We start from the raw sequence: 274,965 nt of genomic DNA on the forward strand, positions 1-274,965 counted from the left end.
GCACTCCGGACTGGGTGACAGAGCAAAACTCAGTCTTAAAACAAAACAGAACAAAAATCAATCTAACTGCAGTAGTGATTAACAAGCCCCAAAAGTGTCCAAACTGAAATAGAGTGCTTTCCACTCTCACATTAGTAGGATGGGCTTGTTTAACCTGCAACAAATGGAAATTCCTTCAGAATCTCCCAATTTGACAGGAGCAGGTCCTACTATCTGGTACCACACTTACCTGTCCAGATGCTGATGTCAAGTTCCAAAGACTATTCTTCCTAGGCAATCAGGACTGCAGTTGGGGCCAAAGAGAGAGAGACAGACTGAAACCTCTGGCCAAATATGGCTGGACATCTGCTAGAAGGGTTTTCAAAACTCTCCCAGTCTGTGGCTGCCAAGTCACAAACAATGCAATCCAAGTCAGGAACACCAGAATGTTGTTGCTGAATGCCAGGGGTTTGACCTAGGTCCAGTTACTCTCACTGCACAGAAAGCCAATCACTGAGACAACAAGTATTGCCGGGGAAGAAAGGCTTTATTGTGGGTAATGTCTGCCAGGAGATGAGAGACAAGTCTCAAATCTCTCTCCCCAACCAACTAAAGTTAGGGGTTTATATAGGAGTTGGTCAACAGGCATCAGGTAGTCAGATAAGGGGTTTGGTGCCTCACTGTCCAGATGCGGTGATCTGGAAAGTTTCAGCTCCCTGATAGCCAATTTCCCAAGAAAGGAACTCAGATAAGAAAAATCTAAGTTTCTCAAGCTTCAAGACGGGAAGGGTCAATTTCTGTTTTATTAAAAACAGTTGTAAACATCAGTTCTAAGGGAAAATTGGGTCAGTTCAATGGTATATAATTCTTTTGATATGTTGCTGACTTCTATTTGCTAGTATTTTGTTAAGAACTTTTACATCTGTACTCATGAGGAATATTGGTCTGTAGTTTTCTTTCTTTTTTGTGTATTATCTTTGCTTGGTTTTGGTATCAGAATAATATTAGCTTCATAAAATGAATTGGGAAATGTTTCTGCCTCTTCTATTTTCTGGAAGAGATTGTGTAGATGGTATTAATTCTTCTCTAAACACTTGGTAGTATTCTCCAGTGAAACTACCTGGCTCTGGAGATTTTCTTTTTTGGCAATTAAAAAATTGCCAAAAATTCAATTCAATTCAATTCAATTCAATTCAATTCAATTCAATTCAATTCAATTCAATTCAATTCAATTTAATTTCCTAAATCGTTATGGGGCTATTCAATATGAGCAAGTTGTGGTAGTTTTTACTTTTCCCAGAATTGGTCCATTTCATCAAAGTTGTTAAATTTGTGCCTGTAGAGTTATACATAGTGTTCTCTTATTATCTTTTTGATATCTGCAAGGCCTAAAGTGACATCCCATTTCATTCCTCATATTGGTAATTTATGTCTTCTCTGTTTTTTTCCTGTTAGTCTTTCTAGAAGTTTGTCAGTTTTGAAGCAGTGAAGAAAACCAGTTTTTTGTTTCATTGGTTTTCTTTCTTGCTTTTCTGTTTTCAGTGTTATGCTCTTATTTTATTGTTTCAATCCTCTGCTTGCTTTGGGTTTATTGTGCTCCTTTTTTCCTAGATTTTTTTTTTTCTGGATTCTTGACATGGAAACTTAGATTATTGATTTGAGACTCTTCCTCTTTTCTGGTGTAAGCATTTATTGCTATTAATTTTCCTCTCACATAGCTTTAGCTATGCCCTACACGTGTTAATATGGAGTATTCTTATTCTTATTAAAGTAAGTGTACTGTTAAATTTCTTTTGAGATCTATTCTTTGACCGCATGAATTATTTAGCAGTGTGTAGCTTTGTTTCCAAGGGTTCAGAGATTTTCATGTTATCTCTATGCTGTTGATTTCTAGTTTGATTCCACTGTGGTCAGAGAACACATTTTGTATGATTTCAATTGTTTTTTAATTTGTTGAGGTTTGTTTTGTGGTTCAGGGTGTGGTCTATCTTGATATATATTTCACTGGTGCTTGAAAACAATGTGTGTTCTGCTATTGTTGGGTGGATTGTTGGATGTCGATTAGATCCTATTGGTTGTAGGTATTGAACTCTTCTGTATCCTTCATGATTCTCCATCTGTTGTTGTATCAATTGTTAAGAGGGAAACTAAAGTCTCTAATTATAATTGCAATTTTGTTTATTTCTTTTCTCAGTTCTATCAGTTTTTGCTTCACATACTTTGCAGCTCTCCCTATTAACATGAATGCATGGTATAGATTTAGAACAGAGTTTTTATTTTATTTTATTTTTTAATTTTTGAGATAGGATCTTGCTCTGTTGCCCAGTCTGGAGTGCGGTGGTGAAATCATGGCTCACTGCAGCCTATGCCTCCTGGGCTCAAGTGATTCTCCCACCTCAGCCTCCCAGGTAGCTGGGATTACAGGCACGCACCACCATGCCTGGCTAATTTTTGCATTTTTTTTGTGGAGATAGGGTTTTGCCATGTTTCCCAGGCTGCTCTTGAACTCCTGGGATCAAGCGATCTGCCTGCCTTGGCCTCCCAAAGTGCAGAGATTACAGGTGTGAGTCACCATGTTTGACCTGACCTCTTTAATTATATGTTTTTAAATTGTATTTTATTAACCAAAAAATATGTGTGAATAAAAGATGACCACAAGTGCCCTGCTGTTTCTTTTATTGAGAAGTGAGGGGCTGGGCGTGGTGGCTTATGCCTGTGATCCCAGCACTTTGGGAGGCTGGGGTGGGTGGGTCATTTCAAGTCAGGAGTTCGAGACTCAGCTAAATTTTTGTTTTTGCAGAGATGCGGGGAGCGTCTCACTTTGTTGTCTAGGCTGGTCTTGAGCTCCTGGCCTCAAGTGATCTTCCTACCTCAGCCTTTCAAAGTGCTGGGAGGACAGGAGTGGGCCACTGTGCCCATCCCTTAGCTGACTTTTAAAATAGGGAGATTATCCTGGATTATTTGGATGGGCTCAATGTAATCATAAAGGTCCTTAAAAGTGGAAGATGCAGGCAGAAGGAAATATGAGATGTAGAACAGTTAGAGAGAGATGCAACATTGCTGGTTTTGAAGATGGAAGAAGGGGCCATGAGCCAAGGAGTGCAGGAAGCCTCTAGATGCTGGAAAAGGCAAGGGAATAGATTCTCCCCTAGAGCCCCTAGAACCTCCAGCTCCGCTGACACCTCGAGGTTGGCCTGTTGGGTCTTGCATTGGTCTTCTAACCCATAGAACTATAAGATAATATATTTGTGTAGTTTAAGCCTCTGTATTTGTGGTGATTTGTGTTAGCAGCAGTAGGGAACAAACACCCATGTGTCAAGGGAGAGGAAACTGAGATCCAGGAAGGTTCACAATTTGTTTGATTTCTTACAGCTGGGAGCTCTTTGATTCTTCCAGAATCTACTGCTCAAGTAGCCATGGACAAGAGGTTCACCTGCCCTGCCCCATCCTTCCAAGAGCATCTGCAATATTCTCCCTCCCTCTCCTGTGACCTGACAGTCACTGTTTCATGAATGCAGAATTTTTTCTTTTTCTTTTTCTTTTTTTGAGATGGAGTTTCCCTCTTGTTGCCCAGGCTGGAATGCAATAGCATGATCTCAGCTCACTGCAACCTCTGCCTCCTGGGTTCAAGTTCAACCTCCTGCCTCAGCCTCTCGAGTAGCTGGGATTACAGGTGCATGCCACCATGCACAGCTAATTTTTTGTATTTTTAGAAGAGACAGGGTTTCATCATATTGGCCAGGCTGGTCTCAAACTCCTGACCTCAGGTGATCCACCTGCCTCGGCCTCCTAAAGTGCTGAGATTACAGGCATGAGCCACTGCTCCCAGCCTGAAAGCAGAAATTCTAAGACTTAGAGCTGGAAGGGCCCTTAGCAAACATCTCATCACTAGTGAAACAGATTCTAGTGGTTTTTGAATATTTTTTTCTTTTTCCTGCCAAGATATATATATATGGTAGGCTTTTGAATATTTTTAAGCTATGTAATTTTTGTTTCAAACAACATGTAAATCTGACTTTTTTTCTGTGTGTGTGTGGTTTTTTTTTTTTTTTTTTTTTTGACAAAGACTTACTCTGTTGCTGAGGTTGGAGTGCACTGGTGTGATTACAGCTCACTGCAGCCTCATGACCTCCTTGGCTCAAGCAATCCTCTCGCCTCAGCCTCCTGAGTAGCTGGGACCTCAGACATGTGCCACCACACCCTGCTTTTTTTTCTTTTTCCTTTCTTTTCTTTTTTTTTTTGTAGAGACAGTCTCACTATGCTGCCCAGCTGGTCTTGAACTCCTGAGCTCAAGTGATCCTCCCACTGGGCATGGTGGTGCACGCCTGTAGTCCCAGCTACTCGAGAGGCTGAGGCAGGAGAATCGCTTGAACCTGGGAGGTGGCAGTTGCAGTGAGATAAGATTGCACCACTGCACTTCAACCTGGGTGACAGAGTGAGACTCTGTCTGAAAAAAAAAAAAAAAAAAAAAGGGAAAGAAAAGAAAAGGAGCCCTTCAGAAAACCTGGGGGCACTGCAGGGGAAGAGGAAAAGCAAGGGCTTAGGATTCCTTTCCCCACCTGGGGAGATTAAAACTCCATAGAGGGAAGACCCAAGCCAAGGACTCTGACTGTGGGCCTCCAGCTGGGAGGTTAGGCTTCAGTCCCTTCCCACCTGGAGGAGGAAGAGAGATAGTGAAGGGGAAGACCCCAGGGCCTCGGACAGGGAGGAAGCCCGGATCAACTCACTTCTGAGGGTGCGCAGGTTATCAGCTATTTCTCCAAGAGTAGTAGAATTGAAAAAGAACAGTTGGAAGAAGGCAGTGCCTTCCCAGACATTGGGGATAAGTGAGGGGCCCCCTGGCATCCAGTGAATCACACCATTTAAGGACACTGGGGAAAGAAGGAAGGCAGCTGTTAGATAATTGTCATAGCAATCCCAAGGGTGGGGATTAGAAACCCCGTTTTGCTCAGAGAAGTGAGCTGACTTGCACAAGGTCACGAGTTTATCAGTGGGGTCCCAAGGCAGCTCTCTAGGTCTCTGTAACTCTCTGTACCAATCCTTGTTGGATTTAGAAGTGTGAACTAAAGATGGGTTTATTGGGTCACCTGAGTGTGTGCTGGCTGGGCTGGACACCCCTCATTCTCCCTTGGGCCCAGGGGCTCCTTCATGGCCCCAGAGGCTCACTCCAGAGTTAGTGACCCTGGAAATGTAGGAGGAAGGACTCAGCCTCAGGCTGCTTTTGCCAGAAATTTGGTTTTTAAGAGGGAGGAGGAGGAAGAATAAATTCTGTATGTCACACCGAAGAGCTCTAGGGATGCAGAGAAGATATGGGGAGAGAAGATGCTGGAATTTTCTGAGGGAGTTTGGAAATCTAGGAAACAGTTGAAAGAATTCAGAATAACAGCAAAATATGCCTGGGTGTTGCCTCAGCCAGGCCACATTCAACTTGACCTTCAGCGCTTGAGACGCTTCATCTCTGTGAGCCTCAGTTTCCACCATTGTAAAATGGGAGAATGGCCCGGTGTTGCATGGGAGATAGTTCACACTGGATCTTGAGAGCCAACTGGTACATTTCCAGGAATTTTGGGAGCCAGTTGTTAATGCCATCATTAAAAATTAAATTCTAGGCCGGGCGCAGTGGCTTACGCCTGTAATACCAGCACTTTGGGAGGCCGAGGCGGGTGGATCACGAGATCAGGAGTTCAAGACTAGCCTGGCCAACACGGTGAAACCTCGTCTCTACTAAAAATACAAAAATCAGCTGGGATGGTGGCACGTGCCTGTAATCCCAGCTACTTGGGAGGCTGAGGCAGGAGAATTGCTTGAACGGGGACCCGGGAGGCGGAGGTAGCAGTGAGCGAGATTGCACCACTGCACTCCAGCCTGGGCTACAGGTGAGACTCTGTCTCAAAATAAATAAATAAATAAGTAAGTAAATAAATAAAAAATTGAATTTTATAGTAGAAATCACTTATGTCACTGAGGAATGAATGAAGTTCCAACATAATCTTTATTGTTTCACTTTTTTTTTTTTTTTGAGACAGGGTCTCACCCTGTCGCCCAGGCTAGAGTGCAGTGGCGCAATCATGGCTCCTTGCAGCCTCGACCTGGGCTCATGTGATCCTCCCACCTCAGTCTCCCAAGTAGCTGGGATTACAGGCACATGTAACCACGCCCAGTTAATTAAAAACAATTTTTTTTTTTTTTTTTGTAGAGATAGGGTCCCACTATGTTTCCCAGGCTAGTCTCAAACTCCTGGGCTCAAGCTATCCTCCTGCTTTGGCCTCCTGAAATATTGGGACTACAGGCATGAGCCATTGCACCTGGCCTGTTTCACTTTTATTTATTTATTTATTGAGACAGAGGCTCGCTCTGTTGCCAGGCTGGAGTGCAGTGACGTGATCTCGGCTCACCGCAACCTCCGCCTCCCGGGTTCAAGTGATTCTCCTGCCTCAGACTCTCAAGTAGCTGGGACTACAGGCACGTGCCACCATGCCTGGTAATTTTTGTATTTTTAATAGAGACAGGGTTTCACCACATTGGCCAGGATGGTCTCAATCTCTTGACCTCATGATCCGCCTGCCTCAGCCTCCCAAAGTGCTGGGATTACAGGCATAAGCCACCTCACCCAGCCTCACTTTTTATCTTACCTTCTTAACTTAAACAGAAATGTCAACCAGCATCCAGTAACTACAGTTGGAAGTTGGTTGTTAAACCTGAAAGAGTCCACCCTGGTAGTAACCATCTGGGTGGTCATAACATTCAGTGAGGAAAAGCATATGATGGAGGGGTCATGGTTGGTGGGGTCCATTGGCTCACCCTCCCCAGACAGCCTCCAATAAACTCACCATCTGAAGACAAATAGCACCCTGGCTAGGTAACTCCAACTGCAAGACCAGCCTCCTAGTTCTTCACCCCAGCGACTGGCTGCTCCCGAGTTCTTTCTGTAGAGAAATTCTGAGGCTGATGGCTTGGAACTGACATACATTATTATTATTTCTCCTTTTTTTTTTTTTTAGTTTTTGTAGAGATAGGGTTTTGCTATGTTGCCCAGGCAGGTCTTGAACTCCTGGCCTCAAGTGATGCTCCTGCCTTGGCCCCCCAAAGTGCTGGGATTAAAAGTGTAAGCCACCAGGCCCAGCCAGTATTAATTATTAATAAGTCAGATGTGGGGCCTTTGCAAGGGGTACCCAGGGCAGCTGATAGGGGAATAATCTTTGATTCGACCTTCTCTGCTTCCTGCCCCATCACTGTATCTCTAGCTCCCCACACATTGGCCTGGTTCCCAGTCGGGGTAGGGAGCAGGGGGCAGGGAGTCAAATACCCAGCGCTCCCCACCTACCCCAGGATGTTATAATGCTTCTCTCTGGCACTCAGCTCTAACCATTGCCCACCCCATCCCCCAGGGGGCAGAGTGGCTCCATGGAAAAAAGGCCAACTCAGCTTCCATCCCTGCCCCGCCTCCCATCCCCCACTGGCAGTGCAGGGCTGCTTCTAGGGGGTCATAGGGAGTAGCGCTTGCAGAGCCCTTACTATGGGCCAGGCTGTCTGCTGGGCACTGTGGCCCCCCATTAGCTCTATTTAGCCCTCCCTAAATAGGGTGGGCCTATTTAGCCCTCACGAAGGCCCTGCAAGGTGGAGGGTGAGCACTCCCAGCTTGACTCTCAGGCCATCAGGGAGACTTCCCACCCACCCCCTTCCCGCCTCCTCCTCCCACTTGAGCCTCCCAAGTAGCTGGGACTACAGGTGCATGCCCCCACACTTGGCTAATTTTTTGTCTTTTTTTTTTTTTGGTAGAGATGAGGTTTTGCCATGTTGCCCAGGCTAGTCTTGAACTCCTGGGCTCAAGTGATCTGCCCGCCTTGGTCTCCCAAAGTGCTGAGATTACAGGTCTGAGCCACCACCCCTGGCTGGGTCTGAATTCTTGGTGCTTTCAATAACCACCTGGGATGACGCTGCTGACACCCTGCCCCTGGGTTCCTTGAGCTCCTCCCTTGCCATCTATCCTACCTCCTATGTCCTATGGTCATTCACTTGATTTAAAAACAGCAGCCTCTCAATCATCTTAATTTTAAGGACCCTGATTTCCAACTGCTACCTCTCGTATTCCTAAGTCACTTCCTCCAGCATCCTCATTCCAAAAATCTCCCCCTGCCCCCAATAACGAATGCATTGGTCCCACACCTTAGCCTTGTCTTCATCCATCATGCTGCCCTGCGCTCTGTACCTGCCTTTGGTCCCAAGGTCCATTGCTATTGTCACTCTTTTTTTTTTTTTGAGAAAGAGTTTCATTCTGTCGCCCAGGCTGCAATGCAGTGGCATGATCTTGGCTCACTTCAACCTCCGCCTCCCAGGTTCAAGTGATTCTCCTGCCTCAGCCACCCGAGTAGCTGGGATTACAGGCGTGCACCACCACGCCTGGCTAATTTTTGTATTTTTAGTAGAGATGGGGTTTCGCCATGTTGGCCAGGCTGGTCTCGAACTCCTGACCTCAGGTGATCCGCCTGCCTTGGCCTCCTAAAATGCAGGGATTACAGGGTGAGCTACTGCACCCGGCCGCTATTGTCACTCTCGCGTTTACTCTTATCTCCTTGGTTCCGCTTTGGCTTTGCCAGCGCATCTGGCTAAATCCCAGACTCCAGATTTACTCCTCTGCCTCCAGACTCATATATTCAATTGCCTGCTTGATGTTTAAGAGGCTCTCTAACTTATGTCCAAAATGGAATTATCCATCTTCCCTTAAACCGGCTCCTCCTGCAGTCTGCCTCATTTTAGTTAGTGGCAGCTCCATGTTTCCTGTTGCTCAGGTCAGACACTTTGGAGGCCTTTTTGGTCCCCAGTTTCTCTCACACCCACATCCAATCCGTCAGCAAATCCTGCTGGCTTGACCTTCTTGCTGTGCCCAGAACCCAGTCTCTTTTCACCACTTCTTCTCCTGCCGCCCTGTTCCAAGCCACTCTCCTCTCCCTCTGGGGTTATTATCGTTATTTGCTAACTATAATCCTGCTTCTCTCCTGGTTCCTCGTGATGGTTGGTTTTCTGTGTCATCTTGGCTAAGCTGTAGAACCCAATAATTCAAACACTAATCCAGGTGTTGCTGTGAAGGTATTTGTATATGTGGCTCATATCTACTATCAGTGGACTTTAAGTAAAGGAGATTATCCTCAGTAATCTGGATAGACCTCATCCAATCAGTGAAAGGCGCCTTAAGAGCAAAACTGAGGTTTCCCTAAGGAAGGAGAAATTCTGCCTCTGGACTGCAGCCTCAGCTCCTGCCTGAGAGATTCCAGCCTGCTGGCCCGCCCGACGGATTCTGGATATGCTAACTGATTTGGGTAAGTCAATTCCTTGAAATAAATCTTTTAATGTATATCTTACTGGTTTTGTTTCTCTGGAGAATCGTGACTGATACATCTCCCCATCATCGTTCTGCAGGGCAATCAGATCAATCCTTTTAAAAGTCAGATCACGGCACTGGTGCTCTCAGATACTCCACAAGCTTTCATCTCATGCAGAGAAAAGTGCAAGTTCCCCTCATGGTCCACAGAGGACCCCAGCTCTTCATACTCTCCCCCTTATTCTTTCTGCTCCAGGCATCCTGGCCTCCTTGCAGATCCTTGAGCACTCGAGGCATCCTCTGGCCTCAGGGCCTTTGCTCCTGCTGTCCCCTCTGTCTGGAAAGCACTTCCCTGGGAAGCCACTCGCTTGCTCCTCACCCCTTCAGTCGTTTCTTTTTCTTTTTCTTTCTCCTTCCTTTCTTCCTTCCTTCTTTCTTTTCTTCTTTTCTTTCTCTCTCTCTCTTTCTCTTTCTTTCCTTCTTTCTTCCTTTCTTCCTTTCTTTCTTTCTTTTTTCTTTCTTCTTTCTCTCTCTTCCTTCCTTCCTTCCTTCCTTCCTTCCTTCCTTCCTTCCTTCCTTCCTTCCTTCCTTCCTTCCTTCCTTCCTTCCTTCCTTCTCTCTCTCTTTCTTTTCTTTTCTTTCTTTTTTTTTTTTCAGAGTCTAACTCTGTTGCCCAGGCTGGAGTGCAGTGGTGCAATCTCAGCTCACTGCAACCTCCGCCTCCTGGGTTCAAGTGATTCTCCTGCCTCAGTCTCCTGAGTAGCTGGGGTCACAGGTGTGCCAACCACATCCAGCTAATTTTTCTACTTTTAATAGAGATGGGGTTTCACCAAGTTGGCCAACTTGAGGCTCGAACACTTGGCCTCAAGTGATGATCCACCCACCTTGGCCTCCCAAAGTGTTAGGATTACAGGCGCAAGCCACCACGCCTGGCCCCCTTCAGCCATTTCTTTGTTCATGTGGCCACACTATTTTTGTAAACTGAGGGATAATGTACAAAAATGTGTCCGGTGCACTAATCTTTGTGCTGTTTTGTTTTTGTTTTTGTTTTTACATATCTGTGTGACCACCAACCAGATCAAGAAGTAGAACATTTCCAGCCCTCTGTAAGGTTCCCTTCCACACTTCCCAGAAGTAACTACTCTTATGATTTCTATCACCATTGATGAACTCTTCTTGATCTTCATACAAATAGGATCTTAGATTATGCGCTCTTTTGTGTCCACTCCCTCTATTTTAAAATTGCAGCCCTGCTCAAGAACTCCCCAAAGACTTTCCTGCTAATTTTTTCATGGCTTCCTCCCCACCTAATATATTGTGTTTGATTGTTTAAGTGCCTGTCTGCCCCAAGTAGGATGTGAGCTCTGTGTGTGCAAGCGTTTTTGTCTGTTTTGCTCACTGCTCTATTTCCAGTACCTGGTGAACCGACCATCACTTGTGGGCAGCCAATAAATATTTGCTCAGAAAATAATGAATTAGGCCAGGTGTGGTACCTCATGCTTGTAATCCCAGCACTTTTGGAGGCTGAGGTAGACAGATCCCTTGAGGTCAGGAGTTCAAGACCAGCCTGGCCAACATGGTGAAACCCCATCTTTACTAAAAAACAAACAAACAAACAAACAAACAAAATTAGCCGGGTGGGGTGGTGAGTGCCTGTAATCCTAGCTACCTGGGAGGTTGAAGCATGAAAATCATTTGAGCCTGGGAGGCAGAAGTTGCAGTGAGCTGAGATTGTACCACTGCACTCCAGCCTTGGTGACAGAGCAAGACTCTGTCTAAAACATTAAAAAAAAATAAAAAATAAAAAATTAATCTCCATTTTCTAGATGATGACATTGAGGCTTAGAGAGGTGAAGTGACTTCCCTGTGTCACACAGCATTAATGAGGGAGACAGGATTTGAATTGTCATATACCCAAACCCAAAGACTGCTCTTAATCTGCTGGTTTAGTCCCTCCATGAACGAGAGTCTGTGCACAGGTGTTCATGTGTCACTGTGGGTAGGAAGGTGAATGAGCACAAGGGTATTGATTTATTTGGAAGTATTTTCTAAGTGCCTACTGTGTGTCAGTCACTGTGCTGGCACTGGGGACCTTCTTGGTTAGCAAAACAGACACATCTGTTTACTTGTGGCTGTATGTCTGTGTGTGTACATGTGTGTTTACTGTGGTGGATGGATACATGCTCGTATGTGTGTGCTTGCGTTGGGAGTGCTTGCCCCTCTCTGTTTGCAGGTGTCTTCTGTTGTGTGTGTAAGTGGAACTCTGTATCCAAGTGTGGAGGGACCTGAGATGGTGGAGTTTTAGAGCAGACCCCTGGGTTCAAATCCTGGCTCCTGCCCTTGCTAGCTGTGTAACTGTGGGCAGGTTTCTTCAAATTGCTGCGCCTCGGCTGGGCACAGTGGCTCACGCCTGTAATCCTAGCACTTTGGGAGGCCGAGGCAGGTGGATCACGAGGTCAGGAGTTCGAGACCATCCTGGCCAACATGGTGAAACCCCGTCTCTACTAAAATTACAAAAAATTAGCCGGGTGTGGTGGCGCACGCCTGTAGTCCCAGCTACTCGGGAGGCTGAGGCAGGAGAATTGCTTGAATCTGGGAGGCGGAGGCTTCGGTGAGCCGAGATCATGCCACTGGACTATAGCCTGGGCAACAGAGTGAGACTCCACCTCAAAAAACAAACAAACAAACAAACAAAAAACCCCAAAAGCAAAAACCAAAAAAAAAAAAAAAGTTGCACCTCAGTTTTCCCTTCTGTGAGATGGAGATGATGACAGTTGTTTACTTTCTTGGGTGCTTTAGGGCAGTGCCACTTTGCCACTTAAAATATAGGCAGGAATGGTGCCTGTCCTAGAACTATTTGTTACCAGTGTATGACAAGATAGGTACAGACATTTTAGAACCTAGTGTGACAACCTGACATTTTCAGGGCATCCAAACATGTGACTAGTGGACTGGTCTTGTGGAACAGTGTTTGGGTGTTGGACACGTTTGGGTGTTGATTTCATAGTCAGACTATCTGCTGGATCCTCAACAGGCTGGCGGGGGGGGTGAAAGCTGGGCATGGTGGGGCACACCTGTAGTCCCAGCTCCTCAGGAGGCTCAGGTGGGGAGGGAGGATCACTTGAGCCTGGAGCTCGAGGCTGCAGTGAGCTATGATGATGCCACTGCACACCATCCTGGGCGATAGAGTGAGATGCCGTCTCTAAAAATAATAAAAAATGGGCCGGACGTGGTGGCTCAAGCCTGTAATCCCAGCACTTTGGGAGGCCGAGACAGGCGGATCACGAGGTCGGGAGATCAAGACCATCCTAGCTAACACGGTGAAACCCTGTCTCTACTAAAAAATACATAAAACTAGCCGGGCGAGGTGGCGGGCGCCTGTAGTCCCAGCTACTCCGGAGGCTGAGGCAGGAGAATGGCGTAAACCTGGGAGGCGGAGCTTGCAGTGAGCCGAGATCCGGCCACTGCCCTCCAGCCTGGGCGACAGAGTGAGACTCCGTCTCAAAAAAAAAAAAAAAAAAATAATAATAATAATAATAAATGTTAAATAAAAAAGGAAAAACAAATCTAGTCTTCCACCGCAGATAATTTGAAAAGCACAAGTTTAGAGGATTAAGCAGGATGATACAGGCAAAACACTCAGAACGGTGCCTGATGTGGAGTAGTGTTGGAGAATGTTCTCTGTTGTAATGACAGAGGCTGAGTGCGGGTACGTGTGATGCGAGCAGAGTACAGGGCTGAGACTGAGCATGAGCCTGCATCTGTGTGCCTGTACAAATGTGCCTCTGGCTGAACGGGGGTATTTATGGATGTGTGTGAGTGTGTAGGGCTGGGGGGCTGAGGGAAGGCGATGGGGTCAACTCCAGCACACTCTCTGCTGCCTGGGGACTCACCATCACCAGGGACTCTGCTGTAGCAATAGAGTCTTTTTTTTTTTTCTGAGATGGAGTGTCTCTCTGTTGCCCAGACTGGAGTTCTGTGGCACAATCTCGGCTCACTGTAAGCTCCGCCTCCCGGGTTTACGCCATTCTCCTGCCTCAGCCTCCGGAGTAGCTGGGACTACAGGCGCCCGCCACCTCGCCCGGCCTGTTGGCCAGGCTGGTCTCAAACTCCTGACCTCAAGTGATCCACCCGCCTCAGCCTCCCAAAGCGCTGGGATTAGAGGCGTGAGCCACCACACCCGGCTTGTAGCAATAGAGCCTTGGTTTTACCTTTGTGCCACCCAGGGGGGCAGCAAGGAAGGAGGTGCTCACAGCAGGTGTGATTGGTAGAGGGTGGGGGGTGCTGGTGGCTCCAGGGCCCCCTGCGCTGTGTCATCAGGGTTTCTGGGGCAGGGCTGATCCAGGCAGACACTTTGGTCTGATGGGTTTGGTGGAGGAGAGGGAGGACCAGGACCAGAGCATTTCTATAGTCCCATGGGGGTGGGGGTGGGGTCTCCATAGCCATGACTCCAATCCCAGTGAGACACTATGGGAAACAGCCCCTCCCCTGTTTCTCTTTTTCTCCTTGATGACATCTCTTGTGGCAGCCACAGTGCCCCTGTGTCAAAGAAATGACTGAGCTTGTAGGTGCCCATTTGGAGCCTGGAGGGGCAAAGATTGGTCTCAGCTGTCCCAGGGGTGGGAGAGAAGAGTGAGAAGAAGGTTGAGAGAAACCAGTAAGGGTCTGATGAGAGACCTGGGAGCTGGGGACCTGGGTCAGAGTCCCTGAGCTGGCAGCAGTCCCCTGTGAGATTGTACTGGATCTCAGAACGGGAAGCAGAGTCTAAAGAAAGCCCAGTGTGGTCCGGGAACAGGGGCAGGTGGAACTAGAAAGGGGATCCAGGCTTCTCAGAGGAACCAGGCTGGGGGAACGAAGTCATCTTGGGTGATGGGTCACAGGTCCCAGGACACCTAAGACAGGCCTGAAATTTGCAAGCTGAGCCACCCGTGCTGTGTGCCTGCATGTGGTGCCTGAGCCAGCTGACCTCACCACAAGTTGCCACAGACTGTCCTCCTTAAGGGATCTGGTGGCCTTGCCAGTCTGCTGTATGAGCTGCCATAAGGGGTCGTGTATTACATTTAATCTAGCAATCACTTCTGTGCCAGTGTTACTTACATAGTGTCTTAATCAGTTTCTGCTGCTATGACAAAATAGCCAAGACTGGGTAACTTCTAAACAGCGGAAACTGATTTCTCACAGTTCTGGAGGCTGGGAAGTCCAAGATCAAGGCACCAGCAGGTTCAGTGTCTGATGAGGGCCTGCTCCTTTTAGACAATGCCTTCTCTGTGTCCTCACTGGTGGAACGGATGGAAAGGCCAAAGGGGACAAACTCTGTGTCCTCATGTGGCAGAAAAGCAGAATAAGCAAGCTGACCATGGTGTGAAGCCTCTTTTCAGAGGGCCTCGATCCCCTTCACCAGGTCTCTGCCCTTGTGGTTTAATCACCTCCTAAAGGTCCCCACTAAATCCTGTTATATTTGTGACGACGTCTCAACACAGGAACTTTCGCGGACATTCAGACCATAGCACATATAAATTCACAAAATATATTACGTCAGTGTTTGACTTCATACCTTTGCATCTGCCATTTCCTCGACCTGGAATACTCTTCTCCGTCCTCCCTCAGCTTCTTGGAGAGCTCCCAGTCATGCTTTGGAACCCTGCTCAGCTCTCCAAGTGGCTCTCCTTCAGGGTTAGTTGCTCCCTTCCCAGAAGCTGTCGACACCTTAAATGCCGTGCACATCGCCTGAGGTGTAGTGACCCACATACCTGCTGGTCTCCTCCACTGACTGAGCACTTCCATGAGGGCAGGCATGGGTCTCATTCGCTGCAGCGCTCCCAGAACCAGCCTAGGGCTTGGCTCTCCATGGGTGCCTGATTCATGGGCAGTGAAGTAGCCCAAATGCCCTGATAAGCTCTTGGGGGCAGGAGTCATTTGTTTCCCCATGGCATCTACTGCAGTACTTTTGTGCAGTAGGAATTCATTAAGTACTTTTAAAATGAATGAATGAATGAGTGAGTTATGATTCACTCATCGCTCACAGTTCTGCAAGGCTGTACAGGAAGCATGGTTCTGGCATCTGCTTGGCTCCTGGGAAGGCCTCAGGAAACTTACAATTATGGTGAATCAGAGGACAGCCTCCTGGTTCCCATCCCTCTCTGGGTTCTATGCCATAGTGTTTTACAGGCCCAACTTCAACCCCCAGCTCCAGATCTACCTCTAACTCCCAGAGCATTACCCAGGTGTGTTCCCAGGGACACTGGTCCCATGAGATGCTCTCCCAGAGGGAAAGCCTGCAAATGGTAACACCTTCTTAGAGATTCACATTGCGCTTTTACCGTATTTAAGGCTCTGCAATATCCTGGGACAAAGAAATCTGATTAACTTGCCTTACCCCAGAATTTGCCAAATGTATTTGACCATGGAACCCTCCCTGAATGTCTCTGATATCTACTTGACAAACATGTATTGAGTGTCTAGCGTGAGGCAAGTGATATGGTTTGGATCTGTGTCCCCACCAAATCTCATGGCGAATTGTAATCCCTGTTGTTGGAGGCGGGGCCTGGTGGGACGTGATTGCGTCATGGGGGCAGAGTTCTCATGAATGGGTTAGCACCATCCCCACGGTGCTGTTCTTGTGATAGTGAGTGAGTTATGGTGAGATCTGGTTGTTTAAAAGAGTGTGGCACCTCCTCCCTCTCTCTCTTGCCCCTGCTTCCACCAGGTGATGTGTGTGCTACCCCTTTGCCTTCCATTATGATTTTAAGTTTCCTGAGGCCTTCCCAGGAGCCCAGCAGATGCCAGAATCATGCTTCCTGTACAGCCTTGCAGAACCATGAGCCCATTAAGCCTCTTTTCTTTATAAATTACCTAGTTTCAGGTATTTCTTTAGAGCAGTGTGAGAATGAACTAATTCAGCAGGCATCGTCTTGGTTGCAAAGAACACAGCAAGAATGTATGATAGACATTGGCCCTGCCATTGCGGGCCTCCTGCTCAGCACAATAATAATAGCTAATGTCTGTGAGTGCCAAGGCTTTCCATGCTCTATCTCATTGACTTCTCACCCACACTCTAGGAGTTAGAAACAATTGCCCGTGTTTTGCAGACATGAAAATGAGGCTCAGCACAGTTATGTGACCTCTGCAAGGCAGCTAACAAATGGCAGAGTTGGGATATGAACCCTAGGACCCCTAACAGCAGAGCTGAAACTGTTAAAACACAATGGAGTGTTCTTAGAAAGCTTAAAAGTTGCTTTATGTCAACACTCTACCCTAACCCAGGCCAAATCCGCACTCCAACCCCAGCTCCAGGCCCAGCCTTAGCCTAGCTCCATTCTTAGCCCTGGAAAACTCCTAGTCATACTTCAGAACCCTGCTCAGGGTCTCTGGGAGCTCCTACTTGTTCTCTGGGGAACCTCAGAGGAAAAAGAAATACTGAGTCCAAGTGATAATTTTTACAATTCACATTTATTTTGGGAAAAAAAAAGGTTCTGCTAAAAATACTCCTACAAAGGCATTGGAGTAACAGGGTCAGGGTTGATCTTGGACACAGCTGGTGAGATTTCCTTGGTCACAGCAGTGGGGTCCAGAGGAGCCAGGTCTGACCCACAGCCGTCGGAACACCAGCTGTATCAGTCCCTGACCTCCCAACATTGTCAGGAAAACCCACGTTTATGACCACAGGAAACAGGGTTCTGGGAAACCCTGCCAGACAGCCCCATACCCCCGTTAAGAGCTCCGGCCTGCATAGCTCAGGCTGGGGCAGACACTTCCGGAGAAGGAGTGTGCACGCTCACTCCCACAGCCCGTGGCTCTGACAGCAGCTCCAGGGAGGCCACGCTCAAAGAGGGTGCCACAGTGCCCCCTGGGGATCTGGGATTTGACTGGCAAAGGATCTGACAGTGAAGAGGGGCTGAGTGTATACCACTGGTAGCAGCATAGCATAGTGATTAAGAAGGGGGTGCTGGGGTCAGAGGCCACTTACTGGCTGTGTGACCTGAGAGAGCCACCATGTCACATCTCTGAGTTTCCTAGTCTGTGGAATGGGAGTAATAATTGTACCTGTTTCACAGAGGTGTGAGGATGAGGCAAGACACTGTGTATAAAAAGTTGGGCACGGTGCCTGGCATATTGCTGACACTCAAGAAATAGCAGCTATAATTGTGATTTGGGGGCTGGGCATGACCAAGTGGTAATGACTCTTCTCTGGAGTCCAAGAAGGCTGGTTGTGAGTGAATGTCCCTGCCAGGTCTACGCTGGCTCAGCCTCAGAGGCTCAACTTGGTGCCCCCTGCCCATCAGAGTATCCACAGAGGGGATGGCGGCCAGGCTGATCACAGAGCCATGCACAGGCACCTCTGCCGAGTAGTCTCCCAGCTTGGAAGGCAGTGACTAAGATTAGAAAGGTCAAGAGGGGTCTTGGAAGGGGGCAAGGGCTGTGTGGCCATGGAAGCTATGCCCCAAATGTCAGAGGGAAGGCACCTGGCTCTGGAGTTGGCAGCAAGACCCTGTGGTTGTCCAGTGTTAAGACTCTGGCTCTGAACAGGAAGCGGTTCTGCTTGGGGTCTATTCCTCAGTAGGGGTCTCCCAAGGTAAATCCCTGGCCCTGCAGCTTCCTCACTGCGGGGAGGGAAATTCCACCCCAGATAAGTCCCTCCCCAAACTGAGCCAGTGAGGCCCCTGCTTGGCTCCTAGGTCCACCAGCTAGTGGGCACTGTGGCCTGTGTGGGGCTTTACTCAGCTGTAGCCTGGAACAACCAGCCCCTTTTCCCCGCAGGAAGGCCTGAGGCATGCAATTCTGCCACTCTACCAGGGAAAGACGTTCTGTACCCCACTCAAAAGGAGGGTCTTTGACCCCTGCCAAGATGCATCTCTAACTCAGATCCAAAGGATGGAGCTGTTGTTAGTATGTTTTTAGCTGTCTCCCCACCCCCATCTCTTTCTCTCTTTCTTGCTCTTTTTTTTTTTTTTTTTTTTTTTGTGCTTTTAAAAAATGCTAGGGCCCACAGGTTTGGGGACCAGCAATGAATGAGACTCGAAATTTCAAGAATTAGCAGCATAGAATCGTAGTGTGATGGAATCTTAGAAACATGGAATCGTTCCATTGGAATCTTAGAATGGCGGGGCTTTGCAATCCTAGAATCTTGGAATCTTTCACCTGTGGAACCTTAGAATTCTTGACTCTTGCAGTCTCAGCAGGGCCCCCAAGAGTGTATGTGGTCCTGGCTGTGACCTCCGCCCTCCTCCCTCTCCTTCAACAGGGGCCATGAGGTCTTAGGTACAGGCAGGGCCTTAGCTCTCTCTCTCCTCCAGAGAAAATCGTGTCTTAGTCTGGGTGGCTGGGCTTGGTGGTGGTGGTGGGGGGCATCTGTAGCTCTAGGTCCAACTGGAAGCCCCACCCTGCCTGTGCCTGCCCCACCTGGCCAGGTGTTGAGTGAGCAGGCCTGGACCATAGCCTTGGGGTCTGTGGGGTCTTCCAGGGTGGCCCTGAGTGGGCTGCTGGGCCCCGTCCAAAGTATTAAATTGCTGCTCCTTCTTGTTATATCAGCTTTCTCAAGGCAGCCTCCATGCTGTGAAGCTAAACTCAGACAGACTCTGGGTCTGAGGGTCTTTCTAATTTTCCTGAAAGCTTAGCTCAGCCTGGGCACATTCCTGAGGGTCGCCCTACCCCCTACTTCATGGGTCCTAATCTGTGTCTGGGTTTGGGCATCCTATCTGACAATGTCCTGCTTTTTCTTAATCCCTGTCTACACCAGACCCTCTCTCTGCAGACATCAGGGCAGTTTGTTGTGGGGGAAGTCAAGTGAGGATTTCAGTGTCTGGAGGAATCTCCTGGAGGAGCCTGTCAAAAATGGAGACTCTTGGGCCCAACCGCAGGGATTCTGATTTAGGGGGTTGGGGTGGAGCCCAGGAGTCTGCAAGTTAAACAATAAATACCCTAGGAGATTCTGATACAGGTGGGCGATGGCAAACATTTTGAGAAATCCCAGGAGGTGGGAAGGAAGGACTGCAGACAGATGACCTGTTTGGAATCTTCTGGGAATCACCTCTGGGAATCAGTTTCCTTATTTGTAAAGTGGAGAGGATAATGCTTTGGCACCTGGCATATGGTAAGTATTCAGCGATTATTGCAATCCCTGTGGCTCCAACCTCCTGAGATTAGCCTCTGAGGGGGTGTGCCCTGAGCCGACTCTCTTTCCTGTTATGTGACAAAGGCTAAGTCCTTTTCTGCAACCAACACTCTGACCTTAGTTTCTCTGAAGGAAAAACTCACAGCTGCAAGACCATTCTCCACCCTAAGTTTGATGGCAGAAGCCATTTTGCAGAAGGCTGGGTCAAGGCCGCCTGATGGTGCATTCGCATGTGTGTGTAGCATCACACAGCACAGTGGGGCTCCCTGAGCTTCCCTCTGGGTTTCCCCCAGGAAACCATTGGAACCTGGGTTTCCCCAGGAAACATTATTAGAAAAGACAGGACCCCAGACCCATTCCAATACGTCTGGGTGATCTCTCTAGGGCTAGGGTGACCCGGGCAGGGATGGGTTTCCTGAGCAATTGCTCATGCCCACCCGCACACCCGCCCCTGCCCCCACCAGGCTCAGCTGTCTCCCCACCTCACCCCTGCCACCTCTAGAGAAGCCTGGAGGAAATGGGGTAGACATCAGCCGAATTAAGAATCAGGTAGCACAAGACCCAACCCTGCTGCTCCAAGCAGCTGAAGTGACTCTTTGGATTATCTGCGTCAGTGAGGATGGAAACTGAAGCAGCAGGGCCTGGCTTCTGGAATAAATGAGGGCCGCGCTGGAAGCTCTTCCTTCTCAGGGAGAGGAGTAGCTGGGAGGCATCCTGCCCCATCTGATGGCTGAACTGGTGCTTCTCCCTAGAACCTGATGCTCACTATGCTACTCTCCTGCTCAAGAACCTGCTGTGGCTGGACTGTACATCATGCCGGAACTGCCTCAACCTCCACTTGTATCAACCCTCACTTCCCCCATTCCACTGGCCCATCCAGACACAACTCCTCACTATGTTGGATCATTCTGGCAGCTGCACCTTGGAGTGATCTTTCTTTTCACCTCTGTCATTTTCAAGACAGCCTCCTCCATGAAGCCCTCCCTGACAGCCCCAGCCCACGTGACCTTTCTCTTCTCCTACTGGCCAGCATCAGACACCAACTGTTTCTTGTCATCTAATTGAGCATGGTAGAGGAGGCATCGGAAACCGAAAAACCAAAGCTCATGGCCTTGCTCTGCTCATTCCTGGCTGTGTTATCCTAAGCAAAGTGCTTCATTCCTCTGAGCCTGTTTCCCCCACAAATATGCAGGGGGAATACTCCTTCCTCATGGGACTAAGGTGTGCAAATGTTTTGCACAGCCTGCCTCACCCAGTCCAATGCTCTTATTTTACAGATGGCTCAGTGAGGGGAACTGTCTCCCCAGATCCACATCCTTAGTGACAGGAGCAGGCTGCTACCCTGGGGTGGGGTTGCACTTTCCCTAGCATCATGTGGTACCCTGTCTTTTGAATGCATTTATGTTATCTTCCCCAGCAACAGTCTTCCAACCTTCGGCACCATCTTCAAACAATAGAGGCCCTGGAGCGAGCCAGGTGTGGCCCAGGGCCCAGCCCTGGGGTGGGTGGTGGTCTGGGTCCTGGGTCCTTCCTGTGCTTCAGCCAGGCAGGAGGATTAACTGGGCAGGGTGGAAGCTCCCAGCCTTCTGGAGATGAGCCCCTGATGGGAGAGGAGTGTGAGGCTAGCGACTGCTCACAAGGTGGTGGCAGAGAAGCCCCTAGATGGTGGCAGGGTGGGGACCAACTAGAAATGCTGGGGGAAGTTCAGCTGATGCTATCGGAGTAAGAGGTACTGCTGTTTAGTAAACAGCCACAGCCCTGAGTCCCTTAAGTGTCTCCCACTGCCCCACCACCTGGGTCCCTGCTCTGAGGCCTCTGGTCCAGCACTCAGGCCATCATCCGTTCTGATTGGTCTGCCTGAGTCTTCCCAGTTGATACTGTGAAATCATCCCCCAGGGAGAGGACTGCTGAGCACCAACAATGACCCATTCTGGGGGCTTCGTAGCAGTAGGGGTGGGGGAGGGTAGCATGGCTCTCTCCTACCCAGCCTGGCCCTGTACAGCTCTGCTAGCCGTACCCTCCCAGAGCAGCTGGTCCCCATTTCCACGGTGCCCTGGCCTGTGTTTACAAGGCAGCTTTCTTTCCTGCAGTACCAACTGTGTGCAGAGCAGCCGGAAACTCCCCTAACACTGCTGGGCAGGCGGGGGCTGGCACTTGGGGAGGTTGAGCCAGGAAAGGATTAGTAACCAGGCAGCGGGTGGCTCAGAGCTGTGTGCCTGGGCGAGCGGGTGGTGTTAAGTGGAAGGCGCTTGGCAGCATGGCCTGCCACTCCCCACTGAGCAGCAAGCAAGAGGTTGGGGCGGGGCGACTGCCCCAGTAGCGGGTGGGGTGGAAGAGATGTGAGCAGCGTCTGTACCCCTGGGACAGTCACAGTGACATCTGTTTGTTACCCTGAAGTGGAGACACAGAGGTCTGGTAGCACCTGTGCTCTGGGAAGCAGGTGTGCAGGGGGCCACGGCCACTGAGGACCTCGGCCCTGGAGGGTGGAGGTGCAGACATGCTGGCTAGTGGTCACCAGCCCAGCGGTTTAGGACAGGAAGCCATCTGACGGGAAGCACCGACTGCCAGCCCCATGTGGGGCCCCAGAGCAGTTGGGGGGTGGGCTGGGGAGACAGAACTAATCTAAAGAGCATCAGGGCAGCTCCCGCCAGAAGGTGACCTTGTGTGCCGAGACAGCTGCCACCCGCGCGGGGCACCTTTGGGGCACAAAGTGAAGGCCAGTGGGCCACTGCCGGCCAGTTTGTGGGAAACCTGCCAATGCTATCCCTGTGGCTCGCCCTGCTGTCCCCATGGGGGGTCCACTCTTTTCTCTAATCCCTTCCTTCCCTTTGCAGCTCAGGCTCCCGGAACAGGTGAGTGACAGATGACGGGCTGGGTTGTGCTGGATATTCACTCTGACCGAGGCGCTTCTAGCTGGCTGCCTGTGGCCCACATCCTTCTCACTGGCCATCTCCTCGGATCTGGGAAAGGTCCTGAGAGGTAGTCTCCCTGGCTCCCCTTCCTCAGCCAGACCGGATATCCATGGCATATCATCTCCCTGCCTCCTCCTGCCACGTGGAGAATTCTGATTTTAATGTGAGCAGGAGCTCATCTGCACAGAGAAAACCAGAGTTGGCCTGGATAAGGTGATTATACCCGTGGCTCTGCCTGGGGGTCCATGAGCACTCTAAGACCCTCACATTCCCACTGTCACAGTTCACCTGACACCCGGACCCTCTTCCAAGTGCACCCTCGTCAATTCTTTGCTCCTTATGTACCTGCAGGGGCTCACCCTGGCACCCAGGGCATCGAAGAGTTCTGAGCCACTTCCAACTCACTTCCTTTGTTGCCTGTGCTTTTGACGAGCCAGGGCCAGAAAGGCCACGTGGAGCTGTCGTTCTCCATATGTTTTCTCTGCCCTGGGCTTTCTGGAAGCCTGAGGGAGGAAGGGCTTAGAAGAGCAACCTGGGTCACATGTCTCCCAAGGGTGCCAGGGTCTCCCTCAGAACTTACAGAGAACAGGGGTCATGTTATAACTAAAGTGTTTATTTCCATTCAATGCACTAACTGATTGCTCTGCTCGGGTGTCTGCGTTGGCTCACAGGAGGGAGTCTGTGGCCAGATCCCTGGCTGAGGGCTTCCCCATGGCCAAGACCTTTAGGCCCAGCAAAGGTCTGGTGGGGGGAAGGAGGTGGGAGAGAAATCACACACTTTCTCCAGGGAAGGGAAGGAGCATGCTTGCCCGCGTCTCTGAGCGCACCCTCTGGAGGGCAGGGTATCACAGTGAATGATCCGGGTCCTGGCCTCCGATGCAGCCTGGTTTAGGCTCCCAGAGGCAAAACTGGGTTTTGGCCATCTGAGGGCACTCAGGAGCCTCAAAGGGGCCTATTTGCCTGGGAAGTACTAGATCGACTGGGGCAGGAGAGTGGGAAGTGGGCAAGGACTTCCAGTCCTGCAGCCTCAGAGCCCACTTCCTCCTCAATCTGTCACTTCCGTCAACAGTCCTGGAGTGGAAGGCTCCTCCACCTTGGCGCCTCCCCCTCCACACCCAAATCTCACTCCAGTCTCTGAATGGCCCAGATGGCCCCGTGGCAGTTGGCTTTGGTGAGGCCTGGTGGCAGGTAGGAGGAGGGAAGAGTGTCAATGAAAACGGTATAAAAAATCCAGAAATGTGCATATAAAATCTTGCCCTTGGTGTATTGCCTAAGTCAGTAAGCAGAAAGCACCTTCTTCCTGGAGAAGGATCAAGTCCTCAAAAGGTAGGAAATGTCAAAGTGTCACTTCATTGTCATTAAAAAAAAAAAAAACAAAAAAACAAAAAAACAACCCAACAAACAAATCCCCTAAACCAAAACCACCCTGACCAAAATACCCCCGAGTCCACAAATTGCTGTAAACAAACCCAGATGCAGGATCAACCCTTCTCAGCGGCAGTTGGAGCTGACGGCAGTCACTGCAGTATCAGTCCTTGAGGTGGGGGCTGGCGGGAGCGGGCACCAGGCGGGTCGGGCCTCCAGGCTGTGCACATGATAGTACCTGGAGCTGCAGACCCGGGGGCGGCATCCTCAGGGAGGCTGACCTTTCTGGTGTCCCTGCGTTCTCCCTGACCCAGAAGGACAAAAGCCCCTTTCAGCCCCATGAGCCGACAGGAGAAACAGTGTCTTTCATTGGAGTTTCTAAAATATTCGCCAAAGACAGAAAAATTCTTCTGTTTGCCCAGTGGTGGCAGGAATAGATTTTCCCAGAGGGGTTCCTGGGGTGGCTGCCTGTCCATCTGTCCTGTCCTCCAGGCACTTGGTTGTTGACTGAGGCCTAGAGGAGCATCAGGGACAGGAGCCAAGGGTGGCCCCGGTCTCTCCCCTTCACATTTGTTTTTCTGAAAGTGTTTCTTGGCTCTGGCCAGGTCACCTTCCCAGAGGGAGTTGGAGAGAAACTGCTTTTGGTGTCCGATTGGACACATCGCATGAATCTCCCAAGCCCTTTTTTATCCCCCCGCAAGAACAGTCATTGCTTTCCTTATGAGAATCCTCTTTAAAAAATATTCCTTGTATTTCCCGCCCCCTCCCAGGATCTGTTTTCTTTTTTCCCATTCCCTTTTTATTTCCGTCGCTTGAGTTGCATGTTTTCTTGGTGATGTCTCGTGGCTGGTGCCGCTTGGTTCTTCCCGTGGCCCGTGGCCTCCTGGCGGGTGGCTGGCCCTGCAGTGGATGAAGCACCAGGAGGGCCGGTGCACGTGGGGCAGAGGGGGCGGGGCTTGGAGGAAGAGGTGAGCCGAGGCAGGTGAATGTCAAACCTCCACAGACTGAATCTGGTTCATCTGCGCCCGCATCACCTGGATACTGTTCAGGATTTTTTTCTGGTGGCCAGCCAAAGTGACCCCAACCCGGAGAATGTCCCTTTGGGAGAGAAGCACGTGTGTTAGGGAAATGTGCAGGTGAAGGAGCCCTGTGCCTGGCAGAGAGCTGCCTGGGCTTCCCTGGGAGGAAGATGGCAAAGCAAGGAGTACTGGGGAGTGTGGAGTGTGGAGTGGGCAGGCAGCCACAGCTGGAGGGAGTGACTATGGTGTGAGGTGGAAGAGCACTTGAGTAGGAATCAAGGTCCCTAGGGGGCCTTCTCTCTCCTGCTGTGGTGAAGGGGAAGCCAGCTTACATTTTCTTTTGTTTTCTTTTTTGAGACAGAGTCTCGCTCTGTCGCCTAGGCTACAGTGCAGTGGCATGATCTCAGCTCACTGCAACCTCCACCTCCCCGGTTCAAGCAATTTCCCTGCTTCAGCCTCCTGAGTAGCTGGCATTACAGGCACATGCCACCATGCCCGGCTAATTTTTTGCATTTTAGTAGAGATGGGGTTTCACCATGTTGGTCAGGCTGGTCTTGAACTCCTGACCTTGTGATCTGCCCGCCTCGGACTCCCAAAGTGCTAGGATTACAGGTGTGAGCAACTGTGCCCGGCTGCCAGCTTGCATTTTATAAGCACTCACTTCCTTTATATCTCCCTCAACCTTCCTACCAACCCCCAGTGTGTAGGTGAGAAAACGGAGGCTAAGGGAGGTGCTATGATTTGACCAAGGTCACAGAGCTTGTAGGTGGCAGGTAGACCTGGGTATCAGTCCACAGGTGACTCCGAAGTTGGCCATCTTGCCCCTTGGTCCCTGCTTCCCTATTGGGACATGATCTATTCCTCACCCTCCAGATCACCCCACTTGGCTGGTGGGGCCGGTGGAGAGGGGGTGCTAAGGTGATGAGCAGAGGTGGCTGGGCACTTACTCCATCATCATCTGAGACACGACGTCAAAGGAGGTGAAGCCAGCATTGGCGAAGCTCTCCTTGTACTGCCCCATCTTGATGGCCTCCAGCCACTCGTCCACCGTGTTAAAGCTGGTGTAGTCAGGGATCGTGCGGTCCAGCAGCGGCAGGTTGATGCTGGGGTTGGGGGTGGGTGACAGAGATGGTCAGGGCACCTGTTTGCAGGGAGCGTGCAGGGACATGTCTGTAGGCTGCGTATGCATGAATGTGCACGTGTGCATCCATTTACGTGAACGTGAACACAGGCGAAGGGGTATGTACGTGAGTATTTCTGCATGAGTGCGGGCATGGGTTTGAACCTGTAGAAACATGCATGCATATATATGTGAGCATGTGAGAGCGAGTGTGCAGAACTCAAAGCTGGGGCCAACTGGGAAGTCTAAGGAAGGCACTGCAGGGATGGCCGAGAGGCTGGACCTCGGGAGGGAGGAGGGGAAGATGCAGCTCCATGCTTATTTTCAGGAGGAGGGATTTCAGCTAGACTAACTATGCTGGTTATTCAGTGTCCTCTCCCAGTGCCATTCTCCATCCTTCCCCGCTCTGGTTTGTGCTATAGGAAGCTCACCTTCTGGACTGTCCAGAGACTGTATTTCCAAAGCCCAGCTAAGGCTGGTGGCGCTAATGGGAATGACTTCTTGGCTGGCAAGGAGTGAAATGGCTCTCATGAGGTTTAAAGCTCAGAGGGATTTGATCTGGAGAGTTAGGGGTGGCTGACATAGGGTCATGGTGAGGAGAGACAGGCAGAGGGAAGCACAATGGTCTCCTGCTCATAAGAACGTGCTCTCTGGCTACAGCTAGCCCTAGATCCTAAGGATACCTGGCCAGACGCCCCTCTGAAACCCTGTGGGGTTGTGGGTCCTGAAGAGTAAGTGTGTGCAGGGGCAGCAGTGTGACCTGTGACAGCCACCTAAGGAAGGCAGAGGAGAGCTGCTGCCCCACAGAGCCTGCCCTGGGAGGTTTGAGCCTTGAGGAGAAGCGAGGCACCAGGTCCTCGAGCGAACACCTCTCAGGCTGAGCCTGTCTCTCGGGCATGGGGACGCTGACTCAGTGTAGGGGCACAGATGGGTGTATGGTGAGTACAAACTTCTGAATGGGTGTGTGTGCAGGTGCCTATGGATGTGTGTAGGTGTGAGAGCCTGAGACTGTGTGTGAACAGTCATGAGTGTTTGTGCCTAATTGTGTGTTCATCTGTGCATGTAGGACTGGACCTGTGTGAGCATGTGTGTGATGAGGATATAAATGTTAGAGGGTCCAGGTTTGAGTGTGAGGGTAGCTAGGAAGGAAACTTAGTGACAGGCATATCTATTCACCAACTAAGATTCTGGATCCTTTGGTAATTTTTTCTTTTTTTTTTTTTAGATGGAGTTTCGCTCTTGCTGCTCAGGCTGGAGTGCAATGGCACGATCTCAGCTCACGGCAACCTCTGCCTCCTGGGTTCAAGCGATTCTCCTGCCTCAGCCTCCTGAGTAGCTGGGACTACAGGTGCCCGCCACCAGGGGCCGGCTAATTTTTTTTTTTTTGAGATGGAGTCTTGCTCTGTCACCCAGGCTGCAGTGGCACAATCTTGGCTCACTGCAAGCTCCGCCTCCTGGGTTCACACCATTCTCCTGCCTCAGCCTCCCGAGTAGCCAGGACTACAGGTGCATGCCACCACGACTGGCTAATTTTTTTGTATTTTTAGTAGAAATGAGGTTTCACCGTGTTAGCCGGGATGGTCTTGATCTCCTGACCTCGTGATCCACCCGCCTCGGCCTCCCAAAGTGCTGGGATTACAGGCGTGAGCCACCGTGCCAGGCCAATTTTTGTATTTTTTAGTAGAGAAGGGGTTTCACCATGTTGGCCAGGTTGGTCTCGAACTTCTGTCCTCAGGTGATCCACCCACTTCAGCCTCCCAAAGTGCTGGGATTGCAGGCGTGAGCCACCTCGCCCGGCCTTCCTTTGGTAATTTTTCTTCCTGGTCTCTCTGACCACGCTTTAAAAGATGCCTCCTCTGCCACCCACAGGGTATGTGTCCTTTTCTTCCTCTGGGCAGTCTGTGTCCTCTGCTCTCCTGCTAAGCAGGGCAGGTACCCAACAAACACTAGTCCTGTTCTTTCCCATCCCAAGCTGCAGTAAGGAAGAGCATCTGCCTGAAGCGGGGGCAGAAGCGATGGGAGAGGGGAAGAAGGGCAGGGCCTGGCTGGGGCGGGGCCAGGGCGGGGTCTTACCCAGAGGAGAGGGGCGCCATGGCTTTGAGGCTGTTGGGATTGCGGATCATCTTGTCTAGCGTGTTGACAATTTGGCCGAACTTGGGCCGGTGGTTGCGGTCCTTCTGCCAACAGTCCAGCATGAGTTGGTGCAGGGCGCTTGGGCAGTCCATGGGCGGTGGCAGCCGATAGTCCTGCTCAATGGCATTGATTACCTGGGACAATGCAGGAGTGGAGAGGGGTTGGGTGGATGCGCTGAGGGCATCTACCCTCTGCCAGGCCCATATTGCCCCCAGTACATTGCATGTCTGACCTACTTAGTTGCTGTGGCAACCAACCACTTTCACCTCCTGGAGGCAGCCCCAGGGACGGGATGACCTGGGTTTCTACCATCTAGACCCTTAATCTGACATGGCAGCTGGGTTCCTGTCCCACCCTCTGCCAATCTTGGGAAATCCAGAGCCCCGAGACAGCTTCTCCCCAGGGTCCACAAAGATGACCCTCCTGGGCCTGGTTCCACCAGCTCCTCCCTCTTTCCCATCTGTGAGCCCCCTCTTGGCTTGTATGGCCCCAAGGCCTTCCCTCTCTGCCTCCTTGCTTGACCCATGTGGCCACATGCTTGATTTTAGTGCCATTTACAGCTCTAGGTATGAGATACCTCCGCCTCATCAGGCCCACACCATGGCCTCAAGCCTGGCTGGGGCCCCCTCCCACCATCGCCACCTGCTTCTCTGTCAAGGAAGTGCGCCCAAACACCCCTCAGCCTGTCCTGCCACCACAGCCAGATTCACCTTCCACAGCTCGACTGTGGGTCACCCTCCTCATGTAAGAAGTTTCTTCGAGTCCTTCCTGTCTGCATTTTTGCTAATGGAAACCCTCTGGTTTGGGTTCAACCCCGCATTGGCCCACCTCAGCCTTTGCACATGCTGTTCTTTCCTACTGGAAGCTCTCAAGTCTCCACGTCCTGCGACCGTTTGGACCCCACTTATCCTGCGATCACCTCCTGTCTGATCTTGCCCATGCTGCCGGTGTCTCAGTGCCTCCAGGGCTACTCCGATTTAGCACCTGATCTTAAAAGCTCCTGATCACAACATCTGGTTCCCTGAATAATTGTCTTGTCCCCCAGTTAGGTGGTAAACACCTGAAGGGCAGATGTGGTCTCATTTGGGGCTGGCCACAGGTGCATGCGTCCTGAAGACGCGCTGATGTGTGGATGAGTGGCCTTTCCTACTCCCTACCCCCTGGAGAGTCCAGGGTCCTGTGCAGACATTCGAGTCAGCCACCATCGGGCTGGCAGCTGCCCTGGGAGCCAGGCCCATGATCTCAGAAGCCTATGTCCCACACTCTGGGAGACTGGCACAAGGCCAGGAACCCTGATCTTCCCTCTCCCATCTGGTGGGCCAGAGAGGTCTTGCCCATCCCCTTGGAGACTTACATCCTGGTTGGTCATGTCCCAGTAGGGCCGCTCCCCGTAGGACATCACCTCCCACATGACGATGCCATAGCTCCACACATCACTGGCCGAGGTGAACTTCCGGTACTGGATGGCTTCTGGGGCTGTCCAGCGGATGGGGATCTTTCCGCCCTGGGAGACAGAATGAGGAGGGTTTGTGGGTGGGAGGCTGGCCTGTCTGACCTCTTCTCTTAATCCTCCCACTCTGTGCCCTGTGATACCCCAATCTCATGAGGCACCTCATTGTGCCCCAAACTCACCATGCAGCTTCAGACCACTGGGCATTTGCACCAGCTGCACCCTCTGCATGAAGTGCCTTTTACCACTCTGCCATCTGGAAACCTCCTTCTCATCCTCAAGTCCCTCCAAAAGCTTGTCTGAGCTCCCAAAGAATTGTCAGCTGCCCTCAACCCCACAGCTGTGACTTACACCTCCCCATCAAGGAGGCACGTCGCACGCAGCACAGTACTGAAGTGACTTGCCTACTTGCACCCGTCTCTGGGCTCTTTGTCATTCCAGTTTAAAACCTTCAACAACCCCTGCTGCTTTCAGGAGAGAGGCCTGAACCTGGGCATTCCAGGAGCTCCAAGGTCCAGCCCTGTCTACCTCTCCAGCACTACTGCTCACTACCACTGCCCCTACAGCCTGTATTCCAGTCACAGGACTTTGCCATGAGAACATGGCATCTGACAAACATTTCTGGGCCCTTCCGCTCTCAGCTCAGATAGCAACCTCTCCAGCAAGCCTTCCTCTGCCTCCAAGGCTGCCTGTCCTGGCTTACAGCCCTGTCACTCCACATGGCTCTGCACATGTGTTCCCCATCAGTGTGGGAGTTGCAAGAGGGCAGGAGCTGTGGTTCCTGTCTCCCTGTCTCCAGGGCCCAGGACAGTGCTTGGCCCAATTGGGCATTAGTGAAATTGTCTTGCAGGGAGAGAGATGGCCACTGAGGCCCTCTTCTCTGGCTCTGGGACTCCGGTGTTCCCTGCCTCCATCTTACCAGGGCGCTGGTGTAGGTGGGGTCTGAGGTATCGTCCTCCAGAAAGCGTGAGAGCCCGAAGTCCGACACCTTACAGACCAGGTTGCTGTTGACGAGGATGTTGCGGGCAGCCAGGTCACGGTGCACATAGTTCATGTCTGCCAGGTACTTCATGCCGGCTGCAATGCCCCGAAGCATGCCCACCAGCTGGATGACTGTGAACTGCCCATCGTTTTGCTGTGGGAGAAGTGGAGAAAACACAGAGTGAACAGAACAGGCATCAGGGCTCTGCATCATCCTCACAATGGGAAACCAGAGCAGGGCCGTGCCAGCCTGGCTCTAGGCTCCTTGGGGAAGGACTCAGATGCTTCAGGGCCCCAGAGAGGCCCATCAGAGGCCAACTTCAGGGTGGTGGTGAGAACACAGGCTTTGAAGCAGACACACTTGGTTTGACTCTGGCTTTGTTCCTTCTTGGCTGTGCAACCTTGGACACGTAACCTAACATCTCTGAGTCTCAGTTTCCTCTTCTGTGTGTTAAATGGGCCTAAATCACACCCATCTCCCAGGGCTATTCTGGCTTAAACAAGAAGGTACATGGAAGGTGCCTGGCACATGTTAGGTGCTTCAGAAATATTTACTGAATAGCAGCTGATCCAATGGCCTGCTTCTGATGCCCAGTCTGGTGCTATGTCTGGTTGGTTGACTGTGGTCTCCTGGGAGACCTTGACATTTTCCTCTGTTGGCCTTGAACTCCTCCCACCAGCCTATAGAGCTTTGGAGAACTCCAAAATCTGGTGAAAACCCTGGATGAGAGGTCAAGACACTTGATTCCAGTTCAGGCCTCATCTTGACCCTCTGGGTGACTCTGGGCAAATCCAACCTCTCTTTGAGCCCGTTTTCTTCGGTGCACAATGAGAAGGCTGGCTAAGAGCAGGAATGGAAACAGATTTGAGATGTGTGCCAACTCTGATCAACTGATTGTGGCTTCCTGGGGAACCATACTGAGAAGAATTCTGGGACTGCTTCTGGGCTTAGTCGATGAGAGTGCTGGGATTGATTAGCAGTGCCTGCCACGGGTAAGGGAATGGAAAGTGACAGCCTACAAGCCATTCCTGACCTAGAGCTTTTCCAAGACCGCTTCAGGCTCTGAGAGTCTGAGGCTGTGTCCATCATTCCTTTTCCTGCCCCATTCATGGGCCCCTGGCCCTCTTGGCTTCCCCTACCCGGAGAAAGGAGTCCAGGGAGCCATTCTCCATGAACTCGGTGATGATCATCACAGGCGTGCTCTTGGTCACGACACCCTCCAGGTGGATGACGTTGGGATGGTCGAACTGGCCCATGATGGAGGCTTCGCTCAGGAAGTCCCGGCGCTGCTTCTCCGTGTAGCCTGACTTGAGCGTCTTGATGGCCACAAAGATCTCTCTCTTGCCTGGCAGCTTCAGGTGGCCACTGCAGACCTCTCCAAACTCCCCTGAGACAGAAACACCAAGACAGGCAGGATGTCACTTGCCAGGTGGAAGGGCCACCTCCCTGTTCCCTGTCACATCCACTCACAGGGCCTGCATGTACATTTTCTTCTCAATGGCCCACTCATCCTTGCAGACACCAAACCCCTTCAAGAATGTCAGGGGTTCAGAAAAGTCCCAGCCACCTCCCAGCCCTGTGCCTCAGTTTCCTCTTTTGTCAGTGAGGTGATTTTACTGCATGACCTTTGAGGGCCCTTCTTTCATGGTCATTCTGAACCTTCAGGCCTTGAGGGGGGTCCTTTGAGGCACTTGTCTCACATCCTACCTTCTGCCCCAAGGGTACACATTGGGGTGGTCTCACCACCCATGGCTAAGGCCATAGTACATGTGAAGGTACCAGCCACCTACCTGCTCCGATCACCTGCTCAATTTTGACACAGGAGATGTCAATTTCCTTGGCAAATTCCCGGACTGCCTCGTTGGGGTCCTCATAGGTGAAAGGGTCGATGTAGATCTTCATGCCTGGGGTCACTGGGGGACAAGACCAGGCTCTGTCATATGGACTGACTCAAGATGCACACAAAAGGAAAAGCAGGAGCCAGTCCCTCTGTGAAGGGAAATCCACTCCCATGTGGCCCCCATAAGAACTGGGCAACTACCTGCAGGTCACTTGACCCCTCTGGGTCTTACTGAGCAGATGGGCGTGAACTGAGTAGGAGGTGAGGGGAACAGAGACCAGCAGGGGTGGCAGATAGGTCTTAGCTCTTGTTCCAACTCTCATTGATCAGCAGTGGTTTTCTGGAGCAGCTGAGGCTGGCAGAACTGATAAGCAATGTCTGTTACGGGCGTGGGCACAGAAGGATCAATGGAAAGATAGATGATAGAGAATCAAGGGGTGCAAAGTAAAGGAAGAGGGGGGCAAAAAGAAGGGAGCAAATTGGAACTAAAATACAGAAAGATCAGGCAATAGACCATGTTGTCCTTGGAGTTCTGCTACGGAGAGCTCCTCCTTGTCTCTCCAGGCCTAACTCCAGGCCTAATTCAAGCCTCCTCTTTCCCCAGGGTCCCTTTCTAGCTGCCCCAACTTCCCAAATGGGCCCCCAGAGCCTGGGGCTGCCCCACTCACCAGGGACTGAGTATCCACAGCTGCTGGGCCACCTCCCAGGTCCCCCACTAGCCAAGTCTTAACCCCTTCTGGATCCCTGATTTTCTGGTAATCAGCATGAGGCTAGACATCGGGCATTTGATTCCTGATCTGATGCATATTTTAATTTTATTATTATTGTTATTATTTGCTCTCCCTCTCTTCTGTCCCACACTTATTTTTTTATGCACTAAGAGAAGAAGGTAACCTGGATGTCAAAGACCCAATTCTGAACAGCCAGCACTGAGTTAGCAAAATGCTTGGAAAGAAGGGAAAGATGACCCATCCATCCTTCCCCTCCCAGACAGACAGCTGGTCTTCCAACACCCACACCTCCCGGTCCAGAGTCCAAACTTTCCTCTGGCTTCTCCAGCATCCTGCTCACATTCTCCTGCTGCTCCAGGAGCTGCAACTTTGGAGGTAGGAGCTCTAGGAGTTGGGAGTTGAAATCCTTGGGTCACCATAAGGCTTGGCTGGTTGGTGCGTGAGGCCATCAACCCTGCTCAGCTGTGTGACCTTGGACATACGAGTTGATACTCTCAGCCTCTATTTTAGGCATTCCAGGAATCTAGGCGTTAGAGTGTGTAACACAGGCGTTGGCGAATTGGCTTATAGCCTATTTTGTAAATAAAGTTTTATTGGAACACAATCATGCTCATTCCTTTGCCTATGGCTGTTATTAAGCTATGACAGCAGAGTTGGGTAGTTACAAGGGAGACCCATAAGGTCTAAAATATTTACTATCTGTCCCCTTATGAAAAATTTTCCAACTGCTGCTATAACACGTGAGCTTTATTTGGGATTATTTGTGTGGGTGTTTGTTTAGCTCTTGAGGTCAGGGTTTCCTAATTTGGGTCTGTGAGCTACTTAGCAGTCCTAAGTATGGGCAGTAGGAGGTCTGATAACCTCCTGAGATGGGATTCATTTATTATGATTGTCCTTTTCTATTCAAAAAGTAATTCATGCTGCTTCGAAAGTCCAAAAGTTATAGAAATAAATATTGTCAAAAACAAAAGTTCTCAAAAAATCCATCCTTGAGTATAGACCTCTGAATTTTTTTTAATTAAAAAAATTTTTTTTTCTCTGTCACCCAGGCTGGAGTGCAGTGGTACGATCTCAGCTCACTGCAACCTCCGCCTCCCGGATTCAAGTGTTCCTCATCCTCCCACCTTAACCTCCCAAGTAGTTGGGATTACAGCCATGTGCCACAACACCCAGCTTATTTTTTGTATTTTTAATAGAGTTTTAATAGGTTTTGCCATGTTGGCCAGGCTGGTCTCCAACTCCTGACCTCAAGTGATCCACCAGCCTCGGCCTCCCAAAGTGCTGGGATTACAGGCATGAGCCACTGTGCCTGGCCTGACCTCTAGACTTTTAATAATTTTATACATGTATCTGTTTTTCTGGCCATAGGCTCCAAAACTTTCAGTAGAGTCTCCCAGGAGTCTGAGGCCCCCAAAGAGGTTAAGAACCACCATCCAAGACTGTTGAGTGCTTGGGAGGAGGAAATGGACACTTTATTTATTTATTTATTTATTTTCTGATTTCTCCCTCCCCTGGCAAACTGCATAAAGCTCTGCACACAGCAGACACTCAGTGTCTGTAGGGCCGAGGAGAATCCAAATGACACAGATAGAATCATAATAGCAGCTGTCACTTACTGAGCCCTTTGTGCTCAACACCATGCCAGGCTCTTTATATGCCTTATCTCTTCCACTCAAAAACTCTTAGAAGAAAGGACAATTATTCCCATTTCACACATAAGGAAACTGTGGCTCAGAGAGGCTAAGTCATCTGGCCAAGGCCACACAGCTAGCAAATGGCACAGCCAGGATTTGAACCCGGGTCTGTCAGACTTGAGCCTGGGGCCAGTACTCCTAATCACCATGTTCACTGCCTCCTGGATGACATACAACCAGAATCTGGTCCATGCCTCCTTCTGGAGTATTCTGCCATGACGACCTCCTTCCCCATCAGCTTTCTCAGAGCCAGGGCATCGGCTCCCTGGGGATGCTCTCTTGCTTGCTCAGACTCAATGCACGCCCTGTGGTTCTTGACAACTGGTTTTCAGCCTCCCTCCCAATAGGACTGGGGGAGGCCCTTTCTGATGGGGATGGAGGACAGGAATGGGTTGACTCTGGGAGGTAAGGGGAAGCACAGCAGCTCAAACCCTCCTTGGTCGCCTCCACTGCCAAGCAACTGGATGCCATCGCCATGCTGTGGCCAGCAGCACTGGTCAGGAGGGCCTCTGCTACTTGCAGGACAAAGGTGCATGCCCCTGCCTGGCATTCCCAGCTCTCCATGGATTGGCCTCACTTCCAGCTCCCTGCTCCCTAGATGCCAGCTCACAGGACTTACTGACCCAGGGGTTTCAGACTCACTTCATTATTTCCTGCCTCCGTGCTTTTGTTCGTGGTGTGCTCTCTACCTGGAGTACCCTCTCCTCTTTCTTTTTGTGACCAGATCAAATGCCATCCCCTCGGTGAAGACCGCCTGGATTGCTCCAGGGGAGACCTGTACCCTCTCCTCAGGCTCCCACAGTCCTGAGTCCACACCCACTCTTATGACCTTGATGTCTGTTCTGGCTTTTCTACCTTGTACCAGGGTTCCAGATACACATGCCCACAGCCCCCTGCCACTCCTTTCTGGAACACTCTGCTGCCTGTGAGGGCTTAGTTTACCCTCTTCCCCAGGAAGACCGAGTCTGTCTGTCTTGTTCATGCTGAATCCCAGGGCCTGGCACACAGTGGGTGCCCAATAAGTGCTTACTGAACACATAATAGCATTACTACATGTCTTGAATGTCTTTGAGAATTTGATGAAAATTATGAATCTGCTCCTTGGAAAAGTATTCCTGTGTGTGCATACTCCCATATTTCACATATAATTTTGGCGTATTCACAGGCCCTTGGAAGCTCTAGGGGTCTTTAGACCCCAAGCTACAAGCCCTTGCTTTAGAATGTTGCCTCTGGAGTACTTATGTGAAGGTGATATACAGTAGATGCTTAATAAACACTTATTGAATATACATTCAGTGTAGATTTACTGGGTGCCAGGCCTTGTTCTGGGCACTTTATAGTTTTTGATCCAATGAATCCTCCTAACAACCCTACCAGGTAAGTGCCATTATTAGGCTGATACCTTATGAAACTGTCAATATTTAACTGTTTCTGACCTACAGAAATAGCAATTTCATTTGGTACAATCCCATACGATGCCTGTTTTTCAGATGAGGAAACTGGCATAAAAAAGGTTAAATGAGTGGGACACAGTGGCTCGAGCTCATAATCCCAATCCTTTGGGAGGCTGAGGCAGGAGGATTGCCTGAGCCCAGAAGTTCGAGACTGGCCTGGGTAACATGGCAGAAACCCATGTCTATGAAAAATAAATAAGTTAGCCAGGCATGGTGGTGTAGGCTTGTGATCCCAGCTACTCGGGAGGCTGAGGCATGAGGATTGATTGAGCCCAGGAGGTAGAGGCTGTAGTGAGCCGTGTTTGTGCCACTGCATTCCAGTCTGGGTGACAAAGCGAGACCCTGTTACACACACACACACACACACACGCACACACACACGAGGTTAAATGACATCAACACAGCTAATAAATGGCAGAAGTGGGGTTTGAACCCCGGCCGGCTACAGAGTCTCCACTTGTAACCCTCAGGCTGCGTTTCTTCCAGGTACTTTCCCAGTCTGCCTCTTGGAATAGAAGGTGAGTGAGTGCCTGGTGGCCAGAACCCCCAACAAGCTTCACTCTCAGGAGGGGCACTTGCTGAACCGAGGTCGGGTGAGGACCTCTGCAGGCAAAGGCTACAGAAAATCCTGGGCTGTTGTTTGGATGATTTACGGCTGTCGGCCACGGCCTGTTACCCTGCCCTCAAATGCGAAATTCACGATGAGGGAAGAGGAACCAGTGTGCAGAGTTCTGGGTCTGAATTCTGGCACTGCTGCTAATTCTGGTCACAAATCAGCTGCTTTGTGAGTCTGAAGCCAGGATCAACCACTGTGTTGATCCAGCTGTGTGTCCTTGAACAAGTTACTTAATCTCTGCGTCTTACTTTTTTCACCTACCCAATGGGTATAACAAACAATACCTACCTCCTAAGGGGGTTGCAAGGATTAAACGAGAGTATCAAGGAAAGTGCTGAATAATTGTAAACTGTTGCAAAGAAGAGCTGGCTATTATTAAATATTATTCCAAAGCACTTTAACGTCCCTTAATTCATTGAATCCTCACAATTCTATGACAAAAGTATCGTTCTTGCTACTTCCCATATAAAGACGTCAAGGCTCGGAGAGGTTTGATGGCTTTCCCGAGGTCACCCAGCTGGCCAGTGGCAGAGTAGGGATGAGAAGCCAGATCAGTCCCTCCAGCTCCACATCCAGGCATCACAGACCTTGGTACTCACTCAGCACCTGCTGGATGACGGAAACCATGGGGGCCATGTGGGTGATTACAGGCCAGTCACATGGATCTCTGGGCCTCAGCTTCCTCCTCTGTCCTGACCACGCAGGGTGGCTGGATGTATATGGGATCACAGGGCTGGCAGTGCTTTGAACAGAACAAAGTTCTGCTCAGATCTAACGTTAGAGCTTAGGATGGAGGGAGGGGCATCTTAGGCCTTAAATGTGCTGATCTAGCAACAAACCCTGGGGTCTATTTTAAAAATAGACCTCACCTGTTTCCCTATTACTGACTCACACACCACATAGCAATGCTCCCCAATGGCTCCAGGCGACAGAGCATGGGAGCCTATCCCATTCCAGCTCAGTAGAATGGAGCCAGCACAAGATGCCAGCTCTGCAGCCAGACAGCTGGAGTTCATACCCCTGCTCCTTCCCTGAGCAGCTGTACAACCTCTGTGCCTCAGTTTCCCCATATTCAAAGTGAGAAATTATAACGATCAAATGAATAAGTACATGTAAAGCCTTGAACCAATTCTTGGCACACAGAATGCACGCAGTACGTCTAGCCACATCTATGATCATGGTTTCATTACTTGGGGCAATAAGAGGGGATGACATAATTTATAATCTTTTTCTTTCTTTCTTTTCTTTTTTTTTTTTTGAGAAGCAGTCTTGCTCTGTTCCCCAGGCTAGAGTGCAGTGACACTATCTCGGCTCACTGCAATCTTCACCTCCCAGGTTCAAGCAATTCTCCTGCTTCAGCCTCCTGAGTAGCCGGGACTATAGGCACCCGCAACCATGCCCCACTAATTTTTGTATTTTTTTTTTTTTTTGAGACGGAGTCTTGCTCTGTTGCCCAGGCTGGAGTGCAGTGGCCGGATCTCAGCTCATTGCAAGCTCCGCCTCCCGGGTTTACGCCATTCTCCTGCCTCAGCCTCCCGAGTAGCTGGGACTACAGGCACCTGCCACCTCGCCCGGCTAGTTTTTTGTATTTTTTTAGTAGAGATGGGGTTTCACCGTGTTAGCCAAGATGGTCTCTATCTCCTGACCTCATGATCCACCCGTCTCGGCCTCCCAAAGTGCTGGGATTACAGGCTTGAGCCACCGCGCCCGGCCTAATTTTTGTATTTTTAATAGAGATGGGTTTCAGCATGTTGGCCAGGCTGGTCTCGAACTTTTGACTTCAGGTGATTCACCAAGCTTGGCCTCCCAAAGTGCTGGGATTATAGGCGTGAGCCACTGCACCCAGCCAAAGATACCTTAGAGTCCTAGCCCCTGGTACCTCTGTGTAATCTTATTTGGAAATAGAATCTCTCTTTTTTTTTTTTTGAAACAGGGTCTTGCTCTGTCGCCCAGGCTGGGGTGCAGTGGTGCGATCTCGGCTCACTGCAACCTCCGCCTCCTGGGTTCAAACGATTCTCCTGCCTCAGCCTCCTGAGTAGTTGGGATTATAGGTGTGCACCACCACACCCAGCTAATTTTTGTATTTTTGGTAGAGACAGGGTTTCACCATGTTGGCCAGGCTGGTCTTGAATTCCTGACCTCAGGTGATCCACCCGCCTTGGCCTCCCAAAGTGCTGGGATTATAGGCATGAGCTACTGCACCAAGCCTTATTTTTCATTTTAAAATTTTTTCTTGAGACAGGGTCTCACTCTGTCACCCAGGCTGGAGTGCAGTGGTAAGATCACGGATCACTGCAGCCTTGACCTCCTTGAACAATCCTCTCACCTCAGCCTCCTGAGTAGCTTGGGACTACAGGTGTGTGCCACCATGCCTGGCTAATTTTTACATTTTTTGTAGATATGGGGTTTTGCTATGTTGCCCAGGCTGGCCTCGAACTCCTGGACTCAAGTGATCCTCCCACCTCAGCCTCCCAAAGTGCTGGGATTACAGGCATGAACCATGGCACCTGGCCTATGACCTTTATTTTTAATGTACCGGTGACTTTTATTTCTGTGTGGTTAAATGTGTCCATCTTTTTCTTAGGAGCTATCAATTGTTTTCATGTTTAGAAGGTCCTTTTCTATTTCCATATTGGTTAATAGTTGCCTAAATAATCTTCTGGAAATTTTAATGGCTTAACAATTTTTACATATATGCCCCAAACTATTTTTTTTTTTTTTTTTTGAGGTGGAGTTTCACTCTTGTTGCCTAGGCTGGAGTGAGCAATGGCATGATCTCGGTTCACTGCAACCTTCACCTCCCGGGTTCAAGTGATTCTCCTCCCTCAACCTCTGAAGGAGCTGGGATTACAGGCATGCACCACCATGCCTGGCTAATTTTCTATTTTTAGTACAGATGGAGTTTCACCACGTTGGTAGGGCTGGTCTTGAACTCCTGACCTCAGGTGATCTGCCCGTCTTGGCCTCCCAAAGTGCTAGGATTATAAGGGTGAGCCACTGCACCTGGCCCCAAACTACTTTTTTTTTTTTTTGAGACAGCGTTTTGCTCTTGTTGCCCAGGCTGGAGTGCAATGGTGCCATCTCGGCTCACCGCAATCTCCGCCTCCCGGGTTCAAGCCATTCTTCTGCCTCAGCCTTCCGAGTGGCTGGGATTATAGGCATGCACCACCACGACCGGCTAATTTTGTATTTTTAGTGGAGATGGGGTTTCTCCATGCTGGTCAGGCTGGTCTTGAACTCCCAACCTCAGGTGATCCACCTGTCTCAGCTTCCCAAAGTGCTGGGATTACAGGCATGAGCCACCATGCCTGGCCAGCCCCAAACTATTTTTAAGCCCAGGAACTTTTACTTCAAATTATGTCTTACCCAGAGGCTTTGTACCTGGAGCTCCTAGACTCTGCTCACGGTTACATACCCACATCCAATCCTGCAGCAAATCTAGTGGCTCTGCTTTTGAAATATGTCGGAATCCAACCACTTCCCACTACCTTCTCCCTGCCACTTGGTCTGGCCACCATCATATCTTCCCTGGATTCTTCCAACAGCCACCACACTGGTCTCCCTGCATCAGCCCCTTCGGTCCGTTCTCCAGAGAGCAGCCAGAGAAGTCCCACCAAGGCCATAACTTGGAGAATGTCAGCCCTCTGCTCAGAACCTTCCAGCAGCTCCCCATTTCACTCAAGGAAAAGCCAAGGCTTTGCTGAGCCTGATGAGAGTCTGCATGTTGGACTCCCTCAAAGCTTCCATTCCTCTCTTTGCTCTGCTCCAGTCACACCGGCCTCTGCTGTTTCTGAAACCTGCCAGGAAGCTCCAGCCTCAGGACCTTTGCATTGGCTGTTCTCTCTTCCTGGAATGCTTTTCCCTCAGATACCTCTGAGTAGCTCACTCCCCCAGCTCCTTTGTATCTTTGTGCAAATAAAACCCTGTCAGTGAGGCCAACCCAAGCTGTCCTATTTAAAAATGCCACCCTGATCCCCACAACTCTCGGTCCATTACCTGTTCCACTTTGTCTTTTTCCTACAGCACCTGCATCTTCACATATACCATACGCTTTGCATTTATGACATGTATTTTTCTTTTCTTCTTTCTTTCTTTTTTTTTTTTTTTGAGACAGGGTCTCATTCTGTCACCCAGGCTGGACTGTAGTGGTGAGACCTCAGCTCACTGCAACCTCGGCTCACTGCAACCTCCGCCTCCTGGGCTTATGCTATTCTCCCACCTCAACCTCCCAAGTAGCTGGGACTACAGGCACACACAACCACACCCAGCTAATTTTTGTACATTTTTGGTAGAGACAGGCTTTCATCATGTTTCCCAGGCTGGTCTTGAACTCCCGTGTTCAAGCGATCCACCTGCCTTGACATCCCAAAGTGGTGGGATTACAGGTGTGAGCCACTGTGCCTAGCCTTATAACATGTTTTTATTTATTTATTTATTTATTTTGAGGCAGAGTTTTGCTCTGTCACCCAGGCTGGAGAGCAGTGGCACAATCTCTGCTCACTGCAGTCTCTGCCTCCCGGGTTCAATCAATTTACCTGTCTCAGCCTCCTGAATAGCTGGGATTACAGGCACACACCACCATGCCTGGCTAAATTTAGTATTTTTAGTAGAGACAGGGTTTCTCCATGTTGGCCAGGCTGGTCTCAAACTCCTGGCCTCAAGTGATCTGCCTGCCTCAGCCTCCCAAAGTGCTGGGATTACAGGCGTGAGCTACTGTGCCTGACTTTATGACATGTATTTTTTTATTCCCCATCCTTCCCACTAGAATATAAGTTTTTCAAAGGCCAGGATATTTGGTTTGGTTACTTGGGGATCCCCAGCACCTAGAACAGTGCTTGGCATATGTAGTAGGCCCACGACAGATGTGTGACAAGGGCAGGGATAGGATGATGGGCCTCTGTACCCAGAGGCAGCCACCTGAGGAACCCCAGGGCATCCCACTGAGCACAGTTTGAGAATGAATGTTGGACCCATTTAGAACTCCTTTTTGCTGAATGATCTGAAGTAAGGACTAAGCTTCTCACTCCCCCACCCCGACTCTCTGATAACTGGTTTTGCTCAGGTCAAACGGAGAGAGGAATCTATGATCTACTTTTCCCTCTGGCCCTTCAGGAGGGGACATCTGTGTGTGTGTGGCACGTACATCCCTAGCCCTGGCCCAATGGAGGATGGGATGGTGGGAGAAATGAGGGCACTGGGTAAGGGGAAGAGGCCACTGGAGGAGCCACTGGGGAAGAACAGGGGTCTAGAGTCCCAGAGTGAGAGGAAGAGAAGAAGGAAGGGGCTCCTGCTGCTTTTCTCACCTCCTGGGTCAGAGCCCGGGGTCCTCATCAACTCATTCATTCAATTTGATTCATTTATTTATTCTGCAAATACATCTAGTGCCTACTATGTGCTGGGTACTGCACTGGAGCTGGGGAGACATGGTAAATGTCAGACACAATTCCAGGTCTCCAGCGGCCCCCGCTATCATGGTCGTGAGATAAGAAACAGCCACTTCAATGCAGCCTGCAAGCACAGATGCGGCCCCTGAACCCAGGATGGAGTGGGGTCAGGGAAGGCTGCTCGGAGGAGTCTGTGTATGGTGAGGCCTGAGGGATGAGTAAGAGCTACATGGGTAAAGGGAGAGGGGGAGAGCGCTTGAGGCAGAGGGAACAGCGCTTGAGGCAGAGGGAACTGCACTTGCAAAGGCCTAGAGGTGAGAGTGAGCTTAGTGCAACCAGGCAACCACTTGACATTGTCTGCCTGCAGCATGGCAGTAGGAGGTCCAAGATGGCTTAAGAAGTCACTGGGGAACCGACAGTAAAGGGCCCAAGGGTTCCAGACTGCTGGGGTGTGTACATACTGTGGCCACTGGTGTAGTGCTGCAGCTTGTCCGTGTACTCCGAGTCGGCACGCTCAAACCCCCGTCTTCTGGAACAAGAGCAAAGGGCTGGAGCCACCTGGAGGCGCCCAGGGAGCTGGGAGCCACAGTAGGTGATAGGGAGAGGGTGGGGAGACCCTAGAAGCCACACCCCTGCCAGAGGGCCCCCTGCCTGTCCCTTCTGGCCCCACTTGTCCCTTCCCACTCCTCCCACCTCAAGTCCAGGTTCACGTTTTCCCCAGTTCCCCCTCCAGCCAAGCCCCCTTCAGAAAGAAAAGTCATCTTCCAGCCACGGCATCTGGCCCCAGAAACCCCAGGGGCTTCTGTCCACCTGAACTTATGGTCCAGTCTATTCTGAAATGGGGAACTCTTTAAAGAGACTCTTTCTTTGCATTATACCCAGCAGAAGTCAAGGAACTGGCCCCACCCTCTTGCCTTTGCTTGTGCCATCCTAGCCACTTGGGAGGTCCCTCCCCGCTCCTCCTCCTAAGTCCTCCCCATCCTTCCAGCACCTCAGCCAGAGGGCCTGAACTCATGCAGAAAGCAGGACAATCTGTACACCCCTTCCACCAACCACTAAACTCCTAGCAGCCTGCAGTCTTTCTTGCCCATTGCATTAGTGTCTCAATGTGCCACCCGCTTCAATAGTGGGCTTGTCAGGGGCGATGCCTATCCCAAAGGGATGAATTGCACATGGTGGCCGCTTAGGTAGTGGGAAGCCACTTGAAGCCTTCCACTTCCTACCCACGTCTCTCCCTGCAATTGGAAGAAGGCCTCCTCAGTTCACTAGCACTGTAGAGGAATGACTGAATAGAGGAAGAGAAGCCATCTGGGACAGCCAGGCCCAGCCAAGCCTGGAGACCCCACCCACCTGTTACACACGATGGCGATGACAACCACGGCGATGAGGAAGACCAGGCCAGCGGCCGAGGAGCCGATGATGAGTGGTAACTTCTCCTGGATGCTTGTCTGGTACTCGGCTGGGGAGAAAGCATGGTAGGGCATTCTCAGCCTGGCTGTGGGAGTCTTAATACCCCTGTCCCCTACCCCCTGCCATGCTGTTGGGTCTCCTGGGATCCCTAGGCTCTGTTCCTGCCCCTGACAGAGCACCTGTCACATGCCCATGCAGAAAAGGGGCTGTCACTGACCCACAGGTAACCCTGGACAAGTCCATGAACTGCTCCAATCCTCAACTTCTCATCCATAAAATGGGCATAATTCCTACATCTCAATGTTGATATGAAAATCAACAATAATAACAGCTGACACACACACACAGGCAGTTAAAAGCACAGACTCTGGAGCCAGACTCCCTGGGTTTGAATCCCGACGGTGCCACTTACTAACTGTGTGATAGTAAGGCAAAGTGACTGTGTGACAAGGCAAAGTGACTGTGTGATAAGGCAAAGTGACTTACCTCTTTGTGCCTCAGTTGCCTTATCTGTAAAATGGGGAGAATAATAGTTCCCATCTCAGGATTGTTGGGTAAAGCACTTAGAACAACACTTGGCACACAAGCAAGCATTCAATCAATATTAACTATTCTTATCCCTGAGTGTTTTATGTGTCACTCACTGTGCTAAGTATGTTACGTATCTCGGAACAGTCTTATGATTACCCCATTTTACAGAGGAGGAAACTGGGCTTAGTGAGGTCATGATGTGCCTGAGGTCACAAAGAAAGTAGCACCCCAGCCAGGCATTTGAACCCAGGTCTGCTTGACCCAAGGGTGGGAGTTGAAATGGGAGAACGCAGAAGATACACTTGGCATTAGCCTGGCTCTCGGAAACCATTCAATGCCATTAACACTATCATTGATTTACATTTTATTATTTTTACTTCTCTTTTTTTTTTTTTTTGAGTGTGAGTTTCACTCTTGTCACTAGGCTGGAGTGTAATGGCACGATCTCGGCTCACTGCAACCTCTGCTTCCCAGGTTCAAGCCATTCTCCTGTCTCAGTCTCCCGAGTAGCTGGGACTACAGGTGCCTGCCATCACGCCTGGCTGATTCTGTAGTTGTAGTAGAGATAACGTTTCACCATATTGGCCAGGCTGGTCTCGAACCTCCTGACCTCAGGTGATCCGCCTGCCTCGGCCTCCCATAATGCTGAGATTACAGATGTGAGCCATCACACCTAGCTATTTTTACTTCTCATCTGTCTCACTGACTAGAACAGGAACTTGTTGAGATCAGGGACACGCTCTGGGACCTTAGTGCCCACACTTGGCCTGGTAAGTGGTAGGGCCCCAGCCACATTTGTTGAATTAATAAAAGGATCTTGGGACAGTCTCTTAGTTCCCAGTCAGTGACACTCACCCAACAAGGAAAAGGGCTTAGAGAGGTGAAAAAAGCTGCCACGAGGAACAGAAAGATTACAGAGGAGGTGAGTGCTGGAAGAGATGGTAGAGCCATAGGGAGGATTTTTGTGATAAGGCAAGAATTTAAGAGTCCAGGAGCCTCTGAAATGTTCAACTAGGCAAAGGTCAAGGCACGCCTAGTGGTTAGAGCAGATACTAAGAAAGGATGGTGGAATCTGGTCAGATAGAGCCACCCTGGAGTTTGGCTGACTGGTGAAACGGATCCCAGACTCACAGCAATGACAAACTGTGACTTACCTACCATCTGGTGAGTGATGATATGCCTGGGACCTAGTGCCAATCCTGTGCTAGGTCTCTCATTCTTACACTAGTTTGATAATGATGGTGATAATGAGATCATTGTTATCACCTCCACTTATGAATGAGAAAGCTGAGGGTTGGAGAAGTAAGATGACTTGTTTAGGCACATACAGTTAGGGCTAAATCAGAAATGGAATCCTCATTTCTTTGGTTTCAGAGCCGACAGTCTTTAAACTGTGCTGCTTCTAAAGATTATTAGAGCAGAAATGGTGCTTAGAAACCATGTAGTTCCAGAGTGGGAAATGTAGCACACAGGCTACGATCTCCCATTCCCTTGCCTGAGGCAGACAATACTAATCTATCCCAGAACTTCTTCCTGCTGAACTCAGAGGCAGCTTCAGAATCCTTCTTAGTCCAATTGCAAGTCATTGGAGTTGTGTATGGATAAAATATGCTTACTCTCTCAGATTGAATGTGATGCTTTCATTTTATAGATGAGAAAAAATTGGACCAAGGAATGCGTGACTTGCTCAGAGTGGCTCTGGAAGTTAGGGCTGAGCTCCTCAGAGTCCTGGGAAAGGAAGTGGCCTGGCTGACACAATGGGAACACAAACAGGGCTTTTATATATGGTTGTGCACAAAGGTTCGAAATTAGGAGGGAGGGAGGGCTGACATCTAGAAGGGAGTGCCTTTTCTAATTTGCACAAAGGGGCTTCATGGGAATGGTGAGCCTTGAGTTTGTTCTGTTTGTGGAGTCTGTGCCCTCCTCTTGCCCGCTGAACTCTGCTCACCTTCTGTCATGGTCTGGAAGTACATCTTGCCGCTGTAGCGCCCGTAGCCTGCCACGGTGCGTGCCCGCACCTGGAAGACATAGATGGCGCCGGCTTTGAGGCCCTGCACGGTGACCGTGTTGGTGGGGCTTTTTATGGCTGTGGCGTTGTACTCACTGAGCTCCTGCCGAGGAACAGAGAAGAAAATTAGTGAGGTTGTGGCTCACAGTGAGCCCAGAGCCCACTGCCTGCTCCTGCCACACTGGGGGCAGTTCTGGTCATTGGATAAACATCTATGGTTTCCAATTCTTCATCCCCTCCCTGTAATAGAATTATGCCTTTTGCCATGTTACTTTTCAACACTGCTCACAAAAGTAGGCAGAGTACACGTCTCTGTCTTATGGATGTTGAATTTGTCCACATGACTTGTGTTGGCCACTGGAGCATTCTAGTGGACATGATGCAAACAGAGGCTTTACAGATCCCTGCCGATTTGTCTTGGCCTCTTCTGCTTCTGCCATGAGAGGAGCTTGCACTGGGCAACCACTGGCTCCACAATGAGAAACAGGAGGAGACCATGACCTAGCTCTTATGATGAAACAGGGTCACCCCTATTGACCCACAGACATAAACCCATGGCCAAGAAAAATAGCCACTTGGTGTGTTAGATTTTTGGGATTGTTTGTTTTGCAGTGTTATCTCAGGAAAAGCTGACTAATACACACGTATTGAGTGGTTCCTATGTGCAGACCCTGAGGGCTATACTGTGAGTTATTGGAGATCAAAGGGAGAGGACCCACCACATTCACTTCTGCATCCCCTTCCCTGCCCTATGCCTTGATGAGTTAAGTGTAAGGGCCCTTGTTCAGCCTCAGCACACTTGGGTGAGTCAAGAACTAAGGTCCAGAAGGGAAAATGATGTTCAGGGTCACTATCAGTTCATAGTTGCTTTGAGATTCAAAACCAGGCTGGATCGGTGGCTCACACCTATAATCCCAGAACTCTGGGAGACCGTTGTGGGAGGATCACTTGAGCCCAGTGGTTTGAGACCAGTCTGGGCAACATACCAAGACCCTTTCTCTAAAAAAAAAAATTAGCTGGGCGTGGAGATACATGCTTGTGGACCCAGCTACTTGGGAGGCTGAGGTTAAAGGATCACTTGAGCTTGGGAGGTCAAGGCCACAGTGAGCCATGATTGTGCCACTGCACTCCAGCCTGGGCAACAGAGCAAAATCCTATCTAAAAAAAAATACAACAACAACAACAACAACAACAACAACAACAAATGAAACCAGAGTCTTGCATGGAGCCACCTCTAATGTCCATGCCTTTGGATACCCCAAACCTAGTGTCTTCTCCTTTGAGAGATGAAAAACATCAATTCTGGCTTCCTGAGTGCTACCCAGGGTGATCCAAGGAGTCTAGGACAGGACAAAGATCCAGCTACTGCAGTGGGAGTGGAGATGTGGTTGGGTCGGATACAGATGATGCTCGTTTAGGCATCTGCCAGCCACCTGGCAAAACTTCCCCAAATATCCTCTTTGCACTAGGCTGGTACTGGGTTTCTAAAGGGGGCTAAGGCACAGGTCCTGGCCTTGGAGAGCTCAGTCCGGAAAAGCGAGCAGTGTGAGAATCCCAACCCTTTGAAGATCATGAAGCTCTCTGAGAAATTTTTTTGTGATGAAAATCTGTGAACCCTTATCCAGAAGAAGGCACACCTAGTTGTACATGCCAGTCACATACACATCATGGAGTGCACGGAGCCCTTGAAAACTTTCCCAAAACAATGGAGATTCAGTGTGTGCAACGTTATTACAGGCTTTATAGCATGGAGGTTAAGATCACAAGCTGGAGCCAGACTTCTTGGGTTCAAATCCTGGCTCCACTCTATATTACCTTTGTGACCTTGGGCAAGTCCCTTAACTTCTCTGTGTCTTCATCTGTAAAAGGGGGATAGTAACAGTAGCTACCTCAGAGTTTGTTCAGAGGACAAAATCAATCAATAGGCATAACAGACTCACACTGATAGGGTAAGCACATGCTGTGGGGCATGTGACCTGGTCTGGGATGGGGGCTGCATTAGTCCCTTCTCATGCTGCTATAAGGACATACCCAAGACTAGGTAATTTATAAAGGAAAGAGGTTTAATTGACCCACAGTTCCTTATGTCTGGGGAGGCCTCAGGAAACTTACAACCATGGCAGAAGCAGCAAACACGTACTTCTTCACATGGTGGCAGGAGAGAGAAGTGCCAAGCAAAGGGGGAAACGTCCCTTATAAAACCATCCGATTTTGTGAGAACTCACTCACTATTATGAGAACAGCATGGGGGTAACTGCCCCCATGATTCAATTACCTCCTACCAGGTCCCTCCCACAACAGGTGGGGATTATGGGAACTACAACTCAAGATGAGATGTGGGCAGGGATACAGTCAAACCATATCAGGGGCTACCAGGTGAAGTCAGGAAAGCTCCTTCATGAGTGGGGGGCACTGGAATGGGATCTCAAAGAACAAACAGGAACCACCCAGGCGAAGATGTGCATGCCTGGCAGAAGAGGCAGCAGGTTCAGAGGAAAGCAGGCGAGAAAAAGCTTGGGATGTAGGAGATGTGAAGGGATAGCTTGGTGGGGCAGAAGCAGAGAGGGTTTCCTTTGCTGAGCCAGATCATCTGCCTCCTCCTCCAGGAAGCCTCCTTGATGTCCTAGGCAGATGTGCCTCTTCCTTCTCTGAGTCCCAGAGCACTTTCTGTGGGTGCCACAGGAGGGGGTTTCTGCTACGCCCCCTCAACTTTGGGCTGAGGCTCCTCTCGCCCCCTTGACTATGAGCCCACGAGGGAGGGCTTGTTTTTGTTCCTCTGTACCAAGCCCAGGGTCCCTCACACAAAGTCCTTCTCCAGCGCCCACAGGGTGAAGGCTGACTCCTTAGCCCGGCATTCCAGACCCTTCTTGACCCACCATTTTCCAGTCTCTCCTGTGATATCCCTAATGTTTCCTAGGTTCCTGCTACCCTTAACTCTTCCCCCCTTCCTTGGTAGAGCTGCCAGATTTAGCAAACACAAATATAGGATGCTGCTCAGTCAAATTTAAATTTCAGATGAACAACAAATACGTTTTCGTGTAAGTATGCCCCATGCAATATTTGGGACACATTTGTACTAAAACATTTATTTTTGAAAAATTCAAATGTAATCATGTGTCTTGTATTTTATCTAGCAAGTCTATCTTCCACGGATACTCTGAGTTTTTGCAAGCACTGTGGCCCCTGTCTGAAATGCCCTTTCCTCACTTGTCTTGCAGTGCCCTACTCATTGGTCTAGACTCAACGCAAGTGCCACCTCTGCTGGGGAGACTTCCCAGATGTCCCAGCCAGGGGTTGCAGCTCTCAATTGTCTCCTGTCCCACCTATTGTCCTAATATACTTCTCCATCTTCTTTAAGGATGTGGATTTCCTGAGGCCGGGGACCATGTCTTGCTCATCTCTGGACTCCCCAGGCTTGCCACACAGCAAGTGTTCACTAATTATTGACATAATGAATGAACATTAAATTGGTATTCAAAAATCTACAAAACCTGGGATGCAGTACCAGACATGAACACTAAGTGCCACTGTACGACATGGGCGCTGCTCAGACTTGAAAACGGGTTAGATTCTGCAAACTGGGTGGGTGCCCACTTAGAGACGCTGGAGGTTTTAAGTCCTGATTATGTGAGGGAGATGAGAGGTGGCTGCGGGTTCCATAGGTGCCTCAGGAGAGCGAGGAACCAACCTGAGCAGCTCCCTTCTTTAAAGCTGGGCAAGGGATTGGAAGCTGTTCCTTTTTTAATTTCTCTCTCTCTCTCTATATATATATATATATTGATAGGTAGATAGATAGATTTTTTTTTTTTTTTGAGACAGGGTCTTGCTCTGTGACTCAGGCTGGAGTGCAGGGGCGCGATTATGGCTCATTGCAGCCTCGACTTCCCATACACAAGCAATCCTCCCACCTCAGCCTCCCTAGTAGCTAGGACTACAGGCACACACCATCATACCCGGCTAATTTTTGTAATTTTGGTAGAGATAGGGTTTCATCATGTTACCCAGGCTGGTCTGGAGCTCCTGGACTCAAGTGACCCACCCGTCTCAGCCTCCCAAAGTGCTGGGATTATAGGTGTCAGTCACTGTACCCAGCTGGAAGCTGCTTCATATCCTTGTTTTTTCACTTAATTGCACCGTGACCTTAGGAAAGACCCTTCACTTCCCTGAGTCCCTGTTTTCTATTCCAAATAAAAGGAACAATAAATGCCAACCTTTCAGGGCTGTTGTGAAGACAAAATTTGATCAGGTAGTGCCTGGCACATTGGAGATGCCCTAGAGATGCTAATTCCCTTCAGTCTCTCCTCTCCCTGGGGTACCTTTATCTGAACAGTGATTAAGCACCAAGGGGCGATGGGAAGAAATTCAGTATGAAATCCGCTACTCTTTAGTCTGAGCACTTACCTGGAAGCTCAGGGCCACTGAGACACTGAGTGCATGTCTTAAGCCTTCCAGGCCTCGGTTTTCTAATTTCTAAAGTGGGTTAATGCCAGTAGTTACCACAAGAGGTGGTTGTGGAGATTTTAAAGGAAAATATAGGTAAAGCTTCTTAGCACAGTCTCTAGCACATAAAAAGACTTAATAAATGTTGGCTCCCATCATCACTGTTATCATCAAAACCATTACAGAGGCCGGGCGCAGTGGTTCACACCTGTAATCCCAGCACTTTGGGAGGCCGAGGCGGCTGGATCACCTGAGGTCAAGAGTTTGAGACCAGCCTGACCAACATGGTGAAACAACGTCTCTACTAAAAATACAAAAAATTAGCTGAGTGTGGTGACACACGCCTGTAACCCCAGCTACTTGGGAGACTGAGGCAGGAGGATCACTTGAACCCAGGAGGCAGAGGTTGCAGTGAGCTGAGATCGCGTCATGGCATTCCAGCCTGGGCAACAAGAACGAAACTCTGTTGTCTCAAAAAAACAAAAACAAACAAACAAGCAAAAAAAAAAAAAAAAAAAAAAACCCAAAAAACAAGCAAACAAAAAAAACCATTATAGAGTAAGCCCTTACCCATGTTTATTAAATGGATGGATGAAGGCAAAAGTGAATGAATGAGTGGACAAACCTCTCCAGGTAGATCCTACTCCAGGTACTGGGCAACACCCTGAATGTGGCCGTTCATTTCATAGTTCGCCCCCCATCCCCCAACCTTTGCTCCTTCTGCCTGGAATGTCCTTCCTCTTCACTTTCTGTTAAATAAATCCTAAAATCGATGTGGGCTACAAGGTCCATCGACCACAGGTGGCCTCATGAACGGCTCTTCTCCTTGAGTTCTTGGGGGACTAGGGGGATCCTGAACCTGTGTGCTTTGGGGTAGCTGCCAAATGAGGCCACCTCCCCTGGGGCGCTGGCACTGACGGAAGCAGCCAGGCCTGGGTCTGCACAAGGCCACCGCCATTCATCAGTGGCCTCCACAAGCCATCTAGCAATGCAGTTGTCAGCTCTGGGCTCTGGGCAGGCTGGGAAATTCCAGTGGGGCTGGGGAAAGGCCAAATGGAGAATCCACCCTAATAGAGCCATTTCTGAAGAAGGAAAAGAGTGGGAAAGAGGTGGAGGTGGGGGCCTCACGGGCCTGCAGGGCTTAGTATCTGACTTCCCCTCCTAGGAAGATTGGAGTATTCAGGAAAGAATCTAATAGCAGACACAAGGAGGATTCCCGTGTTAGGTAAGCCGGCTGTGGACTTGCTGGAATAAATCTCACCACCTGCAGCCTAGCTGTCCCTCCCTGGCGGTGATGGCTGGCATATCACAGCCTTGTCTGAGAGGTCAGGGATAGATACGGCTCCTGGTTCTGCTCCTACCCCTCTGCTAGCACCTCCTCTAATATTTTCATCAACTCTGCTTTCTTCCGTTCCCTAAACCCTGGCATTCTCCCAGATGCCATCTTCTGGTTCTTCCTCTGCACACTCTCCTGGCTGCTGTTCTCTACCCTCCCTAAACTCCAACCCCTTTGCCCCAGTAAGCACCACACCTACGAATCACAAACCTGCATCGGCCCCAGGAAAAGGCACCTCCATCTCTTAGGAGTCACCCTTCACATTTCCCGGGTCCTCCAGGCTTTAAAATACAGACTTTGCTGGTTGGGCGCAGTGGTTCACGTCTGTAATCCCAGCACTTTGGGTGGCCAAGGCGGGCGGATCACTTGAGGTTGGGAGTTTGAGACCAGCCTGACCAACATGGAGAAACCTCGTCTCTACTTAAAATACAAAATTAGCCGGGCATGGTGGCTTATGCCTATAATCGCAGCTACTTGGGAAGCTGAGGCAGGAGAATCACTTGAACCTGGGAGGCGGAGGTTGTGGTGAGCTGAGATCGCACCATTGCACTCTAGCCTGGGTGACAAGTATGAAACTCCATCTCAAAAAAAAAAAAAATATATATATATATATATGTGTGTGTGTGTGTGTGTGTGTGTGTGTATATATAGACTTTGCTGGCATTTGCCATCTCTGCTGCCAACTCCCCCAGCTCCCTACCATCATTTCTCACTTGGCATCCCCTGGGAGCCCTGTACAGGTGCTCCCTGGGTCTCTCTGTCTCCCTGGAATCCATTCTCCACACAGCAAGCTACAGGGATCTTTAAAGGAATCTGAGTCAGACTGCATCATTCCAGAGCCATCCCATCATACTTTAAATTGAATCCAGACTCCCAAGGCTGGAAGGCCCATGACATTTAGCCTAGCCTCCCTCCCAACCTCCTCGCCTGATGCTCCCACTTCTGCCACACTTGCCTTGTCTGTTTCCTGAACACAGCCCACACATCCCTGCCCCAGGGCCTTTGCACCTGCGATTCCCGATGCCTAGAATGACTGTGTTCCCACCTGCATGTTTGTCTGGTGAACTCCTAGCATCTTTCAAGACTCAGCCCACGTGTCACTGAATGAAGGCTTTCCCTCACTCATGTCAGGACTGTGGGCCCCTATTGGTGCCCCAGGACCTTTGCTGACCCTTCTGTGGCTAGTGTCACACCTTGTCTCACGGCTCTCAGTGTCTGACTCTTTTTCCCTGTACTGTGAAGTCCCTGAGGCCTCCAAGCCACCTGGTCACCCTCAGAATTCCTGGTACCCAGCTTAGTGCCTGACCCAAAACTAGTGAGACTGAAAGTTGAGTGAACCAGTGTCCATCTCCTCACTGGCAGATGCCAAGCTGTCCCTGTCTGTACCCCAGGCCCTGGGGGAGGGACTGAAAGAAGTAGGGCCACGTCTCATCACAGTGTACTTCAGGCTGTTGCACCTTCAGCCTCTCACCGCTTGGCCCCCCTCACCATTTATGCCTAACAGTCTCCATGGCAGGGGCTGGTCCTGTCTACCTCTTAAAGGTCATCTCAGAAGCATCCCTGGGGAAAAAAATCTGGGAGGCAGGACAGCCAACTAAAGAGTGAGACCACAGGTCAAAATGCTTGCTGGATCCTCTTGGGCAACTTATGGAACTGCTCCGTGCCTCAGTTTCCCCTTCCATCCAATGGGGTGAAGAGCCCTGTGGTGAGGATAAATGAGACGCTAGAGGTGACGTGCTTAGCACATAGCAAGTGCTCATGAAATGTGAGCAGGTGGTAACCTTGGCTGCTGCAGAGCCTGCAGGTCCTGCCACCCTCAGCAGGGACCTGGGGATGCTCGGGCAGCGGCAGAAAGTAGGGCAGAGCTGCCTCCCGGTTCACACCTCCAGCAGCCTCCCCAGGCCTGCCCGCTGTGGTAGGAAATGGGTCGTAGGCAGGACCCGCGCTGGGATTCCTCATTTCCGTTGCCGTCTTTGGGGACAAACACTTTCAGTTTCATTTAATCACAAAGCTTCTTAATTAGGTTTTTTTTTTTTTTTTTTTTTTTTTTTTTTTTTTTGGCCTTTTTGGGTTCTGAGTTGCTAAGCTATTCCTGCTGCGGGGAGCAGAGACGCTGGCTCCTGCCTGGAGGCCCTCCAGGGCCCAGCGAGGGGTAGGGCTGCTTCCTCACACCACCCACAGCTCAGGCCTTCACCACCCACAGCTGTGGCCACTTCCTGAATCATCCAAAAAACAGCTCTTGAGTACCTACTGTGTGCCAGGCGCTGGGGACACAGCAGAGATCATGGCAACATCTCCACCCTCAAGGAACTTACTATCTAACTCAGTGTAGAAGTACTAAATACCTAATTACTCAATAACACTTAAAAATGGTAATTGTGATAAACGCTATGCAGAAGGGCAAGGTACAAGGAGAAGATGAAATGGGGCATTGGATGGCATCTGGGCAGTGATGGAGGGCTTCTCTGTGGAGGTGATGTTAGGCTAAGATCTAGAAGGTTGAGTCAGAGCTGGCCAGGTGGAAAATGTAGGGATAGGAGCAGTTTAGACAGAAAGAATTCATCCATACATCTACTCATCCATATCCAGCCACCCACTGGGTCCCTCTTTTTTTTTTTTTTTTGAGACAGTATCTCACTGTGTCACCCAGGCTGGAGTGCAGTGGCATGATCTCAGCTCACTGCAACCTCCATCTCCTGGGTTCAAGTGATTCTCCGCCTCAGCCTCCTGAGTAGCTGGGATTACAGACATGCGCCACCATGTCCAGCTAATTTTTGTATTTTCAGTAGAGACGGGGTTTCACCATGTTGGTCAGGCTGGTCTCGAACTCCTGACCCCGTGATCCAGCCACCTTAGCCTCCCAAAATGCTGGGATTACAGGTGTGCGACACCACGCCCAGATAATTTTTGTATTTTTAGTAGAGACGGGCTTTTACTATGTTGGCCAGGCCGGTCTCGAACTCCTGACCTCAGGTGATCCGTCCGCCTCGGCCTCCCAAAGTGCTAGGATTACAGGCATGAGCCATGGTGCCCAGCCAGTTCCCTCTTTGATTCACAGGCTCCATCACTCACATCTCTCATTCATTCACACGATTCATTCCTTCAGTGTCCACGGTCCCCTGCGGGAGACAGGAGCACCCTCTACCCACGTGCGGTGCTGTAACAGAGGGGCAGAGTCCATGTTCGCTTGTGGCAGAGGTGACATTTGGGAGGGACCCTGAAAATTCCAACAGGCAGAGATGAGGGGAGGATGAGGGAAAAGGATGGGCAGCGAGGTAGGTGGGTGAGGGGATGGCAGGCATGAAGTCCCAGGAGGTGTTTGGGGGCCAGGGCACAAGGGAAGGGATTCATTCACTTGTTCATTCAACTGATACTGATCAAGTGTCTCCTTGGTGCCAGGCCTGGGGCCTGGGTGCCGGGAAGAAGGTGGTGAATGGAGACGTAACCCCTGACCTCTTGGAATGCACTGCCTAGGGGACAGGATGAACACGCACTCAGGCAATGGTAAGGCAGCTGGTGAAGGCTGGGTAAGTGTTTGAAAGGCCCCGGAGACCGGCCTGATTAGCTGATCCAGCAGTTAAGACAGTGCAAAGGCCAGGCTGGGCCCTAGAAAGCCAGGCTCCAGCAGGACTGGCTGCAACTGTCTGTACTCTTCCTCTCAGCCTTCAGGGAGAGCACTTCTATCCATTTGCAGTTACCCTTGGACTTGCCCTCAATGAAAGGCCTCCGTATCAGTCATTGACGTCTTAGTCTGAATGGAAGCCCTGCGATGCCTTTCCCAGGGGCCCTTGCAGCCTCTGTGGCTGTTTGTTGCCTCCTGGAGTAGGTAAGAGAAATCATCATTCATAGGAGAGGCTTCCTGGGGCCTCTGATATCCAGCCATGTGGGTGGGCAATCGTGCTGTCTACTTCCCGGCCCCCATACTGTGCAGGCCCCACATCCACCTGGCCTCCTATCCTGTCACCATCGTCCACTGTGCAGCAGGCAGGGCAGAGCATGAAGGCCAGGGACATGCATGGCGTCTGCTGAGGGCCAGGTACCATGCTGCCCTTTCTCTATAACCTGCACAGCTCCCCGCAAGGGGCCTCACCCACACTCGACACAGACGGAAACTGAGGTTCAGAGGGAGAAAGACGCCTGCCCAAGGTCACACAGCTGGTGAAGGATGGAGCTGGGAGCTGAACCTATGGCTTCTCACTCCTAGTTCAGTGCTCCTTCTACCATCCCAGGAGCTTCCACCTTGGGTCCCCGAAGGGAGTAATTAAGGTCTGATTGGAAAGCTCGAAATGAAATCACCTCTCCCCATGCAAAGGGCATACAGGCGAGTGAAAGTGGGTGTTTTAGCAGGAATCAGAGCAGGGCGGGCCGAAGCTCCCTCGAGCAGTTTCAAATCTCTGTCAAAGGAGAGGTAAGTGACTAATTATCACTTCATAAGTGCAGCTTTTTGGAAAGCCAGTTTTTCACAACATCAAGCCACTGAGGTCAAGATGAAAGGGTCGTGGTGGGGAAAGGGATGTGACTGTTGCATTTTATTGAGATTGCTGGGCGGATCCTCCAGACTAGAAAAGTGAGATCCAGAGAGGTCAAGGCACCTGCCCAAGGTCTCAGCGGGGAGGAGTGGAGCCAGGTTGGGAGCCAGGCAGCCTGTCTCCAAGGCCAGTGCTCTTTCTCCTGCACCAACGCGTCTCGTCTTGCAGAGGGGCAGAACCCCCAGGCCTCAGCCTGGGACAGGGGCCCTCAGGGAGGTGGGTGATGGGGAGAGCACCAAGCCCGCCCATAGGTACCTTCTCATAGTACTGTAGCTCATAGTCCAGAATCACGCCATTGGGCTGGTCTGGCTGGGACCACGACAGGGTAATGCTGTCCACGGTGCGGCTCACCTGATGCATGATGGACACTGCCGACGGAGCTGGAAGAGAGGCCAGAGGTCAGGGGTCAGGGAGGCATGAGAAGGTGCAGCTTCTGGCCCACCCTCAGAGGTGCTCGGACATGGGGGGATCTGTGGGATCAGAGAGGGAAGGGCATCTGGCTGAGGCCACACAGCCAGTCTGGGGGAGCCGACAGGGTGCAGAGGGGCTCATGCAGGGCTATGGGTGCTGCTGCTGAGCTCTCATCGGGCACCTTCAGGTCATAGACACTGAAGACTTCACCAGCCTTGGGGAAGCTCAGGCCACATCAAGTCGAGAGACAGTAGAGATAGAAACAGCTAATTGTATGTCATGTGAATTTCATCTCAACAGATCAATCAGTCGCTTCCCCCTCCCATTCCTCCCATCAGTGCTGCGAGGGCACTCACAGAGGTGGTTAGATGAAGAGACAAGTAGTCAGGGAGGCTGTGTGCACTGCTAGAAGGATGCTTAGAAATACATGTACTTAGAAATGCTTAGTACATGGCCGGGTGCAGTGGCTCACGCCTGCAATCCTAGCACTTTGGGAGGCTGAGGCAGGCAGATCACCTGAGGTCAGGAGTTCAAGACCAGCCTTGCCAACATGGTGAAACCCTGTTTCTACTAAAAATACAAAATTAGGCAGGCATGGTGGTGCATGCTTGCAAGCCCAGCTACTTCGAAGGCTGAGGCCGGAGAATCGCTTGAGCCCAGGAGGCAGAGGTTGCTGAGCCGAGATCGCGCCATTGCACTCCAGCCTGGGCGACAAGAGCGAAACTCTGTTTCAAAGAGTGGCGAGAAGAAATACCTTAGTACAATTCCCTCATTTGATTTTATGATTGTTATTTTTTGAGACTCTGTTGCCCAGGCTGGGGTGCAGTGGCATGAACACAGCTCATTGTAGCCTCAACTTCCTGGGCTCAAATGATCCTCCTACCTCAGCTTCCCAGGTAGCTGGGACCACAGGTGCGTGCCACCATGTCTGGCTAATTTTTTTTTTTTTTTTTTGAGATGGAGTCTTGCTCTGTCACCCTGGCTAGAGTGCAGTTTCGTGATCTTGGCTCACTGCAACCTCTGCCTCCCGGGTTCAAGCGATTCTCCTACCTCAGCCTCCTGAGTAGCTGGGATTACAGGTGTGCACCACCATGCCTGGTTAATTTTTGTATTTTTAGTAGAGACAGAGTTTCACCACGTTGGCCAGGCTGGTCTCAAACTCCTGACCTCAGGTGATCTGTCTGCCTTGGTCTCCCAGAGTGCTGGGGTTGCAGGCATGAGACACAGAGCCTGGCGTAATTTTTGTATTTTTTGTAGAGACAGGGTTTTGCCATGTTGCCCAGGTTGGTCTCGAACTCCTGGGCTCAAGTGATCCCCTCCTGCATCAGCCTCTCAAAGTGCTGGGATTATAGGCGTGAGCCACCATGCCTGGCCCAATTCCCTTATTTTACAGTCATGGAAACTGAGGTCAAGAGAGGAGGTATGAGCTGCCGAGGTAGGTCCATGGCACACAGCCCATTCTTGAGTCTTTATTTCATAATGCATCTGGCCTACTGTCTTTTGCCTCCTTCTCACACGGAGCAAACCTCCAGGAAGCATCAACTCTGTAGACATGACCCTGGGCCCTTTATACTCACTTCCTGAGTTGACTGTTGATAACAGAGTGTATCACCCCTGCTGACAGGTGAGGACATTGAAGTTCCGAGCTGCACGTGGCTTCCTGAGATCACACAGTCAGTGGGGAAGCCGGGATTTGGACCCAGGTCTGCATCTTGCCAGAACAGTGTTTGTTCCAGAGTGGGACTGGCCAGAGAGGGACTCTCAATGTGGTCCCCACACCCGTGGTGTGACTCTGGCAAGACTCCTTGCTTCTCTGGGCCCGAGATTTTTGTGGTCCCAGGAGGGGCTGAGGACTCACCAGGGTGAAGGGAGCACCTCCTGCATTCTTTCCCCGTTCCTGGGCGGGTCTGTCACAAGTAGATGTCCTGTATCAGCTGATACAAGGATGCTGGAAAGTGGAGGCTGATGCTTCTCCCAGCCCCAAGTCCTGCTCTGTAGGGGCTCTGACCATATGGGATGTCAGTGTGGAGCAGGCCTGGTAGGAGCTCAGGGGGACCTGAACATCGGCTGTGGGGTTTGAAGGCTGGAGCTGATGCACCCATTTCCTGCTCTGTGTCTGCCCCTAGACTGCCTCTCTGCCTTGCTGCTAACTGGCTGTGTGACCTAGGCGAGCTGCCTCCCCTTTGGACCTGGCTTCCTCCTGGGCACCCTAGGCCAGGCTAGAAGATCTCTGAGGCCTTGAGGCTCCAGTGTTCCCTGCCAGTCCTCTCCCTGCAGCCCTTGACGCCAAGGATGAGCCTGGGGGCCAGCGTGGGTCTGGGCAGGTCCAGACTCCCCTCTGGCACCCCAAGGAGCCGTGGAAAATTGTCCTGAGACACTCCAGATGAGGTGGCAGCACATGCACGAAGGACTTAGACCCTGATGAGCCTCTGTTCGTTTTACACCCAGGGGAGGCTGCCTGACTCTCAGCTTGGCTCCTTGCCCTGCCAGGGGCATTGGCCTCTCCCAAGAGGGATCAGGGGTCTGGTTGTGTGCTCAGTGTAGTGCCTGGCATGTGGTCAGCACCGTCGGTGTTTGTGGGTGTCACCTGTCACAGTGCACTGAGCATGGACCTGTGGCATCTCATTTAACCCCCTCAACAATCATGTAGGATGGGGGTCAATATCTGCACTTTACAGAAGAGGTATCAGCGGCTCAGAGAGGCACAGTGACTTCCCCAAGGTCACACAGCTGGCGAGGAGCTGAGGTGGGCTTGGAGCTGAGTCATCCTGCCCTAGCTATTACCCCCTCTGGGTCTCAAAGCAGTTCCTACTTCCCACCTGCCTCCAGCCCCAGTGCCACCCCTCCCCGCGGAGCTGCCTTTGTAAGGAGTTGAGCGTTCTGCTGTGCGGAGTGCCGAGGGTCCACCTTCTTTATGAAGTCCAGGCTGTCTGCCCCTGTCACGGGCTTGTCAGTGGTCGGTGTCCCAGTGAAACAACAAAATCAGGCCCTTCTGGAGTGTCACAGAGCAGGGCCAATCTGAGGGCTCATCCCCTGTGCTGGCCCGGGAAGCACCCCAATCCCCATGCTTCCCCCCAGCTTCTCAGCCCCTCTCATCCAACCCACAGGGGCTGACCACTGGGTCTGTGTGTGGTGGAGGTGGAGGTGCGACGGGGGTGCTCTGAGAAGCTAAGGAGGATGCTTGAAACTCAGCTGCCAGAGATTCTGGGAGTGATGTCCCCCACCCCTGCCTCCAGGGGCCTGAGGACAGTTCTGGGGTGGGGGGCTGGGTGAGGCAGCCTCCAGGGCTCCTTGAAATACTGGGTCTGTCTCCCAGAGGGCCGGCCAAGCAGGTGGTGAGGGATGTGTGAAGGGTGGAGTCAGAGCCGTGCTGTGTCGATGTGTGTTGCATCAACGGAGCATCAGACTCAGAGCCGCAAGGGCAAGGACGGGTGAGGAGTATTTGGATTGCGCTGCTTCCAGGTGTGCTCACTCACCTACTGCTTCATGCCTAGACCCGCACAGTGCCCAGGTCAGGACGCTCCCATCCAGTCCCTGGCAAGGCTGTCTAGCCTAGCGGTGGGGAGCCCTGAGGGTGGAGTCCGACAGACCTGTATGCAGCTCCCTGCTCCTCCACTCACTCACTTGTGGCCTTGAGCAGGTACTTTTAGCCTTGCTGAGCCTCAGTTTTCATACCTGTCAAGTAGGAACCCTCACCTAGCCAGGACGCTGTGAGAAGGCAGTGGAAATGCATGTGAAGGTCTGAGTGGGGTGTTGGGCACCCCTCAGGAGGGAGACATTGTGAAGAATTTTTCAGTTCATGGAGTTGCTATGATGCTAACATGATGCTGGGTGCCGGGGCTCTGGAGAGGAACCTCACAGCATCCCAGCCTTCCAGGGACTCACGGCTTAATGGGAGGAAGCATACTGTTTTTCAACTAAATGAGTGCCTGTCCCAGGATGGGCACCATGCTAGGCACTGGGGAAGCTGTAAGACTCAGAAGTGGCATGGAGCTGTGGGATCCAAGCTCCCATTTCAGGACTTGATCAAAGTGATTCAGCCTTGAACAAGAGCAGGGGCTGCTCCATTCACACTTCTCCTTGGGAGTTCAGCAGAGGCTGCTCCATTCACACCACCTTCAGGGATTTCAGCAGAGGCTGCTCCATTCACACCACCTTCAGGGATTTCAGCAGAGGCTGCTCCATTCACACCACCTTCAGGGATTTCAGCAGAGGCTGCTCCATTCACACCACCTTCAGGGATTTCAGCAGAGGCTGCTCCATTCACACCACCTTCAGGGATTTCAGCAGGGGATGCTCTGTTCACACCACCTTCAGGGATTTCAGCAGGGGGTGCTCTGTTCATACCACCTTCAGGGATTTCAGCAGGAACTGCTCTGTTCACACCTGTCCCTGGGATTTCAGCAGAGGCTGCTCCATTCACACCTCTCCCTGGGATTTCAGCAGGAGCTGCTCTGTTCACAAAACCTTCAGGGATTTCAGCAGAGGCTGCTCCATTCACACCACTGTCTGGGATTTTAGCAGGAGCTGCTCTGTTCACACCTCTCCCTGGGATTTAAGCAGGAGCTGCTCTGTTCACACCTCTCCCTGGGATTTCAGCAGGAGCTGCTCTGTTCACACCTCTCCCTGGGAATTCAGCAGGGGCTGCTCTGTTTACACCACCTTCAGGAATTTCAGCAGGGGCTGCTCTGTTCACACCACTGTCAGGGATTTCAGCAGGGGCTGCTCCGTTCACACCACTGTCAGGGATTTCAGCAGAGGCTGCTCTGTTCACACCACCTTCAGGGATTTCAGCAGAGGCTGCTCCATTCACACCACCTTCAGGGATTTCAGCAGAGGCTGCTCCATTCACACCACCTTCAGGAATTTCAGCAGGGGCTGCTCTGTTCACACCTCTCCCTGGGATTTCAGCAGGGGCTGCTCTGTTCACACCTCTCCCTGGGAATTCAGCAGGGGCTGCTCTGTTCACACCACCTTCAGGGATTTCAGCAGGGGCTGCTCTGTTCACACCACTGTCAGGGATTTCAGCAGAGGCTGCTCTGTTCACACCACCTTCAGGGATTTCAGCAGGGGCTGCTCCATTCACACCACTGTGTGGGATTTCAGCAGAGGCTGCTCCATTCACACCTCTTCCTGGGAATTCATCAGGATCTGCTCCACTCACACCACCTTCAGGGAATTCAGCAGAGCTGCTCTGTTCACATCACCTTCTGGGATTTCAGCAGGGGCTGCTCTGTTCGCACCTCTCTCTGGAGTTTCACCTCCCAACAAAGGACAATTGTAGAATGTATCCTAGATTACAGCACTTTTAAAACTTGAATGGACATAATGATAACCAGGAGACTTTATTAAAATTCACATTGCTGGCCTCCCCACAACACCCCCCACCGAGATGCTACTTCAGCAGGTCTGGGGTGGGGCCTGATAATGTGCATTTCTAGCAAACTCCCAGGTGATATTGATACTGCTGGTCTGTGGACCACACTTTGAGGACTAGTGGATTCAGGGCCAGAGAAAGAAAGTGATTTGTCCAAGGTTACACAGCTGGTAGTGGTAGACCTGGAAGAGAGCCAGGAGCAGCTGAGTCCTGGTCTAGTATATGATCCACCTGCCACGCGGCTGCTTGTAGCTTGGCTTCTGCTGAGCCTGCCCCCGTCACCTGCCTGGGCTACACTCTTCATATAGGGCCCTGGAGCTCAGAGGGTCTTGGGGCAGCTAAACAAAGAGCTCCATGAGAGGGGAAGAGACGAGGCTGCTGAGGAAAGTGTGGGCCAAACTTCCAGTCCTGAGGCACTGGGGAGCCACAGAAGGACTAGTAGGGGTGGTAACCTGCTCCTCAACTAAAATAAGCTTGTCATTCAGCTTGCCATTCTGACAGCCCCTGTACGCCCCATGGTGCCCAGAAAAAGGGAAAGGCCGTGCAGCTAACAGCAAACCACATGGTTCACATCCGTTAACTTACTTCATGCTCCTGTCAACCCTACAAGGCTGGTATTACTGTTATACCCATTTTACAGATGAGGACATGGAGGCACGGAAGTGTAAAGTAACTTGCCCAAGGCCACACAGCAAGCAGTGGAGCTGGGATTTGAACCCAGGCTCACCCAGGTCCCACACATCCTTTCCCCTCCACTGGCTGTGGCTGATGCCGGCTGACCAGGGAGGTCTGGAAACCAGTGGACCTCCGAGGGCCCCTGAGGACACCCTGGTCCAGCTCCCTTCCAACTGCTGCAGAGCTAACCCTGCCTGCTTCCCGCTGACTCACCTACCACCCACCCAGCCCGCCCCAGCTCTGGGAGCTCAGCTGCTGGTGGAGGCTGGTCCCACGCGGCCTTGGGGGTCTGGGCCTGGCGGGCGTAGCTGGCAGGCTTGGGTTACAGGCAGCTCACCCGGGCTCTGATCCCATAAGCCCTGTAACCCCGGGCGTGGCAAGGAGGCGGCATTTGCCGGGAAGATGATCAAGGCGGGCCATGGGGGCCAGCAGGGCTGGCCTTTCTCCTGGAATCCAGGGGGATTAACGGTGGAGAAAAGGGAACAGCTGGATGCTCTCCCACCCCTCCTGCTGCCCACCGCCCACCCTGGGGTGTCAGGTTTCCCTGTAAGTTGGTCATCAGGGAATTCTGGTATTTTCAATTACCAGTCGGGCACGCTGACAGGGGAATGGGGTCAGCGGTGCCCTGTGACCCCTGCAAGGAGATGGAGCCCCAGGGAGTAAGCACAAAAGAGGCTTGTGGCGGAGAGGGGCAGGGGGAGGCCGGCAAGGCGGGGCCTGCTTGTCTGGAGCAGGTGGTCAGGGGCCCTGTTGCCCTCAGCGAACCCCAGTGGGGAGTTTAGCCCCTTCCTTGGCTGAGACTTGGGGAAGGAGCCTTCCCTCTGTGTGCCTCCGTTTCCTTCTCAGGGCATGAAGGGGTTGTATGGGGTGGTCTCTCAGGGTCTTCTGGGACTAGGATCCCAGGACAGGACAGGAAGCCAGCAGCCTGTGCCCCTGGTTGCTGCAAGAGGTAGGGGGGCTTGGGGATTGGCTCAGCTTCCCCTCACAGCCCTGACCTACGACCCTTTCACTGGTCCGAAGATCCCTGAGCTCCAAGGGAGTGGGGGAGAGGTTGCTGGGCATAGGACAGTCAGAGACCCCATCCCAAGCCCCAGACTTGCAGATCCCAGTGTCTCCCTGATGTCTTCACTCCCCATTGACGACCCTCAGCGGCTTCCCACTGCACCCAGAATAAGACACAGATACACTATGGTGGCCCACAAGGCCCAGCTGCCTGGTGTCTGCCACCTCCCTCTGCCTGCCCCCTCTCTCCCAAGACGTCCACACTGGCTGCCTTTCTGTTCTGGCTCAGGGCCTTGGCCCCACGGTGTTTCTGCTTGGAAACCTCTTCCCCCGCATCTTCCATGGCCAAATCCTCCACTTCACTGAAGTCTGAGCTCAAATGTCACTTCCTCCAAGATGCCCTCCTGGACTACCTCTCCCCTCCAGTAGCCTTCTCATACCCATTTTATTTTTGTCATAGCACCAACACTATCTGAGATTAGGGACCTTGTTTCTCATTCAATCCTTTATCCCCAGAGCCTGAAACGGTGTGTGGCTTAGAGTGGGTGCATGACCAATATTTACTGGAGGAAGAAAGGAAGACAGGAAGGAGGAAGGAAGGGAGAAAGTGAGGAAGGAAGGAGGAAGGAAGGGAGGGAGAAAGGGAAAAGCGGGGACCAGGCAGATTCTCCCCTTTTCTGGCCCCCTCAGGAACCTGAGTCTACCGACCTTGTGGGCTGGACACTAAAACAAAGACCCCAGACAATATTTCCCAAGCAGCCAGTGGAAGGCAGGTTCCCTCTCCCCCAGGCCCTGTGCCCACCCACAGTTGGGAACTGCTGCAGTGACGTGGGGCCTCTTGCCACCAGCCAGCCAACAGTTCCACGACAATTGCTTGTCACTGTGCTCGTCCTCTCCAGGGTCTGTAGCAGGGACAGTTGACTTGGGACAGGACTCTTAGAATTCCCAGCTAATCATGGGACAGCTGCTTTTTGAGTGTTTGTCCCTTAAACCTGTAGCAACGCAGTTAACCCCCGATGATCTGTCTGCAATTCTGGATGACCTGACGATAATTCTCACAACCGAATTTCTGCGAATAAAACTTCCAGAAAGTGGGCCTCTGATTCCTTCCGATGGGCCTCTTAGAGAGTGGTATGGGACAGAAAAAAGGAAAGCAGACAACTGGTGCTAGGGTGGGATATTGGTTCATGCTCTGCGTATTCTGTGGTTAAGGAAGTTTGAGGAACACAGAGTCGTAGCCCCTCTGCTTGTGGAGATTCACACTGCACACGTGTTTAATTCAAGGCTCTGAGAAGTCCCGCAGGGGAGAAACCCAGTTAACTCGGTTTAACCCTGTGGTCCCAGGTTCATTTGGCCTCAGAAACCTTTTCTCACGTAATAGTTATTAATGTTCTTTGGAACTAGCAATCTGTAGAACATATGAAAAAAATAAAACAAAAAACTGGGTCCAGGAGACATTATTAGTACTTTTTCCTTGAATTTGAGAAGAGCCCCTCTCTAGGGTGGCAACTGGCTGTTCATGTACTCATTCGCTCTCCCCTGGATCTAGCATATATGCAGCAGAGCCTGCCCGGCGCCAGCCCCCTTCCTCACAATCAGATGGAGTAGGGGTTAATCCCTCCCTTTTCACCAATGAGGAAAGGAAGAGACCGACAGGATGGCCCCACACCCCAGGCAGCAGGGCTGGGATGGGGACCCAGGTCTGTCTGACTCTAAAGCCCAGGTTGGTTTCTTCTACTCGTGGTTACCTGGCCCTGCCCATAAGTAGCCTATGAGTGGGCTGAGGCGAGGTCCTGGGCTTTGTGCTGGAGAAACATCAAATCAACCACCTCCTAGTGGGTTGTGGAAACGTCTTGACCTCACGTTTGGCCTCCTGGTGGGACAGTCCTACCCCAGCACCTGGACTAGCAAGATGCTAAGAACCTGGGCCTCAAAGCAGGTGGTCTGGGCAGCCTACCTCCACCTCCTATGCCTCAGTTTCTCCTCTGTAGAATGGGCAAGGAAGGTTAAATGAAGACCTGTTTGCAAAGTGATTAGCACAGGACTTGGCCCAGATTACGGGGTCAGGGGATGATGTGAGCCACATGCAGCTGTCTGGGTTGCTCAGATTCTCAAGCAGCACCATGAGTAGCCCTGTGCTCTGGAATAGTGGTGACGGTGAAGGTGAGAAAAGGTGGCGTTCAGGGTTCAGATGCCCACTGTTCTAGGCCAATGTGTGACCACAGGCAAGTTACCTCTCTCTGAACCTAGGTTCCTTACCTGTAAAATGGGATGTGGCAGACGCTACTCATTGCCTATCAACTATCCATTCTCTCTTTCTCAACTTAACAAAATCCTGGTTCTTAGCTAGGTACATTGTGCCCAAATAGAAGATAACATTTTCTGAACCTCTCTGGCAGCTAGAAGTGGCCATGAGATATGGCCATGAGATATAAACTGAAGCATGTGTGGGACTTCCAGGAAGTTTCCTTAAAAGGGAGGGCCCTACCCTTCTCGCTCTCCTTCCACTGCAACCTGAGACATGGATGTGATAGCCAGAGATCTTGCAGCCATTTTGGTCCACGAGGACACGAAGCTGTGTGCTGAGGAGTGTGGATCTCTGATGGCTCCATGGAGATGCTGTACTCCTATCTTCTAACACGCTTCACACATGAGAAAAAGAAACCTCCCTTTGGTCTAAGCCACTCTCTTAGACTGGCTGTATTAATCACCCCCCTGTATCTATGCCCTTTGCCCTGTAACTTATGTAGTCCTCTCTCTCTGACTTTCGCTTGGCCACGTGACTTGTGGTGGCCAATGGGATATAAGCCAACACGATATAAGCAGAGGCTTGCAAAAGCCCTTGCGAGTGTCTGCCTGCTGCCTTGGTTCCCCGTGATTGCCACGAGAAAACACGCACAGGCGGACCTGCTGGAGGCTGAGACATGTCGGAGCAGAGTCGTTGCTCCAGTTGTCCGCTCCAGTTGTCCCCTCCAGGGCCACTCCAGACCAGTGGACAGCAGTCAACCCCCAAACATGCAATAAAGCCATGACAAAACCCAAAGAGCTGCCGAGTGACCCGGAGCAGATGAACGACAAACCTAAGAATGCACCAAGCCAAGACCAGCGTCACTGTCCGGTCAGCCCCGAGACTCCCGAGCCAGCTAAATGCTTCTTGTTCCATGTGGTCGGCTTTGTGGTTAATGGCTGATTGTTAACCAGCACTACTGTGGCAGTGGCTGTCTGTTATTTTTCTTCTTGGAATATGCAGCCAAAACCAATCTTAAATGATACTCTAGGTCAGCAATGCCTTCCCTGCAGAATGCTTGGGAGGATCAAAGAGGGAGATGCTCGCAGAGGGCTCGGCCCAGGGAGGGAAGTGCCCTCTCCCTCCATCTCCCTCTCGAACCTCGTGGTCAGGCATGAGTGCACAGGGGGCTCTCTTGGCCCATTTCTCTCTGATCCTCTTGGTCCCCCAGGGAGAGAAGTAGGTGAGTACATGTTCATGCCAGTTCCAGAGGCTGAGCCATTGTGTGCCCGCCCCACAGCAGGGTGGAGGATCAGAGAACACAAGTGGCAGAAAAGGCTTTGGAGAGTTGAAAGTCTTTCCACAAGAAAGCCATGCGGAGTGATGTCACGGAGACCCGGTCAGGGTGTTGGGGACCTGCTGTGGGATCTTGGGTAGCCACTAAGGAACCTCTGTGGGCCTCAGTTTTCTTCTAAAAGGAGGTGTTTGCCCTAGGTGAACTCCAAGGCCTCTGCCAATGCTGCTGAGTTTTAATTGGATGTAGGTTTAACTTCTGTGATAGGCAGAATAATGACCCCCCAAAGATGTTCACGTCTTAATCCCCTGGATCTGTGAATATGTTACCTTACATGACAAAAGGGACTTTGCAGGTGTGATGAAGGTTATGACCCTGGAGATGGAGAGATTTTCCTAGATTATCCAGGTAGCTTGAACGGCATCTCTTGAGTGCTTACATGAAGAGAACCTTTCCCAGCAGAGAGTTAAAGAACCAATGAGTTGGAGAGTGAGAAGAGCTCAATGTCCTGCTGCTGCCTCTGAGATGTCGGGGTTCTGTGGAAGGACCCAAGAGAGGCCTTGAGGAGCTCAGGCAGCCCCCAGCTGATGGTCAGCAAGGGGAGAGAGGCCTCACTCCTACAGCCACGTGGAACTGAATTCTGCTAACAACCCCTCTAAGTAAGAAAACAGATTGTCCCTTAGCACCATCAGAAAGGACACATCCCTGCCAACACTGCTTTTAGCCTGATGAGATCCATGCTAGAGCTAGACTTCTTTTTTTTTTTTTTTTTTGAGATGGAGTCTTGCTCTGTCACCCAGGCTGGAGTGCAATGGCACGATCTCTGCTCACTGCAACCTCTGCCTCCTGGGTTCAAGCAACTGCCCTGCCTCAGCCTCCTGAGTAGTTGGGATTACAGGCATGCGCCGTCATGCCCAGCTAATTTTTGCAATTTTAGTAGAGACAGGTTTTCACCATGTTGGTCAGGCTGGTCTCAAACTCCTGACCTTGTGACCCACCCACCTTGGCCTCCCAAAGTGCTGGGATTACAGGTGTGAGCCACTGCGCTCGGCCCACGCTAGGCTTCTGAACCTGCAGAACCGTAAGATAATAAATGTGTGTTGTATTAAGTTGCTTGGTTTGAGGCATTTTGTTCTGGCAGCAATAGAGAACTAAGCCAAGCTGCCATGTACTGTCCCTCTATGTGCCACGCGCTGTCCACATTCTTGTTAATGTCCACAACTATCTAGCAAAGCTGCAAAGATAGATAAATGACCATTTTGTAGGTGATGGAACTGAGGCTCAGAGAAATGAGATCTTCTTACATCCTGGCTACACAGCTTGGAATGGGCCGTGTGGGATGGGGGCTGAGTTTGTCAGGCCCAGCTCCAATGTCCTTTCTCCAACATGAGCTCCTAGGATTTGCCAATGGTAGAGCTTCCTAAGTGGTTGACCGTGTTCATTACAGGGGGCCTCAAAGGCTGGGGATACCCAGCCAGGCTGTGGTATGGATGGGGCATATGGACTGCCTGCCCCATCTCTGTAGAAGGCATGGGTCTACTCAAATTGGGCCCTGAGGATGCAGAGACACAGGCTCTGTTACTTCCTGGCCTGGGAGAGCGGAGTAAGTTACTTACCTCTCAATGCCTTGCTTTCCTTTCATCTATAAAACAGGATGACAACGGGACCTACCTCGTATCATTGTGAGGATTCAGTATGAAGGGCTTAGCACTGTGCCTGGCACACAGTTAGCACCTAACAAATGTGAGCCGTTTTGGGGATTAGAGTGAATAGAGAATGATCTCTGTGTTTTAGGTGCCTACCTGTGCCAGCAACCTGGGAGGCACCTTGCATAGCTTAGCTGAAATCCTCACAGCTAAATCCTCCTGTAAGGAGAGGGCGAAGGTGTCCATGAGGAAGATGCAATCAGACATAAGCTGAGTGACTTGTCCAAGGTTGCATGCTGGTGAGCAGCCAGGCTTGACTCAAAGCCAGGTTCGGCTGCCTGATTCCAAAGCACAGACCCTTCCCACTACCTCCGGAACCTGGCAGAGGTGGGGGTGTTCTGGGCTTGCTCAGGGTGAGATCCTTAAAGGGCGAAGGCTGTGTCCAGGGCAGCCCTGGAGAACGGCCAAGGGCACTGGATAGAAGCCCTGTATCAGTGAAATGCTACACCTCCCAGCCCCCAGGTCTGCAGGGCTGTCTGCTTGTCATTCGGACCTCAGCTTAAATGCCACCTCCTCAGAGAAGCTCTCCTCTGACTGCCCACTCTAAGGCTCAGCCTCTGTCCCTCCCTCCTGTCCCTCTCTGCCGTGGCCTTGTTTGTGGGTGTGGACAGGCAGGAGGGTAGCGTGGTTCACTCTGAATAGCCGGACTGACTCTTGGGTCTGCCACTGTCCAGCAGAGTGCACCTGGGTACATGGCATGACCTCTCCCAGCCCCTGTTTCCTTACCCCTCAAGCCCAGCCCAGCCTCCTTCCTTGGGGGCCATGAGCACGACTCATGAATATGAGGCAGAAAGGTGTTCTGGAAAGGCAGAGCGTGGTTTGAAGGCGGCATGATGGCTATACGAAGTCAGAAGACAGTTCTGGCCCTGGTGAATGCCAAGGGATTGTGAGCAAGGCCCAGTCACTTGCCCAAAAGAAACACTTTTTTGGCCAGGCGCAGTGGCTCACTTCTGTAATCCCAGCACTTTGGGAGGCCAAGGCGGGCGGATCACAAGGTCAGGAGATGGAGACCACGGTGAAACCCCGTCTCTACTAAAAATGCAAAAAATTAGCCGGGCGTGGTGGCGGGCGCCTGTAGTCCCAGCTACTCAGGAGGCTGAGACAGGAGAATGGCTTGAACCCGGGAGGCGGAGCTTGCAGTGAGCTGAAATAGCGCCCCGGCACTCCAGCCTGGGCGACAGAGCGAGACTCCATCTCAAAAAAAAAAAAAAAAAAAAAAAGAAAAAGAAAAAAAAGAAAAAAAAAGAAACACTTTTCCCTTTTAAGGCAATGAGCTAGATATTTATATATTGAATTTTAGGGTCTGTTTAAAACCAACCACTGAATGCATTTGTCTGGAAATCGAGTTCCCAGCCTCATTTCCCAGCCCGACTGCACTTCTCCACACCCCACCTCACCCCACGCTTCTGCGAACCCTTCTGAAAATGTTCGCTGAATGTTCACTGTGGTGCAGCCCCCTCTAGGTGCCGGCAAAACCATGGTGAGGAAAAGCAGACCCAACGTGTGCCCCAAGTGCTGATGATGGGGAAGACGAACAAGAACTCAATGATCAATGACACAAGGTAGTATTTCGACCACGGGAACTAGAAGGCCCTGGTGCTGGGGCTGGGGAGGGAGGTGTCCCACCAAGTCAGGAAGGTCAGCGAAATGAGCTGAGGCCTGAAGGAAGAATGGGATAAGAAAGCCTTTCCAGGCAGAGGGAACAGCATGTCCCAAGACTCTGTGTCAGGGAAACCTGACACTTAGGAGGAACAGAAAGAAGAATCTTCCCTCCAGTTGCCTCCTGCACTTCCCTCCCCCAGGCCATCTTTCTTCCTGTATGATTCCATCTCTGCTTGCTAGAAGCCTCTCCATTCTTCAAAGTCAAGTTCAAATGCCTCCTCTTCCAGGAAGCCTTCCAGGACATACCCTTTGCTCATTCCCTAGGAGGATGATTTCTCCTGCCTGTGATCTCCCTCATCTCCCCCAGCACCTCTTGGGCCCTCATCCATGCCATCTTGTATGTAGGCTCTGTGTCTGTGTCTTATTTTTCCAACTAGGACATACATCCTCAAGGGCAGATACTGTGTCTACACTACACTGGAGAACAGTGTAGACATGAAGTCACGTGGTCCTGGGTTTAAATATTAGTAGAGGTCACTTAAGTAGTAGGACCTTGCATAAATGACTCTATACCTCTTTGGACCTCAGTTTCCTCATCTGGCAAAGGGGGATAATGGGGTGGGGGTGTGGTGTGGTTATACAGCCCCCAGCTGGGCTCTGAGCAGCTGTAAGAGAAGGGGCTTGCCAAGGGGCTTGGAATAAAGAAGAGGGGGAAAGACTTGTTATAATTCCCAAAGCCTCAGGGCTTTGAGGGCTTCAAGGGGGTTAGACCCGAGTTTCCCAAATTTGTCCGATGGTAAGAAACACCTGAGTCACTTGTTAACAATGTTTATTCCCAGGGTCTACGCCTGGGGTTCTGATTCAGCAGGACTGGGGTAGACTGATATCTGGGTTCTGGAACTTGTGCTTACATATAGTTCTTATGTAAAATTTGGTGGGGAAACTGAGGCCTCAGAGGGAGGAAGTGATTTTCATGTGCATGGTAGATTCGATCAATGACCCCAGTTCTTCCTTTTCTGTGATAGGATTAGGTACCCACGTCCTTTGCCAAGTAACTCTGCAGGGCCCACTCACTGGGGGCAGAGTATACTTCCCCATCCCACTGATGCTGGGCTTGGCCGTGGGACTTGTTTTGACCAATGAGGTATGGTTGGCTCCCTCCATGCTCCTACCCTTTACCTTGAGAGAAACAAGCCTGGGGTGGCTGCCAGTCCAAGGAGAATGAGGAGAAACATGAAACAGGCTGAACCCAACTCACATTCTGGAGTCCTGCCCAGCACAGAGAGCACGGCCAAGATTAGTCAAACCCCAGCTGACCCACACACTAGTGAGTGAGGAAATAAATGTTTATTGTTTAAACTACTGAGTTGTGGGGTGATTTTGTTATGCAGCATTATTGCAGGAGTAACTGACTCATACACTGACTAAATGAATGCTGTTCATTTGCTAATGTCATGCAGCAAATGAATGGCAAAGCCAAGCCTAGGTCTCTGCTCCTAATCCACTGCTTGTTTCTCATTGCTTCTCTGTCTTTAAATTCTGAGGGCTCTCCCTGTATGTCTATTCCCTGGAAACCCCTCACTTCCATAGTCCACCCCATCTCTACACCTGGGTATATCCAGCTCCAGACAGCAGGGTCCATCCCAGCAGCCCAGAACCACTTCTAGCTGCTAATAAGCTGAGGCGTCTTGAGTAGGCAGTTTCACCTGCAGAGCTCCCAAATGGATGTAGGAGAGTTCCCTGCAACCAGGGAAAGGGCTCCAGGAGCTTCCTTCTGGCTTCTACCAGTTAGAAAGAGTTCTCTCTCCACCACCCCCATTGGGGTCCTGGGTTTCTCCAGTTCAGAGCTTTGTGAAGCCAGAGAGACGCACAGCTGAGGCTTTCTAAACTGTTAGAGGTCTTTTCTATCACTTGCTGGCTTTTTTTCTTCTTTGAGATGGAATCTCGCTTTGTTGCTCAGGCTGGAGTGCAGTAGCACAATCTTGGCTCATTGCAAGCCCTGCCTCCCGGGTTCAAGTGATTCTCTTGCCTTAGCCTCCCGAATAGCTGGGATTACAGGCACTCACCACCACGCCTGTCTAAATTTTGTATTTTTAGTACAGATGGGATTTCACCATGTTGGCCAGACTGGTCTCGAACTCCTGACCTCACGTGATCCATCCACCTTGGCCTCCCAAAGTGCTGGGATTATAGGCATGAGCCACTATGCCCCGCTGGTTTTTGAGGGTTTTCTCAGATTGCCTCCTTTGAGTCAGCTCCCTCTGGACCCCAATCTGAGTGGGGCTTAAATGCACCCAGGGCCTCAAAAGAACTACAGTTCAGTCAGTCACAAACATGCCCTCTCAGCCACAGAACACCACCATTCCCAAACAAAACCACTCCTCAGACCCAAACACACAGACAGGCAGAGCCACAGTTAGATGTACAAACTCACGCTCAGATACACAATACCCCCTACCCCTGTCCCCAAGGCCCCGCAGGTTGACACATCCATGCTCATAAATGCATGTATACAGAACCCACATGGCCACAGTCATATGCGTTGTAAACACAAGGTCACCAAACACATATGACAGCACACTCACACATACACAGACTCAAATGCACAATCAGACCCACAAGCTCAAGGTGCCATGGACACAAGGACTTTGCCCAAGGACTAGAGTCTGCCAGAGCTAGTCAATTCTTGCCTCTCATTCTTCCTGGCTTTGTGACTCAACTTGTCTGAGCATCATCTGTGAAATGGGGACATGGATGCCTCCTTCTCAGAGAGGCCACAACGATGCAGTGAGGTCATGCATGGAAAACACCCCTCAACCAGGTGGAGTCAGTTGCCCTCTCTCTCTCTTTTTTTCTTAGAGTTTCAGTCTTGTTGCCCAGGCTGGAGTGCAATGGCGTGATCTTGGCCCACTGCAACCTTCGCCTCCTGGGTTCAGGCGATTCTCCTGCCTCAGCCTCCTGAGTAGCCGGGATTACAGGCATGTGCCACCACGCCTGGCTAATTTTTGTATTTTTAGTAGAGACGGGGCTTCACCATGTTGGCCAGGCTGGTCTTGAACTCCTGACCTCAGGTGATCCTCCCGCCTTGGCCTCCCAAAGTTCTGGGATTACAGACGTGAGCCACTGTGCCCAGCCAGTTGCCCTTTCTCTTTCTATGTCCTTGGCATGCCCTTCTTCCCTTCTGAATGCCATTTTTTTCTATTGTTCCTTTCAACATTCTACTGGCTGGGTGCAATGGCTCTTGTTTGTAATCCCAGCACTTTGGGAGGCTGAGGCAAGAGGATCATTTGAGGCCAGGAGTTCTAGAGGAGTTTGGGCAACATATAAGACTCCACCTCTAAAAAAAAAAAAAATTTGACTGGTCCTTCAAACTGCAAGTCAAATTCCACCTCCTCCAGGAAGACTTCCTGGGTCTGGACTTCCACATCTCGATCCCTGCATGCTTACCATGTGGGCCCCACCCTACATCAGAAAGATCAGCTTGGAGGCCCACTCACTTTCCCTCCTGCAGCCTGGCCTCCCTCAGCTCTTCCATGGACACGGCCCTGACCATGCTCACTGTAGGGGTTTGGCAAAGGTTGCTGAGTGAATAACTGAGAGGCAGGCTCACAGTGCCAACCGTGAGATCTTCTACCCACAGGTAGCATAATGTCCTCGATAATCTCATGTGGCCCTCAGGTGGGGGATGAGGCTGGGAAGCATCTCTGGGACTTAGCCTCACGTGACACTGAGGACAGCGGTCCTGGTGGAGAGGGGAAGCTAGGAGCCCAAGTGGAATGGGGACTAGAGAGAGAACAGGGTGGAGGGGAGACTGCGGTGTTCAGCAACTTCCTTTTTTGCTGTGAGGGAAAGAAGGGTGGTGGATGGAGGATGACGTGAGGCCACCGAAAGGGTTACTAAAGGTGCTGGAGTTAGACTGGAGTGGGCTGAGCTTCACAGAAAGCACTTGTGATCGAGGTTCAAGTTAGGCTGCAAGAGATGACACCTCCGGGCTCTCCTGGGTCTCAGTGAGGCCATGTGACTGAGGTCCTGCCCGTGGAATGCATGCAGAAGAGAAATATGCTGCCTCTACCTACCTCGCTTCAAACATCATGCTGCCCTGTCTTCCCTCTCTTCCCACAGACACGCCTGAGACTCAGTTTGGATCACACAGATAAGGAGCAGGGGGCATGGAGAAACGACACGGAAATCACCTGGGTCCCTGAGTCTCTGAGTGGATCAGAGCCACACCGCTAACGTGGACTGCTCACCTCTGGATTCTCCCATGAGAGAGAAATACGTCCACGTTCTTTAAGGCACCTAATGTTGGATCTATTCGTTACAGCAGCTTAACTTTTACCTTCAATAATATGCACTCAACAAGTGGGAGCAATGATTACCAATACCACCACAATGAAGGGGTAGCACTTACTCTCCCAGGTGGATGGATCACATGAAAAACCTCTGAAAAGAAGAAATCACTCCACAGATGTGAAGGAGTCTTTTGTGAGTCTTGTGTGTGCCCTCTGGCACAGCACGATGGGGCACTACCCTGGCCCACGTCGGAAGCGCTTACCTGCCTGGTTGGTGGTAATGTTCACAGAGGCGAACTGAGGTGAGAAGGGGCTCTGGTCAGTAACGCCATTCACGGCCTGGATCTCGAAGGTGTACTGGGTGTGGGCCAGCAGGTCACTGATGTAAATGCGTGGCTCAGTCAGGCCCAGCTGGCGCGGTGCGTACTGCACGTTGTCCCCGCAGCGGGTGCAGGCGCCCCGGCCCGAGCCACAGCTCTTGCAGATGATGTTGTAGACGAGGTCCTCTCGGCCTCCAGAGTCGCGGGGAGGGGTCCACTCCAGCATGAGGGAGGTCTCATTGACACTGGAAATCACAGCCTGGGGCGCAGAGGGGATGGCTGGGGTGGGGGAGAGGTGTTGGTCAGTGGGGGGCTCAGGGGGTACTATCCCCCACGTGACCACTCTGTGCCCACTGCTTTGGCTCCAGCCCAGGCCTCCGAAAGGACCTCCTTAAATTATTTCTCCTGTCTCCCCACCAGAGAGGTGTTTCTGGAGTATAACTTAGCCTGCCGTACACCTGCTCAAAGCTTTCCCTCCAGGTTCCAACCTGCTCAGTGTTTGTTACTGAGGATAGTATTTTCGCATTTGGAATTATACCTGCCCAGTATATATTTTCGCCTTCTTCCTTAGAACAGCTCAGCTTTATTCACGGTGGCAATATGTCCAGCTAAAAGATGGCATTTCCCAGCCTCCTGTGTTTAAGTGCTTGCCACTGATATAGAGCAGAAGTTGTTGACTAGGACTGTTTCTTTAAAAAGAGACAGACAACTATGGCATGTCCCTTTGTCCTTCCCCCCTTCTACTGCCTAAAATGTGTGTGATGGCTGGGACTTCAGCAGCTATGTTGGACTATGAAGTGACCTTAAGAACAGAAACAACAGTGGCTCACAACTGTAATCCCAGCACTTTGGGAGGCCGAGGCAGGTGGATCACCTGAGGTCATGAGTTCAAGACCAGCCTGGCCAACACAGGAAACCCTGTCTCTACTAAAAATACAAAAAATTAGCTGGGCATGATAGCGGGTGCCTGTAATCCCAGCTACTCGGGAGGCTGAGGTGGGAAAATTACTTGAACCCAGGAGGTGGAGGTTGTCATGAGCTGAGATCACGCCATTGCATTCCACAGCCTGGGTGACAAAGCGAGACTCCATCTCAAAAAAAAAAAAAAAAAAAAAGAACCAAAACTAGGTTGGGTGTGGTGGCTCATGCCTGTAATCCAGCACCAGCACTTTGGGAGGATCTGGGAAGATTCCTTGAGCCCAGGAGTTCAAATCTAGCCTTGGCTAGATAGAACATAGTGAGACCCTGTCTGTATGAAAAATTAGCTGGGTGTGGTGGTGCACGCCTGTAATCCCAGGTATTCAGGAGGCTGAGGGCAGAAGGCTGAGGGCACTTGAGCCCAGGAGGTTGAGGCTACAGTGAGCTAAGATTATGCCACTCTGAATGGCAGAAAGAGTCAGGCCCCAAAGGCCATCGTGGATTGACCATACTGTTCCAGGACTGTCTGCCTTGGGCTCCTTTTGGGTGACAGAATAAATCTGTACAGTTTCAGCCACCAGGGTCAGCTCTGTTACTTACAGCTGAATGTCATCCCTGACAGATACAAGGGTTGTGACGCCATGCTCTGAGGCAGCCCCTTCCTAGAGGACCTTGGGCTGTGATTCAGGCAGCCGCTGCCAGGTTAGAACACTGGGCAGCCTCTTCTGCCACAGATACTACCTGTGTTGCTTCATCTCCTGCCAAGCCTCCCTTCCCTTGTCCCTTTGTGAATCCAGACCTTGACTTGATTTTTCACGTGACTCAGCAGAAGGGGGTAAGGAGCCAGACGCCAGCACCATGGTGTCTGCATGGTGGGAGCACGGCCACCCCAGGATGCCCCTTTCTTGATGCCCCTTACTTTTCCATTTCTCTTCCCACCAGGGAAAGACTGGCTGTAACCGGATGGCACCCAGCCCTCGCTCTGAGCTTTTCTGCAGGTAGACCTGGGACTCGGTCAGGCATCGCCCTTGAGGGCCCCGGGACTTACTTGTGCAGGGCATGTCCAGGGGATCCAGGTCTGCTCTGTAGTAGCCATTGCGGCAGACACAGTTGGTGGCCCCTTCAGAAGTGGTCCGGCTGTTGATGGGACAGTGGGTACAGGCCTTGTCTCCTTGGTTGGCCTTGAAAGTTCCAGATGGACAACCTGAGAGAGAAGACAAGGAGAGTCACCAGGAAACCAGATGAAGACTCAGAGAGGTCACGAGCCACGCAGCCTCACGCAGGGGCCACGCAGCCTCGCAGAGGGGCCATGCACCACCACTGCTGGAAAATCTCATCTCTCGAAGCGTTTGAAGTCTCCAGACCCCAACGTGGGATTTCTAATTCTGCCAGGGCTCCCTAGTTTCTTGTCCCTGAGCTGTCTAGGGCTTTCAGCAATCTTCCCTCACCTATCCCAGCTTGGCTGTGTCACAATCTCTAGAATCAATCCTGACCTAGTTACGAGGCACATCTGAAGACGTCTGGGGCAGTGTGCATGGGTTCCGGTCTTGCTTACTAACGTCTGGCTGGGCGCTGATTCTTAGAACTAGATTCCTGGGTTACAGACAATTGAGATGACTACACGGCAGAAGAAAAGTCCTAGGGCAGCGTAGACAGGCGATGTGGCAGAACAGAAGAGAGCACTACTTTTGGAATCAGACCGACCTGGCTTTGAGTACTGGCTAGGCCTTTTACTAGCCGTGCAGCCCCCGACAAGCTGCTTAACTACTCAGACTCAGTTTTCTTATTTGTAAAATTAGGATTCTAATCCTGCAGGGTCATTGTGAGTATTCTGCTTAAGCGTAAGGCACATGGCACAAGGTCTTGCACAGTATAGGTGCCCAATGAATAGTAGCTGTTATAGTTGGTATGTGATCAATTTATTAAAATATTAATAAAAGGGGCCTGCAGTACCAGGGCCAGCCTAAGGAGGGCACTGCTTGCACTCGGCCCACATTTGCACTCGGCCCGCATTTGGCTTCTCCCATGGGCTGTGGCCATCATCCCTGATACGGAGTCCACCCCCCTGCAGCTCTGAGTATGAGGTTAGGGCCTATAAGAGGCAGCCACCTTGTGTACACACATATTCAGATCCACCTTCCTCTTCTTGCTGGCCCTGGGGTGAGAATCAGGAGGCTGAGGGTCTAGACGCTGCCCCTCTCCCAGCTTCAGCCTGCTGGGTTCATGAACCCAGTTCTGCTATCATACCTCGAAGGTATTGTGCAATGGGTAAGTGGGTGGACAGGAAAGAGCTTTGCAACAAACATTTCATCTCCTAGGGATGAAATGCAGCTACACCATCCACAGGCCCCCAGGCCCTCACCGGGAGTACATTTCATGCCTGGGTGCTGTGGGTTCTTCAGCAAGTGACTCAGCCTCTCTGAACATTAGTTTCTGTGTATATAAACAATTAACATAAATTTCCCTAGTTCATTTTTTTCCACCTCTAGTCTTCAAGGCTTATCTTCCCAGTCCAAGTATTAGCAAACCACTCTCCCTCAACCCTCCACCAGCTCTGGCCTCAGAGACCCTGCCTTTCTTGGTGCCCAGAACATTGCTTGGGTTCAGAGTGCTCTACTTACCCACCGTAATTATTCTTCTGGGGGTCTCCTGGCCATGCTCTCAACTCCCCCAGGATCAGAGCCATGTCTGACTCACAGCTGCTTGTCCTGTGCCTAGCTTGGAATCTGCACTCAGCAAGTGCTCTATAAATACTTCTTTTGTTGTTGTTATTAAATTTTTTTTGTTTTGTTTTGTAGAGATGGGGGTGTCACTATGTTGCTCAGGTTAGTCTTGAACTCCTGGGCTCAAGCAGTCCTTCTGCCTCGGCCTCCCAGAGTGTTGGGATTACAAGCATAAGCCACCACACCTGGCCCATAAATACTTTTTGGAGTTGCCTGCTTCAGTGGAATGAGCATGGGCTTTGGAGGCCATGCAAGCAGGAGGGCAGTGGACATAGTGGTTAGTGTGCAGGCTGCTGGCAAACCCAGACCCTTCTGTGTGAGCAGTGTGGCCTTGGGGAAGTCACTTAAACTGTTTCCTTATCTGTAAAATGGGACAGTGGTATCTATCTCCTAGGGTTGTTGTCAGTTTATATTGCTTAACTTATGTAAAAACACTTGTAAGATTCCCGGCAGTATTAAGCCATCTGGTTCAAAAGCAATTTGCTGAGTGACCTTTGACAAGCTGTTTGACCTCCCTGAGCTACACTGTCCTCACTGGTAAGAGCATCTACCACACAAAGTGGCCATGAGGATTATTGCACTGGCTCTGGGTCCCCTGAGTCCTCCTGCCCTCCCTCTCGTCTTCCTCTTGGGCACCGACCTTTCCCTGATGGCTGGATGAAGGGGCAGCCTCACCATCTTGGCACTGCCCAGAGCTTCTGGGCAGTCAGGACACGCAGGCTGCAGCCCCAGCTCTGGTCAAGCAGTCGGCCTCTCTGAACGGGTTTCCTCCTCTGCAGAATGGGGGTACGAGGTTCCCAGGAAGGTCTAGAACCATCCTTAGAGATGCCAAAGGGTTTTGGCCCCAAGATCAGGCTCCTCCTGCTCCCTCTCTGGAGACAGCCTACCCGATTCAGCATCCCTCGTCCATCTGTGGGGCATTCCCGGGGGCGCTGCCAGTGGGTAGCTGCCCTCTCTCCCCTCTGTGTGGTGCCAGCCCTTCCATCTGGACTGCCTTCCTGGCTACCCTCTCCCCCTGGTAGTGTCCTGGCTCCCTCTCAGATTCCCGGACCACCCCTGCCCTAAGCTGCCCTTCATTTGCTGTGTTGCCTGGCCAGGTTCGACCCCCACCACCAGGCACTGTATCATTTCTGTACCTATGGCACTGTGCTTCATGAAACTCACTCTTCTCTGTCCTGGGAAGTGGCATCACTCTCTACCTGTCCCCCTGCAGCCAATCAATTACTAGGTCTTCCCTCCTCAGCAGTCTCTGGTCTGGTCTTGGCCGCTCTCCCCGCTGCCAGCATCTAGAAAGCTCTTTCCACCCATGCCTCAGCCTCTCACGCCATCTGGTCTCCTCCCGCCCACCCACTCTCCAAACTAGCTCTCTGGAGTGCAGACCTTTCCAAGTCACTTAAAAATCCACAATGGCACATACATTGGAATACTATTTGGCCAGAAAAAGGAACGAAGCATTGACACATGCTACGGCACAGGCGACCCCTGGACACATCGTGCTCAGTGAAAGAAGCCAGCCATGAAAGCAGGATTCCATTTATATGAAACAGGCCCAGCACAGGCACATCGAAAGAGACAGAAAGTCGATGCGTGTCTGCCAACGGCTGGGCATAGGGGAGCAGGGGGAGGAGCTGCTAATGGGGAACAAGGCTTCTTTTTGGGGTGATGAATATGTTCTAAAATTGATGGTGGTGATGGTTGCACAATTCTTTGAATACACTAAAAACCATTGACTCGTACAATTTATTTTATTTTTTTTGAGATGGAGTCTCACTCTGTCACCTGGGCTGGAGTGCAGTGGCGCAATCTCGGCTCACTGCAGCCTCTGCCTCCTGGGGGTTCAAGCGATTCTCCTGCCTCAGCTTCCCGAGTAGCTGGGACTACAGGCGCGTGCCACCACGCCTGGCTAATTTTGTATTTTTAGTAGAGACAGGGTTTCACCATGTTGGCCAGGCTGGTCACGAACTCCTGACCTCAAGTGATCCACCCACCTCGGCTCCCAAAGTGCTGGGATTACAGGCGTGAGCCACCACACCTGGCCTGATTTGTACAATTTAAATAGGCAAATTGTATGGTATGTGAATTTTATTTCAATGAAGCCACTATTTGAAAATGTCCACACCAGCTCCCCAGCAGACATGGGAAGCCCAAACTCTGCAGGGCCCCTGGGCCCCAGGGGGCTGGTACTTGCCCACCACTCCTACCTCAGTGTCTGGTGCTCTCCCACATTCAACTAAGTACAATGCCCACCCCAGGCCCACCTCACACCCCTGGCTTTTGTCCATCTGCTGTTGTTGCTTAGAATGCCTTCCCTTCGCCATCAGGCAAACTCCTAGACTCTTTTAAGATATCATTTCTTCTAGGAAGTCTTCTCTGAGCCCCCTGGCAGGGTCTATTTTATTTATTTATTAAGATGGAGTCTCGCTCTGTTGACCAGGCTGGAGTGCATCGGCATGATCTTGGCTCATTGCAACCTTTGCCTCCCAGGTTCAAGTGATTCTCCTGCCTCAACCTCCCAAGTAGCTGGGATTACAGGCATGCACCACCACGCCAGGCTAATTTTTTTGTATACAGTACCTATTTTAATTACTTACGAATGTGTCTACCTGGCTGGACTGTAAACCCCCAGTATGATGCTGGGTTCCTAGCAGGTGATGGGTGGATGAATGAGGAGCTGGAAGGGGATCGAGCCCTACTCCCTTAGTTGACATTTGAGGAAACTGAGGCCCAGAGAGGAACAGCCAGACATAACTCTTCAGTAGCATAGGCCAATTCTGATCCCAAGTCTACTGTGTGACTGTGGGGTGCGCTGGGGCCTCAGCTCCCATCAGCTACCTCTGAGAGGTCTGGGTGGCCACTGTCCACAGCGCCCAGGGGGCCACACTGCTCCCAACTTCTGGGTGGGAAGGGAACCTGTCCTGCTGGCATCTGCATGTCATGTGCAGAAGTGGAAAGAAGATAATGAGACTTGAAACACAGGAAGGCAGCTGTACCTCTGACAGGTGTGTGGGCTTGGGAAGGCCTTCTCCCCTCTGAAACTCAGTCTCCTCATCTGGAAAGGGGGCTAATGATGCCTGCATGGAATCATGACAGAGACAGCCACTGAATGGGTCTCTGCTCCACTGTGGCCTCTCTGCCAATCCTCCACAGTCCCTGGAGTGATCTGTTTAAAATGAATCAGACCTGCGGCACCTTGTCTAAAAACTCCCTCATGTGCAATTTATCCCCACTGCACTCAGAATAGATCCACACGCCTAGCCTGGCTACAAGGCCTGTGACGTTGGTCCTGATAGTCTCCTGGCTGCTTCCCCCTCCTCCTCTCACTCACTGTGCTCCCGCTTGTGGTCATCAAACCCGTTCTCACCTCCAGGCCTTTGGCCAAACTGTTCCCTCTGCCTGGAATGCTTTCCCTGCTCTTCCCATGGCTAGCTCTTTTTCTCCTTCAGGGCCCAGCTTAAATGTCACCTCCTCTGAGAGGCCCACCCTGACCACCCTGGCTAAAGCAACTGTCTCTTGCTGTGTTCCGTCTCAATCTCAGTTTCCTTACTGACCCTCATCACAATTCGTAATTATATTAGAAAACGATTTGTCAACTTGTGTGTTGTCTTTTTCCCTGCACTGAAAGTACCTGGAGAAAGGGAGGAGGAGCCGGGGTTGTCTGGCTCTTGTGGTTTCCCCAGGCCCTAGCGGAGCAGCGGGCCCATAATAGGCACTTGATGTATACAGGTTGATGGAATCAATGTGCCTCTTACAGGATGCCATCAGAATCAGAGGAGAAAATACTTAGCTGAGTCCGTGCCTGTCTGGGTACCACCAGAGTCATCTCCATCTTGCCAGCCCATCATCAGGCTCACGGTCCTCTCTGCCTCCCATTTGTTCTCCCCATGGTCTTCCCAGGGACCTGTTGGCCAGGGCGTTGACCAAAGCATCTCAGTTTTCAAACTGCAAGTCCTGTATCCCAGAAACTCCCTGGGACTGACTGGGAGGATTGACCATTCTATTGCAACCTCTCTGGCCCCATCTGTCACCTCTCTCATCTGCTTGCAGCTCCCTGGACATTGGGCCACATATGCTGGTCCCTTTGCCCGAATGCCCTTCTCCCCCATCTCCCTGGCCCCTTGGATTGGTGAATCTGATGTGTGTGCCCACTTCTAGGCGGCCTGCCCTCCATTTTCCTACAGTGCCAGCTCACATCTCCACTGTAGCACACAAGACATGCTCCGTGTGCAGTGGTGTGCTGTTAAACTGGCAGGGGAGGGGAAAAGAAGCCCTGATTGGTTGTGTTTGCCAATTTGTGTGGTATAAATACTCCCACCAGAGCAAATGCCGAGCTATCAACTTGAGATCACTGAACACTGACTTGGGAAAACATGTGCACAGTCGACTCTTGCAAGTCAAGCTCCAGACCACCACTGGACTTACATGGCACATGACTTTGTTCTGCCCACTGGTTGGTGAACCTTGGTTGGGGCAGGGGCTGGGTCTTTCACTTCTGCATCCCCAGTACCTATCCCAGGATTTGGCACATGGTAGGTGTTCAGCCAATTTAGTTTTGCTGAATGAAGGCAGGTCTGTCTCCCTGGTTGGACAGTGAGTGACTCGAGGGGAGGGGCTGTGGATTTGAATGGATTGATATACACAAGATACTTAGAACACACAGTAAGTGCCATGTAAATGGCTATTACTACTCCTCCAGCATGGAATGACAAAAATAATTCCCATTTATTATGTACTTTCCAGGTGGCAGGCCCAGTGCTGTGTCTTACATGGATTCTCTAACTTATTCCATAAACTGCCCACCCAACTAGGTACCATTATCATTCCCATTTTACAGATAAGGAAACTGAGGCTCAGGGAGAATGAAGTGACTGCCCTAAGGTCACATAACAAGTCAATGGCAAAGCTGGGGTTGACCTTAGATCTTCGTGATCCAGAACAGCTTGTGTCTAAATGCTACTGGTCCCAGAAATTAGTGAGTGGTGAGTGTCACAGCTGGACACCATCTTGTCAGGCCTGCCAAGGGGACGGGATTTGCTGGAGCCTCTCAGAACGGCAGAAGTAGCGCCTGGACCTCAAACCCAGGACTCAGGGCTCAAAGCAGCCAGCCAGCACCGCCTTCTGCAATCACCCAGAGCCCTTGGCCAGGCAACCCAGGGCAGGATGGCAGCGGGCCGGGGAAAGGAGGGAGGGTTACAGGGAAACAGATTTTCTCCCCGCCTGCCCCCTGGGCTCTGGGGATAGGTGATAATTGACCGAGTGAGCCCTGAGTCAGGCTGAGGCAGGACTCCATCTGGGCCTGGCACGGTGGGGCTGTTAATTGGCATCGGGTGATCCTCAAAGCCTCAATGGCTGGCCTGCTGCCTCTGCTCCCCCCTCTCCTCCCAGGGACTCCGGCTTAATCCCAAAGACAACTGATGCCACCTCGGAGTCAATCGCTGGGTCAGGCCCAGTGTGTCAGGCTGCCAAGGCTTGGAAGGAGCATCTCTGTCTTCCTTGGGGTCCTGTAGACCAGAGGGCGCCATCTGTGGTTCTGGGTAGAGGTGGCATCTGAAAAGGTCTGCACCCTGCGGTCAAGTTCCTATTCCCCAGACCTGAGCAGGAGGTCTGATGAAACTGAACCTGGGCATGGACTGTGGAGCTATGGCCAGGGCTTAATCCCACTTCTACCTCTCATTAACTCTGTGACCACAAACAAGTTACCTAACCTCTCTGTGCCTAAGTTTCTTGTCTGTACAATGGGAATAATAATACTGATTATATTTGCTGGGCAGATTAAACAAGTTAATGAAAGTAAAGCACCCTAGCAGTGTCTGCCTGGCTCATGTTAAGTGCTATGTAAGTATTGGCTATTATTATATTCATTCATTCTTGGCCTCCATTTGCTATGTGCTAAGCACTGGAGATAATAGAGATAAAGAAGACATAGTCCCTGTCCTCAGAAGTTCAGGTCCAGTTGGGGAGATAGTGAGTTGTAAATTTATTCTACAGGCATTTACTGAGTCCCCTAGTAGGTGCCAGGTACTGGGACTTTGAGACAAAAGGCCTCGGCCCTGGAACATAAGAGACCATGACTAAGCAGGGGGCTGAGATGCCTTCCTTGAACCAGGCTTACCTGCTGGCTGCTGTGGGCAGAGGGGCCAGGGAGCGGGTTCTGGGGTCAGCGGTGGCAGGTTTGAAGTGCAGCCAGCTCGCTTTCCCACCTTGGAATCTCTAGGAAGTCAGTTCTGGGTTTCAGCTGGGGAGAGGAGTTTGAATGGATGGAGAAAAGAGTCTTGGCCCCAGGGTAGGGGGGCTGGCGGCCCCAGCAAACTGCCGTTTGCTCCGTGAGCCTAGGCTACTTCCTGCCCACTCTGGGCCTCAGCTCTACTAGATTTGAATGGATTGATATACACAATTCAATCCAATCATTCAATCCACAATCCAAGGAAGGTGCTGCCTGGCACCCCCTCTAGGGCTTCTTCCAGCTTGGGACTCCAGCTGTGGGTGGCTCAGACACCCAGTGCTGGGCCTTACATTCTCTTTGAACTGCGGAAAGACTGATTTGCATATTTTCAGGGGTTTGTGCTGTGTGCAGGGCAGGGCTGGGCTTGCTGGGTTGAGTGGGTGGGGTTTTGGGGTCTGCCTCATGCAAAGTGGCTTTTACATTTTGCACGCTTCCTGCTTTGGCTGCAAGGTTAAGCCAGCAGAGTCAGTCCCTCTGGGCTGGGCTGGGCTGGGCATGATGCCTGATCCTCCTCCGTACTGTGGGCAAAGCTGCACTGAAAGCAGGCAGCTACCTCCTGAGATGGAGAGGAGGTGCTTCTAAGCACTGTGTGCCTAGGATGTGCCCAGTGCTGGGCCAGAAGCCTCCCTGGTCCATGCCCTCCTTGGACCACCCTGTGCAATGGGAGGTGTTATTCCCATTTTAGAGATGAGGAAACTGAGGCTAACAGAAAGGAAGCGCCCTGTCCAAATCACATAGAGACTTAGGCTCAGAGCTTGTGCCTCCACAGTCCAGGTTCTTAATTTTTTTTCTTTCTTTTGAGACAGGGTCTCACTCTATCACCCAGGCTGCAGTGTAGTGGCACAATCACAGCTCACTGCAGCCTCAACTTCCTGGGCTCATCTGATCCTCTCACTTCGCCTTCCGAGTAGCTGGAGCTACAGGTGCACACCACCATGCCTGGCTAATTTTTGTTATATTTTGTAGAGATGGGGTTTCATCATGTCATTCAGGCTGGTCTTAAACTCTTGGGCTCAAGTGATCCTCCTACCCTGACCTCCCTAAGTGCTGGGATTACAGGTGTGAGGCACTGTGCCCAGCCTTAGTCCATGTTCTTTCTAAAACCCCCGTCCTCAAGGTCCCTGGAGCTCCTTCCCACTTGATGAAGGGTTTCCCTTCTTGCCTGTTTACTCCTTCCTTTCCTCCCTCTTCCCCCTTCCTAGACAAGACAGCTTAAGTCCAGCGAGTGCCTCAGGGCCATGCCCTTGATGGGGTGGCTCCCACGAGGACCACCCAGGGGCTGTCAGTCATCCTGCCCCAATGCCCAGGTTCCCCCTGTCTGCCCCTGCTGGGACCTGGCTTCTGGAACCCAGCTAGCAGCTGACAGGACAAGGTTGAGGCAAGGAGCTGTACGAACATGCCTCCCCTTTGCCTGAGGGGGCACCCGGGCCTTGCCAGCCAGGCCGCCACCCCTGCCTTCTGTCGAGTCACTCCTCTGCTCAAGACCCTTTGGTGGCTCCCTCATGCCCAGGGATAGTCCAGCTTGCTTTGGCCTCCCCTTCCACAGTCCACCTGGCCAGCTTCAGCTCCCTCATGCTCCCAATCACACCTTGGGCTCCAGCCACTGCAGGCACTGCCAGTTCCCAGAACAAGCTGTGCTTGGTCTCGCCTTTGGGCCTTTGCTCAGGCAGCTCTCTCTGCCTCACATGCTATCCCAGCTCCCACCCAGCTCCTTCTTGTCCTTCTTCCAATCTCACTCCAGCCCGAATCAGCTGTTGGTCATTTTCTAAGATGTCCCCTGCCAGGGCTGGGTCTGGGGGCGCTCTCCTGTGCTCCAGGAGTGCCTGGCACTGCACCTCTGCCACTGCATGAGTATACAGGATGGTGACTGACTGCCTCTCCTACCAGGCTTCGAGCACAGTGATAGTGATGGTGAGAAACCCCAAGGTCTGGCACCAGCCCCAGTGTCTGCCTGAGAGGTGATCGATAAAGGCTTCAGGAATTGTTTGTTGCCCAGGCTGGAGTGCAGTGGCACGATCTTGGCTCACTGCAAGCTCCACCTCCCAAGTTCAGGCCATTCTCCTGGCTCAGCCTCCTGAGTAGCTGGGACTACAGGCGCCTGCCACCATGCCTGGCTAATTTTTTTTGTATTTTTAGTAGAGACGGGGTTTCACCATGTTAGCCAAGATGGTTTCAATCTCCTGACCTCATGATCCACCTGCCTCGGCCTCCCAAAGTGCTGGGATAACATGCGTGAGCCACCAGGCCCAGTCGAAAGGTGGAATCTTGTGTTTAAGCTCATTCAACTTGTGTGTGGACTGGAGATTTTGCTCGAGGCCTCTGGAGTCCTCTGAGCTCCTCCTGGAGCCCCTGGTGACAGGCTCTCAAGGCCTCCTACCTTTGTCCTTGGCATTCAATTAACATCTGTCTCTCCACCTCCATCTCCCCTCCTCCTGCCAGCTGTGAGCTCCATGAGGGCAGCCACTGCACCTGCCCTGCTGACTGCCTGGCACAGAGCTGGCACAGAGCAGACGCTCCGTAACAGCTCTCTGAGTGACAGGCTGCAAGGCCTGTAGGTCCCCTGGTCCCAAGGCCGGAGCAACCAGGACTTTCATGACTGCTGTGTGTTCCCCAGTTGTAGGGGGAGCTCACAGTCTCCCAGGGGAGCCAGGCACTGAACCCCACAGTCTGTAAAGGCTGGTGAGCCGGTGAGGGTGTTTCATGGCCTGGTCTTCCTGGCCTCTGGACCCCCGCGTTGCCCCCAGCCCCAGGTCTGGCCTGCCTCCCTTCAGATATCCCAGCTCCCCCACAGTGGGGGCTGAGAGCTCCCGCCCTCCCAGCAGGCAGCCCCATTCCTCCAATTTCCTCCCAATTAATCAAGCTCTGAACTTTTTAATTATCTGCCTGCAGGGTGACTCCCTACTCTGGTGAAGCAATTAAGGAAGGACATTTCCAAGTGTTGTGTGGCTGCCAGCAGGCAGCGTTGACCAAGCCCTGATGGAGGAGCTGGTGACAGGAGGGGTGGGCAGGAACCCCCTCCCCAAAATAGGCTGCTGAGAGGTTGTCCTGGGGTCCGAGCTGGAACCTTTCTGGGAATCTGGGGCCACACTGTACAGGGTAACCCCCTCCCATTCATTCAATGGCTCTTTCTCTGCAGCTAGAATCTGACTTCAAAAATCCTAGCTACCACGTGCTAGGCACTGGGTAGGTGCTTAACAATGTTGCTGCACCTTGACCTTGACTCTGGGAGTAAGAATATGATGATCTCTGTTTTACAGATGAGGACACAGAGGCTCAAAAACATGAACAACTTCAGATATGTAGCTGGAATCTGAGGCCAGCTCTGACTCCATGGCTTCCTCATTCTATTGTCTTCTGAAAATCAGTGTGTGGTCTGTCAAAGTGCTCAGGGCACTGAGAAAGGGGAGTGGGTCAACCTCTGGAGGAGATGCCCCCAAGCTGGAGACCTGCTGAAGAACACAGGCCGTCTGTGTGCAGGGCTGCTGCTGGGAGAGGGTATTGTAGGGAGAGGGAGTGTGCAAAGGCACAGAGGCGTGAAACGGCATGGTGTGTGTGCGGAGAGCTACAAATAGCTCAGGGTTGCTGGCACGTGAGGTTCAAGGCCAGGAGAGGAAGGAGGTGAGGATGGAGAGTAAGGCAGGGTCTCAGGCCTTGGAAGTCAGCAGAACGTGCACGATCTTCTGGGCTAAGTTCCTTATTTTATGACTACAAAATACATGACCCAGACAGGGACAGGGACAGGGACAGGGACTTGTCTAGGGTCACACAGCAAGTGAATGGCCGGCAGAGCTGGGGTTGCAGCCCAGCTGTGCTGATGCCCACATTGGAGGGAAGGGAGGGGGGCAGTGGAGTGGAAGCATCATCACATCAGGCAGAAGCCTAACTGGCTGCCTGGCTTTCTCCCTTGCTCTCCTATGTCCTTGCTCTCCTCCAGCTGCATTCAGCCTTCCACAGCAGCCAGGATTCTGCAGAACAGCTATCAGATCATGTTGCCCAAAGGCTTCCAACCGTTTCCCTCTCACTTGGAGTAAAGACCAATAGCCTGGGCACGGTGGCTCACACCTATAATCCTAGCACTTTGGGAGGCCAAGGGGGAGGATTGCTTGAGCTGAGGAGTTTGAGACCAGTCTGAGCAACATAGTGAGACCATGACTCTACAAAAACATTTTTAAAAATGAGCCGGGCGTGGTGGTGCGACCCTGTGGTCCCAGTTACTTGGGAGGCTGAGGTGGGAGGATCTCTTGAGCCTGGGAGGTCGAGGTTGCAGTGAGCTGAGAGCCCACCACTGCACTCCAACCTGGGCAACAGAGAAAGACCCTATGTCTAAACAAAGCCGAATTTCCAAAAGGAAACAAAACCCCCCAAAACAAGAGCCTACAAAGCTTCCTCTTCCTCTCTGAACTCCCCTCCACCCGCCTGGCCTCTTGCCCACTCCACCTGTGCCACACTGACCTCCTGGCTGCCCGCAGAACACCAGGCTTCTGCTAGCCTCAGGGCCTGTGCTCCTGCCTGGTTCAAGTCCTGGTTTGGTCACTTCTTCCCTGAGCCCCTCTCTGGGCCTCACCTCCTCATCTATATTTGGGGTTCATGCCACATCCCTCCCCCTCCTGAGAAAATGGGGACCGATGGAGTATCCCCTTCCTCCCAGCTGGAGACTATCACTGCCACAGGGCTCATAAGGCTGCAGCCTCCCAGCCTGTAATCCCTGGGACTCACAGATGCAGGAATGGCAAGTGTTAAACAATAATCACGATGTGCCCGAGGGGAAGCCGGATGTGTTTGCAAAGCTTGACACATCTGGCAGGGCCAGGCCCAGGCCCCTCCCGCACATCTGGCTGCTGTATTGACAGGTGGTGTAGTGGGCCACTGAGGTAAGGCTTGGTAGGCCCAGTCCTGGTACCGTGAGGGTGAGATGGACCTGGCGAAGCTGGGGAGCATCTCCCAAGCCGCCCTACATGCGGGGCCCCTGTTCAGGCCATCCGCTGTACCTTGCTGGCTGTGTTCTGAGAGAAGAACTTAGGACCCAGAACCCTGCCCTCAGATTCCTAAATCCCTGCATCATTCTGTCGGTGTCTGGTACTGGCCACCCCTGCTGGGATTTGGGGAGCCTGGGAAAGCCCCCTCCCCCTCCAGAAGAGGGGGGTGCTTTTTCAGGGTCACCTCACGTAGCACTTCCCCTTCTGCGGGATCCAGAAATGTGGTCATCAGCTGCACCTGGGGGAGCTGCTCTGGGCTGAGACTGGCCTCCTCCCTCCTCCCACCTGCCCCAAGAAAGCCATGGTCATTAATAAAGGACACAATTAGCTGTCAGCAGAGAACATGTCTGGAATTTTTTACCTGCTTGGTGAGCCCGGTTAAGGCAACAAACCCCCGAAGCCCCCAGGGACACAGCTGCCACACACCTTTCAGGGCCCCTTTACCCGGACCCAGGGCAGCAGGGCACCTGTGAACTTTTTCAGCGTGGGTTCTGCAGGCCTGGGCCTGCGCAGGGCAGTTTTTTTCCAGGCCAGTGGAGAAAGTGACAGAGCAAGAGAGATTCCTCGCAGAAGTTGTTTTTTTTTTTCAATCCAAGAGGCGATACCATTCAATACAATTCTCTTCCGCTTCCTGGGCCGACTTAAGAGTCTTTTAGGGCTCAAAGGACTTTAGAGAAAAAGTTAGTCTCTTTATCATTTCATTTTACAGCTAAGGAAACTGAGGCCTTGCTCAGGGCCGAGAGGACTAAGCATGCTTCTGTCTTTGGTTCTATAGATCCCCTGGTCCCCTGGTCCCCTGGATCTCACAGTTAGAATTTGTTGCCAAAGTCCGAGAGAACATTCTGAAATCTGCAATGGTTGTTCCACATACGCTGCTGGGTTCTGGTTATGTGCTGGGGCTGGGGAACAGCGGGGACTGAGGAGACACAGTTCCTGACCTCATGGAGCTGACAGTCTAGTGGGTGAGAGAAGGAGGGAAAGAAGCAATAGACAGACGGAAATGACGTGCACACCTCGTGATGGGCCACGAAGGAGACAGACAAGAGCTGAGATCAGACCTCAGAGGGATCGCTTCAAGGACCATGGGCAGAAAAGGCCTTTCTGCAAAGGTGACCTGGAAGAGGCGACAGCTGAGGAGAAGAGTATTCAGCTCAGCAGGAACGATATTTGCAAAGGTGGGAAAATCTCAGCGCCGCAGATCCTCATCTGTGCAGCAGCATTGGGAGCGGGGTATTCACAGAGACTTAATACCCATTTGCTCTTAGCCCCAGCTGCCCATGATCCCAGACAGAAAGAGGTACTAAGCCCTGGGAGGGACTTCCTGCCTGGGCAGCTTTGTCCTAACAGTGCCATGATATTGGAGACTTGTCACCCCCATTGTACAGATGAGAAACGGAGGCTCCAGGCAATGAAGTACCATCCCCAGCGCACATGGACACCAAGCTCAGAAGACTGGGCCTCCACCACCTGCGTCTCTCTCCCTGCCTTGTCTAGGTGCCTTTCAGGATCACTGCATGCCCCGGAAACCCGGAAGGTTGGTCTGCTTGAGCCCCGCTGGCCTGTCACTTGAATGCTGATGAAAATCCCACTCAAGAGGTCCCAGCGTTTGGCGCCTCTGGGAGAAGGGATTAGGAAATACAAACAACAAGGATCTTGATTGGGAGGCCTGGAATCGCTCTCCCTCCTAGGGGTACAGAACCCGTCGCCTTCCTCCTGTTGGCTTCTGGGGAGCAGGAGAAGGCCTCAGCTAACCCAAGCCATAAATCAAATGCACAAGATGTGGCTTGGCAGCCATCCCAGTGAAAAAGATCTGGGGGTTTGAGTTGACCACAAGCCAAAAGCTGCTGAAAAAGCCAATGTGATGTAGACTGTAAGAGTAGAAGTAGAGTGACAGCCAGCATCCTCCTGGTAGCTCAGGCAGGGCTAGTTTTGGGCTCCACATTTTAAGGAGCTCCACTGAGTGATAGTGGACAGGCTATCTCAGGCCTCTAGCTCATTTTCCGCTCTCTCTTAGTGGTGCTGGAGTGGATCGGGGTTGAGGTCCCAGGTATGAATTCTCTCCGCAGCAGTCGCGGGCACACAGCAGAGTTCTGGAGCCCTACTTGTGCGGGAACATTCCCTAGTCTGGATCCCTGAGAAGTATGAGTTCTCTTCTTAATCTCACTTGGTTCCTACCTCCAAATCTAAGCCCTCCTGGACACTGGGGATTTGAGATCGTGTGTGTGGTTCCATGAGGCCCTGCCCTTGATTTGAGGATAGATTTACTCCATAAAAAACTCAACAAGCTGTTTCTCAATGATCACTTTGTACCCAGCTCTGTGTCAGACACTGGGCACAGAGTTGAGTAAGACACAGTCCCTGGCCTTGAGACTCACTGTCCAGCAGGGGAGAGAGAGTATGATTGGCTAGGGGTACCAAGGAAGGCTCTCTAGAGGAGAAGCCATTTGAATAGGGTATTAAAGGATGAGTAGGAGTCTGTCAGGGTCAGAAGAGATCAAGGACATTTCAGACAGGCAGAACAGCGTGTGCTGGAGGCATGGAGGGACTGGAGCACAGGGTGTATGGGGCAGGGTTCAGACACGAGGTGAGACAGTTGATCTGGGATTATGTCACAAAGGGTTTTGTGTGCTTGGCGATGGAGTTTGGAGTTTTATTTCCCAAGAGCAGGGAAGCCAGGGGCGATCCTATTCCAGTGCCCAAATGGCCACATAGCCCTGGTGCCCTCAGCCCTTTCCTCCAGTAGCCTGTCTGGGCCCTGGCCCCCTGACACGCCAGCCCACCTGCTCTGGCCCTGGATGGCCCTCTCCCTGGTTTCAAAGCTTTCCTGTTTCCTTTTTGTTTCCTCCAGTTCTCTCCCTCCCATAGGTCTTGAGCCTTTCTCCCCTGTTGTGCCCAGTCCCACCTCTTTATCATTAAAAATGAACTGAGCACCTAGTAACAGCAGTAGCCACCATTTATTGAGCACTTGCTCTGTTCCAGGCTTCATATAAGTTATCAGGGGGCTGTGCTTTCCAGTGGTTAGGGGCACAGGCTCTGCAGCAGGGTCCTTCTGGCCTTGAACTCTGACTCTGCCACTGACCTTGGGCGAGCTCCTCAAACTCTCTTTGCATCTCAGTTTCCTCATCTGGAAAATCGATTCATGCATAGGACTTACCCCGCGGTGAAGACTTGGAGTTAATAAGCATAGAGTGTGTGCTTGCATCATCAATTCCTACAGCAACCCCATGAGTACTATTGATATTCCCACATCTAGAGGAGGTGATGGAGGTTCTGTGGGGCTGAGGAACCCACCCCCAGCTAGTGTTGGAACTGGGAGGGGAGTGTGGGAGCATTACCTCTGAGGCCAAAGGCAGGGTCTTAACTACTCTATCACATGGCCTCACCTCCTCAAGGCTGGGGCCTGGGCTGGGCTTAGGGATCCGCAGTTCAAGGGGCTCCCAGCCTGGTGGGGAAGATGCCCAGGTCAGTAAGCAATTTCCAAACAATGTCTGCGGAAGCGAGTGGGGAGGAGGCGCTGGGCCTGGGAGCCCAGAGGAGGGGTCTTTACCACTGTGGCTCCCTGGAGGTGCAAACACTTGAGCTGTGTTGAAAGACTAAGAATGACAAGACAAAAGCAAAAACAGAGAAGCATGCGAGGCCGAGGGAGCAGCCTGGGCGGAGGGGTGGAGATGGGAAACTGCATGGCAAGGCTGAGGACCTGCTGCTCGTTTGTGGCAGCTGGAACCCAGAGTCTGTGAGTGCAGAGATGCAGGACAGGAGGCTGGGCAGGCCTACCCAGCAACAGGTGTGTGCCGACCCGTCTGTGCCCCGTGCCTGCAGATCGGGCAGTTCTGTCTTTGGCAGGGCGGTCTGTGAGCCTCTGGAGAAATCAGGAAGAAGTCTGCCCAGTCCCTGACCTGGGACTTTCTTTTTTTTTTTGAGACAGAGAAGTCGCCCAGGCTGGAGTGCAGTGGCATGATCTTGGCTCACTGCAACCTCCACCTCCTGGGTTCAAGTGATTCTCCTGCCTCACTCTCCTAAGTACCTGGGATTACAGGCACATGTCACCACGCCCAGCTATTTTGTATTTTTAGTAGAGATGGGGTTTCACCATGTTGGCCAGGCTGGTCTCGAACTCCTGACCCAAGAGATCTGCCTGCCTCGGCCTCCCAAAGTGCTAGGATTACAGGCGTGAGCCACCGCACCTGGCCACGCCCTGGGACATTCTTGAATCATTAAGTACTTTGCAGCAGAGCAGGTACCAGGGCAATCTAGGCTAATCTGCAGGGATCCTTAGGGTCTAACTGATCCCAAACGTTCCCAGGGCCAAATGGCTTCTTAACAAGTTACTTTAAAATACTCCCATCCCCAAAACTTACCAAGATCCCACAGCTTCTCAGTTTTAAAGGGTCAAAAGTTGAAAATTATAAGCCAACAGCAAGATTTGCAGCACAAGTGATCTCTGGCCAACAGCCGGGAGACTTCATGACAAATTGCCTAGACATGGCCATTTAGAGCAATCACCTTTAAATGGTGCTTCAGACTTCCCCTAAATGTCTCCTTTATTTGAACAATGTGTTTACAGGGCCTGGGGCTGCCGTGCTGTCTGTGTATGTGTGTGTGTGGGTGTGTGTGTGTGTAAAGAGAGAGAGAATCAAAGCAGAGGAAAATGACAAACCTCGAATGGTACAGACCATTCTCATCTCAGCCCTTATAGAAATGAGGAGGCTTGGCTGTTTCTAAAAATGGCTCTGAAAGTTCATAAACTTGACAAGCACTTAGCTCTAGCACCCACAGAGAAGGACTAATCCTTGAGAAAACTGGAGATGAGGAGTCGGGAGGCAACTTTCGGTGAAGGGCAGCCTGCAAAGATAGCCCACCCTGTCACCAAGTGAGGGCTTGAGACCACAATTTCCTAGCTTATTTTCTCTGACCTCATGGCAACCCTGCTTAGAAGGGTCTCTTCAGTCACAAAAGAGGCCAGAACTAATGTTTTAACATTTATCTTCTATTAAATGACGGTTCACACTTAGTGCTTACTGTGGAGCAGAAGCTGTTTTAAGTGCGTTATATGGATTAATCATGTAATCTCAAATTATACTATAATTATCCCCACTTACAAGGGATACAGGCAGAGAGAGGTAAGTCGCTTGTCCAATGTCACGGATGCACTGAGTGGTAGAGGAGGGATTTAAATTGAGCTGGACACCACGTGCTTTCAGCCACTGTTCGCTCACCACTCAGGGAGTGGGACTCCACACTGGATGGAGCCTAACTCAGCATCGTCACCTCCCCTGTTCTCATCACAACATCCTGATGAACTCCTGGTCCTGTTTTATGGCCGAGGAAACTGAGGCTCTGAGCATTCAAGCAGCCTGGCCAGCAACACACAAATCTGGGTGTGGGCAGGACCAGGGTCTACCCCTGCTGCCGGGTTCCAGGGCCCAAGTACCTTGCAGGGTACTGAGCTGCCAAAGGCCTTCAGCTGCAGGCAGGACCTAGTGCCCTCTTGATCTGACCAAGGACCCCAAAGGACTGGGATCAGTCAAGGTCCCAAGGATGCTGGCCCTGGGCTATAGGCTTCCTTCTTGGGGGCTTCCTGGAGGCTTGGTGCCTGGCCCAGCTTCATCTCCTCAGAGAAACAGTGCCGTGCTGTGGTTAGCAGTGTGTGCTCTGGAGCCAGCATCACCACTTCCCAGCTGAGTGACCTTGGGTAAATCATATAACTTTTCTGTGCCTCAGTTTTTCCACCTGCAAAATGGAGATAATAACACTCTCCCTCCTAAGGTTGTCGAGAAGACGGCTAATACTCGTGAAGCACTTAGACCCTGCTGTCAAACTGGACAGCCTCCTGCCTAACCCTAAGGCCCCTCTCGCTATAGACAGCTGCCTGGCTGGGCCAGCCTCTCAGCTGCCTGGGTCTCCTGCCAGCCCCTGCCTCTGCAGAGACAGCAGCACTCTGGGTTCCAATCCCAGCCCTGCTCCTCCTAGCTGAGGCTTTGGGCACATAAGCATATACCTCTCTGAGTCTCTGTCCTCTTACGTGTTAAACAAGGGCAATAAGCCTGTTTTAATAACAGTGTGGCAATGTACATTAGCCCAGTCATTGTGGAAAGCAGTGTGGCGATTTCTCAAAGAGCTTAAAACAGAAGTACCATTTGACCCAACAATCCAACAATCCCAATATTAGGTAGATGCTCAAAGGAATAGAAATTGTTCTGCCATAAAGACACATGCACATGTATGTTCACTGCAGCACTAGTCACAATAGTAAACCCATGGGATCAACCTAAATGCCCATGAACAGTAGAATGAATAAAGAAAAGGTGGTACGTATACACCATGGAATACGACACAACCATCACAAAGCCTTTGCAGCAGCATGGATGGAGCTGGAGGCCATTATCCTAAGTGAACTAACGTAGGAACACTAAACCAAATACCATGTGTTCTCACTTATAAGTGGAAGCTAAACACTGAACACACATGGACACAAAGAAGAGAACAAGAGGCCGAGTACGGTGACTCACGCCTGTAATCTCAGCACTTTGGGAAGCTGAGGCAGGCAGATCACTTGAGGTCAGGAGTTCGAGACCAGCCTGTCCAACATGGCAAAACCCTGTTTCTACTAAAAACACAAAAATTAGTCAGGCATAATGGCAGGTGCCTGTAATCCCAGCTACTCAGGAGGCTGAGGCAGGAGAATTGCTTGAATCCACGAGGCAGAGATTTTTCAGTGAGCTGAGACCGCACCACTGCACTCCGGCCTGGGCAACTGAGCAAGACTAAAAAGAAAAAAAAAAAAAAGAAGGAGGGAACAAGAGACACTGGGGCCTACTTGAGGGTGGAGGATGGGAGGAGGGAGAGGATCAAAAAACTACCTATTGGGTACTACGCTTATCACTGGGGTGACAAAATAATCTGTACATCAAATCCCTATGACATGCACTTTATCTATATAACAAACCTTCATGTTACCCCTGAACCTAAAAGTTAGGAAAAAAACAAAAACAAAAAACACACACAGTGGCAAGAGCAAGGACTCAGAATTAGACAGACCTGGGTCTCTGCTTCTTGCTCTCTGCATGGTCTTGGAAAAGTTGCTGGAACCCCCAGAGCCTCAGTTTCCTCAGGTGTAAAATGGGGACACTCCCTTGCAGGGCTTTATACTGTGAGGACAAAATGAGGTTACAGATGGACGGTGCCATGTACTCGCAGGGGCTCGGTAAGTGACCACTAGTATTACCTATTTCTCCTTGTAGGGATCCTTCATTCAACAGATACGATGCCCAACCATGTGTTCTAATTGCTCAGATACAGCCACAAGCAAAAGAGCTAGGTTCCTACTTGAGAGTTTATAATCAAATGGGGAAGACGGCAAATAAACAGGTATTAGATAAACACAGGGGGACGTGCTAGAGGGTGCTGGGGGGCTGTTTGGCTCGTGGTCAGAGGAGGCTTCTCTGAGGATGTGGCATCTGAGCTGAGACCTGAAGGACAAGAAGGTGCCAGTTAGGAGGAGTTAGGGGGAGAGCGCAGGGAAGGGTATTCCAGACAAAGGGAACAGAATGTGCAAAGCCTCTTCCCCAGAGGGAATAAATAAGCCTGGGGCTCAGTTTCAGGCCATACAGAGGTCTGGCCGCTGAAGCAGGTGAATAAGGGGGAACTCAGTGGGAGACGGGGCAGAGCAGGAGGAGAAGCCAAAACCACACGCCCCATGGCCACAGAAAGGAGGCTGAGGGTGGCTCTAGGTGTGATGGCAAACCATGGGAGGGTTTTGGAGGGGCTGGGAAGTGGCTCGTGATGTGAACAGTTTCCTCTGTCTGCTGAGCGAGGAATGGGCTATGGGGGCACAAGGAGGCCAGGGAGGAGGCTGCACCACGGTCCAGGCACGGATGACTATGGATGGACAGGGTGGTGACAGTGAGGGTGGAGGGGGTGGTCAGATCTACCAAGGACCTGTGAGCAAGTTCTCCAGCCTTCGAGAACACCCCATGTGAATGCAAGGTAGTGACGAGTGAGATGCTGTGTTATCCTTCTGTGAAGGAATAAACGTATTTCCTTTGGAATATTTCACAATTTCAGCACTGCCTCTCCCCAAGGACTTGCAATCAGTGAGCTGGCTGCCCATCGAGAGCCAGTAATTAGGCTTCTGGGACAGGTGCCCGGGGGGCTGGCAGAGCCTCCTCTCCGGGCTATGCAGAGCCTGCAGCCACGCTGCTCCTTGGCAAAAAGTTGAAAGAGAAGAAAGTTACTCCTGGCAGCTCCTTGCTCCATTTTTAGGGTTCTCCTGTTGCCCCTCACCCAACCCCAGGCATGTGGCTCCTCCAGCTGTCCCAAGGCCCCATGGGACCCCTGCTGGAAGTCTCAGATCTTGCCCAGCTCCTGGCATCGGCCCTCTGTCTCCAGCCCTGCCTCATTCTCTCTGATGTCAGCTCATGCTGAGAGAGGCCAGAGATGTGGCTTTGCCAGGGAATCAAAATGTTACACTGTCTGTACCCTGCGTGCATGAAAACAGGATCCCTCCTGGAAACACCAGGCCTTCATCCCAGATGTTCATCAAATGATGGACACTTCCGGCATTGTGACACATAGAGCAGGAGTGACCGTGGGGCCGACAGGGCATGGGGCTGCCATTCACATCTCACCATGGCCTCCCCCTACTCTCATCTTCAAGACTGAGTCACCCCTGAAGCCAGCCTGCCAATCACCTCTTTCTAGAACAACCCTATCTTCTGCTTCTGTGTTTCCTAAATGTGGCCACGTGTGTGCCTTCCACCCCCACAGCCTTGAGGGGGATGCCATCTCTATTCCCCTGTCCTGATGAGGAGAGTGAGGCTCAGAGAGGGAAGTCGCTGTCCAGGGATATACGGGGTGTCGGTGGCAGAAGTGGGCCAAGGTTCCCCACTGGCTTGCAGTTGAGCATGGCCTCCTTTGCACCGAGCCCTCCCTGCAGTCCAGACTCCCTCCTGCTCTACAAGGACTTAAATGACAGCAAGATGCTCTGGTTAAGATCAGAGGAAAAACAAGAGGCCATTTATGGGTAGTGACAGCAGGAATGGACAGCAAAGCTTGTGTCCTCCACAAGCTTTATAACTGACCATGACAACTACTTAGATAAGACAGTCATCTTGGATCATTCAGGCACTAACCCACTGCCCTTTGTCTACTAATACCATGATTAGAGCCCGTCACACTGCTCTAGGGTTGGTGGTACGCAGATTCATTTGTTTATTCATCCATTCATTCCACCGACACTGACTGAGAACCTGTTACGTGGTGGGCACCTTGCCCGGGACAGAGATGCAATCTCTGCTCCTAGTAATTGCTACTTAGTGTCCTCTGTCAGAGAGTGAGCTCCTCATGAGGCTAAAAGAGTGGCCCTGGGAGTCAGACCACTTCCTGGCTGTGTGACTTTGGGTATCTTTCTGTGCCTCAGTTTCCCTATATGATAAATGAGGGTAATAACAGTACTTAACACAGGGGGGTGTTGTGGGGATTAAATAAATCAACATGTGTAAAGTGCTAGGATAATGTGTCTGCACAGAATAGGTGGTTAGCTCCATTCTTTCATGTTCTAAAATGACTTGGGGGGTTGGGCATGGTGGCTCATGTGTGTAATCCCAGCACTTTGGGAGGCAAAGGTGGGTGGATTGCTTGAGGCCAGGAGTTCCAGACCAGCCTGGGCAACATGGCAAGACCCCATCTCTGCTAAAAATACAAAAATTAGCCGGGTGTGGTGGTGTGTGCCTGTAATCACAGCTACTTGGGAGACTGAGGCACAGGAATTGCTGGAGCCCAGGAAGCAGAGGTTGCAGTGAGCCAAGGTCGTGTCATTGTATTCCAGCCTGGGCGACAGAGCAGACTCTGTCAAATAAATAAATAAATGAAATAAAAATAAAATAAAATAAAATAAAATAAAATAAAATAAAATAAAATAAAATGACTTGGGGCATTTTCCATCCAAGGTTTTACCACCCTGATGGTCACCACTAGGCTTGATTTCTAACAATCGTGTCCCAGGCTTCCTCCTCTTTTAATCATCCTGTTAGAGTATATGCAAAATTTATTCATCAGGAGTTTATCTATCAAGAGTATCTTTACACTTGCGCTTAAGTAGCCATCGTTATTCCTTCAATAAACATTCTTTTTTGAATGCCATACACCGTGCTGGAGGCTTTAGTGACATCATCTCATTTAATCCTTATAACATCCCTATGAGTTTGGCACTATTTTTCCCATTTTGCAAAGGAGAAAATAGGCTCAGAGAGAGGCTGCATGACATCTATCTGTCCATCCATCCATCCATCCATCATCCATCCATCCATCCATCCATCCATCCATCCATCCATCCATCCACCCATCCATCCAAGATTTACTGAGTACTTATGATGAAGCAGCCAGGCACTGTGCCACGGCTACGTTCAAGTCCCAGCTAGTAACAAATGCGATTAAGTCCCTGCCCCATTGGGGATCCCAGCCTAGATCTATGTTAAATAATTAGCAGTATGATGAGGGCTAAAAGTGAAGGAGTGTAGGGTACGATAGATGAGTTCAGTAGGGGCTTGACGGTATAGTTCACTGGGCTTCAGCTCAAAACAGCCTAGAAACTTCCCTTCCTACCTTCTGAGTTGTTCCTCCCAAGTCCCGACTTTGCCCATTCACCAGGGGTGGTGGCCCTGCTACGATGCCTTCTAATGTCGGTTCATAGATGTCCTTCATCCTCAGAGACACCTGAGGCATCTGGACCCTATCCAGGATCCCAAGTTTGCCATGTATTTGCTGGCTGAGTGCTGATTTAAATGTCCTTTCCTTTGAGAAGCCTTCCTTAACCACCACTCTACTCCCTGACCCTGTCCTTGAATATCCACGTTGTTCTCTTCTCCAAATTCCCACAGGGATTTGTGTATATCCCCGACTTCCTCCCCATATCACAATTACTTCCCCTTTGACTTTCTTCTCCCTCAGATTTCGAGCCTCTTGCTGATAATCACCAGGCTTTATTCATCTTTGGTGGATACTCCATGAGAATTGGTTTCAGGAATAAATGGAGATGCAGAGTGGGTGAAAGACCCTGGGTCTGAGTGTCAGAACAGATCGTTCTGGCCAAATGGCCTTGGGCAAGTCCAGGGTTAGGATTTAGGGTTGGTATGCATAGTTCCATCTTGCCCTCCAGCTCTGACCAATTGACGGGTGGATGCCCAGAGTGTTGTGTTGAGAAGATCCTGAAGCAGCATGTGGGTTGGCAGGAAGAGCATCGTGATTGATTGGCACTGTATGCCTTGGATTCAGCAGAGAAGTGGTAACAGGTATTCCTCGTTTCTGATATCCTGGGAAAGCTGTTTTGCTTTTTTGGGCTTTGTTTTTCCCATCTGCAAAATGAGCAGACTGGACTCAATTATATCTGACCCTCTAGGATTCTGAACCCCGCACTCTTCTCTAGTATGATTTTTCTTTTTTTTTGTTTTGTTTTGTTTTGTTTTTTGAGACAGAGTCTCACTCTGTCACCCAGGCTGGAGAGCAGTGGCACGATCTCGGCTCACTGCAAGCTCCGCCTCCCGGGTTCACGCCGTTCTCCTGCCTCAGCCTCCCAAGTAGCTGGGACTACAGGCGCCTGCCACCAAGCCCGGCTAATATTTTTGTATTTTTTTTAGTAGAGACGGGGTTTCACCGTGTTAGCCAGGATGGTCTCCATCTCCTGACCTCGTGATCTTTCCGCCTCGGCCTCCCAAAGTGCTGGGATTACAGGTGTGAGCCACCGCGCCTGGCCTCTAGTATGATTTTTCTACTAGATTTCTGGGGACAGGAGCTACATGCTAGCCTATCCCAGGGCCTGGTGCATGGAAGGTCCTGGGTAAATGCTGGCTGGATGAATAATCTTACTTGGTCACCATAAGACCCTGTAGAGATAACAGGGCTTACGGTTCCATTTTAACATAAGCGGAGCTAAAAGGGATAATGAAGCAAAAGCGCATGCCCAGAGCCACACGGTAACGCCTATACTATTCCCTGGGTCTTCTGACTCCTGGCCTATGTTCCTTCTCCTGATTAGTTTAATGTGCCTTTCTGAACAGATATGTTCCCTTACGTCAATCTAATAATGACTGTAATCACCAACCATATTGCATTTTGACTCTACAAAGCATTTTTACATTGGTTATTGCACTTGAGCTTCACTGGGATGGGGGTGACCATTGCCCTGAGATGGCAGAGTGGAACATGATGTCCAGAGAGAGCATGGGATCTGCGAGGGTCACACAGATCTGGGACTCAAACCCAGGTGTTCCAGCCAAACCCCGGGCTCTGTTTATCTGCCCCTTACTAACCAGCACTTATGTTTGACTCCACTTCTTTCCTCGTGGCCACCTCTGCTTTTTCAGGAAAGATGAAAGAACAGAGACATAAAGGGATGAAATAGGAGCCAAGCTCCCCTCTTCCTTGAGGCCAAGCCCCACCTTGGGTCACCTCTTTGGGGGAGGCCTAGAAAGGGAGAGAAGGGGTCATTAGACCCAAGCAGTGGGGCACCAGCTGGACGACAAGCCTCCTCAGTCTTCCTGGCGACCCCAGTCTGGGTTCACACCAGCTGGGTAAACAAGAGCCAGTCCTTCCAAGGGCTGGGGGTGGGCTGGGGGATTCCAGCCCCTCTCAGGCTGTCAGTCTGTTGCTAAGGATTCTGGGAAGGAGTGGGGAAGGCCAAGGTGAGAAGCTGAACAGGAAGGATGGGTCTGGGACTGTCCTGAGGAAGACAGGGATGATCTGGAAACAGATGGGAAAATGGCTGAAACTTGGCGTTCGCCTTCTCCCTCTCCTTGCTCCATACACGCCTAGTTTAACCTGCTAAACAATGTGCAACTCTGGGTATGTGACTTGGTCTTCTGTGACTCAACTTTCTCATCTGTAAAATGGGCCCAAATTCTTCGTGACTTGAGAAACTCTTATTTCTCCCCCCTCCTCTCATGTTAGAGAACCGCCATTCCTCTCATCAACTTGTGACTCTGTAAACATCACATCCTCCCCACCCCACACAGCAGCTGGCCAGAACAAGGAAAGCAGCATCTATGTGTGTACAGGGAGTCATACTAGTAAGTCTCTCTCCTCGACTGTGGAAATGGCCCTAGAAAGGGGACTGCGGGTCCCAGGGGCCCTCGTGACAGGGGAGAATGGCTTCCCCTCTTCAGGCCCGGGCTGCTTTCTTTATAACACTGAGAGCTGAAATAATTAGGACCCTCTGGTTGGGACGTCTTTTGAAAGACTGACGGCTCTCCCATCCCTGACTTTGCTGATCTAGTGCCTACGGCCGTCTGCAGACTTCTCCATCTCTGCACACTCAAATCCAGTTCAAGCCCCGCTCCCCCGCCGTGTAAGGCCTCTCCTGATCTTGCTCCAGCCACTTGGAACCACAAGGGCCCTCTTCCCACCTCTTGTACCTTCACAGGACTTTGTCTGCATCTTTGAGGAAACAAAAAGCTTTCTACCAGGGCCCTGGGCCGTTTACCTCCTGGACCTGTGGGCTCTTAAAAGAAGGCTCTGTCTTCTCCTCAGTTTCCCCAGCGCCCAGTACAGGGCCCAGAGCACAGCAGGTGCCCACCACAGCTTTGTCCATTGGACAGAAGAAATGAACAAGAGGGCTGGCCTCATTTCTGCCCCTTCCTGGCCCTGGCGCATGCTACAAAAGGCCAGGGGTCACCACGGCTCTGAAATCTACTCCTTTTCTTGAAACACACGGAAAAGGTGAGACAAATGGTGGGAGAGGGCTGAGGTTTTCAGCCATCTGGCGGGATCTGAAGCTGCAGGTCACGCACAGGTCCCCAGAAGGTCAAGTTCAATTACCGGCTGGCTGTAAGGGCTTACCTGGTCGATCCCTGGCCTAGCAGCAGCCATTATGCACTCCCTCCCGCACGCAGGATAAAAATGTCCAACGTACAACATTCTACGGATTCTACGGATCAATGTACCAAAGTACATGCCCATTGAAGCAACTGCTCACAACACCACAATAGCTGTCTTCCTCCAGTGTTTTCAAACAATGGGAAAATGGGGACAAGCGAAGGGGCCTCGCCGCACTCCTTGTCTGGTTCATCTTTGTACCTCCGAGAGTCTGCTGTAGAGTTGGACTCGGCAGAGTCTGAGGAATGAGTGGCTCTCCCCCACACCCTGGTGCAAGCCGAGCTCTCTCTTGGACACACACACTCCGTGGAGTGGAGACAATCAGAAGGCTTCGGGGAAATCAAAAGCGGCTACGCTGGAAAGGCCGGGGCCCTGCTGGAGAGGCTGCTCTGTGGGGCCACTGGGCCCCCGGGCCGGTGATTCATGTCTCGCTTGCTCGGGGTGGGAGCACAGGCCGAGTACGAGCTGAATTCATAAGACCTTCTCTGTTTCATCTCACAGATGTTTCTGGGATGGATGTGTCAAGGAAAAAAAAAAAAAAAAAAGGCTGAGGTTGAAAATTCCAACCCAGCACATGTCCTCCAGCCCTCAGAGACGTGACGAGGGATTAAAACGCCTTTTCTCCTCATTTGCCCAACATCTCAGGAGAAAGCCAAGTGGCGTCCCTGTCAGGGCTGTCCTGGGCACCCGCTGGCTACGAAGATAACCTCCTCATTAGCCTGGCTTTCCTCTGAAAACGAGCTCACACAGACTGCATTGTGGGTGCCTGTGTGAACGTGTGGAGTATCAGGTACCCCTTACCGTGCTCCAGACCCATTTCCATATGGAATAAAGTCGACTTCCGAGTACTTACAATGTGCTAGGCATCGCACGGATCACCACTAACTCGTTCGCTCACAACCCCATGAGGTCCATGTTCTTATCCCACTTCCTAGACAATTTGCCTACATGTATGAAAGCATCCCCACATGCGTGCATATCTACTCATGTGCACAAAATGTGCTTACGTGTGCAACCCAGTCTTTACATATCCATATGCAAACATATGTACATATTCTGTGTGTCTCTGTACACATATGTGTGTATGTGTGTACACATTTTCCTGTTATGTCCTCTTTCAAAATGGGTACCCTCCTTTTTTTTTGATATGGGGTCTCGCTTTGTCACCCAGGCTGGAGTGTAGTGGCGTGATCATGGCTCACTGCAGCACTGATCTCCCAGGATCAAACAATCCTCTGGCCTAAGCCTCCTGAGTAGCTGGCACTACAGGCACATGCCAACATGCCCAGCTAATTTTTGTATGTTTTGTAGAGATGAGGTTTCACCATGTCACCCAGGCTGGTCTTAGACTCCTGGACTCAAGCGATCTGCCTGCCTTGGCCTCCCAAAGTGCTGGGACTACAGGTGTGAGCCACTGTGCCTGGCCCATAGATACCCTTTATTGAACTACTGTGCCGTATACAATGTTTTACTTTACTTACCATTCTTTATGCCATCATCAATCCGGGCAAGACAAATGGTATTATCTACATCACAGGTTGGCAAACTATGCCCCCACAGGCCAAATCGGGCTTGCCTTCTTTTTTTTTTGAGTCAGAGTCTCTGCCTCCAGGCTGGAGTGCAGTGGTGTGATCTCAGCTCACTGCAACCTCCGCCTCCCAGGTTCAAACGATTCTCCCACCTCAGCCTCCCAAGTAGCTAGATTACAGGTGCGTGCCACTACACCCAGCCACTTTTTATATTTTTTGGTAGAGTCAGGCTTTCACCATGTTGGCCAGGCTGGTCTCAAACTCTTGACCTCAAGTAATCCGCCTGCCTCAGCCTTCCAAAGTGCTGGGATTACAGGCATGAGCCACCGTGCCTGGCCTTGCCATCTGTTTTTGAAAATAAAGTTTTATTGGCACACAGCCAGGCTCATTTGTTTATGTGTTGTCTGTGGCCGATTTCAGGTCACAATGGCAGAGTTGAGTGGTTGCGACAGAGATTGTAAAACCCACAAAGGCTAAAATATAAACTATCTGACCCTTTATAATTTGCTGTCCCCAAATTGACATGTTTTACATAAGGAAACTAAGATTCAGACAAGGTATTTTAATCGCCCAAGGTCACGGAATTGTTTAGTCAGCCAAACACCTTGGCCACCATACGAGACCCCTTCTCACATCTGGATGTCTTTGGGAGAGTTAACTGTTCCTACACTCTTGTCTCTCTGTCCCCACGTACTTACACACCTGGGGAAGGTCTGTGGGCCTGTATGAGACTTTCTGTGCGGTAAATCTGGGGGGAAAAAAGTGTAATTTTTCTTTGTTGGGAGCAGGGCTCTTATTAGTTAGCTCATTTGAGTCTAATAATTTGTGTCTGCTTACTCCCTTGATTTTTGAGAAAGCTATGCTAAAATATCCCACCAAGTGGATCTGATTTGACACTTTCTTCTTGCACGTGTATCTGCTTTTTTTTTTTTTTTTTAAGTGTTTTGAGACTAAGTTCAGGATTATTATATCTTGTCATTACAAGATATAATGACCTTCTTTGTCCCTAATAATGTTTTGCCTTAAAGTCTGTTTATCCTCTGAAATGTATCTTGCTACTTGTTTTATTCTAGAGAATATTTGCTTGATACATAATTTTCTCTTCTTTTACTTTTACCCTTTGTGCCTCACTATCTCTTAGGCCTGTCTGCAGTAAACAGATAGAGCTGTACTGTTTTTCCTCCTCCAAACTATGAATTTCTGTTTTTTAAGTTTTGAACCCATTTTCATTTATTGTGAACACTAACATGTATTTGACTTTATACTCTTATGCTGTATGTTTTATTTGTAATCCATTTAAAACTTTTTTCTCCTTTCTTAATTCTGTGGAATTGATTGTATTTGCAGTATGCCTTTTTATTCCCTCTGCTGGTTCAGAAGTTATACACTCCATCTTTCATGGGTACCCTGACATTTTTAACACTCACATTGGCCTCAACCAAGCCAAAAGTTAATTGCTGTCCCTATCTACCTCCCAAACAATTTTAGTATGTTGTAATTCCAATCCTATTCCTCCCAGCTTCTATTTTATGGCTGTATTTTTGTTCCATCTACTATTTTAAAAATCCCTTAAATGAGGCTGGGCGTGGTGGCTCACGCCTGTAATCCCAGCACTTTCGGAGGCCGAGGAGGGTAGATCATGAGGTCAGGAGTTTGAGACGAGCCTGGCCAATATGGTGAAACTCCGTCTCTACTAAAAAATACAAAAATTAGGCAGGCATGGTGCATGGTGGCATGCACCTGTAGTCCTAGTTACTCAGGAGGCTGAAGGCAGGAGAATTGCTGGAACCCGGGAGGCAGAGGTTGCAGCGAGCTGAGATTATGCCACTGAACTCCAGCCTGGGTGAAAGAGCGAGACTCTGTCTCAAAAAAAGAAAAAGAAAAAAAAATCCCTTAAATGAAAAAAACAAGTCACCCAAGGATTTTCCTCTTTTTCTTGAAAGGTTGTATCAATAGCTCTAGTATTTGTATGTGTTTATATGGGGGTGGGAGGATGGGGCATCCACATCAGCACAATTCATGCTCCAGGAAATTCTCCCCGTCTGTAAACATGTGTACTCACTAAGCCACATGTGCATGGCTGTGCATGCATGACTCTGTTACTTATACATGTGAGTCCGTGGACACCTATCTGTCCCTTTGTGCAGGTGCTATAGTCATTAACAAAATATTTATTATGCCCCCTCTTCTTCTATTATACAGAAAGTATTGGCTAAACCCTCAGAGTCTTAGGTGGGAGCACCTAACAGTTGTGACGACTGCTGATAAATGCTCTGATAAATGTCTCAAAGGCTGTGGGAGAACAGAAGAGTTGTACTAACGAGGCTCTTGTGTAGTCAGGGAGGGCTTCCTGGAGGAAGAGGCATATGACCTGAATCATGGCAGAGGAATAGCAACCACCCAGACTGAAGAAGAGTGGTGTAGCCTGGCTGGGGTGGCCCACTCCATGACAATCACTAGGGGTGCATCCCAGCCCAAGGGTTAGAAGCTGTGTGATTCTGAACAAGTCCCTTAACCTCTCTGGTAAGAATCCTGGACACCTTGCAGAAGTGTTGTGAGGCTCCAAGGAGAAAAAGGACAAATGTGGTTGGCAAGCTGAGAAGGGATACATGGGGTCAAGACTGTAAAATTATAGCGCTGGCAACAGCCACCATTTCTTGAGGCCCAGTATTGCGAATCTGCCCAGCAACACTGAGAGGTGGCATTGCTTTGCCCTTACTATTGAGAAAGAACCCACAGCTCAGAGGTGACACGACTCACCCAAGGCCATGCAGGGCTGGACAGGCGCAGGGGGCCCCAGGGCCCATTGTTCTGATGACGTGCACCCTGTTCCTGCTATTCCTGCTGCTGCACCCCAGCCTGGAGTCTCTTGTCCCTACTTTCTGGCTCTCCATCGCTCTCCCTATTCCCTATTCAAAGAGCCAGGGGCCTCGAAGGTCCTCCTGGACTGCAAGAGAGGAAACTAGTACCACTGGCTGCTCCATTTGGTGCCTGGGGAAGCCCAATTCTTCCCCTCCCCAGTACCCCTCCCTCCAGGGGCTCCCTTTGCAGGTTTATGTGGGGCAGAGAATCAGGTTAATGGAATCCTGGCTGCCTCTGGCTAGGTGCGGGGGTGGATAGCCCCCCTGGAACCCACACAATGGTCAACCCTCTGTTTCCAGCCCAGCCTAACACAGCCCCTCTTGAGCCCTTGAAGAGCCTGAGGGGAGGGTGTCAACATTTCACACCTTTCTGAGGAAGCCCAGGTCAGCATCTCCCACCTACTGCCATGGGGACTGGATTCCCACGATCATTTTGGCCCTCCCCTTATAATCCTCTCCAACAACTCTTGCTATCTCTGCCAGCACAGTGTGGCATGGTGTTAAGGCTCTGAATTTGGAAAGCCCTGGATTCTTGCCCTGCTCTGCCTGACCTTAGGCAAACCACTCAGGCTCCTTGAGCCTCAGTTTCTTCATCCATAAAATGGTAATAATAGTAGACTCACTTGGTAAGGGTTGCTGGGTTGAAATGAGAGGATTCACGCAAAAGGCTTCACAGGCTGCCTGGCACACAGTAGGCACTCAATATTTTTGGACAGATAAACGCTATTACACAATGCCTACAGCTGAGTTTTTGTGCAAAATGCTTTCACTTTTTACTAAGCGGGGAGGTAGCAAGGGACAGCCACTCCCCATCCCAGTTCTGGGTTTGTATCTGATGCTCACTTACCTCCCAGGACCTGAACACCTTCTATGTGCAAGACACTCTAAGTTGTTCTATATAAATTGCCTCACGCAATGCCCATCACCATCCCTGCAGCCGCCCTTCATCCCCAGTGGACCTGCTGTTCTTCAAAGTGCACAGGCTGCCAGCGTGGACCTGCGAAGATGCAGTTAGCACTGCTGGGTTGATCTGGGGAGCCCCTGGGTTTACTGCCTGCCTGGCATCCCAGGTTCAGACTTTCAGACTCTGGTAGTCAACACGGAGCATTACCTCTCTTCCTTCATCTAGCTTCCTCTTCCTGACACCCTCACACTTGGCCATTCTACCTTTGAAATGTCTGCTGTCGTTCTTGGAGCCTCTGTTTTCCTACCTGTAAAATGGGGTGATTGGACTAAATGCTTCTTGTTGATCTAAGACTGCTGGCATAAAGAAATGAATATGAGGCCAGGCACGGTGGCTCATGCCTGTAATTCCAGCACTTTGGGAGGCTGAGGCAGGTGGATCACGACATCAGGAGTTCAAGACCAGCCTGGCCAAGAAGGTGAAACCCCATCTCTACTAAAAATACAAAATGAGCCAGGCGTGGTGGCAGGCGCCTGTAATCCCAGCTACTCGAGAGGCTGAGACAACAGAATCACTTGCACCTGGGAGGTGGAGGGTGCAGTGAGCTGAGACTGCACCACTGCAATCTAGTCTGGGCAAGACTCCATCTCAGAAAAAACAAACAAAACACCAAAACAAACAAACAAAAAATAAATGAATATGAATTTTGAACATATTAAGGGCCAGGTATCCCTTGCCTCCTGGTGGCCCTGTGAGGGAGGTTCTGCTGTTAGTTCTCACATTACAGATGGAGAAACCAAGGCCTGGGGAGGTAACGTCACTTGGCCAGTGAACTCAGCAATATGAGGACAGTCAGGGATTCAAGCACAGACCTGTCTGGCCCTTTCCCTGGTGCGCACGGCCTCCTCCTCTGAGCAGGCTTCTACAGAGGCTGCAAAGAACCTGAAGGAATCGCACGGGTCCCCTTCAGTGTCTGCGAACCGCCCCTCCCCTCAGAGCATGGCGCCTCATGCCAGCCTCCGGGGACAAAGGCTAGGCAGCCAGCACCCCTCAGTGCAGCCCTGGAATTCCCGCCAAAGCCCTTTCTCTGTATTTTTGGAGCCCAGCCCAGGGTTGGCCCACCAGTCCTGGGAAGGAATTTGCAGTTTCTTGTTTCTAAACGAAGGAAAAGCAAATTGTCAGCCCTAGTTCCCCCTTCCCACCAGTCAAACTTGAGCATGATCATGAACTTGCACAGCCATTTATTGTTTACAAATCCCGACCTCCTTAGCCTGGCACTCAAAAGCCTCTACTTGGTGCCTCGACTTACCTCTCCTGCCCCATCGCCATCACTCGGAGCCTTCATTGCTGCCCAAACAGAAGTTCCTAATGATTCCTCAACACATCACACGCGGCTGTCTCCTGGGCCTTTCCTCCTGTCACTGCCTCTGCCTGGAATGCCCCTGCCATCCGTCATCCCTATGGAGCCAAATTCTGCCTAGTCTGAGACCCAGCCTCACCTCCAGGAAGCCCTCCATGATGCCCTGGCCATCCCCACCATCCCCAACCCTCACAGCACTTCCTCTGTGTCCCCAAATGGCCCTACCATTCTATTCTTTAGAGCTGGGGGCTGTCTTGATTCACGTCCACCTCCCCAGTGACCTCAGAAGGTGATCTGAAAATGACAACTGACAGAATGGATGAATGATGGATGGGGGAAGGGTGTTTGATGAAAATCAGTGTGGTTATTTGCGCACTAGACAGGCAGGTGAGGGTCAAGGCCAGTTGTGGGGAGGCCTCTGGGGACCACGCGCCCATGGTCTCACACCCTGGCTTGGAATCTGGGTGGGGCCTGTAGAGCCCAGCCCATCAGGCTGCAGGCGTCCTGCCTGTACACTGGAAGCTGATCTGGTGGGCCCCTAAGAAACACATTAACAAAAGGAGAGCCGCTGACCTGAGCCTCCCCGCTGGGTGTGTGCTGGGGGTGGGGAGGGGCCGACTGCAGGCCCGGGCAACTGCTCCCACCTTCCCTGCCAAGGCTCCAGGGCCTGGGGGCTGCATGTGGCTCCCGCCTCCCAGCCCCGTAGTGGATCCGCCCACTTCACCAGCGCTCTGAGGAGTAATGAGTCAGTCAGTGTCACGTGCTTTGCACAGGATCTGGCACAAGACACGTAAAATGTTCTTGCAGCAGTCACAATCTCTAATTCTTGATGTGACACTACAGCACCTGAATATTGACTATTCTACAGTTCTTGACTATGACATTCTATGACTGTAGCATTCTGTAATTCCTGCCTGTAAGTCTACAAGTGAATATTCTACATCTGTGTATTTACTGTAACGGTCTACAGTTCTGTGACTGTACCCTTCTAAAATTCCTGCTTGTAAGCCTACAATTTTAATATTCTATGGTGGCACAATTCTATAATTCTACGATTCTGACCCTTTTATGCCTGTAACATTCTAAAGCGCCTGCCTCTGTGCCTGGTCGTCTTAGTGCTTCAATGATTAAATGATTGTAACATTCTATAATTCTATGATTACAACCTTTCTAGGCCTGTAACATTCTAAAATTCTTGCTTGACTGTGATTTTAACACTGTGCAATTCTGTGGCCGTAACAGGTGGTGACTGTGATGTCATGTGAGCCTGTGACCTTGGGTTGTCTGACCTCGTCACCTTCCCCTACTGCTACCCCTGGCTGCTTGGCAGTTCTATCAGTGTTCACAGTTCTCTCCGGAAGGTCTCCAGCTTTCTTCTACAGTCTGGACCCTCTGGCCTCTTCCCGCCAGAACAAGGATTGGGTCAACTCAATGTTCATCCATGCAGATGTTTACAAGAGGCTCCAGGAGCTGCTAGGTGGGGTGGGCAGGGCTGGGCCGGGGAGCTGGAGGGGCCCAGATGCCTCGACTATGTCCTGAGCTACAGTGTTGGGTGAGTCGTGGAGCAGTGTAGGCCCTGCTGCTGACACTTCTGCCAGGGCCCATGGAGAGGCATATGCCCCCACTCATGAACCCCACACTGCAGTCCCTGAGGAGCTCAGCCCCTGGTGGTGTCCCTGCTCTAGTCACTGACACAAGATCTAAAACAGCCATCAGCTCGGGCAGCTGGCTCAACCCAGAGAGAACTCAGTGGGGATGGCTATAGCGCATCAGTGGCCCCGGGCTGGGAAGGCAGAACAGAGATTCCCCCTGGCCACCTCTGCTTTGAAATGTTTGTCTTTGCCTGGGCATCAAAAGTGGCCTCTTTCTCCTTATTCTGAGTGTGCGGCTGTGTGGACACACACATGACTGTGAGTGCTCATGTTTACAGCCCTGGCTGTGTCTCTGTGAGTATCACTGTGCATGTCCCTCGCGTGTAGGTATCTAAACGCACGTGGATGGTAAATGTCCCTGGAGCAAGGCCAAGGGTCTGTCACCTTTTGGCTTGTTATCTCTGCAGTCACCTGAGCCCTGGCGGAGCCATTTCCAGGCATGAGTGAGACAGGGAACAGGAGGGTTAGCAGGTCTCACTCAGAATTAGGCTTCTTTTAACTCTTCTGCCTCTGTGGAAAGCACTCTGCCCCCAGGGCTGTGGCTTGGGGGCTCTAGCGCTTCATCACCATCATCACTGGCATGGTTTTATTGAGGACTTACTATGTCCCAGGCGCTTTACATGAGTCCCCTAAATTAAGTCTTCACAGTGACCTCACGAGGTAAGTGCCATCATTACCCATTTTCTAGATGAGAAAATTGAGATTTCAAGAGATGCAGCCCCAAATCACCAGCTGGTTAGCGGTCAGGCTGCATCCAGCCTTGATGGACAGCAAAGCCACTACTATGTATAACACCACCATGCTAAAGGCCAGGCTGGCGGCCACCGGACCCTTGTGGAGAATACCCTGGGGACGAGGGTACCTCCCTTCCCCCTGTTCCTGCGGGCCTCTGCTGTGAGCCAGGTTGGGAGCAGAGGACACAGAGATGGGAGCAATCCGGTTCCTGCCATGAATATGGTCAACGCAAGGCAAGAGAGGACCTGGGCCTGGGGGTGGCACATGTTCCAGGGGCTCCAAGGACGGACTGACACATTCATCTGGGGAAGCCAGGGAGGGCTCTTGGCAGGTGGCCTGGTCTGAGCTGGATCTGAAGAAATGTGTGGAGCTTCTATGAGCAAGGGAGGGGAATCAAGAAAGGTGAGGGTTTCTTCTCCTTTCATAGAAATCTTGTGCTCTGGTGGGGAGGAAGCGGGGCAGGAGCTCTGGATTCCATACTCATGCACTAAGAATTTCAGGAAAAACTGGTTTGGCTCAGACTGGACTGAAAGCAAAGATCAACTGGAGGTCAAAGGCAGGGGGAGGGGGCTGTGGGACATCCAGAAAGAACCTGGCTCAATTCATAAACCCTCTCTAGGTTCGGACCTCTGTCAGGCCATGGGGACACGGTGAGCCAGACCGGCTCCAGCATTGCTGAAAGAGCTTGCCGTCCTGGGGGAGGCAGGCGTGACAGCATTTCTCAGAGTCAGACAAGGAGAGGGCTGTGGGACATCCAGAAAGAACCTGCCTCAATTCATAAACCCTCCCTGGGTTCGGACCTCTGTCAGGCCGCAGAGACACAGTGAACCAGACCGGCTCCAGCATGGCTGGAAGAGCTCACCGTCCTGCGGGAGGCAGGCATGACAGCATTTCTCAGGGCTGGACAAGAACGGGCTCTTTAGAAACGGAAATGGTCTTTTGTGGCCCTTGGAGACTACCTCTCCAGTCCTCCGATGCCAGGAGCAAGGACGTCTTCCCCCTTGAGAGATCACTGGGAGAGAACTGGTCAAACCCAAATTGTCTGTTTGAATCAGCATCCAAATCTAAACGTCAAAAGTTTAAATTCTCCTAGAATTCCTGGGCCCCTGAGAATATATTTGGGACCCTCTCCCCATTCTGGGGTTTGCAGACCCCAGTTGCAGAAAGTGTGAGCTATTCTGGGAGCTGGTACCATAAGGAAACTCCAAACATACGCCGTAAGCCCAAGGCTGTGGGGAGAGAGGCAGGCGCGCTCACCTTTTTCTAAAGAGTGCACTATCTATACTTCTGGAAGTCACGCTGAACGCGCTTAACGGACTCACTGCCTGCAGCAAGGCACCCTTCCTGCCTCCTGCTTCCTCACTCCAGTTCACTCCCCTGCTCCTCTCCTGCTCAAAATCTGGCCATGGCACCCCAGTGCCCTCAGGGTCACAGCTTAAATCCCTGAGCTGGCATCCAGGCCTCAGCAGGGGCCTCCTCACTCCTCGGGCCTCAGCCTTCAACCCACCCTGCAGTCTTAGCTCCCAGCCACTCCGGGACAAGAGTCTGACTCAGATCCTGGACTCTCCCCTCCCCACCTCAGACAGCAGCCAGCATTCCCCCAGACGATCCTCGTTTGTCTAACTCTCTTGGCAGATGCTTCTCTGGCTCCTGCCAGGGGCAGACACGTTGATTTGGTTTCCCACCTGCAGCAGGGTCCTGGTAACCAGGGCGGCCACTGCCTCCTCGGCTAGTTCCTGCTTTGCCTTGCAAAAGGCAGAGGCCACACCTGGCCCCCAGGGTGGCCCTAGTCCCTGGCTCCCACTTGGTCCTCCTGCTCCAGATGTCAGGTTTTCTGAGCCAGTTGTACATCTATTCTCTAACCCTGGCCAGTGCATGAGAGGGTTCAGAGAGCATCTTGTTCTCCCTCTTCCTGCCCCTTCCAACTTATGGATGGGAGTGAGGTGTAAGTAAGCCCAGAGAGGGCAAGAGACTTGAAGGTAGCAACAAAGCTAGGCCTGAGACCTGAGTATTCTGAGTCCTGGACCAGTGCTCTGCTCACCCCTGATCTAGGCTCCTTCCCAGCCCTCTCCACTCTTGACCCAAGGGTGGCTGTCATAGTGTGTGTTCTGCCTGGATCATCCAAGGAGTTAGGTGTGCATGCAAATCACCCCTGAAAAACTGCATCTTTGGTGAAAGCGGGATGCCAGCATCCAGGTTACCAGCCCCACCTCATTAGCCCCATCCATTGATTAGATCTTCCTTCCTTCTGACCATATATCCAATTGTATAACTAACAAATGGGGCTGATAACCTAGAATGGCTCAAAGAGGTCAAGTGCTTTTCCTAAGGTCGCACAGGAATCCAGGTTTACCTGAATTGGAGCTTGTGTCCAGAAAGTGTGGTCAGTTTATGGGGTCTGCGTGAGATCAGGGTGCAGTCACAGACTATGCTCCTGACCTATGAATGTTCTAGGAGCTCCTGGTGACCTGAGAACACTTCCTTGAGTAGAGAGGAAGGTGTCCCATTCCCAAGTTCCCTTCCCCCAAAGGCTGCAGAGGAGCCAGCTCTGTTACCAGCTCTGCCCATCTCTGGGCTGTCTGGCAATGCCCCTGGGAACCTGGCACTGGACAACCCACCCTGCCCTGGCCACAGGTGCCCTGGGACAGAATGCTCACGGGGCTGCCATCCCAGGCTGGAGCTGAAAATTAAATTAAAACCACGACAGGGACAGTTAATTAAAGCAGATTAGCGCGAGACTAATTAGGGACACTGACACTGGAACCATCGCACTCCAAGATGTTAATTAGCTGTTCATTAATGTCAGCTCCCTGTTCAAGGGAGAAATATGAACAGCCCTTCTCCGGGGCTTCATTCCGGAGCTGAGTAAACAGGGGCGGCTGCCCAATGGCAGACCCAGCCTCCACTTGTCTTCCCTCCCTCCTTCTGGCCCTGGTATCTGCCTACTTCCTTTGTCTCCCTCCTACACCAGTTTCTGAACATTGGCACCACCAGAGAGACCTTGGACCCATGGAAAGGAAGAGTTCAGCTGGGACCCAACACACAGCAGCTCTGGAAGGTGGCGTACCTGCTCTGTAAGCCAGCCTTGTACACAGGAAACCCTCGGTCTCTGCCTTCCTACTCACTGGCCTGAGTCGGATGGAGGCCTTTCTTCTTTTCTTCTTTCTTTCCTTCTTTCTTTCTTTCCTTCCTTCCTTCTTCCCTCCCTCCCTCTCTCCCTTCCCCAATCCATCAATTAGACTGACCTTCCTTCTTTCCTTCCATCCATCCATCCAATCATATATCTACACATCCATTCACAACTCCATCTATGATCCATGTATTCATCATTTTCTCCCATCCACTGATGATTTTATAAAAAATCCACCTACCTATCCAGCCCCTCCCAAATATTGAAGTTTCCCTTTGCTGAGCCATTCATCTAGCCATTCATTTAGCATGAATATGTCCACTCACTCTCTCCACCCATCCATCAACCTATCTTCCTAGGCACTGTTTTACCTGTCCAGCCAGTGAACCTACCAATACATCTGCTGGGTCTTCTACCCACATACAGCAGCCACTCACTTGCTCACAGTCATTCATTCATCTAAACACTGATTCTTCCACCTGCCTACCAATCGCTCATCTTTCCATTCCTCTCATACACATCTATGAACACCTACTACGTGCCAGGCACTATGCTAGGTGCTGGGGTAGAGGAGGAAAACAGAGATGAGGAAAAGCTTAGACAGTGGAATCCTCACTTTTGTTCCTATTTTGTAGATGAGAAAAATCAAGATTGAAAGAGGTGAAGTTACTTGCCTAAGGTCACCGAGCAAATTATTCATTCAATGTTCACTTAATTAATATTTATTATATCACCTACTTGTATTATTATATATCACTTGAGGATACAGTGACAGACACAGTTCCTAACTGTATGAGCATCACAGTCTAGAGTGGTAATTCTCAAGACACTCTGATGAAAGTTATTACTGCTGCCCACTCAAATGCACATATATCCACACAGGAAGCATTTTGTGAACAATTTCAGTAAGTTCACAAACCTCCTTAAAGGCCATCCACACAGGTTAGGTCAAGACCCGTGGGGCTAGCTGGAGAGACATACAAGTAAAGAGAAAGCCAAACCCAGTGTTCTATACATTATAATACAGACGTGAAGAGGAGTCAGTGAAGGCTTCCTGGAGGAGGTGATACCCAAGTTGAGTTATGAAGGATGGGCAAGGTTAGCTAAATAGGCTAGCTAACCGCCATTTGCACATTGTGTTTTGTGTGTAAAACTTAGAGGAGCGAGGCATTCAAGGGTGCTTTCTGGGAGCCCTGGTAGGCCCACCTGGGATGACCGGAGCCTGATGTGTGCAGGTTATGTGGCAGAGCTAACTTGGACCCAGGTCTCCTGTCTGGCTCTTCCTAAGAAACAACAAGGACCTGCCGATGGCCCCACTGTTGCCCTCACTCTGGGAATGGAGAGGGTATGTGTAGGTCTTAGTGGCTCCTAGCTTAGGGCTCTGCCGAACCATGGCCAGACTGTCTCCTGGAGGCCTCAGGCCTGCTGTTCTCTGCCAGGCAGAGGGAACTACATTCCAGGCATGAACCTTAGCCATGTGGCTCTGTGGGACGGGTCCTCTATCATCCCAGCCTCTGCCTGAGACTAGGGATTAGAAGGTGGGGAGTGGAGACCCCTGTGGGCACTGGGCCTGAAGCTGGACAGCAGGCCACAGTAGCACATGGCTGGCTCTCTGGGAGTCGGTCCAGGCTCTGGTCCAGATGCCAGTGCGTGCCCTGACCCAGGACTGGTCCCTTTGGCCAACAGGGACTTCTTTTCACTTTTGCCTGCTCCAGTCTGGTCTGTGATGGTGGGCACCTGGATCCAGATCAGTATCCCATCAGGGCAAGGTCACAATGCTGGCCGACTTCATTGGAGGCAACCAGACGTTCCCAAGGAAGCAGGAATTTAAGAGACAGAAAGACCTGGCTTCAAACCACACCTCTGCCAGTGAGGGGCTAGATGACCTCAGGGGAATTACTTTATCATTCTGAGCCTCAACTGTGAAATAGGCATGATATTAACATTGCTGCTCTTGCTTTCTTTTCTCATCTTCATTTTAAATTTAATTTTAGCATTGTTTGGTAGGTCTTTTCCATCATTTTCTTTTTCTTTCTTTCTTTTTTTTTTAATTAAAAAATAGAGATGGGGTTTCACCATGTTGCCCAGGCTGGTCTCAAACTCCTGGCCTCAACTGATCCTCCTGCCTTGGCCTCCCAAAGTGTTGGGATTACAGATATAAGCCACTGAGCCCGGCTCATCCCTTTACCTTTGATCCTTCTCCATTTTGCTTTAGATGCATCCTTTCAAAAGATCATGTAGCTGGACTTATTCTATTTTTTAACCCTATCTAAGAGTCACTCTCTAGCAATAAGGAGATACTTACTTACATTTATTGTAGCACTGTAATTAGTACACAGGAGATGTCTAACAAAGATCATTCTTTCCTCCTGGCATCATCCAAGGACCTTAGTTTTTTTTTTCCCTTATCCATTGCTCCTTCCACAAGTACCACCTCTGAAGCCTGATATGCTGAGGAATACATGGATCTACTGGTACTAGTAACCACATTCACTAAGCAAAAGCCACCCCTATCTTCAGAGTATGTCGTAAACTGACTGTCAGAGCAGGAAAGATTTTTAAGCTCCTCAGACCAGAATGCTAAAGGCCAAGGTCAGACATCTTTTGTGTCCATGTTGGGAACAGAATCAGATGCTCTGTTACTCAATCCAAAGGTTCGTAGAAGCCCCAAAGGGCAAATACCCTAAGGCCCAGGCAAGGGAGAGAGGAAAATGGGAAAGTGAGAGAAACAATCCAAAAACCAGAAGAAATGTCCCAGCATATAGGAGGGACAAAGGGTATTTCTTGTGCCAATAATACAGGTTTTGTGATTACTAAGACAGGCTTCCGAACATGATTCTGCTCCCATTTTTTGTTCAATCCTGGGTGAGTGCCTTCCCCTCTCTGGGCTTCAGGTTCCTTTTCTGGGATACCAGAAAGCTGGATTTGATGACTTATCAGACTGCACTGTAAATCTCCATGTAAACATCAGCATTAGAATAATGCTGATGGAAGTCACTGATGATTGTCCCAGTATCTGACCTCTCCTTATTCCTTAACAATAGGCTCTACTTTTCAGCTGGGTACGTGGCATTCCAGAATCCAGCTTATGCTTCCCATCTGTCTTGCATCTGGGTAGCATAGTGATGTGATTTGGTTCTGGCTGATAAGGTGTTAGCAGAAATGGTAGCTGCAATTTCTAGGAAGTGTCCTCAAAAGAAGCATGTGTGTCTATCTCTACCGCTTCCTCTTTCCTCCTGGCTGGAATGTGGATGTGATGGTTGGAGGGTTGGCAGCCAGCTTAGATCTTGGGACCAAGACAGGAACCTGAGTCCTTCACGATTATGGAGCTGTACCAGCTGCCTACTTCTGGATTTCATTTACTTGAGGGAAGAATAAACTCCAATCTTGTTTAAGCCACGGTTATTTTTATTTTCTGTTACTCACAATCCAAACTGATGCAAATGGTTAAAAGTGCGTGCCATGGATTCAAACGTAAAGTCCTAGTTTTACTAGCACCAATAATCTGAGCAATCTTATGCAAGTCACTTAACCTCTAAGTCTTGGTTTCTCTATCTGTGAAATGGTTATAATAACAAATACTTCTTGGTGTAGTTCCAAGGAGAAAATAAAACACGCATGTAAACCCATTGGCATAGTCTGTGTTTCAAAATTAAGGGCTCAGTAAATAATAGTTGCTATTTTTTTTTTTTTTTTTTGAGACAAGCTCTCACTCTGTCACCCAGGCTGGAGTGCATGGAGTGCAGTGGTGCAATCATGACTCACTGCAGCCTCAACTTCCTGGGCTCAAGTGATCTTCCCACCTCAGCCTCCTGAGTAGTTGGAACCATAGGCACACACCACCTCACCCAGCTAATTTTTTTTGTATTTTATGTAGAGATGGGGTCTCACTATGTTGCCCAAGCTGGTCTCAAACTCCTGGGCTCAAGTAATCCTGCTGCCTCAGCCTCCCAAAGTACTGGGATTACAGGCGTGAGCCACCGCGCTCAGCAATAGCTGCTATTGTTGTAGCTATCATGATTATTCTCATCAGCTAATCTCTGCCCTAGGAGCTCCATGAAAGCTGTAACTCCTGTCACTCTCTGGCTTTCAGGGGAACCATCTTCACTCTGTGTTATACTTGGGATGACACATATTAGAATGGGAACACCGAGGCTTAATGCCAGAAAGACCTGGGTTCAAATCTCAACTTCACCATTTATTAACTGTGTGATCTTAGCTAGGTCTCACCGCCTTTCTGAGCCTGCCTCCCCTTCTCCTGGGGATGGTGAGATATATCTCAACAGGGTTATTTTGCGGGTTTCAACCTGATAGCCTTAGGGAGGGCCTGGGGCGGGGTTACTGCTGGAGAAATGGGAGCTGTGGCTATGGCTTCAGGAAGCGCCTGTCTTCAGCAGGGAGGATACATGAGTGGCGTGGGTATGACCAGGCTGGTCTCGGCTCCTCCAGAGAAGAAAGTCAGGCCATCACTCATCTTTTGGTCTAACTGGCCCTGAGGGGGTGGTTAAGACATGGGGAGGAAAACCAAAGCTCCATTAAAAAAAAAAAAAAAACCAATCAATGTGTAGCAATCCAAATAAAAGCCATTAGATGTGGCTTCCTCACTGGAGGTACCCAGGGGCCTCTTCCTTACCACGCTCCCAGGAAATTGATTGGCAATTACTGACACTAATGGGAGCTGGGGAGGCCTGGTGATTTCCCCATCATTCTCCGGGGACAGTGATGACATGTCAAGATCTGTCAGGCTGGGTCTGTCCCGGGGTGGTCGGGACCCCAGATCTGGGCAGAGATGGGGCAGCCAGCTGGGGTTGAGTCCCCTTGGGGACCCTCACCCCTTTAGTTATTGATAAGTTGGTTTGACTCATGGTGACTTAATGGCCCTACTGGGGCTATGCAGATGGCAGGTCCCAAGACAGGAAGATGGGTGGGGGTACCAAGAGGCTTCCAGGCCTGCCCTTCGACCTGGATCTGGAACTCCATAAAGAAGGCCTCAGGCTTCATGAGAAGTCTTGGGGCAGAAAGGGAAAGGAGCGGCTGCCAGAGAGGCTGGAACAGAGGTTGTAAGAGGCGGTGGCCAGAGACAGAGTTTTGAGGCAGAATGAAAAGGCAGTCAAAGACCAGCAGAGAGAGAGAGAGAGAGAGAGAGAGAGAGAGAGAGAGAGAGAGAGAGACAGAGAGACATCTGTTGGGCGACCAGGCTGTGGAACTGCAGAGCTGGCAAGGCCCCGAGAAGTCATCTAATTCAGGCTTGTCTTTTTATAGCTCCTCAGCAGTGAAGGCACAGACAGGGGAAGACACTATCCTGAAGTTTCACAGCATGACTCCAGGGGAGCTGGGACTAGAACTTCATTAGCTGCCCCCAGTGAGCCAGGAAGTAAGAATTCCCCTGGGATAGGGGAGCCTAGGTTGGGGGTGGGGGGCATTCACTCTAACCTATGGGGGCCATCTTTGAGCCTGGGGGTGGGGACTCTGTGTAGTGGAAAGACACATAAACAGATGGTGACAACTCAGAGTGACAGGGGAGGCATGAAGCGTGGGAGCTCAGGGGATGGCCAACTACCCCAGTCTTGGGGGAGGGAGTGGTTAAGGGAGGATTCTCGGAGATGACGTCACAACTGAGACCTGACAGTGCTAAGACGAATGGTGCAGAGGAGGGAAGAGCACAATAAGGGAATTCTATGCCTAAAGCACAGCACGTGCCAAGGCTCAGAGGTAGGACTCAGCACATCCCAGCTGCACAGCATGGCTGAAGGCAGAGTGGCAGTGCCCAGGGCAGGGGTGAGTGGGAAGGCTGGGCCGGAGGGTGTCAGGTTTTCCTTGTGGGAAGGGAAGGAGTTTGACCTTTATACTGTGTGTAATCAGGACATGTTTTAGGTAGATACACACCATGACCAGATTTCCATTTTAGAAAGATGATTCTGGAGCTGCCAGAGGGAAATGGCTGGATGGGGAAGAGGGCAGGCAGGGGCCACAGGGAGACCGCTGCCCAAATCCAGAATTACGACAAGGTCTGCTGAGCCAGGGCGGGGGTTCATGGGGCCTAGAGGGAAGGTGACTATTCAGGGATATTCAGGAGAGAAAATGGGCAGGACTTGGTGTCTCTGTCCCCATAACCAGCCTGAGGTGAGGGAGGACTGGAGGATGACTCCGGGTGGGACTGGAGGAAGAGGTCGTGGGGGGCTGGCCAGGTACACTGAGCTTGAGACAGATGGATCAAGCACAAGGACCTGAAGGCAGGTGGACCACGTGGTCTGACAGAGGGCGAAAGGGCCAGCTGTAGTAAGGGAGGTAATAGAGTAAGGATCAGAGAGGTTAAGTGTCTAAGCCCAGATGACACAGAAGGCAGGGACTTCGCTGGCTTGAATCCCAAAGCCCAGACATTTCCTATCACTCGGGCTGCCCTTCAGGGAAAAGACAAATGGGCTGGGCCCTTCTTATTCAGCAGTTCCACAGTTTATGCGCTGACCTCTGTCTCACCTCCCAGTCTAACCCCAGGAAGCTGGGGGATGGAGTCCTCTTCCCGTCCTGCCCGTCAGGTAGGCCCATCCTTGGCTACGGCTATGCAGGCCCCTAGCTGATGGGCAGTGGGACTGAGACCACTGCAGTCCAAGGGCTCGGATCCCTGAGAGTTCATGCCAGGCAGGGGGTCACTCATGCCCACAGTGTCTACGGGGGTCAGGCTTGCCTTAACCTGTCTGCTCTGAGCTCTGGAAGAATGAGGTTGAGCATGGGCATCTGCTAGGTAGGTGTCTGTACCTGTCAAGGAGCTCTTGGCTAAAGCAGAGTCCAAGCTCTGAAAACTCCAAGAAGCACAGGCATGGAAGACTCCTGTGCCCAAAGCACACCGGGGGCTGGAGACAAGGCCCCTGATTTGCCATTTCTGAACAGGAAGGAGCCTGTGGGCAGGTGTGGCCACAGGATGGTCCAGATGACTAAAAAGGCAGCAGACTATCCCAGCAGCAAGCATGGGCTTTGAGCCAGGCAACTGCGGGTTCTAATCTAACTGTGTGACCTTCGGTGAGTCATAAGCCTCTCTGTGCCACATTTCATCTGTAAAATGGGAATAATGTCAGGACTTGCTTCAGAGCGTGGTTATAAGGATTCGGTGAGTTAACACGTTAGGAACAAACAAGTTGACGAGAGTTTATGTCTAATCAGGCTGCTCAGGATGATGATGGGATAATGCCACAGGTGGTCCCATCAAAGCTGCAGCATTCTCGTCTGGCCTGCTCTGACCCTGTGGAGGGAGCAGGCCTGGTTATATTTATTCTTGGCCCGTTCTCACCCTTGGGGGCTGGCTGTGGCATCGAGCGAGGCTGCCCATCCACCTTGGTATTGATCTTCCTGTCTACCGGAAGGCACGATGCATTTCACACATCAGCCAGCGGCCAGTGATTACCCAGCTGGGAGCCGGCCTGCCTGCTTGCGGCTCTGCAAGTGGGTCAGGGAGTTGGAGAAAAGTAAAACTTCTCAGAGGGGCACCCATGATGGTCTGGGGCTCTAGTGGTCAACGTCCTGGCCGGCAGACCTGGACTGAGGTCCTGGCTTGGCCCCCATCCCCCCCAGGGTGACCTTAGGCAAATCGCTCAGTCACCATTAGCCTCATCACTTCAGACTTCATACATCTCCTGCCTATCCATCGTCTCATCTGACCTTCATGACCACTCCGGGAGTTGGCAGAGCTTGAGTTACCATTCCCACTCTACAGAGGAGGAAACTGAGGCTCAGGAGGACCCAGCCACCAGCCTGCCTGAGGTTACACTACAGGTAACAGGCCTAGCCAGTCTAACTCCACACCCCAGGCCTATGTCCTACAGTTGCTGTGAGGGGCTACCTGGTGGCAAGGAGGCAACGCAGACCTGGAGGGTAGACTGTGCCACTCTAATCAGCAACAGAAGACAGGGTGGAGGTTGGAGGAGAGGGAACCGCAGGGGTCCAGGTGGGAGGGTTGCAGGGGGAACAGCAGAGGTTGGACAGGCATTCCAGGCAGAGGGAACAGTGTGAGGCAAGGCGCAGAGGATGGCAAGGGCAAGTTTGAGACCTAAGGTACTGGCGGGTGGGGATGGGGGAGCTGGGTCAACAGGCTTGGAGGGAAGAGTGCTGGAGAAGGCAATGGGGTATGAAGAAGCCAGGAGGCAGGACTGGGACTGTGACCAGCCAGAAACTTCCATGGGGCATGGACAGGAATGGACATCCCGGTCAACCAGGGCCTTTGGCACAGTGCATGGCTCCTCCCCAGTGACAGACACAACAAGGCTGGGGCTCAGAAAGGTCTGGTTTTAGGAGGGCCGGCAGGGCTATGATAGAAAGCCAGGCTTCCACCCTGGATAGAGACCCCAAGTCCACACCCAGGAACAGTGTTAACTAGTTCTGGATGGGGGTGTTCTCCAACTAATCCCACAGATGCCTGAGATGAGATGGGTGGTGGACAGTCAGGCCTGCAGCACAGGTGGACTAAGTCCCACTCTATAGATGGGGGAAAAGAAGGCCCAGAGAGGTTAAGTAATTGGCCCCAGGTGACACAGCATGTGAATGGTAAAGTTGGATTTTAAATCCTGTCCTGCTGCTGCCAACACCCACACACCTTCTGCCTCTCAGAAGAGCAGATGCCCGATGGACATGGCAGCTTCACAGACTGAGCCCTTGGAGAGAAAACTGGGAGCTTAGACAGCCATCAGTTCCACTTCCAGCACTGCCCCGGGCTCCCAGCCATGCTTCCAGCCCCAGACCCCCACACTGCCTCCGGACCTTCGCCCAGGGCCTGCAAACCACTCTGGAAACTATGAACAACAGCCCTTACAAATATAACAGATTCTGGAATCTTGAAACAGTCTTTGGAGCCTCCAAGCAGCTTCCAGGACTGACAAATTGCTTCCAAAATGTTCACATGCCTTCGGAATCTTTGAACAGCCCCTGAGACTTGGACCAAAATTGAGAGCCAAGAAGGGCCTGGGGCCAATGCAGGGCTCAGGCCAGCCTCCAGCGGGGGCTGGCTGCACCCGTCACGGCCAGATCCTGGGCCCAGCCCCACCTCAGGTTTCACTGAGAAGCTTCATGGTGGCCTGGAAGGAGCACTGAACTCAGAGTCAGGGTCCAGCCAGGCTTCCTCTGGCCTCTACCTTGACGGGTGGCCTTGGGCAACTCATTTCTTTTCTATGGGCCTTGGTTTCCCTATTTGGAAAATGGAATTTCGGTGTGAGGGTGTTAGGCTTTGTGGGGCTGCACTTTGGGACTCAAACCCAGTCCCCTGTACCCACCCCCACAACCACCCCCCACCTTCCATCTCTAGCCTGTCCTGATTTCAAGGGTGGCGGACTAAGGGAAAGCCCAGCTTTACCCAGAAAGAGCAGGCACGTGGTGGGACAGAGAGGCGGCCCTGGCCCACACGGCTCTGCTGTCAATGAAGCAGACTTGACCTTTTCACTTTTCATGTGAACTGGATTTAAACCCTCACCCCTTGGCATCCACAAGCACCTCTCAGGAAAGGCCTCTATGGGTGCCCTACCCAGCATGGTGACGGCCCCAGCACCTGGCAGCCTTCACGCGTGGCCACAGAGGGCGACTGGTTCCAGCCACCCAGAGCTGTCTCCATGGTTACAGGCACAGAGCCGAGCTGGGCTTTTGAAGAACACTCATAAAGGCGCAAATGTACCCCAGATGAGCCAGCGTGCATTTGTGAAGCAAAGCAGTCGGGCCAGCCCTGTGCCTTGTAAACCACGGCTGCCAGTGGCCTCGGCTGGCCTGGTGAGAACATAGCTCCCGGGCCACTGGGCTTGGAGCCCCTGCTTCTTCCCAGCCTCCCTGGGCCCTACCTCAGGCCCACTCACCCAACCTCGGTGGCTTTGAGGGTAGATGCACCTCAGCTGCGGTTGGCTTCTCAGCTGTGTGACCTTAAGCAAGTGCATTCAGCTTTCTGAGCCTCAGTGGCCTCATCTGTAAAGTGGACACGAGGAGGCTACCATGATGCAGTGTAAGAAGGCTTGACAGGGAAATGGATGGAAAAGGCACAGCGTGGTACAGAGCAGGTGCCTAGTGGGTGTCTGTTTCCTTCCATTTGTGCCCCCGCTCCTTTCCAGCATCACCCTGCATAGGTACATAAGCCCACCTCCTCCAGGCAGTGTAGGGGACGCCGCCTCCTGCTCCCGCTGCACCTTGAATGTCAACTTGCATTAGGGCAGTCATCACCCTGAGCTGCAATGGCCTCTCTGTTGTTTCTCAGATAAGCTTGAGCACCTGGCCCCAGTGCCCTACTAGCCTCACTGAGCAATGTTCACGTTTAGCACTCAGTGGGTCCTCGGTAAATACATAAAGATGAGCCAACAAATCCATGTGGTGAGTATCATTTCTTTCTCCTTTATTTATTTATTTATTTTTGAGATGGAGTTTCACTCTTGTTGACCAGACTGGAGTGCAATGGCGCAATCTTGGCTCACTGCAACCTCTGCCTCCCAGGTTCAAGTGATTCTCCCACCTCAGCCTCCTGACTAGCTGGGATTACAGGTGCCCGCCACCATGCCCTCCTAATTTTTGTATTTTCAGTAGAGAGGGTTTCACCATGTTGGCCAGGCTGGTCTTGAACTCCTGACCTCAAGTGATCTGCTCACCTCAGCCTCCCAAAGTGCTAGGATTAAAGGTGTGAGTCACCGTGCCCAGCCACGTGACTATCATTTCTGAGCCTCAGATACAGGGGTGTGGTCTTTGGAGGGCCAAAGGGCATATTTCAGGGGGGATAAAATAGAATACTGGGAACTGAGAGGAAGACCAGCCGGGGTGCCCAGAGCTCTGGGCAAAGGACTGTGAAGTCTCCCTCACTTCTCTCATTGTAGCCCCCATTTTGCAGAGGAGGAAACCAGGGTTCAGAGAGTGAAGTCACTTGCTGTGGTCACACGGCTGGTGGACAGTGATGCTTCATCCGGGACACATCATTCAGGAAAATCTGGGCACGCCCACCCATCTTCCAATGCCTCGTGGTGCCTACTGCTGACCCTACCTCCCAGATGGCCCCTCCACAGCCTCTGCCAGCACCCACCTCAGCTGCCCATCTCGAGGTCAACCTCCTGTGGCACAGGCCCTTTGTGCTCCCACAAGGAGCTGGACTGTACCCCAGATAAAGCCTTGAGCTTTCCCTACCCTCAGCCTCTGATCTCAGATGCCCAACTTCACCCCATTCTTCTTGATCCCACCCCTAGTGGCCCCGTCATCCTACTCTACACTTTCAAGTCAGGCTCCAGACCACCAGAAACACCCCAGCCCTGCTGGCAGTGCCCCAGGAAGACAAAACACCCAGGGTGTGAATTCTGGTCCTGCCACTCAGGAACTGTGTGACCTGTAACAAGTTACTGAACCTCTCTGAGCTTGGGTTTCCTCACCTGAAAACAAGAGAACCTGCCAGACTGGCAAGTTGAAGGGTCTAGATATGCGTTGTAAACAGTTAAGTACTAGGTAGGTGCTAGACTTTACAGAATGATAACAGAGTACGATATTGAAGTATAATGCAAGTATATAATATGCCAAATTATAATAAATTACGGATCATCAATTAAAAGGGTACTAGATGTCAGCAGCCAGCTGGGGGCTTGTGGGTGAGAGAAGAAAAATACATGACACAGATTTAGGCTCCTGTGGCCAGTGAGGGTGGTTTCTAGTCATTCACTTGTCCCTTTACCTGTCCGTCAGTCCATCCACCAAGCTGTCAATCTGGCCGTTCTACCAACACTCATCAAACTCCTGCCAGGTACCGGGTGCTTGCACAGCCTCAGATGGTTTGAAGAAGGCAATGCTCAACTCCCACCCACGATGAAGAGCGATGCCAGCTGCTGTTTATGGAGGCCCGTCTAACCAGGCTTGCTCCAACTTCTTCCATCCCCATAGCTGTTACTACGCCCATTTTACAGATGAGGATGCTGAGGCTCAGACAGGCTGAGGCCAGGACCCAGTTCAACATGAATGGCCCTTCTGGCTGTGGGGCCACGTCCCTCTCCCTCTGGTTGCCCTGAAGTCCCCTCCCTCTTGCCTTCACAGGCAACGAACGTCTCAGTCTCCACAGCCCCCGCTCTCAATTTCCTTCATTCTGAGGGTCCCCCAACTCAACCGGGTGGTGCTGGCACCTCCGAGTACCACACCCCTCCTAGTGTGGCTTCCAAGGGCTCATAATTTCCATCTTCATCCGTTCCTTATTAATTTTCTTACAAAATGTGTTCCAGGATTTCACTGACATCATTGCTGTCCACTTGGAGTGGAAGCCTTGTGGAAAATCCCCAGGTGGGCCCAAGGTGTGCCAGCCTCCAGCAGTTCAGGCCCTGTGGGCAGGGCCGCAGCTTCACTGCCCTCCTTGAAGCTCCCCTTCCCTCCCTGACCAGGCAGGACAAGTAGGGTATGACTGGTGGTGCCTAAATTCACTACAGTTTCATCCTCCTAGTATCTGGAGAGATAGGTATGGCGCCTTCATTTCACAACAAATGTCTAGGGGCTCAGAGAAGTAACCTGACTTGCCCCGGGCCACACAGCTAAGCAGGGTTGTGGCTGGGGTTTTTATTTCATTTTTTTTGAGACAAGGTCTTGCTCTGTTGCCTAGGGTGGAGTTTTGCGGTGTGATCATGGCTTACTGCAGCCTTGACCTCCAAGGCTCAGGTGATCCTCCTACCTCAGCCTCCTGAGTAGCTGGGCTTATAGGTGCATGCCATCATGCCTGTCTAGTTTTTAAATTTTGTGTAGAGATGGGGTCTCGCTATGTTGCCCAGGTTGGTCTGGAACTCTGGGACTCATGCAATCCTCCTGCCTTGGCCTCCCGAAGAGTTGGGATTACAGGTGTGAGCCACTATGCCTGGCCAAGGGGCTGGGATTTTAAGCCCAGGCCTGACTCTACAGGCTCCCTCCCCTCTGCCTCCTGTACATGGTCCTTGTCCTCCATCCCCAGTGCCCAGGCAGTTATTTTTAGCCCTTTATCTCACCACCCACAAGGACAGACAAGCTTGGGGACAGCCATCCTGAGAGTGAAAGAGAAGGGAAAAGATAGCTTTCTGCCTAAACCTGGCCTGGACATCCTAAGCATGGTGGGGACTGATGGAGTGGACGCTGTCTTGCTCTGCGGTCCTGGTCATTAGGGTCCGAGGGGTTAAACGGAGAAGCACAGAGAATCTGGATCTAATGCAGAGTTCACAAATGTTGGACCTGAACTTGGCCCTCAGGGATCTCCTACACCAGTGGTACCCAAAGCACAGGATGGCTGGTCCCATTCTCAGACCAACAGCATCAGACATGGGAATGGGGGCCCCGGAGATTCTCATACACACATGGGCTATGAATCATTCATCTTTCCAAGCCATATCTCATTTAACAGATGAAGAAAAAGAGGCTCAGAGAGGGCAAGGGACTTACCCAGGTCACACAGCACATAGCTTGTCAAGCTGAGCCAGGACCCTTCCTTCTGACTCCCTAGTTTAGGTCCTTGACACCTCACTCTAAGGGGCAGGGAACAGGGTGTTTTAATAAGAGCCTGTTTGGGAGCTGCCAGTGGGCTGGGTGGCATTGAGGAGGGGGACTTGGGGCTGCCAGGGCCTCTTGGGTGTGTTAGGGTGCCTAAAAGTCCCTCATTCGAACTGTATTTCTTTCCTGGCCTTGGGGTGGGATGACAGGGACCGGGTGACATTTCAGGGGAAATTAAGTGACAAGGAATCAGATGGGGCCTGGATGGGAGTGGGATTGGAAAGCAGAGAGACTGGAAGATAAACTTCCTGCCCTGGCAGCTCTGCTGGGGTCAGTTGTGTCCCTGAATGTGCCCCTTGTCATGGGAAGTCCCTGCACCCCTGCCCTGATCCCCACCCACTGGGAAACTCCCAAGAGGTGGAGATTTACCACTCATTCTCTCAGGGAACTCTAGGACGCAGAGGTATAAGGACGACCACTGGTTTAGTGCCTTCTTTGACTTTTGGGGAACCCAGGCCCAGAGAGAAGTGACTTGCCTTGAGTCACAGAGTGAGTCAGTAACGGCCCAATGTGGGGTGGTGCTGGACAGGTGGATGTGAAGTTCCTGGAGGGCAGCACGAAGAGGAGGCTCAATGGCCAAGCAATCCACCAGCTCCCTCCACCCCACCACCGTGGGGCACAGGAAACAGGAGAACAGTGGAGGGTTGGGGGACACCCTGCCAGGCCCAGGCCCCCGGCTGTGTGGTGTTGAGCAGGCCCTTCCTGCTGTAGGATCATGTTGGCAGTGGCAAGGTCCCGCTCCCATCTCCTGTGTCTCTTCTTGGCTGGTGCCCGGGTCTCCCGCACAAGAGCTGCCTAGTCCAACCCTCTAAGCCCCACAACCCCAACGATCTTATCAAACATCCCATCAGACTGAACTCTGGTCACTTCCCTAGCATGCAAAGCACTGTAATGTCCACGCTGAATTCTCCACCTGGAATGCCCTTTGACTCATCTCCACCAGGCAGACTCCTATCCAACCTTCAAAACCCAGCACAAAGTTTGTTTCCTAAGTGAAGCCCTACCCTACCTTCAGAACCAATCAAGCTTGCCAGACCTTGGGCTCACATATTGGGCAGCATATATCTTTAAAATGATACCTCTCAGAGCAAGGAAGGGGTCTCGTGCTCTTATTCTTCTCTGTGCCTGCTGTGGAGCATCACATAGGTCCACAGCACACACTGGGTCTTCTCTTGCCCCTGGCTCAGTCTTGGTGCCTCATACAGTGCTACATACGATCAATCAGAGACCAAGAAGGAGGTGTGTTCTGTGCAAAAAGCAGAAGCTTAGAGTTAGACAGTCCTGGGTTCAAATCCCGACTCTCCTGTGTGACTTGGCAGATGTCTCCTAACCTTGCTGGGAGTCAGTTTCCTCATCTGTAAAATGGGGATAATTGTGTCTACCTTGCAGAGAGATGGTGAAGATTCAACAAGGATCCTGGCACACAGTGAGTGCTAAATAATTAAATGAGTATGTATATAACATATATGTTATGTATATTAATATATCAGATACTAATAAGGATGAATAAAGACTGTAGTTCCCTGGAAACTTGTTCGTAGGCACTGATCCCTTGGAAAAACATCTTAGGGAGGTTTCTGTCTGATCTGTGGACATCTCTGCACCCCAATCTGAGCTCCACTTAATTGTCTTGCTCTGAGGGTGTGGAGTAAATACTCCAGGCCAGCTGGTGCCTGGAAACTGCCAATTGCTGGGGAGCAGCTCGTTAATTTTCCCTTCTCTGCACAGACCCTGCAGCTTCTGCAACTCATCTTGGGAAATTGAGTGGACTGGGTCAGGTCAGGGCCAGGGGTCACAGGAAGTGGGACTGAGGGTGCCAGGGGACTTAAAAGGGCCTGCAGAGGCACCGCCGGGAAGCTGTCTGGGCCGGAGGAAATGGGCCCAGAGGCTGCTGAAAGGCAGATGGATCCCAGGCCTGGCCCGGCCCTGCCAGCTCTGACTCAGCTGTCTGTTCTCCACTGGAGTGGGAGAAGCCAAGGTCTTATAGCAAGGCAGGACGCCCAGCAGCCCGCAGGGTAGCCAGCTCTGGGGGCCACAAGGTCCCACACCGTTGGAGGACAGGCCATATGGCGTAGTGGTTGAGAGCATGACTCCGGAGTGAGGTTCCTTGGGTTTGAATCCTGGCCCTGCAACGTACTGATGTGTGGTGTTGGGTAAGTTACTTAACTGCTTTGTGCCTCAGCTTTTCTCGTCGTAAAATGAGAAGATGAAGATTAATACCCGTGTCATAAGGGTGTTACGGGAATTAAATATACATTAAGAGCTTAGAACTGTGCCTGGTATATAAATATCATTCAGTAAATGTTAAGCTATTAATCATATTATCTCTTCCTCCCCATTCGGAAGCATACTATTTGGATGTTCTCATCTGCAAAATGTGAGCATTGGACTTGACTCTGCGGTGACACGTCAGTTTCACCACACTCACCAGCTCCCAGGAGTTGGCCTCAGGCCCCTTCTGGACTGGGTGGAAGAGGGCCATGGTTAATCTGGGATGTCTGCACTGTGCCCAGGAAGGAAGACAGGTAGCCTGTGGGCCTCTCACTTGCCATCATTGGAACATTTTACTTACTCAGCAGATATATCCCCAGCCCTTGCTCTGTGCCAGGCACTGGCTGAGGTCCTGGATTGAAAGGTTAGCGAGCACAGTCATGGTTTCCCACAGGAGCTGAGAAATGGGGTGGGAGCAGCACTGCATTCAGGTTTGGGGAACCTCAGTCCCCTCATCCACAGTGGGCCCAGTGACATCCTTCCTGCCTGAACTGCTCACCTTTCCTGGAATTTGCTTTTCTTTTTCTTTTTTTTTTTTTGAGACAGAGTCTCGCTCTGCCAGCCAGGCTGGAGTGCAGTGGCACCATCTCGGCTCACTGCAACCTCCATCTCCCGGGCTCAAGCAATTCTCCTGCCTCAGCCCCCCAAGTGACTGGGACTACAGGCACGCACCACCATGCCCGGTTAATTTTTGTATTTTTAGTAGAGAAGGAGTTTCACCATGTTGGCCAGGCTGGTCTCAAACTCCTGACCTCAGCTAATCTGCCTCCCTCGGCCTCCCAAAGTGCTGGGATTACAGGAGTGAGCCACTGCACCCGGCCGGAATTTGCTTTTCTTTTATGCCCCTGGCCTTTGGCTAGAATACTTTTGCCCCACTGTCCTCTTTGAGAACCAGCTCAAATGTTCCACCTCTCCCTGCAAAGTCACTCCCTCCTCTGTGCTACCCAGGAATTCTGTAGAACCCTCCACCATTGCAGAGCACTGCCACTGTGTAAAGGTCTGTTGGTGGCATCTTCCCTTTACTGGGACCATCTGGAGGGCATGGTTGTGGCTGTGACTTCCCCAGTACCCACTATCTGGCACATGGAACAGGCTCAGACCATGGGGGTAGAGGCTGGCAGGGAGCTGGACCAGCTGACCTTTTGACTTCTAGGAGGCTGGACTCCTCATATGCGTAGATCCAACCAGTATGCTCAGGTCAGAAGGCTTGACCTTAAATGCTGGTTCTGCTATGTCCTTGTCATGCCTGGGCAAGTCACCAAGCCATTCTGAGCGCCTTGGCAGCTCCAGCTATAAAATGGGGATATTTCAGAATGATGTTGTGCAGAGCCAGAGTCTAGCAAGGGCCCTAACATACAGCAGGTGTTCAATAAAAGCCATTCCTCCCTTTTCCTTCTTTCCTAAGGTAGTACTTAGGGCCAGCATCTACACCCCACAGTGCCCAGGTCAGAGACAAGATTCTGGGAGAAAACATGTGGACAGCCCAAATTCCAGGAAGCAGGCCCAGAGGAGCAGAGGAGACAGAAGGGGAGAAGGGGAGGTGGCAGGTCCCTCAGAGGTGCCCCAGGTGGCTGTTCCTTGAAGCGTGGGACCCATGGCCCACATGTGCCAGGCCACCCCAGGGTCCTCAGCTCTTCCTGCTCTCCTGCCTAGCTGGGAAGCGTTCCCATCCTTCCTTTAAGCAGAGGCGCTTGCCTCTTGGTGCTGCAGCCGGAGCGCTGATAATAAAGGCACCTCTGTGTGTCTCTGGGGAAGTAGGGCTGGGGGGTGGTGACGAGGGGGGGGCCCACAAAGCTCCCGCAGCTGTGTGTTTGCAAACAGGGGAGCTGAGCTGTGCAGAGGGGCTGAAAGCACTAATTGTCTTTAATTAAAGGAGGTTGGAGGCAGTGCAGGCTTTGACAAAAGAGATTTCCAGCCTGTTAGCAGCTTCAGCCTGTGCAGGGGCTGGGCCGCCCAGGCGCGCCCTCGGCTTTGTCCCTGTGGGGCCTGGCCCTGTGGAGGGCACAGCTAACACCTGCCTGGTGGGGGTGGGAATGGGGGCGGCAGGAGCCAAGCACACGCAGTAGGACCTTACTGTGCTGCGAAGCTGGGCTCCTGGGGCCTGGGAAGCCATCCTCATGGTGAACTCCTTTCTCATCCATCCATCCATCCATCCATCCATCCATCCATCCATCCATCCGTCCGTCCGTCCGTCCGTCCATCCGTCCGTCCATCCATCCATCCATCCGTCCACTCATTGACTCAGCAAGCACTGTTGAGCATTTGCTATGTGCCTAGACAGTGCTCAGAGCTGGGGGCACAGAAATGTGACGATCCCTGTGGTTCAAGGACTTGCCATTCTAAGAGGTACACCAAGCACAGACTCTGGAACCTGCTGGCTTGAATCCTGGCTCTGCCACTTATTAGCTGTATAACAGTGGGCAAGTTACATGACTTTTGTGCACCTCAGTTTTTTCCACCTGTAAAAGGGGGGTGATTACTGAGTTATAAAGTGTTTACACTGTGCACTTTACAAACATCAAGGGCCGTTATTCATTATTTCATTTATCTAACTTCATACCTGGCTGGAGTCTCTAGCACTCCATTGATGGGAAAAACCCTGGTCTAGGAGGCTGGCTGGGTTCCAGTCCCAGCTCTGCCAGTCACTTGCTATGTGGCTTCCCAGCCTCAGTTTCCCCACCTGTACAGTTAGGGCTGGACAGGATGGAGTGTGAGGGAGGGCTCTGCGGGCGCGGATGGTCTCAGCTCCCTCCAGAGTCCTGGGAATGGAGGCTCCTAGGAAGAGCCAGCCTTGCTGGGCTCCTGCCCCCCGCTGCATACAAATGGGCTCGGTCTCCCACCCCAGGCGGCTGCTTTAGCTCATTCTATTCTTTTGTCTTCTCTTTCACCAGGCTCACCCTCAGACACATCTGCAGCCCCCCGGCAGGCACATATGCGCTAGTGAGCTCCCTCTCCCTCCCTCTCTCTCTCTCTCTCACACACACACACACACACACATGCACACGCACCTGCCTGATTCTCACCCTCACCCCCATTCCCACCCAAAAGAATCATAGCCTTTGCATCCCCACCCCCTCCTTGCTGACCCTGGGTCCAGGGTGGGTGGGAGGAGGCTGCTCACAGTCTCTGATCCCCTCCAGCCCAGCTGTCTGGACTGGGTGGTCGCAGAGAGGTGGAGAGAGGGGCAGAGGGTGAGAGCATCCTGGGCCAGAGTCCTCAGGCAGTGGGAGGGAGGTCAGCTCCTGAAAGGGAGGGCCCGAGTCAGGCCACAGGGGAGGGGCAGGTCTGGAATGTTCACCTTGGGGAGCATCACAGGAGGTCAGGAGACATTTATCCCAGCCTACTCTGGGCCAGCAGCCCCTCGTTTAATTTATTCAAGGGCCTGGTGGGGAAACTGAGGCTCAGAAAGACTGAGTATGGCTCAGAGACACATAAATGGGGTCACACCAAACCAGGACACGCTTCTATGCCTTTAGAACACATTTTCTGAAGTTCTGCAGAATCAACAGGCCAGGCCCCCTGGGGGGGCATGGATTTGGCAGGTGTCTGGTGTGGACTCCAGGTGCATGGCTCACGCCATACCTGCAGGATGCCAGCCCTGGGAGGTGGTGGGGGCAAGGAGAGGGGGCAAGGTATGGCCCTGGTGTGTAGGTACCTGTGCCCCTTGCTAGGGGGGAAAGTTGGGGGGCGTGTTCTGACCCCAATGTGTCTGGGTTGAGGAGGGAGGTTTCTCTCTCTATCCCACAATTTGCCCAGGGTCCCTGGCATGTCCAGGCACAGGCAAGTGGCCTCTTAGAGAAGGAGATGGTGAGGGAGCTAGAGAGATGGGGAGAGAGAGAAGTGGGGAGGCAGGGGAGGGAGAGAGAGAAACAGAGAGCGGGGGAGATGGAGAGACTAAGACAAGGAGAAAGAAGACAAGAGGACGCTGAAGGAGGAGGGGATGGACGAGGGGGCAAGAGACAAGAGGAGGAAGGAGAGAAGAGGCAGGTGTGAGGGAGGAGTCAAGTTCAGAGAGCTGAGAGGAGCAGGAAGGGTGTGGGATGGGAAAGAGCAGGGCCAGTGGTGGCCCAGAGAAGCCTGACCTGGAAGGGGCCCAACTGAGCAGGGCAGGGTGCGGTGGGGAGGTTCCTAGAAGGGCTAGGGAGGGTGGCTGAGGACTGTGAGTGGGTCTGTGTGACTGTGAGAATACACTTCCGAGTGTGAGTGGGTGTGAGCGTGCACTTTCAGGCCCAGGCAGACTGGGGTGTCTTGTCTTGATCTCTTGGCTTCACACACCCTCTGCATTTTGTATTCATGAGAACTGAGCTGAAAGATTAATTCATATTTAATACAGCCTTCGCTGGCAGGATGGGGAGTGGTGCAAATTTTTTTAAAGGCACTAGGTAGGGAAGAATTGATTGATTGGTTGATTGATTGGTTTTCTCCATCCATCCATCCATCCATCCATCCATCCATCCATCCATCCATCCATCCCCCACCCACTAAGCACCTCCTATGTGACAGGCACGGTGCTGGGGCAGGAGGACCAAACCAACCAACTCAATAAGCTCATTCCCACACTGGCCGCAGCAGTCTAGGACGGTGAGAAAGGTCTAATGCGGTCCTGAGTGTAAAGGACAGTTCCATAATGTGCTCTGTGAGGCTACAGAAGCCCTTCTGCTTCTTGGAACCTATTTTCTCACTTGTAAGACAGGGTGGGCAACTCCTGCTCCCGGGGATTGAAGATGTGTATAGAAGGTGCCTAGCACCACCACAGAAATTCCAGACCTCTAAGCCTGGCATGTGGCACTGTAGCCTCCTAACCACTATCTCTAAATACTATTTTTTTCTCTCTTGAGACACGGTCTCACTCTGTTGCCCAGGCTGGAGTGCGCTGGTGCAATCACAGCTCACTGCAGCCTAGAAACTCCAGGCTCAAGCAATCCTCCCACCTCGGCCTCCCTAGTAGCTGGAACTACAAGCATGCATCACCACACCCAGCTAATTTTTAATTTTTATATATGTGTATACACACACACACACACATACACACACACACACATATTATTTTTTTTTTTTTGAGACAGGGTCTCACTCTGTTGCCCAGGCTGGAGTGTAGTGGTGAGATCACAGCTTATTGTAGCCTGAACCTCCTGGCCCAAGTGATCCTCCCACCTCAGCCTCCCTAGTAGCAGGGACTACAAGCGCATACGCCCACATCTGGCTAATTTTTAATTTCTTTGTAAAGATGGGGATTCACCATGTTGCCCAGGCTGGTCTTGAACCCCTGGGCTCGAGTGATCCTCCAGCTTCAGCCTCCCAAAGTGCTGAGATTACAGGTGTGAGCCACTGTGCCCGGCCTAACCATGATTCTTACAGAAGATCCCGAGCATCCGGTGGCTGCCAACTCCACAGCAGCTGCAGCTGTGCAGCCTCACTAGGGTACCAGGTGGGAGGTGGGTCAGCCCTGCCCAGCCCAGGCAGCTGTGGAATGAGCACAAAGACTTGAGGGACAGGAGATGCCCTCCCCTTAGAAGCCCCACAACTACCCTGCCTCTCAGGCCTAGAATAGCCAGAGCCTCTTCAGGCTATTTCTTGTTTGTCCTCTAGATCTCTATTCCGAGGCCCTTCCTCTAGAAAGGCCTCTGGGCCTCCCAGGTTCAGGGTGGACCCATCCCCATATCCTAGTCCGAGTCTCCCCAGTGGGTCCCCATAGTCCTTACAGCTCCATGCACACACTCCATCCTCTCTGTGCACCAGGGGCTCCTTGTCTCTCTCCACTGTGGGCTCCCGGGGGCAGAGGCCATGGCAGATCCCACTGTGTTCTGGCCCAGCACAATGCCTGGCACATTTCTAGAGGGGCGGGGGCATTTGCTGGTCCATGGGCTGAGAGTCAGACCATATTCTACCTGGTGTTGCTTCCCCTGAGGGCCTGAAATCTACTTCCTTAGATGCCACATCCCTTTGTGGGGAAGGGCATCAGGGACTCTCCCTACTCAGGAGGTCCAGGGAATTGGGGGTGGGGCCTGGGTGATGAGGGTGGACAGGGGGATGAGACATCTCTGCTATGGACTACCTTTGTGTCCTTGAGCCAGACCTTTCTCCTCTCGGAGCCTCAGTTTCCGCAGCTGTAAACCAGGAGGGTAACTTTCATGGTGCTGGGTGGGGAAGGGCATAGTCTTCGGCCTTAGACTGGTGGCCGTGCCAAGGGGTGGCTGGTGGTGGGAGATTCTCTAGACACATCTCTCAAAGGCTGCTGCTTCCCCATTCCTAGGGTCCCCACCTCCATCATATATAAAGTGTTTTGCAAATGAAACTTCAATACCCACCCCTGCAATCCAATCAATCCCCCAAAGCCCCTCCCAGGTGGAAATCCTTCTGGTGCCCACTCCACAGTAGACACAGCTGAGCTTGGCTGCCAGCTCTATCCTCCAAGCCTCAAATGGGGAACCAAATGACCCAAGTGGGCCATCATTTCCCCCATGCACCTCCTATAGGCCAGGGTAGTCTGCCCCCAGCCCCCTTCTCTTCTCTTCCCCAAGCTGGATTCAACACTGGGCGGCCCCCTCCTCCACTCTCTGCCTGGACATGACATTCACCAGCATCACTTCTGGTCCCATCTGCGAGCACCCCGCCCCCCAGCAGCTAATCCCCACAAAGCCCTGCGCAGGGCCCAGCATGACAAGCAGGCCCTGCGCTGCTTGCAGCTTGGCTGAGCGTGCTCGGAGGGGCTGAGGCGGGATTCGGCGCGGCTGTCACTCTCTCCGTCCGCTCCTCTAATTGGATTCCCAACACGCAGAGGTCAGCAGAAACGCTGGGGAGAGGAGAATCAAAGGGAAGGGGCGTCTGGGAGATAAAGAGAGGCATTCTTCCTGGGCCACAAAGACCGCAGCACGAGGGGGTGGGGAGGGGACCCCACGAGGGGCTGCCCATCTGGAGGGGGAAGGGGATGGGATGGGAGAGCCTAAGGCAGGCAACCGAGGCTGAGGGCCTATTTCCTCTAGGCCAGTATTTCCCTATGCTGCACCTCTGCCCACATGGTGCCTTGGGCCTGTAGGCCATCCCCTCGTGTGGGGTCTAGGCATCCTCCAAGGCCTGGCCTCTCACTCCTGCCTGCTGGAGGAAGCTTTTTTGGAATGCGGTGGGAAGGTTCCGGAATCCACTGAACCTGGGTCCCAATCCTGGCTTGCCACCTGCTCTCAGTGAAGTTTGGCAAAGCCCTTGCAGTTCTCTGGGGCTCAGTTTCCTCCTCTGTGGAAGGTGGGTAACACCAGCTGCCACCCAGGGCAGTGGCCGGAATAAAATGAAGGGATGTGAGCAAAATGCTTGGAGCAGAGGGCCCACAGTAAGAGGGGCATTCGTGGGTGTCCCTTCCCAAAGCTCCTCTGCTGGCCTGGCGAGGACAGACACAAGCCTCTCCCCCAGGCGAAAGTGATTCGTAAACATAATAGCCAGGACAGACGAGAGGGGAATGGTGACCCCCAGCCTGGGCAGGGGCTTCACCACTCACATCTTCACCATCACCCTGTGCCTATCAGGCAGAGGAGGAACCCGAGGCTCAGGAAATGACGGGAAATGGCCAAGGCCATACAGCTAGAAAGCAGCAGAGTCTAGCCAGGGAGCCTGCCCCCTGTACCCCTGCAGGGCTGCTGTGCCCACCTGAGCACAACAAGCAAGTCCTGTGGGTACATGTGTGTGTGCAGGCACAACCAGTAGAGGAGGCAGGCAGGCCAGGGATGGAGCCTTGCTGTAGAACAGGCCCATTTGCTTTAAGAACATTGGAACCACTGATTTTGCTTCATGAAAGAGGCATGAATAGGACCTCAAAGGGAATTTCTAAGAGACAGAAAATCAATGGCCCTGACATCTTGGCCCCCAGAAAGAGAGAGAGAGAGAGAGAGAGAGTGTGTGTGTGTGTGTCACATACACACGCACACACTCCACAAATTGATCTAGTCATGTGCGTGCGCGCGCACACACACACACACATATACATACACAGATAGGGCTCACATATGCTGACAAGTACCCATTTTCATGTACATCTGGCTTGATAAAATATACAGCTGTACACATGAATCTGAATACTCTGGCTGCTTTCCCTGCGGGTGGGTGGGCACCCATTGCAAACACATACCTGCATGACCCAGTGAGCGTACTCAACAGCCGTGGCGTGTACAGACGGGGACCTCCCTCCATGGCTGCACCCACACATTCTTAGGTGTGCACTTTGATCCAGCACACTCATGAGTGTGCTCCTCCCTGCACACATATGCTGGGGCAGGTCAGGCAGACACAGGAACCCACCAATACAGGGATAGGAATGGCTCCCAGCAGGCTCCAGCGTCACCTGCACAGGCAAGCGCTGTGCGCGGCCCGCCCATGAAATGTACGTACATGCCCACAGCTCCAGAGACGTCCCAACTGCACGGGCAGAGGCTGGCTCAGTGGGTACACTAGTGCACATACGGGCACACAAACGGCTCCCAGCAGGCCCAGCACACACGCATGCGTACCACGGACGCTCTGTGCTGACCCAGCACGTGCATGCACATCCCTCCCGGGTCTCCAGGGAGCTCCCACAGACAAGACAGCTCTGACAGCAGGGTGTGGGGGAGGGCAGCTCAGGACCAGGGTTGCCAGGGATACGGATGTGGGGCTCTCAAAGCTGCATGGCCTGCCCAGGCAGCACAGACAGGCCAGTGACCACTCTTAGGTCTTCAAATGTTGCTAATCAGATGGCAATGCGTTTAAGGGAGGGAACTGGGAACTTGAGGGTGGTTCCCTAGAATGAGCCAGTATAACCCTGACAGGTCCCAGGTTAAGCCTGCAAAGCCCCCAGGGCAGAATCTTTTCTCTCTAAGCCTGACATGAGGCTCTGGGCCCAGAATTTGCTGGGGACACAGCAACAGACAGCTCTGCATGGCCCCTAAGCCTCATCCAGGCCATATCTCCTGCTCCACCAAACGACCTGTGTTCAGTGACAACCATTTACTTGCTGTGTGGCCTGGAGCAAGTCACTTGGCTTCTCTGAACCCCAGTTCCCTCGTCTACAAAAGGGGATGGTCGCGACTTCGAGCATTTAGATCGCAGGGCCAGGCTGTGACAAACAGAGCTAACATTTTCTGACCATGTGCCTCGTGCCAGGTGCTGTGCAGACATTGTCTTTTCATTATCTCCTTGAGTCTTCACAATATTCCATTTATTATTGAACCCATTTTAGAGATGAAGCAATCAAGGCTCGGGTAGGTGAGTCACCTGTCCAGGGCCACACAGGTAGCAGATGTCAGAGCCAGTATTTGAACCCAGGTGGCTGGCTCCTACCTACTTTGCTAAACCTTCCTGCTTGTGGGTGTCTGGAGTGGTGGGAGGCAACACAGGGTCCTTATCCTCATGCCGCAGAAGGTCACGGCTGTCCTGATGGCTTCCCGAGGAGTGCCACAAGGGCCAGGTAGAACAGAATCACGGACTGTTAGGCACAGTCTACAGACGGTGACACTGAGCTCCAGGGTGGGAGGAGCAGGGGGAAGTGCTCTGCCGGGGTCCCAGAACCCACATTTGTACCCAGGGACCCTGACTTTGTGAGCTGCTCCTGCACTCTGCAGTTCACACAGCCTGGCTGGTTAACACAGTGCCGTGACACACGCACATACTAGGTACCTGCGGTGTGCTCAGACCTGCTTAAAACTGAGGGCTCATCCATTACCATGTCCCCCCCACTTTAGACATGTAGGCACTGTCTTGCTTTCTAGAAACTCTGCCAGCACTGGGCTGGTGCCCACCCTGAGAAACCATCCTTCCTGCGGCCGGACAATGCCTCCCTTCTCATCCTGCTCCTGTCTCCTGAGCCCCTTTGACTCCTCGGAGCCTCCTTCAAAGCCTGGGTAACTGGGACTACTGCTCTCATTTAACAACAGGGAAACTGAGGCTCAGGAAAAGGGTGTAACCAAGTCAGTCAGTCTCATGGGTGGCTAGTGGCAGAGCAGGGAGCTCTCTCTGTGCAGGGCTCCCCCGGCAACTTCCAATTCCGGGTCTGCACAGACCCAGACACACGGTGGGCTCCCACCAGCTCCTTATGAGAGAACTGAGTCCCACAGCAGCTTCTGGTCTAGGACCACACCGCAGAAATTCAGAACATGGTCAGGCCAGGGCAGGGCAGGGAAGGGAGCAGGAGCTGAAACTACAGTGGTTTATGTTAAAAAAAAAAAAAAAAAAGGGTAAGACTGAAAAATGTTCTAGTTCCAAGACGGAGTTGAGATCTTAGGGAAATCTCAGTATCAAGAATAAGGAGTCTCCATCCATGCTTAGAAACATCTATTCCAACCACAGACAGACCTGTGGGGTGCCGTGGCCATGTCAGTCCCTCAGGAGCCCTCCAGAGGTGGCAGGAAGAACCCCATTCTCTCCATGGGCCTTGGTTAGTAGCGTCACTCCCAGCAGGGTTGAAAGGGTCCATGTCTGAGACTGGGGTGGCTGAGACTCTGCAACAAGTATTTATTGAGCACCTTCTGCAAGCTCAGCACCATCCTAGAACCTGGAAATACAGCGGTGAACAAAACAGACGAAATGGCTGCTCTCGTGGAGCCCACACTCCACCCGGGAAAGACAGGCAGCTGGGGAACACAGTGGGGAATACGTGGTATGTCAGCTGGCGATTAGGACGACAGGGAGAACACAGTGGGGAAATACGTGGTATGTCAGCTGCTGATTAGGACGACAGGGAGAAATCAATCACGGAAGGGGACAAGCTGCATGCCTGTATACAAATTGGGTGACGGGGGACCTCAGTGAGGTGACATTTGGGCAGAGACCTGTAGAAGATGATGGAGCAACCACTGTGGGTATCTAGGGAAAGAACATGCCCGGCAGAAGGAGGTCAGAGTGCCTGGAGAGTGGGAGGGAAGGAGGAAATGGGAGGAGACCGGTCAGAGAGGTGAGAGGAGGGAAAGATGATGGAGGGCCTTGTGAGCCATTTCTAGGAGCTTGGCTTTTGCACTGTGCAAGATCGGGAGTCTTAAAGATTCTGGCTAGACCAAGCATCCTAGGGACCCCAGACTGGAGGAGGCAGGGTGGGAGCAGCGTAGAGGCGGTCAGGAGGCAGTGGAGTGAGTCTGGACTTCAGGATAGAGGTCTGGGCTAGAGTCAGCCCAGAGAAGGCATTTGAAGCTGTGGGACTGGGTGGAGTCACCCAGGGAGAGAGAAGAGGAGGCCAAGGACACAGCACTGGGGCCTTCCAAGGTGGAGAGGTCGGGAGATGAACAGGAACTGGCCATAAAGTGCTCAGAGCGAGAGGTGGAGGCGGGTGGCACCCTGGGAGCCAGTGCGTTCCCAGAAGAGGGAGCAGTCATTTTGTCAGATGAGGCTGGCAGGTCAAAGAAGACCAGGTCTGGGACATTATGTCCATGTCTCCCACTGGCCTGGCGACATGGTCATCACTGGAGGCCTCGATGATGAGCTGTTTTAGTGGAATGAAGGGGACAAATGTCTGATATGAATGTGTTCATGAGCCCTAGGAACGGGAGTCAGCAGCAAGGGGGGCTTCAGAATCAAACCAACCCAGTGACCCCGTTCCAGTCCCAGCTCTGACCCTTTCTAGCAGTGAGCCTTGGGCAGGTCACTTCACCGTGCTAAGATTTCCTCATCTGAAGAATGGGGACAATAGCCCTTTTACTTCCTAGAGTCCTTGAGAATCCAATGAGGTAACAGTCATGGAGAAAATTTACTAATGATGAAACACTGCAAATATTCCAGCAGGACAAGTACAGGCTTTGGATTTCACTTCTGGCTCCTCTGTCCATTAGCTGTGTGACCTTGGCTTGGTTATTTAACCTCTCTGAGCTTCTGCTTCCTTTTCTCTAATAGTTGTATCCAGCTTCTGGGGATTGTAAGGATTCAGCAGAGTATTCACCAAGCCCAAGGTAGCAGCCTGGCACAGAGCGAGCACCCAATTGATAGTGCCTGTTCCTGCCTCCTCTGGGGATTCTTATTTCTGTTACTTACAAGAAGATTCCAGCAAGAGGTACAGAGTCAGGAGTCGGACCCTGAGTTTGAGTGACGGTCCCCAGACAAGTCATTTCATCTAACTTCTTGGGCCTCAGTTTTTACAGCTGTGAAGTTGGCAAGCTGTGGCCTTGGTCCCCTTTGTTTGGGGGGGATGGGGGGACAGAGAGGACAGGAGACAAAGCTCATGGGTTGCAAGTGAAATGGAAATGGCTGTGCACACATGGCCCTCTCCTTGGCCTGTCATCTCATTGGGCAGGCAGGTTACTGTGACCAGAAAACACACCCCGGTTATGAAAACAGCAACTTAAACCAGCCTCCACCAGGTCCCATGGGAAGAGACTGGGAAGGCCGGAGGAAGGAGCAGAAAGCCCAGCATACCAGCAAGAGCAGGAGTCCCAGGCCAGCCCACCCCACAGGGTGACCCCTGGCCCCCCAGCCATGGGGGCTACGCAGCCCATCCTCTTCCCCGATTTATTTCTCCCTGTCGTCCTAATTGCTGTCTGACATACTGTGCATTTCCCACTGTGTTCTCCAGCAGCCTGTCTTTCCCAGGTGAAGGGTAGACTCCACAAGAGCAGCTATTTCGTCTGTTTTGTTTGCCGCTGTATTTCCAGGTTCTAGGATGGTACTGAGCTCACAGAAGGTGCTCAATAAATACTTGTTGCACCCACTTGCACCTCAGCATTGGTGAAACCCCCGGGCTCCCGTGAAACTCCAGAGAAGACCTTGGTCTCTGCCCTGGGTGGGAAGAGGCAGGCCAGCCTCAGTGGGAGCTTCTCACGGACCTGAGAACACACAGCTCCTGTGAAGAGGAGTGTGGGGTGGGGTTTGGCGGGATGGTAACAGGTCCTGGAAAACCTCCCCTGGTCAGGGGAGCTGTGTGATTGGACATCTTAGAGATGACAAGGGGCTCCAGAAAGAGCCAGGCCTAGGAGCCTGCCACGCTGGGTTCTAGTCCCGGCTACTGCCTGACAAAGTACTTGGGACCCTGAGAAAATCATGCCTCCTTGTGGCCTCAGTTTTCCTTGTCTCTAAAACGGTGCTAACAACCTTTGCCGTGCTTCTCGCATGTGGGTATCATTTAGATCAAAATATCTCATGGAGTGAGTCCGAATGTTACACAAAAGCAGCCTCCAATCTTTTCTGGAACAAAGCAGGGTGTAAGTAAATAAATACTGTACATATGTAAGACATTATCATTACAAATGGCATGTTTCCCACCAAGCTATGGGGAAAAAAAAGGAAAACAAAACAGAAACCAGTTCAGTATGGTGTGAAGGATTTTCATTAGGATTTCAGGAGGCCTGAGTTCTGATTCCAGCTCGGTAGGCACCTGAGAAGGTGAGTGAGCCTGAGCGAGCCACCTCCGACTCCCTGCCTTACAGCCCTGGTGGGGAATCAAATAGATGTTGGTTTTAGAGAGGCTTTGCAAGTTCTGCCAATGAAGAATTAACAATAGAATGTTCCCTCCTCTCCAAGGCAGGGGGTCTGGGATAGGAGAAGGGACTCAGGCAGGTCTTGGTTTAAGAGTCTCACCTGCCATGCAGCCTTGGGTAACTCTCTTCCCCTCTCTGGGCCTCAGTGCCTCTTGTGAGGTGTGAGGTGTAGAGGCTTACGGTGGGGGGAGTGAGGATAACGGGCCCCAGGGAGGGGGGGTGCCCAAACAGGGTGGGGTGAGGCCAGAGCAGACCAGTGGGGCCTGAGCCAGCTGCCGCAGAGCAATGAAAAGCTCTTAACCACACAGAATTGTTAACAGCTCCCAAATCCTGTTGTACCACAGGCTTAGAAAGGCTTAAACTGTTAAATGCATAAACTTCCTCAATAAACGGGCCTCTCTTGCCAGATTCTGAAGCCCAGCCAGATGAAAAGGCAGTGGCTGGAGGGCGGGGAACTTCCCCAGCTGTTTATGGTCCTGCTGGAGTGATCTGGAGGCAGCCCGTGTGCTTTCAGGGTCCAGATGAGCCAGTCTGGGGCCAAGAGCGGACAGTGCAGGGCTCTGGGGTCAGATGGCCTGGGTTCTACTTCTTCCTAGCTGGGTCATCTGGGACTTTTCCCCTCAATTTCGTCTTCTGTGAAACAGGGATGACCTTACCCAACCCTGTAGGGTGACTAAGGGCCAGTGGATACTGCTTGTATCAGAAGAAATCAGGAGTGGAAGGCACAAAAGCACAGACCTGTCTCTGCCACCTAAGAGGGGCGTGACATTGACCAAGTCTCAGTTTCCTAGTCTGATGAGAGGATACAAGGAGGTGACTGGGCAGGAGCGGCCCACCCAAGGTGAGCATTTGGTATGTGCGGTGTAGGACAGACCGGGGGCTCTTCTCTCTGGCCAGAGGTTAGCCAGGGTTGGGGAGCCTCCTTCCCTGAGGCTTCCTTACTCCTGAGCCTTCATCCTGGGACTGTGTTCCATCCTGCCTTGTATCTCTTGATAGGAAACCACCTCGTCATTCAAGGCCCAGCCCCGGGTCTCCTCCTCTCCTGAGAAGCCCTCCTCGTTGCCCCAGTAGGGTCAGCCCCCTCCTTCCTTTGAGGTCCCACAGTCCTAACCATGAGCCCCTTAGCCAGTTATCTGCCAGGCTCTTCACTTCCACCATCTCGGGGGGTCCTCCGCCATCTGGAGGTAGGCAGGCCGGGGCGTAGTGTTTCCATTTCCCAGGTAAGCAAACTGAGGTTCTTTCTATCACACCCTGCTGGCCGCTCTGCATAGGGTCTACAGGATGGGGACGCAATGGCCAGGTGGACAAGACATGGGCCTCAGGTATAAAAGGTGAGTACATTCTGGCATCCGTCCTCTTCAGGTTAATAAGTTGTCCCAGCAAGCTACAGAAAGCCAGGTGCAAATTCTAGCTTGGCTACTTAGTGGCTGTGTGGCCTTGGGCAGCTTGATGACCCTCTCTGGGCCTCAGTCTCATCATTGGTAAAATAGAGCTAATAATACCAACGGAAGTTTCAATAAGATAATGGAAGCATAGCATATACCACAGTGTGGGACACACAGGTGGCACCTTTCACTTCCCTGTCTCGGGCCTCCTCCAGGCCTCTCAGGACTCTCCTCAGTCTCTGAGGGCAGTAGAACTGAAACCCTGGCAGCCCTTCCACCATCCTCCCTTGGCCAAGAACACCTTTCTTCTGCTCTTCCCTGGATGGCTGAACCTTGTCTGGGGATAAGCAAGAGGCCAGGGTTTAAAAAGAAAAAAATCACCATCATTTCCAACCAGTTTTTTTCCTGGACTAACTGCCCTTTCAACCCTTGGTTCTTCTCATCCTCCAAAGCCCTGGGAAAATGGCTCCTCCTCCAGGAAACCTTCTTGGCTCTTTCCCCATTCCCTCCGAAGCACCCCAAGTCTGTAGTTATGGATGGAGCTCTCTCCTGCGCCCTAGACTGGCAGCCCCAGGGAGGGTACGGAGGGCCTTCAGCATCTGGGCAGCTCCCACACCTGGCCTAGGAACTGGTACACAGCAGGTGTCCTGGAAGTGGTATTTGAGTGAAAAATGAATGAGCTGTTCTGAACCCCAAATTGTCCCATACTTCCTACCCAGACCACTGGGAACTTGAAGACCAGAGAGAAAGAATCATCTCATGTCCTGAGAGGAGAGAGGACTGAGGTGACTGACCCCTGCCCTTCCCAGGAGCACGCACTCTGGCTGCCTCCGGGCCTTTCCACGTCCTCCTCGCCTGCCTAACTCTTGCTCCTCACTCAGCTTCCACCGGAGTGGCCTATCTTCCTGGAGACCGTCCTCTGATCGCCTGTTCCTGGCTGGCGCTCCCCTGGATGGGCTGGGTGCCTCCATCTGCTTCCACAGACCCTCCCCGCCTGCTCTGCTTTCTTCAGCATGACCCCAGTCCCCCTGCACCTTCACTGTCTGTAGAGGTATCTGTCACCATCTCTAGGCTGGGTGGGCCTTGGGGACAGGGGTCATCATGGTCATTTCCAAGGCCCCCTAATGTCTGGCACATGACACTTAACAAGTGTTAGCTTCCTCGTCCTCTATGAAGACATCATTGAGCCCTCCAAGAAGCAGAAAAATCAAGAGTTGAATGATTTCAGTGGATGTCTGATGGATGGATGTATCATACACAGATGGATGGATGGATAGATGGATGGATGGACCAATGGATGGACAGAAAAGGGGAAGCTGGGGAGGGTGTAGAATTTTTCCCATTTTTAAGAGCAAAGGCCTGAATTGCTTGAGTACACTTGCCATGGTCCCTATCCAATTCCCTTCACAAAAGGCTGGCCTGTGTGGTCTCAGCCCTGGCCTGAGCCTGGGGGTCTGCCCGAGTTGTCTGCACCCCCTCCTTTTCCCTCAACTGGGTGTCTCCACCCTGTCCTTGAAGAGAAGCAGCAGAATTTTCTGTGTGGGGGTCTAGGCCTCCCCTCCCACCCAGCATTCCAACCCTCACACCCTTCCCCAGTCAGCATAGCAGACTGCCAGCTGGCGGCCTCCCTCCTGGAGCCCACCCCATTGACCGCACCCCACCCCCGCAGACTCCCCCAAACGCATCTGAGCCACTGGTCCAGCCTCTGTAAGAAGGGTTCGAGTTGAAAGCAGGGTGGGAAGGAGGATCCAACTCTGAAGGCCCAGAAAGGACCCCTGGCCCCTCCTTCCCTTGGCTGGGAAGCACAGGATTCTGGAGTAAAACAGAAAATAAAGCCACAGGCATAACATCTCATGCTGGAGAGCATGCCAGCAAACAGGCACTCTCAAAGGCAGCTGCTAGGAGGGTAACTCGGTCCAGCCTTTCTGGAGGGTAATTTGGCAATGTTAGTCAAAAGCTGTAAAAAAAAGTGCATGCCCTTTGACCCTACAATTCCACGCCTAGAAATGTATCCTACGGAAATAGCAGCAGCCATGCAAAAAGAGAAACAATGAGGCTCACCCCAGCATTTGTTTAAGACAGTGAAACACTGCAAGCAATCTATCTGTCAATCAACAGAGCAGTAGTAAATAAGTTATGGTACATTTATTCTATGGGATCCTAAGAGCTTCCCCACAATGATGTTATAGCTCTAACATGATATGCAAAGATGTCCACAAAATATTATTGTCAAAAATTCTCCTCCTGGGCATGGTGGTTCATGCCTGTAATTCCAACACTTTGGGAGGCTGAGGTGGGAGGATCATTTGTGGCCAGGAGTTCAAGACCAGCCTGGACAACATAGTGAGATACTGTCTCTCTGAAAGAAAAAATAAAAAAAAAAAGAAGAAAGAAAAAAAACTCATGTAGTTTAAGCAGGAGTCCATTTTTTCTTAAAACAAAAAATCAATATGTGTAAATACACATCAATCTACCTGGAAGAACCTATACCAGTTTGTTTCACAGTGCTTATTTCTGGATGATAGGATTATGGGTGATTTTAGTTTCTTCCTTTTTGCTTATCAGTAATTTCTAAAGATTCTACAAATAACCTGCATTGCTTTTGTGATAAAGAAAAGTTATTTTTTCCTCAAAATAAAAAGCTAACCAGGAAAAAAAAAAGTTCGCAGGCAAAGACAGTGTTCATAAAAGTCCTTAATCTTATTTTTGTAACACTCTTCTGGGTATTTTCTCATTTACTCTGTATAACAGCCCTCTGTTTATTCTGTTTTGCAGATGAGAAAACAAAGGTTGGGAGAGGGTCAGTTGCTCACCCAAGGTCACACAGCTAGCAAGAGCCAGGGCTGGGGTTTGAAAGCAGGTCTCTGAAGCCAAGGTCAAGGAGAGGTCATGAGCTGGGGAGAGAGCAGGAGCTGCACAGCAGGGCAGGGCAGACAAGAGGGAGAGGCTGGGAGGAGAAACCCAGCAGCTGGGAACTGGGGAGTCTGAGCTGGAGCCAGCGAATCAACATGTGCGTGCAACCACCCTGGCTAGCAGCCCCTCTCCCCATCCAAGCTAAATATTAAAAATCCCATTACGCCTGATACCATCGCAGCAATCATGCTCACTGTGGAACTGCCTCCAGATCCCTCACAGATGCGGGTTGGCCACTGTGAGAGAACACAGCAAGGTCCCCAAAGAAGGCTAGGTTGGGGGCTCCTGCTGGGCTAGCAGAAGTCGGGACTGAGGTGGGTAAGGAGAGACCAAGGAGAACAGGGATCTGGAGACAGGCAGACTTGGAGAAACTGAGGCAGGCGCACATTCACAGTCACACCTATCATACTCTGGAAAGAGTCAGAGAAACAGACTTGGGTGCAGGCGGCTGCTGCAAAGAAGGCATTCCAGGGACACCTTCTGCCACTCCCAGCAGACCTGCTGGCGGGAAGCCCCAGTGGGGACTGGGGTTAGGGAGGGAACATGGCTCTTCTAAAGCCTTCCAAGATGCCCAGTCATACAAGATGCCTTCTTCTTCGTGTTCTCAAAACACTTTGCCTGCATGGACCTCATTTGTGGCAGGACCATACTCTGCCTCGTTCCCTGGGTGTCTGAGTCTTCTGCTCACCCAGGAGCCAGTTCAGATCAAACCCTGAGTGTCAGGGTTTCTCAGGGACCCTCTGCCTGGAATGCTTTCCCCCAAGCCTTCTCAGGCCCATCACTTCAATGATGTCTCTTCCGGGAAGCCCTCCCTGAAGCACGGCCACTTTCTCATCTCTATTGTTGCACAGTTCTTACCCCCTTCACTCATCACAGTCTGCAACTAGTTTATTGATTTGCTCATTGACTTTTTCTTCTGTCTTCTCCTATCCACCCACTCAGACTAAAAACTCTGGGAGGGCGCTGAATGTGCCTGTCTTGTTCATTTCCGTATCCGACTGCACCTGGAATGTGTCTGGCTCATAGTAGGTATGCAATACATATTTGTTAGAGGGCTAAATGGCCCACAGAGGTTACTCAAAACATGTGTGTTGAATGGTTGGCTTCCCCAGGCCCCTCCCCTCTCCCACTGTGCCCTGTACACAGTAGGCACCAGAGGAAGTTGGTGAGATTGAATCAGTTTAGCCCCCATCACTGTATTGGGAACTAGTAAGCCTTTGAACGCCATCACCGCCCACACCAGGGATGGTGGCCACTCCCTATGAAGACTCCCCCACTCTCCATCTGCCAAGAAGACTTAATCCAGCCTTATTTTCTCTCATTTATATTAACAAAGCAATGGATGTTTTCCTATTAAATTATATCTCAATAATAAACGCATCTTTTCAAACCACATCCTCTTAGAGATTCTGCTAATGTTCTACTGCCCCAGCGGGGACGATCCCTGAGGCGGTGTTGGGGCTGGGCTTGTGTCCTCTCTTTGGCCTTAGGTCCCAGCTTGGTCCAAACATGTGTTATCACATCGTGTGTCTGAGCTCATGGTCCTGGTACCGAATCATCAGGCAGGGCTGCTTGTTTAAAAATGCTGATTCCAGCTGGGCATGGTGGCTCATGCCTGTAATTCCAGCTTTTGGGAGGCTATGGCAGGTGGATCACTTGAGGCCAGGATTTTGAGACCAGCCTGGTCAACATGGTGAAACCCCATCTCTACTAAAAATACAAAAATTAGCTGGGCATGGTGGTACACGCCTGTAATCCCAGCTACTCAGGAGGCCGAGGCAGAAGAATTGCTTGAACCCAGGAGGCGGAGCTTGCAGGGGGGTTGAGACTGCGCCACTGCACTCCAGCCTGGGTGATAAAGCGAGACCCTGTCTCAAAACAAAAAACAAAAAAACAAACCCTGCTGATTCTTGGCCCCCCATCTCAGAGCCACATTCCCAGACCTGGGGGAGAGGTTTGAGTCAGACCCAGAAACCTACACTTTAACCAACTAACCAGGTGACTCTGATCCACAATAAAGATTGAGAAGCCCTAAGCTAGAGGACGAGAAAGCACTTGACCAATGTTACTTGAATGTGAGCTGGAATCACCATTCCTGCACGTCCTGCTCCAGTGGCGCCAGTGCCTATGAGGCTTGGCCTGCAGCAGCCTCACATCTGGGTGACAGCAGCACAGGCCACAGCAACAGCTGGTGTCCTTCTGGGTTCCCTGAGCTCATTAATCACACCCTGACTGGCCCCCACTCACACTCTGTGGATGGCTGAGCTGGGCTGGGGCCTTGGGGAGGCTGTCAGGTACCGGGGAAGATGGGTGTGGAAGGGAACCTGGAAGGGAGCCAGGGCTGGGCACACCTTACCCCTGCCCTACCTTGCACCCTTACCATCTGCAAGGAGCAGCTCTGACTCTGAGTTGGGTGACTTGCTTTTAATGCAGAGAATATGGCAGAAGTGGTGAGACGTCACTTCTGGATTAGGTTATAAAAGATTGTGGCTTCTGTCTTGGGTGTTTGCTGGTATTCTCTCTTGGCTCTCTCACTCTGGGGAGTGTCACTGCACATGCAAGAGGCCCATGTGGTGAGGGACAGAGTCCTGCCAAGAACCCCGTGAGTGACCTTAGAAGCAGACCCCTCCCTGGTCCGGCCTTCAGATGAAACCACAGCCCCAGGCCACACCTTGAGTGCAACCTCACGGGAAAATCTGAGCCAGAAGTACCCAGCTAAGCCACACCTGGATTCCTGACCCTCAGAAGCTATGAGATAATGAACGTTTGTTGTTGTTTAGAGACAAGGTCTTGCTCTGTCACCCAGGCTAGAGTGCAGTGGCATGATCACAGCTCACTATAGCCTCAAGCAATCCTCCCACCTCAGCCTCCTGAGTAGCTGGAACTACAGATGCACACCACTACACCTGGCTAAATTTTTTCTTTTTCTTTCTTTGTAGAGACAGGGTCTCACTATGTTGCTCAGGCTGGTCTCAAACTCTTGGGCTCAAGCAATCTTCCTGCCTCAGCTTCCCAAAGTGCTAGGATTACAGGCATGAGCCATCACACCTGACCTGTTGGTTGTTTTAAACTGCGAAGTCTTGGAATAATTTTTATGCAGCAACAGGTAACGAATATACCTTCTCATCTGAACACCCTGCCTGTTGCAGTTCTTCCTACACCCCTCTTCCAGCCCTTAGCTATGGCCATACCAAACCTGCTTCCCTAATGGGCCAAGTTGATTCACGTTCCCAGGCCTTTATTCATGCAGCTCCATCCTCCAGCATTCCTGGGCCACCCACCCAAGACTCAGCTCCAATGTCACCTCCTCTGTGAAGCCTTCTGTCATTTTCTGTGCCCACTGTAGCCTGAGCAGTTCCTATTAAAACAAGTCTAACACATCACCACCTTTGTACATTTATATGTCTGTCTCCCCTGCTAGACTCTGAGCTCCAGAAGGCAGAGCCACAGTCTGATTCTTCTCTGCACTGCCTAATGCTCAGCATAAGGTCTGACAGAGCAGGCTCAGTAAAAGTTTGATGAACGAACAAACCATCAAAAATGAGTGGCTGGTTTCCCATTCACTTGTTCTGCCACCCACACCCTGTCTCACCACTGCCGTGTCCCAAGGTTGTGCACTTTTACACTCAAGGACGTAAAACTAAATTTGTTATCTTCCCCAAGAAACCAGCCCTTTCTCCTAACTTGCCCATTTCTTTCCTAGAACCATCACCTTCCTGCAAGCTGGAATGCCCTGTTCCCTGTGATTCTTCCCTCTTCTCCCCTTCCATCCTGTCTTCCCATCCCATCCCTTTCATTGGCAAAACATCCTTGATCTTACCTCTCCTCTTCCCCAGCACTGGTGGATGCCCCACTCCAGGCTGCCACTGTCTCTTGAGATGACAACAATGGTTCCCTATAGGCTCCTTCCTCCTGTCTCTGGCACCCAATCTGTCCTTCTAGGTATCTTGAAAAGCTGCCTTGCTTATCTCAGAGGGCTAGAGGGAGTAACCACAGAGCTCCTAGATTTAACAAGCATTTTATCAGGTTGAGGATCATTGCAACCACCCCCAGGCTAAACTTTCCCTGGCTCTCCAAGGACACTGGATTAGGGTCCAAACCTTTAGCCTGGCATCTGAGGCACCGCAGGATCTGGCCCCAACCTCTGAATCCAATGGGGAATGCAAGAGGACATGACACAGGTAGCTTCAAGTCCCCTACACCCCCAGCGCCACCACTGCAGTTCACAGGCTGAGCACCTGGGCTTTGTACACATCCTCTCATTTAGTTAACATCTATTAAGCACTTCCTGTATACTGGAAACCATCGCAAGTACTTTGCATGCATCAAGTTCCTGACTCCTCACACCAACCTAGGAAGGATGGTTTTACACTTGGCCAAGGTGATACTGCTAGTGACTGGCAGGGGTGATTTAACCCAGGTCCTTCAACCTTCACAGCCTTCTTAGAACCAGGCTGTACCTCTCACAAACTTCTCGTGTTTGCAGACCACCTTCACGGTTCTCTGCCGTACTCAAACATCACTTACACTTACTTAATAGTTCTCCTTAAGCTAACTGTGTGGCATGGTGGTTAAGAGGGTGGGTTTTGGAATCCCAGATCCTCTACTTAGTCTCTGCTTAAGCTCTCTGAACCTCAGTTTCTTCATATACAACAGTACTTTCTGTCACAGGGTCCTTGTGAGGATTAAACGAATTAAGTCACAGAAGTGCTCAGCATATAGTACAAGGGGGAGTCGTGGGCCTGGCTCACGGTAAAATCGCACTTCTCCATCTCTTTGAATAGGAAGTAACCTTGTGACTTGCTTTGGCCAGTGAAATGCACACAGAGGTTACGGCGGGGGCGCATCCCAGGTGGAAGCTTTAAAGCCAGTATTTCAACTGCCACACTTCTTCCATCCGTCTGCCCTGCGGATGGCAACATCCCGAATGGTGGCGCTCCAACCGTTTGACTCTCAGAGGGAGGAGTCCCAAGCTGATCCACAATGGATATGGAGCATTAAGGGGAGAAATAAACTTTTATTGTTTTGTCCCTTCAGCATTGTCCGGTCTATACTGACAGAGTAAAAGCTCAAAAAATGTTACCTTATTAATATATAAATGTTACTTATTATAACATACGTTTTCTTAAAAGGGGAACCATATCACCTTTGTAAATGAAGAAAAAGACACCACTTGACATACTCATATGATGACGTAAACAAAAAACCTTTATCCTACGCCAGCCCAGATCATCTGGAATACCACCTGCAGGATGTGCACGGATCGTTTTCAGGAAGTGCTATATTCAAGTGCCTCCCTCTAAGAAGCTGAGCGATGGTTGCCAGTTTGGAAAGCCTGGCCCTAGAGTGCCTCATGGTCAGCTCTGAGCTTTAGAGGCCAGGCCCAAGTCTGCAGCCCGAGTCTGCAGCCAAGACCAGTTCTCTGCATTTGCAGGGGCACGTGCCCCGCCCTGGCCCTTACCTCGGCAGACGGTGCCATTCTCAACGGCCTCGAAGCCTGCTTTGCACATGCAGCGCCCGATGGGCACCAGCCACTCGCCGTCCCCATTACAGTAGAGCTTGATGGGCACATCCACCTCTTCCGCATTGGCGATGCAGCTGCCCCGGGCAGCCACCAGCGATGTGCTCTCAGCTCCCGACAGGGTTTCCTGGAAGATGGCGCCATTCTGGATGATGCGGGGGCACTTGCGGTAGAAGACACGCACGGCGATGAGGGACATGCAGCCGCCATAGTCCTGGAAGGCCAGGTAGAAGCCGCTGCGGGACACAGGTCCAAAACTCCGTACCTCGGTGTTGATTTTCATGACGCGGCCACCCAGGTCCACCTGGGAGAAGCTCTCGTCGGCTGCAATGGTATCCACCTTCACCCATGGATTCTCCATCCAGTTGGGGAAGGTCTTGGTGGCCGAGTCAAAGTCAGCCTCATAGTAATAGAGGTTGAAGGTCTCCTTGCAGGAGCCAGGCACGCTGGGGATGCTGCTGCAGTCACGCACCGAAAACTTCATCTCCACGTGGATGCGGTGGGCGCCACGGCGCCGGATAAACTTGGTCCGTAGCCAGTTGTTCTGGCTTGACTCAAACACGTTGCACACCTGGTACGTGCGGATCGTGTTCATGTTCTCATCGTAGCCACTCACCTCTTCCCACTGTGGGTAAAATGCTCGTCAGGTGGGGAGGTAAGGGCTCAGCCCCAGCACACACTCAGTCTAAGGTGGAAGACACAGACTCTGCCTTAGGGAATCCTCCAGTCTAATGGTGAAGACATCAGAGAATTCCCAATCTGATGGGGGAGACATGCCAATCAGGTGGGAAAGGCACACATCCTTCTCTTGGTATTCTGCTAGCTGACAGGGCAGACGTGGCCCTTACTGTCAGCGGTACACTAATCTGATAAAGGAGACAGGGACTCTGGCCAGGAAGTTCCCACCTGGAAGGGGAAAATAGGGAGAACCCTTCCCCGCTTACGGAATTCTTTCTGATGAAAGTAGACACAGCTTTGTGGTTGGGGGGGCTACCAGTCTGATGGAGGAGACAGAACCTCTGCCCTCGGAGAGCCCCCTGTCTGATCAGGGAGAGACAGCCCTTGCTCTTGGGAACTCTCAGTCCAATGGAGGAAGACAGTCCTCATCCTCAGTGAACGCCTAGGATGATGGGGAGGACAGGGTCCTTCCCCATGAGAACAGTTCTGCTTTGGGGCTTTTGGCTGCTAGAATTTGCTCTCAGGTACCTGAAGGGAGGCCGCCCACCCTCCCTGCCTGGGGAAGGTACTCCTGTACCCTCTCTGGGGCAGCCTGGGATCTCACAAACCCAGCAGAGAGTTGCCAAGCCTCACTGTCGCAGGGGGCTGGGCCCGGTGGTGGAAAGTTGGGGCGGGAAGGGCCTAGGGCGGACCCAGGTTATCTCCTCACACTCATGGACCAGGCTCGTTTCCACTGCTGAGCCTTTTGCATACTTCTGTGCCCTCCTGGAGCACCATCTCTGGTCTCCTCTGCACCAGGCTCTCTGGCTGCTGCTGTTTGCATTCACCAACTTTCCCAAGGGCCTTTGGGAACAATCTCCCTGTGTGAGGGCCCAGTACACTCAGCCCTCTTGGGCCAGTGTCAGTGGGACTGAGAGCTTGCTGAGGGCAGCCACCCTTCCTGTCCTTCTCCTGTGTCCCCCTTGGTGTTGGCTGGCTTCACCTGGGGTAGACCCAAAGGAGCCCCAACAGCAGAGTCCCCTCTCCCATCCACGTCTGGGGCTGGGCACCCTAACAGAATCTCATTTCTTTGGCGTGATTATCACACATGGTCTATATGGTTAGACCCCTTTTACAGAGGACGAGGCAGTAGAGACCAGAAGTGAGGTTACTTAACCCAGGCCACACAGACCCAGAGCTGTTCGTGTGCTTGCCCGTGCTGCCTGGAAACACAAGGACCCCAAGTGTGCCCCAGGAGTCCCGGGTTCGAGTCCCGGGTTCTAGTCCCAGCTCTACTAACTTGATGAGTGGCCTTGGGCAAGCCATTTCTCCCTCCTGGGCCTCCAATTGCCAAATGTGACTGTGGGAGTGGCAGCTGATGGAAGAGGTGTCCCCCTCAAGTGGGTGTCCTTTATCCTGTGCCACTGATTCCCTGGGCCAAGTCTGTGCATGTGGAGCAGGGGCTGGCAGCCTGGGGAGGGTCAGGTGCGATGAAGGGTGAGTGCACATGGGGAGGGCAGGTCTGGAGCTGACTGGCTCAGTCTCTTCTTCAACGGCGACTCTGAAGCTCCCTACATTGCATTAAATTTTTTTTTTTTTTGGTGGCACCATGTGACAAAGTCAGCCCCTTGTTACAACCGCTGCTCTTCTTCAGAACTTAATTAGAACACTTAATTAGAGCACTCTGCCTTTCTCCCCTCTCTCTAATTAACATGCGGAGGCCCTGCAGCCTAAACACCCCAAATAATTGCGTCCGGGGGCCCTGCAGCCCAGCCTGGCCTCATTACTGGCAGGGTGGGGCTGTGGGCCCAGCCGCCTTCGCAGATGGAAAATTGGTGACAAGAAAGAGCCACAGAAAGCGGCCTGACCCTGGGGCCCTGCCTATTGAGAACACAGGCCTGGGGGGTGGGAGGAACGCAGTTCCCTGGGGCAGCAGCTGAGTCCCAGCGGAGCAACCGGGGTGGGGGGAAGGGAAGGGCTGGGTTGTAGAGTCCAGAGCCCTCCCCAGAGACCACGGGGATGAGGGATGAATATTCAACTTCATGACAATGACAATGATGATGATGATTATAGCTCTCTTGACTGGGAGCCCAATCTATGCCAGGCATTGTGTTAGACACTTTGCAGGAAAACCTCACAACAGTCTTGTGAGGTCTAAGACATCACCATTTTATAGAGGAAGAAACTAAAGCTCAGAGAGATTAAGGAACTGGCCCCAGATCACACAGCTGGTGAGTGGCAGAGCTAAGACAGATTTTCAGGACTATCTGACCCCACAGCCTATAACTTATGCCCGATTTTGCTCTTGGAGAGCTCACAACATAGACCCTAGGATGATAAGAGCCAAAGGATGGGGAGCTTTGTGTTATGGGGACCCAGAAAGCGGGCAGAGAGGGCTCAGTCATAGTCCTGAATACAAACCTTAGCAGCTCACTTATTATCTATAGGGTCCTGGGCAGGTGGGTACACCTTGTTGAGCCTCAGTTTTCTCATCTGTAAAATGGAGATAATTCCTCTCTGTGGGATTAGAGATGATGTGTATAAAGGTGCTTAATACAGTATCTGACATAGAGTGGGTACTCAGGAAATGACAGTTCACTTTCTTCATCTGTAAAACGGGGGTAGTGCGAGCACCTACTTCTCAGCCTCACCCTAAGGATTCCATGGGATACAGGCTGAAAGCATCCAGCCTGTTGTCATGGTAACTGGCTCCATCAATGGTAGGGGATCATGGCTCCATCCATGGTAGGAGATTGGGAGGGTGGGACTGAGAGAGGCCTGGCTCTGGGCCCTGAAGAGGGAGAAAGGGGTTAGAATATGAGGGGGCATTCGGGCCCTGCAGCAGGGTTTGAGGGAACCTGGGGACCAATGCAAGGTTTGGGGACCACTGACTCACCCCTGATGGAGGATGCACCATCCAGCCCAGCTCAGCCGTCGCTGTAGTGGAGTCCATTAGCGTTTCTGTGGGGAGAGCAAAGAGTCACCGCTCCGCCCCACCTACCAGGTGCTGTCAATCTCTCTGTTGGGCCCTCATCCTTCTTTACAGAGAGCCCCGCCTACTTCCACTGCCCCAGTCATCTGGCTCTAATTCTCCAGACTGCGCTTGGTTTAGACTCCGCCTCTCTACTCCATTATCCCGCCTACCCCCACAGCCTAGCCAATCATCTAATGCCACTCCTCTAGGCCCCGCCCCTCCAGGCCAAGTCCACCCTTACATCGTGGTCAGGCTCTACCTCTTGGCCAGTCTAATCCCACTAACCTAGGTACTGTCCTTCCCTTCCTTTTCTGGACGGGGAGGGCCTTACATCCACTAAACCTGGGGTCTACTGGATGGGTTTCAGAGGGTCTGCCACTAAACTCTTGGGTCTTGCCACTAAACATCAAACTCTGGGGATCTGTTTGCTTTTCAGCATGCATGAAACTCTCAAAAACTGGAACTTGGGCCTTAGATGGGCTGTTCTTGTGTCCCAGCTGAGACCCCCCAGTTTCCCCTCCTTGCCCCTCTGCCGCACACATCTTGTCAAGACACTCTTCCTTTCTCTGGAAACCTGGAGTCTTCCATCATGTTCCTGTGGCTGAGGTCCCTCCCCCAGGACTCAGGCAACTCTGCCCCCCAGGACAGGGTCCCGGGAGTGGAGAAGTGTTGAGAGAAAGCACTGCACCCAGTAGGGGCCAACTGTCACATGGCCTGTGGGGGTTCAGGAGACACATCAGCGTCTGGGACCATCCTGGGCCCCACTTGCCTCCCCCAATTCCAGCAGCTGCAGGGAGCCACATGGCCTAGGGGGGAAGAAGAGCCACATGGCCCTGGAGGCCCCCATTTTCCCCAGGTCAGGTTCAGGACCCCGCTCTTCTACCCCTTCCTGGCCTCTCTGGCTTCCGAACACTTTCTGAATGGAATTGCAATACACCCAATGAATTTAAATGAACCCCTTTCAAGCCTTCATTCAACAAAATATCCTGATGCCCATTATGTACCAGGCACTGCACTGGGCACCCTGAGAGAGAAAACCGTGGCTAGCAAGACCCTACCATGGAGCAGTTCCTGGTCTGGCAATGGAGATGAGGCATGAATATACATAGCCATGAGACAGTAGGGGGAGAGACCTAGAAGGTCACAGTGACACCACCTCGCTCGGTGACAGTGGGTAAGAGGTATGCTTGCTGCCATGCTCCAATTCTGTGCCCAGGGCAGGCATCACTCATCAATTCCTATACTATGGCCACATGATACTTCTTGCCACAGTATTCCAGGAAACGAATATGAACCAGAGATGCTGTCCCTGGCCCAGCCTAACCGCCTCCTTTCAGAGATAGGGCAACTGAAGCACAGGGATGAGAAGGGGCTTCCAAAGATTGCACAGGAGTTGGCGGCACAGTGGGAAGTGCAGGTGTCTTGCCTCCTAGCCTATAAACCTTTAGGCACTTCAAACAATTAGTTTAATGGTCTGGGCTAAATGACAAGGACCAGGAGATTGGGGCTGTGTGCCCAGTGTCCAGGCAGCTCAGAAGGTCCAAATGGCAGATAATTAGGGCTTGAACTATGGCAGGGGTGGAGGGGATAAAGGGTGGGGACAGGAGGAAGCATTTGGCCAGAGGTGACCCCAGTCAGACCCGTGAGCTGACAAGAGAGGATGCAGAAGTGTCCCCACGACCGCCTGTGGCTTGTGTCCCTGTGCACTGGCATCCCCGTGACCGCCTGTGGTCACTGTGTCCCTTTCCACTGGGGGCTGGCACAGGGAGGGGGTGTGGGGTAAGGGTGCCAGGGACGGTGGAGCCAGTGCCAAGGGCATCTTTTTGATGGCAAATTGGAGGGAAGTTCTATTATGCAGCTTTGGAGCTGAAAAAAGGGTTCCTTTTCACACTCCGAATGCTACAGATTTTTCTTCCTGGAGAGAACAAGGGCTGAACTTTTAACCTGTTTTCTCTCATCGGCCTCAGCCAGAGACACGCCAAGCCGGGCTCTCTGCCTGGGCCCAGGGAACAGCTGCTGGGAGCTGTGTCAAACAAGGCAGAGGAGAGACTCTGCTTGGGACAAGAAGAGGGTCGGGCGGGGGAGGCAAGCCCACCAAGCAGGTGGCCCCATCCCTTGGCTAGATTCCTGGGCTGACCCAGAGGCCAAACACTAGAGGATTCCATGGCCCAGAGCAGGAGGGGCTGGGAACTGACATCTTCATCGTACGGGTGGAAACTTGGGCTCAAGGAGGGCAAATGGCTTGCCAAAGTCACACTAAAAGTTGGTGCTCAAATTCTGGGCTCCCAAGAAGTTTAGGGTGGGGGGACCCACTGTCCGCCTGTGCCTTCTACGTCTCCTGGCCCAAAGCAGTGGCCCAAAGCATTGGGAGGATCTCAGAAGGACTGGAAGTAAATGGACTGGCTGGTTTGCAGACACAAAGGAAATACGAAGGAACATGAAATTTGCAGATCCCCTTGGGAGGAGGTAGAGGGCCGGCATCTCCTTTGCTCCCTTCTCCAGGGCCACTCCTGGCTTTGCCTGGAAGCCTGGCTCTGAGAAATCTGTCACCCCTCTGGGTTGTGGCAGGAGGCAGCACGAGCATGCTGTCTCCCCAACCTGGTCTTTTGCTTTTCAATTTTAACACCTCCCTCTACCTCTGCACGAAAGGCAAATGAGCAGAGCACACAGACCTGGGCTCTGGAGGTCACAGAGATCTGGATTCTAACAGCAGTTCTGTCCCTTCCTTGCTTGGTAACCAATATCACTTGCCATAAAAGGAAGGAAAATAAACACAGACTCTTACAAATGAACCTTTTGAGGCAGGCAGATCACTTGAGGTCAGGAGTTTGAGACCAGCCTGGCCGACATGGTCAAACCCCGTCTCTACTAAAAATGCAAAAATTAGTCAGGCATGGTGACGCATGCCTGTAATCCCAGCTACCTGGGAGGCTAAAGCACGAAAATTGCTTGAACCTGGGAAGCAGAGGTTGCAGTGAACTGAGATTGCACCATTGCACGCCAGCCTGGGTGACAGAGCAAGACTCTGTCTCAAAAAACAAAACAAAACAAACAAACAAACAAACAAAAACCAAATGGACCTTTATTTGTTCTACCTCTTGTTAAGTCTCAGTTTCCTCACCTGGAGAACGGCCAAAATACCTTCCCAGTCTGGAAGTATAGCAGCTTGGATCCCAGCACAAAGTAGATCCTCACTTAGTAACAGCTGCTGTCTTTAGATGGTGTGCAATGCTTTTTGGCACACCCAGTGCCTGCACACACTGCTTCCTCCTTTGGGCTTATTAGATGGCCCCTGAAAGTGAAGGCAGTCCCAAGAGGCTCCAGCTTAGTCTGCCTGCCTTCCCCCACCTCCCAGATACGCCTGCCAACATCTGACAAGCATCAGTCTCTTGCTCCACGGCCAAAGCCTCCATGGAGCCCGTCCCAGTCCATCTGATGCTGCTTTCCCTGGGGTGCCCTGAGTTTTCTCTTTGTTCCTCTCAAACCAAGCACAAAAGTCAAACTCTGTTCTCTGGAGAATCTGGAGTTAATAGTTATTGCCTCAAGAACTTAGTGGGTTCAGGAAACCAAGCTCTGTTTCCGCCACCATCACGTCCTTTTTCCACCCTGTAACACACCAGACATCTCCCCACCAATTCCAAAAACCTACAGAGGGAGAGAACTCATGTCTGCTGAGATCCTATTAGGAGCCAGAATCTCTCACCAACATTCTCACAATAATGCCAAGAGGTACTTGATACTGTCCCATTTCACAGATGAGAAAGCTGAGGCTTCCAAAGCCTCGGGAACTTGCCCAAGATCACACATCTATTCCACCCACAAGCTGCCTTCCAGTCAGCTATGACTAGGTGAAGAGACTGGCTGTCTCACTCTGCACAGACAATGTGGTCTTTTCTCACCCTTGGACCTCACACATACTGTTCCTTCTGACGTTCTCACCTCTACATCTTCTTTGCCTGCCCTACTGTTCATCTATGAAGTCTCAACTCAGGTCACCTCCTCTAGCAAGTTCTCTTAAATCCATTCTGCCCCAGTGCTCTGCAGCCAAGGGTGCGTCAAGATATCCCGGCACTTGAAGATATTCTGGGTAGTAACTACCCCTATTTGCTATCATCTCCCAAAGCTCTGTGGTCCCCTGAGAGGTGGGTGCTGGGTCCCAGTCCTGGGATCCCTAAGACCTAGCACAGGGCTTGGCACACAGGCCTCCTCTCCCCATCTGCAAGGCTTGAGCATATGCCAGTGTTCTGTTCCACTAGGGTTGCCCAGGCTTGAGCCTTTCGTATAGACAACGTTAATGACTTTAGCCATTTCCACCTACAACCTGTACAATTATTTAGTTACTACTTTTTCTTCCACTTGACTCCTTTTCTTTCTTAAATGCATCTTAAAGAGGAAAAAAACGTAATCATGATTATAAATGGAAAACCAATATCTCTTGCCATAACAGGAAGGAAAATAAACACAGACTACTACAATTAAAAATGTTTGTCTGCAAAGTACCGAACATCATTTCACTTCCCATACTTTGGGAGCTGCTGGGCTCCCTTGAGCTGCCTCTGAAGCTCTGGAAATGTTTCTATCTCTATCCCCACTGTGACGGTGACAATCTCTCACGCAGGGGAAGCTGTTGTCACTGTACACAGATAATTAATCACCGCACTATGTGGCTGAGACCACAATGAGGACGTGCATGGTGTATTGCAGGTTACAGGAAATGAATATGGAAGGAGGGGAAGAAAACGCCAAATTTAGGGATGGCTTCCAGGAGAACGTGACGCCTGCACGGAGGCTTAAAGACTGGGTGAGTGGGGAGTGACTGATGTGGAGTGGGAAGGGCACGCTAGGCAGAGGGGAAGCAGAGGCAAAGGCCAGGAGGTGAGCTGGGCCACAGTGGGGCTTGTGGGAATCAAGCGCTGGCTGAAGGATGGGGCTGGAAGCGGTGGGAGCTGACAGCTGAGCCTGGAGAGGTTAAGCAGGGGCTGCCCAGGTAGCACAGGACAGGGCCATGAAGGGTCAGCAGCTCTCCGAGGCCCCTCTGCTGGATCATCCCTGTCTCTCCACATCCTTGCCAACCTCGCTGCTATTCCCTGCTTCCCACTCTGCCCACTGTGCTGTTTCACCTGCTCTTAGGCCCTCCCACCCTATTGAAATGTCTGGTTCCCAGACCTGGGCTGCTGTTAATGCCCATTTAAAAAAATCCCAATGGATAGATGAAGAAAGAGACTCACAGATTCTTAGCATCCAGGCAAAAGCTGGAACTGGGGCCACCAGCCCAGAGCGTCTTCCTCAGTGTGAAAACAGGGGCCCGGCCACGGGAGTGACTTTGGCGCTACCCCTACTGTCCCCACACCCCCTCTCCTTCCTGGAGGCTGCACAGAAGAAAGCAATCAGGAGGCCCTGACTGCCGGGCTGGGGAGGCCTGATGGCCCCTCTGGCTATGTGTGAACGAGCAGTGTACATTTCAGAAATATTTGAACTTAAAGGGGAGACACACTGAAGTCGTTAGCGTTGGGCTGAAAGGAGGTGGCTGCAGGGGGGCCCCTTGCTCTCAGGCTGGAGCGGGTGGTTGCCCCCTAGTCTCCAATCCACTCCTAGTCAGCTCTGTCTGATCCCCTCGTGGGCTATAATTCTCTAGGACCACAGATGCCGCTTGTCTGCACTAATGACAGTATGTGAGTGTTCCAAAGTCATTAAGAAAGAACTTTCATTAAGCACCTATTGCAAGCCAAGCACTGTCCAGGGCCCTCTAAATGCCATTGCAGGTTCAACCTCCAGAAGTATATACTAGTATTAAGCCCATTTCACAGATGAGGAAACTGAGGTCAGAGAGGAGAAGCAACCTGCACAAGTGCACACAGGCAGGGCTAGGACTGGAACCCACATCCATCTATTTTCACAACTGTGTTATTTTTAAGATGCCATGGCCATAGCCTTAAAAAACAACACCACAAAACAACAAAGTCATCAGGGCTTGTGTGTGTTTATCTTCTCTCTCTGCATGGGCTTGTGTGAGAATAGCAGGGGGCGGGAGAAGGGCAGCAGGGGAGTGGGGCATAGGCTGCCCAGGTCAGAATCTTGGCTGTGGCACTCTCTAGTGTGTGATTGCAAGCATGCCAGTTCTTCTCTCTGGGCCTCAGTTTCCACATCTGAAAAATGGGTCATGGTGAGAATTAAATGACACCATGTAGGTGAGTCCTGTTCATCTGATGTCTCCCAGGGCCCACATGTAGGGGAGGTCTGCATCCACCTTGTTCACCACTGTACCCTCAACACTAAGAACGAGGCCTGGCACTAGCACACGTATCCATCCTCCACACAGCAGCTGGGTGATGTTCCTAAAGTCCACGTGTGATCGCTCTTCAGAGCTCCTGTTGCCTGAAGGATCAAGTCCTAGCTCTCAACAAGCTACTCGAGGCCCCTGCCAAGCAGGCCAGCTAATTACCTTCCAGCCAGTCTTCTGCAGCTCTCATATCCAGCCATCCAAAATTTCCTCCTGCTTGCAGAAGGCACTTTACCTCCCCGAACACTGGCGACTTGACCCTTCTAGACTTTTCTGCCTGGAACGCCTGGCCCTTCTTGCTTTGTTGGCCTGGCTAACTTCTCTCCCAAAACTGAGCTCAAAGCCTCCTTCTTCCTTCTTCCTGGCAGCTGTCCTGACTCCTCCTGCTCTGGCTGGGTTAAGTAACAAAGTCATGGTCATTCAATGAACATCTCCTCCACCCGATGTGTGCCAGGCCCTGAGCCAGGCACTGGAGACACAGAGGCAGATCAGCAGGCCCTTCCCTCAAAAAGCTCCCAGACTAGTGCCCGACGTGTGAACTTACTGCAGGGAGAGGCGGAGTGAGACGGCTGGTCCCGGCCAGAAGCCAGGAAACCCAGAGGAAGAAGGGAGTAGCTTTGAGCAGGAAATTTGGAAAGGCATCTCAGAGGAGGTGGCGTGTGAGCTGGGAGGAGAGGGAAGGGCACACCACATACAGGGCCCAGCAGAATCAAAGGCACAGAAGTGTAAGACATCGGGGAAGGCTGGGCAATCATAAAACTGATGACTGGCTCTCAGTGGTGGGCTCCAGGCCAAGCGCTTAGCACTCATTATCCCATTTCATCGTTAACTATTTGTGAAGTAAGTACTTTAGGATCTCCCTTTACAGTTGGAGAAATCAAAGTTTGGAGAGGTTGTTCAAGGTTTCCATGGCCAGGAAGCGGTGGAGCTGGGTCTGCCTTGCACCAAAGCCCGTGTCCTTAGCCACTGCGCCACGCTGGAGTATCCGTCCTATGTAGTGGGAGCAAAATGCTACATGGAAGGAGATGGTAGCAGAGGACAGGGCATCAGAATGTGGAGGGCCTCTCAAACGTGGGGCTGAGGAAGTTGGGTCTTGTCCCACAAGCAGCGGGGAGCTATGGAAGATTCTTGAAGAGGGTAGTGATGTGATCTGCCCTGAGAACCGCTGAGTCACAGAGTGGCCTTGGCAGAGGAAATTAGGCTAGATTTGGGGGACAGCTTGGGGAAGGGTTGAAGCTGAAGATGAACAGACATCTGGTAACCGCACCCACGGGTCTTCACCTACAAACTGACTAGCAGCCTGCAGCCCAGGCAGCAAACCAGCCTGGCGTGAGACCCACACAGCAGTTGCAAGCCCGGGCTCTTCCCAGCGGCTCCTGGTGCACCCTGTCTGGGGCTGGCGGGGCTGAAGTGGCCTGAAGCTAGGCCTGGCTGGGATCTCATGGCCTGGTAAGGCCAGCCTGGAGGCCTGACCCAGACTGTCCATGGTCACAGCACTCTTTCCATGGTCCAAGTTAGAAATTCCAGGAGGAGGCAAGGACACCGACAAGCTTGGAAGAGTCACTTCACCTCTCCGAGCCTTAGTTTCCTCATCTGTAAAATGGCGATGACAAAATCCTTGCTCTGTATACTTCACTGCATTGTTCTAAAGATCAAAGGAGGCAATGGCAGCCAAAGGTTTTTACAGCATGCCAAGGCTGGACCATACAGAGCCATAGGGAAAGTCACTGACATTGATGGAGGCCTCCTAGGGGCAGGCACTTCATTGATATTGTCTCATTTACATCCCAGAGCAAACTTATGGGGAAAAGTCTCAGAAGGATCAAGGACTTCCAAAAGGCCACATGGCCAGTAAGGGGCAGTGTAAAATTTGATCGCTTTGGTCCGATCCCAGAAGCCACTAGACAGTGCTGCCTCAGGAAACGAAAGGAAGAATCACTGCTTTCATCTACCTGTGACCTCATTGCCAGGCCCCGAGCTAAACCCTCTGCATGCCTTGTAAGGCCAATACCTTTATCCCATTGTACAGATGAGGAAACTGAGCCTGCAGAGGCTCAGAGATCTGCCCCAAGTCCTATAGCCAGAAAGAAGCAAAGCTGAGATTTGAACCCAGGCCAGCCTGACTGAGTTTCCTGAGCCCTCTCCTCTACAAACATCATGAGAATGGGAGTCCAAGATGGCCTTGGGTTCACTGGCCCAAAGCAAGGCAAGAGGTGGAGACGCCAGAGAAGCCCCCGACTAGCTCCTAGAAGAATGCAGATTTTCTAAAGTGAAATCTACCAACAAGAAGCACGTTGTTTTTCTACCTCGGCCCCCTGCTCAGCCCTCAGTCTCGAGGAAAGAGAACCTGGCTAATGTAAAATCCTTCTGCCCGAGGACTCTCGTAGCACACACCCCTTCTTGTCCTCCCACCGCTCAGAGGCCCTTCTCTGCCTCGGTTGCCTGCTTGGAGCCTGCTCTTGTTTTCTCAGGCCCAGGCGGAGGAATCCCTGTGACGCCAGCTCCTCTGCTCTGTCCCCTGCCTGCCTGCCGCTGGCCTGGGCATCCGCCAGCGCCGGCCGCCCCGGCTGAAACCCAATCCTCTGGGCCAGCCCGGCTGCTCACTAACAGCGGGCCACATTGTGCAGCCGGGGCTTCGGGAGAGTTTGGATTCGCTGCTTGGGGACCCACTTAACCTCGGCAAAGGACAGGATGATGGATGGGGGTCTGGGACAGGGTTGCTGGGGGTGGGGTGGGTGGTAAATGAACACCAGGGCTTGCTGGGGAAGGGAAAGAAGGGAGGCAGGGACGGGAACAGCCCTGGACACATTAAGCGCTCCTTTAGTTCCCACGACAACCCTGAGGGATGCCTGCGACTGGTCCCATTTTAGGTGACTTGACCAAGGCCACATAGTGAATCAGAAACTGAACCCAGGCCAGTTGCCCTCAAGCCTTCCCGATACACCAGGCTGCATCTCACAGCCAGCATTTGCCGAGTGATTTTTTTATTTTTAAAGCCTTTTACTTAAATGAACCCACACAGTTTTCACTGTTCAGTAGGTAAAGAAGTATCATCATGGCAGCTGGCATTACTGGGCAGCTACCGTGTGCATGGAATAATGCCTACCACATTAATACTCATCTCCTGAGATCCTAACGGGACATATTGAGGGAGGACCAATCGTCAGGGCCATTTTACAGAAGAGGGGAGGAAAGCTCAGAGAGGCAGTCACTTGCAAGACACGGCAGAGCTGAGATACACTCAGGCTGGCTAATGAAGGCAGGGGGCCTGGGCACCCCAGTTGCTTATAGCTGCATCCCTTCTGAGTGGTTCTAAATTGTATGCATCTCCCCTCTGCCCACTGCACACAGCCTCACTCCACTGTTGGCACTCAAGGGGCTGTTCCTTCTCCCTGCCATGTCCCTCGCCCTCCTGGCCTGCCTAGGACACTCAGACATGTTCAGTAAGACCCATCTCAAATGTCTTCTCCTCTGAGAAGCCTTCCCTGATGACCCTGGCGCTGGGGCTCCCAGAGTTCTATATGGGTCTCCCATCATTGTACTTGTCACCTTGTCCTGCAACTTTCTTTTACTCATCTGCCCCTCAACTGGACTGTAAGTGCCTTGTAGGCAGGACCAAGTCTGGTTCACTGTGGTAGCCACCAGCCTCTAAAACCACCTTACTCCTGATCACCCAGGCCCACCCAGGCCCACCCAGACCTTAAATGCTCTTTCTTGCTGACATCATCAGTCTGGGTGTCTGAGTTTTTCCTCCAGGAAACGCGGTCACTGGTATCAAGATGACTCCATATAGTAGATAATCCAAAGTACTTACTGTGCTGAGCTGTCACATATATTATCTGTTTTGATGCTCACAATGCCCTACATGATAATGATTATTGTCCCCATTTACCCACCCACCCATCTATTCATACACCCACCCGCCCACCCTGTCACCCCATCCATCTGTCCACTCCGCTCACCTAGTATTCTACCACCTGTTCACCCACTAGCATCTCGCATATGTCTCCATTCATCTTCCTACTGAACCAACCTCCCTTCATCCCTTCCTTCCTGCAGATGGGGGAAAATAACCTTCAGAGAGGTTCAGTAACCTGCCCAAGATCACACAGCGAGTACATAGCAGATCCAGGAGCAGAACCAGGTACTCTTTGAATCACTCTGCTATGTGGCCTCTTAGCTGTCTCACTTTATTTCTAACTGTCCTGCTGCACGCAGGTTTAATCTTACAGGTCACCTCAAATCCTTCTGCATGTGAATGGGGTGTAAATTACAAATCAATAAGACACAGGCCACTGAAAGTCCAAGATGGGGTCTGTCGGGTTGGAGTCAATTAGCAAGCCTGCTGCAGGACCTGCTGGGACTTGATGGATTTGCCTAATTGGCACTGGTTTCCCCCAGTGAAGGACAATTAACCCAAATCCCAGAACCCAGACCACCCCTCTGCTTCTGGGCAGGGTGTCAGGCATTGAGCTACATGAAATTTACTGTTTATCCATTCGCCCATTGACCCATACGCCCACTCATCCATCTATCTTTCCAACCATCCAATCCTTGCAATCATCCATAAACCATCTTGACATCTGCTCACTCACCCACCTACCTATTTATCCACCCGCACACATCTATACGTTGATCCATCTATCCGCCCATGTAGCCACCCATTCACTGATCCAGCAGTCCACCCACCCACACGCTCACCTATCCATCCATCCATCTAATCACCCAATCCAAGCAGCTCTTTAGGAAGTCATTCTGCCATCTTGTCTTCCACTCACCCATCTATTTACTCATCTACTCATTCTCTCATTTACCGCATTCATCTGTCTATCCTTACACCACCAATTCATCCACTCACCCCTATGCCCAGCATCCCACTTAGGTTTTCTCCCTTCCTCTGAAGCAATCTCCCTCCCTACCTCTCCTCTTTCCATTCATCTATGCACTCGACCATTCATTTACCTGTCCATCCATTCACATCATTTATACATCTATACATCTGCTACCCACTCCTCCCATCCAGCCAGCCTGCATTTGTTGAATAGCTACTATATGCCAAGCCCATGCTGAGTACTAGAGAATCAGGCTGTATGTGGTGGCTCACGCCTGTAATCCCAGCACTTTGGGAGGCCGAGGCGGGTGAATTGCTGTAGCTCAGGAGTTCCAGACCACCCTGGGTAACATGGCAAAACACTGTCTCTACTAAAAATACAAAAATTAGCTGGATGCCTGTAATCCCAGCTACTTGGGAGACTGAGGCATGAGAATGAACTTGAACCCAGGAGGCAGAGGTTGCAGTGAGCTGAGATCTCGCCACTGCACTCCAACCTGGGTGACAGAGTGAGTGAGACTCTTTTCTCAAAAAAAAAAAAGTAGTAGTATTGGAGAATCAAAAATAGATACTATCACTGACTTAGAGAAATTTACTGATTTGAAGCAAACCCTGTATGGCGCCTGCCACTAGTTCCCAAGTACTTTCCAAGCTCCACATTCTACCTGCAGATTGGGCCCTTGCTGAGTCTGGCATCCTGGGCTCTGTTCTGTGGCCTTGGAACTTGGCTTCCCTTTGCCTTCAGATAGCCTGTTTACCAGGGCCCCATGTGGCCTGAGAATCTGTTGTCCACATCACATTATGGACATGCACATGGCTGGGGCCCATCCCACCCCAAGAGGGGCCAGTGAATGGTAACTTAAACCAGGTTCAGCCCCACCCCTGCCACAGTCCCCTGTCCTACAGTCTGCAAGGGAGATCCCAGACATAAGGGGTCCCAGTCTATAAGGGGGATCCCACAGCAAAGGAAGAATCCTAACCCTGCCTGGAGGTTAGAGGAGACTTCCCAAGTGAGTGGCAACTGGCTTGAACCCCAAATTGAGTAGAAGACAGCAAGGCAAAAGGAAGGAGGGAAAGAGAAAGCACCAGGAGAAGGGGAAAGGGTGTCTCGGGCAGAGAACAGCTTGTACAAAGGCCAGGAGGAGAGAATGATCAGGGCCCCTTCAAGAACCTGCAGGAGGGAGAAGGCAGGCCTAGGAGAAAGAGAACTCCAGACACCAGTCTTTTTTTTTTTTAAATGGAGACAGGGTCTCTCTCTGTCACCCAGGCCAGAGTGCAGTGGCAGCATGACTCACTGCAGCCTCAACCTCCTGGGCTCAAGTGATCCTCCCACCTCGGCCTCCTGAGTAGCTGGGACTACATGCGCGATCACCACACCCTGCTGGCTTGTTTGCTTGCTTGCTTATTTATTTATTCATTTATTTATTTATTTATTTAGTAGAGACTGGGGCCTACCTATGTTGCCCGTGCTGGTCTTCAACTCTTGGTCTCATGTGATCCTCCCACCTCGGCCTCCCAAAGTGCTGGGATTACAGGTGTGAGCCACTGTACCTGGCCTCACAAAGAGTCTTGAATGCCGGGTTGAAGGACTAAGACTTCATCCCTAAGATAGCAGGGGACCATAGAAGAAGTGGCCTGACAACTGTTGCTGTGTTCTCTTGTGTAATGGATCCATGTTATAGATGAGGAAATTGTAGGATCAGAGAGGTACGGAGGGCTTCTCCAGGCCACACAGCTGGTCAGGAGCAGAGAAGAGATTCCACTTTAGGTCTGATGGCTCCAAAGCCCTCGCTCTCTCTGAGAGAGGCTGCTGCCTCGGAGGAGACGTTTCCAGAATGCCTGCATCCCTCCCACATTAACGCTTGGCTCCAGGACCACCTCCACAGCCCTCGGGAGTGTGGGTGCAGTGACAGAACACCCCAGGGTGCCATCTCTGCTCAGCATGACTCCCTGGGCTCTCTTGCCAACCGCACCTGGCATCTCAGGCAGTTAAGCAGTCACGGCTCTGCTGGGGCATTTTCTCGCATGTCGATGTTTCTCAGGGGAGCTGCTCAGCAATTTCCCATCACCATCTTCACCAGAGCCTCCGTGTCTTCAGCATTAGTGACCATTTCTTTCCCACCATTTCCCACTGACACCCTGAGAGGCAATGCCAGCCAAAGAGCCAGCTTATGGCAGGGGCTGGTGGGGCCCTTGACGTGGAGCAGGGCTCGAAGTTGAGAGCTTTTGGGGTGCAGAAGACACAGGGAGATGAGGGGCACCCTGAGCCAGTGGTGGGGAGGAGGACATGGGCCAGGAGGTGAAGGAATACTGCTTCTACCACTAGGATCTCTATCATCATAGCTACTGTTTACTGAGCACCTACTACCTGCCAGGCACTATCCCATGCAATGGACATCCAGCATAACACCTGAGCTCCTCTAAGCTTTCCAAAACCCTTCAAGGGATGGATCATTGCCCCCATTTTGCAGATAAGTAAACCAAGGGGCAGGGAGAACAAGTAAGCAGGCAAGATCCCTGCAAGTTGGCTGCCAGTTGGTGAGGGAGGCAGGCTTTGATTTCTGGGCTGTGTGACCCAAACTCCTTTCCTGATCCCAAGGAGCCCTTTGGGAGTTGAAAGTCTCAGGTGAGAGCTGATGCAGGCAGTGGGGTCGGGAAGGGTGGGCTTCCAGGCCTCAGGTGGCAGCATGGGATCAGACCACCTCCACTTCCCCAGCTTGAGCTAGACGCCCCTTCTCTGGGCTCCAACTCGCCCTCCAGAGTGTCTGATGCCCTTTCCTAGTCTGGTTTTGGACTGGGCCCGGGGCCCTGCAAGCTGGGCTGCTAAGTGGAGGATGAAGGCCATTGGTGCCCAGTGTGACCTGGAGACAGCTTCCCTTGAGACACAAGGAGAAGCTATGTCAGATGGCCTTGTGCTAAGCCCACAAACATGGCAGACCCGGCCTTGTCTCTGAGCCAAACAGAAGCCTCCCAAGCTGCTGGCTGTGCCACTCCGCTGGTCCACATGGGAGCTGGAGGCCACAGGACCACAGCTGGGCCCAGTGCCCTGCCTGGTCAGCCCATCAGCAACCCAGCCGCACACTGGGGTTCCTTCTCACCAGGAATTCTGTATTGGTGGTGGTGGCGGCAGCCTGGGGCAGCCCAGTCAGACCTACTGATGCTGGCAGTAGGCTCAGAAATGTTTTCCTATAAAGGGCAAATTGGACCCGGAGCCTCAAGCATCTCACCACGCTGGCTCGCATCCCACTGGGACAGGATACTGCTCTGATGGGCTGGGTGGTGGGTGGTCCCCTCAGGCTGATGGGCTCCCAACCCCTTCCCTGCTAGCCCTCTCCTCCCCCCACCCACCACAGGATGCGGCCTCAGTGACCTCATCTGGGAAATGGGAATAGTAAACAGCACCTACTCATAGGTATGGACACAACACCCTTTGCACAAGGCCTGGCACAGTCAGCCTAGCTCAGAGGAGGCTAGTACCATAATCATCGTCGCCCCTCCTTCACCTAGAGGCTGACATGACTGAGAACAGCTCCCAAAGAAACCTCTGGAGTGGGGTGGGATGAGTGGGACAGCTGAATCTGAACAGGGATAATAATCATAATCCTTATTTCCAGCTACTGAGTACCTACTAGGTGCTCAGTGTACCAGGCACTGTGCTAGCGACTTTCCGTAGATGATGCCATGTGGTCCCCATTTCAAAGATGAGGAAACTGAGGCTCAGAGAGGGGCTGTGACTTGCCTGGGGTCACCAGGGAGGCAGTGGTAGTGCTGGGACTCTGAGTGCCATTTGAGGCTTCCTCCCGGCTGCCTCCCTTCAAAGCTCAGAGAGTCCCCTGTGCAGGGCCTGGGAGGGAGCGTTCACTTGGCCTTATTTAAAGTTGCAATTATCTGTCCCATTTCCCACTGGCTACAGCTGAGCTCTCCGGGGAGGCGGGAAGACCCTGATGGAGGAGGATGCTGCGAACAGGGAATGTCTAAGGAATCTTCCCTGAGCCTCCAACTGAAGGAGCAGGGAAGACACGTACTCCTGCGGGAGACCCTCTTCCTGTACCTGGCCTCTGTCCCCTCTGCCCCCGCCCCAGGGAGCAGACCAGGCCAGCGGTGGGTTCCCAGGGTGGGGAGGTTCCTTGTCAGTCCTGCAAAGGTTGTGAAGGGGTCACATCATGAGCTGAGGCCTTAGGGATTGCTGGCATGCAGCATGAAGGCAGCACCCAATGCAGACACGGAAAGACTGAAGCAGCCTGGGGGGGGTTGGTCCAAGATCCCATGGTGAGTTAGTGATGCGTGGGGCCTAAGACGCAGAGTGACGGAAAGCCCGTGGAGAGGTGAAAAGACAGAACTGCGGGAGGGCCCCAGGGCTCCACCAAAGGAGAATGCCGGTGCTCAAGGAATGGACTCAGGGTTTCCTTTTTTTTTTTTTTTTTTTTGAGACACGGTCTCTCTCTGTCACCCAGGCTGGAGTGCAGTGGTGCCATCTCGGCTCCCTGCAACCTCCTCCAGGCTTCAAGCGATTCCCTACCTCAGCCTCCCGAGTAGCTGGGATTACAGGTGCCCACCACCATGCCTGGCTAATTTTTGTATTTTTAGTACAGATGGGGTTTTGCCATGTCAGCCAGGCTGGTCTCGAACTCCTGACCTCAAGTGATCCTTCCGTTTCGGTCCCCTAAAGTGTTGGGATTACAGGCGTCAACCACTGCACCTGGCTAGACTCAGGGTTTTCAACACACTGGTGCTTCCTAAAGGCTTTGCAAGGAGCAGAGTGCAGTGGGGATCCTATGCTACAGACAGCCTCAGAGGTTCTGGGCCAAGGCTCCCTATGAAACACTCAGTGGTGTGGCCAGAATTGGTTCCCAGAATGTCCGGCTCCTCACCCTCACCCAGATACAGAATTAGACTCAGACAGACACCCACTCTGCTCTCCCACAAGCAGCCCTCAGCACCCCTGCCTATCCTCCCAGGCTCCGCCCTCCTCCCGTTTTAACATCCCCTCTGAGCGCCTCCTGTGCATCTACCCCAACCGCAGCCCCTGCTTGGGGAACCCAAACTGGCGAGGGTGACACCCCATCAAGCAGTTCTTGTATCTGCCACTGGAGTGAGGGGCAGGGGAGTGGGAACCTGGCAGTGGAACCCAGGTGTTAGGTCCAAACAGCAGGGAAATGGCCTATCCAGCGGCACATCCCAGGGTCTGAGGCAGTGGCCTCAGCAGTCATTTAGACATTTTTTTTTTTTGAGAGTCAGGCTGGAGTGTCGTGGCACAATCTGGCTTACTGAAACCTCTGCCTCCCTCCCTGGTTCAAGAGATTCTCCTGCCTCAGCCTCCCGAACAGCTGGGATTACAGGTGTGCGCCACCACACCCGTGTAATTTTTGTATTTTTAGTAGAGATGGGGTTTCACCATGTTGGCCAGGCTGGTTTCAAGCTCCTGGCCTCAAATGATCCGCCCGGCTTGGCCTCCCAAAGTGCTGGGATTACAGGAGTGAGCCACCAAGCCCGGCAGAGTCATTTACATTTGAACCCCACTTTCTAACACACTACCCCAGGGTAAGTCTCGAGCTTCTCTTTCTGAGCTGTGGGATAGGAACAAGATTGGTACCTGCCTCACAGGTGGCTGTGATAAGGTCATGCATGTTAAGTTCTTAGCCCAGAACCTGGCTATAGTAAGTGCTCAGTAAAATGTTGACCGTGGTCATTATCACTCAAATTATAACACAAAGCAATCACTCAATAAGCGGATGTTATGATATTGTTATTATCAACATCAGCCAGCACCCTCTGGGCAAGGCTGAGCAGACTTGCTTTCTCTTTTATGGGAGACAGAATAATGTCCCTGAGGAGATGCCCATGTTCCCAATCCCCAGAATCTGGGAATGTTGCCTTATGTAGCAACAGGGACTTTGCAAATGAGATGAGATTAGGAATCATGAGATGGGGGGATTATCCTGGATTAGCCAAGTTGGTCTAATATAATCATAAGTGTCCTTGTAAGAGGGGGTGGGAGGGTTGGCATTAGAGAGGAGATGTGATGTCAGAAGCCAGGTGGGAGTGACACACTTTGGGGATGAAGGAGCCACAAGCTCTGGGATGCAGGCAGCCTCCAGAACGCTCTAGAAAGGGCAAGGATCCTCCTCCTGAGCTTCTGGAGGTAGTGTGCCCTCCACCGCCCCTGGCCATTTCAGCCCAGTGAAACCCTTTTCAGACGTCTAATCTCCAGGGCTGTAAAACAATAAATGCATCTTGTTTTAAACCATGAAGACTTTGGTAATTTGTCATAGCAGCAACAAGAAACTAACAGACCATCCTCAGTCGAGAAAGTGGTCATCTCTCACACCCCGTGATGGCGGGATCCGTGAACCCCACACACTCACTCCTTGCCGTTGAGAAACCACCCAGACCCTCTGCTGAAGGGCATTTGAAGTGGTGGTGGGGGGGGTCTGGCCACTTTAGTAGACATCTATGGTTGAGGGGAGCCACCCCACCTCCACTGTGTGCCCGTCCAGGAGAGGCTTGGAGCTGAGGCGGGGCAGGTGCTGGTCCTGTGTGATTGGTCCCTGGTGGGCCCAGCAACAGTTTCCGTCCTGGAGGGATGGGATTGCAGGTGGGGGTGTGCTGGTGCTTTCAGGGGTGCCATGGATGTCGTGTTTTCCACCTGCCAAACCCTGCCCAGGACTCGTCTTCCCAAAGCCCTATGAGGCAGGAACTATTTTATAGACGAAGAAATTGAGGCCCAGAGAAGTGAAGCAACCTGCCCAAGGCCATCCCACAGGATGTAGCCCGGGTTCTGCTTGCACAGGCCCAGACTCAGGCAGCTCAGGTCCTCCATGGATGCCCTGTCCACTCCCAGATCACTCAGATCCTGGCAGGTAACCCCTGCGTGGGCCTAGCTGTGTGGGTCCAGGGCTGCTCTCTGCCCAGCACTCTCCAGGCCCCAAGGTAGGAATTGTGCCCCCTTGTGTGCCCACTGAGGGTCTGCACAGTGGCTGGCCATAGGCACCGGATGCTGCTGCAGAGAGCGGGACCCACGGGGGAGGAAGAGATGCTGGGAGTCACTGGGCACCAGCACTCCTGGGTGAATGCCAGCCTTCCTCGTGATGAGCCACTGCAGCCAGCGCAGAGCTCACCCAGGCTTTCTACGGTGTGGGGCCACCACGCTCCCATTTCACAGAAAATCATGATAATGAGAAGGATTACAATAGTGGCCATTGGTCAAGTTCCTGTCCATGCCAGGCACCAAGCTAAGTGCTTACTGATGTCTCCTTTTGTCCTCTGACATATCCCCTACAGGAAACTCCTAAATCATCCTCATTTCCAACCAGGTCACTGGGATTCAGTGAGGGGAAGGGGCTTCCCCAGGTCATGAAGCCAGGAAGGAGCCTTGCTGGAGACAGGAGCCTCAGAAGCCTACTCACACACCACCCCTTGGCCCCTACCAAGACCCTCACTGGACAGAGGAGGAAGTAGGCCCCCAGGGGTTCCTGGCTTGCTCAAAGCACAGGGGTTCAGTGAAAAGGTGGCCTGGGAACCTGGTTTCCAGGCCCCCAGAAAAGGCTGCCTTCCTGTCTGCCACAGGGTGTCCCTGAGCCATTCTTAGGGGGTAGAGGTTCCAGCTGAGGGTCCTGCAGCCCTGGGAGGAGTGGAGGGTGTCTGAAGTCTGCCCAGCATATGGCCCTGATTCCATTTTCTCCTGTCTCTGGTGGGACACCAGCTGCTGGGAGCTGGGAAACTGGAATCAGGGGTCCCCAGTGGCCCCTGGTGCCATCAGGGACACTGCTTGCACCCTGGTCCCTTCCCATACGCCACCAGGAGACGTTCGCCTCAGATGACTCAGGGTGATGTCGGTGCCAGGCTGGGAGGAGGGGGAGGCAGGCTGGGCGTCTGCCACAGCAGGCCTCAGAGCCCCGCTCGGAATCCCAATTGAGCTATTTTTAATGTGCTTCAATTTTCATTTTCTTTTATTGGAAAACACAGATGGTGACTTGCTGCCCCCTCACACACACTGAGCAAGGCAACGACAGGCAGAGATGCGCAGCAGACACGTGTACGCCCCCCTCCCTCTGCTGGGGAGCCAGAGCTGGCAACCAAGTCCCTCGGCTGCCCGGGGCCTTGGTTTCCCCATCTGCAAAATGGGCTTTGCTAAGGCAGCCCTGAAAGCCCCTGGCAGACTGCACACTCTATGAGGGTCTGGGTGAGCTGGGGAGGAGGCTTCAACTGCTTCAACTGGGCATTGGCAGGGAAGGGCATCCAGGGAAGGGTTGCCAGGGAGAGAGAGGTCCAGGAGAGGGAAGGAAGAAGGAGAATTGTTAGCTCTAGGGAATTATCTCCTAGCTGTACTTTGAGACTTTCCATCCCCATTTTACAGAGGAGGGAATGGAGGCTCAGTGCTCAGTGTCAAGTGCCCTGCCCAAGAGCGGGTGGCTGACCTGGGTCTGTGTGGACATGGCTCCAATGCTCATTCTCACCCCTCTCCAAATGGTTCCCAGCCAGATGCTCTGTTATTTATTTTTTCATTATAAAAGCAATACATGCTCATTAGAGACAATTTGGAAAACACAGAAAAGTCAGATGAAAGTATAAAGTACAAAATAATAATTATCTCCCCCCACTATCCCTCCCCCTCTCCACGACCACTGCCAACATTTTGGTGTGTTCGTGCTACTCTTTGTTTTTTTGCTTCTCATAATCTGTCACACTTTGAACATCATTTGGTGGTGGCACAGGGTAGTGGCTGGCTGTGCATCACAACGGACTTGGGCAAGTTTTAAAAACATCAGTCCTGGCATTCCCTGATGTCCATGAGACCAGAAGAGAATCATGGGGGCAGGCTCATAATTGGTAGCTGGGAATCTGTATTTTCACAAGCCTCCCAGGTGATGCTGATGCTGCTAGCCTAGGAAGCCTACAGTCGTGCACTTGGCAAGACCACTGGCTCTGGAGACAGCTGGCATCACCTGGGTCAACCTTGGGCTGGGCTGTGTGGCCTTGGTCGCATGCATTCACCTCTCTGAGCTGCAGTTTCCTTATCTGGAATCATGGGACCTTCCTTTGCAGGCTTGTGGGGAGGATGAGAGAAAAGGCCAAACAGGATCTTATACCTACCCGAGACTCTGAGGAGCTCAGCTCTGGGAAGGCTGGAGAGCTGCTCCTTGAGGACAGAAGCAACAACACCTGAAGCTAGGGAAGAGGGCACAGGTGGGGCAGGAGGTGCTTTTAGAAGCAAAACCAAAATAGATGTCATCAAGACTGCCTCTGCAGACAGGGGACAGAGTTGTCCCTGTCTTAAAAAACCCAGGCCCCCACTACCAAGCGTGGAATTGACCTGAGCCCACAGTCTTCCCCAGCCCACCCTGTTTGCCAAAATTCTGCTCAGCTTTCAGGACCTGGCTACAAGGTCATTTTTGGGTTCCCTCGGCCCCACTTTCTGTGAGCCTCCACCCCATCCTCCACACTGGGAAATAATTATTTCTGAGTGCTCCACCTCCACCCAACTGTGGGGTCTTGGAGGGCAAGACTGAGTCAGGTTATGCTCTGTCTGAATAAGTCAAGCATGAACTTCTTTAAGTCTGAGTTTTCTCAGCTGTAAAATGGGTGACTTGTGTTATCCATCTGCCGTGCCTCAGAGGTTTGGCATCTATAGCAAGTTAGAGGATGCAGGTGCCTCTTGAACCCATAGCGTGCACAAGCCTCAGGTTGACAGGCAGTGAGAATGTTGCATTGTCAGGATCTGGGGCAGGTTCTTGAGCCTCTCCACCCCTCCCCTGACACACACGCAGGCCTGCTGTTAGGCCCAAAATTTGGCTTTGAAGCAGTGAGTGTGGCTGTGGTGAGAGAATCCCTCCAGAGGGTGCTATAGTCATCAAGGAAGGTGAGCTGCTAATTGTCCCCCTTGTGAGGATGACACCTCCTCTAAAGTGTGTCACAGAACTCAAGGGGCTGGGGGTGGGGTGGTAGAAAGGGCTTTGAATTCTCTGCCCAAAGGCTCGGAGCCACCTGGTGAGGGAGGTGACTGGGCAGAGGTGTTGGTATAGACCGAGGCACAGCTGAGCTTCCTGAAAGGCAACAGCACAGTGCTAAACAGTTTGCAAGGCCCCTTCCCATCACTGTCAGGGATACTCAGACACTCAGACACTCATCAGAGCCTCCCTAAGGGCATACTGCAGGGTTGTGCTGAGCTCAGCCCACTCCAAGAGGAATGAGATCCCACTATTCCTCGGGGCAAGGCAGATAATGGGGGCCGGGTGGCAGGAATGGCCTGGGACAAATGGACCACGATTAAGTGCAATAAAGGGTAACAGGTACTGCAACTGAGAAGTACACAGGGAGCACCCGAGCAGTATAAAGGAAACAGGTAAGCCTCCATGTCCCCATTTTACAGACGAGATAACTAGGGTTCAGTGAGGCCAAGGGTTTTGCTCAAAGCCCATGGTGATTAAGTTTTCTTTCAGGATGCTTCACGGCAGGTGAGGAAGCTAGCCAGGAAAATAGCTGGGTATAATGTTCCGAGAGGAAGGACCAAGTGCAAAGGCCTGAGGAGGGAGCATTCATTATCTGATTCTGTCATTTTCTGGTGTGTTCATGAGTTAACTAGATAACCATCCATCCACCCACCCATGACCCATCATCCATCCATCCATCATTCACATCCATCCATCCAGCCAGCCAGCCAGCCAGCCATCATCCATCCATCATTCATCTACTCATCCATCCATCCATCCATCCATCCATCCATCATCCATCCATCCATCCATCCATCCATTCATCCATCATCCATCCATCCATTCATCCACCCACCCACCTATCACCCATCATCCATCCACACATCTATCCATTCATCCGTCCACGCTCCATGCTCCATCCATCCATCCATCCATCCATCCATCCATCCATCCACTGTCCATCCACCAGGACCTGGCTGGGCCCCCAGTAGGTACCAGGCTCTGTGCTGGGAGATGAGGATATGAACTGGTTCTGACAACTAGCTCCAACCTCACAGACTATAAAATCTTGAGTGGCCCTCAGAAAGAGGTCCAGCTTGCCCCCTTATACCACTATCTCGCAGAGAGGGAAACTGAGGCTTAGAAAGGTGACCTGATCATGCAGGGAAAGACCATGAGTGAGAGGTGGCACTGGGACTTGAGTCTCAGTCTCTGGAGGGCAGCCGGAATCCCGCCCTGGCTTTGGATCACAGCTCAGGTGTGGCACAAGGGCAGCATGGTGTTCTGCTTTGAGGCTGTCCTGGGAGCCCCAGGGAGGCAGTGCTCATGCAAATGAATGCCAGCTGCCACTGGATACCCAGACCAGGATGGACCTTGACCTAAGCATTGCCTGGTGCACTTATGACGTGCTGCTAGTATCATCCAACTGCCTAGGAAGCCCTCTCCTAGGAGAAGCTGTTCTCTCCTAGGAGGGACCCTCTCCCTCTACATGACCCTTCCTGACTCTATGCCTTTTCAGGCTGGGGTCCTGGACATCTGGCAGGGTACCTTCAAATTATCAGGGGCTATCCCCCAGCTTTTGGGATCCCTACACCTAAAAACATAGCTTACACATAGAGAGCATGGTCTGATTTTTTTGGGGGGGAAAGGGTCTCACTGTGTCATCCAGGCTGGAGTGCAGTGACACAATCATGGTTTGCTGCAGCTTCAACCCCCCGGGCATAAGTGATCCTCCCACTTCAGCTCCCAAGTAGCTGGGACTACAGGTGTGCACCAACATGCCTGGCTAATTTATTTTTATTTTTTGTAGAGACAGGGTCTTGCCATGTTGCCCAGGCTAGTCTTAAACTCCCAGCTTCCAAAATTGACAAATGGGATCTAATTAAACTAAAGAGCTTCTGCACAGCAAAAGAAACTACCATCAGAGTGAACAGGCAACCTACAGAATGGGAGACAAATTTTGCAATCTACTCATCTGACAAAGGGCTAATATCCAGAATCTACAAATAACTCAAACAAATTTACAAGAAACAAACAACCAACCCCATCAAAAAGTGGGCGAAGGATATGAACAGACACTTCGCAAAAGAAGACATTCATGCAGCCAACAGACACATGAAAAAATGCTCATCATCACTGGCCATTAGAGAAATGCAAATCAAAACCACAATGAGATACCATCTCACACCAGTTAGAATGGCGATCATTAAAAAGTCAGGAAATGACAGGTGCCGGAGAGGATGTGAAGAAATAGGAACACTTTTACACTGTTGGTGGGACTGTAAACTAGTTCAACCATTGTGGAAGACAGTGTGGCAATTCCTCAAGGATCTAGAACTGGAAATACCATTTGACCCAGCCATCCCATTACTGGGGATATACCCAAAGGATTATAAATCATGCTGCTATAAAGACACATGCACACGTATGTTTATTGCAGCACTATTCACAATAGCAAAGACTTGGAACCAACCCAAATGTCCATCAATGATAGACTGGATTAAGAAAACGTGGCACATATATACCATGGAATACTATGCAGCCATAAAAAGGATGAGTTCATGTCCTTTGTAGGGACGTGGATGAAGCTGGAAACCATCATTCTCAGCAAACTATTGCAAGGATAAAAAACCAAACACCACATGTTCTCACTCATAGGTGGGAATTGAACAATGAGAACACTTGGACACGGGAAGGGGAACATCACACACCGGGGCTTGTCACAGAGTGGGAGGAGGGGGGAAGGACAGCATTAGGAGATATACCTAATGTAAATGACGAGTTAACGGGTGCAGCAAAACAACATGCCACATGTATACATATGTAACAAACCTGCACGTTGTGCACATGTACCCTAGAACATAAAGTATAATAATAAAAAAAAACCAAACTCCTGGCTTCAAGCAATCCATCTGTCTCAGCCTCCCAAGGTGCTGGGATTACAGGCATGAGGCACCACGCCTGGTCAATTTTTAACATCATTAGGGTAAACGTTACACAGATGAGAAAACTGAGGTTCAGGGATGACAACATTTGCTCAGAGTCCCACGACTGGTAAGGAAAAGAGCAAGGATGTGGATTCACACCTCTCTGACTCCAGAGTCTGCTCTTAGCGTCCCTTCTAGAATGCCCAAGGCTATCCTTCCCATCTAATCTAATTGTCTTACCTTTCAATGGCCACCACCTTTGGGAAGCCTCCTGACTGTCTCTACCCCCCTCCCTGGAACCTGTCTGTGCCTGCCTTATCCTGGGAGCTCATCCATGTGGGGTCTACCCAGGGAGGCTGGGGTCTCTCAGAGGGTGGGACTCTCAGCAGAGAATGACCCAAGTATTCCAGAACCACCCAACCCTGAGCACCCTCAGGCCCCCACGACAGCAACCCCCTATCACCCATAAACACAAAGGCCCTCCACCCAACATCACCTCCTGCCATTACTCTGTTTTTAAAAAATTTTGTAAGTGAAAAAAGTATATGCTTACAAGATATTCAAACAATATAGATGGGTATAAAGTGAAAGTCGAAGCTCTTTCCCCAGAAGAAGTCACAATTAAACACCATTTAGGCATTTTACTGCACATAAAATGTATTTATAGAGGCACAGATGCATATTTATTCCTTTCAAAGTTGCAAATGGAATTGTACCCAGCATACTGTTAGTAACCTGCTTTCGTATCATAGACATCTTCTGACCCGGGTACAGAAGCTTCTAGCACGTTCTGTCTACAGCCCCCTCATGTCTAAGGTTCTTGCATGTAGTCTCTCTCTACTCACCCCCCGAGGTGTCTGTGAGGAAACTGAGGCAGCAGGTGCCGCCTTGTTCTGGGGCTGGCCCAGTGAGATGGGGTGGGGTTAGTTCGGGGTGGAAATGGGGTCAGCACAGGTCCGTGGGCTGGAGAGTGTCCTTCAGCTCTCCCCTCTCCCACCAGGGCTGCCTCACACGCCCGCTGCCCCCACCACTTCCCCTACACCTCATAAATCTGCAGGCGGCCAGGCCGGCTCAACCCAGACGGGACGCCCTCCGGAGACTCCCAGATAAAGCCGCCCACGGGCGAAGGGAAGGACTGGGGCCCAGTCCGCACCTCAGGCGGGACTCAGGGTCAGGGCCGGGTCAGGGCCCAGGACCATGAGGTCCTGGGGGTCAGTCTGACTGAAGGCTCCCTGTGCCTCTCCCAGGGGACTGTCCCAGGCCAGCCGCCCAGTGGAGCTTCCTGCCTCCCCTCCGGACCCTTCCGCCGCCCCCATCCATCCTGAAACCACAGCCACACAGACCTTTCCCGAACACCCCCTTTATCATGTCACTCCCTACTCGTGGCCTGCCTGTGGCTCCCCAGGGCCTGTGGGAGAAAGTGCAAGCTTCTTCCCACGGAATTCCTGAGCTAGCCCCAGCCATCCCTTCCAGCCTGATGGACCCCCAGCCCACCCCCGCCTCAGAAGCCCTCAGCTCAGCTGTCGGCCCCTCTCCCTGCGTTTCCACCTCCCCACTTGTCCTGAGTCCATGTAGTGAACATCTGTGTGCCCAGGGTCAGAATGTGGCTGAATCCCCACAATGACGGGATCCTGTGTTCGTCAATGACGGTCTCAGACAAAGAACTACCTTTCTAGAGTTGTGAAATTATATAAGATGAGCTGCTTAAATTGCAGGCACAGTGCTTGGCCATTCATAAAGACTAAATACAGGTTAGTTTCCTTCCTTTCTTCCCTGTGCCTAATAATAATAATAATAGTATAACTGGCAAACACAGTGTTTATGCCAGGCACAGTTGGAAGCATTTACATGTAGTAATTTATGACTATTTAATATCCTAAATGTTCCTTTGACATAGGTACTGTATTATTCCCATTTTACAGATGAGGAAACTGAGGCACTTTGCAGTGAAGTAATTGCCCAAGGTCACGTGGCCATTTTGGGCAAAGCAAGGATTCAAACCCAGTGCATCTAGCTCCCCCAGAAGCCCCTCCTAGTGAGATGGCTCCCCTCTCTGTCCTTACCATTCGTCTACTACCAAGAATTCCAAGCTCACCCTGGGCACATGGGCCAGAAGGGCAGGGAGGAGGTGGGTAGGCCAGTGGGATGGATGGGCCTCTCTGAGGCTTCTTTCTCCAGACCTCAGCGTGGCTGAAGGTGGCCTCCTGCCCATTTGATTTGGGGCATCCCCTCCTCTGCATCCATCTAAAAATGTTTTTTTTTTTTTTTTTGGTCTTTGTTTTTAAAAATAGTAACAGTGAGCATAAACAGATTCAGGGACAGCAAGTCGGTGCATTGACAGGAGACGCCATCTTTCTGGCGTGTCCATGCCCTGGCCAAGTCCCTTCCTGGCTCTGGACCTCAGTTTTCTCACCGGGGCCATCTGCAAGAGGATTTAGTGGCACCTGACACTGCATTCTAGGACACCATAAACTGAGAACATTTTCCCTTTTTCAATTCTCTTCAATCCCCTGATCCCTCAAAGAGAAAGTCTCCACTGGGGCTGCTGAGACGTTAACACCTCTCCACCTCTCTGAAACACACTGGCCTTTTGCAACAAAGAGCAGGAGAAGGGGGCCTCGGGCTCAGGGCCTCGTACCGAGCTGTCTCTAGTGCACAGGCCCCTCGGTTCACCTCTCCTGCCCCTCACCTCACCTCCCCTGCCCCTCATCTCACCTCACCTGCTCCTCACCTCACTTCCCCTGCCCCTCACCTCATCTGCCCCTCACCTCACCTCCCCTGCCCTTCATCTCACCTCCCCTGCCCCTCACCTCACCCCCCTGCCCTTCCCCTCCCCTCCCCTGCCCCTCATCTCACCTCACCTGCTCCTCACCTCACTTCCCCTGCCCCTCACCTCACCTGCCCCTCACCTCACCTCCCCTGCCCCTCATCTCACCTCCCCTGCCCCTCACCTCCCCTCCCCTGCCCCTCATCTCACCTCACCTGCTCCTCACCTCACCTCCCCTGCCCCTCACCCCACCTCCCCTGCCCCTCATCTCACCTCACCTCTCCTGCCCCTCACCTCACCTCCCCTGCCCCTCACCTCACCTCCCCTGCCCCTCATCTCACCTCACCTCTCCTGCCCCTCACCTCACCTCCCCTGCTCCTTACCTCGCCTACCCTGCCCTTCATCTCACCTCACCTCTCCTGCCCCTCACTTCACCTCCCCTGCTCCTTACCTCACCTACCCTGCCCCTCACCTCCCCTGCCCCTCACCTGACCTCCCCTGCCCCTCATCTCACCTCCCCTGCCCCTCACTCACTTCCCCTGCCCCTCACCTCACCTGCCACTCACCTCATCTCCCCTGTCCCTCACCTCAGCTCCCCTGTCCCTCAACTCCCCTCCCCTGCCCCTCACCTCCCCTATCGACCTCTCTTTTCTGCTCTGGGGCCACAAAGATGCCCAGTGTCTTCAAGAGCCTCTGCCTCCTGATACACGGCACACAGGAGCATGTAGGGGAGGCAACTCCCCATGAACAGCCTTGACAAGAGAGGGCAGGCGGCAGTTCTGAGGTATGCTCTCCATGGCCTCGTGCCAGGCCTGGGGGATCGAGCCCCAGCTGCCCACAGCAGTGATCAGCTCCACTGCACACCTTGCGCCACCTTTGCCTGCCTCCCTGGGTCCCTCGCTGGCCCCCTGAGCCCTGGTCTCAGGCGCCCTCCCTTCTGCAGAAGCCCAGCCAAGGAGTGAGCACAAGGCTGCAGTCGGACATGGTCACCCTGTCCTGCCTCTGTTGTATTTATGGTTACAGTTAACTTCTGTGTGTGTCAAGAGATGCTGGTGTTTTATTTATGGCAGGATATGGACTTTCCATCTTCATACATTTATCCAGTAAATAGAAAAGTGAGTCATTTGTAGAACAACAGTGAGAACATGGCTTGAGATGGTAGAAATTGAGACTGACTGCCACAGGACGGGAGGTTTCTGAGCACCTTCGAGCCACCATTTTGGTTTGCTCTGGGGACATTTCTGCTACCTCCATGGGTTGAAAGCTTACTGGCTGCCTGTCTCACTCCTGGGGTGGCCACAGGGGGTCCAACATCTCTGGGGTGCCCCTTAAGGAGCCCACAGAGCACTCAGGGCCAGGATTTGGGGTCCCTACAGCGGCCTGGAACCCCAGGGGATCACGAATCGGAATGTCTTGGGCCCATGTAAGGGTGAAGCCAAGGCTGAGTTGCAGGCTCTAAGGCCTTCCTATCTCTTGGTGAACGAGGACTCATCCCTGCAATCCCAGCACCCTCCCGGCTTGAGGTAGAGATTTGGGGAAGGCCCCTTCACCACATCTGGAGCTCATTATGCCGAGAAGCTGGAGAGGCGGAGGATATAAATGGGTCCAGCAAGGGTTTAGATAAATACTGGGATGATAGATCCACACCAGGTTATTGAGGGAAAGTGAAAGGATGTCCAAGGAAGATCCTTAACCTTGTCAAGCTCCCCGACAAACTGTCCCCAGGGGGCCCGTCCACTCAGCAGCCTCATCTCCTGCCTCTCCCCCACACGAAGCCTGGACGCAGCCAAAGGAGAAGGCCCCTCCCACTCCGGCCTCCACGCTCGGGCCTGTGCTGGTCTCTGCACCTAGCCAGCCCTTGCCTTCCCCTCCGACTCGGCTCATGGGAGCCTTCCCTGACCACTCAGACTGGGCTTGGTGCCTGCATTTCCTCCATCAGGACAGGGGACTGACTGACTTTGGATGTCCACCAAAGCCACCTGACTGGACCATGACAGCCCAGTGCAGGACCCAGAGCCTCGTGATCATGTGACAACAAGAGGAGCCATCATTTAAGTGTCCACCACAGACCAGGATGTGTGCTGAGCATTTTATGTGCAGTGACTCATTTAATCCACACAACAATCTGGCGAGGGACCCCCATTTTACAGATAAGGAACCTGAAGGTCAGAGAGTTAAAGCAACTTGCCCAGGGTCACACAGCCAGGATTTGGGAGAGCTGGGCTGTAGATCCAGGGTTGCCCAACTCGGGGGCTCACGCTCTTTCTTCCATACCACGATGTCTAACCCGGTAGTGGGTGAAAAAGACTGTTGACTGGAAGAACAGATGGGAAACAAAATATCAGCCTGGGGCCAGGTGTAGTGGCTCATGCCTGTAGTCCCAGCACTTCGGGAGGCCAAGACAGGAGGATCACTTGAGTCCAGAAGTTCAAGAGCAGCCTGGGCAACATAGTGAGATTCTGTCTCAAAAAAAAAAATATATATATATATATATATATATATATATATATATATAGCCCAGCATGATGGCATGCACCTGTAGTCCTAGCTAATCAGGAGGCTGAGGCAGGAGGATTGCTTGAGCCCAGTAATCTGATGCAGAAGTGAGTCATGACTACAATGACTACATCACTGCACTCCAGCCTGGGTGACAGAGCAAGACCTCAACTCAAAATACATGTATGTGTGTGTGTGTGCGTGTGTGTGTGTGTACATGTGTGTAAGTATACATATATATTTACTTTATAAATATTAAACTGCATGAAAATATTAAAATATTAAAAATGTATTTACATGCATATAAATATATTTTTATACACAAATATATAGATCAGCCTGGATCCAACTCTGCTCAGGCCTTCTTCAGAGGCTCTTACTAAAAAGTGGGTTTTAATTCCCTTGTATGTCCTGACTACATGATAATTTTATTATTATTCTTTCTTTGAGACAGGGTCTCACTCTGTAACCCAGGCTGGAGTGCGGTGGCACAATCAGGGTTCACTGCAACCCTGACCTCCTGGGCTTAAGCCATCCTCCCACCTCAGCCTCCCAAGTAACTGGGATAACAGGTGCACACCACTACGCCCAGCTAATTTTTGTGTCTATTTGTAGAGACAGGTTTTCGCGGTGTTTCCCAGATTGGTCTTGAACTCCTGGGCTCAAGAGATCTGCTTGCCTTGGCCCCCAAAGTGCTGGGATTAGGGGTGTGAGCTACCACACCCCACCTAGTAATTTTAGAGTGTTGCACACTTATTTTTCTGTCTATACAAGGAATAAAAACCATCATAAATAACACCTGTGAAGTACATCAGACATTTCCAAGAACATTCATCATGTTTAAGTTTCACAATAACCCTGCATGGTTTCACTGGACAGATGAAGAAACTGAGGCTGGGAGTGGAGAAATGACCCACCCAAGGCCACACAGAACTAGTGAACACCCAAATCCAAAGCCTGTGACTGGTGTCACTGTGCACAGGGTGGAACTCTAGACCGAAGCCCGATTTTTAAAGAAGCCAGACCCCAACTTGGGGTATTCTCATCTCTATGATGGGGACAATGGCCCTAATTCATTCTCCACTTCCCAGGACCCTCATGGAGAAAGCCGGTGGCCTTCATGACAAAGGAGGTGGCCCTGCAGCAAGGTGACTCCAGAAGGAGCTGACATCATTCCTGCCTTTCTGTGTGGCGGTGATCCTCCTGGCCCACTGTCTTTGATCTCGTACATCCCCACTTCCTACATGAGGACGGCACAGCTTACAGGGGCTAAGCATCTGAAAGAAAGCCACATGGTGGCTATGTGGCAGAACCAGGATTTGAATCCAGGGTCAGCTCACATCTCCCAAGGCAGAGGCTGTGGAAGCTTCTGGAAAGGCGTAAAGGTAGAGAAAGTGAGCCCTGACCAGCAGGCTGAGGACAGAGCTCCCCACTCAGGTTCTGTTGAGACTTGGAAGACAAGGTAAAGACATACAACAAAAGTCAGCTCAGCAGTGGCCAAAATGCTGACTTGGGCTTGGGCCTCGAGGCTCAGATCTGCCTGTTCCCGGAACAGTAGAGATAACAGGGATCCTGTTACAGCACCGGGATACTTCTGGGCAGGTGAGCACACCTCTGCGCTCCTGCCACCTGGCGCCCCAACAGTCCTGCGTGCAGGAAGCAGACGAGTGTGGGTGGCAGGTGAGAGCTCCCATCTGTCCTGGCAGCCTCCAGGCTCTCTCACTGTGTGACCTCTGTTAGGTCCCATACCCTCTCTGTTCTTCGGAGCATCCCCCCCAGCAAAAGAAGGGCTTGGACTGATGAGTGTTCTTCAAACTTCAGTAGCCCTTCAACTACTGTTAGGACTTTGGCTATTCCCACACAACCACTTGAACTCCACTTTACTTTTAATATTTTCACGGAAATGAATTCATCAGTAAAGGAAAAATCAGGCTACTGCTGGAACTAGAAGAAAGGCAGCATCAATTCTGAGAATCAGAGGCAGTCTGGGGAGATGCTTAAGAGCATGGGTTCTGGGGCCCGCTGCCTGGATTCCTAGTCCTTGCTCTGACATTCTGGAGGTGTACCTGGGCAGGTTACTCAATCTCTCTGTGTATCAGCTTACTCATCGGGAAGGTGGATAATAGCACCTATCTCATAAAGTCATAATGGAATGAAATATTTGTAATATGTGCAAAGCACTTAGAAAGTGCCATGTATGTATAAGTTACACTATTCACGATGGAAACAAGATGATGTCCTGGCGTTCCGGCTCCCTAGCAGGGTCTGAGCTTGAAGTCTGCTTTTCCCAATTGAAAAGGGAGATTAGGGGCTGTCAGAGAGGTGTTAGAGACGTGCTGGCAGGAAACAGAGACTTTCTCCGTGAGTAATCAGCAGGCACAGAGGAGAAGGGAAGGGGAACTTTCTTACCATGTGATTCAGCGTTATTTAATGCCATTTCCGTGTTCCCCTGGAGCCTGCTCCGTCTGACTGTCATGTAAACACAGGACTAAAGCACATCAGAAGTCTGGCTCTGGTGACCCACAACTCCAGACAGAGAAGAGAGCAAAGCTCTGATGCCACAGAAATGTCCGGGCCTCAGCACCCAGCCCAGCCCATCTCCCCTGCTTCCCTGCCCCTTGCCTGCTGAAAATCCTTCTACTGCCCCGGCTACTACCTTCCCTGGATTCTCGGGTTGCCCCAGTGTAAACTATCCCACTGCCTTTCTTTTCCTGGAGAGGTGGGACGTGGGAGAAGTTGAGATAAGGATTCTGAACTTTAAATTCCACATCTGACACTTGCTTGCCGTGTGACCTTGGGCAAGTCACATCCCTGCTCTGGTCTGTTTCCTCATGTGCCAAATAAGAATATAACGGCCTTCTTCAGGGGGCCTTGGGGGCTTATTAATAAGATAATGCAGGTTAAGGTCTTTGCACAGCTCTGAGTGCACAGTTGGCACTCAATGAATGTCAGTTGTTGTTATAAATAAATTCAAAATTTGGGAAGAAAGTCCTTTGTCAAACCACGTGTCTTGATTGGGTAACTTCATGCATCCCTTCCTCATCTCCATCCTTTTGTCCGTATGTCTTTCTAGGTGTTCCATGAGGGCAGGGGCCAGCTGACTCATCTCAGTATCCTCGGCCCCCAGTATAGGGTCTGGTACCCAATGGAGGTCCAGCTGAGTAAATGAATGAATGAATGAATGAATGAACGAATGAATGAATGGCTCCGGTAGACCTAAGCCACCCTGTGGACGGGGAGGAGATAGCATCCTTCCCCTCTCCATCCTGGGCCCCATACCTTCACCTTCCTTTCCCCTTCCCTCAAAGAGGAGCCAGGAGGGACAGTTCCCTTGGCAATGGGAGCTCATGTCACATAGGATCTGTGACACCAGACAACCAAGAAACACTGGTTGTCACTCACAGAACCAAACACCTTAGCCTGAATCCTTCAATTCACCTCCAGGTTTCTGTTTGATCTTTATCATGTGCCCGGACCTGGGCGAGGCAGTGTGGGGGGTAGAGAGTTCTAGAAGAAATGTACATCCCAGTCCCTGCCCTGCATTCCTCTTTTTTCCAGGGCACCAACATGCTGGCAACAAGCAAAGTCACAAAGTAAAAATGAGGCTGGGCGTGGTGGCTCACACCCTAATCCCAGTACTTTAGGAGGCCAAGGTGGGCAGATCGCTTGAAGTCAGGAGTTCGAGACCAGCCTGGCCAACATGGTGAAACCCTGCCTCTACTAAAAATATAAAAATTAGCTGGGCGTGGTGGCACCTGCCTGTAGTCCCAGCTACTAGGGAGGGTGAGGCATGAGAATCACTCGAACCCAGGAGGCGGAGGTTGCGGTGAGGCGAGATCCCACCACTGCACTCTAGCCTGGGCAACAGAGTGAAACTCCATCTCAAAAGAAAAAAAAAAAAAAAAAGCTACAAAGTAAAAAGGAAAGAATGGGACAGGCCCTGATGACCAGCAGCTCACAGACAAGAGGCCCCATGACATGTGTCGCCTACCTTGTTGGTTTTCATAAAACGCGATACATTCTACTAGACTGGTGCAAAAGTAATTCTGGTTTTTGCCATTACTTTCAAAGGCAAAAACCGCAATTACTTTTGCACCAACCTAATACTATTTCTAGAAAGAACTGGAGGAAAACTTTAAAATAAGTTATATAATTTATTTTACTTTAATACTATATATATGTGTGTGTGTGTTTATGTATGTATATGTATCTCAGGACATTAGAATCAAATTTGTGTAAAAAGAGGACCCAGAGCCAGGCGCAGTGGCTCACGCCTGTAATCTCAGCACTTTGGGAGGCCGAGGTGGGCAGATCACAAGGTCAGGAGTTTGAGACCAGCCTGACCAACATGGTGAAACCCTGTCTCTACTAAAAATACAAAAATTTGCTGGGTGTGGTGGTGCGCACCTGTAATCCCAGCTACTCAGGAGGCTGAGGCAGGAGAATGGCGTGAACCCGGGAGGCAGAGTTTGCAGTGAGCTGAGATCACGCCACTGCACTCCAGCCTGGGTGACAGAGCAAGACTCTATCTCAAAAACAAAACAAAACAAAACAAAACAAAACAAAGAAGAGGACCCAGAAAAGCCCCTTGAGGTAAGGGAAAGATAATTCTTCCATGAACCTAATTAGGAAACAGTGTTTGCTCTGAGCTTCCCAGCAGCCAAAGTGAGAAAGGAAGCAAGTTGGGAGGGTACAATGGAGGAATATTAAGAACAACAGCCAAACTTACTGAGTGCTTACTCTGTGCCAGGCATTAAGAGCTTCACTTGTGGAAACACACTGAATGTTCACAGTAACCCAGTAAAATCGGGAAAATTACTTGCTCCATTTTACAGATGGGGAAACTAAGGCCAGAGAGGATTAAATAACTTGCACAAGTGGCTAGCAAGTAGTTGAGCCAGGAAGTGAACTAGGAAATTCGGTTCTAGAGTCATACTCGTTCTCAGCTACCATGCTATTCTGCCAGGCTCTTACATGCGGTTTTTTACTGGCTTCATACAGCTCTACCAGGTGGGTGCTATTATCTTCCGGTGCTGAATGAAGTTTACTGAGGCACAGAGAGATGAAGTGACTTGCCCAAAGTCACACAGCTCATCAGTGGCTGAGTGGGGCCACCCAACTTCCTTGTCCTTTTCCCCAAGCAGACCGGCTCCACTCCACAGCACGATAGGTTCTAGAGTTCAAGCCACCAACCAAAGGAAGCAAATAGGTTCATTCCAGGTGAAGAGACAGGTCACACCTGAGTCCCCGAACGGCAGAGGAATCCCGACGGCTCGCTTGCCTGCTCTCCTGCAGGCCGCCCCTGCTGGCAGAGGTCCCTGATGACTGGGGGTCTGGCAATGCCAGCTCACAGACCACATGCCACCCCAAGGTGTTTGCTTTGCTCAGCTGGGTGGGTGAGTCATCTCAGAGCCCCCCTCCCTTGCCTGTGACTGTGCAAGGGCTTTGGCAGCTGGGATTTGAAGAATCTCAAGCCCCTCTCGATTTGCTCTACTAGGATGACAAAGAATCTCTGGAACAGCCTGGTCGGTCTGGCATCCACAGACCTTGATTTTGAGTCGGACCTTGGGCAAGCTACTTCACCACCTGGGGGCAATGTCAAGGATTAAGTAATATAATTAGAAAAATATAATTCAGTAAAAGCGCTTATCAGTGCTTTGGCACAGAGAAAGTGCTTAATAAATTTCAGCCATTATTAATACAAGTAATCTTGCCTGGGCTATCTGTGGCCCACAGCGGCTCTGACCACAGTGAACAGAGGACATGAGTCTGCCCCGCTCAGGCCCTCAGCCCGGTGACTGAAGCCTGAGCAGAAGGCAGTTCTCCCTGTTTGCCTGGGTTTCTGGTAAGCAGCAGCTGATGCAGAACCCGAGTTTGGCTGTGTGATCTGGGGCCAGCCAATCTCCCTCTCTGGGCCTCAGTTTCTCCCTCTATAAAAGAAAAGGCTTGGACTGAGGGACTCTCCTGCTCTGACCACCTGTCACTTCTTCCTTTATTTCATCTGACTTTAAAACACTCCCTAGGAGGGAGGCAGGGCTGGTCCTAACCCCCTTCCAGGAATGAGGAAAGCAAGGTTAACCTAAGAGATTTGCACCTCGAGGGGGTCACAGGTCAGGAGGGTGCAGAGGGAAGCGTGTGGACGTGGCTTCAGACAGAGCAGGGTCTGAATCCCAGCTCTCCCACACCCTCGTGGGAAGGTCATGAAGAAAACACACTTCATACCCTCGTGACCTGACTTCTGTACCCTGAAAGGTGGGGGTGAGGCCTCCCATGCAGGAGGAGGTCAGTATTTAGAGGTGTGTACTGGAGGGCCTAACACGGTCCATGGTCCACGGTCCACAGTAGGTGGTCGATCATGGAAGTTTTGTTATTCTTTGTAACAGGCTAATTTCACCATCTCCTCTCCCCCGTGCAGAAAACACTGCAATGACTTCCTGTTGCTCCAAGTGTGAAGACACACAGGGTGTGGCTCGAGGAGCCCAGAGGCCTCCCTGGCCTCACCCTGCCCGCCTCCCCATCGAGCTCTCAGTTCCAGCCACTCTGGATCCTTCTGGCCACCAATAACTCACACTCCTGCTGGGCCTTTGCCTAAGATGTTTCCCCAGCTTGGTGCACCCTCCCTTCCCTTTTAGCCAGGTCAACTCCCTCCCGCTCATCTTTCAGGCCATACTTGTGTGTCACTTCCTCCAGGAAGCCTTCCCTGGCCTCCCTACCAGACCCAATCATTACAGCCTTTTTTGGCAGTTGTGAAAGATGCAGTTGCCCCATGGCTGTGGGCTCATTCTTCGAAAACTGTCTGATCTGTTGCCAGAGGTTGTAAGGTCCACAGGGCAGGTGTCTGGTGCGATCTTTCCATGGCTGCACTCACCTCCTTCCCTGGCAAAATGCCTGGCCCAGGGCACGGACTCAGTCATTACTGGATTTCGATTAGAGCAGAGTTGATCACTATGTGTTTGGAGGTCTTTCTCACCAAACCTTGCTGGCATATAGAGAAGCTAAACATCCTGATCCTGCTGCATCCCCGCTGTGCAGGCTGACTGCTGAGGTATGGAAACGGGTGGGGAGATAGGCTTTGGAAGATAAGCTGCAGATTGTCACAGAATCCAGAGCAGCATCAGCTAGACACACCAGCCACATCTGTGGGCAGACGTCAGGCCCCCCCTGCACTCACAGCTGCCAATCATCTGAGGCCCAGCCTGAGCCCTGCTGAATGACATCAACAAAGTCCCCCATTGCCAAGCACCCACCGTGAGCTAGGCTGCTGCATGGATTATGATTATCTCAGTATGTCCTCTCAACCCCTGTGACCACCCCCTTTCAGAGATAAAGGAAACTGAGGCTCAGACAGGTCACTTGCCCAAAGCCAAGCCATTAGAAAGTGGGGAGGGATGTTTGCAGTTTTTTTTAATCGAGGTATAGCTCACATACAGTAAAGCACGCAGATCTTAAGTGTGCAGCTTGATGAACGTCTCAAATGCATATACCCGTGTAACTACCACTCAGAAAGTTCCTCATGTCCCTTCCTCATCAATATCCTTCCCTCACCATAGGCAATTGCGATCCTGATTTAATTGCCATTGATTTGTTTTGCCTGGTTTTGAAGTTCCTATGAGTGAAACCAGTCAGGTACGTATTGTTTGGTGTCTGGCTTCTTTTGTGAGGTGTAATGATCTTGAGATTTATCCATGATGCTGCGTGTTATCGGCAGTTTGTTGTTCTTGTTTATTCCTGCGTCATATTCCATCGTGTGAATGAATACCCCACAATGTATTTGCCCGTTCTTTGTTGATGGATATTTGGGTTGTTTCCAGTCTGGAACTGTGACAGGCAAAGCTGCTATGAACACTGTGCTCTAGTCCCTGTCTTTCAGTGAACATGTGCATTCATCTCATTTAGGTATATACAGCTGACCCTTAGATAACACCAGTTTGAACGGAGCAGGTCCACTTATGCTTGGACTTTCTTCTGCCTCTGCCACCCTCGAGAGAGCAAGACCAACCCCTCCTCCTCAGCCTGCTCAACGTGAAGACGATGAGGATGACCTTTATGACAATCTACTTCCACTGAATGAACAGTGAATATGTTTTCTCTTCCTTGTGATTTTCCTTTTTTTTTTTTTTTTTGAGACATGGTCTCACTCTGTCACCCAGTCTGGAGTGCTGTGGCATGATCATAGCTCACTGCAGCCTTGAACTGGCCTCAAGCGATCCTCCTGTCTCTGCCTCCCAAATAGCTGAGACTATAGGTGCATGCCACCATGCCTGGCCTATGATTTTCTTTTTCTTTTTCTTTTTTTTTGAGACAAAGTCTCACTCTGTCGCCCAGGCTTACTGGGCGATCATAACTCACTGTAGCCTCAAATTCCTGGGCTCAAGTGATCCTCCTGCCTGAGCCTCTCAAGTATTTGGAGTACAGGCACACACCACCACACCCAGCTTATAATTTTCTTAATATTTTTTCTCTAGTTTACTTTATTGTAAGAATCCAGTATATGTATTATATATTATATATAACATATAACATACAAAATATATAACATATTTTATATATATAACATACAAAATATGTGTTAGTTGACTCTGTTATCAATAAGGCTACTGGTCAACAGTAGGCTATTAGTAGTTAAGTTTTTGGGGAGTCAAATGTTATATGTGGATTTTCAACAGTGTGGGGGGTCAGCACCCTACCCCACATTGTTTAAGGATCAAATGTACTAAATAAGGAGAGGAAGTACCGGGCTATGAGGTGGGCGTGTGCTCAATTTTATTAGAAACAGCTCAACTGTTTTCCAAGGGGGTTATGTGCCTGATTTTATTCATATCCTTGCCCCAGTCTGTTTCTTAGGGAAATCATGATTTGGGGTGATTTTGTTATTTTGAGTAAGGTGATTCATTGTGTTAACAATGAAATGTGATCTGATTCTTTTTAGTGCTACTGAGTGAGTTCCATTAGAAACAAATGGGCACATCAATTATAAACTCTTTGTCAGAACTCCTATGTTGTAATTTGGGGGTTCAGATAAGAACAGCTTCATTACCTGCTGCCCCGGATGCCATGTCAAGCTTCCTGATGCAGAGCTTGGGGGCCCAATCTAGAAGCAGATGACATTACCATTTGTAGAGGTGGCTGAGGAGGCCATTTGTAGAGGTGGCCGAGGAGGCCTACTATGTACCAGGCACTGTACTCAGAGCTTTGGGGCTATGATCTACTTTAATCCTCCCGGGCCAGGCACAGTGGTTCACGCCTATAATCCCAGCACTTAGGGAGGCCAAGGTGAGCAGATCACTTGAGGCCAGGAGTTTGAGATCAGCCTGGCCAACACGGCGAAACCCCATCTCTACAAAAGAATACAAAAATTAGCTGGGTGTGGTGGTGCGTGTCTATAATCCCAGCTACTTGGGGAGGCTGAGGCACAAGAATCACTTGAACCCGGGAGGTGGAGGTTGCAGCGAGCCAAGATCACCCCATTGCACTCCAGCCTGGGCAAGAGAGTGAGACCCTGTCTCAAAAAAATAATATTAAAAAATAAAATTAAATTTACAGAAATCCTCCCAAATGTATTATGAAGCAGTGATGACCATCCCATTTTCCAGAGGAGGAAACTGAAGCTCAGACAGGTGAAGTGCCTCAGCCTGAGTCTCACAAGAAGTAAGCTGATCCTGGTAAGCTGGTACTGGAGGTCAACAGCCCTTCAGGTGTAGGGGTAGCATCACCAAGCCCTGGGTTGCTGTGACCATTAATAGCCAATACATTCCAGAAAGCATGATGCCTAGTACAGAGTTGGCGCTCAAAAAGGCTTGTTTAGGCCGGGTGTAGGAGCTTATGCTTGTAATTCCAGAATTTCAGGAGGCTGAGGTGGAAGGATTGTTTGAGCCCAGGAGTTCAAGACCGGCCTGGGCAACATAGTGAGACTCCATCTCTACTAAAAATTTAAAAATTAGCTGGGCGTGGTGGTGCAAGCCTGTAGTCCCAGCTACTCAGGATGCTGAGGTGGGAGGATCGCTTGAACCAAGGAAGTTGAGGCTGTAGTGAGCCATGATAGGACCACTGCACTCCAGCCTGAGTGACAAGAGTGTGAGACCCTGTCTCAAAAAAAAAAAAAAAAAGTTCATAATAAATGAACCTCAAAGTAGAAACAGAACAAGGACCCTGAGCAAACCGGGGGGTTAAACTTCTCTGCTCAGAAAGACATCAAAGCACTTAGAAAAGAAAGTCAGCCAGGCGTCTGACTTTCCTTGGGAGGCTGAGGTGGGAGGATCACTTTAGGTCGGGAGTTTGAGACCAGCCTGGGCAACTTAGTGAGTCCTCTCCACAAAAAATAAAAAATCAGCTGGGCGTGGTGGTGTATACCTTTAGTCCCAGCTACTCAGGAGGCTGAGGTGGGAGGATCGCTTGAGCCCAGGAGATCAAGGCTGCAGCAGTGAACTATGATTGCTTCTGTGAATAGCCATTGCACCCCACTCCAGCCTAAGCAGCACAGTGAGACCCTCTCTCAGAAGAAAGAGAGAAAGGAAAAGGAAGGAAGGAAGGAAGGGAGGAAGGGAGGAAGGGAGGGAGGGAGGGAGGGAGGGAAGGAGGGAGGGAGGGAGGGAGGGAGGGAGGGAGGGAGGCTGGAAAGTCAGTTAGTCGATTCACCCCATTTTCCTTTTGATCCGAGTGAGGTCCAGGAGCTGGGAACCTGGACAGAGCTCCGGCTCTCAGCTTTGCCCCTGTCCCCACCCTTTCTACCAACATTGCTCCATCATTCCTGACTGTTCCCAGGCCCACCCTGAATGCAGAAGAGAGGGTTCTCTATCTCAAACCTGTCTCATTCTGGGCATCCTTCTACATTAGCTGGGGCGGGGCGGTCCTCATGTCAATAACCCTATGGCTTGTCCATACCACGAGCCCGGAGCTTTGCACAGCAACACAGCCTCTGGGCTCATATGGGCCAGGAGGGTGACGTGGATGGACCCTATGAGCAGGGTCCTGGGTCAGACGCCGGCTTGGACCCTGCCCACCCAGGGGACCTCGGGCAAGCTGTTTTATCTGAGCCTCAGATTTCCCATCTGTAGCAGGATGAGTTTGTGAGTAAAATAAAATGGTGCAGAGGAGGTGTGGGGGTACCAATGAAGTACATGGGCATTGGAGACACAGAACTAGTTCAAGTCCCAACTCTACCACTTCCCCACTGGGGGCAGGTGCCTTAACTACACTGAACCCTAGGCTTCTCATCTCAAACAGCGAGAAAAATAAAGCCCATCCCCAAGACAGGCATGTAAGACAACAAGCCCAGTGTGTGGAGATTTGGGGCTTCCACACAGGTGAACTATTATTGCCCTTGTTTTTGTTACTGCACAGAGCCAGAGCCAACATGAGAAACTGACTATTTTTTTTTTTGCTGGGAAGAAAACCAGGCTGTCAAAGCAAATATATCCTGTCTTCCCTGAGCTTTTAGACCTCATTCCAAACCTCTAAACAGGAAGAACAGATGGGTTACAAGGTCCTTTCACTCATTCAACACATATTTAAGTGCCTACTATGCGCCAGGAGTGATTCTATGCATCAGGCAGTGAACACCTAGGATGTAAGTACAGTAATCTGCAGGGAACCCCTTATCTCCCAAAGAGAGACAGAAGGGCTTGGGATTTAGATAAGAGGGAGACTAGGGGGCGCAGGCTGGAGGGAGGCAGCCAGGTGTCGTCAGGGGAGGGAAAACAGACGGCTCCAGGAACGCGGTTTGAAGGAGTTTTACTTAGGGGGAGGATAAAGTAGAGGGGACAGACTTGTGAAGTGTCGGGTTGGGAAGACAGGTCCCAGTGGCCCCACAGCGAGACAGGAGACGTCTCCCAGGGCTGCTGCTGGGAGAGATTAGGCACTTAGATAGAATCAGAGGATGGGGTTGGAGGGGTGGTCTCCAAAGCCAGTGCCCCATAGGAAAATGGGACCTGCATCCCCCACCACAGGGGAAACCTGGGGACAGGGAGAAGGGGAAGCAGAGGGGAGCAGGGCACATGAGCTGGGGCGCCAATCCCCGCCGTCAGCAAGGAAAGGCTTGGCTTCGCAGGGACGGCTCACGCTCACCACCAGACACCAAGTTAAGAACTTTACATGGACCACCCCCCAGCCAGGAGAGGAAGGTTCTATCCTGCTCCCTATTTTACTGATGAGGAAAATGACACTCCGAAAGCTGAAGAAATGAGTACAAGGCCACCCACATCAGGAAGCAGGGAGGGGCCGGTATGATGGTGAGGGGTCTGGGGCCGAAGGAGGGCGGGGCTCTGGGAGAGATGAGAGGGGCGGGGCAGGGCCTGCCAGGCAGAGGGAACAGTGGGAGTGAAGGCAGCGAGGTTTGAAAGGGTCAGGTGAGTTCCAGGCATGGCAAGACACTGAGGGTGGTGGGACACGAGGCCCTGGTGAGTCCAGTGGGTCTTACCTCGCATGGTGTCCCCCAGGTGGCACTCAGAAATGCAGCTGTGATTGTTGTAGTGACGAGTGAGGCTTGAGGGCACGCTTGCTCAACGCTGATGCCACAGAGGTACCATTCCAAGCCCACCAGACCGCAGGACCTCAGGGCCACGAGTCTCACGTTTTAAAGATTGTGAGGGCACAATGACCATACTGGGTACCACTGGCATTTCATGGGCTGGAGCCAGGGGTGGAAAACACCTTGACTGGGTAGGACAGTCCCATGAAAGGAAGAACTGTCCTACCCAAAACGTGAATAGTAACCTTGTTTAGAAAAAAATAGTAGATTACACTGATTATGACACACTTCCCAAAAGAACAATCTATCCCAGCGACCGCCGTTGAAGAGCATTTCAGTGATGCCACGTGACGGGGACATCACCCAGGTGGAGAGGGCCTGGCTGTGTTGGTACCACTGAAAAAGGTCTCAGAGTCACTGGGGACCTCGGGTTGAGTACAAGGAAGCAACAAAGGGCTCAGGGAAATCGTTTGGACCCGAAGCTTCAAAACCGGTTTATTTGGATAATCCCTCACCAGGCCTCCCTGCCTCAGCGCCTGGTTTCTCTAAGGATTTATTTTGTGAAAACGTCTCTCTCAACAAGTAAGTTATCCTAGTCTGAGCCCACGAGGGAATTCTTCTCTGTGTTCAAAACCACAAACCCCGGGCAGCCCTTCTGCGGCCCGGCACAACTTTCTGCAGCGTCAGGTTATGAATCACTCATCAAATCTGAGAACGATTCCAGGCCAGGCCGGGCACGTGGGGGAGGGCAGCTTCCTTCTACTCCCAGCTTCTGGGCTGCTGCGCAGGCTCGGACCAGCTTCTCCTGACCCTGACTCCCCAAGGGGCACCTGCCTGGGACCCCAGAAATGCCCACACTGGGTTGGGTCTGATCATCCGTGCCAGATCCTTTACACAGATGAATTTCTTGAGGCTGTGGATTGCCCAGGTGAGCTAAGGTCTGGGTAGCTCACTTCAGAAATGTGCTCTGAGATGGGGTGATGTGGTGAAATGGAAAAGGCGGCAGAGCTAAGTCTAGAAGCCAAAACCCTAAACAGGCTGGGCACAACAGCTCATGCCTATAATCCCAACACTTTGGGAGGCCAAGGTGGGTGGATCGATTGAGGTCAGGAATTTGAGACGAGCCCGGCCAACAAGGTGAAACCCCGTCTCTACTTTAGCCAGGCGTGCTGGCATGTGCCTGCGGGCCCTATTACTTGGGAGGCTGAGGCACGAGAATCGCTTGAACCTGGGAGGCGGGGGTCGCAGTGAGCCGAGATCATGCCACTGCACTCCAGCCTAGGTGACAGAGTGAGACTTGGTCTCAAAAAAAAAAAAAAAAAAAGTTAGCTGGACATGGTGGCACATGCCTGTAATCCCATCTACTCGGGGAGGCCAAGGTAGGAGGATTGCTTGAGCCCAGGAGTTTGAGGCTGCAGTGAGCGATGACTGTGCCACTGTATTCCAGCCTGGGTGACAAAGCAAAACCTTATAGCTAAAAAAAGTACACAATACAATTTTTTAAAATAAATAAAATAAAAAATAAGATTTAAAAAAGCAACCCTGAGCATGCTTTACCGTGCCAGGTGAGACTTGGGACTGAGAACACTTACTCACTACTGGTGTCCTCCCCAGCCTGCTACTCTACAGGACCCAGGGCCGCAGGTCCAAACCGTTCAAGGACTGTAGGGGCACCTTGGTCTAGAGGTTCCTGCATCACGGCTTGAGAATGCCTCTCTTCCTTCCCTCTGCCAATGCCAACCTCAAGGTCTCACCTCCCCCAGAAGTTTCTGCAGCAGAGTCCTGGCACATAGTTGGTCCTCAGTAAACAACTGCTGAATGCAAGAGAGGAGTAAATGGCTACAATGACTAATAACAGCACGTGGGCTCTGTGAGTGGCTACTGAATGAATGGCTCGATAATGAATGATTGAATTGCAGTATGGCCCTAGAACAGGAAAGCACACGGAACTCCTGTGTAGATCTGAATCCTGGCTCTGCCCTTTACTACCTGGATGACTTCTGGGAAATTACTTTGCTTCTGTGAGCCTTGGTTTTCTCATCTGCAACGTGGGGTTTAATGGTAGTACCTACCACGGGGGGTCGTTAGGAAGCTCCTATGGTTACGGTACCAGCAGAGCTCGGCATAGGACCTGACACGCAGGCGTGCTCGGAGATAGCAACTGTTATTCTCATGACCATCATCACTACATGCTTAAGGGTTTGGGGAGCTAGAACATTTGGGCACTCCTGGCTTTGGAAAGATCATCAACACAGATAAGCACAGAGCCAGGAATACTAAGGAACAAGAAAATGCCAAAGGAAAAAGAGGAAAAGAAACTAAGACGAGGATCCCAAGCGAACAAAGGCATCTGTGCTTCTGTATAAATCATCCCCAAAGAGGGGGTTGGGACAGGTAGCCCCTAAGAATCCATCCAGCCCCTAAGTAGAGAATTCTTAACTCTGCAATGAGTTAGTATTTTTTTTTTTTTTTTTTAAATCTTTAAATGGTTTGACCAGGTCTTGCCTCAAGGTAGAGCATGAACTCCAAGACCTCTGCAAGGCTAGGTTGATATAAGAGCTACCTTGTTCTGGCCTGAGACCCAGATCCAGTCTCATTCCAGGTTCTACTAGTTTCAGAGGCATCTGAACAGCCTGTGCATCATGATTATTTCCTCCTACTTCCAAGGTCTTGTGGGAGTGGCATGCTGAGTTGTAAAAGCCTCTAGGATAGAGGAGGAAGTTATTTTCATGGGCAGACAATGTATTCATTCATTCCCTCATTCATAAAACATCAACCCAAGAGCCTGTTGGTAACAGACTCTGTGCTAGGCACCAGAGGCCCACCGATGAAAAAGACAAGAAAGTCTCTACACTTGTTTAATGGGGGAGGGTGATGTAGACAAAATTAGCCATACCTTGGTGTTATAAGAATTGCTAATCAAGGGCTGAGGGTAATTACAAAGAAGGATATACCAAGGAGGGGACATTTGAGTTGGGCCTTGAAGGATGAGTAGGAGTTCACTAGACAGAAGTGAGGAGGGCATTCCTTCTAGGCAGCAGCTGGGGCCTGAACAAAGATCTGGGGGCACGGGAGTTTATAACATGTATGTATGAAACCTAGAGTTTGTGGATGAGAATGACATCCACCTAGAGTTTGTGGGGTGATAAGGACAGGCAGAGAAGGCCTCAGGGACCAGGTCAATGAGCAGCTATTTGACCTTGATTTTTTAAGATAAGGAGCCCAAGGTCTGAGCAGGAGGAGTAATGTGGTCTCAACTGCAGTTTAGAAGACTCAGTGGTGATGCTTTGGGGTTCAGAAGTCACTGAGATGGTCCAGGTGGGGCAGGGGGAAGACTTGAGGTCAGGTGGTAGCTGTAGGAACAGAGAGGCAGGCAGTAGCTGAATGGCCAGGGTGAGAGCCAGGCACAGCTGAAAAGGGCCGTGCTAGCTCTGGCCCTGGTGGTCTCTTCCGAGAACCACAAGGCAGCCAGATTAGGAAACGGAAGCAGTGGACGACTGGCCCAAGATTCCTCGTCAGGCTGATGGCTGGATTCGCAGACACCTGGAGGCCTGGGCTAGTCCCAGGTTCTCTGCTGTGTCTTCCCTTCTGAATCCACCCAGAGTGCCATGGCCAAGGTAGCGGCTGATCCAAGCCAATCAGTCTCCCCGTCTCCCCTCCTCCCCAGCTCCGACAGGGAGGGGGCCAGCTGAGTCCTGCCTCTCCATTGGCCCAAAGCTCCATTATCCTCCTAGGCAGGGTGACCCCCTGCCGCCGCCCCACAGTGCGCTGGGAAGAAAGGCTCCTCTCTGACAAGAAAGCCCCATTGCAGGCTGTGCCCGGGGTCTGGGCAGTGCCTTTATCCACAGTGACCCTGCCAGAGTGTCAGCGGCGCAAACACGCCGCGCCGCGGAGACTGCCCCCACCCCCAAAGGGCCTCGTGCTGAAGCTGTGAAGGGGCCCCCTCCAGGGCCTCTGGGAACCAGACCGCAGCCTGCAGGCCCCACCGAGGCTCCCAGGCTCCTTCCCACCCCCCAGGGAACCACGCTTTGGCCAACACAGTGACTGAGGCAGGTCTGTGGGGTGGGGGCTGCTAAACAGAGCCTCGGCTCATGTATTGGGAAGGGGGGCCCCATGGAACTCTTTGTCCAGCCTCCAGAATTATTTGGGAGGAAAGTTGAAGGGGAGAGGCTTTTGTGCCTCTGGGCCCAGCACCAGGCCTCATTCCCTACACCAACCAGGCAAGAGGGGCCTCCTTGTCCCCAAATGTTCCCCCATGCCAGCCTGATCACTCCTCGCCCAATCCTCTTCCAGGTACAGTCTTGCCAAAGAGGAAACGGAGGTCTCCTCCTGAGCATCCTCCTGTAGACCCCCGTGTGTGCGATATGCTTTCTTCCACAGCCCCCCACTCTGCTTACGACAGCAACAATAGTGACCACTATGATTATCTTTACCGAGCACTTCGTTTGGGCCAGGGCCAGGGCCAGGGCCAGGTCTCTTAGTGCTGTTTATCATCCTCATTTTACTAATGAGGAACTGAGGCTCAGAGAGGGAAAGCGGCCTATCGAAAGCCACAGAGCATGTAGGGGTAAGCCAGGATTTGAACCCAGGTCCCTCAGAGCCCACACTCTTATCCACCGTACAAGATACCTGAGGCTGCTCCAGTCCTGAGGGGTACACAGGCAGGGGCTCTGCCCTAAGTCTAGTGACCTCCCAGCCCTACCGACCTCCCAGCCCTCTCCCTCAGTCCTGCTCTCGGGCAGACGCATTGCCAAGGGAGTCCCGAGCGCCCTACAGAAATCATTAGGCTGTCCTGTGGTGGGAAGAGGATTTCAAGGAAGGCAAATTCCCATGAGTTAAGCCAAATGAGTCCAGCTTGAATTGCAGACTTTCCCATCATATAGAGCTGAGAGACAGGCTCTACCCAGGGCCGTCAAATCAGACCCCTGGGAAGTGGGAGAAGGAGGCTCCCCGCTGGGAGTTCAGAGGTTGCTAGAAACCCTGTCCTCAGTAGCTCTTCCTGCTCTCAGGGCTGGGGTAAGCCAGCAGTCTTTTCCAAAGGCAGAAAATATGGACTCTAAACTTCCTTAAGAGGCCCTGGTCCTTTTTCTTCTTCTTCTTTTTTTTCTTTTGATACAGGGTTTCACTCTGTTGCTTAGGCTGGAGTGCAGTGGCATGACCATGACTCACTATAGCCTTGACCTCCTGGGCTCAAGCGATCGTCACACCTCAGCCTCCCAAGTAGCTGGGACTATAGGCACACGCCACCATGGCTGGCTAATTTAAAACAACAACAACAACAACAACAAAAATTAGTAGAGATGGATTCTTCTGTGTTGCCCAAGCTGGTCTCGAACTCCTGGCCTCAAGCAATCCTCCTGCCTCACCCTCCTGCCTCACCCTCCCAAAGTGTGCTGGGATTATAGGCGTGAGCCACCGTACTCAGCAAAGGTCCTGGTTCTTAACACAGCCTCAGGGAGATGCTCCCACACCATGCCCCGCAGGCCACAGGAGTCGGTAGAGCAGGTTCATATCCCTGCTGTGCAGACTTAGTGTCAACCTCTCTTGAGCCTCAGTTTCCCTACCCTGCAGGGGTATTCTGAGATAATATATGTAAAGCATCAAATACCCTGCCCAGCAGAAAGCAGAAGCTCAATAAAAGAAAGTTGTATTCATTGTCATCATCATCAGCACCGCAGAACAACACAACAGAGGCTTATAATCTGTAAGTCCCCCGAATTTGTGCCTAAAAGTATCTGTGTGTCTCCAACTTTCTAGGAGGGGGGCAGTTCATAGCCTGTGGCAGCTTCTCAAGGCTCTTCATGACCCCAAAGAAGTTAAGAATCACAGCAAAATAATATTGATGTCCAGGCTGGGAGCAGTAGCTCATGCCTGTGAATCCCAGCACTTTGGGAGGCCGAGGCAGGCAGATCCCCTGAGATCAGGAGTTAGAGAACCAGTCAGCCTGGCCAATATGGCGAAACCCCATCTCTAATAAAAATACAAAAATTAGTCAGGCGTAGTGGTGCACACCTGTAATCCCAGCTATTCAGTAGGCTGAGGCACAAGAATCGCTGGAACCCAGGAGGCAGAGGTTGCAGTGAGCAGAGATTGCGCCACTGCACTTCAGCTTGGGCAATAGAGCGAAACTCAGTCTCAAAAAAAAAAAAAAAGAAATGGAAGTTCTGGTGGTACTTTATCGAGTGTATATACCTCTGGGCTTCGGTTTCTCCACTTGAAGACTGGGGAGCCCTACCCTAACTGTCTCACAAGGATGTTGCGAGGCTCAGGTGAGACTGTGGAGGGGAAAGGATGCTGTGAACTACAGTGGGCTATCCGGGGGGGCGGCAGATTTATCCTGCTCCTGCTAAAGAGGCAGCCAGGGCCAGCTGTCTGCAGGCTGGGCCACAGAGGCAGCTGCTCCAAAGCCCCCTCACAGAGAGGCCTGATAGAGACACGAGCCCCCTGCCCCAGCCCAGGCTGGTCCTGGGTGGGAGGCCCAGGGCAGAGCTCTGTCTTTCTTGACTGAGAAGCTCCTGACAGGGCCACCCCTGTGGTCTCTGGGCTAGGGTTTTGTTTTTGGGGATCAGGAGGCCAAGAATCCAGTCCCAGGTTCAACTTCTAGCTCTGTCCCCACCAGATCATACCAGCCTGATATAATAGCGTGTCATGAGCATGGGCTTTGGACTTAGAGAACTGTGGGTTCAAATCCCAGTTACACCACTTACGGGCTATGTGGCCTTGGGCAATTTACTGAACCTCTCACAGGTTCAGTTTTCTTCTCTCTAAAACAAAAATAATAATAGTCCTGCCTCACAGTGGTAGATTCAGCATGGCAACATGGCACATAATAAGGCCATGATATATGCTGATTTCCACCGTGCAAAACTGCTCTGTAAAACGAATCCTTTCAAATGACTGTTATCATGAATGTGAAAATTGTATAACGCTAATATTTTCATCATTCATATCATCACTCATCACTGTGTGACTTTGCACAGGTCCTTATCCTCTTTCGGTCTTGGTTTCCCCATCTGAAAATAAAGAGGCTGGTTAGAAAGGCAGCCTGGGCCAGGGGTGGCGGTTCACACCCACAATCCCAGCACTTTGGGAGGCTGAGGTGGGTGAATCACCTGAGGTCAGGAGTTTGAGACCAGCCTGGCCAACAGGATGAAACTCCATCTCTACTAAAAATTCAAAAATCAGCCAAGCATGAGGGCTAGGCACCTGTAATCCCAGCTACTCGGGAGGCTGAGGCAGGAGAATCGCTTGAACCTGGGAGGCAAAGGTTGCAGTGAGCCAAGATTACACCATTGCACTCCAGTCTGGGTGACACGAGCAAAACTCAAAAAAAAAAAACAACATACAGTCTGGACAGTCCTGGATTAAAACTCAGGAAAAATCCACTTGGGTAAATCCTTTCATCTCTTTGAGCCTCAGTTACTTCATCTGTGTTATGCGTCTCATTCTTCATCTGTATTCAAGACAATAGCTGATTTTTTGTGTGTGATGTGCCAGATCTGGACTAGATGCTGCTGGTAAAAAGATGGTCCTACCTCTAAGTGATGGGTCATGGGGACACCCCCTCCCAGGAGCAATGGAGATAGCAATGTGAATGCGCCTTGTAAGCTGCAGAGCCGCACAATGTCACCTGCTGTTAATGGACCCTAGAGGGCCTCCAATTGCAAATCAGAAAATAAAGCGGGGTGGGGGGTGGTCCCTAAATATTTACCTGCTAGGCAAAAATAAGAACCCCTTCAGCAGAGGCACAAAAGGCAGCTTTAAAAATCTAGACATTTGTGTGCGTGTGTATATCTGTGTGCACACGCGCACTGAGGGTGTGGAATGAAATGAGGTCATATGGAAATGGACTATTTTTATTTCAACAAGGCATTTTAAAAATACTCTTAATTATATGAAGATGGGGAAAAGATTTTCTCAAAAATTAGAGAGAAGAGTTACAGCCGCCCTCCGGCCCCCCACGCGCTTCCCCAAACCCTGCTGCCTCTGCCTCCAGGCTTCCACCCCCATCTTCTCTGGCCCCCTCACCTTTCCCAGGCCCCTGCAGCTCTCGGCTCCCACTCCTGGGAGCCAGTTGGCCCACACATCTGGGCAGAAGGGAGCCAAAATTCACAGAGCCCCACCCTCTAAGCCCTTTCCAAGTGGGTTCTTATGTCATCCTCACTCTGGGAGGCAGGCCCTCTACTTCCCACTGCACAGATAAGGGGAGCTCATCACCTCTGGAGCTCAGGAAGGTTGTGCTCCCAGGCTGAGGTCACACAGCCTGTAAATGCTCTGTACACCCTGAAGCCGAATCTCCTCCGCTAGAGGGGGCTGCCTTCCAGGGCAGCTGCTGCTGAAGTTCTGCAAGTCCTGAGACCCAAGAGATCCTTAGGACTGCTCAAACCAAGGACCAAGCAAATTCCTCTCAGGTGGGACAAAGACTGGGGCACAGGCTGGACAAAAGCATTCCGGCCCTGGCTTTTCTGCTCTGGCTTCTACACAGTGATTTTTTTTGTTGTTTTGTTTTTGTTTTTGTTTTTGAGATGGAATCTTGCTCTGTTGCCCAGGCTGGGGTGCAGTGGCGTGATCTTGGCTCACTGCAAACCCTCCACCTCCTGGGTTCAAGCGATTCTCCTGCCTCAGCCTCCAGAGTAGCTGGGATTACAGACGCATGCCACCACGCCTGGCTAATTTTTATATTTTTAGTAGAGATGGGGTTTGACCAAGTTGGCCAGGCTGGTCTTGAACTCCTGACCTCGTGATCCGCCCGCCTCGGCCTCCCAAAGTGCTGGGATTACAGGCGTGAGCCACTGCACCTAGTCAACGATGGTTATTTATTGAGCACTTACCATGTCTCAGCCACCTACTAAGGTAAGGACTATTACCATCTCCATTTGACAGATAAGAAAACTGAGGTTCCAAGAAGTGAGGCAACTTGTCCATAGTCACACCTAATAAGAGCTGGCACCAGGACATGAACCCAGCTGGTGTGACTGCAGAGCCCCTCAGTGGTCCGCTAATCCCCCAGTGCAGCCCCCAGCTCAAAAGAGGGAAAGGGCCTTGTGCACAGTCGCTCAGCAAGTCCTGACAGGGGTGGATTTGGGCCCGGACCAGGCTCTTGTCTGCCCCTCTGCCCTCCATTCCCCCCAGAATGATCTAGCACATGCTAGAGTCACCAACCTGGCTGCCAGGAGATCACATTGTCAATACATTATCAATTTACATTAGAAAGAGACATACGCTTCCATGCCAAAAATGCCAACAGAGCCTCCTGGGGTGACTGGGGGCAGGCCAGAGGGAGAAGACATTAAAGGTCCATTTTCTCTCCGCCCCCTGTGGATCCCCCAAACCATGTGAGGCAGCTTGGGGAGCAAAACAAGGGCCACTTACTGACAACTTCCCACCACTGCCCCCTTGGTCCAGCCACCACCATCTCCCGCCTGGACTCTGTGATGGTTCTTCCTGTCCCCTGCTTTGCCCCTGTCCCCCACTCTCTGACCTCTTATGACAGTCAGAGTGGTGCTTTCTGAACCCAGGTTAGATCCTGTCACCTCCTCAAAACCCTGCACCGCTCCCATCTCACTCCAGGTAGAAGCCAAAGTCCTGCCATGGCCGGTCCCTCTGTGTCACCCACTCCAATTCTCCCCTGGCCCTCCCGCTGCAGCCACACTGGCTGCCTTGCACATCCCTGTCACAGGGCCTTTGCCCAGCTCTCCCCACTGCCTGAAACACCCTCCCCCAGGTATCCCCGAGCCCCCTCTCTTGCTTCCGTCTGGCCTTTGCTCAAACATCACCTCCTCAGAAAGGCCTTCCTGATCCCTCCTCCCGCTGGCCCTCCCATCTCTGCTGCAGGTTTCTTCTTAGCACCATCCCTACTTAAGCTACTCACTAGATATCTGGCATCAGTCCTGTCCATTAGAAGAAAACCTCCATAGGGCAGGACAATCCGTGCTGCCCCCTGTAAATTGTTCACAGCCACATGGCTGGCAAGAGTTTGGGATGTCAAGACCCCCAAAGGCCAGGGAGCCCTGACACCTCCCACCCAAGTGCCCGCAAGAAGTGGGGGAAGGGCCACCTGGCTTGATATCCGTCGGATCTGAGTGCATGTCTGTCCCACTGACTAGCTGTGTGGCCTCATCAAGCCACCCCCACCTCCATCCCTGGCTCTGAGTATTAGGAGCCTCATCTGTCCATACAGGAGAACAATACCAGTGGGACCTTCCTCCCACGGGGCTCTGCACAGCCAGTGTGTGAGCTCCCCAAGGCCAGGCCCATGATGCCTAATTCACCTCGGATCCCACACCCCCCACCCTGGGGCCTGGCCCTGTGCCAAGCCCCTGCAGACTTCAATCCCACTCCGTTCAATTAAAGGGAGATGACGGATGTCACAGCACTCTGCCAACTGTCACCCAAAAGAACAAACAGAAGCATATCCTCCTTTCACTCATCTGAGGGCCGTGCATGCATTCATTCATTCATTCTCCCCATCAATAAATATCAGTTGAGCACTTACTAGGGGCCAGGCGCTATGCTAGGCCCAGGGAATCTAAGTGATGAAGCTATTGGATCATGGTCCCTGACCCTGTAAAGTTGACAGTCTGGTAGGAGAGGTAGAGATATTCAAAGAAACACACTAATTATTTTAAAACTATGATGTTGACAAATGCAGCAAAAGATTGGCCCATGGAGCTGTGCAGGGCTCTGGGAAGACTTCCTTGAAAACGTGGAGGATGGGTGAGAGTTATCCGGGTGATAAGGGAACAGCATTCCAGCTAGAGGGACCAAGCAGTGCAAAGGCCCTGTGGTGGGAAGTCTAGGAGTTGCAAGGAACTGAAAGGCCAGAGTGGCTAGAACCCCTAGACCGAGGTGGGTGATGGAAATTAGGCAGAGTGGGCAGGAAGCAGACTGCACAGGGCCTATGGGCCAAGGAAGAGTGACCCAGAAGCAACAGGCAGTCGTGGAAATGCTCTAGAGCAACAAAATGACTGGATTCACGATCCAATCCTGGGTCATGTTCTCCTAATATAGGTCTGTGGGTTTCTGTCTCCCAGTGTGGCTATGGGCCAGGGTGTCAGGCCTGAAATCCTAATTTGGAGATTTCAAGACAAAAGGTCATCTCCTTCCAGCATCTCATGCCCAGGTGAGAATGTCCACCCCCCTCAGGACGGGGCATTCCAAAGCTGTCTGGGTGCCCGCTGGCCGAGGTCTACTTGCTGCCCAAGGTCTGCCCAACAGCACAGATGTCGCAGAGAATTAAAACCCACCCAGAAGTTCAGGAACCTTGGTGCAGCTCCCCCTGTGATCCTAACTGGGAGGCATTACCCCGAGTGAGCAGATTATCAGGATGTGTAATTTCTGGAATAAACACAGCTGTGTTTGTTTCTCCACGCAGCGCTCCAGACAGAACGGCAGCCTGGCCCGCCGCGTGCAGCTGGAGCCTCGCACCTTGGGACGGATGCCGTCAGGGAGCCGAGAAAACACTCCTCCCGCAGGCCACTGGGAGCTGTCATGCAGGCGGATCTGCATGGAGGCCAATTCAAGGCCCCTAAGGAAGCAAGTGACGAGACCACAGAGGTGCTGGGGTCCCAGAGGGGAAGTGAGCATTGAGACACCTCCAGAGGCCTTTTCCCTTCGGGATTGGGGCTCATGATCAGGCAGGACAACTGGCCTTAGAGTTGTCAGGCGTGGGAAGATCATCCCTAGTGTGATCAGTCCAGGTGGAAGGACGGTGAAAAGGTCAGAGTCCAGCCCTGGAGCTTTCCAGTGGGGAAAGCTGAAGTCCAGAAAAGGGGAATGCGGGGATTAGGACAAGAGACATGGTCTATCCAGCACCTACTTTGTGCCAGGCCCCACAATTGTTCCCAGAAGCACTCACCCGGCTCTGCACCAGTCGTGCAGCCCTGCAGCCTGTGAGGCCCCACAGAACAGGGCTTCTATCCCAGTTCCATCACCCAGGAACAGTATGAGCACGAGTAAGTCACGTGTAATCTCTCTGAGGCTCAGTTTCCTCCTCTGCAAAGTGGAGATAATCAAACCAATTCCACACCTCAGGATTGTTTTGAGGATTAAACAGGATTCCACATGGAAAGCATTTCCTGCAGCACCAGGCACACTGTGAGGAACCCATAAATCGTATGGATTCCTTATTCATTCATTCATTTTTTACCAAGCATCTGCTAAGTCCTAGGTGCCATGCTGAGCATTTGTAAACAAAAGAGATAAAAAAAATCCCTACCTTTGTGAAGTTTGCATTCTTACAGGGAGGTGATAGGATAAATGATGACTAAATAATGTTTTGTTATTATTATCCCCATTTTACAGCAGGGTGAACTGAGGTTCAGAGTGATTAAGACTTTTTTAAAAGGCTCACTATTTATTTTTATTCCACCTTACTCTCAAAAGGACTAGAGGCAGATGTTAAATAGTATGTCTGAGTCTCAGCCAGGCGCAGTGGCTCATACCTGTAACCCCAGCATTTGGGAGGCTGGGGCAGGAGAATTGCTTGAGCCCAGGAGTTTGAGACCAGCCTGGGCAATATAGAGCAGACCTCATCTCTGTTAAAAACAAACAAACAAACAAACAAACAAACAAACAAACAAAAGTTTTTTAAAAAAAGAAAAAAAAAAAGTAGGCAAAGACAGGAGAGGAAAAAAGAAAAGAAAAGTATGTCCAAGCCTTCACAGCTAGAAAAGGGAGCCACCAACTTATCTCCCTTGGAAGGAGTTTTAGGCTATAGATCTAGCCCCAAGTTCCAGCCCTGCCACTGTCTCTGTGTGTCCTCGGGCAACTAGCTGTCCCTTTCTGGGCCTCAGTTCCCCATATGTCCAGCTCTGACATTCTGCATTCTGGGATGGTTCTCAGGGTGCTGCTTGGATTGTCCAGGCTCGATGGAAGAGCTGAGGCCCAGCACGGTGCTGGTAACCCTTCCCTGGCTCAAGGAGTGAAGTGGGCAGGGTGGGACAGGATGCAGAGGAGCTCCCTGGGACCTGTGGGCCTTCAGTGAGGAGAGAAGGCAGGCAGGCAGCTGTTCTGCCCTAACTCGTTCACTCTGCCCTCGTCCCTGCCATTGTGGCCCATCCCCCAAGGATGTGGGCTACATCCTGGCCTCTCCCACTGCTGGAGTAGCTGGCTGGGCAGCAGTAGCCACATCCGGGGTCTGGCTTAATGGAGTCTAGGCCCCTATAGTCCCTCCTGGCCTCCAGTTTGCCTCTCCCTGCTCTGGATCCTCCTCCCATGCCAGGCTTCATGACCATCTTCCTGAATCTTTCCCTCCTTTTGATTTCTTTCAGTGGCTCCCTACTGCTTCCAGTGTCAGTCACAGCTCATCACTCAAGGCTTCTCTTAACAGACTCAAACCTCTCTTGCCATTTCTTTCTCACACTTTGCTTCACCATGGCTCCTACAAACCTGCCCCTTTCCAGTCTCTAGGCCTTTGCCTAGGCTGTTCACCCTGCTAAGAATGCCCTTCTTTCCATCCACTATATATCAAAATCCTACCTATCAAATAATGCCATCCTGACAGCAAAGGTTGAAGGACTTTCCCCTCTGCACTCAACATACTCCATCTCATACACAAGTATGTACTAAAAAGTGTGACCTTGGGTATATCACCGAACATCTCAGAGCCTGCTTTTTTACCTGCAAAATGAGTGTTATTAACTATTATGGGCCAGGCGCAGTGGCTCACGCCTGTAATCCTAGCACTTTGTGAGGCCGAGGCGGGCAGATCACTTGAGATCAGGAGTTCGAGACCAGCCTGCCCAACATGGTGAAACCCCGTCTCTACTAAAAATACAAAAAATTAGCTGGGTGTGGTGGTGCGCGCCTATAATCCCAGCTATTCGGGAGGCTGAGGCAGGAGAATCACTTGAATCCAGGAGGCAGAGGTTGCAGCGAGCCAAGATCATGCCACTGCACTCCAGCCTGGGCAACAGAGTAAGACTCCATTTCAAAAAAAAAAAAAAAAAAAAAAAACTATTATGCAGGATTGTTGGGGGAATACATTAGAGCATGTCAGAACCTCACCTATGATGGTGCCTGGCACTTAGTGGGGACTCAACGGTAGAGGCTGCTGTGATCATCAACGAGGGAAAAAGAAAAGAAGAAGAAAAAGAGCAGAAAAGAAAGAAGAGGTAGAGGAAGAGGAAGAGGAAAAAGCGATGGAGTAGGAGAAGGAGAAAGAGGAAGGAGGCCTTGCCTATCACCTCTACTGGGATATAATTCTTTGCCATCAGAACATCGATTCTCTTTAATTTCCCTCTATGTCCCCTAGCATCCTAGAGTCTTTCAAAAATGATTGTTGAATGGATGGACAGATGGATGGATGAAGGAGGGAGGGTGGGATTGTGAGAAGGAAGGATGTACGGACAGATGAGCAGAAACAGATCAGTCTGGAGGAGACGGAGTGTGCTATCCCAGAAGCCTAGCAGCAGAGCATCCCACTGGCAGCAGAGGCTTCTGGGACCAGATGCCAAATCTGCTCCCCTGCTGTTGCATCTCCTCCTGGCTCTAAGCTCCTGTGCTCCTGGCCAGCATCGGTCTGCTCTCAAGGTGGAGTGAGTAGAAGCTCAGGGCAGCTGACACCCAGGGGAGTTCCAGCTCTTCCCCCACCTGTCACCAGCCTCTGACAGCAGGAACATATCTCCAAAAGTGTGGGCCAAGTCAATGGGAAAATAGGATTTACTTTACAGAAATTCACTTTGGGGGCCAACTTCTCCAGAACTCTGCAGTGCAAAACCTTGGCAAATCCATAGTCAATGGCTCAGAAGGTTTCTCCAAACCTGGGGAGTGTGCTGTTTGCTAGCTCTTTCCAGGGCCAGAAACTGGAAAATGAGGAAATGTCACAGTCCAGATACAAAAGGGAGTCTCAGGGGGAGAAATGCACTCTGGTTTTTGGTGTTTGTTTATTTATCCATCAATTTCATTGATTTATCCATCCGACTATCCCAAACAGGCAACCATCCTGCCATTGTCCCTTCACTCATGAAACCATCCTGTTATCTATCTATCTACCTCCCCATCTATCCAGCCAACCAGCCAACCATCAACCACCCAACAATCCACCTCACCATCAACCCAACCATCCAATCCATGCACTTATCTTCTATCTATCCAGCCACTTATCCATCTAACCATCAATCACGCATCTACTCATCCAACTGCTGAGCTGCTCACCCAACCATCTAACTGTACGCTACCCAACCAGCATGGATGAGAATCTCCCAGTATGATTGGGGAGAAACCTATATACATGGTATGGCATAACCTAGGCAATATAAAAGGGGTGCATATAAGGTGCCACCAAGGACACAGAGGCCACAAAGAGCAGAAGGGGGAGGGGCCAGTGAGAGAGATCAGAGCAGGCTTCACACAGGAAGAGATGCTCAAGCTTCATCTTAACAGACAGCAAGAATTGACCAGGGAGAGATGGTGAAAAGGGTACCCAGGTGAGGAGGAGAGGGAAGAGCAACATAAAACAGTATGGTGGATTCTAGGAGCCCAAAGCCTTGAGTCCTCAAAACTACTTGGTTAGCTGTGGGCCCTGGGCCGGTCCCCAGTTTTTCCAAGTCCACCATTCTCTATAATTCCCCCTTGATTCCTAGAGAGAAAGGGCCATGTCCTGTGGTAGCTGGGTGGGAAGCTGCCATCTGCTGCCCTGGGCTGTGCTCTGATGGCTACAACAGGGTTAAACCCAGGAGGGAGAGAAAAGTGGGTGTCCTAAGATTTTGTGAAACAGGCTTTGCTACCAAGCAAACCCAGGTATAAATCCCAACTTCTTATTTTGCGACAAGTTATTTAACTTCTGAGTCTTTCTTCGCCTTCTTCTGAAAATGAAGAAAACACCAAGAGCTCTATGCTAGGCCATTGTGAGGATGGAACCAGCTAATACAGAGGGAATACCTGGTAAGCTGTGGGAAATACTAGTTACTTTTCCTGGTTGCTGCCAATACTCAAGTCCTACTGTGTGCCAGGCAAAGTGATCTAAAACAGGGGTTAGACAGCCGGCCTTAGACAACACGAGTCAATTCTCAGTAAATATTAGTTCTCTGTCCATGTATGCAAATTATGTACAAATGGTTCAGAAAAAAATACATCTACATTATACACACACACACCCACACACATGTGCAAGGGGGAAAGGGGGCCAGAGAGAGTGAGAACATACAGGAGAGCAAATGTGGCAAACACGTTGATGATTGTTGAATCTAGGTGAAGGCTAGACAGGTGTTTTACTCTGCTTTCAACCTCTCTGTATGTTTGAAATGTGAAAAAGATAAGAAATCAGCTCTTTCTCCATTTACCTTGGAGCAAGACTGCCTAAGCTTGGATCCTAGCTCCACCATTACTGGCCGAATGGCCATGGGTACATGAATGCCTTCTCTAAGCCTTAATTTTTTCATCTGTAGGATTCAGCTAATAATAATACCTAAGCCCAGTGCCTGGTCCTTAGCAAGTCCTTAATACATGCTAGTTGCTGCTGTTGTTATTATTACTACTATTATTATTGTCTTCGAGTGGCTGAGACACTGAGGATGAGAGAGGCTTGGTAAAACACCTTTTTTTTTTTTTTTTTTTTTTTTAAATACATGAGCTCTTTTAATTCCTCAGACAACACCATGGGGTAGGTGACAGTATCCTCACTTTACAGATGAGAAACTAAGACCGCCGGTGAGTGGAAAGACTAGGATTTGAACACAGCTCTGTCTGTCTCCAAAGTTCAGGCTCTTTCCCCCAATATGTCTTCCCTCTCCTGGACTCAGGCCAAGAGGCCCAGCCTCATCACCCTTTTAACTCCAAAAGGGGCTGGTCAGAGGGAGTCTTGAGCTTTGCTGGCATGGCTGTGCTTCCAGGCCAGCCAGGGGCACCCAGTGTCAGGGGCTCCTTGGCAGCTCAGGAGCCCTTTTCCACTGTTCTCCCGAGAGCTGCGGGAGCTGCCATCAGAGGCCGTGGGGAGTGACAGCTGACGCTGATGGAGACAGGCAAGAGGATGTACCGGCCAGGGCCCTGACTCGAACAGACTCCCTGGGCCATGGCCTTTCGTGGGTTCCAAAAAGGCCCTGCGGGCTCTGGATGAGGCTGTTCCCAGGCTCTGCCTCCCCGTGAGAGGCGGAGAAGCCCCATTCAGGCGGGACGCATCCCACTGTGCGCTAAGCCGCTTTCTCCCCACTTACACGTTTCAGATGCTTTTTGTCCTTCCGGCTTCCCATGGACTCAGGCCAAGTGACAAGTTGGTGCCGTGGACATATGTCGTCGCCATAATGGGAATGTTGACCCCACGCTCTCTCCCTGCTGGGGCCAGGCAGCTTGCACCCCGCCCCAGTGCTTGGCATGCCCCGTTCTCAGTCATACAGGACTCCTTCCAGCTCCCCAAATACATCACACACTCACGGGCCTCCTATCCGGATCTTTGCAGATGCTGTTCCTGTTGCCTGGAATGGCTGCCTCACTGCTTGTTCACCTGGCTCTTCCTTAAGAATCATCTTAGAAGTCGCCTCTTCTAGGACGCCTTGTCTAACCTCATTGTATAGTTCAAGAAGCTGAGGTTCAAAGAGCGAAGAGGGCCAAGGTCACACTGTTAACTGTCAGAGCCAGAGGTCCAATCTAGCATGGTTCTATTCTAAGACCAGCTGCTTTTCATTCATTCTGCCAACTCTACCTCCCTCAAGAAGAAACCAAGGGAAGATATGCTTTCTGCCTTCGAACACAGCAGATGCCTGCAAGATGGATCTTATGTTCCCGGATTGTTCTGGAGAGTGGAAAACAGGGACCATGCAGGGAAGTTACAGGGAAAGAGACTCCCCATTTCAAGGTGAGGAGGCATGTTTTAACACCTCCCAGTGCCTACCAGCTATGTGACCTTGAGTAAGTCATTGAACCTCAACTTCCCCATTTGTACAATGGTGCTAACAATACCCTTGCTATTTCTTTACCCCAAATACCTAAACCAGAGGTTGTAAACTGCCAGACAGGGAGCCAAATCCAGCCAGCAAACATGGCTTGGTTTGGCCAGAACTGTATTTTAGAATAAAATGAGTAAACATTCAAAAACCAGTTTTCAGACCAGGCATGGTGGCTCATGTCTGTAATCCCAACAATTTGGGAGGCTGAGGCGGGGGATCACTTGAGGCCAGGAGTTTGAGACCAACCTGGCCAACATGGCAAGACTCTGTTTCTACCAAAAAGAAAAAAAAAATGCTGGGAATGGTGGCAGGTGCCTGTCTTTACTAAAAATACAAAAATTAGCCAGGCATGGTGGCACTGTAGTCCTAGCTACTCAGGAGGCGGAGGCCCAAGAATTGCTTGAACCTGGAAGGCAGAGGTTGCAGTAAGCCAAGATAGCGTCACTGCACTCCAGCTTAGGCAACAGAGCGAGACTCAAAACAAAACAAAACAAAACAAAACAAAAACCAGTTTTCCCATAAGCATCAGAACTTTGCAAATCAGGCTGAGTGCAATGGCTCATGTCTGTAATCCCAGCACTTTGTGAGGCTGAAGAAGGAGAATCGCTTGAGTTCATAAGCTCGAGACCAGCCTGGGCAACATGGTGAAATACTCTGTCTCTACCAAAATAATAATAATAATAATAATAATGCTGGATGCAGTGGCAGGTGCCTATGGATCCAGCTACTTGGGAGGCTGAGGTGGGAGAACTGCTTAAGCCTGGGAGGTCAAGGCTGCAAGTGAGCTGCGATTGTGTCATTGCACTCCAGCCTATGAGACAGAGTGAGACCCTGTCTAAGAAAAAAGAGAGAGGGAAAAAAAGAACTTTGCAAATCGGAAGATCTGGCAAAACCGAACACAGATTCCTGCGTGACAACATGGTCAGGAGTGGGTAGCACCTGCCTCCTTTAGACTGGATGTGTGCTCTTCCTGGGTCACTATTATACTTTCAACAGTCAAGTCACCTCACTCATTCACAACGTGGGCCAGCTCACAAGTCTGGGGTCTCCGAGCAAGACTCTTGTGATTTATTCCCTGTATTATGTTAGGCCAGATTTCCCGGTCAGTCAGCAAACAGAAGCCCAATTTCTTGCTCCATGGTTTAATGCATCAACTTTGACTATGTGTTGCCCAGGTCCCCCTCAACTGTCTTTGGAAGTGACGCTCAGAGCTCAGTGATCTGACTCACTCACTTCACTGTCTGTCCACATTTCCATGTGCTCTGGGCCAACCTGTGGTCCAAACTTAATTTGACAACAACTGGCCCATGCCTTTAGAAATTTTTCTTTTCCTCTAATGCTTCCCCACTCCTGCGATGACCTCTGGCCAAGGTGGGAGTGACAACCACAGTCACCCCTTTACCGGGTCTTTCATAGTAGAATGACGAACACAGTTGCTCCTTGGCACAGCCTTCTGTGGTGCCCGAAATTATGATGCCCCTTTCACTGATAAGGAAAATGAGGCCTAGAGGGGTGAAGTGACTTGCCCCAGGCCACAGGAGCACCTGGGACCCATCCTTTCAGTTAAATCCCACCAGCCCAAGGCCCCTTTCTCTGGCCTCACACCTCACACTAGGTCTTGAATATCTACAACTCCAGGTTGCCATTTTTCATGAATTTTAGGTTCGTTTATTGTGCAAACATCTATCTAATATCTTTCAGGAGCCAAGCTTTGTGCTGTACATGGTGAAGTGGAAAGTCCCTGCCTTCTCAGAAGAGGCAGATAACACTGAAGACAATTCAGGGGGTAAGTGCTGGGGGTGGGGTGGGAGGGAATGAGGTTTCTGGCTTCCTGTTACCTCCCCACCCCCATCCCTGGACTGGACGATAAACTACCTGTGAGAGGCTGTCTACAAATATGGCTGCCAACAATTCCTCCCACTCCTAAACCCGAAGCCACTCCTCCCAGTAGGGGGGGTCTAGATTCAAGTTTGGACCACAAGTTGGCCCAAGAAACATGGAAAAGAACAGGGTGCAGGGGCAGGCACTGAACTCTGAGTGTCACCTGATTGAGTGGATCAGGACATGTTGAGTGGGATGCTGGACAACAACCCACCATTAAATTTTCTGTGCTAAACAGTTGAGTGAGAAATGGGACTTCTCTTCAAGGATAAACCAGTAAATCAAGCCCAGTATAATTTCCTTTTCCTTGAACCTGACGAGGAAGACTAGGATGAATCTGAGCTGGCGCTGTGACTGGCTTTGACCAACAGAAAGCTGCAGGGCGGGACACTTTGTGACATTAGAGCCCAGTCCTTAAGAAGTCTTGCAGTTTCCATTTCACCATCTTGCGAGCTACTTAGCATGGATAGAGGTGCAGTCTAGACTAGCAAAGGATGGGAGATAGCGAGAAGCATGAGGGGCCCAGTCTTCCAGCCTTCTCTATGAGGGCCTCAAAGATGTATGTGAAGCCATGATGGAACTTCCAGCCCAACCTAGCTGAGTGCAGCCTCCTGAGTGATCCCGGCTGACAACCTGGGGAACAGAATAAGCGCCCAGCAGAGCCCAGCCAATCCACTGAATCAGGACAACTAAGAAATCATTATTGTTTTAAGCCAGTAAGTTTTGTGGTGGCTTGCTAAAGATTAGTGATATGCTTTTCAGGAGTGGAGTCTTGTACTTTTTGTAGCTCTCCCTTCCCTTGCCTGAACCCTGGCACTGGGCGCTGAATCCTGGAGCTGGAAAAGGCCTCCAAAACCACTGAGTCTCACCCCTGTCATTTTATAGAAGAGATAGCTGAGGCTCAGGAGGCCACACAATTAACTCCAGGTCACACAGGGTAACAGAGGCAGATCCAGGAGGCAAATTCAAGCCTTACAGGGCTGAACACCAAGGGTACCTCTCCACCCATACAAATGTATGTTGCAAGTCAGTAGAGAGGTACCCCTGGTGCTCATACATTCTGTCTTAAGAGGCAGTCACTATTCAGCTCCAGCCAACTGTGGCCATGTGGGAATGTGGGCCCAGCGAAACCACATTGTCTGACTTTTCAGAGATGCCAGAAACAGGACTTTTCTGTAAAATCTCTTGATTTTCAAACGTTGGCTAAGAATTCGAACTGGATGGATGAGCTATTAAGATTGGTCCAGCTGCTGGCTTTGGGCAAGTCACATTGTCTCCCAGACCTCAGTTTCCTCATCTCTAAAGTGGGCCCCGTGGCTCCTGCCCCTTTCGGGATGGCTGTGAAGTCCCGATGAGCTATTGTATTTGGAAGTACAAATGGCCCTGTGACGGTTCCATAGTCTCCGTTCTCTGTGGAGGCGCCCCTTACAGCATAATGAGTTAACACCTGATTTGTCTAAGTTAGAACAACATTATTCTGACCATTATGACAGAGATTGCATTTTTATGGCAGGTTTGTGAGTTCCAGGACCCTCCCACTTGCATTATCTCAGGATGTCGATGGAGTTGGAGGTTGGACAGCTGCCTTAGAGACCCTCATCAGAGCCAAGCCTTTCCTCTGAGCAGGGAGGCACATTCCAGAAGTGGAAAAGAGGATGAGCTCTGGAGTCACCAGACTTGGGTTTGAATCCCTGCCTCACCACTCCCTAGGTGTCCTTGGGCCAGTCACTCCTCTCAGAGCTTTGGTTTTCTCATCCGTAAAATGGGCATAATAATACAATGACCTGTGGGGCTCTTGGGGCAATTGCACAAGGCAACACACATAATGCTCTTAGTACAATGACTGACATAAGAATTGACAGCTGCTGGATGTGGTGGCTCACACCTGTAATTCCAGCACTTTGGGAGGCCAAGGCAGGTGGATTGCCTGAGGTCAGAGTTCAAGACCAGCCTGGCCAACATAGTGAAAGCCCATCTGTACTAAAATATACAAAAAATTAGCTGGGCGTGGTGGTAGGCACCTGTAACCCCAGCTACTCAGGGAGACTGAGGCAGAAGAATCTCTTGAACATGGGAGGCAGAGGTTGCAGTGAACCGAGATTGCGCCATTGCACTCCAGCCTGGGCAACAAGAACGAAACTCTGTCTCAAAAAAAAAAAAAAAAAAAGAATTGACAGCCATTCCCATGATCATGGCAGGGAAGGTGGTGCCTGGCAGGCACTGGGCCAAGAAGGAGGGCACAGCCATGAAGGAGTCTACCCCTTTCCCAGATTAGGGAGGCTGAACTGGAGTGAGGAGGGGGCCTTTGAGAAAACCTGGATGGAACACTGAGTGGGCAGGCTAGAGGGCCTCTCAGCACTTAGCAAGCCAGTCAGACCCTTGCCCTCTAAGGCTCAGAACAGAGTGGGTGGGGGAGAGCTGGAGATGGAAAACCTGGTACACTGGCCCGTTATTCCCCTAATGTGAATTGAGCTTCCCATTGGTAGAAAGCAAGGATGGCAACCATTAACATTTATTGCAAGCTTAGCACATCTGAGGCACACACTCAGCTTAGTCTTCCTTAGATTAACACATCCATCGCTCACAACCATCTCAAGAGCTAGGAACAATGATTACCCCCATTTTAAAGATGAGGAAACCAAGGCTCAGAGATGTGAACACACAAGCCAGAGGACACACAGTATGGAGCAGTCTGACTCCACACACTCTTCCTGTAACCCCCCAGGTTCTGCTGTTTATAGAACAAGAGAGAAAGTGATCACGGCTAAGAAAAGGCTCTGTGGGACTTCAGAGAAAGGGGCAAGTCATTCTGGCCGGGGGCACGAGGGTGCTGTTGACATTTAATGGTTGTGGAAACTAATAAAGAATGGGCACAGGTGAGTGCCAGGCGGTTCTGCCAGTCACAGTATACAGCATCTCATTTAATCCTTGCCATGAGCCTCTGACACATGCGCGGTACCTCCAGTTTCCAGATGAGGAAGCTGAGGCTCAGAGAGTGGATCACTTGGTCAAGGCCACACAGCAGGCAAGGTCCTCTCTTCTGAGGACACTCCCCCCCACCGCAGGGGCTGCAGCAGGGCAGCAGATGGCTCCAGGAAGCTCACCTAGTGAGGGTGTTCTAGGAAAGCCCCCAGATGACAAGGGGGTACTGGGGAGACAGGTGTCCCCCTCCTGCACCCTCCGGAAGGCAGCTGCTTTAAAAGGCCCTAAAATGCTTTCAGGGCAGCCTTATCAGAGGGCCTGAGCTGATCCCAATCAGGGAGCCTCCAGGTGCTGCCACAATCAACAACTGCCCGCCCGCTGCCCCACCCCTGGGAGCTGTGCAAACATTCTTTCCTTCCCTGCCTTCCCCCAGCTAACCCTCTTTTTATGCACAAGCCAGTGGCAGCTAGGGCTGGTGGGTGCTAACTCTGATTGATTTCACTTCATTTCAGTCTTTTCCAGTTTCCTGCTGAGGTTTCTCTTCCTCTTTCCCAGGAGTCCTGTGCTTTATCATAGGCCGCTGGGGGGCAAATTTCCCTGCCTAATGGAAAGACCTGGAGAGTGTGTTAAAAATACAGACTCCCCAGCCTTGTTCTCCATCTCCCAAATCTCCAGCTAAGTCAGGCATGCAGGTGCCAGGTCAGGAGACGGGTCCTTGTCAGAGGTGTGGCAGATCCTCCTCTGCCCGGAGGCCCACCCTGCTCTGCATCTCCTCCACCCTCAGTGGGAGCATGGGTCCCCTGCCTTGCCCAGCCCAGGCATCCTGTCACCCAGCAGGCTCCATCTGCCCCTTCCTGTTAGGGGTCTTTCTGTGTGCAGAGATCCAGTCCCCAGTCTAAACTCACAGGTGAGCTCTGGGCAGGCAGAGTTGACTAGAGGCTACCACAGGCTGAATGCCCAGCAAACTGGCCCATAGAATCTGTCCCAGGCAGGGCGCAGTGGCTCATGCCTGTAATCCCAGCACTTTGGGAGGTCGAGGTGGGTGGCTCACTTGAGGTCAGAAGTTTGAGACCAGCCTGGCCAACATGGTGAATTCCCATCTCTACTAAAAATGTAAAAAAATTAGCTGGGTGTAGTAGCACATGACTGTAGTACCAGCACTTGGGAGGCTGAGGTGGGAAGATGACTTGAACCCGGAAGGCAGAGGTTGCAGTGAACTGAGATCGCACCACTGCACTCCAGCCTGGGTGACAAAGTGAGACTATCTAAAAAAAAAAAAAAACAAAAAAACAAAAAAAACAAAAAACCTGTCTCCACTTTGGCACTGATGCAGAACCTTGAGAAAGGAGGGCCAAGGGTGCCTAGGACAATCCCACAGGAGGGAGGGGGCCCATCCAATGTTCTATGATAATTTCAGGGTGATTACAGATCCCCAGGACTTAGGAGGCTTAGGGACCTCAGACGAGAGCCCCCCTGGACTAGGAATATGAGTATTTTCCCCTGACGGGGCTCTGGAGAAAGAGGCAGGGATGGAGTCTGAGTCTGTCCACACTTGGAGGGTTGCCATCCCAAGTCTGGGGGAAGTTGGGAGCTTGTGGGGTGGGTTACGGGGAGACACTGAAGGTTGATCTGGTGCCTGGACAAACTAAATGCCAAAAAGGGGGCCACATTGCCATCATTGAGGGAAGAACTTCAGAGGGGTTGAGACCAGCATTTAATGTCCACAGCACTCAATGAGTGTCTGACACAGGAACCCAGGAGGCAACTGAAGTGCAGGGAGTCTGCGCTCCTCGCCCCAGAGCACACAGCTGGGATTTGAACTCACGTCTGTTTGCCCCTGAAGGCTATGCCTTTTCTCTACCACACAGTGCCTGTGAAGTCAGCTGGCTCTGTTCCCCACGCAGGCAGAATCCCTTCTCCCGACCAGCCCCTGACATGAACTAGGTGCCTGGTGACTCTTTAAAAATATATGGATGGATGGAGAAATGAACGAGTGAATAAGTCAACTGGCTTTCAAATTCTACAACATTTAGGTTTTAAATCTAAGCCCTGATTTCCCGGCTAAGACAAATACATGAAAGCAGCCTCCTTTAAAAAATGAGAAGCAAAAGAAACAGACGTAAAAGGAAAACCAATTCCAAATTAATCCCATGGAAGGTCGCTGGGTCTTAGACAGGTAATGCCCCAGAGGTGGGCCCAGTAGGGTGGAGGTGGGGGTGGGAGAGTCGAGTTGGGGGAGGGAGGGAGGCAGGCTTCCCCCACCCCCCATCAGAAGTAGACTTCTCTACCTAGCACACAGTGGCTGCTGGCCCATCTGAATGCTCTGCTCCAGCTGAACTGGTCTATTCGTTATACCCAAGCCCCTTCTTGCATCTCTACTCAAGCCATTCCCTTGGTATCTCCCTCCAGGAAGACCTCCTTGATTTCCTCCGCCAGATGGACTTTCCTCCATCTCCACATCATTCTCCCAATACTTATCACATAACACAGTATCATATATTCATCTGTCCGTTCACTCAACATTCAATTCATTCCACGTTCCTCAGCTGACAATGTCATTCCGTTACTGAGCACCCGCATGGCTGGGCACAGTTCTAGGCACTGGAGATGTCGTAGCCAACATGGCAGATGAAGTCCTGGAGTTTATAGTCTAATGGGCAAGGCAGATGCCAAACAAGTCTTTGATGCTTCTTCAGGTGTCGATGGGTTTCATGAAGCAAAACAAAGCAGGTGGGATGGAAAGCAGCAGAACTGGGTCTGTTTTAGAAGAGAGAATCAGGGAAGGCCTCTGGGGAGGTGGAATTTGAACAGAGCTCTTCAGACCAGAACTGTGGACATAAAAATGAGGCAGACGGGTCTCTGCCTTCAGGGAGCTCACAGTCTAGCTGGGAATCGACAAGCTGGCTTTACTGGGACTGTCCAGGACCAAATCTGGCTCATCTGAATGTCATCACACATTGCAAGTCAGTGATCTTTCCAAGCATGAATCTGGCCAGGTCCCTTGATAGCTCAAGAACCTTCAAGGACTCCTTGCTGCCCTCAGCATCTGATCCAAACTCTCCAGCCTTCCATTCTAGCCCTTCAGGACCTGACCACCCCACTCCCATTCTGTCTCAACCCGCACTGCTGCCCTCAACACCCCACCCTCTTCAGACACATCAAAGCAAGCACCTGATCATCCTGCCTCCATGTCTTTCTATGGACATAGAGACATGCTATTTCCTTTTTTAGGTAAAATTCTCCACATCCTCTAAGTTCCAAAGTCAACCTCTTTAACTCTTGAGAACACAGTTCGTTAGCATGACAGGTGGCTAAGAAAGTTTCATAGCAGGGAAAACGGGTGGTGAGAAAATGAGGCAAAGCATAAAGGCATAAAAGATGAAATAACCCTGTCCTGTCCTCAACCGCCCCTGCCGCCCCGGGGAGTTCACAGCCTCCTCTGGGAAGCACGTTGGACCCCGTATCACACTCTGTCTCGCCCACTCTTTTCCCTGTCAGCTTGTCCTATCTCCCTGCCTGTCCTGGAGTCCAGCACCCTGCCAGCCAGAGAAGAAAGTCCATCGATATTTGGAGAGCAAATGAGCAGATGTAAGGAGGCTGATTTTCTCGAGACCTCGACCTTTGGATTCCATCTAGTGGCGGGTCTGCCACTGGCCTCCTGTCCTGTTGGATGTTTCCCCAGTGCTCTTCCATCCTGCTGTAAGCCCCCACTTCACATGCTCCATGCTTTCTTTCCCTTGGTGGCAGGGGCGGTCTCACGGTTTAGGGGAGATGCTAAGCTTACCATCCTAACCTAGAAGCCCCCCGTATACACACACACTCTCCTCTCTCCCATTCCGAAGGTTGGAGATGGGGATTTCCTGGGGCCTTAACCGGCAGGACAGCCCTTTGCAGGCTGAGGAGACAAGGAAGGAGGAAGGGAAGGAAGTGGTGACCATGTGGCTCTGGGTTCTGGGAGCCAGAGGGGCCCCCCTCCTACTGCTCCACGGCCCAGTCCTGTCTCTACAGACTGTTACTCTCAGGAGGATCCTGGTGTCTCCCAAATGTGCACAGGCAGCACCGTCCATCCCTGGCTTCGAAGGGGGGACTTCTCCCATCCGTCATCTGGTCTGATTCTCACAAACACCCCAGGAGACAGGCAGGACAGGTGCTGTCATCACCCTCATTGGACAGAGGAGGAAAATGAGGCTCAAAGAGCAGAAGTAGGGTGTAGACAATGGACTCTACAAGAGATTTAGCCAGGCCATTTTACACCCAAAGAAACTGAGGCCCCTATAGGGAAAGGACCTGGCCCAGGGTCCCATAGTAAATGAGAAGCAGGCCCTCTGACCTCCACCTCGCACCATCTCCCCATCCATTCGGCCAGCTTCTTATTAACCGCTGATGGACTAACTTCCTAGTGTCCAGGGGGCAAAGGGAAGAAGAGCCTGAGGCAAGCATTGGGGTGCCTGCTGCAGCCCTCCTCCCACCCTGCTGTGGCTTCCCTTCCCCACCCTGCCCCCAAGTGGCAGTCCAAGTAGCCATACCCTTCTGTGACGTCAGCGCCCACCAGCCCTGTGTTCAGGGCCAGGGTCCAGACTGGCCACAGCTCACCAGATTCCAACCAGCCCCTGCCAGGGCAATGACTGGACAGACGTGGCCCTTCCATCTACCCTGGAGTAATTAAAAACACACCCAGGCCTCTTCCAACGAGAGAGGGGCCAATTTTCTTCCCCTCCAGCACTGCTGACTGCAACCTAAATAGCAATATTTATGCCAAGCTCTCCATAATACTGTAAACATCCCAATGTATAGCGGGCCAACACATGAGTCATTTCCCCAAAGCCAGAGTTAATAAGTGGTACCTCAGTCATATTCCACAGAGCTCCCGCCAGCAGCCGGGCCCCAGGGCTGCCCTCCACACCCAGGGCCCGTGGCACCCTCGGTGCCCCAGTGGCCCCACTCCGGGAAACCGCAGGCAGCCGCCAAATCCCCCAGGAGCCGGAGGACAGCTGCCTCAGTGCCAGAAACTGTGGCTGCCATCCAGGGACACCACCCCCCCAACTCCCTGACTGCGGTCACTAAAGTGCTCATTACCGAAAGAGAAACTGAAGTTGTAGCACAGGGTCCCCCACAACGCCTTTCCCAGAGGCTGCAGCCCCCACGCCTGGTCTGATATGTTTTCTTAGGCTGCAAGAAGGGAAGGGGCTTCCCACAACCCCAAAGTGGCCTGAGAAGTGCACACAGACATCATCCCTCAGCCCACGGGAGCAGAACCCTGGAAGGACTCACGCAGTTTAGGGGCAACAAAACTCAGCTAAGTGAGTGCTGGTTTCAAAGAAAGACCACAGACCTGGGTTCTATTTTTGTCACCCATCGGCCCTGGTTGAGACATTGGACTTTCCAGGGCCTCAGTTTCCCTATCTGTTAAAGAGAAGTAGGAATCATACCTACCTGGCTTCCCTAGGTGTATTTTGAGGTATCCAACACAATTGTGGGCGGGAAAGCACTTCGTAAAGCTTAAAGTACCTTGTCAACTGTGCAGCACGTTGTAAACCACAGAGAGCTGCGTATAGTGCGAAGTACTTCATAAACTGTAAAGTGGTTTGAAAACTGTAAAGTGCAGTACACGTGAGAACCATTATTCATGTTCGCTTCTTACCCTGCAAGCTCGGCCTTTCCTGGTGGACACACCCAGACCGCACTAACTTTCCCTCCAGAGCAAGCTGGCTCGGGAGACCTAGCAGCTACCCCTGCCCCCCTGGGGGTCGGGTGGTACCAATACACGAAGCCACGGGGAGAGGGCCCGGCGACCCTGGCCAAGGCCAACACATGGCAAGAGCATCTGGTCCGGCCCTGGCGGCAGCTGGAGAGTTCCCGGGGCTCCAGCCGCCACGCTGAGCGCTGCGGCCGCGGGGCGGTGGCCGGCGGGGGTGCCCGGAGACCCCGCGCGGCAGAGAGATGCCCACAGACCCATCCCCCGCGCAGTCCTCTCAGGGAGGGGACCCCATTGTACGCCGCGGGCGATGGGCAGGCACCGACGCGGGGGCTGGCGCGCTCCCTTCCACTCTGCCAGTCCCCGCTCTCCGGGGCGCCGGGCCCCATCTCGGGGGCGCGGGCCGGGAGCCCCCCACCCCGGCCAACCGCGGTGCCTCCCACCCTCTGCTCCCTGCCAAACTTTCCAGCCCCGACCGCGCGCCGGCCTCCCCCCCCGCCCCCGCCACCCTAAGGCCGGACCCGCGCCCCTCCACCCCGTGCCGAGCAAGACCAGGCCGGCGCGAGGCGGCTGCCCGGGCCGGGGGCGGCGAGCGCGCGTGGGCAGCCCCCAGCCCTGGGCGGCGCTCGCCGGGCTGGCTACAAAGCCTCGGCAAGATGGTCCCTTCGCCTCCTCCTGGCACAGTCAATCAGCACCCGCCGCTCCCCGGGCGTCCGCGGGGCCCGCTCCTCCCGGCGCGGCCGGACACACCTCCCCGCGGCCACCTGCGCCCGGCGCCGGCCCCCGGGCAAACTTTGCGGGCCGCGGAGCGGAGGTGGGCGCCGGCGGCCGCCCGTGCCCGGCCGCTCCCCGCCCCCATCGCCCGCCCGCCCGCTCACCTTCCACGGCGGCGAGCAGCGGCAGCAGCAGCAGCGCGGCCCCCAGCCTCCGCAGGGCCATGGCTGCGCTTCCCGGGGCCTCGGGCCGCGGCGCCGCGGGGCCCGTACGGCCCGGGCGGGAGCGCGCGCCCCAGGCTCGGGGGGCCAGGGGGGGCGGCAAGGCGCGGCGCACACACAACCGCCGCCACCGCGCAGCCAGCAGAATGAGCCATCCAGCCCGGGCAGAACGGGGACCCGGGCTCCGCCAGCGCTGGGCACAGCCCACCTGAGCCGCTGGCGCGGGGGGAGCCTGGCCGGTCCGCCGTCCCTCGCGCGCGCCCCAGCCCCCAGCGGCCGCGCGCCGCCGCGAGCCCCGGTCCCCACACCACGATCTCAGGGTCACCCGGGGGCAGCGCGGGCGCTGGAGCGCGGCGACCCCTCTCGCCCGAGCCACTGAGACCCCGGGCTCCCCCCGCGCAGCAGTGGTCTCTCCCGGCGCTGTGGCTCCTCCAGATAAAGCAGCGATTTCAGCCCAAATGTTTCTCAATTTTTATTGAATGCTGCAAAGCCGGAGAGCGTCTGGCGCGGCTGACAGGGGCAGGGAGAGCGGACGGGGGGGCGGGGGAGGGCGGGGGAAGGGGCTTCCCAAAGCGGGGCCGGCACTACCTGTCAGGGCAGGGAGTCCCACCCCCTCGCCTCAGCCCTGCCACCCGGGTCCCTGCGGCTTCGAAAGGGACCGAACTGCTATGAATGGAAAAAAAAAAGGGGGGGGGGCATCTGGGAACAAAACAGGCGGCTTTCCCAGGCACTGGGGCTGGGCTGGGGCCTCCGAATGGGAGATTGGGCCTTGGTGCTACCCGAGGGCCTGGGGTAGGGTTGCGCGCGGGGGCGGGGGGGTCACTCGGCACTGGTGGGCTGGGTCCTGGCAGGCAGACCCCAGGCCACCCCTCCCTGCCCCGTTGTTCTGAGCGGGCCCGCGAGCCCCTCCCTGCATACTCGTCTATACATTAGATTTCTCCTTCTCTGTTGATCTTACTTCCAATACAGTTTGGGGATGGGGAGAAGGAAGTCCATGGGTGAAGCTGGGGAAAGCCCCAGCCACCCCCACGCTGTGGAATGGACCTGTCTGTGCAGCCCTGGTTTTGTGCATGGCCGTCCCTTCAGGGAGAACACAACCCGAGTCCCAACCCTGTGGGCCCTGCCCTGCTCTGACAGCCTTCATCACCATCATCATTAACAGACTTTACTGAGGTCTGGATGGTGGGGGGGCCTGCGGCAATCACCCAGGCTGAACCCCTGGCAGTTGGGAGCCCACTCCTGACTAAGGAGACTTCATCAGGAGCTTGGAACTCTGTGGAGTGAGTGGAGGAGCAGGTGGTTTAAGTCGAAGGCAGTTTAAGTCTATGCTACCCACATCTCCTGTGTCTCTTTGTCCCACATACTATCAAAATGTCCCAGCAATCCCTTTCCTTCAGTCCATACCAAGAAAATGAGGTATCACAGGCTTTGGGAATCCATCTAAGGTTTGGAAAATTGGGTCGTCTCTTGAAGCTCCAAGAGTTCGGTTGAAATGGGTCTCATCCTGGAAGGCCACCAGGAGGAGGCAGCCTGGGAGGGAGACAGAATAGGAGTGAGCAGGGAGAGAGAAGAAACAGATTTCCCCCTATTAATCCTACAGACCCCTCACCAGGGTCAAGAGCCAGTGGAATGGGGCTGGCAAAGCCACTACTGTTCCTATTTGAGTGAGCAGGGGGAGAGGAGAAACAAAAGATTTCCCCTTTTAAGCCTACAGACCACTCACCAGGGTCAAGATTCACTGGCGTGGGGCAGGCCTTTATTTTCAGTTCCTGCCTGTCAGACCTTCCAGGAGACCCAGGGTTTGAGGGACCCCAAGCTTGGCCCATCTTGAGGCAATCCTCCCACTTCTGGACAGAGCAGCTTTAAGCTCTGCCCCCCTCCAGTGCATCCAGGTGCTAGACACTTCCAAATTCATGAAGTCATTATTGAGCACCTATTATGTACTGCACAGGTTCAGATTTTTTGCTGTTTCTATTTCCTGGGACCCTTGACTCCACCTACCCACGGCTAGTGATTACTTCCCTTTTTGCTTCAAAATAGGAAAACCAGTGACTCTGCTTTATTGAGGACCTGGTACCAGGCGCTAGGCTGAGCTTAATTTCTTGTCCCCCTTAATCTTTCCTACTCTGTGCAGCAGGTGCTGATCTTTTCATTTGATGAAACTGAGGACCAGATAAGTAATTCGTTCAAAGTTACACGGCAAATCAGAGCTAGGATTCAACCCCAGGTCTGTCCAACCCCAGTGCTGATCTCCTTGTACCTTTCACAGAAGCACAGAGCTCAGGGCTCTTCCCACAACCTATTTCACAGATAAGGAAACTGAGGCCTAAAGAGGAAAGTGACTCACCCAATGTTATCTGATGAAATAGACATCAATCCAGGAACTTTACCTGGCAAAAATATAAATTAGTGATCATAATTAAGTTCCCCTTCTCTCCCATCCTTTTCTCTCTAAACAGTATTTTATTCCCCATTTGGGATCCTATGGGGTGGCTGGGTTCTGCAGTCCGGCCAGGCTCTTCCTCCCTGATTTCTTGGCAACCACCTTTAGCTGTGCTTTTGTCCTAGCTGTGCACTCCACCTGGTTGCCTTCTTGGCTTTATAGACTTGGATTTAGCCTCACCCCAGCCCCCATCAAGAGCTTAACTGACATTGCCTCGCCCCTCTCTGACCAACCTATTTGCCTATTATCTGTTCCCTGAAAGATAATCAGCTCCACATGGTCCATTGCTGATTTCCCTGATGGATTGTTTCTGATTTGCATGTTATCTCTACAACTCCAGCCGACTGTGAGCTCCATGAGGGCAGTGCCTGGATGCAAAACTATACTGTACACTGCCAGGGCAGGAGGCCCCCAGGGAGCATCTGACCCAATCCCCTCCTCAGCAGAGGAGGAGGCGGTTTAAGCTTCATTTGTCTAATGACAACAGCTACTCGAATTTGCAATCACGCTTTAACAGTTTACAAAGCAGCGTTCACACCCATCAACTCAACTCATGCTAATTCAACCAGCCTATCCTGCGAGCCAGCCTGGCAGCCAGGGAACGCCATTTTTCAGAAGGGGAAATTGGGACCCAAAGAGGGGCCACTTGCCCGTGGAAGGTTTGGGGTTTTTTGTTTGTTTGTTTTTGGTGCAGCTGGAGTGAGGCTTCAGTGATCCATCTTTTCTATGTCTCTTTCCATCAGAGTTGATTGACAAACATTAGTTGGGCACCTCCTGAATATCAGGCACTGGGGAGGCAGGGACGCAGCTGTGGATCTGCCAGACAAGGCCCTGCTCTCTGGGAGCCTCCATTCTGCTGCAGAGAGACCCATATATGCACAAGCTCATAACGATAATGGTAAATGCAAGAAAGATCATGATGAGGGTAATGGGGCAGCATTGACGGAGGGCAGGGGAATCAGGGAAGGCCTCTTAGGCAACATGACAGCTGAAAGCTGGACAGCGAGGAGTCCACCATGCCAACATGTGGGAAGAGAGCTCCAGGTGGAAGAAACTGCGGAGGCAAAGGCCCTGAGGTGGGAACACACTGGGTACCCTCTGGGAATAGGAGCTGAAGTATGGCAATCAACTGGGGCGTGGAGGAGGTTATGTCAGGAAGGGAAAATATGGATTGTAGTTTAAGTGCAATGGGGGGTCATGGAGGATTGTAAGTTGAGACTGGAGAGATTGGAGGTGGAGGAAATATCATGAACTCGGCCGAGCAGGGCCTGGGGGACCCCATGTGTTAACCCATGCCACCATCCTCCTGGTCTGTGGGGCTGGGCTGGCCTCTAGAGCTCCTAGATGGAGACCCCAGGGGTTCTCTTAACTTGCCTCCCTTAACTTGACTCCCTTAACTCCACTCCCCAGCCCTCCCTTCACTTACTGTGTGACCTTGGGCAGGGCATTCATGGTCTCTGGGCCCCACTTGCCACAAATGCCAAATGAGGGCATTGGCCAAGGTGGCTTCTCTGAGGCCACTTTCAGCCCTCTCGTTGTCGTGGATTCAGTGGGGGCAACAGGACCTTGGTGAGGATCTCAGCCATACCAAAGGATGCCAACGAGCTCTATAGGCTCCCTTTGCTTTCCCTGAGACTTCTTCTTCCTGAAGGGAAAGGTAGTGGGGCTCCTGAAGGGGGGCAACATGTTACACTGAGTGGCAGAGCCCAGAGAAAACATAGAATAGACAGCCCCTCTCGGTGTACCCAAGTCTCTGACTCCCATCCCAGTGGCTTTGCTGACTGATGCAGGATTGATGGGGTCACATGGCCATTTGTGGGTCAAACTATCCCTACAGCCAGTGCCAGGCCACAGGAAATTTCTTTTTTTTTTTTTTAAATATATATATATATTACTATACTTTAAGTTCTAGGGTACATGTGCACAATGTGCAGGTTTGTTACATATGTATACATGTGCCATGCTGGTGTGCTGCACCTATTAACTCGTCATTTATGTTAGGTATATCTCCTAATGCTATCCCTCCCCACTCCCCCCACCCCACAACAGTCCCGGGTGTGGAATGTTCCCCACCCTGTGTCCAAGTGTTCTCATTGTTCAATTCCCACCTGTGAGTGAGAACATGCGGTGTTTGGTTTTCTGTCCTTGCAATAGTTTGCTGAGAATGATGGTTTCCAGCTGCATCCATGTCCCTACAAAGGACATGAACTCATCTTTTTTTTTTTTTTTTTTTTTTTTTTGAGACGGGGTCTTGCTCTGTCCCCCAGGCTGGAGTGCAGTGGCTGGATCTCAGCTCACTGCAAGCTCCGCCTCCCAGGTTCACGCCATTCTCCTGCCTCAGCCTCCTGAGTAGCTGGGACTACAGGCGTCCACCACCTCGCCTGGCTAGTTTTTTGCATTTTTCAGTAGAGACAGCGTTTCACTAGTCAGGATGGTCTCAATCTCCTGACCTCGTGATCCGCCCGTCTCGGCCTCCCAAAGTGCTGGGATTACAGGCTTGAGCCACTGCACCCAGCCGAACTCATCCTTTTTTAAGGCTGCATAGTATTCCATGGTGTTTATGTGCCACATTTTCTTAATCCACTCTATCATTGATGGATATTTGGGTTGGTTCCAAGTCTTTGCTATTGTGAATAGTGCTTCAATAAACATACGTATGCATGTGTCTTTATAGCAGCATGATTTATAATCCTTTGGGTATATACCTAGTAATGGGATTGCTGGGTCAAATGGTATTTCTAGTTCTAGATCCTTGAGGAATCGTCACACTGTCTTCCACAATGGTTGAAGTAGTTTACAGTCCCACCAACAGTGTAAAAGTGTTCCTATTTCTCCATATCCTCTCCAGCACCTGTTGTTTCCTGACTTTTTAATGATCACCATTCTAACTGGTGTGAGATGGTATCTCACTGTAGTTTTGATTTGCATTTCTCTGATGGCCAGTGATGATGAGCATTCTTTCATGTGTCCGTTGGCTGCATAAATGTATAGAGACATGGCTCAAGTTCTAGTTCTGCCACCAGTTGGCTGTGTGACCTCAGACAGGGCTCTTCCCCTTTCTGGGCCTGAGCTGAGAGCCCCAGATCTACCCTCATGAAGCTCATGAACCAGCACTGTCCAATAGAAATATGATCTAAGCCCCATATATAATTAAAACATTTCTAGTAGTCATATTTAAAAAAAGAAATAGGTGGAGTTAATTTTAATATATTTATTAACCCAATATATCCAAAATATTATCATTTCAGCATGTAATGAATAAACCATTTTACATGCTTTTTTCATATGAGGCCTTTACCATGTAGCATGCATTTTGTATTTCAGCATAGCTCAATTTGCACTAGCCACATTTCAAGTATTCAATAGACACACGTGGCTGGTGGCTAGTGGCTACCATATTTGATAGCATAGATATAGACACTGACAGCAATAGTTATCCTAAGGAACTCAAAGTGCTCTTTAACAGAGGTTGTCCAAGCCTTCTGCGGGCACAGAGGAGGGAGTCACTACTTCTGCTTAGAGAAAGGGAGAAGGCTTCCTGGAGGAGGTTACATTTAAAAGATAAAAAATTACCTTGATAGCTAATCCTCTTCCCACTTTCAAGAAAACTTTTCTTTCTACCTTATGATAAAAGAAATACACACTTAGTGTTAAAAATGAAGAAGATATAGAAGAGATAAGAAAGAAAACAAAAACCACCTCTAATCTCCCCAGCCTGAGAGCCACTACTACTATTTTGATCTGTTTCCATCCAGGTATTTTTTTTTTTTTTTTAAGGCACGAGTATTTTGCATGTAACTATAATCTTGCTCTTTGTACAGTGCTGTGTCCTGTTTTTTCCCACCTAGCACTGTGGAGTGAGCATTCCCTTGGGTTGTTAAAAAAAAACCCTCTGGAAACGTCATTGCTAACCACTGCGTACTATTCCAGGGAGGTGATGGGCCATGAAGCCAGAAACTCTCCTGCTTTCCCACTTCTCCTGGAGGTACCTGAGAACCTAGCCCCACTTTGGACGCCCCTCTGAGGCTACAGGGAGAGTGGAGAGAAGCAACCAGGAGGGCAGAGTTCCCTGAAAGCCACGCTTTGCCTGACTCCTCACTGTCAGTCCTGAGTCTTTGTGACTTACGGCTGGAGGAGGCTGGGCTGGGCTGCAGCGCCAATTAGCCAGTCTCTTGACTGCCACCTGGTGGCCCTGGAAGTGAATGCATCCTCTAGGAGAACCATCAGGGAGGTGGCCAGAGGCAGAAGGTGCTGGGGTCCTGGGTTTCCACTTTTGACCCCTGGCCCCGCACCCCACTTCATGACCAGCCTTCTGGGGAAGGGGTCATCTGAGTTTTCATTCTGGAGAAGGGATTCCCTCCTGCTGTCATTTTAAAGGGTCATAGCCTGGGGAGAGGACTGCCTGGGTATAAATCCAGCACCACCTGTTACGAGCGCGGTGTCCTCAGGCCAGTCTACGTTTCTGTCTCAGTCTCCTGATCTGTAACGTGGACTAATAATAGTGCCTATTCCCTAGAGCTGTGAGGCTGAAGTGAGATAATCCATGTGGACAAGCACGGGGCCTTGTCCACAGTACATGTTCAGTGTTTTAAATTATTTAATGTCAGAGGGAAATTAAATGCAAAGTACAAGCATGACTCTTATTAAATCTCATCCTCTTTCTCTGGTTCTCTGCTCTTAACCCTTAAACCCCTTTGATGGAGCCACTTTCCTGCTCACAAGTCTTGAATGCCCCTTATTCCCCCCTGCAATAAATATAAACTCCCTAGCCTGGCATTCAAGGACCCTCAAGGACGGGACCCAGCCCACCTTCCCAGTCTTGTCTCACTGTTCACCTCCAGGTACCCTGTGCCCCAGCCAAACTGTTGTCCTCAGCTCTCCAGGAACTCCTCCACTTTCTCACCTCCACGCTCTCCTCATGCTCAGCTTCACGCTAGACCATATTTCTCCCCATCCTGTCTTCCAGAATTCTGCTTATCCTCCAAAGACCTCATCACAGACCAGCTCCTCAGGAATCCTTCCACAGACCCACACCTCTTCTGGAAACTTCCCCAGCCTGCTGATGACACACACCTCAATTTCCTTCATCGTATGTTCTTGCAAAGTAGCCTTGTGGAGCGGAAAGAGTGTGGCCTTTGGAGTTAGGGGAGGGAATGTGTTGGAATCATGTGTGATCTTGAGCAGAGAGAATACTCAACCTCGTCTAAGCCTCAGTATTTTTCTTTCTTTTTTTATTTTAGAGATAGGTCTCACTCTGTTGCACAGGCTGGAGTACAGAGGCGTGACCATAGCTCATTGCAGCCTCAAACTTCAGGGCTCAAACGATCCTCCCACCTCAGCCTCCCAAAATGCTGGAATTACAGGCATGAGCCACTGCACCCAGCCTTTAGATTTCTTTATTTGTCAAATGGACCAGATCCTTATAGGTTCATGATAAGCATAGCATGGGACAACACACAGAAAACACCTGGCATTAGAGAATACCTGTGAAATGCCAGTTTCCTTTCCCTGTGAGTTCATGCCTCATCCGTACAGGAAGCTGCCCTGGGGAAGTCTACATTCTGTTCACCCCTGAATCCAAGTCCAACAAAGGGCCTGACACATGAGCACCGACTCGTTGCTTGCTAGAGTGAATGGAAACTTCTCTCCCACCAGTAGAAAGAACTGTGTTGGTGCAGGAAACAAGTGGTAAAATGCTACCCAGTAGCTATGAGCCATGTAGCTCCCAGTAGCTCCATTACCATGTGGAGCCAAAGACTCACTTCCTCCTGGGAGCTGGGAGGGCCTGGCTTGTCCAGCTTGTGGGTGAGGCTCCTGGTGGGTGGGTGGGCGTCTACTTTGTAGTGGGTAGCCTGTCTCCACAGACTGTTCCCACCCATCGTCTGCTTTGATTTTTGCAACCACCTTGTGAGCCTGACAGCCCTGTCACCTTACAGTGGAGGAAACTGCAGTCAGGAGAGGAAGTGACTTAGCCAAGTTTGCCCAACAGACTCCTGAATGCTGGGCTGGGAGCCAGGTCTCCCGATTCCCCAGATTAAGGCCCTTTCGAAGTTTGTGGCTGTGATGTGGTTGCAAAGGCACTGGATTTAATGTCAGGAGAAACGAGTTGCAATCCCAACTCAGCCCTTTAGTTTCTGCGTGGCTTTGGGTGGTTGTATAACTTCTTGAACCTCAGTTTCCTTGTAGCCAGGGGCCCTGTTGGAAGCTGAAAGAAGACAGGAGATGGGGAACACCTTTGCCAACTGCGGAGTGCCATATCCAGGTTAAAGGTTGTTACGGTTGTATACTGAGCCTGATATGGGATACTTTGATCTTTGCGCCCCACAGGAGTACACAGAATTTTATGGCTATTCCCCTGGCCAACCGTTTCCCAATCTGCCTCTCTCCCGGAGTTTGATAATGCTGTTTTGATGGGTTCCTGGTAACAGAGGTGCAGCAGGGTGGGGGAGTGAGCTGGGTGTGGAGGCTCTGAAGGCCAGGACAGCTGTCCCCTATCCAGGTACAATCACAGAAAAGATTCAGACTAGGCTGGGCATTGGGGTTGGGGACACATACAGAAGGGTAAGGCACAGGTCCCATTTTTTAAGGACCCTGGACGTGAAAAAGAAAAGTCATAGAACTGGGTATGGGTGTAGCTAAGCTCTCTGGGAAAGTTTTGGCTGATTCACATTTCAGCAGGACCAGGCAAAGACGACGTTCTGGAAGTGTTTGCCAAATGGACTAGTGGATGGATGGATGGATGGATGGTTGGTTGGCTGAATGGATGGAGAGCAGAGGACATGACCATAAGCAGGCAGGCTTCTAGGAGGTAGTGACATGTGAGCCATGATGATTCTCTGGATTGCAAGAAATTGACTGAGGAGTTTTTGGAAGGACACATACGGCAATCAAAAACCAGGAATGTCTACTTTGTGATCAGGACTTATTGGAACCCAGCAAAAGCCTTAGGGGGCCTGAACAGGACTTGTAGTTATTGAGAACCAAAGGCATCTGTAACCACTGAGATAATGATAATAACAATGACTGGCTGGGTGTGGTAGCTCACACCTGTAATCTCAGCACTTTGGGAGGCCAAGGTGGGAGGATCACTTGAGCTCAGGAGTTCAAAACGAGTCTGGGCAACATAGCAAGATCCTGTCTCTACAAAAATAAAAATAAAAAAATTAGTGGGGCATGGTGGTGCACACCTGTAGTTCTAACTACTTGGGAGGCTGAGGTGAGAGAATCCCTTGAGCCCAGGAGGTTGAGGCTGCAGTGAGTTATGTTTGCACCACTACACTCCAGCCTGGGCAACAGAGCAAGACCCTGTCTTGAAACAAAAACAAAAAACAAAACAAAACGAACAAACAAAAAGTTGGTGCCAGGGGCAGTGCTGAACATTTTACAGACATCATCTTATTCACTGTCCCAAATTCTCTTAGGATGCTTGACAAAGACTCTGTACCTTCCTTCTCTTGGCAGGTTGCTCCCTCTTAGTACCCACCTTGTCTGCCTGACTCTTTCTGTGCCATTCAGGAGAGACTGGGATTGGCCCAGTCAGCACATCAGCCCAGTGTGGGTGGAGTACCACCTGGGCTGGGCCCCTGGCCAGTCCAAAGCCCTATTGACTTTCGGTCCCCTAAGAGAGAGAACAGTCCTGCCCAGGGTCTCATGGTGGGTTGGAGCAGTGTCAGGAGGAGAACTCAATGTCCCAGTGCTTTTATATCTCTGCATTCAGATGGGAACAGGCATTTGGGGTCCAGGAGAGGAGCTGAGATAAAGGAAGGAGAAGGAGCTTTGAGGGTAGTGAGCCTAAACTTCTCAGCCTTCACAGGTGTTCCTTGGATAGACTCTGTTCCCAGGAAATAAGCCTCAAGATGTTGAGGTGAACTGTACCTATAGCCAGTTTTCAACCCATGTCCTTGATGTTGATGATGACAGAATGCTATCATCTATTTTTTTTTTTTTTTTTAAAGGAGTTTTAGTCTTGTCACACAGGCTGTAGTGCAGTGGCACGATCTTGGCTCACTGCGACCTCCGCCTCCTGGGTTCAAGCAATTCTCCTGCCTCAGCCTCCCAAGTAGCTGAGATTACAGGTGCCTGCCACCATGCCCAGCTAACTTTGGTATTTTTAGTAGAGACAGGGTTTGGTTGGCCAGGCTGGTCTTGAACTCCTGACCCCAGATGATCCACCCACCTTGTCCTCCCAAAGTGCTGGGATTACAGGCATGACCCACTGTGCATGGCCAGAACCCTAGAATCTTTCGATTTGGAAGAGCCAATCTGGAATCAGCTTCTCCATCCCTCTCATTTTATGAATGAAGAAACTGGTTCTCGTAGAAGGAAAGTAACTAACTCAAGGTCACACAGCAAGTTAGTAGGCAACGGTGGTGAGATGTTCTCCAGCTCATGGAGTGGAATTGGCAGTTGGCTTAAGATTTCCAACGGGAAGTCTGGGACAAGGAGCCCAAGCAGTGTCCAAGGAGATAAGGTGGGTGGTTTCCGTTTTTCTAGGACCATCTCAAGGGCTGGGGCCAAGCTCAGCACTGCAACTGTCTGAGATGGAATTGGAATGCAGCCAGCTTGTCAATTCCATCTATTAACTAATAGTCTATTATTTTCCTCTAGGATTAATATTTAAATGCAAATGGCCTGTTTTATCACACATTTGAGCATTCAGCACCCATCGGTCCATGGCCTCTGAGCAGGGGCAGGCCTTCTTCCATTGGCTTCAGGGGCCCAGGCAGCCCCTGGGGAACACAGGAACGGGGGGCACATGGGTAGAGGGTCAAACCTTTTGTTCCTGAATTCCGATTCTGCACCATGCCCATGACACATTTGGGAGGGATGAAGCAGTGGGGGGTGGCATGAAGGGACAATGGTTGAAAAACGGGAGCCAGTTCTTGTCCAGGACATTTTCCTCCACTTAATTAATATCACAAAGGGAAGCTGGGTCTGCATTGGATTGTGGGGATTATGCAAATGAAGCTGTGGACGGTGGCGGGGGGCGGGGAGGGGGGCGGAGGGGAGCGGGGAGATTTCTGAGCTCCTGGTTGTTCTCCTCGTTTTAAAAACCTGTCCATTTCCAGAAAACCTCGACCGAGGCCGCAGCTGGGACTGTGTCCTTTCTTGAGTCTAGGGCCATGGTATGGCAGTTGGAAGAATCCTGACTTCACAGGGTGCAGCCTGGGACTAGAACTTCTTATTTATTAATTTATTATTTTATTTTAAGGTCTGGGATACATGTGCTGCATGTGCAGGTTTGCTACATAGGTATACATGGGCTGTGGTGGTTTCCTGCACCTATCAAAACATCATCTAGGTTTGAAGCTCCTCATGCATTAGGTATTTGTCCTAGTGCTCTCCCTCCCCTTTCCCCGCACCCCTCAACAGGCCCTGGTGTGTGATGTTCCCCTCCCTGTGTCCATGTGTTCTCATTGTTCAGCTCCCATTTATGAGTGAGAAGATGTGGTGTTTGGTTTTCTCTTCCTGTGTTAGTTTGCTGAGAATGATGGTTTCCAGCTCCATCCACATCCCTGCAAAGGACATGAACTCATTCTTTTTTATGGCTGCATAGTATTCCATGGTGTATATGTGCCACATTTTCTTTTTTTTTTTTTTTGAGACAGAGTCTCTCGCTCTTGCCCAGGCTGGAGTGCAGTGGCCGGATCTCAGCTCACTACAAGCTCCGCCTCCCGGGTTTACGCCATTCTCCCGCCTCAGCCTCCCGAGTAGCTGGGACTACAGGCGCCCGCCACCTCGCCCGGCTAGTTTTTTGTATTTTTTTTAGTAGAGACGGGGTTTCATCGTGTTAGCCAGGATGGTCTCGATCTCCTAACCTCGTGATCCGCCCATCTCGGCCTCCCAAAGTGCTGGGATTACAGGCTTGAGCCACCGCGCCCGGCCCCACATTTTCTTTATCCAGTCTATCATTGATGGGCATTTGGGTTGGTTCCAAGTCTTTGCTATTGTAAATAGTGCTGCAGTAAACATACGTGTGCATGTGTCCTTATAGTAGAATGATTTATAATCCTTTAGGCATATACCCAGTAATGGGATTGCTAGGTCAAATGGTATTTCTGGTTTTATGTCCTTGAGGAATTGCCACACTGTTTTCCACAATGGTTGAACTAATTTACACTCCCACCAACAGTATAAAAGTGTTCCTATTTCTCCACATCCTCCCCAGCATCTGTTATGTGCCTGGGACTAGAACTTCTAGAGGGAGTCTAGGGGTAGGTTTTACCAACAGAGGGGAGATTAGACTGGTCACCCTGAAGGGAATCCAGCACGGGATGCAGAGCTTAATTCTTCTCCAAGAAGACAGTAAGGCATAGGAGAAAGGGCGAGGGTTTTGGAGTCAGAACTGGTTTCAAATCCCTGCTCTGCCACTTGGTGGCTGTGTGACCTTGGATGAGTCATTTTACCCCTCTAAGCCTCAATCTCCTCATCTGTGACACGGGGGACAATGATTGTACCCTCATAGTGTTGATGAGAGGATTGAATGACGTAAAGTCTGTTAAAGGCCTGGGACTCAGCTCAGTCATACCAATGCTTGCCTCTTCATCCACTTGCTCCATATGGAATAAATACAACAATAATTCATGTAATGTAATAATATTTTTTGTATGCACAATATAGCAGCAAATTATATATATACACACACTACAACAGCAAATATGACAGCGAATTCTTGGAGAGGACCTACAGCAGCAGCTGGGAACTGTTCCGAGCCTTTTATTAGCTCACCGAGGGCTTACAACAACCCCACGATAGAGGCAAATACGAATGCACCCATTTCATGCCTGAGTGTGTGTGTACAGGAGGGGTGTGTCTGTTGTCTTCCCACCTCTGAGCAGATCCTGGCTGGTCAGGGGCCCTCATCTCCCCAGTGGTATAGATACTATAGAAGGGCCCTGATGTTTATCAGGTTTGACCTGCCTATTTTACAGTTGGGATACTGAGGCCTAGAGAGGGAAAGTAACCCAGTCACCATAGCAGATGGAGTTACCAGCAGGTCTCCTGTCTCCCAGCCCAGAACTTGGTTCTCTTCCCACTCCCACCCACCCTGGGGTGATTGATTGCTGAACCACCAACTGCCTCATGGGCTGAAAATGTTTGCTAAGCCTGAGTTGGCCTAGCCTGAGCTAGGCCCTGGGGGTGGGCGGCACCAAAGCTGAACAACTTTGCACCCGTCTGACCTCAGACGGAAGCCAGACAAAGAGCGGAGCTCTTGATGAGGTGCTGTGGAAGGGGAGTGGGGAAAGGGTATGGACAAGAAGGGGCAGAGATGATGAAGAGACCCTGGTCCCTGCCCTTTGAGAACTCACAGTCTGGTGGGTAGTCAGACCTAATTGGTAGCATAAGTAGACCACCACAAGTAGCATTTATCAAGAGTGGTCTTGTGGCCAGGCACGGTGGTTCACGCCTGAAATCCCAACACTTTGGGAGGCTGAGGCAGATGGATCACTTGAACCCAGGAGTTTGAGACCAGCCTGGGCAACACAGTGGGACCCCATCTCTTAAAAAAAAAAAAAAAAAGAGAGAGAGAGAGAAAGAAACAAGAATTAGGCTAGGTGCAGTGATTCACGCCTATAATCCCAGCACTTTGGGAGGCTGAAGTGGGCGGATCACTTGAGGTCAGGAGTTCAAGGCCAGCCTGGTCAACATGGTGAAACCCTGTCTCTACTAAAAATACAAAAATTAGCTTGGAGTGATGGTGCATGCCTGTAATTCCAGTTACCCAGGAGGCGGAGGCAGGAGACTGGGAGGCAGAGGTTGCAGTGAGCCGAGATCATACCACTGCACTCCAGCCTGGGTGACAGAATGAGACTCCGTCTCAAAAGTAAAAAATAGGCCAGACGCGGTGGTGGAGGCCAAGGTGGGTGGGTCACCCGAGGTCAGGAGTTTGAGACCAGACTGACCAACATGGTGAAATTCTGTCTCTACTAAAAATACAACATTAGCCGGGCGTGGTGGCGCATGCTTGTAATTCCACCTACTCGGGAGGATGAGGCAGGAGAATCGCTTGAACCTGGGAGGTGGAGGTTGCTGTGATCCAAGATCGTGCCATTGTACTCCAGCCTGGGCAACAAAAGCAAAATTCCGTCTCAAAAAAATAGATAAATAAAGACTAAACTAAACTAAAATAAAACACAAGAAGTAGCCAGGAGTGGTGGTATATCTCTGTACTCCCAGCTACTCAGGAGGCTGAAGTAGGAGGATCACTTGAGCCCAGGAAGGCAAGGCTGCAGTGAGCTATGATGGAGGCACTGCACTACAGCCTGGACAACAGAGCAAGATCCTGTCTCAAAAGAAGGGTGACCTTGTAGCATACATTGTGCAACAGGCTTTATACTCATACTCTTCATTGATCTTCATAATAATCACTGGCTGGTGACATTATAATCATGTATCAGTGATATAATAAATAATAATATAATATCACATATAGAATTTAACAGTATCACATATATAATAATGTCACATGTAGAATATCACTGCCCTTTTACAGATAAGGACATTGAGACTGAGAGAGACTAAATAACTTGTCCAGGATCACACAGCACTACAGCACATGAGGGAGGCAGAATCCACACCCAGTTCTGCAGGTACCTACCTGGGCCTGTGCTCAGGGACCTGAGCACTCCTCTGTCTAGTAGAGTGGCCACTGGCCACATGTGGCTATCAAGCACCTGAAATGTGGCTAGTATAAATTGAGATATGCAGTAAATGTAAAATATACATGGGATTTCAAAGGCTAAGGAAAAAAAAAAGAATGTAAAATATCTCATTAAGAGAGTTTTGTTTTTGTTTTGTTTTTGTTTTCAGAAACTAGAGATAGGGATCTTGTAGGTTGCCCAGGCTGGTCTCAGATTCCTGGCCTCAAACAGTCCTCCTGCCTCAGCCTCCCAAAGTGCTAGGATTACAGGCATGAGCCACTATGCCTGGCTGAAGTGTTTTTTTCTTAATATTGGTGAAATGTTGAAATAATATTTGGAAGATACTGGATTACATAAAATGTATTAAAATTAATTTCACCTGTTTCATTTTACTTTTTTTTTTTTTTTTTTTGAGACAGAGTCTTGCTCTGTTACCCAGGCTGGAGTGCAGTGGCACCATCTCGGCTCACTAAAACCTCCGCCTCCCAGGTCCAAGTGACTCTCCTGCCTCAGCCTCCTGAGTAGCTGGTACTACAGGTGCCCGCCACCACACCCGGCTAATTTTTGTATTTTTAGTAGAGACGGGGTTTCACCATGTTGGCCAGGCTGGTCTTGAAATCCTGACCTCAGTCAATCCACCTGCCTTGGCCTCCCAAACTGCTGGGATTACAGGTGTGAGCTACCGCGCCTGGCTTCGTTTTACTTTGATTAACATCGCTACATTTCCTAATTTGAAATTCCACATGCGGCTGCCTTATATTTTGGTTGCACAGTGTGGTTCTGGACCAGCGCTGTCTGAGAACTTTCTGTGATGATGAAACTGTTCCATTCTGCAGGGTCCAGCAGGGTAGTCAGTGAGTCACATGTGGCTATTGAGAACTTGAAATATGACTAGGGCGACTGAGCAAGTGCAGTTTTAATTCGAATTCACCGTCATTAATTTAAATTGGAGTTGAAGTGACCAAACATGCCTCGTGGCTACTGTGTCATACAGCACAGCTCCAGAGAGGTGGGCTTTTCTGCCTTGTGAAGACAAACAAGTGCCACGGTGTGTTCTGGGTGTCCCGATAGATGTGTTTGTACAGGGTGTGGGGGACACAAAGAGGAGGTCAGTGGACAGGACTCAGAGAGGTTAAGGATTACTCAAGGGCACACAGCTGGGAGGTGGCAGAGTCAGGGGTTAGCCCCGGGTGAGCCTCCCTCCAAGTCCTGGGCTTGTTCTCAAGGTTTGCTGCCTCCTTTGTGGGGTGGGAGGGCGTCTCCAAAGAACCCCTCCAAGTCTACCACTGGGCCTGTACCACTCCACCTCAGAGCACCCCGCCTCCTGGGCACCCTGCTGGAAGCCCCTTCCAGGCTGAGGTGACCTGCCGACTTGCCTCAGTCTGTGCTCAGATATTGCCACCCTCCCCGCCCTCATCCCTCAGCGCTTCACGCCTGAATGGTGACCTCTCTGCGCTGGCCACACCCTGTCTCAACCCACCCCTCCTACATGCGCTCCAGGCCCCTCGCATCCTGTCCCATCCTCTGCTCTGGGAAGAGTGACGGCCCCTGCCTGTGGCCTGCTACTTTTCCATGGCTTCCGGGCTTCCCAGGTACTTTATTATTAATAATATTTTTATTTTTCTGAGATGGAGTCTTACTCTGTCACCCAGGCTGGAGTGTGGTGGCACGATCTCGGCTCACTGCAACCTCCACCTCCCAGGTTCAAGAATTCTCCTGCCTCAGCCTCCCAAGTAGCTGAGATTACAGGAATGCACTACCACGCTCAGCTAAATTTTGTATTTTTAGGAGAGACAGGGTTTCGTCATGTTGGTTAGGCTGGTCTCAAACTTCTGACCTCGTGATCCACCCACCTCAGCCTCCCAGTATGCTAGGATTACAGGCATGAGCCACTGCGCCTGGCCCCAAGCACTTTAAAATGCAGAACTTGAACTCCCATCTCGTGTGGAAGCAATACTAGGAGCAGCCTGGCTCACTGCTCCCCTACCAGGCTGAGGATGGGCAGGGCTCCAACCCCAGGGCTGCCAACAACTGTTTGTGTGACTATGGGCAAGTCACTTCTCTCCAACTCTCAGTTTCCTCATCTGTAAAATGGACATAATGATAGCGTAGGGCTCTGATGAACATTAAATGCAGCTAAGGATTCAAAGTACCCTGTTAACTGTCAAATGAAATGCAAGCATGGGAAATCATTATGATCCTTACTGTGGGCCGGACACCCTCCTAGGTGTTACCCTCATGCTAACCTCATACTGTAGTGACTTTGAATTATGTCCCCAAATTCTTAAATCCTCCTCCTTTCGGAAGGTGGGGTCTAATTCCCTCCCCTTGAGGGTGGCCTGGACTTCGTGGCTTGCTTGTAACTAATGGAACAAAGTAGAAAGGATGATGACGTGTGATTTTGGAGACTAAGTCATAAAAAGGCACCGTGGCTTGCTCCTCTTGCTGTCTCATGTTGGGGGAATGTTAGCTGCCATATCTTGTGGACCCTTGGACACATATTGGGAGGCCCAGGTGGTGAGAAACAAGGCCTCCTGCAAGTGTCTAGCAAGAAACTGAGGCCTCTTGCCAAGAGCCCTGGGAGTGAGCCACCGGCTACGCGGGCCCTTCAGCCTCAGGCAGAACTTTAGATGACCACAGGCCCTGCTGACATTCTCACTGTAACCTCATGAAAGACCTTTACCCAGAGCCAAAGCCACTCCTGAATTCCTGACCCACAGAAACTATGGTTTAATAAATGTTTGTTGTTTTTAAACCACTACATTTTGGGGATAATTTGTTATACAGTAACAGTAAAAACACATGCATGATCTCATTGAATTCTCATAATCTGATGTAGATACTGTTGTTACCCCCATTTTACAGAGGAAAAAACCAAGGCTCAAAGAGAAGACACTTGCCTAAGTCCACTCAGTAAAGATGTGATGGACTCAAGACCTCAGTCCAGGCCCATCTGAATGAAAACCTGATGATATATATGTAACTGCTCTGACATATCACCTCCTAGAGGGATTCTTTTTTTTTTCTGTTTTGTTTTGTTTTTGAGACAGTCTCTCTCTGTCACCCAGGACCCAGGCTGGAGGGCAGTGACATGATTTCGGCTCACTGCAACCTCTGCGTCCCAACTTCATGTGATTCTCATGCCTCAGCCTCCTGAGTAGCTGGGACTACAGGTGTGCACCACCATGCCCGGCTAAATTTTTTGTATTTTTAGTAGAGACAGGGTTTGGTCATGTTGGCCAGACTCAGCCCATCAACAGATACTGTTGAAATAATGTATGGAAGATACTGGATTAAGTAAAATATGTTATTAAAATTAATTCCACCTGTTTTGTTTTACTTTTATGAACATCGCTAAATTTTCTAATTTAAAATTCCACATGTGGCTGCCTTCTATTTTGGTTGCACAGTGCGGCTCTGGACCAGCAATGTCTGATAGAACTTTCCACAATGATGAAACTGTTCCATTCTGCACAGTCCAGTAGGATAGCCACTAAGTCACATGTCTTGAACTCCTGGCCTCAACTGATCTGCTCGCCTTTGCCTCCCAAAGTGCTAGGATTATAGGCATGAGCCTCCTAGAGGGGTCCTGATGGCTGAATCTAGATTTGTCTGGGCTCCACTGTGAGCTGGTGCCCTCCCAAGAACAGGGGCTGTAAACCACACATCTTGACCCAATTCCCAATTCCTAGCAACTAGTAGGGGCTCATTAAATGCAGGTTTGAATGAGAGATGTTTGAATCCTGTGTGGTCCTGGGCTGGTTCCTGGGCCAAGTCCATCCAAACATTTGTGGGGTTTAGGACAAGATACAAATGGAGTTTGTATCTAATATTTAAAAGTTATAAATCAGGCTGGGTGCAGTGGCTCATGCCTGTAATCTCAGCACTTTGGGAAGCTGAGGCAGGTAGATCACTTGAGGCCAGGAGTTAAACATATGTAACTTATATGTGTGTGTATGTACATATATATGTGTGTATGTGTGTGTGTATATGTGTGTGTGTATATATACACACATATATACATATATACACATATATATACATATATGTACACACACACACACACACATTTACATATAGCTGGGCATGGTGGCACGTACTCGTAGTCCCAGCAATTTAGGAGGCTGAAGTGGGAGGATCACCTGAGCTCAGGAAGTCAAGGCTGCAGTGAGCCCTGATCATGTCACTGCATTCCAGCCTGGGTGAAGAGAGTAAGACCCTGTCTCAAAAAATGAAATAAAATAAAAGTTATAAATCAAACCTAATAAACAGTTAAATAAAATATGGCAACTATACCTTTATTATAACAAAATAGAAAATATGTGTAAAGCTGTAGTTTTTATATGGTTGAAAGTCAGCAAGGTATCAAAGGTGACTGAATATAATATTGCATATGTCTGGGTAGTCTCTTGATAGGCTGATCATATTTGAATAAGTAATAAAACAAAAACCTACATGATTCATAAGTTATTATTTGTTCCATCAATTTTGTCTTTCTTGCCTTTCTTTCAACAAAATAGTAATTGTGTGGTCATAATCAAGATTCTCACGTAATTTCTGTTCTGTTGATGGCAATGTGAAATTAGACAACCTTTCGCAAGTCATTGTATTTCTTAGCTAGTTTTTAATTAATTTCAAGTTGGAAACACTTGCTCTGTTAAGGATGTAGCAACAAATTGTCAATAAAATTCTTAAAGCAATATTTAGATTAGGAAATGAGCCATGAATTTTATGTAGCAAGCTCAAACATTATAATGGGGTTGCATATGATAAATTATGATTATTGTGGAAAATGTTACAAGCTGTAAGTTCTTCATATAAATCATATCACATATATCATGATTTTTTTACTGTCTCTCAAGGCAATATCGAGATCTAACAGCCACGTAAGTAATTGACGTCACATTTTAAGCATGTTACAGCTGGACCTACGTATACACAAATTTAAGAGTAATATCAAAGATTCAATATTGCAAAATGTTCTTCAGCTTCCCTGTGCAGGTCTTGCAGATGCCATGCTCTTTTTTGAGCACCTCCAGAACCAGGACTTGGAACATAACAAGAAGTAAGGAAAATAGATGTTTGGTTCTAGTGGGAATTTACCACATTTGTGCTCTCTTAGAGGAAGGATTTAGCAAGTTAATTAACTTGTCTTTTTTCTTACCTAAGAGCGAAAGCTTTTCTTACACCGCTCAGAGCCTCCCCGTGCCCCAAAGCAGCGTCCATCTGCACTGTCAGCAGCCGCACAACACACAGCCTTTGTGGCATTTGGATGCAGTCATCCTTTGTGTCAAGGACATAGAGCAAGAAAAGGGAAGTGAATCCCTTCTGCCTCCTGGGGCCTGAGCAGTGTCAGTCACGAAAGTGGATGTTGAGGGTTACATGGGGTGTGCTGGGCCAAGTGACCAAGGCTCCATGTATCCTTTAATAAATTGTGTGCGTTTGTGATCTGGGGGTCCCCGTGCTACTCATGTGTGGTCTAGGCCTGAGGACTGTGACTGGTGCATGAACTACTCAGAAACCAAGAATAAGTATTTTAAAACACTCACAACATTATTGCTACATCCAAGCTCATGTTCACTTTTCTAGTGTAATTCATTTTTAAGTAATTATTTTATAAAATGTTCAAGAACAGTGAGAACATGTTTCTCTCATTTCCTGAAATTTTATTACCATTGCTTTAGGATGTATTGACTGTCGTTTCAAAATAGCACACATTGTATATTGGCATCTCTATCGTTGCAAGTTATAAAGCTATTTTTTTTTTCGTTGTGGTGAAAAAAACACATCACATAAAATTTACCATCTTAGCAATGTTTAAGTGTACAGTTCCATAGTGCTAAGTCTATTTGCGATATTGTGAAATAGATCTCTAAGACTTTTTCATCTTTACAAAAAAATGAAAACTCAGTACCCTTTAAACAACTCCTCTCTCCCCCTCCTCCCAGTCCCTGGTAACCATCATTCTACTATCTGTTTCCATAATTGGACTTACTTCAGATACCTCATTATGGATTCTTTTTTTTTTTTTTTTTTTTTGAGACGGAGTTTCGCTCTTGCCCAGGCTAGAGTGCAGTGGCGCAATCTCAGCTCATCGCAACCTCTGCCTCCCGGGTGCAAGCGCTTCTCCTGCCTCAGCCTCCCGAGTAACTGGCATTACAGGCATGCGCCACCACACCCAGCTAATTTTGTATTTTTAGTAGAGACAGAGTTTCTCTATGTTGATCAGGCTGGTCTCGGTCTCCCGACTTCAGGTGATCTGCCTGCATCAGCCTCCCAAAGTGTTGGGGTTACAGGCGTGAGCCACCGTACCCAGCAGATTCATTTTTATTGTCTCTTATTAAAGTATCAGTCTGAGACAGATAAGAGGTTTAAAAACCAAAATGGTCCTTTGCCTTAGGTAGTTTGAGAAGCACTGCTCCCAAAATGCAGGGCCTAGGACAGGACCCCTCTTGCCCAGGTCTAAAGGCATTTCTGCTTTACTTCCCTGAGCCTCAGTTTTCCCCAGTGTAAAAAGGGGTGACCAAATGGTGGCGCTCTGAAGGCCTCACAGCCATGTCACCCGGGGATGCTCTGGTCACTGAATTCACCGAGTTAGGACTGTCTGGCTGGGCAGTCACCCTCTGTCCCCTCCCAGTGGGCCCTGCTCCAAGTCCCATTTCACGCGCCGAGGACTCCTTTGTCTCCACTGACACCTGGTTTCCTGCCTCTGCAGTCACAGCGGGGCCTTCTCATGGATGACACACGCAGGCTGCTTCCACTGCTTATGTCCTGGCCAAAGGTTTATGGCATTACCCACTAAGTTCACATTCCTCTCTGCTTGACCGTCACTCCTGTTTTCCATGAGTCACATGGGGCTGAAAGAGATGAGTTGATGTTGACGAGGATGCAACCAAGCGAGGGTCCCACATTCCAGAATTTCAGAGCTGAGGACTTGATTCTATTTTTTCTCTTATTTCACAGCGATGCACATTTACTGCCAAACAACCCCAAAAGATCTCTCTCTCTCTCTCTCTCTCCCCCCTACAATCCAAGCATCTAATGATAACTATCTTTATTTATTTATTTGTGGTTTGTTTTTTGAGACAGAGTCTCATTCTGTTGCCCAGGCTGGAGTGCAGTGGTTCTATCTCAGCTGACTGCTACCTCCGCCTCCTGGGTTCAAGTGATTCTCGTGCCTCAGCCTCCTGAGTAGCTCAGACTACAGGTGCCTGCTGCCATGCCCAAATAATTTTTGTGTTTTTAGTAGAGACTGGGTTTTACCACGTTGTCCAGCTGGTCTCCAACTCCTGACCTCAAGCAACCTGCTGGCCTTGGCCTCCCAAAGTGCTGGGATTACAGGCGTGAGCCATAACTACCTTTAACATTTTAGTAAATACTGGTTGAGCATCCCAGATCTCAAAACTGAAAATCCAAAATCCAAAATACTTCTGGTCCTAAGTATTTCAGACAAGGGATGTTCAACCTGTATCTTGCTTGTTTTCTTCCACACGCTTTTAAGACAACGTTAACAAGAATGTGTTGCTTCTACTGTTTCTAACCTGCTTTTTCCATCCAACCCTGAATATTTTTCTACATCTATAAATGTGCTGCTACATCATCAGTATGAGTGGCTGCAGAGTATTCCCTTGTGTATATGTTTGGCAGGACCAGTGTCCTCTCTCTCTCACTATTTTGAATAATAAATAACATTCCTGTATTCAATTTCTTCATTATTTCCATAGGATAAAATCCTAGAGGTGAAGTTTCTAAGCCAAGGGATATGCATACCATATTTAAAAGACTTTGGCTACAGGATTTGACAGTATTGATTAACACTGCCATCAAAAACATCAGGAGTGTCCATTTCAGCTCATGCCTGCCAACATTGGGTATTATCACTTTTTATTTAATTGTTGTTTTAACTTGTATTTCCTTTGGGGATGTCACGGACGTGTTTTCCTTATGCTTATTGGTCAATTATACTGAAACAGATTTTGGAGCTTATCATCCAGCTTTTTATTTTGACAAATGTGAAAACAGGCACAGAGGTGAGGAGCTGCTTCTTCAAGCAGGTTAGGGATAGATCAGAATGGAAACCAGGTTTTCTGATGTCCAGGTGAGGGGGATGTTTCTCCATGATTCTGGGGCCCCCCAAGTTGGTAGAGGGAGATAAGATTATAAACTGAGAATGGAAAACAGCCCTTCAGTGTTCCCTGTCGTTGTGTGACATTAGACAAGTGACTTCAGACTCCTTCTCTCTGAGCCTCAGACTTCTCACCTGTAAAATGAGAAGGCTGGATGAAATCGATTGCTCGGGTCTTTTTTTTTTTTTATTTGAGACAGAGTCTTGCTCTGTTACCCAGGCTGGAGTGCAGTGGCACCATCTCAGCTCACTGCAACCTGTGCCTCCCAGATTTGAGCAATTCTCCTGCCTCAGCCTCCCGAGTAGCTGGGACTACAGGCGCATGCCACCATGCATGGCTAATTTTTTGTATTTTTAGTAGAGACAGGGTTTCACCATGTTGGCCAGGCTGGTCTTGAACTCCTGACCTCGTGATCCACCTGCCTTGGCCTCCCAAAATGGCAGGATTACAGGCGTGAGCCACCGCACCCGGCTGATTGTTCAGGTCTTATTCAGTGCTGAGATTAAGGCTATGATGCCATCTCCAGGTCCCTTCCGAGCTCTAATAGTTACAATGAACATCTTGCATGTGTACAGTACTTTACAATTTGCAAAACATTTCTGTGAAGCAGGGAGGAGAGGTATTGTCGTTAACCCCATCTCACAAGTAAGCAAACTGAGGCTCAGAGAGTTCAAATGGCTTAACCTATCTGAGTCACTACAACTTCAGTGAATTCCTCAGCCATCCCGCAACAGGCCTTCTAGCAAGATAGCTGCCTTGAAGCTCCTCTGTATAGAAATTCTGGACCCACCACTATAGTCCACCTGTCACAGGCTACTCATTCAGCTCCGGGATTCACTGAGCACCTACTCTATGCTAGGCTCTATGCCAGGGATGGGGATGCAGAGACCAGCATGGGGCTTCAGTCTTCTGGGGAAGACACACCAAAACAGACCATTTCAACAGAGGGTGACGGGTGCTCTGAAATGCTTTGACAGAGGGCAGTGTGAGAATGATAGGAGCAGAGAGGGGCATCCAGCTCAGATGAGAGGCACCTGGGCAGGCTTCCTGGAAGAGGTGGTGCCTGACTCTCATCTTGGGGAGGGAGTTAGGCAATAGTCAGGTGAAGAAGGACAAGGAAGGTATTTGGGACAGAGGGACAGAGTGGGCAGAGAGTTGGAGACAAAGAGGGAACAGCACCTTCGGGCAACTTTAAAAAGGCCATGGGGCTTGGACTAAATCCAGTGGGCAGTGAGGAGTCAAGGAAGGGTCTGGGTGGGGAGAGGGACATCTTCATTTATTTGTTTAGTAAGCATATGTTGAGTGCCAGAGCCTACTACACTGAATGCCAGGCACAGTGCCAGGCCCTGATTGAGACTAAGACAGATAAGACCCTTGTCCTCACAACCTATGCCTCTGACAATCAATTCTAGAACTGTGATTCTCAAACTTTTTGCTGTCAGGATCCTTCTATACTCTTCAAAACTTTTTGAGGAAGAGCCGTCACTTATATGGTTTATTGATACAATCCATGGGCATGATATTTACGTGTATTGAAAATTAAGACGGGCCAGGTACTGTGGCTCACGCCTGTAATCCCAGCACTTTGGGAGGCCAAGGCAGGCGGATCACAAGGTCAGGAGTTCGAGACCATCTTGGCCAACACGGTGAAACCTTGTCTCTACTAAAAATACAAAAATTAGCTAGGCATTGTGGTGGGCGCCTGTAGTCCCAGCTACTCGGGAGACCGAGACAGTAGAATCGCTTGAACCCAGGAGATGGAGATTGTAGTGAGCCAAGATTGCACCACTGCACTCCAGCCTGGACAACAGAGCAAGACTCCGTTTCAAAAAAAAAAAGGAAAAGAAAAAAGAAAATTAAGACAGAAAATGTGAACATTTTTATCTATAAATTCATTTCCAAATAATACTAACAAACCCATTCTATGTTTAAGTGAATAATATATTTTATGAAAAATAAGTATTTTCCCAAATAAAAGTATTTAGTGGACAGAATCCCACTGTTTCACATTTTTGCACATCTCTTTTATGTCTGGCTTATGATTTTGAAAAAAGTTTGACCTTGAAAATTCCCCGTAAAGGTCTTGGGGATCCCGGGTCACACTCTGAGGAAGATGAATTGGATGAGGGGAAATCTGGGAGACGGTGAGACTGGTGAAGGGGCAGCTTTTAGGGATGGGATGGGAGCTAGGGCACAGGAGAGCAGGGGCAGGTTTGAGAGAAGGCAGTGGGCTGGGAGGCAGGGCCTGGGTGCCTGTTGCTGGCTGCCAAGACAGGGCTGCAGTCGGGGAGCAGGTCTGGGGAGGAGACGATAAACGGGAATGCACTGGGTTTGAAGTGTCTGTGGACTCCCAAGTACAGTGCCCAGAGACAGGCCTGGCCGAGGAGGGAATGAGTTTGTGTAGGAGGGAGAGTGTCGCTGAGGACAGAGCTGTCAGGACCAGGAATGAAAGGGCTTCAAGGGGGATGGGAAGGGGAGTGTGGCCTGGGGGCTGTGCGCCAGCCAGGCAGGGGCTGCTGTGGGAGGATGGGAGGGTCTGTCTCCTCCCAGCCTTGCTGAGCAAAAATGCTGCATAATCCAAGCCAGTTTCCAGGAGGAGCAGCCAAGGAGGGGCCCCACCAGGGCTCAGCCTGAAGGGGAACTGGGGACAGGGAAGGAGGAACGGGCTGGAGGCCCCGGGGCTAGGAGATGATGCTGGAGGTGTGTGACGTACCCAGACGGGGTGGGAAATACTCATGGGAGAAGCATCCAGGGTCTCAGTGAGAAAGCAACCAGAGGGGTTCTCTCCATCTTTGAGTCGCTGGTGTGTTTTGAGAATTCAGACGCCTTGCCAGCGCCTACCCAGAGGCAGGTGCTAGGTCAGACGATGGCAATGTGTGTCCTCCCAGCATCAAGACATGGGCCTAGCCCTGGCCCTCTGTGCTAATACTGTTCTATGCAGTCTCTTTTGTTGCATTTGAGTGGAAGAAAGTCAATCCCAGAATGCCCTGATCCTTCCCCAGGCAATTGGGCGGGTTCTGCCCGTGTGCTAGTCCCACGCTGTTTGCTGGGGAAGAACTGGCCCACAAGGACCCCCAAGACACTTGGGTGAGATAAGCAGGGACCCATGACAGTAGCTAATAGTGAATACTTACTACACACCTTACTGTTCCTTAAGAGGACTGATTCAATTAGTTCTCACAGCAAATCCTGAGTGATGAGAACTATTGTTATCCCCATCCTAAGGGTAAGGAACTGAGGGACAGAGAGGTCAACTGGCTGTCTCAGGGTTTGAACGCAGACAGCCTGTCCCCAGAGCATGACACTCACCCACTGTCCACTGCCAGTGTGACTCAGGAGTGCCATACTGCACTGGGAAGCCCTACGGTGGCAGCCACAGAAAGGGCTGGGGGAGATCTGAGGAGTGTATTTTCCCAACTAGGGAACGTCAGGAAGGCTTCCTGGAGGAGATGCCATATAGCAAATAATTAGCCAGGCAAAGGGGATCAAAGCAGGAAGCATAGAGGAAACAGCATATGCAAAGGCCATGAGAAGGTTGGGGAGAACGTGGCTTCTTCAAAGAGCTGCAGAGGGGTGCCCTGTGGCATGGAAAGGCGAGGGGCCAAGGGAGAGCAAGGACGCTGCTGAGTGGGTGGGACTGTATCGGCACGAAGGGTCAGGCATCCAGGCTTGGAAAGGTATGAACACAGAGATGGATCCACATCTGCATCTGGAGGTGCTGCAGGCTCCTCAAACCCCACATCCCCAAACCGAAGCCATCCCCTTCCCTGGCCCCTGCCCTGCTTATACCCCATGTCCTCCCTCTCAGGGATGTCCCACCAACCTCCTGCTTGCAAAAGATGGAAACCCAGATATCGCCCTGGAGCTTCCCCTTCCCTATGCTACTCTTTTCAACCAGTTGCCAGCTCCTGCCACTCCACTCTTTCCACCCTCTGCCACCCCAAAGTCCAAGCTGTCTGGGCCCTGCTGCGGCTCCAGCTGGATTTTGCTCAGGTTTGGGCTGCCCATCTCCATACGGGCACTAACGTGGTCTCCACCACATCTCTCTGCTATTCACAACCTTCAGCGGATGTCCAAGGCTCACAGGATGAATCTGAGCTCCTTGGCCCGGTCTGGCCCTTCCTGCCTCACCCACCCTCTCTAATCCAGGCCATCTGAATTTTTTTTGGTTTCATGGACGTGCTGTGCACTTGTTGGCTCTCAGCCTTTGCACACTCTGCCTGGAAGTCCCCTGGCCCCTCTCCCCAGCAACCCATGTACGGCCCCACCATTTGGCTCCTGCATTTCAATAGTCCCTCTACTGACTTCCCCATCATCATGTCACACATGATTTTAACTATTTTCTCATCAGTTTCTCTAGATCAATGGAAAGCTGCATGAAAGGAAAGTCTGTCTCTCCCCCAGCACGCAGCACTGAGCCGTGTGCTTAGCAGAGACTCAGAGCTCTGAGTAATACTTGTTGAATGAATGAATGAGTGAATGAGTGAATGAATGAATGAGGCATGATGCCTGATCCGAAGAAGCTCAGAAGCTCCAAGACAGACGTTACAATACAGACTGCTATGAGGTTCCCCCACTTCCTGCCACCAGGGAAAACAGCATGGCAGGGGGAGCTAGAAGAAGGCAGAGGAGGGAGCAGCAAACTTTCAGGGAATTTCTTTACAATACCGGTGACATTCTCTGCTGTATCTTGAAGGATGAATAGGAGTTTACTAGGCAGAGAATCAGGGAAAGAAGAGCGTTTTTTTGTTTTTTTTTGGGGGGTTTTTTTTTTTGAGATGGAGTCTCACTTTGTCGCCCAGGCTGGAGTGCAGTGGCGTGATCTCGGCTCACTGCCACCTTCGTCTCCTACCTCAGCCTCCCGAGTAGCTGGGATTACAGGCGCATGCCACTATGCCCAACTAATTTTTGCACTTTTAGTAAAGACGGGATTTCACCACGCTGGCCAGGCTGGTCTCAAACTCCTGACCTCAGGTGATCTGCCCACCTTGGTCTCCCAGAATGCTGGGATTACAGGCAGGAGCCACTGCGCCCGGCCTGAAGAGCACAGTCTTCCTTACCATTATTATTGGCTAATGATGCCTGGGATGGGCATGAAGGTTATTGGTCCAGCAGGGAAGGTGGGGAGGGCATGAAGTTGTGTACTTGTCATCTGAGGGTGGCTCACATTGCCTTCCTCGGAGTTTTCCAGATAAGAAAATAGTGTAAGTCAGGACACTCTATTGGCTAGAGTGAATAAATGGAGTTTATGGATGCACATCATTGAAATGACCAGAAGTGAACTTCAGGTGTGGCTGGATCCAGGTTCTCAAGTGATGTCATCAGACACAGGGAAGAGGCCATGTGAAGACAGAGGCAGAGCTATGAACGATTCCACCACCAGCCAAGGAACGCCAGGGCCACCAGAAGCTGGAAAAGACAAGGAAGGATTCTTCCCCAAGTCTTCAGAGGAAGCAGGCCCCCCCATGCCTCGATTCCAGACGTTCAGCCTCCGCAACTTCGAGACAATCCATGCGTGTTGTTTTGAGCACCTGGTTTGTGTTATCTTATTGTGGCAGCTCTGGAAGACTGATAACCATCTGAAATGAGACATGATCGTATTTATTTATGGACTTATTTTCATCCTTCTCAAGGGATCTGCTCCATAAGGCCAGATGCCAGCTGTTTTTGTCGCTGCTATATCCCTCATGTCTGGAACAGTACCTGTTGCATAGGAGACGCTCATGAAGGATTCCGTCGAATCAAAGAACCCTGGGCCCTGCATACTGGAAGGATCTGTCTAGTCCAGCCCCAACCTGCTTTCCAGCCAGGCCCTCCTCGGGCCCCTCCATCCCACTTCCCACACATTTTGCTTTTGACAAATGACTCTGGTGACAGACTATGTTCCCACCGCCCAGATATACACAGTGGCTCATGTTATCCTTGAAGAGGCAGCGCAGCCCAGTAGCGACAAGCTTGGAAGTACGGAGACCCCAGAGCCGGGTTCAGTGGTGTCTGGCTTGCCCTGTGGCGATCCCCCAGCAGGTCCCTGTGCCTCTCTTTCCTCCTCTGGAAAATGGGGACAGGATCCCAGCCTCTCAGAGTTACTGTCAGTGCCTGCCAGTAGGTGCTCAATAATGGTAGCTGTAGGCCCAGTGTAGTGGCTCACTCCTGGAATCCCAGCACTTTGGGAGCCCGAGGCAGGTAGATCACTTGAGGCCAGGAGTTCAAGACCAGCCTGGCCAACATGGAGAAAACCCGTCTCTACTAAAAATACAAAAATTAGCCAGGCATAGTTGTACACGTTGTACTCCAAGTTACTCAAGAGGCTGAGGCTGGAGAATCGCTTGAACCTGGGAGGCAGAGGTTGCAGTGAGCTGGGATAGCACCATTGCACTGCAGCCTGGGCAATACAGCAAGACTCCAACTTAAAAAAAAAAAAAAAAAAAGGTAGCTGTGGTCAACTCTCCTTGGATGTCCTGTCTTCCCTGTGAGGCTGACCTGAACCCAGTCCTCCTGCAGGAAGCCCTCCCTGACTAACCCCACCCTTGGGCTGGCTCTCCCTGGCACAGACTCACTGAACAGCTCCCCTGCTGCTCAGTACAGTCTGGGACGGTGAATGCTCTGTTGGCGCACACGTGGCCCATCTCCACAGCCGCCTCAGCCGTTGGCCATGTTTTAATGAGGACTTCTCTTTGTAAATAAGGAAGCAGGCCTTTGATCTCCCTTCTGGAATCGGCTGTCTTTGATAGCCTGCACTGAGGAACTTAAACGTCGGGCTGGAATTCAAGTCTGGGCATTGCTGCCACTTGCCGCCAACCCTGGGCAGGTTGCCTCCCTTCTCCCAGCCTCAGTTTCCCCCTAAGTAGAAAGGGCCTGGGTAGAGCAGACAGTCTGTGGTCCATAAATTAGCCGATCCATGAATTCAGCAAAATGCCACCTTAGCGCCAGTTTCTGTGGTAACCTCCCTTTCTTTAATTTCAAGCACAAATCAGCAATTAGCTCCAGTTCCCTGATGAGGGATAATGAGGCCAGGAGAGGTAAAGGGACTTCTCCAACACCCTCAGTCAGGCACGAAGCAGAGCGGGGATTAGGACCTAGGTTGTCTGACTCCTGGTCTTGCTTATTTCTGTGACCTCTCACCCTCCAAGGCCAAGGTTAACTGGGAATGCTTTGGTCCACTGGTGACATCTTGGAGTCAGTCCAAGTCAGGACATCCCTAGGCCTGCTCTGCTCTGCTCTGTTCTGGGAGGGGGGCAGTCTGAGAGCTTTGGGCAGGAGGTCAGGCAGTAGGATTTGGAGGGGGGACCATTTTCAAAGGTGAATACGGTTCTTATGCATCCCTCAAAGGGTTCCGTGGCTCTGGTTCTGGGGGGCAGGGCATTTGTGGAGGCCATGTTCTTCATGGGTGCCCACTCCACGCACAGAGGAAGAGATGAGACTTGGAGGAGAAAAGGAGTTGCATAAGGTTGGTGACAGGGCTGGAACTGACCCCAAACCATGGCCTGTCTTGCACTAACGGCACCCCCATACTCCAGAGGGGGCCTGTCAGTGGGGGACGCTCCCAGCAACCCCCTGGTATATGGAAGGGAGCAGAAACAGGCTCAAAGCCACACAGTCAGGTTCCCTGGGAACAGTGTCACGGGCAGAGTTGGGGGAGGGAGGAGCAGCTGGAAGCGGAAAGATGGTGATGTGAGAGAGATTAAAAGAGACATGAAGAGAAAAAAAGAGACAAAGAGAGGGCAAGCAGGGGGAAAAGATGGAAGGAAGGAGGGAGGGAGAGGTGGAGAGGGAGGAAGGGAAGAGAAAAGAGAGAGAGAATGAATAATGGATTCATTTCCATTTTCTGAGCAGAACCCATTTCCAGATCTAGGGGAATGCCAAGGGCAGAGTGGCTAACTCAGCCGGTTCGACAGGAGCATAGGGACCCTCGCCTCCTTGTCCCCTGCATGGCTCCTTGGTGGACAAGGTATGGAGCAAGGCTGGTGGGATTCAGGGCCAGATCCCATCGAGGGATGGGAGAGGGTGACTGGGGGGCCTGGGCCATGCTCAAGAGCTGAGTGATCTTCAGTGAGCCACAGCCCCTCTCCCGAGCCTCAGGTTCCAAATCTGCAAAACAGCCAGAGCTGGGGTTGCGTGCGTGTGTGTGTGTGTATGGGTGTGCGCGTGTGTGTGTGTCTCTGTGGGGGCATGTGTGTGAATATATGTGTGTATATGTAAGTGCATGTGTGCATGTGTGTATTTATGTGTGGTGTGTGTGGTTATGTGTGTGAGAGTGTGTGTGTGCGTGCCCGTGTGTGTATGCATGTGTGTATGTATTTGTGTGGTGTGTGTGTGCTGTGGTTATGTGTGTGTGAGGGTGTGTATATCTGTGTGTATATATGTGCGTGTGCATGTGTGTATGTGTCTCTGGGGGGATATGTGTGTGTTTGTGGTTATGTGTGTTTGTGGTTATCTGTGTGTGTGAGTGTATGTCTGTGTGTGTGTGAGTGTGTATATGTATGTGTGTATTTGTGTGTGGTGTGTGTGGTTTGTGTGTGTGTATGTGTGTGCATGTGTATATGTGTCTCTGGAGGGATGTGTATGTGGTTATATGTGTATGTGTGTGAGAGTGTATGTCTGTGTGTATGTGTGTGTGCAAGTGTGTGTGTATATGTATGTGCACGTGTGTGCATGTGTGTTTGTATTTGTGGTGTCTATATGTATGTGAGAGTATGTCTGTATATGTGTGTGCATGTGTGTATATGTGTCTCTGTGGGGGGATGTGTGTGTGCATGTGGTTGTGTGTGTGAGTGTATGTCTGTGTGTATGAGTGTGCGTGTGAGTGTATGTGTGCATATGTATGTCCATGTGTGTATGTGTATGTGTGCATGTGTGTATTTGTGGTGAGTGTGATGTGTGTGTATGTGTGTGACAGTGACATCTGTGTATGTGTGTGCATGTGTGTCTGGGTGGGGTGTGTGTGTGCATGTGTGGTTACGTGTACGTGTGTGTATGTGGGGAGTATATGTGCGCATGCATGTGTGTGGTTATGTGTGTATGCGTGCATAGGTATGTGTATATTTGTGTGTGCACACGTGTGTGAGTGTATGTATTTATGCATGTGCAAATATATGTGTGTGTGCACGTGTGTGTGTGTGTGTACGTGGCAGCATTTGGGCTCTGATGTTCTGGATGCCACCACACCTGGGCAGTGGGCCTCTCGTGGGTGGGAGGTGGGGCAGCTGGTCCATAGCCCCTTCCCTGGGTGGATTCAGCCTGGGCCCCAGTTGCGGCCTCCCACGCATCCATTGCCTCCCTCCCCCTCTCTCCAGCTCCTTCCTTACTCTGCCAAACCAATCCCAACCATGGAAAAAAGAAGTGTTTGGGGCCAGCCATTAGTGGGCGGAAATTCTTTGTTTCCTTCTCTTCCTGGTCTGGGATCCATCCTGCTCTGGGCCAAGTAATACCAATAGTAGCAGCCATTATTGGGTGCCTACTGTGTGCCGGGCCTGGAGCTAAAGTCTTTAGCAGATCATCTCATCAAACCCTCAGAACTACGCCCTTCACAGATCCCCACTTTCCATAGGAGGAAATCGAGGCTCCTGGGGGTGAAGTGACCGGCCTGAGGGCCCATGCTAGGGGCTGGCAGGGCCCAAGGTTGCACATGAGTGATGGGCGTTGGGACCAGAATGCAGGAGAGTGGTAGAGCCAGGACTTGATCTGGTCTGTGCTCTTGGGCAATCACCACCAGCCTATAGACTTCAGTTTCCCCATGTGTTAAAAGAGTTGCAGTAAGAAATGGATCATTGGTTGTAGAGCCCCTGGCACGGAGAGGCTCAGCAAACTTTAGCTACGTGGATGAAAGAATTCAGATTCAGCCTCCAGCTGAGATCCCAGCTCTGCCACATCGCAGCTGGGTGACCCTGGGCAAGTGACTTAGCCTTACTGAGCCCCTTTATAAAATAGGGTGCTTCAAGGAAAAGACAGGAGTGTGTAGAAAGGACCCCACTGAGCGCCTGGCACAAGAGGAAGGACCTTTGATCCCAGCCCCTCCCTGCCTCTCCCCTTCTCCTTGTAGGGGTGTGGGAAGGGAAGGCGTGGGGCAGGAGGGGATTAGCCCTGGGTCCCCCTCCTGGGGCGGCGCTTTTAACCATGGTCTCCCCCGGGGATCAGCCCTGCCCCCTCCCAGGCCCCCGGCCAGGCCTGTGTTTGCCGTGGGGATCTGGGCTGGCCCGGGCCCCTGCCTTTCATTCCCGAGCAGCTTTTGCTTGCTTTGCGCCCCGTGGGGCCGGGCGGCGGTTATGCCCGCTCCCCAGGAGCAGATGGGCCACAGTGGGAAAGCCGGCGGCTGGCCCTAAGAGGATTGGCGGCCTTTCTTCCCTCCCTTTGTGACACTCCCCGAGGGCCGCCGACGCACAGACCACAAAGGCCGCTTGTTTGGTCGCCTCTGGGGGCGCAGGGGTCACAGCTGACAGTGGCGCCCTTGGAGACGGTGGCACCCCAGTGAGTGGCAGAGCTCGGAGCACCTGGAGCACCCAGGCTGGGGAAAGACGGAGGAATCCTTGTCTCCTCCGCACCTCCCAGGATTTCCCAGGAAGCACTCTTGCATACAGGGGAGAGGCGCTGGGAGTGGTGGGGGACGGCCCCGTCCTTTAGAGGGGGCAGGCCCAGAGGGGGTCTGTCTACACGCCCCCATCACCTCACTGAGAGCTCGAGGCCCAGGCAGGTCTGTGACTCAGCCAAGTCACACAGCAAGTTAGTCACCAACCAGGACTCACTCCTAGGGTCCCCAGCACCCAGCAAAGCTCCCCGCCATCTTGGAAATGTGGTCTCCCTTTCCTGCCTGTTTACTCCACGTGGCTGTGGGTACCAGGAGAATCTGAGAAAGGGAAGGCTGGGGGCAGCAGAAACTGGAGGGACTTAGCAAGCCGAAGCCTGAGGACCCAAGAATAGCCCCAGAAGGGGCATCTGACAGTAGTTTGAGGCCAAGCTCCTAACGAGAGGTGGAAGCGGGGGAGAGGAAAAGGGCAAGAAGTATGTCGCCCATGAGCTTATTTTAAAAAACTGTTGGCTGGGCGCGGTGGTTCATGCCTGTAATTCTAGCACTTTGGGAGGCCAAGGCAGGCGAATCACCTGAGGTCAGGAGTTTGTGACCAGTCTGGCCAACATGGTGAAACCCGTCTCTACTAAAAAATGCAGACAAATTAGCCGGATGTGGCGGAGGGCACCTGTAATCCCAGCTACTCAGGAGGCTGAGGCAGGGGAATTGCTTGAACCCGGGAGGCAGAGGTTGCAGTGAGCGGAGATCACGCCCCTGCACTCCAACCTGAGTGACAGAGCGAGACTCCGTGTAAAAAAAAAAATTGTTGCGTGCCTGCTCTGTGGTGGCAACTGAGAAAATCAGAGAAATCAGATCCGGCTCAGTGCTTGGGGCCCTCTGTGTACTAGGAAGACAGATTTGTAGGCAACAGGCTCTAGCCCAGTTTCTCAGCCTTGAGAAAGTGACACTTGGGGCAGATAACTCCTGGTTGGGGACTGTCCTGTGCATTGCAGGAGGTGTTACAGCATCCTTGGCCCCCACCACCAGATCTCAGCAGCACCCATGTGACCCCCAAAAGGTCTCCAGACATTGTCAAATGTCCCCTGGGGGGGGCCAACCCCGGTTGAGAAACACTGGTCTAGTCCATAATCCTGGTCATTTGTTCATTCATTCAGCACATGTCAAGTTCATGTCTGTTGCATCTGCCTCTTTGAGGGGAGAGTGAAATAATTAATGCAGGGATGACATGGGGATGAAGGTTACCAGGAGGCTCCTGAAGAGGTGACATTTGAGCCAGGCCTAGAAGGAGATGCTGGGACAGAGACGATGAGAAAGAGGACATTGTAGGCCGAATGAGCAAAATGGACTTTCTGGATTCATTCCCTAGAGATACTCTGAGGGCCTGCTGTGTGCAGGGCATCTCTGGTGATACCAACGAACTGAGATAGCCCTTTTCCAGCATGCAGAGGCTCAGGGCATGCCGAGAAAGGTCTGCACCCAGTCCAGAGGCCGTGGAGGGATCATGAAGTGCTTCCCAGGGAAAGGGAGACGGGGGCTACATCTTGAGGCTGAGCAGGCAGGAGAAGGAAGGAAGAGATGCAGGCAGAGGAGGCAGCCCCTGCCCAGGCGGCAGAGCCTGGGAGCCCAAGGCTTTGGGGGAACTACAAGGAGGCAGCTGGAACCGGGGCATAGCATTCTGACAGTGGAGATGGGGACATGAGGCTGGAGTGGGAGATGGGAAGAGGGACCTAGCTGAAGAGCCTGGACTGGATACTGAGTCACTGGGGAGCTATGGAGAGCATTTGAGTGGAGGTGTATTTTTGTTTTAGAAAAATCACTGTGGCTGTGGTGAGAAGATGGTTGGAGGGGAGCAGGCAAGAGGCAGGGGGACATTTACAGTGGTTCAAGAATGAGATCAGGGTGGCCGTGCACAGGGCGTGCAGGGGACGATCCCACAGACACCCGGGAGATGAAGGCGTTAGGATATGGGCTTGAATGTGGGGTTGAGGGAGCTGGTGGAGGCATCTGGGCAGATGATGGGTGTCTAGCAGGGGATCCCTGAAGTGAATCACCAGATTAGAAACACCAGATAAAAGACCGAGCAGAGAAAGATGTCTGTGGGTCTCAATACGAATTGTTTTTGAAACTTTGCCCTTATGCTCATCTTTAAATATTGATAACCAACATTTCTAAAGAGCTTAATGCTCTGTGCCAGGCACTGTTCCTAATGCTTCGTGTACATTCACTCATTGAGTCTTTAAAACGATGCCTTGAGGGAGGTGCTTTCCATCATCTCCATTTTGCAGATAAAGAAGCTGAAGCACAGAGAAGCAACTTGTCCAAGGTTAAACAGCTAGCAAGTGGCTGAGCCAGGATTTGAACTCAGGCAGTTTGGCTTAGAGTTTGTGCTGTCTGCTGTGCTGTACTACCAAAACACAGAGTTTGTTTAAAGTCTGCTTAATTTTGGCTATTTATAAAGTCCTGTAATCTTAATATAAAAGTAAAAAAGCAATGGCATTTTGTTGGTTGTGGTGGTGGAATGTAAAAGTGGAATATCATCTTCTGGAATCTCAGGGAATAGTTGGAAAGTGACTACCGCCACCTGGTGGCAGTGTACCCAAGTAGTGCCACGACAAAGGCTAAACCCAGTTTCTTTCAGTATTACATTTATGAAACTCTAGGCCAGGGTGATAAGAACTTACTGTAATATATACACTACTATTATGAAAAAGGTGTCCTCTACGAGGGGGCAGGAAGAAAGAGAGGAGGCTCCGGATGCCCAGGCTGCGGGGTATATACTCTGAGGGACTGTGATTGTGGGGACTCAGGATGAGGTTGCCATGTCCTGTCCAGACCCTCTCACTAGTTCCCTAGACGACCAGCACTAGGCATTTCTGAAACAGCTGGTGGGAGCTAGGGGTGGGGTGGGGTGTTACTCTGCAAACATGGGCTGTACCCATGACCCCGACCTTCTAATCCCAGGGCTTAACTGACTTCATTAACTCCAGGGGGCTTGAGAGAGACCCCTCCCCAAAATCATCCTCTGATAAACCATACTCAGAAAAGTCCCATTCCTGGGAGCCATGCCGGAAAACCTCCTGCCTGAAGACAGGGGACCATAGGTGACGCTCGTTGGCTGCAAACCCTCTGCTGAGTGGTGAAAGAGCTGGGTCTGCCCCACCCCCTGCCTGCCAAGGGGCAGTGAGGGAGAAAACTGGGTGAAAGCAGAGCATGCTGGGTAGCCCGACCAGGAGCTGAGCGGTCCAGCCTCCCACCCCCCACTGTGGTTGCCATGGCAACTGAGGAAGGGAGGGAAGAGGAGAGGAGAGACCACTCGTCCCTCAGACAATGGGAACCTATTCCAGGTCACCCTTGGCCTTATCCTGAGGGACTCAGGGCGGTCAGCAGTTCTGGGCTTTTTGTACCCTGTAGCATGGAGATTTGGGGGCATAGTCCTCTGCTCAGGCCAGGCCGGGGGGCCCCAGAATGGCGGACAGAATCCTCGCCCTTGTAACATCCCAACCTCACCAGAGCCTACCCCTTCCTGGGCTTCCAGATCCCCCAAGATGAAGTTGGGTTCATTTTCCAAGGGCCCCTCCCCCATGGAAGAGTGTGACCTTCTGTTGTGAAGTGAGCAGTGGGCACAGGGAGGACGTAGCAGCCACTTTGGGGACAGGCCAAATATTTTATGAGTAATTTAATATCTGGAGCGCGAACCACTGAGCAGAGAACTGGTCAGCTGCCCAGAGCAAGAGCTGATCTGGTCCTCATAACGCAGGGGCAGGGGTGGTGGGCTGACAGGGACGGACCTGGGGCCACAGGGGAGTTAACCCTTTCAGGGTCCTGAGATGGAGCTAGGAAGGGGCGAGGCCGTGGACCTGCCATGCGCCAGATCCTGAGCCATGTGGTTTGGATGGCTTGAGCACTTTGAACCCGTGAAGGAAGGAGTGGCCCGTTGGAAAGGCACTGGCTTTGAAATGGGGGGACCTGAGTTCGGCTCTTGCTAGCTATGTGACCCTGGACTAGGGACTTCACCTGTGTGAGCCTCACTTCCTTATTCATGAAGTGGGGATGATAATAATGATATCTATGCCGTTCCTACCACGGTAAGAATTGAGCAATAATGAATAGAAAGCACTTAATACAGTGTCCAGGACACAGCAGGCCCTCGATCAGAGGTCCTGCCCTCTTGACTCTGATGCTGTGTGAAGCTTACCAGAACCCCTTGAAGCCCCCCAGAGCCCCTCAAAGCCCCCAGACATCCTTCATAGGGATCTCCCCACCACCCAGCTGTGTCCTGGATGCCTTTTCTTGTCCCTGGACCACCTGATGGACTTTCATGCCATTCTACACAAGCCATAGCTATGTCGTGTCTCCTTACATTTGCTTTAGCCTCTACTCAGAGTTTCTGCAGAGGGGGTCCTGTCCAGCCTGGTGGCATGGAAGGAGCCTGGGCCCCGGGTCGGAATCCCAGCTCGGCCACATTCCGGCTCTGTGACCAATGCCGGGTGCTTCACTTCTCTGGGCCTTCATTTCTTCCTCTGTGAAATGTGAGTAACAAAGTGCCGTCCCTGTAAGAATGCAGTCCCAGTTAATGAAGATAATGCTGTAAGGAAGCCAGCACAGTGCCTGTTACATAGTAGGTGCTCATGAAATGGTGCTCTTCATCATTGATACTTCAAAAGAGTGGCTTCAGTGCCAGACTGTCTTAGTCCATGCCCCAGCTCTGCTGTGGACTAGCTGTGAGGACTTGGCCAAATTACCTCCCTGTACCTCAGTTTCCATATCTGTGAAATGGGCATAACAATCACGCCTGCCTCATGGGGATTAAATGAGTGAAGATGTATCAAGTGTTTGGAACAAAACCTGGAACCAAGGAGGAGCACAGTTGGTGCCAGGCTATTCTCTTCTTCTTAGGTTCAGCAGCAATGTGTGAAAAGGCATCTCCAGTCGCCTCCCATGCCCTCATCTTTGTCTGGGGCTAGGGTTGCAGCATGGTGAGCTCTCTCCCTGCCCTGGGTTTGTCTTTCTGCCTCCCTGAGGGACTCCAACAGCATCAAGGGCTTCTCCTGCCATAGGAATGGCAAGAGCACTGGTCTCAGAGTCATCTACACACTGTGTGACCTCAGGTACAAAACCCCAGTCTCCAGAATGGCTTCTCCTACTATGGATTCTGCCCCTTCATTAATCATGAAACCTCCCTTTTGCACACAGCCTAGTCCTGACCATTGTTTCACTTCCTGGGAGAAATTCCATGTGCCTGAGCTGAGATGAGCCAGAGATCATCTGGTCCAGTCCCCTCATTTTACAGACAGTGAAATTGAGGGCAGGGGTTGGCCTCATCACAGTGCTCTGAAAGGAAGAGCCCGGCCAGGCCAGGGATTTTACGGATGAGGAAAGCCAGTCCCAGACACTGGAGTCAGTTATCTGAGGTCACATAGTGAGTCAGTGACTCTGGGAGCAGTGCTCCTGCACCTCACTTTGCCCCCAATTACCTACTTTCAATGTTGTTTCACTGAGAATGTCAAAATCTCTCCCCACTTGGGTCCAAGGAAAGGGCCATTCATTGAGCACCTGTGTCTACAAAGTGGGCAGCTCCATTCCCTAGTGTGCCCTTTTTGTGTTTTCCTGGTTGCAGTGAGGGCCTTCTCTGGGAGAGGGACTACCCTGGGCAGCTTACAAAGGTGATCTTTATTTCTTAAGAACCCATGGGCACATCTATTATTCTCCCCATTTTATAGATGAGGAAACTGAGGCTCTGAAGGGGAGAAGTGACTGCAGGTCACATGATAATCAGGCCTGGCCTGGCTGGGGGCTCACTGGGAAACTGTTCTCCCACTCCCCATGCCTGGCAGGACCTGCGCAGGCTTCCACCACGGTGAACTCACTCTGTACAAAGCCATCATGGCCTAAGCTGTAAAACAGAAGGAATGAAGACATATTTTTCAGGTCTCCTTCCCCGGAAACCAGCTGGGGCTGGAGCCCGGCAAGGCTGACATTTATGTACTGTCTTTAATCACAGTAGCTGACGTATTCCAAACAAGGTCTGGAGACACCTTGTTAACGAGGGCCCAGCTGTCTCTCCTGCGGATACCTGTGCTGGCATGGGGAGCCCGCCCCGAGATGTGCTAACTCAGGCCTGGAGCCTGCAGACAGGCCCACCCTGTGGCATGGCTCACGTGCTGCTTCCGCAAGCCCTGCAGAGGTGGGAGCTTGTTGGAGTGGCTGAAATCCGGGCTGGAGGGAGAAGGAAAAATGTGTCCTGAGGTGGGCACAGGATTTTTGCCTCTTGTGGCTCACCTGAACCTCACAACAACTGATAGTCACATTTCACAGGTGAGGATGCTAACATTTGTTGAGGGTCTACTGTGTCTGGGGGTTGTGTGGTTCTTTTGTTTTGTTTTAAGACAGGGTGTTGGTCTGTTGCCCAGGCTGGAGTGCAGTGGTGTGATCATGGCTCACTGTAGCCTCTACCTCCTGGACTCAACAGAGTTTCTCACCTCAGCCTCTCGAGTAGCTGGGACTACAGGTGTGCGCCATCACACCCAGCTAATTTTCTTACGTTTTGTAAATACAGAGTCCCATTATGTTGCCCAGGCCAGTCTCAAACTGCTGGGCTCAAGCGATGCACTTGCCTCAGCCTCCCGAAGTGCTGGAATTACAGGTGTGAGCCACCGTGCCCAGCCTTGTGTTTCTTTATAACAGCCAGATTTTATTTTGTGCCTACTATGTGCTAATACATACACTAGCTCACGGAATGCTCATAACAAGAGTAGCCAATAGAGTTCCATTTTGCAGCCAAGGATATAAAAGCTCAGAGTCGAGGCGACTTGCTTGTCAAGGTCATCCAGCTACAAAGTGGCAAAGCAGGAATGAACCTGGTGGGGCACAAGCAAGAAGCCAATGAGGGAACCTGCACAATGCATCTGGCATGGCGCCTGTCACATCGGAGTGGCTTGGTGCATCATGCTTTGCTTCCTTTGCCTTCTTTTTGCTGGTTGGCTTGTTTACGTCCTCTCTTGCTCCACAGATGCTGTAAGGCAGATTATAGGGAGAAATATGTGATGAGGTGGGGTGCCGTGCCTCACACCTGTAGTCTCAGCACTTTGGGAAGCCGAGGAGGGCAGATTGCTTGAGCCCAGGAGTTTGAGACCAGCCTGGGCAACATGGCAAAATCTCGTCTCTACGAAAAATGCAAAAATTAGCCGAGCATGGTAGTGTGCACCTGTGGTCCTAGCTACTTGGGAGGCTGAGGTGGGAAGATCACTTGAGCCTGGGAGGTTGAGGCTGCAGTGAGTCATGATCACACCACTGCACCCCAGCCTGGGCAAAAGAGCAAGACCCTGTCTCAAAAAAAAAAAAAAAAAAAGAGAAAACACAAATGAGAAGAATCTGCAAAAGCAATAGGAAAATGTGGTGGGCAAGGCAGGAAGACATAGACAGAAATAAGGATGGAGGCTACAAAGAAATTATGGGCCAGGCATGGTGCCTCATGCCTGTAATCCCAGCACTTTGGGAGAACGACTTGGGCAGATCACTTGAGCTCAGGAGTTCGAGACCAGCCTAGTCAACATGATGAAACCCTGTCTCTACTAAAAATACAAAAATTAGCCAGGTGTGATGGTGCGCGCCTGTAATCCCAGCGACTTGGAAGGCTGAGGCAGGTGAATTGCTTGAGCCTGGGAGGTGGAGGTTGCAGTGAGCCAAGATCGCACCACTGCACTTCAGCCTGGGAGTCACAGCGAGACTCTGTCTCAAAAAAAAAAAGAAAGAAAGAGAGAGAGAGAGAACGTATGGTCCCTAAAGCCCTGCACACTCTCAGCCCTGGTGGATCTCTCTGGAGGTTCTCGGGCCTCAGCTGTCCATTGGGTCCTTGCCTCTGAACAGTGGTAGTGACGCCCACGTCAGGGGCTGCTGTGAGGGTGACATGGGCTAATGTTTGTACAACGGGCACATTCATGAGGCTCAGTTTGGCTTCTCCCTGCCTGCTTTCCTTTCCTTCCAGACACCAAGCCTTCCCCTGGAAATTATCCCAAGGGCTTAGGAAACATTGTTATTATAGGCCCTATCTTTCCAGGCAGGACATAATTTTGACAGTCCTTCCATCTTGCCTTTCTTCATTCTGTTTGGCAGCTATTCACTGAGCATATATTATGTATATCTGTCTCCAGGCCCTATACTCTCTGGAGTCGATCTGTCAATTAATTAATTAACTAATATAGCCATGCTTTCATGCATTCATTTGATAAACATGAATCTTCCAGGCTCTGTGGGCTGTGAGATGTCAGTTTCAGCCTCCTTTGTTCTGCGTAGCTGAGGATTCTGGATAAGTGGGGTGTAATCGAGAGACTGGGTTACTGCTTTCTCACTGGTCGGTGACCTTGTCATCATTCATTGCCCTTTTCTTGAGGGCATCACCAAGCTTCCCCAGTTCCTAATCAATAGGCTTGGGGTGGGCTCGAGATTATCACAAGCTCCCCTGGTGAGTCTGATGCAAACCCCTCTTTCTGTGGGATAGTCTGAGGCTTAGAGAGGGGTGGCAACTTGTCTGAAGTTGCACAGTAAGTAAGGTTCCGAGACCAGCCTAAAACTGGGAGCTCTTTACTTCCCATCCAGGGTGCCTCCTGCTCTGCCAGGTCCCCTTGCTGCGGGTGTCCCTCCCTGGGTGGGCTGCCGGTTTTCTCGAATAAACACCCCTTTTCTCCTGCATCTGGTCAACAGGGTTGTCTATGAGAATGCCTCCTGGCTATGCGCAAAAATCAATGCAGCTTGCAGCTTGCTCTGAAAGGATGGCATGTTTGTGTGTGTGTGTTGGGTAGGGGGGTGGTTTAAGGCAAGGCACCTGGTGCCGCATTGTCAGCAGGAGACCAGAAAGTCGAGGGCATGGAGGAGAAACAGAAGGGAGACCGCAATGCTCAGCGTTGGGGAAATGGATGATCCACCTTTTGTCCTTTCCTCTGCCTGACCTTGAACCCCCGCATCCTCACCATCAGAACATCATCACAATGAGCACAATAGCAACAATACCGGTAACATGTTAATTACAGAGCACTTGCTGTCTACCAGCCCCTAGGCTAACCAGTGCCTGTGGATGACAGAATTCACCTTCACAGCAAATCAAAATGCTGAACCACCGGTCCTAACCCTGGCTACCTAAACTGCGGTCCCAGCTCAGCAGCATCAGTGCCTCCCAGCAACTTATTAGAAAAGCAAATTCTCAGGCCTTTATCCCAGACCTACTGAATTCAAATCTGCATTTTGACAAGACCCCAGGTGATTTCTGTGTACATGAAAATTTGGGGAACCCTTGCACCACCATAGCACCCATCACCATAATGACAGCTACTACTTGTGGGGAACTTTCTGTGTGCCAGGGGCTTTGCACACAGGATCCCATTTAATCCTCAGCTTTCTGGAGTAGGTCTGATTACTGCCCCCATGTGAAGAAACTGTGACCCAGAGAGGTTAAGTAATTAGCTTGAGAACACACAGCTTGTAAGTGGTAGAGGTGAGATTTGAACCCAGCCTCTCAGAGCCCCCTGGGCTTTTCTTCTTCACTGCATTTCTCATCCTGTGTAGGTGCTGACAGACAAAAAGTCTTCTTCCCATTTTCTCTCCCCATATAGCCACCGGATTCCTGGGGGAAGAAGCTGCATCTACTGCTATTCAAGCTTTCATGTTCATTAGCCCAGCCCCTGGCTGGAGGTGGAGGGCCACCTTGAAATCAATGCAGCGTATTTGAGAGAAGTGCAGATTCCCAGGCCCCTCCAGATCTTGTCTAATCTGATGGAATCAGAACCATCAGCACCTCTGGGATGGTGACTGCATGCTAGCAAGTTTCCAGGGGATCTCATTGCCCAGTAAAATTGGAGACCCAGTGCCTCCGATTGAACAGAGATTGCAATGCTTATTTTACTGTAAAAGGCAGTGAGACCCAAAGAGTTTTCTGCCAGTGTCCCAAGGTTGGGATCTGGCAGACGAACTTACAGGAAGGCACACTGGCTTGGGAGTCAGGCAGTGCTGGGCTCAACTTCCCGCTCCTTTTTTCCAAGGTTAGAGCCATATTTGGGTCTAGAGCAGGTTGGCAAACTATAACCCACAGGCTAAATCCGGCCCACAGCCTGTTGTGTGCAGCCTGCTAGCTAAGAATGGTTTTTACATTTTTAAATGGTTGAAAAAAAACAAAAGGAAAATATTTTGTGACACGTGAATATTATGTAAAATTCAAATTTTACTGTTCATAAAGATTTATTGGAACGTAGCCATGCTCACTTATTTATATATTGCTCATGGCTGTTTTCATGTTACAAAAAGAGGGCTGAGTACTTGCAATAGACGCCATATGGCCTGCAAGGCCTAAAATATTTCCTGGTTGCTTACAGAAAAAGGAGGCAACCCCTGGTCTAGAGCAGTGATTCTCAAGCTTGGCTGCATCAAAATCACCTGGGCAGGTGACTGCTGGGCTCCTCCCTCCAATTTTCTGATTCAGCCAGACTGAGATGGGGCCAGAGAATTTGCATTTCTGACAAGTTTCCAGGCAATGCTGATGCTGGGACCCCACATTGAGGACACCAGTTTAGAAGGAACCTGGGTCTTCAAACCTGACCTCAGCACCACCCTGGAAGTTCATAGCCCACCCGGAGAGTGGGAAGGCCTGGGGGAGAAGAGAGCAGGGAGGGAGGAGTTTCCACGGTCCTGTGTAACCACCCATTCCTTTTCCAGGCAGTCCTTGTCTTGGTGTCTGCTCCCCTCTGGTGGCAGCAAGCCTGGAATAGGCCTGGCATGTTCAGCCTTGACAGCCCATCCCTCCATTTGGAAACACATTTCAAAGCCTTCAATGGTGCATATCCTTTCACCCAGGGAGTCCACTTCTAGGGGTTTAATCCAAGAAAAGAATCAAGGATCTGTGCCAGGACATCACAGGTGCATTGTTTATTTGTATGGGGGTTAAACAGGAGACCGGGGCAGTCACTTGACGGAAGCCACACAGCTAGTAAGAAACCGAGGCAGGGTTTGGACTCAGGTCTAAGTCAAGAGCCAGTGCCCTCAACTGCCACCTGCACCACCCTTTGGGGATCCTCCTGTCTGCAGTGATAGAGCAGCAGCTCCAGAACTGACTTGCTGGGCGTTGAACCTGGTTCTGTTACTTAACTGATTGCAGAATTCCAGGAAAGTCATTGAACCGCTCTGCCTCCGTGTTCTCATCTGTAAAAGGGGAACACGATTGTAAAGGTTACACAAGTTAACATAAAGTACATAGAACCGTGCATGGTGTGAGCTGTGGTTACCACTGCTTATTAAGCCCCCACCTTCCTGCTTCTTTGCCCTTTCCGCTCCTTTCCTCTCTTAACTGACTCAAAGCATTGTGTGTCACGGGGAGGGGCATGTTTGTCAGGATCAATAGCGGGTGAAGAAGCCAAGACTCAGCACTGTAGTCAGAAGGTGACATATTTAACAGGGCCTGCCAACGCTGTTC

The 274,965-nt window shown here is 51.3% G+C and overlaps 1 protein-coding gene across 5 annotated transcripts; it reads right to left on the reverse strand.

The window, feature by feature from the left end:
- Positions 1-16,728: 16,728 nt before the first annotated feature.
- EPHB2 (EPH receptor B2) lies at positions 16,729-229,889 on the reverse strand. 5 transcript variants are annotated; one of them, XM_073007716.1, is made up of 16 exons: positions 229,722-229,888; positions 158,690-158,754; positions 155,077-155,761; positions 77,236-77,391; positions 75,213-75,548; positions 56,619-56,743; positions 45,999-46,068; positions 43,460-43,568; positions 42,571-42,635; positions 32,181-32,303; positions 31,530-31,777; positions 30,328-30,543; positions 29,313-29,462; positions 27,899-28,092; positions 25,653-25,808; positions 16,729-24,784 (listed from the first exon to the last, which is right to left on the reverse strand). In XM_073007716.1, exons 1-16 carry the CDS (start codon positions 229,780-229,782, stop codon positions 24,676-24,678), a joined length of 2,868 nt encoding a protein of 955 aa, XP_072863817.1. In that variant the 5' UTR covers positions 229,783-229,888; the 3' UTR covers positions 16,729-24,675. The 5 variants fall into 5 exon arrangements, with proteins under 5 accessions (XP_072863817.1, XP_037858654.1, XP_007978292.1 ...); XM_038002726.2 differs by having other exon boundaries at positions 42,571-42,638; XM_007980101.3 differs by having other exon boundaries at positions 42,571-42,638; positions 45,999-46,161.
- Positions 229,890-274,965: the final 45,076 nt, after the last annotated feature.

This window comes from Chlorocebus sabaeus, chromosome 20 (assembly GCF_047675955.1).
Source record: "Chlorocebus sabaeus isolate Y175 chromosome 20, mChlSab1.0.hap1, whole genome shotgun sequence".
In the NCBI taxonomy this organism is placed as follows: Eukaryota; Metazoa; Chordata; class Mammalia; order Primates; family Cercopithecidae; genus Chlorocebus; species Chlorocebus sabaeus.

Coding starts and splice junctions, on each gene's coding strand:
- EPHB2 (XM_007980101.3), bottom strand. CDS start 229,782: ATGGCCCTGCGGAGGCTGGGGGCCGCGCTGCTGCTGCTGCCGCTGCTC. Junction 28,093..29,312: donor GGGACATGACCAACCAGGAT/GTAAGTCTCCAA, acceptor GCATTGTCCCAG/GTAATCAATGCCATTGAGCA. Junction 24,785..25,652: donor GTGTCTCAGATGATGATGGA/GTAAGTGCCCAG, acceptor TCTCTCCCAAAG/GGACATTCTCCGGGTTGGGG.